The sequence below is a fragment of the Orbicella faveolata genome, unplaced genomic scaffold (assembly GCF_042242905.1).
Source record: "Orbicella faveolata isolate gen_17 unplaced genomic scaffold, um_ofav_v1 contig_4, whole genome shotgun sequence".
NCBI classification, from domain to species: Eukaryota; Metazoa; Cnidaria; class Anthozoa; order Scleractinia; family Merulinidae; genus Orbicella; species Orbicella faveolata.
In genome coordinates, this window is record NW_028301569.1 from 7,698,695 (window position 1) to 7,984,660 (window position 285,966).

The following is a 285,966-nucleotide window of genomic DNA, read 5'->3' on the forward strand; positions in this document are numbered from 1 at the left end:
AAAGAAAATCTCTTGCTTTTCACAGAAATTAATTTTGTTTAATACAAAGAACACATTGCATTATATGAACTTTTTTATTAGTCTATCACCAGCAATTAACTAATCTAGCATGTTTGATTGAAACTCTTTGCTGAAATGGATGTAGAAGATTTTTGTATTTGCCAAAAATAAAATTACAATTCACTGAAGTAGTCCAGTGTTATTTTAAACAATTTTCCTTGCTTAACATCTTGTTTGTAGCAAGTAACAGTGGAAAAACTGAACCATGTACTGGAACTTGTTGTTTTCTTTTTTTGAGTGTTTTCAAGAAATTTTAATTTTCTTTGTTTTCTTTCCATGCTGTTTGTGTAGTTTCTTAATTCCAGTTCAGTCCTTAGACATAAACATGAATTTTCATTCCACCCTACAGATTCAATATCCAACATGACAGCCCTAAGGAAAAAGCTGGTCATTGTAGGAGATGGCGCCTGTGGAAAAACTTGCCTTCTCATTGTGTTCTCCAAAGATCAGTTTCCTGAAGTTTATGTGCCCACAGTTTTTGAGAATTACGTGGCCGACATTGAAGTCGATGACAAGACGGTAGAGTTAGCATTATGGGATACAGCAGGACAAGAAGATTATGACAGGCTACGACCTCTCTCCTATCCTGACACTGATGTTATTCTGATGTGCTTCTCCATTGATAGTCCTGACAGTTTAGAGAACATCCCTGAAAAATGGACTCCTGAAGTCAGGCATTTCTGCCCTAGTGTACCAATCATTTTGGTTGGTAACAAGAAAGATCTGAGAAATGATGAAAATGTAAAGAGAGAGTTAGCAAAGATGAAACAAGAGCCTGTTAAATATGAGGAGGGAACTTTAATGTGTGAAAAGATCGATGGTGCTGCTTATTTGGAATGCTCTGCAAAGACAAAGGAGGGAGTGCGAGAGGTATTTATAAAAGCTACAAGAGCAGCTCTTCATAAAAAGAAGGCCAGAAAGAAGGGAAAATGTCATATACTGTAAAATATTTGAACTTGTTCCACAATGTACTTTGCTCTAATAATAGATACCTACTGACTAATGTGAAAATAAAACCACCCATTGTTTTCAGCTTGCGGGTGAATCAGTCTGTTATGACAGAGAATTTCTTTCTTAAAAAAAGAGAGTTCCATAGTCACCATTTATTAATTTGAATCATTAGTATTGTTACATGGCAATACACTGCCCAGCTAGTGTGGCGTATTTCCAATGGTGAAGTTATGTATTCCTGTTATTCTGTTGGTGGCTAGGCAGCAGCTTTATTGTCACTGCGGATGCATAGCTGGGTGTGGGCAGGTAATACATTCATTATTTACTGAGCGTTTTCATAGGTGCCTCATACTAGCTGTGTCCTCATCACATAAAATTTCAGAATAAGGTCCTGGATGCACTAGGCAAATTTTTGTTTATTTTGCAAATATATTTGTCATCAGTTCCATTTTACAATTGCGCACGGTGTTTTCCTTCCTACCAAAATTTTGTCAAGCTGTACCAAACTTCAAAGTCGCCCTCATCCTGCCCTGGAGCAGGACAAATTTTTGTCAAGGGTCAAACTGCCAGATTCTACAATTTAGAGGCGTTAATCTTGACTGAAAATGTGAAGCGAGTAAATTTGATCTTGCTTTTGAGAGTCAATACATTTAGGCAACTTGATACTCATGGCTATCAAACATTTTGGTGTTTTCAAGTGCGTAGGCAATTACCAAATTGAAAATTAGCTGGAGGCAAGATCTATCAACATTTTTGGCAGGGCCAAACAAATCTTGACGAGCTAGTGCGTACAGTACCAAACTGAATATTTATAGTTGAGATTTTTGTCTGTGCAGTAACAATATCTGTGTCCAGAATACAATTCACATTAGTGACAAAAACGTTTTGTAGAATAGTTAATTATACCTGATACTGTTCTGGTACTCTTATCCTGTGTTGTCAAGAATCAGGCATTTCCAATATTTGTAAAAGAAATTGTAGTCACTAATGAATGATGTCGTCAAGTTATACTCCTCCCCCGCCCCCAAGAATTTTGAACCATTACATAGACATTAAATGGTTTTGGAAAACAGAAGTTATAGTAACCAACAAAGTTGCAATTCTTGAATGGTTGAGAATTTTGTGGGGTTTTGGAATAACGTAATAAGTGTAGTTCCAACTTTGGTTCTAGTTTAAAGGTTCTCTGGTATAACAGCCCTTTGAGGGTAATGTGCAGGCTAGTATACTATTTTTTAAAAGTTTGATTTTTGTATGTAACATGTAATGAAGTAAATGCTGTTGTTATGAGGCTGTAATTTGTGAATGAAGATATCCTTTTCCGTTTGACCAATTGAAATAATAAAAAGCGTTATTATTTTGACACTGTTGTACAACTTGTTATTGTTTCATGAGAATTGGAATGAGTGGACAAGGGGGGGGGGGCAGATAGTGGGGAAGGTTTATTTCAATGAATTTTACAATTCAGCGATGCTCAAATATATATTTGGAAGGGATGTTTATCAAAAATGTCTGAGTCCATAGAGAAGTGCTTTCAAAAGATATGAAGTGGGTGCAGCACATATCAAAGAGCAACAAGACAGGCCCAGACAAAGCTTTGAAAACTGCATATGTTATACTTGGTGATTCAGAACAAAATACCTCTGGCCTGGCGCACGCCACTGGTGATCACAGCCCTAAATTTGGCTTCAAATTGCTCTAGCAAAAGTATTTGCAATCTGATCGGGGTAATGTTTAGTCACGAGTTAAGACTATCAAATATCTTTCCCGTGGAAGGATTTGTATTACATTGCAGTGTTACTTGAAAGAAATGAAGCCCATTTAATGCTCCAAAAAGGGGCCGTTTTTGAATATGGCCCGTAACATTTGCTTTCACCAGCGCACCAATCACATTTTCTTAAGTGTTGTACTTTCCACAGCGAGAAAACTTTTTAGTAAGAAGCCAAAACTTATGAGCTCTCTAAACTTAGAAAACAATTTTCCCTAACAGAAGATTCGTACTAGTTTTTGTGCTTAACAGTAAGGCAACACCTTAATGACATCCCAGTTTTCATTGTGAGGCCATTCTATAAATTGTTTCCAGTTTGTTTACTATGGTAAATAAGCGTTAGTAATAGTAATATACCAAATTCATTTAGGGTTAACATCATTTTTTGACAACCATTTAACACTTTGCGCTGTGCCATGGCATGAATTACAGATTTCCTTGCGTGCCATGGCATGAAATTAATGTGCCTTAATCGTGTGCAAGCTGTGCCAAAGCTGTGCCAAAATCGCCGTTAAATTGTGCCAAAGCTGTGCCTATACTGTGCCTGGGCTGTGCCAAAGCTGTGCCTAAGCTGTATTGAAATTTGGCAATGTGTAGTTCCAGAAAATATCCATGCCTCCGACATTGAGCGAATTTCACCTGAGACGCCCCACATACCGGAAATTTCTATCTTCTGAACTCAAAAATACTTCCTCCTCCCAACGCTCTAGAATTTCCAAGAGTATTAGGTAAACCCCCCGTACCTTCTGGAAAAATTCACTCGTGCAAGAAAGTGTGTTAAAGTTCAAGTAATCATCCAAACACTAGGCCATCTGCGTTGTACATCACTGCTGTTTATTTCCGATCAATCGTAACATCTGAAGACACGCACTAAGAAATAATACAACAATTTATTTAAATATGCTTCACGAGTGAAATATAGATAAAAAGGTAACTTGTCCAATTACCTTCCTGTATCATTATGTTCCTTTGTAAACATGGTACAATTTCTGTTGAAAGACCAATAAGCTGAGTCTGGATAAAATTGTCATCATACTTGTTGTGAATGAATCGATAATACATTTGCGAAGAAAGCCAATTTTTACAGCAAAATTACATACAAATGGACAGATTAACAAAAGTCGCTGAAATCATGACAGCATGTCCTTTGCAGTTGTTAGCTTGCAAAGTTACTTTGAATGTCCCACTTACAAGCTCAAATTTTCTTGGTGGAAAAACTTGGTGCACTCAGCGAGTGCTGCGATCTTTACATTGCACGAACTTTACATCGCAAAATTCCCAAATCATGCTTAAACTTTACGTACACTGTACCTTCAAAAAATCGTGCCAAAACCGTGCTTGGTCTGCCTAATTTGAAGCAGAAGTGTTCATTTTTCCTGTACTTCCCAAACAAAGTACTCTTCAGAAATCGCCCTATAATGCATTGCGTGCATGGGGATATGCTCTTAGCACGTCATTTTTTTTCTTAGCGCTTTACATGTATGTATGTACCCAAGAGTCAACTCAAACTGTCAGGACTATCATAAATCCAGGCTTGCTTGAATAACATGTAAAGAATAAGTGAGAGATCAATGCAGTCATCTAGTAGCTAGATAAAATCATCTAGTCATCTAGTTACTTATCATAAATGATAAGTATTAAATCAAATTTAAATGCAGTTTTGGACGATTCTTGTGGAATGTCTTTATGATAATTATGCTAATCAATTATGCTAATTAATGTCCGGACAAATTGACAAGATGTCTGACCAAAATGAAGAATTTTGAAAGGAGACAGGTCCTCTTAAAGAAGAAAAATTATTTCCAGCACTGCAGTCTGTGTGATTCTAATGCCAGAATCTTGGTTGGTTGGGGGAATGACTTAAGTGTGTTACTAAAAGAAACTAATGGAAACTGTGTACTGCAACTCAGGGATTTTAAATATAAACGAAGGAGCAGAAGGAAACCATAAAGTAGGCAGAGCTCTATTGGGTCATGATAAATGAGACTGAGTGAGGAAGAGTGCTGTGGTGGGTTGTCCCCACCTGCAGGGGGGATGGGTTGTCGTCCCTGGAAAATTTACGGGTACAGTGAGGTGCATTGTAGTGCATTTTTAGCACCCAAAGGTGATTTTGTTGGAGGCCATGCCACCTTGCACGTTAATTTAACAAGAGTTCAGAAAAGGCAGCATTGTCTGTTGCCTCCACTTCATCATAGAAAATGTGTGCGTTCAGACAAACCTGATATAGGTATGTTTAATGATGGCAGAATGCCTCCCAAAAATTGCTGTTGCTTTGAAGTTCCAAAGGTTCAAACAATAGACACACTGCCAACTTTTTTACCTGTTCAGTTGTTTCCTCAGAAGGATCAGATCATGATTACCTTGGTGAAACAAAACAGCATATTAATAAACTTTGAGATGAACAAAATAACCACCACAAATGCTTGAAATAGCCGGTGACTTGCACCAGGTGCTGGCTTATTGTGAAAACCCTGCTTCTTGGGCTTGGACTGTTTAGTTTTTCGGCTGCATAGCATTCAGCTGGTTCATGCATAGTGAAGCATTTTGTCTGAAGTGCTGAAACTGCTGAATTAGATGTTAGAAGCAATATAGCTAAATAGTTATTGAATTGAAAGTTAACTGTTTGATTTATTTTGCAGATTGTGGGTTACGACATGACAGCTATTAGGAAAAAGCTGGTTATCGTGGGTGATGGTGCCTGTGGAAAAACATGCCTTCTCATCGTGTTCTCCAAAGATCAGTTTCCTGAAGTTTATGTGCCCACAGTTTTTGAGAATTATGTGGCCGACATAGAAGTCGAAGGCAAGACGGTAGAGTTAGCATTATGGGATACAGCAGGACAAGAAGATTACGACAGGCTACGACCTCTCTCCTATCCCGACACTGATGTTATTCTGATGTGCTTCTCCATTGATAGTCCTGACAGTTTAGAGAACATCCCTGAAAAATGGACTCCGGAAGTTAAGCATTTCTGCCCAAATGTACCGATCATTTTGGTTGGTAACAAGAAAGATCTGAGAAATGATGAAAACACAAAGAGAGAGTTAATAAAGATGAAACAAGAGCCTGTTAAGTTTGAAGAAGCCAAGTCAATTTGTGAAAAGATCAATGGCTATGATTATTTGGAATGCTCTGCTAAAACAAAGGAAGGCGTAAGAGATGTATTTAAAACAGCCACAACAGCTGCACTTCAGACCAAGAAACGGAAAAAGAAGAAGGGATGCAGTATATTGTAAAATGGTTGAACTTGTTCCGCAGAACTTTGCTTTAAATAATGTGATATGCTAGAGCTCACTAACTTACATGGAAGGAACTTCTCCCACTCTGTTTGGGGTGGGCCAATCCAATGTAAAAGAGAACTTCTTTCTGAAACAAAAAGGAGATGTCCTTAGTTATCATTTATTAATTTGAATTATTAGTATTGTTACATGACCATGCACTGTTCTACCTGTATGGCATATTCTGATGGTGAGATTGCATATCATTGTATTTCTATTCGCTGTGAGGCAGCAGGTTTCATTGTAAGTTAGGATACATAGCCAGGTGTGGTGATGCAATGATGTTTATTAATTGACAAGTGTATAAAAAAAACTTGCCTTTCTCTTTGAAGTGAATTAATGTTATTGGCCCTTCTGTGTTTTTGGCCAATAGGCTTTTTGCATGATGTGATCTCTCGGGACGAAATCCAGTTTTTCAGATCACTAAGTATTAACTGGTATGTCGAAAACAACGGAAACTAAGGTTGATTGGTGCAAGATTGGATTGTAAGACTTAAAGGAGCTATGTCACCGCTTGTTGAGTTTGTTTTTTATGATCAATGAAATTGCCTTTGAATTGAATGGAAAGTTTATAAAGGTAGCAAAACATCAATGATAGAGTAATCTAAACAAGAACAAAGAGCATCAAACATAGAGACATTGCAAGCTACAAACTTGGAAAATTAATGCCAATGTGTAATTTGATTTAAGACATAGCTCCTTTATGTTTTTGTGGTGCACCATTGCTGATCTTGTGTCATGAGATCAGGTCATTCAAAGAGCTCATGTGACCTCTCAAGAAATAAGTAGAATATTGAATAACCGACAATGTGTGTAAGTGATTGTCTCTCAGCAACAGATTTTGATTGTCTTTAGCTAGATAAAAACTACTGTTATAAAATAGTTTTTGTAGGAGAATTTTTGTATGTGTTGATGTTCTTCTTGGACTGGAGTGGTTTGAAAATCCGATGTTTCCAGTGTTTGTACAAGAAATAGTATGTGCTAATTATAGCTAGTTTCATCAAAATAATGATATATTTTCTTTGGAGTTTCAGACCTTTTCCAGGGCATAAAAGTTGTTTTCCTCAAGAATGGTGTAGAATTTGGGAGGTTTTGCACATAATAAACTAATGGCTTCACTTATGTGCAGCTCCAAATTTGATTGCTTGGTAAATTTTTAAAACGTTTGATTTGTGTATGTAATATGCAATGTAATAAAATGCTGTTGATTCAAAGGCTGTAATTCGTGAATGGAGATACTCTTTTCGGTTTGTCCAGTAAAGTAATAAAACTTGTTATTTTGAAACGTTGTGAAATCTGGTTTGTACTTACTTTTCAGACAATTCAAGCAAATCAGGGTTTCAATTTGTGGTGCATGTGGTTTTGTCATGATGGGGGATATAATTCATTGTAGGACATATTTTCTGCTGTTTGCTTGCAGCTGGCATTTATTTACTGCTGTTTGCTTGCAGTTAGCATTATTTACTGCTGTTTGCTTGCAGTTAGCATTTACTGCTGTTTGCTTGCGGGTAGCATTTATATACTGTGCTTGCAGTTAGCATTTATTTACTGCTGCTTGCTTGTGGTCAGCATTAATACACTAAATGCTTGTGGTTAGCATTTATAATACTGTTTGCTTGCGGTTAGCATTTAAGGGGTAAAGGGGAATTGTATGCTCACGATGGTTAGGTTTGAAATGATAAGACTGATTTCCTCGGGGCTGGAGACATCTGGATCTTTTTTTGGGGGGGGCGGGGGTGGAGGCGGGTGGGATCGGGAGGGGGTAGGTATTGTTTTTTTGTTTTTTTTTATTCTCTCTAGGTACTTGCAGGGGTTTCATTCCGTTTTCAGAAGGAGAGTAACTGGTTTAATAGGTGGGCGAAGCTTTCTCAACTGAACTTTATAAGAAAAAACGTTTAAAACTCTATCCCTACCGCGGCACCAATTTTGGTTACGCCAGGTGGGCAAAATCTTCCTTAGAGCCGGGCAGTTTGTCCGGTGCCCAGCCATTAATGAAGTCCTTGACTTGTAAATTCTCCAAGGTCGTGGAAAAGTGAGGTGATCTTATTTAGAGTCAGGGAAAAGTGAACATTTTGAAAATAATTTCACACGGTTAATTTATTATTTATACCATTGAAGTCTAAAGGAAACGTTTGGAGTCGCTGTGATGCCAACGATGTTTTTCCTTTACGAAACAAGAAAATTTGTTGAAAAGCGAGAAAGGACGGCTATAAGGGGAGTTAAGAAACAAGGGCGTAACCAGGGGGGACCTGGGGTGCCCTTGACCCCCCCTTTTGTAAGCGCTTTTTAAGCAAACAACCCACAACAGGTGGCGAAAACGCCACGACGATCTGGTGAGTATCCTCACTTTGACACAGTGTAAACCCGCCCCCCCCCCCCCCCTTTTTAAAATCCTGGCTACGCCTCTGAGAAGCCACTCTATCTGACATTTTGCATTTATTTGATTAGAAATTTTATTTTTACCAGCACGCAGCACGCAAGGGTTATTCGTGTGGGACAATCCGCTGGTCGCTGCAAGTGCAGGCCGTATCTTTCGACATTTGCGCCAGCTCTCGCATAACGCAGCAGATTTCTATAACGAACGCCAGAGCAGCAGGGGAGTCTCGGAGGAGAGATACTCAAGCCAACTTTCGGAAACTGGAGAAACTGTCACGACTTCTGAGATACCGAAACCGTTAAGTTGTGATATGGGACATTAGGTTAAGGGCCTGTTTACAAGGAGAGAGGGTTACCCTAGCAAACGGGTTACCCTAGCACTCATACATTTCCTCTTTTTTTCTTCGTCGTGTTTACAAGGCAGCTAGGGTTACCCGGGTAGGCGGGTTACCCTATCTGCGTGCTAGGGTTACCCTGGCAGGCGGGTTAACTTTTTCCCTTGTAAACAGTCCAGAACAGTCCAGGTAGGGTTAACCCGCCTACCCGTGTTAACTTTCTAATTGTTTCCAGACCCTTTGAGTGTAATCGCGCATTAAGTTGTCCCGGGTTGTAGGGTTACCCTTCCTGTAAAAGTTTGCTTGTAAACGCGGGCTATCTTTTGGCCTCCAGCTGTGGTTAACCCGCTTATTAAGGTAACCCCCCCCCCCTCTTTGTAGGTCCTAAGCCCCCAGTCATATGGTCTCGGGTACCCGAGACAACCCTCCCCGTGGGGCAACTTTATCGAGCGTTTATATGTGAAAACGTTGTCCCCGTAGTCCGAGTCAAAGTTGACCCTGCATGATTATTCATAACCCTTCCTGAATATTCAAATGTGCATATGTCTCTCTTTCTTTGAGTTTTCCATGGTCAATCGATCAAAGGGGTTTTGCAGAGTAAATTTTCACTTCTTTGATACGAATTTCTGCTTTAAATCCTAAATTTAGACATTTCGTGACACTCGCCACGCCGAGAATTGTCTCGGTTAGGCGAGCCAAAGTGTTTATATGGAGAAAAGTTGTCCCGCCTGCCAGGGTCACCCTGCCTGCCGAGGCGAGACAACCCGCCCACCCGAGTTGTCTCGCCTCCCGAGACGGGTTCACGATCCTCTTGTAAACGGTTGGTTGAATTTTGCCAAGAAATAAGCTTAAAAGTTACCTCGGCTAGAGTAACTCTGGGGGAGGGTTGTCTCGGGTAACCGAGACCATATAAATGGGGCCTAAGTCTGCAAAAAGTGATGTTAAGAACTGTGTATGTAACGCGCCCTCGATTTCACTCAACCTCGATCCCAGGCTCTCTTCTTTAGCTAAGGGAGGAAAAGGAGAGAGAGACAGTCTGGGATCAAGGTTGGATTTCACCCTGAGTTTTGGCTAATCTTCCTAGCCGGTACATTTTTTGATGTTATCATAAAAAAAGGGGCAATTCGTTCACATATTTCTATGCTCATAACCTGACCGATAGCAATGATGACACAAAACCTTGTACTGAGCGCTTGGTTTGAACGTTTTATGAAGCCATGTCTTTGGTCAAAAAGAGTGTTGACCGAAAAATGTGGCCGATTTGTTGAACGCATGCCAGACCCGCGGTACCGAGGAACACTGTCAAACGTTGTTCATAACAACGACAAACGGAGAGAAGCAGTCTATGTTTGTCTCACAATGAGACAGAGCTTTCGTAATTAATTAGGGCTTCAAGGGAAGGGGGTGTTGGGGCTTTTTTTGAAGACCTTTCGGGGGACGGGAATCCTTGGAGAGCAACACGGCTGGCTTTAGCTGAGAAAGACAGCGCTGAAAAATACAGAACTGAGTGGGGAGCTTATACGCCTCTTTGTCATGGCGTCCCCTCCAACGCAGGGGGAGTGAGTGACGAGCAAAATAATGTGTGCGTCGGAAGATAGAGAGAGGAAGCTATCAAAAAGTTTAAGTCCTGAGAGAATTTTTAGGGGACCTAAGAGCCTTTAAGTGAGACATTCAGTTCTCCTCTAACAAAAATCTACATCTGATTTGATGCAAACACAACGACCCTTTTTCCTTCTCCCTTAAGTTTGAGTAACACGATCTCTGTTGTGAAAAAAGTTCATGATAGAAACGTAAGGTGTAATGGACGAGTAAACGCGAAGGGGGATGCACGGGGAACGTAACAGGGAGCTCACCTGGAACCCATGGGGGAATGCAACGGGATGCGGAACACACGGAGGAGGCGAAAAACATGTGGGGACCCCCTGTGTGGGACAAACGGGATACGTACCCAAGGGGACATTTAGGCAACTCGCAAGGAAATAGCCGAGGGAATCCACCATTTAACGGACGAGCAATCAAATGGGAGAATCTAGAGCGAACATACAGGGCCTCTGGAGGAAGCCTGCCGTTAACTGATCAGTAGAAAAACATGGGTAGTGGAACGAAAAGAATGTATTACAGAGCGCACGCGAAGGAACGCATGGTGGAAGCATGCGCGAGGAACAGATGGGTAACACGCGAGGAAATGTCTGAGGAAACGCACGGGTAAATATGTACAAGCAAAAGAATAAGACAACCCACAAGGACTGACTGCGCGGGGTATAAGGAACTTATTGACTGCGCGGGGTACCAGAAGGGAACTCATCCACGCCTATGGGGAGCACCGGGAATACATGGGGAAAAATTATGGGGGGACATTCAACTTCGTTCTCAGGGCCTTTAATTGGGGTACATTGCAAAAAATGCACTGGGAAACGTACTGAGAACGTAATACAAATGATGACAAAAGACCGCAAACGAAAATGCTGTTGGTATATGTAGGATCTGTATGAGATCTGATCAACCAAAAAGAGAAATATGTTAGCAAGGCTGATAAGTACATAGAAAGTTTAACGGGACAAGGACATGATAGAGTCCAGACTGAAAGTCAAGCGACCGTGGGCAGCTCTTTGGACTTGGTTGGGTCTCGTCAGCGCGGTGTAGCAGTAAAACATAAAGCAACTAGCGCGAGAGCCAAGTGTCTAAAAAATGCACATGGTAATGACCTCAGATGAAACTGAGAACGGACGCACGGTTTAAAGGACAAGAAAACGCCTATAGGGAAGTATGGGAAACGTGGGGGAGGGGGGAGGCGGGGAAGGGACGAAATAGTAATCCATGGGAAAACGCACGTGGTAGCGTATAGCAGAACCCACGGGGGAGTGCGAGGGAGCCAACACAAACGCATGGGGAAACATACGCGGAAATTCGCAGGGATGGTCTGGTGTACCGTACTAGCAAACGCTTCAGGGAACCCACAATGCATGCGCGGAGAACGTGGGGGGTGGGGAGGGGTCCACTGGAAACTTATGGGGAAAAGCATGGTGTAGAGGTCACGTGAGGTCACACTTGGCCGAACGCACAGGGAAACACAAGGGAAAACACGGAACACGCAACGCACGAAACACGCAACGAGCGCAGAGAAAGCAAACCCACAGTGAAGGTACTGGAAACGTTGGTGATCACCTAAGCCTTTCTTTTTCATAACGGTGCGTTGTCTATTTTAGTTGTCACCAGAAAGTGTTTCGTATTCGCCTCGGTAATCTTTTTCTATGTGAAGATGTCGCAGTTAAAGGAAAAGAGAAAATATTTTTTTCCTTCCTTAATTTTATTTTATCTTAGAGGAAGAGAGTTGGAACTTGATAGAGAGTAATGGAAGAAAAACTTTACTTTTAAACCAACGCCCCCTGGAATTAATTGCAATGAAAGACTGAGTTTTTCTACTGTTTAATAACGATAAATATATTTACAAAAAAATATAAGAATAAAGAGTAAACGTGATAGTTCCAAAACATTTCACCGCCACGTGACTTAAAACATTTTTGTTTTCCTGTCCACAATTTTTCTTTGCCTAATATCTTAAGGAGTAGGAGGAGGTGCGTTAAAGGGGAGGGTTCGGAAGAGATGGGGCTTACAGAGGTTCACTTAAAGGTATTCATTGATTTAGCACTCCAAAACGCTCTTATGGAAACCTGCCCAAAGAAATCCAATAATCACTACAAAAAAAGCACTCAAAGATATAAACAATTCTGCATTGAACCGTGATTGGGGAAATATAATTTTTTAGAAGAATCATTTTTTTCTCGGAGGGTGAGAAAATAACACAAAACGGTATAAAACGCGAAAAATAGTAATCTGCTCAATAAGTTTGTTCCTGCGTTAAATTTTATACCGCCTATCTATATTCTTCAACTGATCTTTACCTGACCCTCCAATGAAAGCATTTTTTATGCTAAAGCTTTGCTGAAGCATTTCTGAATGCTGCAGGCTATATGGGCGTTTGCATAACAATGCATATGCAAAAATGCAGCAGAACATGCAAACAGGCGTTGTCGCTATGTGACTTGTTTGTTAACCATTGGTCCAACCTTATTTTCCATATTCATGAGGAATTACGCGGATCCGAGGTGATGTTTGTCAGTCAGAGAAGTCCGCGGACGGAATAACACGTACGTCGCTCTGTTCTTCACGAGAAGAAACTTGGAAGAAGAAATATCGAAGGCGGCTGGGGAAAGTACTTCCATATTGTTCTAATTCATGGTAAGTTTCTATTTCTTGGCGTTTTCTCCAGTTTAAATTGAAATATATCCCCAAAAAGCTACTCCAAATTTTAGCACGTGCGGTTACTGACTCGCTTTACGTTTCTTGTCGAAGCTTCAATAAAACGCTTCATGGTTGTAGCAGAGACTAACTTTCAGTACAGCAGTAAGAACCATTGGGACACTATAATTTTAATGAGTCGTTGTTTCCACTAAATTTTCCCCTTGCTGTTTTATGTTTGCTGTTCAGTATCAAACTTTGTCTTTTCAATGCAAATTTCTTTTAATTTCATCATCACTCATTATAATCATCCTTTGAGATTTGTCTTGGAAAGTTTAAATAATCCAGTTTTTTCCTAACATCCTTTTTATCGTTTCTATTTTCAGAGCGGAGAAAAGTCCTGAAGAAAGCAATGTCAGCAGGAAACGTGGAGTGGATAACATAAAGATAAGAACGTCATTCGAGAATTTTGTTACACTGAAACCTTTCTTATAAGAAATGGCAGTTTGGTACGACAAAATTGTACCCGCCACACCTAAAATTAGGTCGATCCTTAAATTTAATTTATCTCGTACCTTTGAAATATTGTTTGCACTCGAGAGACTTTGATCACGAAGTGCCAAAACAAATCATTGGCTGTCAATTAAAATTCTGCCATTGTTATCAGAAAGGTCTTGGGAAGTTTTATTCTTGAGCGATCACAACAATCACGGTATTGAATTCTCAAAACCCGTGAATAAAATTGATGGTTGCCAGTTTTTCAGAAGCAAAGAAAGCAAACGGATTTATTATCGAATAGTGTCTAATTGTATTGAATTGATTTTACGGGTTTATAAAATCACTCTGCAATTTCCGAAATTAGGTGTTTCGTGTGTTTTTTGCATGGTTTCTATTTGAGATTTTTATAATTTTTTTTGGATTGAAAACCGCTAAATTGTGATCGCTCAAGACATATTTACTTTGTTAATAGGTCATTAGAGTGTTTTAAGGTGGTATCTGTATGTCGAAAAGCAAGTCTTGATACCAATTGGCCTTCTATGACTATTGTTAATGTGTACCCATCAAGTCAACGTTAAACAGTTTTCGATTGCCTTGTTTTCTGAACATTTTTTAAGAACTACTCTTTTACGAAGGCAAAATTTAAAATTTAAATTCGTGACTGGAATTCGTGACTCCCTTGTTCAAAATTAAAACACGAGTGGTTGTATAAAAATTGATTCACTTTGGAACTGTTTTGAATTGTTTTGTTCTGTTAAAATTTACCAAGGGCTAAACAACTTTAATTTGTGACTTGAATTGTCTTTGACTGAGGGCAATGCCCCTGCGCAAATTAAAACACTCGTGAAAAATTGTTTCTTTTTGAAATTTGTTTTAAATTGTCTTGTTCTATGAGGTTAACGTTTTCTCTAAAACTTTATACAGACAAAATTACTATTAATTTGTGACTTGGATTGTTTGTGGCAGAGGGCAATGTCCCTCCCTGTTCAAAATTAATAAACGAGTGATCCTATAAAAATTGGAGATCAAAAGTCTGATTGAAACTTAATTATATTTGATTATTTCTTCGTCTAAAAATCTTGTATCATTCCAGAGAAGAACTGAAAAAACTAACGAGTCGTTAAGTCATTGAAGTGAATTTAATATTTGTCCTAGTTGCTCGAAATTTACGTTTTGATTTGTTTTACTTCATCGAATTTAGGCGTACAAAGCGAACTCGACATACAAAGCCACCTTAAAACAACATTAAGAGAGAACATTGGGTTTCTGAAATGATTTTAATTTACTCGAAAAATCACTGTTTCGCTATAGATTTATTATAAGACATTTCGTTACGGCATAGGGTCGGTGAAGTTTCGGTCTTCATTAGCTTTTTTGTTTGGGAAGGACAAAATATCTTTCAGAAACCCTTGTTGTCTTGTTGGAGTAGGTGAGGTTGTAAAGAATTATGTCTGGTTTCAACAGAGTAACAGTAATCGTGTCGGTATAGAAATACAAATCGCTCGCTTTACTTGTTTGTGTTTTTTTTTATCTATCGTTGGCAACTGGCAAATATTTTACCCAAAACATAAACGTTCGACATAGAATGGCAATAGATTTTTGTAATGTTTAGTGAAAACCAGACATTATTCTTTAAAGCCTCACTGACTTTATAAGTTAATCAGGGCTTTCATCAAAACCAGTTTATGAATGCTACACAGAACCAGAATCCAAATAAAATGCGCAAAAAATTTCTAGGATAATTTCCGCTGAATTTTCTTTAAACAATTTTTTCTCGTATGCGACGTTTATAAAATCGTTTGCTCAAATTTGGGCCTAAAATTTTCTTCAGTCTTAAAAATGTTTTTTGCTTCGTTACTGGTTTTTTGTTCTCTAAAAGTTTTCTCAGAGCTAAACTTTTACGAAGGCACAACTTTAATTCGTGAGTTGAATTGTCTATGGCTGAGGGCAATGCCCCCGTTCAAAATTAAAACTGAGTGGTTGTATGAAAATTGTTTCAGTTTTAAAAGGTCTTGTTTTCTAGAAGTTTACGTTTTCTCTAAAACTTTATGAAGAAAACATGACAATTTGTGTTTTGAATTGTCTATGGTTGAGGGCAACGCCCTGTCCAAATTTAGACTAGACTGATCGTATGAAAATTAATTGTCTCGATTTGGAACTGTTTTAAATTGTCTTGTTATCCAAACATATACGCTTTCTTTAAAACTTTACGAGGGTAAAATCACAGCTTGTGACTTGAATTTTCCATGGCTGAGGGCAATGTCTTTGTTCAAGTTTAATAAACGAGAGACCTTATGAAAATTGTTTCAATTTGAACTTGATTTGATGAGCATACTCGACACAACTACATTTATGAAATTGTTTGTTCAAACTTGCTTCAGACTTTGAGATACATTTTAATTCGTTGGTTGTCCTGTGTAGCAAACTGAAACGATTGGTTTTGATGTGGCTCGATTTAATTTCTCGAAGGTAACTTGGCAAGCCGTAAACATATTTTAAAATTGGCTAAGAATCATTCAGAAATGTTTTTTTTTTTTTTTTTTGTCGGCTTAAAGTGACGGAAGTTGCGGTATTTACTCGTGCGTTGGATAAAAAAATTGTTCAAATTTGCGTAAATTTTATTTTCCATTTCTGATACTTATGGCTTGCCTTTGCTATCTTCTTGAAATATATTGCGTGATGATATCACGTTAAATAATTTTGCTTTGAATGACGAGCAGCTAGAAATCTATTTACAGAAATAAGACGAGCAGGTTAAAATTTGCACAACTGCAACGTTTCTGCGCAACATTGAGGGGGCGAAAACATTTTTAAGTCGAAATGTTTAAGTTTCTTAAATATTTCGGTTTAAAAATGTTTTCACCTTTTCAATGTTGTGTAGAAACGCCGCTGTTGTACACGTTTTAACCTGTTCTTCTCATTTTGCTAAATAGATTTCTAGCTGTTCGTCGTTTAGGGCTGACTATTTAACAAGATATCATCATGGATTATACTATCTTGTACACAAACAAATTTCTGCTGGATTAAAAAAAATTGTCAGAACCAAAATTTTTCTGAAACTTTGTGTAGAAGATGGTATGTATTGTAAATTTTTTGGCGGGAAAAATTCAAGGGGGTACCCCCTTAAAATTTTTGCGAAAAAAGTTGCCAGGGGAAACGCTGTGCAAATTTTTTCCAATTTTCCCGCCAAAAGTCTTAGTATATATAGGGCAAATTTTTTGATGACACCTTTGTAACTGATTTAATTGAATTTCACTTAACTAATTAACTATTGTAAGTAGAAATATGAAGATGAATAAAACAATTGAAATGAAACACTTCTTGTGAGTACTTTATTGTTTGAAATATTTTATTTAGTTAATAAAGATTACAAAAGAGATATTTCACACCTCAATAAAGTATTGAATTTATTGACTATTAAGTTAAGTATACACTTAAAATTAAATTACATCTTTTCAAAAAAAAAATAATTGGCGCATGCGTATTTTAGGCGCCGTATTTTTTCTAAGTCTTTTGGTGGGAAAAATAAAAATGTTTAAACAGATATCAACAAGAAGTTTTTTTTTTAAAAAAAAATGGCCCATGCGTATTATAAGCGCCCGTATTTTTTCTAAGTTTTTTGGCGGGAAAATTAAAAGTTTTTAAACAGATCTCAACAAGTAATTTTTTTTTTTAAAGGCGCATGCGTATTATAAGCGCCCGTATTTTTTCTAAGTTTTTTGGCGGGAAAATTAAAAATTTTGGCAAGGATTATCATGAAAGCAAATTTCAACACAATTTTGCAAAAAAACACTTTTAATCTTCTTGTCTAACTCGGTACAATAAGCTAAACAAAACTATTTTCTAGAAAAGTAATCATGGGCCTGGCACACAAATTTGAGCATTTCAAGACAATGATTGCCCATCTTGATTCAAAAGTTTTGGAACACGAAGAATTAACTGCACGAGAAAACGAGAAAACGAGAAATTTTTAGAAGCAAATTGTGGCTTGGAAAAATAGTAGTTGGAAAAATGTAAAGCTTATCTCCCAAGTGAATGACTCTGTGAGCTCGAAAATTGCACGTATTCTATAAAAAAAATTACCTGAAATTAATTTTGGTGGCGGTATTTTGACAAACAGATGACAATTCATTCTCTTCCTATAAAATTATATAGCATAAAGCCAACAACTTGGAAAATTTATAAGTCCTCTTGTTCCTTTTACCGAAGAGAATAAGCTTTTGGTGTACGCTAAACACGAAGGCTTCCTACAAAATAATTTTTCCAAATCGAATTTGGATGTGACATTTTAATTTCGTAAACAAGACAATTAGAATTAGTGAACAGTGTAGTATAAAACAGACACGTACATTTGCAATTTGCCTGTAAAAATGATTTTTGGTTGCGATGTTTTGGCAAACAGACAACCAATCCCAGTAGTAAAATAAACAATTGCCTTCAAAAACGCGAGCTCACAGAGTCTGTTTACCGAGAGATAAACACGAAGAATCGCTCAAAAAATGATTTTTCCAAGTCAAATTAGGGCTTGATAATTTTGTAAACAAGACAATTAGAATTGGAGAACAGCCCTACATTTAAACAAGCGAATACTTTTGCCTTTGTAAAAAAATCTAACGAATCGAATCTTCTCTTGCGAATTTCCATAATTCTGCCGCTTGAAATTAATCTAATAGTCTCTCTTACTTCGCTCCCTTGTGTATTATTCTCAGCTCCAAATATAATGCCTTCAGAGTTTTGCCTTCTTAATTTCTTCCTGTAATGTCTTGCTTCTCTTGCCTCCAATGCATCGCCATTTGTAGTTTTCTTCAATCGATCGCCTTCAGAGAAATCCTGCAAAAAAATAAAATATATATATCGATTTAATAAACAAGCTTTGTAGTTGTCAATAAGCTGGTCCGCTTTTGCATTTCATTGCCGATTGCGAGTTCACGGCCGATTTTATCCCGAAAGCTTGTGTCTTTATAATATTGTAACTAGAAAACATTTTAAAATTTTACTATTATTGATCCTGGCTGCAGTCCCTCGATGGTTTTATTATCCCTGGGATTAACATCGAACAAACTGAAAAAGTTATAGAATTTCCAGGGCTTGAAACTTCGCAAAACACTTTGATACTACCGAATCGCCGTTTGAATGAGCCGCCTTAAAGATATCAAAGATTTCAGTTGTATGACTATTTATTTAAGTTGAACAAAACGTGAATTGACAGTGTTAACGTACCACTGGTCTTTAACAGCAAGTCATGTTCCAATTCATCAGAAGACATCTCAGCTCAGTAATTCAGTCCAATCTACAAATTAAATCAAGAAAACAATATAAGAGACAATAGCTCAGAAAAAAACAGCACTTCATTACCGAAAACAAACAAACAGAAAGCTTGGACTATTGCAGTCACTGGGCAAAATAGCCCAAAACAACGCAAGAGGATGAAATTACTCCAAAAAGACCTAAATGGCAAACTGGAGCATACCATGATCATAAATTTGTTTTTTGGGCAAACCATGTCAACATATCATTTCTCCCTACAACATCAAGACACTGTAAAGTAAACAGGTGATGAGAATAAAGACTGAACTGATCTTATCTTGATGTATCTTAAATTCTCCGAACTGAGATTGATAGACCTGTGTGTAATACAGTAACGAGAATTACTGTTTTTAGCTTAGGACTAGAAGTTCAAGCTACCTGAAGAGATAGTATCAAAGCGTCAATGACATCTTCGTTCATTCCCAACCTTGTTGGATCGCACTGCATTCCTTGAATAAAGAGTAAAAAATACTGTTAGCAACTGAAACGACTTGATTTATGATCGAAGTCTTAACAATATATCATTTCGTTATGACTTATTTTCTACGCCAAAATAAGTTGTTAAATTATTCCTAGATAATTAATGCAACCTGACCATATTCGTTGGACAGAGAAAATACCAAATCTTGTTAAGTTCTAAAGAAGTTTGTACCGGCCGTACAATCAGCTCTCCGAGAGTGTAAAAGCCATATTACCTCTAAAAAAATACAATATAACATTCGTGTATAATTCGTACCTTAAGAAGGACCCAAACTCGTTTGCTCAGGATACCCTGTCACATCTCTGGTTTACAAGAAGCACGTGCTCTCATAGTTTGCTTGATGATAAGTTCTTGTTGCAGTTATTTGCAGTTATTTGCAAGGACAATCCTAAACTGTAGCTAGACACTTTTTCGTAACAATTCAGGCCGCCGAAGGTGGATTTTTTTCCGTAGATAGAAATTTCAAACGCTGATTACAAACGTACGAAGGAAGAACGCAACGAGAAATGAAATAATTTGCAATTAAAATTTTCAAACTTTTTCGAGCACGCGTCAACGACTTTAATTACTGCTCTTATTTGATTGGTTTAACTTATCGTGGGAATTAATTGCGTTAATTGAGTGTACGTTGATCGGAATTTACACTAAAAAATTCCCTGACTTTGAACAGGTAAATTGATTTTAAAGCAATATTATTGGAACTTTTCTTTGTGCTTGCGTATAATCGAAACGAAGTTTCATTTTAAAGATGGGAGCTAGAGCCTTCATCTTTCAGGCTCCCTCAACATAACAATAAGACACAAACCAAGTTTCTTTTAATCAGAAAAAGATCGAAAGTCTCAGAAGAAACTGCAATTACTTGATAATATTAAGGAAAAAATCTCCAATAGGGGACTTAATAAAGTTTGAGATTAATCGGAGGAAGTTATCTAGCCATGGGACTGTATCTAGGGGGCGACCGGAGGGGGTATTTTTTGAGAGGGTTTTTGCGCCCGAAACTGGGGCTTTTTTTTGGGGGGGGGGGGGAGGGGGAGACGTGAATAGTTCTAGGACGAGGAGAATATTATCAAAGAGGAGCCTTTTCTGGGAGCAGGGGCAAGTAAGAAGTACGTTCGCGCTACTAGGCTAAATGTCATCACACTATTATTATGTCTGAGAAAAGGAAGGCTGTATGCTCAGGAAACAGATACGGGATAGATACCTATCAATGCATGGGGAATTCAAGAAAATGTTGTCATTCCTTAGGGGATAATGACGTCATGAATACCCCTAGCACCCTTTCAAGCTTACCCTCTGTTTCTCTCCCCTCAATTCCCCAGGTATTAAACTCTTTCCCCAGAGAAGAACTTGTTCGCTGGTTGCTTCTCTTTTAGTCCACCTCGTACTTTTTGCCCGCACCCAAAAAATAACAGTGTCAGCAATTTCACCGTTCTTATCTTTATTTCACTCTTATGTACACAATACCATATTAGATAACACCACCTTGCTTTCCTTTGTTTAACAATCTAGCGTTATAATTGTTCCCTTCACAACATATCGCGTGAAAGCGCAAAGTTAAAAGCAGAACGGTTTGAAAGAAATCCACTTCTAAGCCGGGACGACTATTCTGCTAAGCTTTACACTTCATCTCAAGTCAAGAGCAGTTTTCCAATATGGCCGCAGAAAGAGAGTAACCTTAGAGTATATTTCAACCCCTCCCAATTCTAACAAACCAATCAGACCACGAAACAAAAACCTCTGACTGAGTGACATGTAACCCGCGCCAAGTGTTCGAAAAGCGCGGGAAAACACGGACAACCGGCTGCAAAAAGGGCGGGAAATCAAGTTGACGAGCGCAGCTCATTGGTTCGCTGCCACCCATCTACGAAAAAGTTTTTTTTAGGAGGGAAGGGGTAATTTTGAGTCGAGTTTACGGAACTCTTTTAAACGCTGTGGGAAGACCGCTCTTTTAATTTGAGACGAAAAATAACGATCTAGTATTAATCTAAAATAACAAATAATAACCTTCACCCATCGATGAAAGTTTTCAATTAAAAAAAATCCGGTTTAAAAACGTTAGTTATACTCGACAAATAGACAATTCTCTCTTACGTTCTTTATGCTCATAAGAAATAACGTCTGTTTTAAGAACTTTAACTTAATGACATTAGTTTTGTACAATTTCTATGCAATGAACCTTTGAGTTGAAATTGTTGAATAAAGTCGGCGAGTTTTGTTTAAGTCCAGTGTAAGAAATGAAGAACAAGGTTTCTCTAATTGGAGAATATATCCTTGAAATATTCAAAGGAAAACACTTTCACCTAGCAAAAGTTCTCCTTCGATTTCAAAGTAATTTCATACAAAACAAAGCATCACTTAACATGACGCGACAGCTCCTTACAAATGGCTTCAGATTTAAAACAAATTAAATATCTTGGTCAACTCACATGGATGGAAGGTTCCCACGGAGAAGATTCCTTACAGCCATGTGCGCAGGGTATTACCCTACGAATTTCCTGTCTTTCTTTTACAATTTCAATAGATCCGTGTATCATCTTGCTCGTCCGTTCACATGAACCAGAGTTCCTTAATATATATCATTCGCTTTTCACTCTTCAAATTTATTTGGGCGGTCTTTGACCTAGCGTTTACCATTCATGGCGGACGTATGAATCGGCGGTTTTATCAGGTCAGCGTATTCTTGTAATGCCTCCCGCAAGGCTCGTCGGACAGGGGTGGAGTTACAAACAGAACATTCCACAAGACGAGGGTACAGCTCAACGACTTGTTCCCAGATCCGCTCGTCCACTGCAACAAGGAAAAGAAACAGGTTAGGGTTATTATAAAACGATTACAACACAACAAAAAAATAGCTATAATAGCTGCCAAATTCGTAGTCGTTCTTCGCCTTAAGGAAGTGAACAATGGGGAGGGGAGGGCACTTAAAAGAAGTGAACAATGATGGGGGCACTTACCAACTGTAGGATTTTCCTTGACAGCTCTTTTCAAGGACGACAGTAATGTGCTGATAGCTTTCATAACGAAGGACATCTCAGCCATGCGGGTTCTGTGGAGTATCAAATGAAAAAAACATAAGTAAATGTAAACATACAGACAGACAGACAGTAATCGGTCAGTCAGTCAGTCAGACATTCATTCAGTCGGACATTCAGTCAGACAGACAGACGGACAGACATACAAACGGACCGGTAGTCCGTCACACAGACCAACAGATAGCGACTGACCAACAGATAAACGAACGACCGAATTGCCGAACGACAGTCAGTCAGACAGACAGACCAACAGACAAATAGACCAACAAAAAGACCGAAATTGTTAAACATACATCCGGACAGACAGCCAGTCAGTCAGATCGATAGTCAGTCAGTCAGACAGTGCAGGCCAGGATCACAGAAAACGTACTCATTTGTGTAAAATACGCGATAAAACGAAACCAGCTTACCTGGGTAAAGGACATTTTCCACTAAGTTTCTCGTCCTCAACGTACTTCACCAGCACGTCGCTACATCGCCTGAGAAGAGCGTCTAACGCTAACTCAGACACTTTGCCGTCTGAAAAAAAGGAAACTAACCTGAGAAACAGTGTTGTCGTCTTGTGGACGACTGAGGCAACCTAGGCAAGAAGAAATTTTGGCGAGCAAACTTTGATTGAAATTTCGAGGGTTTCACTGTATCGTTATCACAACTGATGTATGTGTGCTTGATTCAACTCCGAACAACGACAACCCACCTGGCTGCTCTACACGTTGATCAACTTCTGCCGTTCCATTGACAAATGAAAACTGTAACAGAGTTTCAAAGCAGGACTTGGCAAACTCTTCACGTAAAGGAAATCCGTTGGCATCCGTACCTGCCAGGCGAAAAAAAAAAATAAGTGCGTCAATTAGCTGACCAGGAAACAAATTCTCCAACCGTTTTTCATACATTTTCCATAACTGATCTTGGGAGAAATAGGTTTTTAATCGCGTTTTGCTAAACTGATCATGGCCTAAATTCTCATGACATTTCTATAGCATTTGCTACAAAGAGGTTCGGAGAAATTATTGATTAATCAAACAATTCACGTACCGCTGAAGGTGGCATCAGCAGCCGAGTGAATCGAGCCTCGGTTCAAAAGCGCCATGACTCGAGCCATAAAGTCCTTGGGAAGAGCGGCGGAATGGGGCAGAATTTCTTCACGGATCATGCGCAAAAGCTGTCAATCAAATGGATTGTTATTAGTACCTAGGCTTCTGTAGAGTTTACTCGCTCTAATACCTGTTCTGTTTTGTTTTGTTCCCTAAAAATGTTGACGATAAAGGAACTTATGTTTCTTCAGTGGATGGAATAAGAACATTTGTAGAATTTTGTTTATATAATATTAAAGACTTGAAAAGAAATCTGGTTCAGACTTTTTCTAAGTCAGTTCCTGAATACGAGATTTCTACCAAAAAACGAGGATGGTTCAATCTGCACGTAAATCTTAACCATGCAGGCATGGTGACCTCCTGGTTACTGCGCCCGTCTTCGGATTGAGCGGTCCGCGTTCGAGTCCTGGACGGGAACATTGCGTTGTGTTCTTGGGCAAGACACTTAACTCTCACAATGGCTCTCTCCACCCAGGTGTGCATATGGGTAGCGGCGAATTTGATGCTGGGGGTAACCCCGCGAAGGACTAGCACCTCATCCAGGGGGGAGTAGAAATACTCCTAGTCGCTTCATGCTACTGTAACCGGAGATAAGCTCCGGCCTGATGGGCCACTTGACTCGTATGCAGACTTTACTTTTACTTAAACCTAAACCATTGTAGATGATATGTAGAAAGTCTTGTATCATTATATCGCTCTCTATCTGTTACCTTGATGTCCAGTTCCTCATCCGCTTGATGCTGTTCAAGGGACTGATTCTCTGGGGGACTCCTGTAAAATAAAACAAGTGTCTCAGGGGGGAGGGGAAGGTCACATTGAACACTCATTGTTCAAGAACTTATAGTTTACATTATTATAACACGGCGTCTAAATAACATGTTTAACCTGGAACTGGCTTCGTTTAGGTTTATAGCAAGGATCCTGATTAAAGACCGGCAAAGAATACGCAAAAGGTAACACGTTTTGGCTTCGACTTCTGACTGGTGGTAAAGATACTTAAGATTTAACTTGAAGAGATTTATTTAAACAATAGACCACAAGTTTTTATGGTTTATAGGCTGATAAACCACGCGGGATGTTGGAAGAACACGGGAAGAATTCGTAAATCACGAGCCGCAGGCGAGTGGTTTACGAATTCTTCGAGTGTTCTTCCAACATCTCAAGTGGTTTATCATACCTCTAAACCATAAAAACTTGTGGTCTATTGCTTTTATATAATAATTCAGAAGACACGCGAAATTTCTATGAGTTTACTGGCACAATAAACCATAGCTGATTGACCAATCAGAGCGCGCGCATTCATTTAATTACTATATGAGAATTCATAAAGTAAAAGAACTTACATATCTGAGAAGAGGAAGTCCTCCAACGCCGAAGCCAACTCATACCACATTGACCTAAAAGAATCTATAGATACAAAGTGAAACGCAACAGTAAATAAATTATCATATAGAGAGGAAGCCACATCAGCCTTGGTTTTCACGCGGGTCGTCAATCCTGGTTGAATTGGAATTTGGAGTGTTGGTTTTTGATGGAGGGAGGAAAAACTGAAGAACACGGAGAAAAACCCTCGGGGCAAGGCGAGAACCAACAAGAAACTCAACCCACATATGACACCGGGTCGGAATCGAACCCAAGCCACACTGGTGGGAAGCGAGCACTCTCACCACTTTGCTATCCCTGCTCCGCAAACAGTGATTAGAAGATGTACCCAGATAATTTTAAATGCTAGCAAAAAGCATGAGATACTTTAACCTAACTGCACACATTGCATGTTACGTAATTTTGTACCTGAGCGTGCGAGAGCCACGTTAAGTCCTTTGCGAACAACAGTCATTAACGAATCCACCGCGAGCTTCCATGTGGACTGGGACGAGCAACTGTACTTGAGACGAAGAGGATTGCGGAGGGACTGGAAACAAGAATAACGTTCTGTTAGTAGTTATGTAAAATCAGAGCAGAGGCGATATCATCTGTGATCAGCACATAATTTCTCCTTACAATTTCAATACATTGTCAAGCATACTGGTGATGAGAATAAAGAAAACCATCAACTAGAAGGGAGGAGACGATTTCTTTTAAGAATAGTTATGAGAATTTGGTAGAATATCAAGACACCAACCTAACTTATCATTTCCTTTATTCTCCCAACCTATCTACCTAACCTTAAACAACGTATTGATATGAAATTTTAAGGAGAGAAAAGGATTTGATCACATATTATACCTTGATGATCTTCTCCAATACTTTCTCCTCCATTACAGCAGGCTGAGAGAAACACTCACTATACAACACTACAGCCATCTCAAGACATTTCTCCGAGAAAGGCGTGAGCGACAGAATAATCCATTCTTTCTTTTTACGTCTGGCAGTGCCATCTGTGTCAGGTAAGTCATCAATCTGTGGAGGCTCTGTAGCGCAGTCAAAGAACTGAAGAAGCAGTGAAAATAGTGTAGGATACATTGGTTGCTTGGAGACATGAAGAACAGACCCAGAGAGGTTTGGCAGAGGTTCGCGTAAAACCTCGATAGCGTCCAAAATTGCGTGTTGCAAGGGTGTTAATACAGTATCTTGGAACGATGGTACTAGAAACGGTGACTGATCTATTGGCACGGGAATTGTCACAGAAGTCTGCAGAATTCGCACAAGTTTCTGCAAATCGGCTAAGCCAAAACGGCCGTATATTCTCATGAACAGAGAGGGAAATATCTGCACCAGGGCTGCCAGAAAGGCCTGCGCAGGATAAGTTCTAATAGAGCTCAGTTTTCCGGAGGAATCTCGTCTTGTTCTGACAACATGTGCTTCTGACATGCTTGTTGTTCCGATGTTGTACCACACGCGCCAAGCGTTTGTCCAAAGATTCAAATCCTCGTCCGCTGCTTGACAAAATTTAGGTTTTACTTTAAGTCTAGCAGCTCCTTTGGCCGCTTTTTTGTCCCTTGTGTTTTCCCCCGGGCTTGAATTCGCGCCAGCGCTCTCTTGAGCTTCACTCGAATCTTGAACGATGTCCTGAAAGCTTTTAAGTGCCGCCAGTGCAACTTCAGCGGACTTGCTCAACGCCGCAGACTCGACGAACTCCAAAAGAAGCGCCCACGCGCGCGGGAACTCATCGAGACCCGCCAAAATTTGGCGCCGGTTGTTAAACACGCGCGCCACGCCACCCAACGTCAGAACACGTGTTTCCGCCCACTGTTTTTCCGCCGTATCACGTGAATGGTGAATGAGTATTTTGCCCTTTGAGTTGACAGCATCACTTGGGGGTGGGACATCGGCTGCAGATGTGGACATGGTTTTGACTTGCTCCAGTAAAGGAAACAGCACCTAATGTGAAATATGAGAAATAAAATAATTCAGTAAATTCATTATGATGGTAAGTTAACCAGCTACATCACGAGCGTCCTCACATTGGAGAGCGTTTTCCAAGTCTCCGTTTTGGATGAAATCATTGAGATTTACATCGTTTTAGTATGGCCCCTGGTATGGAGGACTGGCGAAAACGAATAAAAAAGTATGCGATTAAGAGCGAAAACGTGTTTTGTGTAAGGCGACTCAGCTAAAGTAGAGTCAAGAGACGAAGCTAAGACGTAAACAGAGCACGTGACTTGCAACTTCTGACTCCATGATTCCTTTACAGTACGGCCAGGAGGCATTTAACACCTCTCACAATGACTACACTGTCAACTCGTAAACAAGGTTATATTTACCCTCCAAAGGACCGTGTACCACGTGACATTCTCCAGTAACGAGCCATGCGCACTTATGGTGGAGAACAGCGTCTGTCCTGCGCTTTTTCTAACCGCTGGACGAGGATCGACGCATAGTTCACCGAGTTTGGAATACAAGCACATCCATTGTCGGTCTGACGGAGGCACCGGTTTGTCGTACTTCGTGTTGTCATTCGCGGAACCTTCGACTTGTTCCAACTCGGTGCGAATCTTCTCTCGGTGTTGCGAGAGAAAATCAGAAATATTCCACTGAAACGACGAAATAAAAGAGGCAGTTAGTTCCCTTCAAACAAAGCTCACGGTAATTTGAGTTATTTTAACCGGGTACTAAATTACCTCTAACTTGAAGAAAACCTGAAAATAAAAGTTTTCCAAGATAGAAAAACACCAAAGAGATAATAATAAACCATAAAGGAACATGGATGGTTAAGAATGGAGAAGATTGACACGGATTACAAACGACGAAGTTGAAAAATTTAGGCTAAACTTTTCAAGATACGCAAACCGTGACGTAGCTCCTTTAATTACACTATGATCATAAAACGGTGGGGTTCAACTACATCCACAAACAAAACCCCAGCAATAACGTCACGTGATAACTTACCAACAGACCAATGGCTGTCAAGCTGATGTTCAGTTCTTGTGGCTGCAGGCCAAATTTTCCCGCCACGTCCACCACGACCTTGATACACGTGCAAGGCATCAAAGGAAGGAAATCTGTCACCACAAGCTGTAAGCTTTGGAATGCAACCCGAATAAGACCCTCACTGAAGAAAAAGAAAAGACAGTGTTCATATAAAACATAGTTAATAGGGGCAAATGGTTAGGAAACCTGGCAAATTTCTTTGTGGTATGTTTTTGTTGGCTATTTTGGGGGTTGACCCTGCACAAAACCTGGCAAAATACAAAAAGTGGTTATGTGTGCTCATACAACTAACCAATAGAAACATTGTGATTATGTAATTCTTGCATGGTCAATGAGCAGAAAACAAAAGATTTGCAGGGTCAAGGACCTTGCAACATAAATCTTAGCCTGTTCGCTTCTTAGATGTTAACTGACCTTCCTAACCTTTTCCTATGAAACTTGAAAGAAAAGTAACAGATACTGCAGGAAACTTCTGCTTTTACATGCTTTTTTTCTACAGAATATAACTTTGGCGGCATTTATTTCATTTTCAAACTGCAGGAATTTGTTTTACAAAGGCGTATCATTTGAATGTCATTTGCTGATCAAAAACATTTGTCTCAAGACAACAGCAGTCCGAGAACTGAACAGGTGGTCTAAATCTCCATTGTTAAAATAGGCAGGAAAAGCAGACATCAAGACAAAAGGCCAGATATCTCACCCTTGCTGGTTAGTAGCTGCTCCGATTACTCCCAGCACACACAGCCATCCTTGCCCCAGGTTTTGACCGGTTGAGTGAAGAATCTATGGACCATAACAAACTTATTCATATTTCTCAATGTTAGTTGTTCTTACTTACTCAGTGTTAGTTGTTCATACTTGATGGAAGTCAACCAGTTAACCAATCAGATGCACGTGATTTGGTCACGAGCGTTTTCCCGCGCTTGGCGCGCTTGGCGTCCTTGACGTACAGTGACGACACGAGTAAAGACAAAAACAAGGGACTTATATTAAAACATCAGAGCGTCATATTCTTACCTGTAGAACACATTCTAATTGCTTATAGCGAATATCCGAAAAGCTGACATTTGACATTTCTTGGAGAGGACTGAGAAGCATCGACTGTAATTGCTGTAGAAAAGAAACACACGTATCTAAGTTAAAAATTTCTTTGTCAGGACTTGTATTTCAAACTAAGAACATCGATATCAGTATGCCACTTGAATTCGTCTCGTGGATGACTTTCATCTATCTTGACACTTGAGTTGACTGTGTTGTCATTATTACCTTTTGTTACGTTGTGTTACATTACGTTACGTTACGTGACTTGCTTACCAGGTCTTGTTTCAAAGGAGGATTATGGTCATGCGTCAGAGCTGAACGAACCAATGACGTCACAGCCTCGGCCCCCCACTCGCGCATTTTAGCGTGAGAATGCTGGCACACCTACAGAAACAAACACGTGATAGTATCATGAAACGTTTTTTCAGTGAATGTCGAAACTAAGAAGAGCCTACCTCCAAAAGATGTGCCGTCAGCGGTTTCCACAAGACGCGTGCGCGGTGGAGGTTATTTAAACCTGTCTCTAACAGTTTGGCCACAGCAAAGAGAGAGGGTTCCTGAAAATAATGGGACATGATGACGGAACAATCATCAATTAATATGAAGTTTACGTGTAAAAAAGCCATTATATGCCAAAGAAAACTGAACCACGATATGGGTGTCTGAGGTCTCTACTCGACGATTAGATTATTCGCTCTCGATTTCTATCGCGTGACAAATAACGAGGGTGCAGCCGGCAGGCGTCCCTAACCCTACAACAGAATAGAGGGAGTCACTATCTACAGCAGAATAGATAGTAAGTGGCGTAGCCAATCAGAAGACAGCATTCGTGATAGGCAGCTAGTAGATTTATACTTAAGTGTGTTAGGTAGACAATAGAGGATATCAGAACAATTTAAATTAAATGTCTCTGTACCTTGTTGGTCTGTGCTTGTTCCATTGAAGTGGTGGATAATCTGCACAGCGCGTCCACAAGATGGTGCAAACCGACATCATCTAGATACCTGTAAAAATAAAGAAAACTGACTTGTTATTTCTGAAACCTTGCCATCTCCAGTATCCTTCACAGCTACTACATTAACTTCAGCATGTTTGGTTACTGGAACCAAACGTCATGGGCGTGTCAAACAATCTGCGCGATGGTTTTCGTAGCTGGTAGGATTCCTGCGCAAGTGGCGCTTGTTTTGGAAGGGAGACTGCGAGTACTGGCTGCAAAAGCCGTGAGGCGTAACCATATAAGTATGTTTCAATTCTCTTAGTGTGCTTGTGTGTGCTTTATTTCGCTATTTTTCTGTCTTCCTTTGATTTTGCGCATTTGCGCGTTTAGCCTTGTTCAACTACTTTTTATCCTAAATAATGATAATTTTGTGTGCCGATGAAAGCATTTTTATTCTTTTGTTAAGTCTTAGGTATCTTTAAGCCTTACTGGCTTCCCTGGGCTTCCTTGCCTTTATACATTGATATGTTGTAACTATATTTATAAATTAATGGTAAAAAAATAGAACAAACAAACAAAGCAATGTCACGCAAAATTCGGTCGGCTGCACAAGCTATAAAAATTTACATCAGCTTCGCTTTTCTATTTCTAACCTGATCCCTCAGATTTTCTAATAGAATTTGTTACAAAAGGTGCCGAGAAGCTAGGAATTACAGTAATCAGAAGACATACTTGGATGTTTCAAAGAGTCTTGATAAGATTGCAGCCAGGACAGGAAGCTCAGCCATCATTGCTTGGGTTATGACCTAGAACATATGAAAAGATCCTAAAATAGTGCTACATTTAATATCATGTTCACGCTGGCGTGGTACCATAGGCTTCCAGTGCAAGCAAAGAACGTATAGTAAGCCTTATTCTATTCTTAATGGTGTTACACCGTAATCCATAGTCTCGCAATGCAAGCAAAGGAAGAACAGCAAGTATTTCTTACCAAGTTAGGAGCCTCGCTGGCTGGCATAGCTTTCAGCGTCCCTCCTGCAGACGGCTTCAGACCCAAAATCCATGTCAGATGCTGTAGAGAAAAAATGGAAGGGCTGAGTATCAAGCAAGCTTCTTAAAATTCGCCGATCTGGGTGGAGAGAAGCACTGTGAGAGTAAAGTGCCTTGCCCAAGAACACAACATAATGTCCCCGGCAGGGGCTTGAACCTGGACCACTCAATCAGGAGGCAAGCGCACTAACAATGAGGCCATCACACCTCCTCCATAGTAGTAAAAGGGGAGCATGTAATTAGACCTGTATCTGACAGGTAGACTCAAATATTGATTGGGGGGGGGGGGGGGGGGGTAAGTTTACTGATTCTAGGTGGACCTGATCCTAAACAAATCGATTGCAATCTGACAGGAAAACTGCCAGATTCAACAATAATTTGATCAAAGCTTGTTTACTAAGTTCTTAGTCTGTTTGATTTCTGAATTCAAATCTTATTGACTAAAATCTAACCTGCAGTGTTGTAAGTACCATGTGCCAGGCTGTTCCCAGAATTCCTCCATGGCAGTGTGCAAGGCTTAACAGTGAGCGCATACACTGAATGTTCTTTGCTGTTAACTATTAATAAAAACAAAATACTGTGAGTGTACCATGACAATTTGTCGCCTTCAGGGGAAATTCAAAAATTTCCATGTAGGGTCCTTACACAAGAAAGTTATCAATTCAATTAATTTTACAGTCGAACCTCTATTAAGTGGCCACCTATTAAACAGTCACCCCTATTTGGCAGCCAGTAATCAAAGGTCCAATGAGGGCTTTTTCACTGTTTTTATCTCTATTAAGCAGCCAATCCCTTTTAAGCAGCCACTATATTCATTTCCCCGAGGGTGGCCATTTAATAGGGATTGAACTAGATTATGAAAACGTGAGATAAAAAATAACAGTGTGCTGATATGATTTGAAAGTCAGGCAGAATTTTTAATCTGAAATGTTTGCCAAACTTTAAATAAACAGAACTGCTAATTACACAACTTACGGACACAGGACCATGACTGGAACCAAGTGGGACGCCTGTGACAACAGCACTAGACCCAGTCTCTCCCGAGCCAGACAGTGATCTCCCAATGCCTCTGTGATCTCCTCCCTGTGATTCTGAGAGGGACTGAGACCCACTCATTGGCATCTTGACATAAGATACCTGAGCAGTACCGGAGTGGGGATTAAGTACTGTCAGGGTGTAGTGTGGGGGCAATGCTGCCTTACAAAGTGAAGTGATAAACGCATCTCTCGGAGTAGTGAGATTCAGGATGCCACAAACATTAGCATATAACTGGTAAGATTTGAGTATGGTTTCTGTGGCAGTTTCATCATTGCTGCAAAATAAACAAAGTTTATATGTCACATATCAAGAAAAATTAACAACCGGCAAACTTATCATGGAGTTCACAGATCTGGTATCACCAGGAGCCCCTCCATACATAACGTAGGGTCAATCCTTTCCCGTATCATTCTATTTTTAGAACTGTAATTAGCGCAAGGGTCTCTTGGTTTCCCAAGAAATATCTTGTTTCTGCAGATAGATAATGCAAAATTGAGGGCAAAAGTGAAATCTCAGGCTTTGTTGTAACAAAATGGTCTTAGTTAGGGTATCATTGTGTACTGAAAAGGGATCAAGAGAAAACTCCCACAAGAACTGTTTCTAAAGATAGAAAGATACTGGAAAGGGTTGACTCACAGGGTTAGTACAGGAGATGGAGGCTCTAGGCAATGGGCTCCTGATATCACTGATACCTCTGACTACTATGCAGGTAGTAAGGTTGTTTTTTTTTAGAGATGGGGGGGGGGGGGGGGGGAATGATAGCCTTGATATCTGCCTTTCTCTCAAGTCCAGTCTATGCCTTCGGGGGAGAAGCGAAGGTTCCTTTCCCGAACAGGAGCTGGTAATCAAGCCTAGGGGCATGATGGTACATTGGTCCTTGTACGTATCTCCTGTTCATGTAACATCAAGTAACTAAGGGCATTGCTCCTCCTCTCTGGAAGGGATGCTATGTAGTCTAGGGTAGGTTTCCTCCCAGTAGATTGTAAAGATCCCCTGACTAATACATGTAGTTTGCCAGTGTTTGTTAATTAACATACATGTATATGATGTAGGTCAAAATGAAATTCAGGTTAAAATGATTTTAACTTAGTTTGATTCTCAATTTCCTTTGTCTTCTAACCCTAATTATTCATGATCCATGAATAATTAGGGTTAAGAGACAAAAGAATTTTATTTTAACCTGAATTTCATTTTGACCTACAACATATTTACTCTTCAGTCCAAGGTAAAAAGAGAGAAAGAGAGTAACATTTTGCTGGGGGGTATTGGTGTTGCTTATCAGTGCAAGTCAGACAGTTTTCATGAAATAAAAACAGACTACAAAAACCTCTTTCCTGTCATGTACAACTAATATGAAACCAATTCTTAACACATACCTTGCTTCTAAAAGTAAAGATAAGGATGCCAAAACTCCACACCACGAAGCTGACACCATCTCCTGAAACAAGTCTGGTGCATTTGATCCTGCAAATAACACCATCAAAAAGATATAAAAAAATAATTTCAGTGTTTGTCATAGTGGTTAGCAGTTAAAGTGTTTATAAAATACATGCGAGTAGCAAAGGTTGGCTTTAGTTCTTACTACGTTTGTGGGACAAAAACTGATCTAGCCTTGGTTGTTTGAAGGCTGGATAATGCTATCCACCAGATAAATCACTATCCAGTGGATAGCATGGTTTCTTATGTCAACACACTGGATAGCAATTTATCCAGTGGATAGCGATTTATCCAGCTGATAGCATTATCCAGCCTTTGAACAACTGGGGCCAGGTAGTTAACTTCAAGTAGTGAAAGTCTCTCACTCGGAGGCCTTTTTCAGTTGTTTCAGATTCTCTTAACAGAAAGGAAAAGGGCACTAATCCTACCCACCTTTGTCATTTTCTACACCTTCTTTTGCCGCAGCTCTGATAGTGTCAGTCCCTACCCCTGTCTCAATAGGTGTTCCAGGCACTTCAGGTTCAATCCAACCAATAACATCTCCCCCATTTGATGAGCCATTGCTTTCTTGTACAAGCACATCAAGACTTTTGACAATCTCCAGCAAACAGGCGAAGGCAATGGACAGTGTGTAGCCATCAGAGATTGATGAACACTCAGGCCTTTCCAACTGTTCTAGACTGAGAAATAACATGTACTTAATCAGGGCTCAAAAAAGGGCCATCCAGGACAAGAAGATTTTCCTGCCAGGCAACTTACTTTTCATTCTCACTTGCTGAATGGGAAATAAGGGTCCAGACAAGTAAAATGTGCCAATTAAATCGTAATAACAGCAAACTAAGACTTGTCCAGGGCAAGCAAAAATTGAGGGCTGCTTGTGTGAAAGGCAAACTGGAATTCAAGTTTTTCTTCAAGCCCTGCTTATTGCATACCTGTAGGTATAAAGTCCAGACAGGAATATGCTTGGGTTTTTCTAGTCTAGTTGAGCCTGCTCCCTCAGTCAACAAATGTGTTACTGTACGATCCTTTTCTTACAACAATAAAAATTTGAAGATTGCACAAAGTGTATTCATTTGGTAAATGCATAACATTATTTGAATTGTGAATTCTTGAACTTTCCTTTTGGTTGACCTAGGGAATCTTCTAGGTGGACAATTTTTGAGGATTCATAGTGACAAAGGCACCCCAAAACTACTTCTTAACATGAATGTTCTCAATATACAACTCAAAACATGCAACGCTGTTTTGGTCATAAACTTGCCAGGCTTGTTCACATCAGCAATAACATGGGCAAGACTTCTGATTTAAGAGTCCTGCACCACACATGACTTGACATGTGATTAACCCTCTTACTATAAATGATTTTAAAAAATAGCAAGCTGCGCCTCAAGCAACTCTTGAGTGCCCAGTTTGTGCTCTTCAAACTTCCCACATGCATCATACATGTACCTCAATGATGCATGCTAAAGCATGAATAGACTGTCAAAGGAGTTCAGACATGGCATAATTTTTGAGTTATTTTGGCCATGTACAAAATGACATTTCAATTGAAGGAAACCAGAAAGTAGTAGTTGACTAAGTTAACTTAAGATAAAAAACACCAAAAAGATAACAATAAACCATAAAGGAACAAGGATGGTTAAGGATGTAGAAGATTAACACAGGTTACAAACAACAAACATGAAAAATTTAGGCTAAATGTTTCAAGATGTGGAAACTGACAAACTGATATAGCTCCTTTAAGCAGCACACTCCAAACCAATGAGAATAAAAATAAGGAGTACAGACATAACTGAGAGGGGTGAACTTACTAAACAGGTTTAGCTTGACCATAAACTGGCATAACATTCAGTGGTATCCATGAACCCCTGTAAGAGAACCCAGGCTGCGGAGTGACCCCACCCATTGCACTCAGAGCCACGACTGATGGGGGCGGAGCACTGGATGGAGTCTGGATTGTGTTGGCACTGGCTAAGTGTGACGCATTCTGTGATGAGCTGTGGGTTGTCTGGTTGGTGAATAATCCCTGGGTGAAGCTCGTCAGGGCATTCACCATGTCATGAAAGATTCTGGTGGAGTGTTCCTGCATGTCATAAAACAGGCAAAATGACCTGAAACAGAGACAGTGTCAAGGATGAGTTCAATTGTAGCTGCAATGGTATAATGTGGCTAGTGATGAAGCAAAAGCCACTGCCTGTGTTGTAATAGGGACTTTTAGATTGGACTATGGGTGCGAGATTGAGTGCAAGCATGATTTTTGAATTTCAAACCAGTGACGTTTCCAGAGCCCTCACTCTTCATTTTAGTCTTAGGTAGAGAGGGTAGCTCATGGGATGAGATGGGTATGTGATGTGACAATGTGGAGCCTGCAAACTAGAACTGAAAAGTGGTTCTCGTACTCAATCTTGCCCTTGTACTCAAATCTCAAGTTCACTAGTATTAAAGGAGCATATGCAGCTACTTCGAGTGTGATTTGCAAATTGGGGAAGCTCATAGGAGTTCTACAGTGTAGGTCTACTGAAGCTTTCTATGAGTAATGCTACTCCCCCCTGGATGGGATGCTAGTCCATCACACTGATTTCGTTAACAGCATTTTGTCACACAGCTGTATTACCTGGCACTTTGCCGCTACCCACCCAGTAATGGAATGGAAGTGTCAATGTAATGTTTTGCCCAAGAATGTACCATACTGTACACACAATGGCCAAAGATTGAATCCAATAAGCCACTTTAGTTGTAATAGTATAAGCAAATGGTCAAAAGACTACCTGAGTAGGGCTGGCTGAATTGTAAGAGTATGAAGAACTTCAAGAGCCAGTGCTCTCTGCCACTGTGGCTTATCTGGCTCCAGGAACTTCACCAAGAGGGACAGAAAAATCTCACACTCAGTTACCTAGAAAATGAGCATCGATGAGATAGGTACGAAGTAAAAATATACAACAGCAACATGGGAGGGACCCAAGTGACATACGTGTAGATCTTAAATTTAAGATCTTACAAAAGTGCCAGAGCATTAATTTGACTGCTTAATTTATATGAGACACTTTTTATCAAAGACCTATTTTTAAAGTCAACTTTGAACATGCAGTCTGACTCCATCCACGCAAAGTTATTGTTAGTGTATTTATAGTACAGAGTATTTGATCTTTATATTTATGTCTTTTGTAGTTTTTAACATAGTCCTATTGTCTTATCCAGCCTTTGGTAGTTAAGTTTTTGGCACTTTCATTTTGCAAAGCTTAGTCCATATTCATGAACATACTTTTATCACTTTTCAAATCCTCATGTCTTAATTTCACTCAATCATATACATAGTACACAAAAATGTTAATAACTTTTTAAATTTGAAAATGATCTCAGAAAAGGGGTTGAAACATTGTTTCTTTTATCTCTAGTTTTCATCCCAAAATAGGTTTTAAAGAAACTGATTATAAGAGTTAGGTATGGTTTTTATTTGCTGTCAGCATGCCAGCATTGTTGAACCAAATGAACCAAAAAGAAACAGAATCTCACCAAAAGAGTGTAAAATTTTTCTATCAGGACAGAGACAATCCTAAGAAGTCTGACCGCCACTGGATAGAGTGGTTTCTCCAATGGAGTTGAGCTTACACGGTGTTTGATGCTTGGAGAGAACAGTTTGATGATCAGTGGACAGACTCTTTCCTTTAGTAGGAAGCTAAATTCAGGATGCTGAAAAACAAAAACTCCAATGTTATCAAAAAAACGTGCATCACTTCTTTCAGAGTGCCTTAATGACAAATGACATGCAAATGCCAAAATTCTTAACCTAACTAATGATTTACTGTACATGTATTTTACACAGCCATCAAATCAAAATTTCAACAACCAAAGGATTCTGAGGAAAAAAAACTTTTAATTAACAAAAAGAAATCAAACTTGACCTGAGTCACAACGAAGTAACTGACAGTCTCTGTCTCGCCAAATGTTTGCTTATTAAAAAGAATTAAATACAACATAAAACCAAACTACAAGTGAATATATGAAAGATCATATTTTTGAACTGCAAAGAAAGATATGAAGACATGATTGATCATCGCAGTTATGCACACAACTTAATAAGCAGTAGTGAAATTTCAACCAGAGTTCACATTTTCAGAGTTTACATGTTTTCCAAGGGCAAATTAAGCAATTAACTTAGAGATGTGTCTGAAACCAGCTGTGAGATAGAACATTACAAAATCTGTATCATGAAATGCCTCAGAACAATCTTGTGAAAGACAGAAGGTATGAGATTAAACTGTTAATACATGTTATAATATATAATCTTATGGTAAATGAACTCTCATCTAAGGCCTTGTTTAACATGTGCTAATTACACTGTACCATACTACCAGCGGATAAAAATTCGACATACTTTAAGAAATATGTTTGGGTATCCCTTCAGCACACTTTCTAGCAGCTCTAACCCAAATGTTCTTGTCATCTCAATAATACCAATCAACCAGTAGGGCTGCTCTCCATTTGTAAGTTGACACAAATCCTGAAACAGAAAGAAAGACAAATTCATCCTTAAGTCAGGTGTAATAAAGAGTGGCTACAGGAAGGTCCTTCTGGTATTTACATGTAGTCCATAGATTTAATTTACAGAAAGTACGTACAATTTCCAGTAGTGTCACTTTGAATTGTATATATGTATAGCAAAACAAAACTGCACTTTTTGGCATTCCAAATGAGACTGGAATAACCCTGGTGCAAGGAAAACACTCTTAGTCAATACTCCTAGTCACTTCTTGTTACAGAAACTGGGATAAGCCACATTACCATCGGTCAATTTGGCTCTCTTGAAAACTCTCCATTTAATAACACTTGTAAAGAAACAGATTAGTTACCTGAAAAAGTAGATAAGCATCCCGAGCACATGGGTGGAGACTGACAGGACAGTTCTTATGTCTGATGGATCCTGCAGTGTCCTCAACTTTCTGAGCAGCTGAAAATGACAAACTGAAATATTAGGTTCTAAATAAAGCCCTGGTAAAATGGCCCATGATGGTCCATGTACATGTACATGTAAGTCAACAATAGTTGTAACACACCTCAATTAATTTTCAACTATCATTCACTTTGAACTCGTTCAAATTCTCCATGGTAGTTAATGATAGTTTTTCTTGCTTGACCATGCATATAATCGTTGATCATAGTTAGGGGAGGATCAACTATCATCAAATATCATGTGGCATTTGATCAGGACCTAACAATTTAGTATTGATACTAATTAGATCTCTTTCATTACGTACAGTTTCATAATTCTTCTGCCAATCAACAATGGCCTGAGATTGGACCCAAGAACTTTGAACATAATGACGATAACTCAGTCGGCAAAGAACTCTGAAGCATACTTCACTCATCACTGTTCACTTTTGGACTATCATGTGCTAGTACAGTTAATGTAATGTAATATACATGTACCGGTAATATAATTTTATTTTTTTATAGACTCATTTCAAATCACCTCAGTCTATGACAACATTATGCAGCAAGGTCGTGATCATAGTGCAAGTCATGTGACTGATCACATCAGTTGTAACCGATTATTATATGAGTTCGTTTGACTGAAAATTGTCAGACAGCAAACATATCAAGAACTTGACAACTGCACTAAAAATTCTTGTGCCTTGATTGGCCAGGTTAAAGAGAAGCCAACAAAAAGTTGTCAAAAAGATATCAAGGGATTGCTTAGAACAATCAGACTTTTAGTGAGATGGGTGTCCAGGTGTCCTGTGGACAGCCACATTCTAAAAAAAATTGGTTTATTTTTCATACGTGCATGCTGCCTTATAAAGTACTCATTTGAGCAGACCCTATAGCACATTTTGCACAGCCACTTTTCAAATTCTGGCTAAAAGCCTGCTAACAATCAATACATGAAACTTCATCAGGTGTTGACTGTAAAAATAAGTGAAATTTCTTTACCTAATCCTTGACTGTCCTCTGTGACAACTCTCTCAAATATCACTGACACCATCTGTCTGACAGTTGCTGCAGCAGTCGTACAAATTGTTGCATCTTTTATGAAATATAACTTGAAGCACAAGACCATGGCCTTAGGAGAGCAACAGAATAACTACTTACATTAAAAGCTCTTGTTAATGACTACGTCTCTCTTGTCAGAGACTAAGTGGTCAGTGTTGGAGCTGGACACTTACAACAAGGAGAATGATCTTCTTCTTGGCAACAACCCACTGAAATGGTAGAAGAAGGTTGCCTCCAAGAACTTTCATGAACATGATACTAAAACGTTTTGGAATGCAAGTATTTTACTAACCAAAAATTTTACCAAGAATATAAACAGGATTTCATGTGGTCACTTACACTCATGGTACCAACAAGAACTTCAACTGTACAATAAGGGAGGTTCGTAATTTAAGTTTTCCTAGTTTTAAACAGGAGACTCCCATAGAACTGTTTATTTAGTCTATTAATGCATAACTTATTTCCTTTTCCAGTAACTTGATAATTAATTCTTACTAGGGATCCATGGTTTCCTTGGGTGGGGATGGAATTAATAATCACGGTTATTGGGAGAGGTACAATAAACACAGTTATTTATTTGTTTGTCTAGTTAGCTGTGTGTAAAAGGAGGTCACTGTGGTACTAGGGGGAGGGGAGGGGGATTATAAAAGTATAGTTGATTGATCAGTTCAGCAGGGCCATTAAGTTTGCTTTTGTCTTGAGAGGGTGTCAAACAAAAATTTAAAGGGGAGCTCTAAAAAACACTGACCCCCCCCCCCTTGAAACCATAAATAATGAACACTCCCTTTAACTGTACATGTATATACCAGTAATACGTTATTAATAAAGACCATGCCAGTAAGATTCTGAATCTCTTTACGGGCAAAAAAAAAAGGTGACAGACCTTTCCGAGGCACTCCCCATGAACAATATTTGAAGTTGTTATGAGAAGAATAATTGTCTGAAGGATTCGTAGCTCTTCCAAGCCTCCCTCCATCAACTGCCATAACGCACTGACAAGATTTACAGCAGACGACTGTAAAAAGAGATCAATCATTGTAGTCAGAATGTAAATTGTATATAGTAAGTACCCTTATCTTGACTATGGACACCACAGGCCCAGAGCTGAGTGTGTACGTAAAACAGAGGTGTCGACATTTATAGAGATAGAGTTATACAACGTGTATGAATGCTGGTCTGTGTGGGAGTGAGTGACCTACCCATAATTTATCTAAAGGTGTGTACATACTGTACATTTATACCGTGCCATAGAAAATACAGAATACAGAATACAGGAACATTGTATATTCAACATTATAATCCATCAAATATTTTCGCTCGCGTGCGATTGGTCTAAACGTGTCACGTGACTGAATATTCCCCAGCTAAAACTGGGAATATCTGAGAATATTCCCCAATTTTCAAAACTGCACTCATTGTGAATAATATTTTAGAATAATAAACACAGTAGCCTCCATTTGGGGCGAAAATATGCTCAGATATTTGTCCTTGGACATTATCTGTTCCTTGAAGCTCACAGTTTTCTTCGAGCTTCGCTCTCGGAAAACTGGTCGCTTCTAGGAGCAGATAAAGTCTGCAGACAAATATCCAAGCACATTCTCGCGCCAAATGGAGGCTATTGTTTATGTATTACATCCAACCTTCCCATCACGTGCTCCTCATATGTCACATTGATTGTGGACATTGGCCATTGTATTTTCTATGTCATGGTATAAAACAGTTATGGAATGCTCTCTCATGGTATACCAGGGAATATCCTACTTGTCACTTGTATTTTCTTGCCTAAAGGTTGTGTGTGTAGTCTGAGAAAATAGTCATGAAGTGACTCATGCGATATTCCATGATATATCACCCAAAAGCATTGCATAACTAGCATGTAAGCACAACCAAGTTAACAATGTACTACCCCAGTTGAAAACAAGGGCAAGCAATTGTTACTTAATGTAAAAACTTGATAGACGCAACCACTTAATACACAGTAGCACTTAAAACCATACAAATTCCATGATATTTTAGAACCACTGAAAAAAAATCCAGAACCAAAACCTCAAGAAGAAGATGCGAAAAGTCAAGGATGTTCCTTCCAAGGGCAATAATTATGTCAACAGAAAACACCCACACCCCTCCCACAGACGGTTTTTGATTTTGGTCACTCCCCTGTACCCATCCATGGAAATTCTATTGTAGTTTAGCTTTCTAATTTTGTTTAAAAATATTCTAGGCTTTTGATCCCCACCCTCAATTCCTCTCAGAATGTTCTATTACCTTCCTTAGGTTGGGCATGGAAGCAATGTAATTTTCCTGGAATTCAACAATATATAGTTCAACCCCTATTAAACAACCACCCTCGGAGAAATGGGTAGTGGTCCCTCAAAGGGGGCTGGCTGCTTAATAGAGCTAAAAACAGTAGAAAAGCCCTCATCGGGATATTGATTACTGGCTGCCTAATAGGGGTTGCCATTTAATAGATGGCTGCTTAATAGGGGTTTGACTGTAGTATATGAAGATAAAGAACCAACTGGATTCACAGATAGATTATAAGTCATGTAGGTATACGTGAGAATGGATTTAACCAACAACAAAAAATAATTGAAGTACTGTCAGTAACATCATTCAACATTTCAATGCATCAGGGATCATTATCAATAATGAAAATTCAGTGTGTGGAAACATTGAATAAAGTTAGTTTAAATATTCCTTCTTGAACACTTCAACAAGCAACTGACCATCTGACAACCAATTGGTAAATACAAACCTCAGATAAAGCCTCATTGTTTATGAGCCGCTGAAGACCCGTCAGTGAGATCTGCACCACACGCAGACTCTTGGTATCGCAGCCAAGCAAGAATGGTTGCACTATCTCAGTTTCATCTGCAATCACTGGTACAGGTAAACAAATAAGCAACTTAAATGACATGTGGGGCTGTCATTAAGGGCTGTAACCTGGAACACCTGTTATGGCTGAGTATGCTTGATTTTCCCTTGATACTACAGGTAAAATTGCCTGTTGTTCATAGAATTCACCCATAAAGTAACAAATTTGCTACAGGTGACTCAAGACTTAATGATAGCCCTGGACATGTTTTACATTTACAACAGTAGAAGCTTATGAGGATGTCTCTAAGAAACAAACAGTTTAATAAGCATAATATAATTATTAGGATTTCAAGCATGCAGAAGGTTAATCAGTTTGCTATCTACAGCACTGCTCAAAAGTAAGTTACCACCCTCTCCAGTCTCGTCTCATGAGAGCTTAAAAAACTACAAGTTCCACTGCTTTAAATTCTCATGAGACTTAGATAGCCTATTGTACTGCAAACATGCAAGCATGCAGAAACAATAGCCAAGCAAAACTTTGTGCGCTCAAATGAAGCATTTGCTGAACCCTGTTATTTGTTTACCACATTCATTAGAGATTTGACTCTTGAACGTTTCAAATCTATGTGGCTCTAAAATCGTATCCAAGATTATGCTACAAAGCTTTCTATTTTAAATCGAATTCACATCATTCATGAGTTTTAGGAAGAGTGCTTAAACCATGTAGAAAGCAATGTGGAAGTTCAATCACTGCTCCTTGAGGTCAGTTGCATACTTCATGCACACTTGTATTACTTTCAAATCACCTGTTACTTTGAATTCATATTACTTTCCCAGTTTTATTTACAGAACACAATGAAGCATAACACAAAGAAGTATACTGACTGATTACTGTTCAAATAATCACACCTCAAAATTCCTAAAGGCTAACAAAACTCCCTAATGCAACAAAAGCTTAAAACTTGGTTAGTAATCACGACAAGTGTGTTGAAAACGGCAGTAAAACAACAAACAAATGTGTGGTGACACGAAGTTGTGAGAAAACGTTCAGTTTTATTCGTAATTTGTTCCCCTCTTTCAACTAAAAGAAGGTTTAGTTGTGAACAATAAAATAGACGATGCAGTTTTAATGTATATTTTTCAATTGGGGTATAAAACAATACTTGATGAATGTGATAATTGTCCCATGGGAAAATAAGTTTTGTTTCCCCAAGCCCTTCAGTGTTCCCAAAAGGAAAACATTGAGATTATTATCATTTCACTGGGAAATAACACTCCATATTCCCCGCGGGGACAGTCATTGTGTGTTTATTATGCATGGCGTGTTAAAGGGGTTACAGCTGATATCAAAATGACTTATTATTAGTTATTACCTTTTGTGATCTTCAAGTTTTTTGCCTTGGCAGCACTAATCGTTCTGAGGCGTAGAATCCCAGCTTCTGCCGCCTGTAACAGTTAAAAAAAACACATTTACACGGACATTTGGGAAAAGTCTGTCAAGAACACAGGCCAATATCACATTTACAAACACAAGTTTTAAAATAGTCAAGATCAATTATAGCTTAAACTTATAATTTTTTGGCGGGCACACGCGACTTGAAAATTCTCAATTCTTTGTTTGAATATGAAGAGCTTTCAATCCGTTTTTTGAAAGTGTCAAATATATTTCTTACCTCTTTAACTGGTTGGAATTTTCGTCTCGTTTCGTTGGACAAAGCTCTCAGGTCAGATTGAACCGCATCGATGAATTTCTTAGATCGCTCGTCCAAAGCTCTTGCCATGTCCAAAATAATTAATGTTGAACACTAAAATACGCCAAGATTTTATGCCCGCTAGGATCAGGATTATTTTTGGCCATTTGAGCTTTGTTTTGATTCGAACTTTCGGATGATTAAATGATCGAACAAAGGGAGGAGGCCGCCATATTGGATAGCTGATGTGGCTCGTGCCAGATCCCCTCCATGGTTTGAGAAGAACAGGAAGGACTGGGCCGAAACGCCGAAAGGATCTCCATCACGCGCGGGATCCCGCGGGATGGGACTTGAGAGGACCTCTTTTAATTGACTGTGCAGTTGGGACAATACTTCGACCACAGTGTCTAAAATAAGCTGAAATAGAGGATATTTTCTCATTTATTTTTACCTCTTATGATACAAGAGGAACTGCTAAACAAAGAAAATTGAAACCATGAATTTTTCAGCTTCTAGCTGGAGTAGAAACTTTTGCAGCAAACGTAAAAACTTTTCATCTACGAGAAAGTTGCTACAGAGACCAGCTAATGGACACTCAAGTCTTAGTTTCTTTGGGAAACTTGCAGCATCCGCTTAAAAACTGGTCCAACAACGTTGCATGTTTGTGAAAGCACTTCAAATACCTGCAACATAATACTGCATCGAAGTAGTTGTTGTGTTAAAAAATCATCTAGCGCGCCATGGTACACGAAATGTTGCCTCACTGAATCGTCGAGTGTCACTGGGGGAAAGAATACAGAAAAATGGCGAATTTATTTCAGAGCACAATTATGCTGTTTTAAATTCCTTGCCCAGGAGACAACACGCGATAAATAGGTCATCGATAGTTTTTGACAGAGAAAGGTGCCCCCGTCACAAAGGGAGAACTCTGCGTCCTTTTCTAAACCCTTCGAATTAATGAACAATATTACGGAAGAACATTAAGCATTAGCATGTTAACCAAAAAAACAAGTATTATTTGTTCAGTTCATGTTGTCGTGGGAGTCAAGATACTTCGACTTCCCAACCCTTTCATATACCTCAACTTGTGAAATCCCTACCCTCGATAAAGGTATCCCTTTCGCGCGGAGCCTCCCCACGAGGGCCACTTAAGGGGGTCTTACACTCTCAGATATGAATTTTTCTCCAGAAAACCATTTTTTTGGAACATGAAGATTCAACATCCCTGTCCATTTGTAAATCGTATTTTGAAACGATTTTCCTCTAATTACTCCTGAATTTACGTTTAAATTAAGAAATCTGAACACTTCTAGCTATATTTCAACATAGCAACACCCATAGCAACCATTGTTTACAGTCTAAAAGTACTCATAAAATGGATTCAATTCAGTACATTTTAATGATACTTTACACAAACGCTTTAAAGATGTGTAGTTATGAGAATTTTGCATCATGGTCCTGAACATTATTTCTTCTACCATCTTATACGCTCCTTATACTTGGTTAACATTTCTATGACTGGTGTGTATTCGGGTGTTCAATGAAAAATTCATGTAAATATACCCCTCCCCCTGCCCCTAACCTCCCCCCTCCCCTAGTTCACAGGGCTAATTTGGGCTCTCGGAGACCGAAGTAAAACTTTAAAGCCTTATTTCTCAAAATGATCAAATAGACGGATCATCAATATCTCGCACACGATATCTCCACTGGGTTTTAACCGAATGTTGTCAAATTTTCAACATTGATGAAGGACACAATTATCTAGGTCTTAAACCTCCAAAATTTGCAATTTATGAATTTTTTTCCTGTTATTTAGTTAATATAGTTAATATTAGTTAATATTAATATACTTTTTCAACATTTCACGAGAAAAACCCCCTCAAAACACTGTTTTCTGAGGTTTGTCTCCTGGACAACTTGCTTATGGACAGGATGAACTTAATTCCATACTTCTCGAACCATTCATTATTACGTTATCGTGTTTATAATGAACACCACTTTTTAACACTAAGGAGCTAGTTATTCATTAACTATTGTGGCACGTGAGCTGGAAAAGCTCATTTTTGAAGTCAGAGTGCAAAGTCCTTTAACGTGATACCAAAACTGTTCCACAGAGTTGTTTTGCAAAAAAAAAAAATTTTTTAGGTATAAGACCACCTTAAGGGAGTATCCCACCGGGACCAATAAAAGGGACCCTTCCTTTTCTTCCGCCATCTGCATGACCTCCGGACCCCCTCCTTCTCCACTTCCTCCTCGCCCCCCTCCCCCAAGATCTAGAATTTACCCCTTGTGGAACGTCTCTGTACCCTGTTCCAGATCAGCATGAGGTTCCCCCCCCCCCCAACACCCCACCCACGCCTCATAACGGGTTTGTCAGTTGCACCTGTCAAACGAAAAGTTCCGCTCTAAATTACGTTAAAATAACGGTGAAGTGAGCTGGAAAAGAATCATATTTTTAGGGGAGGTCATAGTGCGAGTAGATCAGAATACTGAACCAGGCAGGCTTTGAAATCCTGAGCAAAAAAAGGATTATATTATGTTTTATAATATCAGAGCCAATTCATTTTGATCCGTTGCCATGTTTATACTGATATTTGCCTGCGCTCCACTGAACTAGACTAAACTCACAACATGACACCCTAATCGTTAAATAATTTGAGTGTTTTCCGGTGTAATTCGTCACTCGTTGGATAACAACTTGTCACTGAAGCTTGACTACAAGTTCCTGTTATTGTGGTCTACCTGATTATGCTCTCTGCCACTATCTGAGTTTTTGCCGACGAACGCATGTGAGATTTTGAATTTAGTTCAAAGAAACTCTCCACTAACCGATCAGACTCCGTTAAATTTAGAATTTCACAAGTCTTTGCTGAGGTAAGCGTTTTGTATTGTACATTATATGTCGAGAATAGATTTGTTTCTAGAAATAATGATGATGCATTTTGATTATGTAACTGCCCGCTATACGAGGAAAGATTTATGGCCAAATTTCACCTATAAATAATCTAGAGAGACTTCCAAAAACATCAGCACCGAGGTAGATTTACCGGAAGGCCAAAACTGCATCTAAAACTTTCCTGTAGCAAACACAGATGCTAAATATTAAAGTGATATGTTGGCTGTTAGTGACGTTTAGTAACAAGTCGAGTCCGTTTTGTCTTAAAACTGAAGAAATGGCCGGGTATACGACTATTGTTCGATAGCACTGCGATATGACCACACATTTCTGATTTCGTTGAAATTTAGCGGAACATGTGCAGGAAATTTAATTTCTACACTGTGACGAAAAGTTTATGAATAGCAGCTATCATTATTTTGGGACAACTAGTTGTTAGCGTTCTATAAGCGTTCTCTCCTTTACCTCGCCTCAAGAGGTTTTCCCTTTGCTATTTATCAATCAGATTTGAGGCAGAAAATATCTTGGATCAGATTATCAGTTCAGGAAACAAGCCTAATGTCATTAAGCGTGCTAGGTTCATGGAGGCCTCAGACGAAGGAAGTGACCTCTGGATTTGTCGGGATTTTCCGTTTTTATCAAGTTTTACTTCACAATCTTACTTTTCAGTCTTCACTTTCCAACATGTATATATACGCCACACGAGCGTAAAGTTAAAATTTCCCTTCTGATAATTCACAACCGGAACAGGTAGGCTCGTTAATTTATCAATTCTACATCCTTCTTTGTCAGAAACTGATGTCTGCGATTTCGACACTTTATCTGAAAACTGAATAAAAATTTGCACAGAGCAGATATTTTCAACGGAACATGCTTGTCAAGGAGACAAGGAAGTGTCAAAAGGGAAACAAAGCATACAAGGTCGTTGTCACTCCAAACAAAAGACGTTTGAGAGTGATGTTCCCCGAGGCACGTACATCTACGGTTTTCAGGTTCCATCTTCTCAAAGTCGTGCTCCATTCCTAATTTTCCAAAAGAAGCTGCAAGTTGCTACAGGGAGAGAGATGGGATGCCATTCAAACTTGATGATTTTCACGGCGGTAAATTTTAGTCAAAAATTTTAACTTATGCTTAAGTAAACAAAATAAATTAATCAGCTTTTATTGTAAGTGTCACGCTACTGGAAACATGAAATGACGAAAATCACAAAATTAATGATGGTTTGATATTTTCTTTTTGCAGTTACATTTACTTTGTGAAAAGAAAAAATACAATAAAATAACAGATACCTGACGGTATATGAGGAAGGACTTGAATTCCAGATGTCATATACATAAAAAATAAACTTTAAAAAAGCAGGAAACTCTAGCTTCGGGCTGTGAACTGCCTAGACAGCTACAGAATATTTTGACAAAAAAAAAAGTTTCGTTTATGACAAACTGAATTTCCGTTGCAAGGCTTCTAAACGTCCGGGACAATAACGTTTTTAAAAATAACCCTTACTCAATGTGTTCCGAACTAAGGACTTCGAAAGAGACTCTACGGGGAATGAATTTATATTGCATTTCAGCGAGTTCAAGCCTTCCCTTCTTTCTTGCTTCCTTTTTCCTGTGTGTATTAATAAAGTAGGAAAACATGAACGCAAAATTACTTCTGGTCAAAAATCTAAAAAGAACTACCGGAACATACTCCGTCGACCTGGGCAAGTCTTTTCCGTCAGACACTGCTAGAGACAATTCATAAAGGAACTCAAGATTCTTAACATTTTCTGTAATAATATATTTTGATAACTTCGGGGATAACCTGAATTTTAATTTCGTGGAAGCTTGAAACCCTGTACAAGCGCTAAGCGTATGTTTTCTTCTTTATATCATCTTATGCAACCCACGATTGCCGATGACGCCGTACTAAGAAGCATTATTCTGTATTCCTAGCACGCGCCAGTTAATTCTCAATCTAATTTGCTTTTTGTTCGATTGACAAGGAGGAAGTAATTGCTATGCGTGACATGACACTTCCACAATCACTTCCGCCCACGTTAGCCTATTGTTTGAACCATGACATAAACAGGAAGTCTTCACATTGGCATATAAACAAACTTCAAGTCGCCCACACGGCAGTTAAATATTGTGTTTCGATACTAGCTAAGCTACTACTACGCTCGTGAAACGGCGATCCTAACAGGTACAGTTGAATATTATTGGCCTTTTAATGCTTCTTTTCACTTAAATGCAATTTTTGTCACTTTGCGCTTGAAAACATTGCCATTTCGAATTTCGTGACATTTTCGCTGTCGTACGCGAGCAATCGAAGCAGTGCTGGCAACACGCAAATCGAACTTGTGTTCCATTTACCGCGATTTTTTGAGCTGAGTTTGAATCCTTGCTGTCAAGTTTGCGAAATTCTAATTTTCCAATAAGTTCGCTTTCGTTCACGTTCTTGAGAAGCAAATTTATTTTGAAAGCAGTGGATTCGTTGCCTTAACAATCTACAGCTCTGTACATACAAGAAATGCAGTCACGTTCATTTTATCTAAGCAATTAATTTTACACCACAAAAATCGGCCAAAAATCGCAGAATTCGAGATCGGCTTAAATGTAAGTTTGAAACAACGAGAGAGAACTTTAGCCTTTGCAAAAATTACGAGAGATTGCCGGATTTATTAGTCCTGAGGAAATTTCTTTGCAAATCCGTGAAAAATGAAAATCATTCTCTTTACGTGAGCTTCCGGCCGTTTAAGAAAATTTCTTGGTGATATTAGGAAGACTTGAGCAAACTTTTGCGTTTCTTCGATAGCGGAAGTCTTAACGGTGATTGAAAACTGGCAGGGGGCGAAAATTTGACCCTGTTGAAGCAGTTTGTTATCAAGACCTAAAACATACAATTCTTAGAAAGGTTTCTTTCATGGTAATTGGCCAAGGATTTGAAGAAAATATCAGCAGGTGATATAGAAAATATAAATAGTAGTCTAACTTCGTCAACTTTACTCATAGAGTTGCTCCTAAGAAATTTTTAATCTATTTGTTTTATTCGCTATTGGAAATTGATGATTTCTATGTCCAGTAGTAAAGTCCGCAGCTTTCGTCTTTCGGATAGCTTTTTATTTACAGCGAAAACCTTTGGACAAAAGTTGTCGGCCAAGGTTTTATTCCGTTTACATCTGGTCGAAGCAAACAAAAGCGCGCGCGCCAGTAAGATTCCTGTGGCGCTTAAGGTGAAGAAGGAGGTCATTAGACTTCCTTCCGCTCTTGTCCGATAGACAAAAGCATATTTTCACGGGAATAAGAGCACACACTAATCCGCGTGCTGTACTCGTGAAAAAGCTCAACAGTGGCAAATATTTTGCGGAATTAGCGAAGGTTTAAGTCCATTGAAACGTACCAGAAAGTATCATTGCGACAGTTGCATATTTCCTAATTATTTCGTGTCCTCTTGGTTACAGAAAAGAAGACTAACTTATAGCAAGTACAAGTTCTAAAAAGCATCATGTCTTTTGGTAAGTAGATACCAAATTTTCCTAGATGCGTGAAAAACTGAGGCCAGAGGAACAGAGAAATAAAAACAAACTACTCCAAGTGCTCCGAGTTTCACGATTTTAAGAAAAATTCGTGATGAATACCAACCAAAAATTCAGGAAATATATCATTGAAGTCACGGACTTGTTCTTCTCGCCGAACTCGAATTAACACGCAAAACGTTTAGTTTTGCTTTCAACAAGGAAAAAAGGCGCCAGCTAGCAGAATTCGCTTTGACTTTTAATTTTAGCGATTGAGTTCGTTTTATTGCAAAGATGACAATGATATATTAGCTTACGGCGGAAGACGATGTCACATATGATTAGGATAATCTTCTAATTGGCTTTGTCGGTTAGATCTATTAGCAGTTGACGCCAAACAGTTTTATAATTGACACCAGCTTTTCCACCAGCCCAAGTGTGAAATCTTGGCAGAAGGAACCTATTTTTGACGTGTTATTTTAATCGAAAATGTATTAAAACGTTCATTTTTCGTTTATTCACAGAAAGTCTAAGGAAACCCCCAAAAACTGCCATCCATCTCTGGGAGTTTTTACTCAATCTCCTATTGGATGAAAAATGCGATCACATGATCTGCTGGACCAATCGCGAAGCAGGAGAGTTCAAATTAAAAAATCAAGAAGAGGTAGCGAGGAGGTGGGGAACTTTGAAACATCGACCAGGCATGAATTATGACAAGCTTAGCCGAGCACTGAGATACTACTACCAAAAAGGGATCATTAAAAAGGTATCTAAAATTATGTCATTGTTAGGAAAACTTCTTTATACAAATTACAGTTTTGAAAAGAGGGATGTATCACGCACGAGGTCAAGAACGTGAATTAGAGGGGTAGGGTAGGGGTAGGGTAGTTAAGCTAAGGCCTTAATTTCCCGCAAAACAGATCCTTGAAGACTGAAAAATATGACCTTAAGCTAAGAAGGATGTTGCTTTTTTCAAACTAAAATTAGAAAGTGCATGACTCAAACAACAAAAAAAAGGAACTAAAATAAGGAAATAAACAGAACTCAAAGTAACACACAGTTCTTTTCTCAAAGCATGTTGGATTTCTTATTGTACAAGTTTGCTCAAAGCAAATTATATTTATCTTATTTTATGTTCTTTTCCGTTTCAGGTAAATGGACAAAGACTTGTTTACAAATTTGTGAAACCACCTCTGGCCAAAGAGAGCTCCTCTTCACAAGACGCCCCATCAAAGGCCCAAACGCCACCATTAGCACCTGCAAAGATAGATGAAGAATCAGGAAAGGAGAAGCAGGAACTTCCCACTATACCTTGCGTGCGAACCAACTCGCTCACACTGCCCCAGACAACGCTGGCCAGCTCTCCGATGGGTTTCCGAATCATTCAAGCCCCATTGGTCAGTCCAAGTCACATGACCTACCCAGTTTCTATTTACCCGTATATTGTTCCTTGTGTGATTCCTGCGTGCCGTCAAGTTGGCATCATCAAGTCATAGAAAAATGAAGTTACAGCTAGAAATTGCAAGTGTTAATGAGTGAGAAATTAAAATTGAATAGTGTGTGAAGTTTAGCCTTCCTTGAAGGGGAGGGAGGAAGGTCGTGCATCTTTCCCGTCCCCCTTCCCCTCTATTAAGTTTTCCTTTCTCAGAGGATGAATGATATAGTCCCAAAACTGAAGAAGAGCGAAAAGGGCGGGGGGGGGGGAGGTCGTGCATCTTAGTCCATCCCCTCCCCCCTACCCTCCGTTTAGTTTTCCTTTCTCATTCTCCTCTTTTCTCCACAGTTGCTTACGGAGAAAGCTTCTAGAAGATGAAATCCGAACGATTTTGCTGCCATTTGCATACAGTGTATAATTGCCACCAAAACCAAAAAAAAATTCGCTTTAGCTATGTTAAAGCCGTGTGTGAGAACTTGTCACAAATTTTCTATCTCATATTTAACAGACTTAACACAAAACACGTTACGTTCGGGAACTGAATTTCTATATTCTTTGTTCTATAAAGATGTATTGAGGTTATAAACAATAACTAATACCACAAACTGTACATACTTGAATTGAAAGAGTTCACTAGTGACACAACGAGACAAAGAATGATTTTAAGACTTATAAATGTTCTACATCATGAGATTATATAGATGTTTTTGCTTGTAACTTATTTAATCTAGGTACAGTAGGAATTAACAAATGTATGACCTCCAATGTACATCAGTGCAAAAGTTGGGAAGAAGATTAGATTGTATTTTACGCCGGCAGGGAGTGAAAAAAAAAAAAACAATGTATAAATAGAGTTTATTTAGGTGTGAAAATTGAATTTCAATTTTGTACATAACACTGCGAGCACTAGATGTCTATTCAATGTAAATAAACATTAGTAAAAAAATATGTACTTTGCTATGGTGATTGCCTGGGCAAGTTTTAATTTTGCGCTTGTGTTATTATTCATTTGTTTCTTTTTTTTTGCAAGAAGAGAGTAAAGTTCGCTATCGATGGTATTAATTACAGTACAAAGGGTGAATGATGTTTGCTTATATCTAACCCACATTTGAAACCCACATACTCGAAAAGTTACTTACAAATATTTAGCTTTTGGCTTTGATCGGTAACAAAAATCCCGGTGAAAAATAGATTCAGCTTGCGTGAAGGGACACAAAACAATGATGATTGAACCTGGGCTGACAACGCAAAGAAAAAAACAAACAAACAAAAAAACTGGAGAGACGTCTATCTCTGAATCTCTAGCTTGTCTCGTGTTTCGGTTTTTCGCGCTGCAGCTTCGCTGCTCGCGCAACTTGTCTCGCGGTTTCACCGCTGGCGCAACGAGCATGTCGCAGGCTTGTCGATATTTTGAAGTCTGACTGGCTATCGATTTGTGAGGAACAAGATTAAGGCAGAGATTCTAAAATTTACAGGAAACTTTCGAAAAGTTACTTTTTCTGGGTAGGATGTATAAACGTGGAGTAAGAATAAGAAATCGAGCCATTTGAGAGAATTTTGCCTGTTAAAAAGACAAAAAAAAGCTGCAAACTGAAGAAGAAGCTTATTACTACACGGAATTTTGTGCTTTAAGAATATTTGGATTTCCTTTTGGAATTATGTTGCGTATGAAGACAAATTAGGTGCATGCGGGTATACCACATTAAGGAATTCTCTAAATTGAATGAAGGAAGCACAAAAATCAAGTTCTGTAGTTGTTAAATGTCGCAACCTCACTAGTCTCTGAGGGTCCTCCAACCAAATTAAACACAAAGCTCGTTTTACAAAAAGAGTTCAACTGTATTTCAAGTTCGAAATATGTAGGATATAATAGAGTTGATGTCTTCCTCAAGGCTGGGATTAATTTGCAGCTGTGCGTTGCGTGTTTCCGTCCGGAAAAATTCAACGCAATTAATGATATTGGCTTGTTGATGTCGCGTGCCAAGGGTGAAAGCGCTAGCTCTCCTTGTTCACCTTCCTTCCGCCATTAACACCTGCTAAATGCAACCACAAACGCGCGTGATCTTGAGAAGCAGCTAGAAACGAAACATTTCCGCACCAGCAAAACAATAACATCAACAAAAGACCGGTAATGGACAATACCCTGGGATAATGCCCAGCTGCTCACTGAATTGTATTAACACTTCGAGTTTCCAAAATATATCCTGGTTAAAAGTTTTCAAAACAAATGCGAAAGTTTCGAAGAAACAAATACTGCTTGGAAGCAGCTTTCATCTAAGTGGTCATACTCCAGAGTTTTTATTCATTTTTCAAAAGTTAGGTCAGTCTCATGCAGCACACAGAAGCCTGCTTAATAATTTTTACTCTAGTGGGTAGATATGAAGGTTTTATACACAGTCAGGCATGATAAACGACACCAAATGACACTACGGTCCACTAGCTTTCTTTTGAGTGGTCACACACTAGGGTCTTATCCACAGACTTAAAAGTTAGAACCTTGTACAGCATGATAAACAGTACCACATGAAAGTACTGCTCAATTACTTCGTTTAAATGGTCACACACTAAGGATTCTTACGCAGACTTAAAAGCAGGAGCCACTTTGGGCAGCAAATTAATAGAACCACATAAAAAGCCGGACATGCTGACGAGACCTAATCAAGTCGAAACGGCTGCCCACGGTTACAATTCTTGGCTTTCACTTGGGACTCTATCATGATTATGCTGTTGTCGAGTTAAGTTTTCTTCGTAGTGCCAGCCTTGGTAAGCTGTTATTCCACATGACAAAAAGCCTTTGAAGCAATTTAGACAGCGCAATTCAGTAGAATAATAGGAAGTGGTCCAGATCTGTTATAAAGAGTTATCTACCAACGGAAGGAAATATGGCTCAATTTAATAAACACTCTCTCGGCGCCGAAAAGTTGTCTCCTGTTTTGATCCGATCAGCGGATAAACATAACTTAAATATGATAAATTTTCTAGATTTTATAACCAAAGGTTTGTTTGTCAGAGAATGCAAATTCTTCCTTGCATAAAAATACAAGCTGGCTTACATGCTGTAAAACGTAGTAGTTTTAGTTACTCGTTCATTGGGGTTACTCCCTTTTCATATAGGCCTTTTCATATGAGCCCGGTCAACTGGGTTGGCTCGGTTTCCGAGATCTGGCCTCGCCACTCTTTCCTTCGTACAAATGTCGATGGGTTCATAGGAGAAGCCGGACTGGCCCGGTTACCGAGATCTCGGTTTTTGCGACCGAGATCTCGGTAACCGGGATGAAAATTTTCTCATATGAACACTCCAGCCTGGGTAACCGGGACCAAACTTTTAAGACAAAATAGCTTCGCCTTCGCAACATAGCGGCCAAAATGGCATAATTTTTGTCTTGCATGTATTTCCACTTTAGGAGTATGCGCACTAGCTTTATTAGTAAAGATACCGAGAGTTCGGCACAAAGCTACGACAGTCGCGAACGATACAAGTTTATGTTCAACCATTTTGCTTGTGTTTCTTGGATTTCATCCCGGTCGACCGTGCTGAAATTTCCCATATGAACGGACCAAAAAAGTCGTCCCGGTAACCGAGCTAGCCCGGTTACTGGGCTCATATGAAGAGGCCCTTACAAGCACTTGTTAAATCTTCGGATTGATAAAGCATGCCAACCGTTTATTTTTCATTATTTTCTTGTAATTCTTGAACAGAAATTCAGCGTCTAAGTCAATTTCGTCATAGACGGAAAATAAAATGGCCGCTTACTAAATGGGGGTTGTGTTATTAATGATCAGATCGGACTCGCAGAGTTTTGCTGAATACAGTATCAGCTGTGGATGCCTAAGGATAAACTGATCAAACGGAAATGATAACTTAGGTCAAACCCACGAATTTTTTTGTTTTCCATCGCTTTCTCTCTGGTAAGAGCGAGTTAGTCGGTCGATAAAAAGTAATACTAAAATAACAGCGGGTCATTGAAAAGAAAAGCCATTTTCACTTGTAGCCACTAGGCTCAAAAGGTTGCTTAAAGACCTGGTTATAGACCTGGTTATGAGGGCTGATTAAGGCCCTCTTCATATGAGCCCGGTAACCGGGCTGGCTCGGTTACCGGGACGAATTTTGTTGTCTGTTCACATGGGAAATTTCAGCCTGGTCTACCGGGATAAAATCCTAGAAACACAACCAAAATGGTGGAACATAAACTTGTATCGTTCGCGGCTGTCGCAGCTTTGTGGACTCTTGTAGCTTTACTAATAAAGCTAATTCGCCTACTCCTAAAGTGAAAATACATACAAGGCAAAAATTATGCCATTTTGGCCGCTATGTTGCGAAAACGAAGCTATTTCGTCTAAACAGTTTCGTCCCGGTTACCCGGGCTGGAGTGTTCATATGGGAAAATTTTCATCCCGGTTACCGAGATCTCGGTCGCAAAACCCGAGATCTCGGTATCCGGGCCAGCGTGGCTTCAGATATGAACACATCGAAAATTTTACGAAGGAAAGAGTGGCGAGGCGAGATCTCGGAGACCGAGCCAGCCCGGTTGACCGCGCTCATATGAAGAGGCCCATATGTCAGTCACTTGAAAATGACTATTTAAGAAACCTATTAAACTTGGAAACACCCGAATAATGGAGAAATAATTTCTTAATTCAAAAAAAAAAAAAAAAAAGAGGAAATTTGGGTTTGGCGGACGATGGTAAAAGAAGCATTAGAGAGTTTAAGCATAACGTTTACGGCAGACGGCAAACGGCAAAGATTACCTCTGATTTTTTATTCTTTTCTCGTAATCGTTAAATGAATCACACAAGAATAGAAAAATGTCTCCTACTATTCACCGCAAATACATATATTTTCACTCTACTGTACAGACAGCTGAAGACAGAAGGCAATAGTTTCATTTTTGCTGTTTGCCTTTTGACGTAACGTCACTGCTTAATCTCTCTATTCATGGAGATGGCCTTCAAACCACAACAAACATGCTTAAACGCAGCTTGGGTTAACAAAATACCAGCCCTGACTGATGAAAAATTCAGGACAATATTTCTTACTATTTTTTTCCATTTCTATTTCGACACAGCTGAGGACGAACCTAACTTAAACTTGCAAAGTTACATATGGAATCGCAAAGGTCATGTACTCGAGTGTTTTTGGTTTCCTCTTCAAGTACTTAAGTTGAAGGTAACTAGGGAAATCTCAGTCATTTTGGCTTTTTCCCTGTAAAAAATTATCAACGCACAGATATTTTTGTTTTATTTACGTATACTTTTCAATTATTTTGAACCGTCCTCGTAGCGTAGTAATAACAGCTGTACCAGAACATGTTATTTAAAGACATGCTTTACTTCCATGGATTTCAAGACTATGACAAACAGTGTCTATGGGCATTTGCCTATCCTGTATGTAAAAAAAGCAAATACAATAGATTTGTAGCCGGATGTGTGTTTTACTTCCTGTTCCTGTGTTTTGACACAGTTGAATCACGTCCAGGAAACACTCATTTCGCAAGACGGAACCGTTGCCACGAAACGTCACGCCTTCAATTATAAGTACCTCGATCGAAACATCAGCTCTCCTAACCTTATGCTTCTAATTCTTTTTAATGATAGTTCGGAGAGTTTGGTAATACATCACGACAATGATGATTTGACATTCTCCTTACCTGCACCTGTTAGCTTGGTTATGTATCGAGTTATTGTCAGAAAGGCAAAATTGGATTTCAAACTCATCGAACCACAACCCGAATTTGCACACATTTTGCTCCAAGTGACGATTCCATAACAAGCGTTGAATACTAGTGAGGAAAGCGGAAAATTCGCTGAGGTAGGCATTTCTGAGCGTTGAAACAAGCTATAGCAACTAGCGTGACTCTAGTTGTAAGCACCTGACGTTTTTACAGTGAGCTATCTGCATTCTCAGAGTGTCGATTCGTGTAAAGTTCTTTCCAGTCTTAGGGATTGGAGGATCTCGTTTCAGGTAAAGTTGTCATTTAAAATTCCTGATTCTGTCGCATAAAATGGCTAGGAATATTTTACCTCCCATTGGATGGGATGCTGGTCCATCGAAGCCCCCTTCCAAAATTATGTTAGGTAGACTTGCCACAAGGCGACCTTCGCTTAATCATCCTCCTCGAGCGAAGCGAGAAGGCGCTCTTGATACGCCTGAGTGATGAAGTCGCGAAAGATAACAAACAGGCCAGAGAAGTTACACTGGAAAGGACTTACACAAAATCTATACATGTTAGGTTGCTCTGACAAATCATCGGTACGCATTTATACCCATGGCTGGAGAGAAGTACAGTTCATGTTAAAGTACAAAGTGAACAGTATCTTGCCCACAACAATACAATACTTCTATATGAAAGCTTGAACGATCAGCGCACGTTTCCTCCATGATTTGCAATTAATTTTTCTGGCAAGAAATCTTGACTTGCTACGAGAACTCTCGGGAGAGGTTCGAATGTTTAAGCCATGACCACGACCGCCCATAAACTATGTGAGTAATTAGCTGTATTATTAGTCGGACAATTTTTTAATTGAATCATATCACAGAATGTTCTCTTTCTCTATCTTTTCTTGCCCGCGGCTAAGTAAACTGTAACAAGCGTTTAATAATATGACTGAAATTAATTTCGCGGATGACGAGTTATTGTTTCAAAAGCCTGAATATTTTCCCTTCTCTAATTGCAATTGCAAAATTGCAAAGGAAACTAATTAACTGCGGGGGTCAATTTTTCGCTTCAAAAATAATGATTTTGCTTGAAGATAAGTTTTGTTAGAGAATCTTTAGAGAGCTGCATGTTTTTTTTAGAATCTTCAGAACGAGTTATGATTAAAATTAAATAGTAGTGTCTGTAAAATCTTAAGGATAATGTCCCTCGATGTAAAGAATAAAAACTTTATGAAGTCAGAATTAATCATTTCAAATTAATTAAAGAATTCTTTTACTGTTAGATGTTTGCAAGTTTTACATGTAAGACATACAAGCAAAACCCTGTGAAACATGCAAAAAGGATAATTACACAGAAATTCAATAATGAAATATACCAACTGAAATAGTAATATAAAATAAATGATAATAATAATGTTTACTAAACAAACGCCATTAAAGTAAGAATAACAATAACAATAGTGAGTTTGATTCAATTTAGAAGTCTACCTTTTAACGCACTGATGTTCCATTAAATGGATTGTATGTAATTTTATGCAGTCGACCCCTCTTTTGCTCACTGTCAAAAAAAAAATTCACCCTGTATTTTCCGAACATACCGACTGCTTGAACCAATTTCTGTTCATGACCCTCGTTGGTTTGAAAAATCATGATTCGACTGTGTTTCAAATCATTTTTGACATGATGTATATGAAGAGGTCTCAATCATGACCGCGAAATTTACTTTTTTTTGTGACAGTTTTTGTAAGCGATCTTTAAGAACAATTAAAAGGAAACTCCCTGCCATAAATTCAGTTGACATTTATATGAGCGGTGCGTAAGCATAAAGTTCTGCAAGCATTGCGGGCGAATACCGGATATAGATGAGGCCAGTTTACCTCGAGAATCGACGACTGGATAATCTGTCTAAGCCGACCATATAAAAGTACTCAGCCCTTCGGATAAAAGTCAATAGCACGCTCTATTTAAACCTATACGATAACAAAAGGGTATGATACGGTCATGCTGAAACAAATCATATAGGTAATAGACGATTAAAAAATGTGAACAAGGTATTACTATTCAGTGAAGCAAGGTAATAAAGAAGTCAAACGAGAAATCCAAACAATAATAAAACACTTTTTAGAGATCAAGCAAAAATCCCATTGAAACGTAATCTTAATTAAGTGTAGTTAGACCATAGCTAAAAATATTCTTCTTTCTGTTAAAGAATTCGGCTGACAATTACGTTCATAGCATTAAGTGTCGAAATCGGGTTATATGAAATTGAGACTGGCAAATTATTTTTGTACTGCAAGGCAAAACGTTAAGGCACGTTGAGTTCAGAGCAGATCGGAAATGGCTGATATTGGGTGAGGCCACCTACGTGTAATTTCCGTCATCTTCTTGAAAGAGCTTCAAAGCATTTCATTACGCTAACCAATTGGCTGACGCCTTTTTCCAGCGCATTTTTTCGACTGGGCCTGAAAAGCTTATTTATACGGACAGCCCTCTCTGAGGTGTAGTATAAGCACACGAGAATCAAACTGTTTTGAACTCACTGGACAAAGGTAAGTAGCCATACGGTTTGTTCACAGATCTAGGTAAGATTTAATTCTGTCGATATACAAGTTTTAGCTTATTTTATGCTAGATAATGCTCTCGATGTGTAATTCTTTTGCCTTTGCTGCCAAGAGTTCCGAACATTAAATTGCGCTCGAAGCACCGCGATCAAAAAATCGTGCGAGACCCGGGTTGGAAAGGCCTTGGAAAGGCTTCCAAGACCGGACTAAGTACATTGGTTCAGAGCGTGAACACTTGAACACTTGAACACTCCGAAGACTGAGAAATTAAACGGCAGGCTAAGTGAACTTTCAGCTTAAGAATATTCGTAGTTTGTATCATTAGAAATCTCATAAATTATTCTTGAAAACTCAGTCAATCATTGAAAAAACTAGCTACAATGTAACGCACGCGATTGGCAAATTTAGTGCACAATTACTTGTCTAAGTTCAATGAACTTATGACTTTTAGCTTATAAACCGCGGTATGAGACATCTTTTCTTTGCTCCGATGTGCACCTCAGCTGAAGCGTCATGGAAATTTCTTCATTGAAAGTACGATGGCCTAAACAATTTTGACTCAGTCCAGATCGAACGCTGTGCATGCAGGGCCAGTGCGTTGTATTCTTATGCAAGACCCCTTACTCCTTCTATATGATGTCTCTCTCCTAGAAATTCAAACGGGTACACGGGAACCGTTATCACGCAACCTGCTACATGCCAAGAAGTTAAACGTTTCCCCGTTTATAATTAGCCACTAGGCTCCGAAAAGGCGCTATATTTCTATTTTACGAACACTGTAGCCTCCGTCGGATCAAATACTTTCAGTGGTGTAGTTTTGCGGCTCTCGAAGCGAACCATTTCTATTTTCTTGCTTGCTTTTGTCTAGTGCATGTAAGAGTTTCTACTGTTTGGCCACTAGATTCACTTAGGGCGTCTTTAGACCTCCGAAAACGGAGGAAGGAAGTGAGAGAGGAAAAAAAAAATAAACCGAGTGAGCATTACCGGCAACTTTTTGAAAAAGTATTTTACATCTGAAGTACAAGTATGTATTCAAAGGTGTTAGGTCGTCCATGTAGATAAAAGCAAAGTTTTTCAGTACAGCGCTGCAAATATGGATGTTTTAAGACGTTTTCTATATTAAGCGAGTTCGAGGCTACCGGGCTTGCATAGGGTTCACCATTAGCAAACTTAACTGACGTTTTTGCCATTTTGCACTCTGTTTAATTTCCAAGTGAGTGATCCACATCTGTTTTCTCTTTGCAATGTTAGTACTTTGCAAAAGCAGACAGATGATTAGAAATAAATAAGGCATCTTCAAGTGAACATTGTCTTGGTGCACTACCAGATTCTTACAAGAATCATAACAAGAAACAAGCGGTAGTCAGAATGGAGGATTCATTCAGTGATGTTGTTTCCTTAAAGGTCCGCACACAGGAAGGGACTAGTTCCTGCGACTAATCCCTGCAACAAGTCGCGGAGAAAGGTCCCATCGTGTGAACTAGCCATTTTTACCACAAAATCAGGGACCAAATTTTAGTCCCTACGACTAGTCCTACGAATTCAAACTGGTTTGAATTTTTGGGACAAGTCCCTGCGACTTGTTCCTCAAAACGCTTCGTGTGAACTGTTCGTTCTGTCCCTGCGACCAGACCCTTCATGTAAACTCTTCAGGGGACTAGTTGCAGGGACTAGTCGCAAAGATTAGTTCCCTCGTGTATGCTGACCTTAAAGGTTTATTTTTTTGCAAAGAGCATTGTTCAATCTACGTATGCAACACGCGACGCAAGCATTAGCATAATCATAAAAATATCAAACCTTGCGTTCTTCTTACGCTTATCATTATATGCTTATGTCACTGTTATGTCCAGTGGGGACATGTTGGCATAAGTTTAAACATAAGTTTCAGCAACATGGGTGAAAGACTTTCAGCCAATCAGCTAACACATTTTGCTTATGCCGACCATGTCCTCAGAGGAAATAACAGCGACACAAGCAGTAGCGGAAGCAGAAAGCTTAAATGCTTCTGCTTAAGTCGCAGCTGTCCCAACCAGCGCATAAACGTCTTATGTTTATGCTTATGCTTATGCTTGCGTCGCACGTGAGGACCGGCCTTGAGGCAGTGAAAACTGAGTCTTTTCTATCTATCAGACTCTACTCTACAAAGTGCAAATAACGCATGAAACGAGTTCAAACATCAAAATAGCATTGATTTCGTTTTCTAGCGCAAGGCAACACAGCTTATCTGTACCTTCATATAAGTTGAGATTGCTCGATGGCGCCAGGAACGGTTTAAAGTCAGGATTTAGAGAGAGAAAACGTTGAATAAGAAATCGATACTCTGGATCTCTCATTAGACATTTTGCATTATACTTGATATACGTTTTGACTCCGCGAGACTCGTAAAAATATTCGAACCCCTCACACACTAAAATGTGTATTGTGGCATATTTTTCGCGCAAGTTACTATCATGGACAAAACCCTTCTTTAGCCCGTGTTAGTGCATCTTAAGATAAGAGAGCTACAGAAAGACAGTTACCTCTACAAACCTAACGATCTCAGAGCACTCCTTTGTCTAAGCTACATATGTACGTGTATCCTCAAAGGGTAGGGTTTTTGAGCTCTCTTGGTGTGAAAATAGGTATAGATTTTGACCATTGTAGTCTGAAATTGAGTATGTATGTTCTTCACACTTGTGTGACCGAGTTGTTTTTCGCAATTAATATAGTTTAATACTAGTCATCTCTTTTGAAGTGTGGTCTGGTCTGAAATAGAGCATTGAATTTGGGTTAGATATGAAATACGATAGGAAAATTGCATACTTTGATCGTCTGAAATAGAGTAAGATTTCCTGAAGAATTGCGCCGCGCATCCCCACCCAAATTTCGGAATAGCTTCGTCAGGTCTCAGTGAATTAATAGAACACGTACGATTAATTTGTGGATTCACCAGGAAGGAAATACCTTATCGCAGATAAACTGAGACTGAAAGTGATTTTTGCTTCGTCATATTCTGAGCACCGAATGAAACTAACTTGGGCATGGTTGTACGTGTTTCCGGCTTTGATAACAAGAGCACAAGAGCCTGAGAAACTTGATAAATAAATGATGCAAGACCGGACGTTTAACGGAAATATAGCACGCTTCACGTCACGCCCGCATGAGAAGTCCAAATATCATAGAGCTTTAAAACGGTACCTACAAAAACGGCTCATGAAGCCTTTGGAGAGTTTGCAAACGGTTCCGCGAAGCTATATAGGGAAGTATATTTTCAGAATCAGTCTTGAGAGGTAACTAAAGTGATTTATAATATAACTGAGCTACTACGCGCGCTCTCATTGGTCGATAGGTGTGTGTTTAGATGAGAGTATGTAAACACGATTGTGACGTTTTAGATTCGCTCGTAGTTTAGAGAATTTTTTTTATAAAAGTAACAGAGCACTTTTTCCTTGCTTACATAGCCTCATCTAAACTCTCGGGGGTGGGAGAATTCCAGGCAGTTATATAAATCCGAGACATGGTCGAGGGTTTCCATAACTTTCGAGAACTCTCCCAACCCCCCGAGTGTTTAAATGAGGTTATGTAAACACGAAAAAAGTGCTCTGTTGCTTAAATAAGCCTATATAATTTGTATTTGATTGTGATGACTATCAAAACTTTGACTACATTACTTCTGGACAAATGATCTGATAGAGCGAAGTTAGGCAGTATATTTCCTCCTTATTTTCCCGTCATAAGTCCGTTCTGAGGTATTCTCTTTATTGCAACACTTCGATCAACACTTTATTTACACACGTTACGCCTAAGAGCTAAAAAAGGAGTCAGGAGTGTTTGATAGGAGAGGAAAAACTGACCTTTTTTTAACGTAGCACGCGCCCTAACCACGTACATATATGAAGTAGAAACCGTATAGTGACTAGCTGAGTTCAACTTGAACAAGAAGCTATTTCTCAGTGTTTCGTTTCCAGAAAGATATTCAAAGTCTGAGAAAGGCTGGGGTTTTGATATCTTGTGCATGAGAAGTCCTGGGGTGAGGGGAATATGTGGTTGCCAGAGCCTGGGGCTTTTCGTTCAGATGAGGTTTAGTACTTAACCTATTGTAAAAGAGCAAGGGCTAATTAATTTAAGTTACCTACACATGTATCAGTTATTACAGTCAACGCGCTTCGAAATGTATTTACTTGTGATACTTCACTTTGACTCTACCCTAGGGGAGGGGGATGCTCCCTTATATCGACTATAGGTATGGCCAGCGTCAGAGGAACATGTTTTTTTAAGACATTTTAGTCAGAAGTAGATTATCGATTTTGGTCATTTTGGTCTCAAACTGGATATGGTTTTTGCACTCTAGTCTTGAATTAGGTATGTTTTTTAGACGAAGCCACTTTTTTCGTTACTATTGATAAGACCAGCAACTAAAGCCATTCACAATACCTTTAACATCATTCTGAACTAGAGAACTGCGGCAGGTCTGAAAGAGGGTATTAATTTAAGGGTCAGGCAATAAATAGGTTAGAAAAATCGCAGACTTTGGTCTTAAACAGGGTAAGTGTTTTGGAAAGCGGGCCACACAGCCCCGCCAAAGTTTTCAGAAATTCAAAGTATTGTGTGTGAGGCTAAATAAAGCTAAGGGGCAAAAGCATTTGACGCATAATTTTTCCATTTCTGTGCCGGGCAGTCCTTGATTCGAATGGATGCGGCACTCTTCGTTTCGTTGTCAGTGACGCAGTATATTTTTCTTTTCAAAAAGGACGGTTCATGTGTGACGACAGTTGTGCAATTATTCCTCCACTTTCGCTTGAATATTGTGAAGCTAAAATACAAATGCTATCGGTGTTTTCATGGAAACCAGCTCTTGAAATGCCGCGGTATGTCGAAATATAAATTTTCTTATTTTTAAAAGTGTGCTCTAAGAAGTAAAGCTACTGGAATTGTGGAGGAAAATTCGAGAAATTCAACTAAATCTGGAAAATGTCGACACCTACGATATGAAGAAAACCTCATAAAAAAGCCATATTGTGCCTATTTTGGAATATACTAACGTTAATTAAATTACAGTACGATGAATTGTTACCTTTCACAATATATCGTATCTGTTGTATCGTTCAAACGCTCCAAGTGCGTGTTCTTTCCCGTAAACAGCCACAGTAATAAAGGGGCGGGATTGTTATTCCTGACAAGTGTTCTGACTGACCAAAATTATGTCGCCGTAGTTGTGGTCTTAATCACATTTAAATCAAGCACGGAAACAGATATCTTCGTTTCTCTAGAATACACCGTTTCAGTAAGACTTAGGAACATTTGAGTCGCCAATTATTTCTACCTGCATGACATTTTAATTTCTTTCCGTGTCACGAAATAAAATTTAGTTTCGAGAAGTTATTTTTGCTGAACATGTTTACCTTGTGAATTACAAGGGTTACTGGCTGATAACATTCATACTCATACTCACTATGTCAATAAATCACTCTGAAACGGAAAACAGTACCATTTCTTTGTTGAACTAAACAAAACTAACTGCTTCCATGGGCTTAAAATATCGCATTGGTGGACAAATCGCGTGGTGTGGCGGTGCCGCTCTACTTCGAAAATATATTTCTTTTTCACTATCACTATCAAGTCCACTTCGCAGTTTTCTTGTGTAAGATAATACCGAGAAACGAGAGTTTCACTACAATGTTGCAAATGACCCATTTTGTTGCGATGCACCCAGTTTTGGCTGAAATTTTGCCGCCGTATTTACATTAACAATTACAAACTTTACTCTGGTTGGATATATACCCCCACTATGTAAATAGTTCACTCCTGAACTGAAAATAATACCGTTTCGTTTCTGAGGAAACGAAACAACAAGTTATTTTTGTTGAACGTGCTTACCTTGTGAATTAAAATCGTTACTGGCTGATAACATTCATACTCACTATTGCAATAAATCACTATGAAACGGAAAACAGTACCATTTCTTCGCTGAACTAACCAAAACGAACTGCTTCCATCGGTCTAAAATGTCGCATTAGTGGACAAATCGCGTGGTCTGGCGGTCTCTCTACCTCCAAAATAAACTTCCTTTTCACTATTACTATCCGAATAGAAGTCCAGTGTGTAGTTTTCTTGTGTATTTTAATAACGAGAAACGAGAGTTTCACTCGTAATTCTCCATTTTCGAATAAAGCAGAAATTGAAATGTTCGGAACGCCACATTTGTTGCGATGACTGAATTTCCACCGTATTTACATTAACAATTACGAACTTTACTCTGATTTGATATTACAAATCACTATGTAAATAGTTCACCCCTGAACTGGAAACAACGCCGTTTCGTTTCTGAGGAAACGAAACAAAAAGCTATACAGTAGAACCTCCGGTTGCGACCACCTCTTGTAAGCGACCACCTCTCCTCAGCGACCAGTTTTCCAAAATACCAAAAGTTTCCGAGTCAAATCACTATATTTGGAACCTCTTGTAAGCGACCACCTCTCGTAAGCGACCGCGACCACTTTTAGAGCCAAAAGTCTGAAATTTTCTTTTGTTTTTAACCTCCCGTAAGCGATCACTTGACAAAGAATAGAGTCAAAATTGGATAATAAGGTGTTGTAACAATAGCGCAATAGAGCGTTTTCACTCACGTGGTCAGGAGCCATGCAAATTTATTGAAACAAAAGGAAGTGTTTACACAAGAAAAGAGTTCAGTTCACACAGGATTGGTTTGGTACACCAACATGGTCGCCATTTCATTGTTTTGGAACAACAACATGGCTGCCGTGACGTCATGTGAAAACGCTCTATACTAAAGGTCTAGATAGCAGCAGACATGTAAATATTTTAAGGAAAACGACCAATTTTTTAAGTTTGCAAGACATGTTTCGACAGAGCTTCTGTCATCTTCAGTTGAATGAATGATTACAAAGCAAGTTGAATAACCAAATTGATGGTGTGGCCATGGGGTCTCCCCTTGCTCCCGTATTAGCCAATCTTTTTATGGGGCATCATGAAAAACTATGGTTGGAGAATTTTCAATGCTCTAAAATTTTATTTTATCGTAGGTATGTTGACGACACTTTTTGTTTATTTCACTCGGAGCACGATGCTGTTATATTTTTTGACTACATTAACTCTAGGCACCCCAACATAAGGTTTACTATGGAAAAAGAACTTAATCGCAAATTACCCTTTCTAGATGTTCTTATTGATAATAGTGACACTAATTCCTTCCTAACTAGGGTTTACCGTAAGAAAACCTTTACTGGGTTATTAACTAATTATTTTAGCTTCACCTCGTACTCATACAAAGTAGGTCTCATTAGGACTCTTGTTGACAGGGCCTACAAGATCAACAACACTTGGTTGGGGTTACACGAGGATATAACCAAGCTTACTGAAATTCTCAAAAAGAACCTTTTCCCTGCCCATTTAATTGAAAAAGTGGTTAACCGTTACATCACTGGGACCCATAGCAATCATTGTCCCCGGGGCTACCCCCTTACCACCTCGCCCACGTTTTACTTTAAGCTGCCATACATAGGCCATTTTTCTGTCATCACTCAGAAGAAGATTCGACACTTAATCAAGCGCTATTGTAATGATTTAGACATCAAATTAGTTTTTTCTTCCTTCAAGATAGGTAACCTTTTTGGTGTGAAAGACCCTATCCCCGACGGGCTTCGTTCACGTGTGGTTTATAAGTTTACATGTGCGGGCTGTAATGCCTGTTATGTCGGCGAAACCTCCCGACATTTTTCCACACGCGTACGTGAGCACTTAGCCGTTGATAGGGCCTCTCACATCTTCAAACATCTTCAGAATTCTGAACGTTGTCGCTCATTGTGTTCAATAGACTGCTTTCATATTTTAGATCACGCCACTACCAGCTTTCAACTCAAGATAAAGGAGGCTATTCATATTCAAAAAGAACTACCTTCCCTCAATCAGCAATTACACCATGTAAATCTAAAATTATCCTTTTAACTTACACCTTTTCACGTTCTTGTTGTTACTATTTGTCTTAATTAGCATTTTTGCCTACTTATTATTCAACTTGCTTTGTAATCATTCATTCAACTGAAGATGACAGAAGCTCTGTCGAAACATGTCTTGCAAACTTAAAAAATTGGTCGTTTTCCTTAAAAGCTCTATACTAAATAGTACAGTGGAATCCCGCCTTACGACCACTCCATTAATACGACCACCTCGTTATTACGGCCACTTTATTCTGGCCCAAAAAAAGCTCAGTCAGTCATTTTCTTATTCAAAAAACATCTTTAATACGTCCACCCCGTTAATACGACCAATTTTCCATGGCCCGAAGGTGGTCGTATTAGCGGGGTTCCACAGTACAAGAGACTGTTATTTCTCAATGGCAAGTGCACTATTGCTTCTCGAAACTGACTTTTGACATCAATAGAACATTTAAAACATTGAGTAAGTCTCTGCAGTTACCATACGCTAAAGAGGCAAAGTTTTCTCCCAATATGGTCTTAGCTCTCGTAAGCGACCACCTAGGCTTGACATTTTGGGTGGTCGCTAACGGGAGGTTTGACTGTAGTTGTAGAACCAACCTGTTTTAAAGAAAGGTACTGGATATCAAACAGGCGAACAAAAATGACAAGATCATCTCACTAGGCAATTATGACTAGATTTACCAACGATTTCCCATAAGTAACCTTTTAATGCACAGAGAATATATAGATAGTGTATTTTGAAACATGAGACTGCCGGGTTATTATAAACCTTCCCGGGTTCTTCACCCTTTCTGATTTTGTACATGAAAATTGCCAATTCGTTAACCACTAGTAAACTGAAGTTACAAATGTAAAGGGTATCGGTACATTTGAATGGAAAACGTTTTCAGTTACCGAAAGTCTCAGTTCTTATCCTTCACCAAAGCCGAACAATGAAAAAGGCGAACGTACTTCGGGTGAATTAAACGTTACTAGAAAAATCCGTAGTTTTTCAACTTTTAGGCCGTAATAGCTGGTTTATTTTAAGGGTGCATGCAGGCACGTGTACATGAAAGCATCGTCTGGCACGTAGAACGTATCTTAGAATGCGAAAAGAAAGATAAGTAAATTGGCCTTTCTATGAAGGCAAATAAATTATACAGTTATTTCACTTACAAATTATAAATCACAAAACACAACCCGCGCATAGCGTAAGTTAATTGAGGCGGGTATTGTAATAACTGATACAGTGGAACCCCGGCTTACGACCACCCCATTAATACGACCACCTCTTTATTACGGCCACTTTATTCTGGCCCAAGGAAAAGCTCAGTCAGTCATTTTCTTTTTCAAAAAACATCTTTAATACGACCACCCCGTTAATGCGACCAATTTTCCATGGCCCGAAGGTGGTCGTATTAACGGGGTTCAACTGTAATACATTAAGTCACAATAAAAAGAACGAATTAAATTAAATGAACAATCACAAAAGCAAGTACCGTACGATGAGTCGAGCTAATTATAATTAAGTAGGACTAATGATGCAAGGGATTGTAAAAAGACGGAGAAAGTTATAATAAATACAGTCATGAGATACAATAATTATGGGTATTCAGTATCAAGACTAAAGAATGGGCCTTGATTTTTGCCTTGGTTTTCTCGCATTTATCTCGACTTGTTAAGCGCACTATACTTGTGAGATGTATTTCAGCCATTTTGCCAGTCATCGAAGCGACTCAGCACTTGCAGCTGTGGTCTGATATCTTGATATCTACTGATATCTCAATACTTGCGGTTTGCGGCTGTGGCCTGACATCTGAAATCCGGGGTGACGACACTTACAACTGAGTTTTCTCTGAAGCAATGTATAAGCTAATTTAACCTGTTTTTTTTTTTTTTTTTTTTTTGAAATAGTTTATACACCCTTTGTTTCTTTTAAGGGATATATTTAATAAGAATATGGAAGTTGAAATTTGCAGAATTTTAAGAATATTTTAAGAATAAACCCAAGGCTGAGATTTTCATTAAAAAGAATATAATCTTGTGTGTTGAAAATTTGTAAATAGGATACAATTACATGATTTTCGACTAAACCGTATAAAATTCTTCCTTTCTCTAAACGGCAAAGCTAGCCGAAAGACAACAAAAAGAGCACTAGCCGTATAACATTTCTGCCGCCATGTGTGTCAGGCTCAGGCCTTGTGGCCTGTAATTTGCGGTTTCAAAATTACTTCAACGCCATCAAAGTCATGATAGGACAGATAATCTGACGTCGTGTTGGCATAGTTCACTTTGTATTAATATTGCTAGAACCTAAGAATATTCACAAAAATATTTTCAGCCTAGAATCGGCAGAAAAATAAAAATATTCAACCTGGGCCAGAAAATAATATCCTTAAAAAGGGTGTAACATTAATAAAGGCCACATGGCTTTTAACTATAATTAACTACTTTCGATCAAACTTGTTTTCTTTTCGCGTTAGCCCTACCCCATAGAGATGAATATTGATTTCATGCGTGTGTGAAATAAGTGATCTGAACAATAAAAAACACTTTCCAAAGTTTATTGGAGGTAACACCTGTTGAGAGGGAAATTGGTTAAAAATCAATGAGACGACAAAAGAATTGTCACGCAAAAGAACAATTGCGAGTTAGAATTTTCTTATCTCGAGCTTCTGCACTCAGGTGCTAAAAGAGCTTATAACAGAGAATTCATAACTTCACTTCACTTTTAGCCATAACTCCCTGGAGGTATTTAGCCGAAAATTCTTCTTCGCCATGTCACTCGGTCACTTGAAAGCACTGCTGCCCCGCCCCACGACGTAAAACCATAGGCTGGAGTTGCTCTCAGCTTTTACTAAGTTGTTGTGGATTTACAATTGTCAACTTATACCAACAACTTTGATCGACCAGAGCTGAATTTGTAAAGAAAGGTTTTTGGATCCAGCTAAACTTGTTCTGTCTTCCTCTGGTGTTTCCCCTAGACGATTCGAGGTTTCTCTTCAACTCAGGGTTACTCGAAATAAATCAATGTTTGATTGCGAGTTTTCCTTTGTTTTAGAACCGTTAATAGCAAGTTGACACAGTAATGAAACCTACACGGTCATTAGCATTAGTAATAAACGAAAACGTTCTGGAACTTGAGCCTTAAAAGACGCCGATAAACTTGCACTGACAGGTATGTAGCGGATTTAATGTTCTTTTGTTCATGTAGTCCGGGTGGTTGAGCAGCCTTTGAGTTCTTCAATTACCCCCAGGCGTGAAATAAAATAAAAAAGAAAAGCAACACCTTTTTTACAAATTTACCTGCCAGACGGGTAGACTACTCATTTTGACGAAAAGTAATATAAGAGTAAGCAAGCAGTCTTGGCCAAAAGATCTCTTTAACTCTTACTAACATCAGTACCAGAGCAAGACAGTTTAGGTAAGTAGACAAGAACTTAAAGTTGATAGAACTTTGCAGTCCTCAAATCCCGTGAATTTTCTTCTCTTTTTTTCTCTTAAAGTAGCTATCTCACGATTTGAGCATCTTAAAAGGTTTAGTCTTAACTTTTCAAGCGTTGTTTGTAATCCGTGTTAATCTTCTCAGTTAACCATCCTTGTTCCTTTATGGTTTATTATTATCCGTTTGGTGTTTTTCTCTCTTAGTAAGCAACTATGTTCGGGTTTCCTTTAATTTGAAGGTACAGTGGACCCCCTCCTTACGACCACTCCGTTAATACGACCACCTCGTTATTACGGCCACTTTATTCTGGCCCAAAGAAAAGCTCAGTCAGTCATTTTCGTATTTAAAAAAAACCCTTTAATACGACCACCCCGTTAATGCGACCAATTTTTCGTGACCCGAAGGTGGTCGTATTAACGGGGTTCCACTGTAATTTTGTTCTTGGCCAAAATACCGTGACAGAGCCTTGTATTTCCTGGTTTAACGTTGACTTCAAAGCTCCTAGAATTTGCTTGTAACATGTTATTACATGTCTCATCACATGTCTACAAGACAATGCAGTAGCACTGTATGGAGAATTTTGATATTGATATTTCGATTGATACCCAGTGATATTTCTGTCAGCGTGCCATAATAACAGTATCAGCATTAGACAAGAGACGTATATCATCGTCTCTTGCATTGGAACCGTCTATACCAATGTTATCAGTGCCCTGACTTATTATAATGAGATAAAAGTACTCTTTGAAAAATAAGGCGTTTAATCCGGGATTTGCTGCAAGTAGTTTTCCTGAACTGCCAGTGTACATAATACCACAGGTTATTTTCGGTTATTCCTTGAAAAATCGTTGAGGGTCTTGATGGGGGCAGTACTGAGGCACTAGAAATCTCATTTATCAATTAAATTTTTGGCGATCACTTGCAATCAGTTTAAGTTTCACCCCATTTCTGAGCTCTCCGTAAATTTCGCTGTAGTCAAATCTCAGGTCCCGTCCTCATTACACCGGAGAAATTCAGTGAAAACGCAACAATCACCGTTCATTTTGGATTTGCGTTTAAGGAAATCTCGGGCAGCCAAATCACATGATTATCGTTACCTCACTCGTTTTCGAAAAGCTCCGTTTTAAAAATGTCTTCCGTCCACACTAAAACTGAAAACGCAAAGCCGACGTTAATTGAAGAGCCGTTTTTGAAAAGCTCCGTTTTCGTGACGGATTAGTGTAGACGGTAGGCCTAACCGTAGAAATAAAGCTGCGTTTTACAAATTTCTCCCTTGTAGCGCGGACGGGGCCTCAGCTATCAATGAAAAAAGTGTTACTCATGCAGGGAAAACTGTTGGCATGACAGTTCATTCCGGCCGCTAATTAGCTAAACTCAATCCGCCTTAATCTTGTCGCTGATTCGACCTTCTACATCGCTTTTTGCTTTCTAAGTATAGCTTTTCGTTTCTGTTAAGTTTCAAGCCTTTAATAATTTAATTTTAAGACCATTATTTAATTCGTATGTCAGGGCACGGCCCTTCAGATGTAAAACTAAATAACTTGGTTCAAAAGTGGTGTTAGAAACTGAAAACTAAAAGATAAATACTTGAACTAGGAGAGATATTTTTGCCAAAGGTAGTTCAAACTTTTTAATCTGTGGGTCAGTGAAACCCTAGTGTGTGGCCATTCAGATGAAAGCTATTCAGCAGTACTATCATGTGGTACTGTTTACTACGCTGTTCAATGAGGTTCTATAGCATTGCTTTAGTCTTGTGGGTCAAACCTTATGCTGACTATAGACCTTATGTAACTGTTCAACAGAACGCTATCAACCGAGTCCAGTCAGGTTTGTTTTTCAACATGTTGCCAAATCAATTTAGAGATGCTTTACTCAGTTTTACACGAACACTTAGCACGTCCAGGCTTGGCCATGCAGAAGATAAATATTAGCGCAATCCATTAAATTATTTGTAAACATAAAGTAAATTTACACACGTGCCATGAAATAAGATAGCAACATCGGAAGTATCGTATTGTGTATGTGTCGTAGATATCCGGCGATATCAGAGCTTCGGGAAAAGTCTTGTAACCTTTCTAAACTTCCTGTTAAATTCCTAGGCGTACGTACGAGAATTAAACTGAAGGGTAAAAATTTGGAAATATGAATTCATCTTACAAAAAAAAAACCGGTCAAACGAGTTCCTGGAAGCTTCACCGGATCAGAAAAAGTTGCCAAAAATAGGTTGGTGACGGTTTGAACTAGTCCGTGCAGCATAGCATTAACTCTTGAATATGTCATTTCTTATAAAATAAAACAAAATTTTAAGTTAGGACTCTTTTATTATGACACATGGGAAGACGGTGGGTTTTGGAAGTTATCTTACATGAAGGAGAGCTATGCATTTATCAGAGATGCCTGTACTAATTAACTTCATAAACAAACTGTTGTGCATTGTGGAAGTAACTAAAATGATAAAAATATGGGATGTTTATATGTAATTTATAAACACTTTAAGCTTGTTTTCTAGCTGGGAAACTTTATATCACCGTATTTAACCTCACGGCCTAGCGGAAGTACATCGGGTCACGTCCGACGCCATGCACCAGTAAATGAGGAAATTTTATATAGGCCACACTATTCTTATGCGGTCAGGCGATATCGATCTAAAAAGCCTTACTGCGTACTTTGTATAGCGTGGCGGAAACGTAGTCAATAAGCGTGGGGTTTTGAAAACTATCTTACAGGCAAGTAAGTACCAGGTTTTTTAAGGTACGGGTGCCCTGTCTGTTGATTCACCGTCGTGAAATGTTTTGAGCTAATTGGCGCGAAACTCTAACTTAGTTTGTTTGTAAATACCGCGCGTAGACGGGTGGTCTCTTGTACGTGCTCAACGACGAAGGAAAACTTTCAGTAAGGCAAAAGAAATTTTCCAGCAAGTGATCAAACTATGTCCATTCTACCATCTGGATGACGACCTGCAAAAAAGAAGCTTATTTATTATGCCGTAAGAGAAAACCGCTCGCAATTCTATGTCCCGACGAGCTCAATCGACTGCATAACTAACTATACACGCTGATTCATCATTTCACTGCATGCTTTCATTAAGTGTCGCCCTTTTTTATTATTTCAGACACAACTGACACTCGTGTGTTTAAATTTGTTACTTTTGTCTCTTATCCAGCAGTTAAGTTAAATGCTTAAACACGAATTAAGCATCAAAGGTACAGTTTAATGATGTAATAATTTGCATCGCTCACAGCTTCCCTGCGGGAATACCGCCTCTGCTAAAACACTATTGTCACGGTTATCTTTTATTCATGGCATGAAACAAAAGGCTTAAGTTAAAAACTGTATTTTAATTCCAGGTGCCTTTAGTTAATCAGTGAAGCAAGAAACTTGGCTGTGTTGAAGACGTGCAACACTCAAAGGGAATCATATAGTTGTCAGTTTACTACAGAGATGTCAGGTGAGGCGCCTCGAGCAAGAAGTTTGATGACTGTATAGTTGTCAGTAAAGTAATTAAGAATTATCTGACTTTAGCAATCACGCCATCTGTTGAACACAGCAAGGTGATTTTTCAATTCTTTCGGCCAAGTTTATGCATGAGTCTGCAGAGAATGGGGATACTAGCTGTAATCTCGGCAATCAGTTAACTGAATCTCGAGGATTTCTTACCTATCAGAGAAAATGTTCACCCATTCAAGGCAAGTGCGGAAATATTTTGTAGAACTCATCTATCAGCACTAAGTTAAACAGAACGCCTTATTTCTCAGCTGACACGGTTAAATTTTGACAAATTTCTCAGCTCTCAGGTAAACCCTTTCTGATCCTGTAAAACTAACTCACCTCCACTCCAGCATTACAAATGGCAGTTTGATCATTACTATCGAAATTACACTCATCGACACAATAAAACTCACACCAGCTGCTTGAACCTGAGGGCTATGACTGAGAAAAAAAACACATAGCTATGTACTTGCTTTTACGAAACGGTTTTTGACGTTCAATGACAAATATTAACCTCAGCAGTACTCTCGAACTCTTGAGAACTTTGAACAACAGAGAAGAAATTGAAGTTGTTGTAGACCTTAGTGTTTCGTGGCACAAAGTTTCCAATACTAAGTTAAGACTTCGTTATGTTAGCTAAGGTCGATGGATCTGAAAATAGCGTATTGTCGCTAATCTACGAAGAATTATAGGGAAATTGAAAGCTGTAACTTCTTAGTCAGCTGGTACACTTACGTAAATTGTAGATTAAATTCAGTCATGTGCTGCCGGATCTAAACCGCAATCACGCGCTTCTGGATAGTGCAGTCCTCAAGAAGGTCCACAGAACACGAGTCTCACAATTAGTGATTTAAGTCCACGTACTGTAACTAGCTTTTTACAGCATAAGTACTGGTTGTTGCCGTGTGGTTGAACTGTTCACTTGTTCGAGTAGTCTACTGCAAAAGGAACCAATTTTGCAAACTATTTCTCGATCGAACCTACCAATTTGTTACAAGTCGAACCGACTCGAACTTCAGAACTGATTTGTTTCGTGATTGTAAATTTACCCTCGATATCTCGAACTTTCAAGTTATCGAAGCAATTTTCATTTCCATTGGAGGTTTTAGATAGCTTTCAATTATCCGCTGGAAACAAGCTCAGAAACTCATCTATTTAGAAAGCATCTATTTTTTTCTTGCGTGATCACTTTAATTCTCCGGCTGTTTCTCTCTAGACTTTTTGGCTTTTCCTTCAAATTCAATATACTGACGAGGGACCGACAAAATTGATTTTTGGCTTCCAAGACGGTCTAGATTCGAAATAAATTGATATTTTCAGGGACGGTCTCTGGCTTTCCAATTTAGCCCGAGTGCATAGGGGTTTGGCATTATTCGGAATAACTACAGGACAATTTTATAAAGTTTTGTTATGTTTTTTAAAACAAACCACAATCTTAGACTGTGGTTTTACAAATGCTTTTAGTAGCAGCTTATACTGCAATGCAGGTTTAGGAATTGCGCTTCATTCCAAATGTCGATAAACATCAATTGATACATTGATACATTGACAAGCAGACAAGGGTGGCGAAACACGAAAATCATCGCTATTGGAAAGGCTCAATGTCAGTTTAAGCTCAGCCTCATTGAGATAAGAAGCTATCATGAAATTGTAAATCATTATACAGTGCAAAATTACTTCCAAATTAGAGGAAATCTTAAAACATAGTTTTTAAGGTGGGTAAACAGCAAATTAAAGAAGAGATAACAAAGCGAGAATAAACAAGGGTAATTATGAGTATTAAGAATTAAGACAGGTTACGAACACAAAGGTTAAAAAATTGCCATTTTGTTAAATACCTCGTTTAAGATTGTGTTGAGTAAGGCTTTTGCAGGTATTTAAAAACCCCATTTCACACAATTGAGACAAAGATTGCTCATCCTAACATATCCATTTGCATTCTACTAGTCATATTAAACTATGGATAATTGGGTTCAAAGTTCCACAACGTGTTAAAGTACTCACATTGTCCAAGAAATAAGGAAAATTGTTCAACCAGGAGGCGTTATTTTCATGCACCACCAGCTAATTCTGGCGCAGAACTACTATCGTTGCAGCTTAAGGGGAATGGAACTTTCGAGCTGGAGAAAGTTTAATCAGTGGCAGTTTGAAAAAGTAAATTTTTACCTGCATGCCTGGTTAAAGTTACTGAGCTTTATTCTAAAAGTTTGGCGCATTTGGGAGTCACTTTGAGATGAGTAAGGCATGGGTTCACAATAAAAAACCGTAAACTTGTGTATTTTTGCTTTGCACTCTCGATAAAAGAAACAAAAAAAAAACAAGGTAAAAAAATATATATATATCACTATTCAGAAACGAGTATTTGGTTCAGTTTTCCAAGACTGTAATTTGTTTTTTCTCTTAAGTTTGCGTAAGACTCGTGGCACAAATGTTCCCTTCATTGTAATTTTCTATCGACCTTTATTTGCGTGAAATTCATCCCTACCAAAAACCATGAGGCGCTCGCGACCATGTGGCTCGAAATACCTGCTACACGTGGAAAAGCCATTATCTGTGTACAATAAACGTTAGGTGCCAAGGAGTTGTAGACTAGAAGCCTGCACTCAAAGTATACGGTATCGTTGGACGAATAATGGAAGACATCGTTACAAAAATTAAAGTGCACCTAACCCCAAAAATTTTTTTTCGCTAAAACGAATCCACTTGTTATTCGAAGCATTTTGGGCGAAAAAAATTTTTGAATTTGGTTGAATCCTCGATTTTCTATGCCCTTTCAAAGTCGCGCCTGAAGTGTTACGACCGCGTTTTAGGGAGTCTGGGGCGGCGGTTGCTGATGACGTCTACCTGGAACCAAACACAATGGCGCCTCAGTCAGCTCTCTGTATTTGCTCGAGAGAATGGAGAACCTGATCGTTCCAATATATCTTGGGACTAAAACGTCCAAGTTTCGTTCCAGAATCATTTCTTTTTCGTCACTGGAGTCAGAGTTAGGTTTCAATTCGGAAGACACCGAAATAAACTTCGATCGAGCACGTTCGACAACCGTGAACTCACTGCTTAGAGCTTTGAGAACAATTTGCAATATTTCAAGCGACGACGGGGAAGACTTCTTTGCGGACAAGCTGTTTGTATATTAGGAATGGAAAGCTAGATACGAAGCAGAGGAGCAGGCAAACGAAAAGCAGGTATGAAAACTCAAGGACTGCTTTGGATGGTAATTTCGTCACCTAAATGTATGTTGTCATGGTATGGTTGTTCTGTTAAATCCAGTTTGTGTTTTACTTTCTGGAATGCTTCATGTTAATAGGAGCGACGTAAGTGTTGCAGTTTTCGAGACTTGATGACCTCCAAAGGACTGGCTTCGATCGATTGAAAATCGTAGAATTGTTTGGACCTGTATTTTTGAAGCTGCGGGAAGCAAGGCGAAATTGGGAAGGAAACATTTCATACTATTACCGATTTCACACGTTTTAAGTCTTAACTCCAAATAACCAGTGTAAATTTTTTTCAAAGTTTGCAGTGAAATTCGTCGGATAAGCAAAAAGGATGTGTTCCCTGAGCGGTCCGCAGACATGAATGTTACGCGGTCATATTTTCGACACTATTGCATAGAATGTTTGTCGCACTGCCGATTTCCAAACCTTCGAAACACTCTGTGAGTGTAACAGTTTTGTTATCATGTAATTCCAAAGGATTAATCTTCGACTTTTATCTAAATCGAAAGAAAAATAAGTGTTGGTTGGCGGCGTACAGTTGCGACCTATTTACATATCAGTATATTTGGTCGTAACGCTTCTTGATTGATCACTCAACTTTGCTGGCTATGTTATAAATACTGCGGGATTGGAAGATATAGGTTGTCGGTAGTATTTCGAAAAATTGCTGGTTGGCTTTAAGCAGAAAATTTTGAAAATAGCGTTTGAAAGACTGCGGAACAAATTCCAGTGAGAATCCCTCAATGGTTCTCACAGACTCAGTTCGCTCGTTTCGGTTCAACAAAATCAACCATCGTTTATGTCTTTATTGTACCATTGACCGATCATCGCCAGTAAATTGTACAGCATATCTTTTTTTAGGTCTGGGATATTACTGCAACAGCCGATAGCACTTCTGGAAGGCACTTCTGTACACTTTTCGAATGTGTATTGCTCCATCCTGAAGGAAATGAGAGGTCGTGAGATATTCGACCTTCCTGGGTAGACGTCACAACAGCCGCTGGACCCATTCTCCTCAAACTCGGTCGTGAAACAAAATGACGGTGTTTTGGGGCTATTTTCGAGATTTCGTCGGGGCACAGAAAATCGAGGATTTAACCGAATCCAAAATTTGTTCGTAGAAGAATTTCAAATAACATGTAGATTCGTTTTAGCGGAAAAAAAATTTGGGGGTTAGGTGCACTTTAATTAACACAAGCACCCTTCTCGTCGAACGCTGAGTACTGCAGACGTTTCATTTGTCAGCAAGTAGACTCTAAAGCGCTTTCTTGTCTTTTTGATGCACAAACGTGTCCGTCTGCTATCACTGGTGTAACTAAATGGGCATTCAAAACTTGTCAGTTCAATTTGTCAAAAACTGAAAAGGTAACATTAAGCTGTAGGCCTCAAGGCTGATATTGGTCACTCTTCGAGCTTTTTACTGTCCATGAAATTTGAGAATGAAGGTGGTAGCCCATAAATTAGTCCCTGAGGCTTTCCCAGAAATGTCAGTCAACTGACAAAGAAACTCTGGGAGATTACTGCCTGTCTAGAGAAACAGAACTCAGAATAAAATCTTTAACAGAATTCGGACGGGAAGTGGTTCAGTCTTAACTGCGAATTCATGATTTGTACTTGTCATTATTTCAAAACCTGGGGCGGGCACAGGATAATAGAGACGGGGATTTAAGATACGGACCACCGAAGGCAGTCCCCTCCTCCAGAAAATTTTTAAAATTGAGGTCCTCGGAAATGGGACTTACGACATTCTAAGGTCAAGTCAGTGTGTTATAATTTCTCATTTTTTAAAAAAAATTAGGGGCTTCGACGGAACCTCCTGACCCCCCCCGCCCCGTTCTGGTTCCTTCCTAGTAAACTGAATGAATCAACTGCTGTGAAAGAATTTGCCTCATTGATTCTGCAACCCCAAGGTACCAGCCAACGCTCCTTGAAAAATCCTAGATCGACCCCTGTTTATTTATTTTGTTTTTCTCTAATTCTATAAATACAGAACACACAGAACAGAAGAATTCCAAGAAGGAACAGAAGCAAACCCGGTACAAAAACACAATACATCTGTGGGAGTTTTTACTAGAGCTTCTTGAGGACGAAAGATACATCCCGTTAATTTCATGGACTAGGAAAGAAGAAGGAGAGTTCAAAATCAAGAGGCAGGAGGAAGTGGCGCGGAGGTGGGGCAGGTTGAAGCAGCGAGCTGGAATGAATTATGATAAACTGAGTCGGGCACTGAGATACTACTACCAGAAAGGCATTATTAAAAAGGTGAGCAATTAGAAAGTTAAACTTTGTAGTATCTAGTTTCTCCGCACAAGAGTCTAGAGATTACAGGGTAAACATCGTTAATGTTTCACTCCCCACCCCCGAATAGTATGCTTGTACATCACAGGTTGTTTCCCCCTTCCCCCTACAATTCTTTTCTAGCGATTTATATTCCTAGAAGTTCTCGTGATTGGAGCCGGAGGGATAGTGTCTCACATAATTTATCATCAGGTTCTAGTTGACAGGCTCTGCATGGTGGGAGACAATTTTTTACCCCAGCAGGGAGGAGGGGGGGGGGGGGAAGTTAACACACAGGTATTCATGAGGAGGCTTTGTCGTGAGTTCCAAACCCTCGCCCTTTCTTTTGTTATTTTTCATAGAAAAAGTTAACTGTTCCATACACCCTCCATAGATCAATGATTTCTTTTGACACAGTTGCATGCATGTAAAGTTGAAAGACTACTCTCCTTTCCTAAACGTTACACTTGAATAGCCCCTTGAGATACTTAGATAATAATTATTATAATATAATAACACTTAATTAATGTGTCAGTTGCTTTGGCCGAGGGATAACCCTCTACTAATAAAGGACACCTACCTAAAAGAATGACAAAACCTAAGGATTAAAAACAAAATGGCCTAGAGCCATTTAGAAATTTCATAAAATACAGAAGATAAAATAGCAATGACGCAAGGCTGATTTCTAAGTAGAAAAATTACGCGTCTGATAAACGCAACAACGACTCAATAGAGTCCAAATTGAAAGCCAAGAATTGCGATCGTGGACAGCTGTTTTGACCCGGTTGGGTCTCGTCAGCACGGTGTGGCAGCCAAAAAAATAGAACAACCAGCACGATCGCCGATTGTCTACAAAATGGACATGATATGTACTGACCGCAGATGAAACTCAAATCCAAATGTCGGAATGGTGAATGTCACATGCAAAACGCGTGACTGTGAACAATAAGCAAAATCCAGAATATCATATTGTTTTCACGATAAGTAGATTGCGGACAGACAAAAACTGTCCCGCAGAAGATTTATGGCCTAAGAAGATAAAGTAGAAAAGCATTTCAAACCTGATTAATTATCACACCGATGGTAGCCGCTGCATAAATCATGCATAAGTTGAATCAACAGGCTGATTCATCGAATCGCGAAACATTTGTCTGTTTTGGAACCTTACGGATTTCCCCACGCTCTTCCATCCCTCAATTCGTGAAATCTCTGCCATTTCATATGCCTTCAGTTTGAAAAAGGTACTATTTGCAAGCGGAACTCCCGGCCCAGATTGCTTACCCAACTGTCTGTTGTCTAAGTAAAGAATTTCTTCATCCGAATGTCTTTAAAAATAACGTTTTTGAGCCTGCGACAGCCGTCGAAGTTTTGGAGGGGGTCTAATTGGGAGTGCTGAAATCTCAGTTCACAGTCAAATATTCGGCGAATTTCCAGCTAACAGTCGAAATTTCAGCTCATTTTAATTATTTTCTATGCCTCTTCTTCCATTTCGCAACTGATTTGATTTTAGCTTTGTTTTAGCTTTTGATTTTAGATTTCATTGTGTAAACCTGCTTCCACTTCTTATGGTCTTCACTCTTTTAAGTATTTTGCATGCAAAACTTGGAACTCTTAGAACGGAGCCAACGTTAACTGATTTTAAACGTCTCTTCTCAAACTCATCAAGTTCAAGTTCATCAAGTTAAAACAAAGAAAATCACCACCGTGAAGGAGGTTTGGATAACAGTCTGCATACGAGCGACTCTACTTCTCCGTTTACTCCTTAGTTTTTGTTTTGACTGAGAAGATATATCAAACACTCGAGACACTGTTTCATCGGCTATCCAAACATCTCGAATTTCGTCAAAAAGACTCCTCTGCGCGTCGTATTTTCAACTCTCTTCTCGGTGTTTGGATGTCCCGTTGCAACACTGTCTCTCGTGTTTGGTATATTACGTGAAAACATTCTCCTTTCAGGCATAATTGCTGCATGATTACTACACTAGTTAGGTTTTTTATAATGCAGACAAACATAATGGTTAATAGTAATACTTGTTGTTTTTATATTAGCAACGTTATAGCTACTCTATAAATTAGAGACAAAATAAAATCATGTGTGTATGTAAGTATGTATGTGTGTATTTTGTTTTGAAGTAATCTTCTGTCCTTTTTTGTCGCTAGGTGCAAGGCCAAAGACTGGTTTATAAATTTGACAAGCTTCCTTATGCGTACAAGCCTGTCAGGTACAATTGGCCGTGGCCAATCCCTGCGGAGGAAAGCCCCAAACCGGATCAACCAGATATTATTCCAAACCAGGTTTCCATGACAACACGCTGGCCAGTTATGAGCCAACCTTGTGTTCATTCACGAAGCGCGCCCACGAACCAACGTTTCGGTTGCCATGAATGTATTCCACGAAGCCATGCGCAAACGATGTGCCGCAGCCAGATAATGTTTCCACCTTGTAGATGTCTCGGGTCATCAGTTTACGGTGTGCGCATGCTCCATGATCCAACCTCCGTCCCCGTTGAAGTAATAACTAGATTTGTTTAACAATAACCAAAGGTTCACATCTTTTTCTTCCCATTTGTTCAAGTATAAGTTAAATAAGAAACTCGGTATACATTTGTCATTTTGTACTTATTTCAGTGACTGTATGACTGTGACTTTGTTGTAGAGAGGTTTCCTTTCATACGAAGGCCTCCTGCGCAGAATTGCTTTGAGCTCGTCATGCAATCTGAAAAGAAGATTGAGTGCCTGCGTAGTAAGCTGGGTGGATTTTCACATGTAACGACAGGAAACCGTGACACTCGGAATGCGATGAATTTTACTTAAAAATAACTTTTTCGACAAACGGTAAATCACTACATCTCGTAAAAAAAATGCGAGAAAAGTTGTTCGTCTTACGTACACCTTTTTGCTTTCCTGGAGGGGGAGGGGGGTGGGGGGCAGTGTGCTTCCCGGTTTGTGATCTCTTGGGACCCGTTTCTCGGAAGGTCCCAAAAAGTTTTCGCACCCGAAATGCCGTAGCAAAATCCCAAACCTTTTGACTACAGAGCTGTTTCAATCATATGTTCTTAATACTAACAGAGGTTCTCTTCATACAAGAATTTTCAGGCGTATACTCCTCTCTGTCTTTAAATACCGATGAACTAAAAATGGCTTTTCGGGCACGAAAAGATTCCGGGGTTTTCGAGAAACGGACCCCTGGTTTCAGACAGAGGGCAGAAAACGTCATTTCCAGACCAGTTTTCACAGCTGACTGTTCACATTCTAATCGCTGTACAACCCACGAAATCAAACTCGGGTTCAGACCAAAATAGCCATATATAATTATATATGATATCTATGGGCTAATTTCAGACAGAATCATCCATTCAGGGCTTTGGGACATACCTACTTCCGCCTACATAGCTAAATATGAAGTACCCCCCCCCCCCCCTACTCCCTTGGGCGAGGGGAAAGGAGGTGTTATGACATAGGTAAAAACAAAACTAAAGAAATGTATGTATATACGGTATATATAAAGATAATGTGATAAAATAAAACAGTCATCGCTTATTCAGTCGTTTAATTGATTCCATCGGTGCCGTTACACGGGAGACTTAATAGGGATCCTGCAATCTTATTTTCTGTGTCAACATTTGTTTTTGTTTTTTTTTATTTTTTTCAGTGATTCATCTGCCTTCAGTAAATACACTTCGATAAACTTTCAATTCTACAAATTGAGCATCGTTGTTAAACATTTCTTTGTGATTTCATCAACGTTTCACCTGACTGTATTGAGCATTGTTTTGTTTCAAAGGAGGTACCTAACTAAAACTTCTTGTTTTAAGAAAGTTTTGTGTTAGTAAACTCTCTGCGTGTTCTACTGAAAATAGTCGAATCTGATTGGTTCTTCCTTTGTTGTCTATTTGACAATTAGATTATCAACTATCCCTTCATGGAAATCGAGAGCGAATAATCTAATTGTTTTAGTAGAATTCTAACAGAAACTTACTTCAAATAACGGTTTCCAATTACTTCTCGACGTATTATTAAACTTTGTGCCTTAGAAAGATCGCTCTGATTGAATTGTCATTTGAAATTGAAGTTGTGTGCGCGCGACATCATTTTTTTCAATAATTTCAAGATTTTTAAAGTCAAGAAACCATTAATGTGTCTTCTTTTAGTCTTCTCAGGGATTTATTTACCCATCTGCATCGAAATGTTCGTTCAAAACTTCGTTAAAAACGAAAAAACGACGCCATTTGGTAGACGACCTCCGGCCATTGCACTCTAATGGCTGATAGTATACGAGTAGCTCAGCCAATCAGATTGCAGCATTGGCATCAGTATACTAGTAGAATTCTACTACTCGCTGATAGAACACAATCACGCGCGTGTTGCTCTTGAAAGTAAAAATTGTTCTTGATTTTTGGCTTAAAAATATATAAAAGGTGAGCGTTTTATACTGCAATCCATCAGAATATCTTCTAAAATAAATAAAGGTAAAGGTAAAGGTAAACTTTATTTAGCCAGGGTGGCCCATTCAGCGACGAGGCTGGTATCCAGAGGGGCCCTGGACTAAAAATATAATAATTAAAAATACAAGACATCGTGATAATTTAAAAATACAAGATAAAATTTAAAAAATACAAGATATAAATTTAAAAATACAAGTAATAATTAAAAGTACAGAGTATAAAGAAGCATGCAATAATTTATAAAAATCTATTTCCTATATAATTTAAAAATTGTAGACGTCAATTGAAACTTTGAAAGAAGAAAGTGACTCGGCGTTTTGAATGCTACGGGGTAAGAGGTTAAAAAAAAGCTGAGCCCGAATATCTAAAGGTTCGTTTTGCAAGGCTAAGTTTGGGTTTGGGTAGGAGCAAATCTGTCCTTCTGCAAGTATTATAGTTATGCACGTTATAATTTCTTGCATCGCCCACAATTTAAAATAACTTTTGTTACCGTTATCGATTGTCACTGCACATTGCTTTATCTGCTGGTTCTGAGAACTCGTTAGTTCGTCATTACAATCTCTAATATTTGACAAATTTCTTTATCCTTACGCCTGCTTGCCTGACAATATATTGATATTATAAGGATAAATCAGGTTTTGGTCACTCTTGTAAGTTAACTGATTTTAACTGCTTTTGATGAAAAGTACCTTAGCCACAGATCCTAAACTGAGATGATTTTTTGAAATACAAACAACAGTTAATGCGTTTTGAGAGCATTATTTTTTTTTTAAAAAAAAAACATCTACACATAGTTGGTACTAAGGTGAAATAGGAAGAAATTTGACGGTTGATATATCAAAATATCAGATCTCAATGATATTGTACTTAGTGAGGGTTGAGAGCATGTTTTTAAAAATACATTTGGAACTGCATCCCGTGGGGTACTCCCTGTAATGGTTTATACGGCCGGGGCGGCTCCGCCGGAAAGAGGTACCTTTTCAGGCCTCAGGTATATAAAAGGGAAGGGATTTTGCAAGCTGAGGTATATGAAAGGGTGGGGAAATCTGTCATTTAGATACCTTATGGCTATATCATTAACTGAATTTTAAGGGTTTAGAAAAGAGATCAGTGCAATGTTCATAGTTAAGCAGCTAGGTGATAGGGATACCTTTTTTCAGTGAAAGGTAGGACCTTCAATGAAAGTGTTAGCTTTCTGTCGCCGAAATGGTATACAAAAGGCTAGGGGTTTGGACCTCTGGGCAGAGCCTCTCCGCATAGAACTTTGTAGAGTACCCCCCCCCCCCGGACGACATCTTTGTAAGACAAGGCTTTGAAGGTTGACAATTCAAAATATTGCATGTTGTCAGTTGAAAATTACTTAATGCTGATCCATTTAAAGTTTGCGTTTAGATAATAGGGAAAAATATAAATGACTGATGGATAAAACTTTTACAGTTCATATATATTAACGTCATATTAAATTGAATGCAGTTCTAGGATTTGAAGGCATACTGTACATTTAAGAACAGTAACTCTAAAGCAGTCTTAATGTTCAAATTGATTAGGGCGGAATATAATCAGTGAAAAATCACTGTGGAGAACCTTCTGCAGGAGACAGCGTGGCCCAATGGTTAAGAGCACTGTATTTGTGATCCTGAGGTTCCCGAGTTCAAAGCCCCCTCCCTGCCACTAGATGGATTTGTGTTTGGTTGTCCCAGATTCAGCTCCTCCACGCTTTGTAAATAACCAACTGGTCATCCTCCCGCCAGTTGAGAGTTTTAACAAGTTTCTGTTTAATTTACAATATTTGTTTGATTGTTTCAGTGTCCCCCAATTAGCAAAGTAGTGCTAAAAGCTTTAACACTTGAAAAGGTGATTTATTTATTTTATTTTTACAAATGGACAGTGATTAGCAAACCTTTTTATAAGAAGGAGTTTGATAAATAATAGACGACACATGACTTTGTGATCGAATGATAACAACTATTTTTTCAATTATCAATATTGTGGGTATTGTAGAGAGTTATGTTTGGTGGAGGTTCGACTGCAATACAAACTGAACTATTAGTTATAGTGGCGTTGAAACAGATATCGTTTGGGTCAGTTTGTACTCTTTTAATTACAGACACAGGAATAGACTTAGCAGAAGACTCATGTAAGCCTGTTTTCAAAACAGGTTTAACAGGTGCAGGCTGAACAGACGTCGGTAATGTTATACTGGACAAGTTTACAAGCTGGGATGTCAGCTGAGGACACATCCGAACTGGCAGCGCAGGCTTGGGTACGAGTGACCAGGAATCCTCTCCGGGGCTACAAGTGGGGAGAAATGATGTCTGTTCAGAGACAGATGGTGAACTGGGTTTTATCTGAGTTGTAGTTTGATCAGGAGTAATTTCCTCTTGTTCATGGAGGCTTGCAGCCATCTTGTGCTCATGACGAAGAGATCTTGTAATTCCTGGCTCATATTTGTAAGGTAGCTTGTCAAACCTGTATGTGAAGGTTTGGCCAGGAACCTGCGGGAGCACAAGAAATAAAACCCGAAAAAGGTCAACAAGAACAAGTTCTAATTTACTCGGTAAATAAGATATGCATAGTATGTGTTTCAGTCAAACCTACAACCCCGCCCAGGGTGATTCTATTTTAAGTCTGGAGATGAAATCCTACCGTTGAAGTTATCTGAGTTATTTAATGGTACTTTCATTTAATGCTGGAGAAGGTGGTTCAGTGAGCAGTTTCAAGAGTACTCTGGAAAACTGCACAAGTGCGTAATCATTCAAATGAAAGCTATACTGAGCAGTATTTTCATGTGGTACTGTTTACAGTACAGGATGGTTCTTAGATACTAACTGCACATGTTGAGACTACAGATGAACACTTAGTGTGAGGGCATTCGATTAACAGCTATTATGCTGTACAAGATGGTTCTAACTTATAAGTCTGTAGATAAAACTCTAGTATGTGAGTATGCTTTCAAATGAAAGCTATTGAGCAGCACTTTCATGTGGTACTGTTTATTATGCTGTACAAGATGGTTCTAACGTTTAAGTCTGTGGATGAAACCTTAATGTGTGACCAATCAAATGAAAGCCATTGAGCAGCACTTTCATGTGGTACTGTTTATTATCCTGTACAAGGTGGTTCTAACTTATAAGTCTGTAGATAAAACTCTAGTATGTGACTATGCTTTCAAATGAAAGCTATTGAGCAGTACTTTCATGTGGTACTGTTTATCATGCTGTACAAGGTGGTTCTAACGTTTAAGTCTGTGGATGAAACCCTAGTGTGTGACCCGATTCAAATGAAAGCTATTGAGCAGTACTTTCATGTGGTAAGGTAAAAAGCTATGGTAAATTTAGGACCTAAAGTGTGGAATAAAACTGATAAGAGATTTCAGATTCTACACTCTGTTTATGTTTCTACACTGAATTTACTTCGCATTTTTATTCATTGTTATTAATTTCTTTTTATAATTAGTATATTTTGCTATTTACCTACTAATACTTGATAATTTTTTTTATTGCCTCATCTTATTGTATACATGTGTGTGAATTATGAATGGAATATTTGTTTCTAATAGATTGTAATATTTTATATCAATTACAAATTGCTTAGTTTTGATAAAGCGGCTTTTGGATTTCCCCAGCCATTTTACCCCAAACCTCGTTTTGAGAGTAAATTTTGTTGCCCAGAGAAAACCCAGTGGGAAAAACATAAATGTAACTGTTCTGTATTCTCTTACCTTAATTAACATGTTTACTTTTAGATAATTTAGAAAAACCTATATTCTGACTTGTGTGTTTATTTCCAGTCAACTACTTTTTAATCAGCTCTATAGTCATTTCGACCAGCTACAGTGTGTATTTTTAATTTGTATATAATACACTCATTTTTATAAGAATTTATATTAACCTAAGAAGCCTAACTTCACAATAAACACCATTTATATAAGAACCTATAGAGGTTAACTTGAACAAACCTAGGTTCTTGCTCGCAAGTTTTTACTGTATTGTACTTATTTTAAAGCCTTTTTATCACTAACCTTTTGAATAATTCCTTGGCCATAATAAAATCTTAATGATCGGCTAAGTTTCTCATAGGTCATCCCCTTCTTTCGTCTCAGAATCCCCCATCGCCTAGCAACTTCTTTGGGTTTTTTTAACTTGAACTCATTTTGCTCTCTTCTACTCCAGCTTATAATGGCACAAAAGTTCTCATTAGCCAGGAGTTCCAGCAGAAACTCCCACAAATGAATAATGTTTTTATATCGAGGTTTACCTCTTGCATTGTTTGACTTGTTAATTTCCATTTCTTCATCTACAGGTGTTTGTAAAAACGAGAGAGAGGAAAAAAAATGCGTTACTGAATAAAGTTAGCATCATTAATATCATTACTAGAAATTTCTGGAAATAAAAATGGTCCAAATAGTGTTTTTCCTTTTCGCGAGCAGAGAATCGAGAAACCTCTCACAGCCCTTGAATTAATTAAAGTGCCTTGAAAGATATGGTTTACCTAAAGAACAAGACGAAAATTGTATAGGAAACATTCACTCACATTTTGCTTTACCAATAGCAAACTTTTTCATGTCTCAGAATTTTTTCTATTACTCTATCACCAAAACGTAAATTATTCTTAGGATCATGTAATCCGCTTCAGAGAAGGCAGGTAGCCATTTTATAACCGCTTAGCTTCCACAGCTGCTCGTAAGTACACGTACGCTTAGCGAGGGCAGACTTGAACTTGTACCAAGTCAATTTTAATATCAGTCTGTTCTTTATGCCTAAAAGAGTCGTAGATTTCTAGCCAGCACTCAGTAGGACCGTCCAATTTTGTGTACATTTGAAGTTCACTAGGACTGTGAAGCAGATTCGAGGGTTTACAAAATATTTCTTACCACACCTGATTACGTCCATAACCCTAACCCTAATAGTTAAGCATAAAATGAAAGCATAAAAAATAGTACGTTATCTTACTTATATAAGACACAAGAAATTTCACAATTGCACACTGAATTAGCTTGTTTTCGAATAGATATATGAAACTCTGTTGGGTCTTTTCGCAAACGTAATTGCTAGTCTTTAACTGTGTTCCTTTCAACGATTACACCCATGCAGGGAAGCATATAATAAAATTGCAGAGAAATTTAAGGGAAGATTTCATCATAATATAGTTAACTCTCACTCGGGGCACTGAACGCTTTGCATTCGCCTTTAGAACATTAATTTCGCTAAGTATTACAATGACCATTTAACGAAAGCTTAATTACTACATCAGTTAACATCGAAATAATGTTAAAACTGGAATTAACTGGGGGATTCGAGGATAGAATTAACTTACCCAATTTTCTGGGAGAAGGTTCTTCGACTCCCTCTTTTTTTTTTAACACAGGAAGAAAGAAGAGAAACATGGCTCACTTTGCACGCATTACGTCGAAATATATTTTCACTCGCTAGCGCGAGTGTTGTATGTTGTATGTTTAGAATGGTGCTCTTTTATAGTTTGGAATAATTCTCTTAAATAATATATGTGTATCTCGAATGTCTGTTATCTGCAGTATTTGACATCATGGAGTCAAAGAGAGACTAAATTAAGTAAAGGATAACTTTAGTGATACTAAATGGTGGTCGAAAAACGTTTAAAACAAGAACAATAATCTACTTAAGATTTCTAGCACTGAATTCGTGCTTCAGTTGCCAAAGAGACCATTACAAACTGATCCTGCAGGATTAGACCATGTCTGCTCGAACTGTCCGGCTGAATCGCTCAGCACCTGTTCACCATAGGCACACCGAATAAGACTATAAATGCATGACGTTTATTTTCCTGTTATCAACTCCGAAATTCTATAGATATAAGATCCCTCGGTATCTAGGAACCTTATGATCTTCGACAGTGAGTTAACTGGCTCACCGCACCTTCATTATGGTTTAAATAATCCCAAAGAAACGTTAATCGGTTGTTTTTTTTTTCTCCCACGTATATCCTGGCTTCAATTCTAAATGCAGTATGTCCAATTTCCTTCTGATGATCTCTGGAAAGTAAATCGACTGGCCTTTTTAAGGTTCAAAAGTCTTATATCAAACTTAATTTACGAAGAACTACAAAGTGGCAAATGAAACCTGCGAGTCTGTTCAACTTAATGTCTACATAAGTCATGAAGAAACATGAGCCTGTTGGTTTTTTTTCTCCCACACATCAGTGCTTTACTTCTATATGCAGCACATATGGCTAATTCAGTCCTTCTGGCGATCGCTGGAAAGTAAAATGACTGGCCTTTTTAAGGCTCAAAAGTCTTATATCAAACTTATTTTACGAAGAACTAACTAATATTAATTAACTACAAGACTGTTCAATTTGTTTAACTGCTTCTAGCAACGAACAATATTTGCTCTGAATTGTTATTCCCTTCAGCAATTAGCTTTGAAATTTTGCCAATGTAGATATAAATTCAAAAAAATATATAATAATCTACTATGTCTCCATAAAATGTTTAAATTTTGCCAGTGAACATCCTTAATTGCTATTTTAAAACAAGATCGTAGGATCAACTCTATAGCCACGAACAGTATTTGGTCTGAATTCTTATTTCTTTCAACAATGAGCTTTGAAATTTTGCCAATGTAGATTTGGATGATATCAAAAACTAATCGACTACTTCTCCATAAAATATTTCAAATTTTGCCATTGAATATCCTTAATTGCTATTTTGAAAACATCATTGTTGGATCAAACTGGACCGAATGGAGTGAAACCGACAAATCGTTAGTTTATATCGGTTCCTTGCTTGTTAGCAAAAATGCACAATTACATTTTAAAAAGTGCAAAAATATAATTACCTCAAAGAGAGACAAAACATACATTATTCCATTGCTCATATGCTGCATTTCTGTCAATAAAAAAATTAAAAATCAAACTCGGTACCTGCTGTTGTCATTTCTTGAACAATTTACTGGATTTAGCGTTTCCCTTCGTCTGCTCAGCTCAGCTCGAGTTTCAAAATGGAATGAACTGGCTGTGAGCTGACAACTTTATTTATGAACAGTCAACAGAAATATCTAGTAAAGGAAGTTTTAAACGTAATAATCACTTCCTCTCCGTTCTCGACACCACCTGTATGAGTCACCAGCAAGCATGTTCCGGTAGCAATAATGCGTGACGAATGAAGAATTGGTCACGCAATTGGTTTCAAGCAAAACAAAGGCAGCAAATGTTATTGTGTGTGCAGATGTATATCGGGTCTTTCCAAAACTGAGAAAATGTAAATGCTCTTAATTAACTGCGGTTTTATTCTTATATCGGTTAAAATGCGTTCAAACACAATTATTCAACAGGAAATCGTGTAGATTCTTGTAAGTGGTTGTATTAAAATGAGTCGTGAAAACGTTTTCAAACTGCTCAGACATTCTGGAAGATCACTCTATTCCCCGATTTTTCTGAGGGGTGGGGGCGGATGTACATAGGCTAGTATTTTTTTTTTTTAATGCTTGTTGAATTATGAATAAAAGGTTTGAATCGGAACAAAACGAAAGCACAACAAAAAACACCATGGGTGAGATTTATAAACTGGATTCTCCACGCACTCGCCCTGTAGTGCTAAGCAACCGAAATCGATCGATGTTTCATAATAAATATTTTATTCTTTAAGGGTTTTAAGTTTCATTTTAGCAAACGAAAACGCTTAATCATGAAGAGAGGGCCTTAAGATCTCACAAGATTCTTTTTTCGCGATAAGTATATCAATGGTTTAAAAGTCAATAAAACTAAATATTTAAACTGGGTCACGTTGTTGATCGAAGAGATATGTAATACGGTTACGCTGAATATTTTAACAAGAAATTTTTTGAGAGTTTAGACGAAAGTAAAAAAAGAATAAGTCTGGCCTTTTCAATCCATCACTCAAAAAATTCAAATCAAAACCACAGCAAGAAGCCGGATCTAATGCAGCCAAGGGTCAGTTTACTTACTCTGAGGAAAAATAACATGAAGACAAATAAATTTTTACGGAAAGGAAATAAATAAAAGTTAGAAAAGCTTTAAGTATACAAACCAATATATTAATGAACTCTGGCAAAAACATTGTTTTATTTATGGTGACTATATCAAATGTTTGCGTGGCTCGACCCTGGGACACTTAATTAAAGACCCACCATTATTTTACACCCCCGTATTCTCTCGACGAGCAATTACTTACTACCGGTCTTTTATATCTTTGGTATTTCCCTCAGACTAATCTTAATTCTTAAAAATGCTTATATATTAGTCTTTAAAATGCACTGTCACTTCCACTTCCCCAAGATGCAGCGGAAACGCAATTCTTGATTAATTCACTTGGAAACGGATGCAAAACTCAGGGACCGGAAGAGTTTTAAAGAAAATCGGAAGCCGGAAGCCGGAAGTTGTTATTTTGTTTTCATCCATCTTGTGCAAATGGCTGTCACGCGCGCAAAAATCTTTTTGCTCAAAAAATTATCGCCACTTAGCTTGCCAGATAACGGTTTTTTTTTTTTCTTTTCGATATATTTCGAGGATCTGGATGGTTAAATGGTGGCTGAGAGTTGGTAAAAAATATATCTGTCACCTCACGGGTGACAAAAGACGCGTTTTTGACTATCAGCTGAGATGTGTGATCTGCAAAACTTGCTGAGAACTGAAAAATGGGGTGAAATTTGAATTGATACTGAGCTGGGAAATCGCCGAACATTTTATCGATAACTGAGATTCCAGTAACGCAATCCTGATCGTCAATTTCCTTCTCAAGATTAACACACCGCATTTTGTTTGATTTTAATCTCATTTTAGTCTGAAGAAATTAAATATACTGAAATAATTGGATTTTGCTACGAAGAAGTTATTGAGAACGGAAAGGCTTTTTTATCGAGAAAGATGCAAATAGGCCATATTCGTATTCCCGGTATTGGACTGGAACTAGCTTGCAACTGAGGCTAATGCGGGGAGTCTTTTCAAATGCAAATGATATTTCCCCGGGTATTTCCTATTAGAGTTGGACGTGGCCTATCATATCAGGCCCCCCATATCAGACCCCAACATACAGTACGAGACCCCGACCTACCATATCAAACCCCAACGTACCATATCAGACCCCGATCATATCGGTCGGGTTTGACTGTTTTATGTGTCGGGTTTAACTTTATGTTAACTGTTGTGCTAAGTAATACAGTAATTTTTCAGTAGTATACTGAAATTATTATGAAATATGGCTATTACAAATAACAAATTGCAAGTTCACTGGAAGAGAAAGTCGCCATTGTTGCAACTTCCTTTCTTGCCTATAGAATTCACAGCATCGCGTTTCTTATTACCGTATTCTGGTACTATTTTTTAGGAAATATATACTTTTAAAATATATTTTTGAAGCAAGCATCCGTCCCAAAACGTTCTAAGATAATTATATGTATCACTTTGCTTCAAGTCACGCAACCAGCGTCTTGAAATTTTTGTTGACCTCAAAATGCCTTTGTTTATTAGCAGACTTCGCTGACAGATTGGTATCATGTCGATTGCTTCATGTAGTCACGCAATTCTCACACTCGCATATTACTCGTTTAATTTACCGAAGCTTTTCTATGCAATAAGGTAGACCGACGAGAAGTGTATAACACGTTGATAAAGATCCAGCGTAAGGTGATTTTATAGCATTTCTTTATTGGGATAATGGCTATTTGTATAATTTCACGCCCGAAATTTTTATAGTTATATTCATCGACAGCACTGGAAGACCTCTTTCACTATTTTCAAATACCGGTTTAAGCAATATCGTATAGGTGAAAATAAGTCGTCTACTTGCAACCAGAGGGTATGGACTCCCATTAAATTACCAATTTATTCCACGTAAACATATGTCGTTGACTGAAATTTTGAAATGAAGTTTCACGTTTGGCCTCTCCTTAATCAAATAAATAAACCCCTTCAGGCGGCTGGTATGTCGATTCATAAATGTGCGCGGCTGAGAGAAAAATGAATCTTTGGCGAAGGTTCGAGGGTTTCTGATCATTGTTGTAGTCGCGCACGAAAAGCGTGGGGTCTGAGGTTGTAGGTGTCATGTTCGGAGCCTGATATTGTAGTCTCGCGCGAAAAACGTGGGATCTGACATTGCCGGGGCCTGATATTGTAGTCTCGCACGAAAAGCGTGGGGTCTGAGATTGTAGGTGTCATGTTCAGGGCCTGATATCGTAGTCTCACACGAAAAGCGTGGGGTTTGAGGTGGAGGGTCTGAGGTAGGGGTCTGAGGTGGGGGGTCTGAGGTGGGGGGCTTGGGGCCTGAGATGGGGGGGTCTGAGATGGAGGGTCTGAGGTGGAGGGCCTGAGATGGTGGCTTGAGATGGGGGCCTGAGATGGGGAGTCTGAGATGGGGGGTCTGAAATGGGGGGCCTGAGATGGTGAGAACGTTCCAAACCCTGATCTGAGATGGGGGGTCTGAGATGAGGGGTCTGAAATGGGGGGCCTGAGATGGGGAGAACGTTCCAAACCCTGATCGATATTTCCTCGCATAAGCCTCCATTGCAAGCTACTTCCAGTCCGATACCGAGAATACGAATATGGTTTATTCTGCCATTGGCATGGAGTTTCCGACAGGAGTCGAATATTATAGTTCAGGGCCGGGTTGTTCGAAAGCCGGTTAACGCTAACCCAAGATTAAAAGTTAACCAAAGTATCAATTTTTCTTGTATAAAAATGTTTTTCATTGCTTATGTATTGTGCAGTTTAAGATTATTAAAACTCAAAACTGAAAGACAAATAATATAAACAGAAAACCTCACCGAAAAGTTACAAAATTGAAATCAAAATTCTCACTAATCCTGGGTTAGCTTAATCGGGCTTTGAACAACCCGGCCCAATTCAATATGAAAATTATTTACTTCATTAAGTTGGGATCTTTTATCTCTAGAGACTTCGTCCATAGTGCGACCAGTTGGTGAGTTTACATTGTTGCCAATGATTCTTCCTCAAAACAAAAGAAACAAAACTACTGCGAGCTAACCAAAGATCTGTTCCGGCTACATGTCAAGAACGTTGCGTGACTGTGAGAGGGCCAGATAACATAACGTGACAGAGAGAAGAGCGGATAGTTTGGCGGCACAGAGAGCGCTAGAAAAGGACTCAACGGTTCTTCACGGTATAATGGAGAATAACGGGTAGCAGCTAATCCGTAGATCATTCAATTCATCTCTGAAGCACTGAATATGTTTAAAGTTCGATTATATTTTTTAATTTAAGTTTCGCTATTATTTCCCCAAATATACAGAAAAAATAGTCCAGATAGCATTGTTCATTTTCCAGAAAACAGAAGAAAAAAGCTGTCAAAATTCAGTTTTCGATCTTCTCGCCTCCTTCCCTAGTCCTGTAGCGGTTTTATCAACAGGTCTTTTAGTTTCTGAAGTACAAAATTAGATGGAGGTTTTTGGTCAAAGTTTTCCATTTATATCCGATAGCTCCAGTTATTGCTTCGCTTATTCTTTCTTGTGTTTCGCCAATCACAGAGGCCCTTGAAAGTGTTCGTGACAATGCTTAAACGTCACGTGAACAAGAACTAGAATAGCCTCGTGCCCAGACTCTCCTTTAACTTTCACGGCTAAACCAGTGCGCCGGCTGCAAAGCAAGAAGAAGCCACTTTCAACGCAATAAATCAATAAGGTTTGGTAAAATTGGGAAATAATCCTCAAACTTTTATTTTTCAGTGTTTTTTTTAGAAAATAGAAGATGGAGTTGGCAAAATTCCTTCTTCATTTTCTTCGAAAATAAATTGTTTCGTTTTGTTAAGTTTGATTCAAACATGATGAATCATAAAATCGAATTTATTTGGAATTAGTTTTTCGGAAACATAAAAGACACAAGATCTAAGGGGACATAACAGGACAACATCAGATGTTTTAGATGATATCATGGGGCGATCCTCGCGACTCAACGTTTTTACACTTCGTCCCGTTAGCACACAACTTGTGTAGAGAAGGAGCTATGACCCCCTATGCTAGGTATGAATTGAATCCAAACAGTTAAATAAGATAGTAAAACTTAACTCAGTACATCGTGAAACATTTCTGCATATTCCTGCATTCCCTCTGATATGAAGAATTGGTATTATTTATTGAATTATATATCACCTTGTACACTAAAAAACATTACAGCATGAAAGTACTACTTTTAGCATTTGAGTGGTCACAAGGTTGGGTTCTATCCACAGGCTTAAAAGCTGAAGCTCACTTGTACAACATAATAAACAGTACTATCTAAAAGAACTGCACAATACTTTCACTCGAATGGTCATGCTCTAGGGTTTCATCCAGACTTAAAAAGTTAAAAACTACCTTTAGTTTTAAGTCATGATAAACAGTGCCACGTGAAAGTACTGCTCAGTAGCTTTCATTTGAATGGTCACACCCTAGGGTTTTATTCACAGACTTAAAAGTTAGAACCACCTTGTACAGCATCATTGTACATAGCACTACATATAAGCACTTCTCAGACCACAATGGTCACATAAAATATAGGGCTTTCATCCATCATAGACTACAAAAATGATTTTTTAAAAAAGATAACTGGGCACAGCGTAGCGATAATTATCACGTGAAAGCAAGAAATATATGTTAGAAGTTTTCACTGATTAAACTCGCTTGATTACAGAGACAGGGATTGCCTTAGTTTCGGGCGTTGCCTTGTAAAACACAGGAGACACACGTTCCTGCTTAAAGCCAAACGGCAATGCATACGACGTCATCGGATCGACTGTAATTGGGAACATAATCCTCGTCTTAGAGCAATCAGAGCTTGATGGAGTGTGAATCACGGGGCCTGGACACCACAACATCGGACGCGAAGGCGTAGGCAAGAGCGGCCAGGTCCAGCTCTTCCTGAGAGGGGTACTGACGGGGGTAAATGCAGACGGCAACCCACCAGTGTCTCTCTGGGGAGGCGTAGTCTCGACTCGTTTTTGCTGCTGGAGGCATGCCTTAATCCTGTGTCCGTGATACAGGGATCTGGTGACGCCAGGTTCGTACTTGTAGGGTAACTTGTTAAACTTGTACACCAGCCGCTGGCCAGGGACCTGGAAAAGAGGCAAGAAACAAAAATCCGAGTTGCCAAGTGGTTTAAAGCAGCACCAGCATTGCAGGATCTTATGTGTTAAACAGTTAAGTCTATTAGTTTGATAATTAACCTGCTAAGCTCAGAACTCAGTTTCAAATACTCATTTCTTTTACGATGGAAAAACTTTGGAAATGCCAAATGACGCAGTTTGATTGAAGGCACGCGCTTCCACGCCTTTGAAAAGAAACTTAAAACACATTAAGGTCTGTTAAGTCTGGTCTCCACCTAAGCTCATATGCAGATTTAGAAAGATTCCGCCAAGTAGCTCCTTCTGTTAGGAAATGTGTTACTGCACCTCTGCGTATGTCGCAAGTGAAAAACAGCCCTTATATAAACATTACAGTTTTTTCTCGTGTAACGTGAGACCGTGTTAGACCACATTTTCAAACACTGAAAAGAGAGCTGAAAATACGACGCGCAGCGGAGTATTTTTGACGAACTTCCTGCAGGTGTTTGGAAATGCGATGGAACACTGTCTTGAGTGTTTCATCGCAAAACTAAGCAAAAAATTTCATTCATCAAAACTAAGCAAAAACTTTATAAAATGGTGAGAATCAATCCCAACGAAAATCAGATATTCAAACACCATATGCCAAGGTTATGATTTCCTTTCCTAGACTATCTTGAATAAACAAACGCATGTACCGTGTGGCACTAAATTTTTGCGGGAGTTTATTTTGCGAATCGGCGATATTTTGTATTTTGCGGGAACTGAATTTTGCGATTTTCGCGAAGTCGCGTTTAATTGAGGTTACAACAATTTCGCGTTTTTTTAATTAAACTGCATGCAATTGACTAATGAAACAACATTAAGAGAAGTAAAACACAGTAATGCAGTAATCAGTGTTACTCCATCACATTACATTGTGCTGTTGTGTGGTATTGTAGATGCTCTTCTCAATGGAGTACCTTTAGACGATCGTATCCTGTTAACCTTTTTGTTTTATTTCTGAACGTTTTGTTTCTCATTTCATCGTTTTGTTTCTGAACGAAATTTGAAAGAGACGATTTAAATAAAGGGCAGCAACAAGATTCTACTTGTGATGTCTGTATGTGTAATTTCGCAAGTGGAGGAAATTTTTGCGGGAATCTTTTTTGGCTGTAACTTTTTTTTTAGCGAATCGTGGAAAAAACCGCAAAAGTCGCAATAATTAGAACCCGCAAGAATTTAGTGTCACACGGTATGTGACAGCTATGAAATTCTGTGCCACTTGCAGTGGAAGTTTACGTTGATTAAGCTCTTGATTACAAAATCCCTAGTTTAATCGCATAAATAAAGTCAGTTTCCTTCTGACTAGATTATATAGATCTGATTTTCCATAACTCTTCCAGATTTCTTCCACGCATGCCGTTTTCTGATTGGTTACGCTACTACTATCTATTCTGTTGTTGATAATGAATGGCGTAACGTTGTGCGGTTGTTATCAACATGGCGGCCGCCTCTTTGCGTTCTCGAAGTGTCTGTGAAGAGGATTTAGATAAAATGTTGAACAACTAGTAGGTTTATACTCGTAGGTCCCATCTCCCGCCTCGTCAGCGTTACATGGTTTGCAGGGGACGTTAAAGAACCCACACACTTATCCCACTATGGTACTTGGTGCTTCACATAAGGTCAACTTCATTGCGCCTTACCCCCTTGGACAGAATTGTCCAAGAAAAATTGCTATTTCATGCTATACTAAAACAACTAGATTATTCGCTCTTGATTTCTACGCGTGACAGTTGACTCGGGTTGCGCCCTCGTCATATCACGCGATAGAAATCTCGAGCTCCTAATCCAATTGCTTCTCAGTGACAACTTGTACTTTAGCTTTCAACAACAGGGTACCTATATACAGAGTCACTTCGAGCGTAATCCCCTTTGGAATTTTCCTGTCTTTGGGTATCCTGTTATTATATTTTTAGGGAGAGTTTTCGAAAGCTCTCCATTGATTTTCCTTAGCCGCTACAGATAAACGCCTTTTCGTTCTTAAACTGAAATAATCGTGATGGCAACTTTTGTCTGTCTTGAAGTCAGACGTTCAAGTGTATTGTCACATAAGTAAAACACAAGTCGAACAGACAAGCATATTGTCGCCTTAGTAAAATAATATAGTTGAGTAGAAATACCCGCAAAAGCAGTGGAAACTAAAGCTGAAACCGAAACTAAGCGTACACGTGTATCTCTAATGCATAGCACTCTACATGTAATCGTAGATTGTTTTTCAGGACGCTATTAAGCAAAATATCTCTGACTTTTTGTTTTGATTTTTATCAATACTGAACGAGTTTTATTCCATGAATCTGCTAGACTAGAGCAATGCATTCTCTCCGAATCTCAGTTAAAAGAAAGCGAAATGCATCTTGATTCCAATAGCACAATATTCTGAGGAGAACAGAAACAAACTCATTACCGATTTGACATGTGTAGAAAAGCTTAATCAACTGGTTTTTTTTTCCTTTTTTTCTGGTAGGTTTTGCATGAGCCGCCTTACTGCCTGTTTGTGTGTTAATGATAACACCTGCTCAAAATTGCTGTCTTTTCATTCTTCACTAAAAGCGAAATTAATTGTTCTTTTATTTCTCCCAGCTCGTTTTTCTTTCGCACGCCCGCTTTTTAGATCGTCCACACGTACTGACCAGGGGTTTGGAACAGCCCTGCAGCGCGGCATGAAATAGGGCGTTTAAGAAAACCACGACACCAACGGCAACGGGAACGTCACTAAACAAAAGGTTTAATGAGGAGAACAATGGCAGTGCACGTGCATTATAATTCCTGGTGCATTTCTTTGCCGTCCTCTGCAAAACAACAACGTGAAATGACCAAATTCTACCTTGTCTAGAGAAGGTGAACCACAACGGCTAATTTTTCAAATTTATATTTCAAATTTATCGCTGTGTTTTAGTTTTACTTTTGTGATAGTTTTGACAGTGATATAGTAAATATATATAGTAAATGACTTAAGAGTACCGCGAGATTCATAGGTAAAATATAAATTCATTTTTTTAATAGACGTTGTCCTCGGCGTCGCCGCCGTGGTTTCTTAAACTCCCTAACGAACAACCAGTGACGTCACAAGGCTGTTTTGGCCGCGCCAAATTTTTGGTTTAACTAGCCGATCTCGAACTACTAAAAAGGTAATTTTGGCTTATCGTTCGAGTTTGAAAGTAAGGTTATACCACATTATTAAGCAAAAGTCTATCTCAGATATGAAAAGTTCGATTCAGTAGCTCACTGATATAATCCTCAAGTCCACCAGATTCCGACGATTCTTAATTGACTTCGCTACACAACACAGCGTAAAATACTGACAAAACGTTTTTGAGGCTTACCTTTTTAATGATACCTTTAGGATAATAGTGCCGCAAAGCTCTACTGAGCTTTTCGTAGTTCATGCCTTTTATCTTTTTGTATGCACCCCATTTCTTTGCAACCTCGTCCTTGTTTTTCAGTTTAAACTCTCCGTGTTCCTCCCTGACCCAAGCTATCATTGAACGGCATTCGTCACCGTATGCCAGAAGTTCCAGTAAAAACTCCCACAAATGAATGATGTTCTTGTAGCGTGGTTCTCTTTCGTAATCCATCTCGGTGGTCGGACTTAAACTGTCTAGCTTCCTGGAAACGTGTTCTGAAGTTTCTTCCACTTGATCATCAACTACAAAGGTGAAGAACAACTATTAGCTCCGTCGCCCGACCCTTTCTTTCAACGGTGTGCATGATGACAAGTGTCAAGTTTGGTCAGATAGGACTTGTGGTGAGAATACAAAAACTTATCACGTTACTATGAGATACTCTTTTAAGATATAGCGACGAATTCTCCTGACGCAATATAAACGAAAACGAAAGAACCTCAAGAACAATTGGAAAGTCAGAAACTGTAAGTTATGCTAATCCTTTTGTTCTATCACGACAGCGGCCATTTTTAGGTAATGGCTTGCTCAGTTGCGCGTCGGAATCGAATCGAGAATGAAATATTTTTGTGAACACGCTATTTGTGGTTTTTGTCTCATATCTGATCAAGGACTTGGCATGTATATCCGAATCGAAAACGAAACTTCGCGTTGGCTGTATAGACTGAGTAACAAAATTCTGTATGAATTGCGCAGAGCTGGGCGAGCACCTTGACAAGTTCAAGAGTTCCACAATTTCACTAGTGCAAACTTGCCTAATAGCGGAGAAAAGTCCTGAAATCGTCTCTGGATCCGGCCGCTATTCACGCGATAAAGAACAAAAACTTAAAATTGCCGGGCCAAAACAAACCCGGAATATGCCCTTAAAAAGAGTAGAGTTAAGAAAATAGCCCCAGGGGCGTAGTCAGGATTTTTCATTGGGGGCTGGGGGGGGGGGGGGGTCACACTGTGTCCAAGTGAGGGTACTCACCAGATTATCATGTTGTTTTCGCCACCTGTTGTAGGTTGTTTGTTCAAAAAGGCTTACAAAAGGGGGGTCATGGGCACCCCAGAACCCCCCCCCCTCCCTAGCTACGCCCCTGAATAGCCCTATTCTCCAACAGTGGGATCAGGAATCAAGGTCAAGTCAAAATTAAAAAAAAGAAAATAATTCATCCAAATTGAAGCTGGCAAGAAACTGATAGCTTTGATCTCTAAACTTTTAGTTTCAATTAGGATGTTTGAGCAGAAAACGCGAACATCGTGTCTAATTACACTCTTTTTTTATAAGAATATTGCTTTTCCGGCCCAGGCTGAATATTCCTATTTTTCTGCCGATTTTAGGCTGACAATATTCTTGTGAATATGATTAGATTATAGCGAATGACATTTCCGTTTTCGTATGTATTTGGTGTCTAGCTGGATAGTAATTCTGGAGCCAGCCTGCAGGCGTTATAACCTGATATGACGCACATGCCTTCTTGCAGAAATGCTCAGTAACGGCGAACTTACGGCTAGTGCTGTTTTTGTTTGTTTGTTGCTCTTTGGCTTGTTTTGCCGTTTAGAGAAAGGAATAATTTTATACGGTTTAATTAATAACATATAATTGTATTGAATTTAAAAATTTTCGACACAAAATTATATTCTTTTCAAAATCTCAGCCTCAAGTTTATTCTTAAAATAGTCTCAAAAAATCGCAAATTTCAGCCTCCATATTTTTATAAAACATGTTCTTTTTTTCTTTTAATTTAAAGTAACACGTCTTAAAAAATTACACGTATCACAAATTACAAATTACAATAACAAAGTGCTCTGGTATGGCTACTCCGATACTACAATGTACATTACTTATTTACACCAGGTGTTACTTACTTACATTAGGAAAACGAATAACATAAAGTAATTAATTAATTCTGACAACACACATTAGCATAAAACATGTTCTTATAAAAAAGAAAGAGTGTAACAGCTTCATTCGTGTTGCCCTCCTCAAGTGTTTCTAGAAGTATCACCATACATGACCTCATTGGAAATCTCACTCAACATGCAGGAAATCGAAAACGAAATTTGCTGGTAACTTGTTCCGGCGATCTGTTCTATACTACAACTGGACTTTGGAGTCACTGATTTTGAAAGGACGGCAGTTTTCTTATCTAATTCTCTTGCTGATTACGTCTGAGTCATGTTTGACACACCGAGAAAATGAAAGAAATAAAGGTGTTGAATACATCGACATACTTTCAGATTGTCATCAATGATTGTAAGCCTTAGATGATTGACGTTCAACTGTTAAATTCTGTTATAAATAATCACATTTTGATGGCGTTTAGAGCATTATATTCGCGCGGGGCGTCACTGAGTTTTTTACAAAACCTCTCTCTAGAATCCGTTTTGATCGAACGCAGTTTGGACATACGACAAGTTTCGATTTCATTTGGAAAGTACAAGTAATTTGAAATTAATATTCTGAATGCGTTTTTAGGTGTTCCTAGTCTGCTATGAACTTAATACTAACCGGAGACGCCCTAATAATTTGATAGCTGGATTTAGGAAGGCAGGCAGGCAAAACGTGACGGCTCAAAACGATGTAGGGAAACTCACGTAAAGGTAAAAGGTAAAGTCTGCATGCGAGCCAAGTGGCCCATCAGGCCGGAGCTTATTCCGGTTTCTGTAGCATGAAGCAACTAGGAGTATTTCTACTCCCCCCTGGATTGGATGCTAGTCCATCGCAGGGTTACCCCCAGCATTAAGTTCGCCGGTACCCATTTATACACCTGGATAGAGAGAGGCACTGTGAGAGTAAAGTGTCTTGCCCAAGAACACAACACAATGTCCCCGGCCAGGGCTCGAACCCGGACCGCTCGATCCGGAGAAGAGCGCACTAACCATGAGGCCACCGCGCCTCCCAAGGGACGAAATAACAGCTGGCGAAAGACCAGAGGAATATCGAAAAGATATCAGCATGTGCTAACCCTAACATGTGGTCCACTTTTCACGTACATTCTTTAGTTGAGTTTTGAAGTGGCAGAAAAGTCCATACCAGGGTATTCACCCGGATTTCACCAACCGAGTTGTTGTTGACATCTTAGGTGACCTCCTCTTGCCACTAAACGACATTTCTATCTATCCAAGAACTGAACAAGCATTCCTTAACTTCCCCTCATAACGAAAGTCACGTCCAAGGTGTAATTTCACTAAAATGCTTACAAGTCGAATTACTGATTTAGAAGCAATTATACTCAATTATGGGTCTTCCGAACCATTATTCCTTTGTTGCCTTAGCGGAAGTGAATTACCCAACGAATTAAAATAGTTTAATTTTAAAACTACATATGACCTTCAAGATTTTGGAGAGTTGAATACTTATAGACCTGATTACAAATATATGCCTGGTAGCTCTGACAATTGCACAATGAAAAGCAGCATGTTAAATGAAATCAGTATAGATGTGAGGGTTGTCGACGTTTATTTCATACTACCCACTGAGATGAGGATAGAAACAGTGTTCATAAGAAGATTATACGCTAGACTGTTTAGATCGGTTCACCTGCAGAAGACCAAGTTAACTGAGGCCGGCAATACTAGCTGCCAAATTTTAAAGCGCACAGAATGTTACAAAGTCGGACTAAACCGTGCATGATCGATATCGGTGGACTGTGCCGAACAAGGGGAGTGTCGACCGACCAGAAGATATTAAAATGCACGTTGGTTATTCACTTGTCCGGCGAAGTTATGCTGTGTCGGTTGAAATCTGTTCATAGTTAGTTCAAGAACGCAAATTAAAAATATGTATATATTTAGTTTGACTTTCCTGATAGTATTCTTTACTTGTGCAAACAAATACTGTATCGCCTCCGCAAAGTGCTATTTATATACAAAGTAAAAAGTGAAATATCTTACCTTGGTCCTCACCCGACATTGATAACTTTTCCCCTCAGATGACAAAAATTATTCCCCCAGGCTCGCGGATACAAAATAACTTAGTTGTCTCAGTTGTTCGATCTTTTTGCTTTCTGTGGAAGTAGCTGGATGGACTTATCAATCCTCCGTATAATGGTACTTCTTCCAGTGGATGTTAAAACAAGAGGAACAGGAAGTGTCTAGCGCGTTGATCAGCCAACCAGGGTGGCCTGACAAACTATACATTTTCCTGCAGGATGTGTCGGCTGCAAGCGTTTTTATAGGTTGCGGTTCAATTTAAAACTGAAAAGTTTGTTTTCCGCATATCAAGCTAAGAAATTCTTTTGAGATGGTGTTTTCGTTGGAATCAATGTAAATCATTTGCAGAATTTCAGAAACAGCTATGGCTTCAAATTTTAATTCATCATTTATATTAATTGTTATTGAAAATAATTAACCTTAGCACCTCAAATTTACAGTCAAACAATTAAAGTCCGACTATTTTAATATTCTTAACTTGATCTGATTCTTGAATCAGCACTTCAGTTTATTTCTTTGAAGAACCAGTGTTTTAAGACAGATACATAGGGTATATTTTGATATAGTTATGCATTACCACATCAAAAACAAATTCCTGTCTGAATGATGCAATTGCTTCTTACTGCAGATTTGGTTCCTTTTTCAAATAAACAACACTTCTGAAAAGCGCTTGCTCCGGATAACGTCCCCACGCTTAATACATTTGATATACTTAGATAACATTGACAAGTGTCTAAAGATGTGTGTTCCCGTTGGCGTCTGAAACCTCTTACGACTTCCCCATAAATGGACGGGATTAAAACTTCCTACCCCGGATGTACATTGTGAGTTTATTTAAACTGTAGCTGCCATGTTTTGACATACGCGATCAATAAACTTCCTCGCATACCTTACATGTTTTATCCCTGTTTTATGACTTTTATTTCTTTCTTTGCTCGCCAGCTCAGAAACCGTTTCGTTTTGAGCTGCCAATGGTTTAGTTCGAGAACAAGCTCTTTACGACCGTTTCTCTCCCGCTTCCCTTCCTTGGGGCAGCGTCTTTACTGACTATCAGTACGCTGCCATATTTAATTGTTTAGGATTGCCAACATATTTCAGAAAGCAGCCCATATCTTTGATCTAGCGTGACTTAATAGATGGCCGGATGACGCCGGTCGCGAGCCTTGATCTCTAAATAAAGGCTCCGTTGCAGGTTATCACAACACTCTGCAGCAGTACGAGTTAGTAATATCACTACCGACTTCGCTCAATGTTTAGAATAATCTTGAAAACTTGATTTCTTTTTAAAAACATGAAAACAGTTCAGTTACTAACTCAACATGTCCGGAAGACGTTTTGACCGCCTACGCCTTCCGGCTTCCGGTGTTTATCGTGTTCCGCATAGTCACGCAAGTCACGCAGTCTTCAAAACAGTAACTGAAACAAAACAAAACTTCGACATTTTCTCTGTGCTATTTTTAAACCATTCCCATGATGTGTTTTACCATCGAAACGAATTCTTTCAGGTTTTGTGTTCAGGTTATTTAGATAGCATTACATCACTAAAAGCCGACGCAAGCTTCACTCGCTAACATTATCAATCATATCAACACGATAACAGCTCTCACGCAGTTTCACACGTGACTGCGTGTGCAAGCTAGTATGTTTATTTACTTTTTATGGCCTGTAAATGCACCAATCTACATAACAGAGCTTCTCTGTACACTCTTTTAAGCTTTCTTTCCTTAATTCTTTGGTAACAAGGTTTGTTTTAGGCAAAAATGGTAGTAAATCAGCAATAAAGGAATGTCAAATTGGCCAATTGCGAACACTATCTACGTCAGAGCGTGACCTCTAGCGAGCTCGCGTTCACGTACGTACAGAGTTACGTCAATAACAAAACACCTGTCAAGCGCCGAAAATAGAACTTCCTGTCTGGGAATTTCGATTATAAATAAGCGCGGCTTGAATCTATATCAAACAGCGGTGGAAAGTCAGATTTGTAATTTAGACCTCTTCAAGAAAAAAAGTTTGCAGTCGTCCGAGCTCAAACATGGTTGTTTCAACGATGGAGCAAGAGATGCATGGTAAGTCAGCAATTGCAGACAGTGCTTTTTTCTTCGTGGAGAGTAATAAACCCTTTAATTTATACTAATTCCCTATTGCTAGGCCCATTTCAACCACGAGATTCATCACTGAGATGGGCTCAGAATCACCTTTCGGTTTCGATAATTCCTATCTGAAATCAAATGCGAATTGTAAACAATGAAACGCCATTTTCTATGCCTCGACGGTCCTCGACTGCTCCAGAAGTACCAAGTACGGCCAAGCACTGATCATGAGAGCATGTATACAAGGCCTCCAGTTTTATTATAGACTTTTTTTAGAGCAATTATTTACTGAGGTAAAGCCGAATTCAATTCAGTTTAATCACGTACTCTTTCTCTTCTCATTTGAAATAGCGGAGTACACCACGAGATTGATTAAGGAGGACTTCAGCCAGCCACCCGTCACTGAAGGCCTGACTGCAGTTGGCAAAGAACCACGTTACAAAAACATAGTTCACTTGTGGGAATTTCTGTTGGAGCTTCTGGCCCAAGAAAGCTGCAAAACAATCATCGCTTGGAGTCGGAAGGAATACAGAGAATTTAAATTGAAAAACCCTGAACAAGTAGCCCTGAGATGGGGAAGATTGAAAGGGAAAAAAGGAATGAACTACGATAAACTGAGCCGAGCGTTAAGATATTACTACCAGCAAGGAATAATCAAAAAGGTGAGTTGATAGATGTGTATTCTTTTTTCCCCTGTTTTAGCATACTTTCCGTTGCTGACAAGTTCGAACACGCATTTTACTGTCTAAAGTTCGCAGGAAACTCAACGATCACAGCTGTAGTTGGATTTTCTAGGACAGTTATGGACAAATAACATCAAAACTGATGTTAATCAGTGTAGGCGTGTGGTGGCAAGGATGGATTAGTCTTCGAGCTTGGCTCGGATCTAAAATTGCGTAAAATTTCCTTTCAACATGAAATTTCTTGTTAAAAATGTTTTCTCCAATTTCGGTAGAATTCGCTGAGATTACAAAGGTTTTACTTATTTAATAATTTAGTAAATATTTCTTGCATCAAGGCTATGCAAAAGAGTGCACAATCCGGATTCCTTTGGGGCACACCTAGTACTAAATTTAAAGCTGAAACAATAGTGACAATTAGTGACAGTTATTTACAATTAACTTATGTCGGCTCAAAAATACCATCAGCTTTTAGTAGCAAATACCTTTGTCGAGTATCGCTATACAAAAACCTCACCCACTTCGCAAGAGCTGCCAAGCTTTATAAGCACCACTTCATACAAGGAGAGGCTGTGAACACTAACTCGGTAGCAATCTTTTTCTAGATTAAAGATATATTATAAATTTAAATTAAAACGAAGATATGTCTACAATTTTCGATGAGATCTTTGGCCAGGTTATTTCAGGTTGTTTTCAGTTTTGTTATCAAGCGGAGGAGGTGTGTTTTCATATCAGCTATCAAGATGAGCCCTGCTATCACAGTTTTTCCTTTTCCGAAAACGCATCCTCATATCTGTACCACACAAAACTTTTGACAGTTACCAGTCGTGATTTTGTCGGTGGTTGCACATTTTTCTTTCACTAGTTGGTTAACTGTTAAATCTAGAAAGCTTCTTTTGATCAGTTGTTTTAAATCTTTTGCAGGTTCCAGGGCAAAGATTGGTGTATAAGTTTCACAAACTTCCCTACAAATACGAACCAGGCGTTACAAGGTCGCTGAGTTACACAAAGCAAAATACCTGTGTCATCACCGAACAAGATCGAAAACAAGATCAAAAACCAGTTACGACTCCACCTCTACATACAACAACTGGCTTTTCACCTCTCCCTTCGAAGGTTATTCCCACCAGTGCCCCTGTAAGAAAAGATTGGTGCTGGCCAGTAGTGCCTATGCCTACACGTCCTTTCTTATGGTATCCAGGTTCTTCGTCTTTCAAGCCACCAATCTACAGCACCGGGAGTAGAATCATGTTTCCATTTGTCGATATGTTTATGTCACTCCCTCTTGGTTTAAAACCATTTGAGCCTGTATCTCCTGTTTACGAAGCATTTCCACTTCCCAATACGTCAGTCCCTGTTTCCGTAATTCAGCGAACGGTATGAAAACTCCAACTGAAGAAATTTTTTTGTATATTTTTAGCTGATAAAACAGATTGATGGTACAAAATCTGAAACGCATTTTCCTAGAGGAACCAGCAAACTGTATAAAACCCTATCTGTATCAGATATGTCTTTACTTTTTTTTGCTGAAAAAAACATGTAATGCAAAACCTGAAACAAGATCAAGAGGAACACTCGTTTGCTCGCAAAGAAATGTTATGTAAATAGCTTCATAATCTTTTACAATGTAAATAAAAGTAAGTTTTTGTTACAAATGTTTAGTCAAGTAATGTCTTTTGGTTCCTAAATCTCCCCCTGTTTTCCCCTCTCATGTGGACGACTATATATCTGCAGATTTTCTCCCTACAATACCATGTTATTTCAAGCTAGGAAGGCAGTACTTGTCAAGGTGTACCATCAAATTCTTTCTCATTGAACTCTAGAATTAACAGATATACGGCAAAAACCCGCGTATAAGAACCTAAAATTAAAGAACTTGTTAGGGTTACGCTAAAAATTTCCCAGTTAAGCACTCTTACTTAAGAACCATTCTAGGGCTAAAATCTCCATACAGGTTCTTATTTTCAAAACATAGAGTTTTTTCAAATATAATAAAGAACATCACATGAGATACAAAGAAGCTAACAAGACTCAGTAGCCAGGACACTGGCAGTGTTATAAGACCACAATGCTGTACTTTGAATGATTCAATATAAAGCCTGCAAGCTTAAAAGGTTGGGTACTGGACTATTTTCTCAATTCACTGATACTCTACAAGAAATTAGTATCAAACAACATCACGTAGTGATGAGGTACAAAACGGTAATATACACAAATTATTAGGAATAAAATGAATAAAAGTGAGTGCAAATTCATTTACCGTCAAATGAAAATTCGGTGTAACTCGGTTTCAACGATAAGAATGACATAATTATGTGACGGCAGATCGATATCCCATGCGTGATCCCCGTCAAGGTCCCATCTGTTGTCTCAATAAATAGATTCTTTTCTCATATCAAAAAAGAAAACGCTTAGTTATTGTTAATTTAAACAAACCCTAAGCTCATTATCTAATCAAATGGAAGGATGCCATTCAAGTTCAGGAAAATTAACCCTCAGGCGTTCTTTAGAATTTGAATTGCTGAAAAGCAAGCGACGGAAGTCGGGGACAGTATACAGTGGAACCTTTACTAACGGACACCTCTCCACATCGGCCAATTTCGTTATTGGAAAAAGTCACAAAACTTGATCCACACCGCGCGACGTTTGTTCTGTTTGGTTTCGGTTTTCAAATATCGATATATTTTGATAGTGTAAGGTGTACGTGCTATACTGTAAACCATTCTTTGTGGATAAAAATGTTGAACCCCACAAAACGAAACCGGTCTCAGTCTCAGTCTAAGTCTCCAAGGTGGCCCTTGCGCTGAGGTTCGACTGTTTAACATGCTAAGCAAACTGAATCCACTATTAATGAGTTTTGATGAACCCGGAGCTGATCTCTGCAAGTGTACGCGTATTGTTTCACAAATCCCAAAACCTCATTTAAGATTTAAGAATAAACGTGAGAGAGAACCATCCAAGACTGCTCTCAAAAAAGTCCACAAAAGTGATATTAAGAGTGTTGTTTATTACCTTTGCATCGATAATACCATGCATATATAGAAATGAGAATACTGGAATAAAGGTGTTTTCGTTAATATTATGCTTCCTTAATAACAGCTAACAAGCTATTTCAGTAATGTAAGTCTTTTGAATGATCTGAACGCCATCCAATATTTAAGTGAATTTTAGACCAATCGGGAACCTGTGATCGTTACAGACGGATAATCCTTACAATTGATCACTAATTCGAACATGAACGTATACGGATTAGAATCCCTTCACAGTAGTTTGTATTTTGTCCTGTTTTGGTATCAATCTATTGACAATAATTTTATCCTTCAGTTTCTTATCCCTTGCCTCAGCCCAGCCACGCCTAACCACGCTTTAACAAACAGTCGTTTTAATAATTAGCTAAGAATTAGCTAAGAATTAGTATAACTGTGAGAGATTAGCAACACTTCAAAATATCCAATACATATACATGTTTATAACCTTACGTTTTGGTTTCCCCTTCTATCTCTCATTTCAATAAGAGCCGAGCGTTGTCAACATCGGGTCTGTTTTGCATGGCACAGACTAATAAACATAGATTTAAACAAACATTGGCTCGGTGATATGATGTATTTGTTTGAAAATGCTAAGCATGCCGAAACTTTTGCCCGCCAAATTTAACTCGCTCTTCCCATTCCCGGCCTATCCGGTAAAGCCCATAATAGCTTGTCACGTTCGATCACGTGGAATGTGCCGGTCTTGTAAACATCCGGTGTAAAGATCGTACACTTCACCCAGTCTATTACCTCCGTTGTGTGTGCAGGAAAAACGCAACCAAAAAGATTAAATCATAAATCGGAATACATCTCACAATTTATGGAAGAGTTACCTAGAAAAATATATTTGCTATCAATATGTTCTATGGTCCAAATAGTTTCTAGAAACTTTTTCAAAGACTACAAATCAACTTCCTCTTCCGATGGGAACTTCAACAAGAGTAACCGCAAAGTAACCGCGGAATAATGATTGTTATGCGTTTGGTCCCACGCATTTCCACTCGAGAACTCACTGACACCTGCACTCTGGAGAGGTGAACATTGAACTATTTAAAGTACAACTTAAAATATCACTTTGAACAAAGCTGAAGTACTCATTAGCCTTCATTACTGACACGGTCACACACGAGGTACGTTAATTTCATCCATCTACAGGCTTAACCCTTAAATCTACAGCGGATATAATTGATTTATGCCTTGTCTTTGGGAGTGAACCACATTTTAACGCACTTCTGTCAGACAAAGACCTGCAATGCAGCGGAACGCGTGGCCCTAAAAATAGTCTATATACGTCTATACTGTCTACATATACATGTGTTGTAGTCTTTCTATGACGCAGGTTGTGAGACACAAAACAATGACACAATGTATACGCGAAAACATGTTTTGTCAAGAGGCACGCACATCTACGAAGTACGTAAATCGGTGTGGGAGGAATTTTGGGCACGGTTCAACAGCAAAAAGCAAACGTTTACCAAATAATTCACTCAAGATTATAAATAAATTAGTGATTTTGAAATGGTCTTTATCCTGCAGAGTAAATGGCTTGATCAATAGGCCATCTCCTTAATAATTGACACAACTTCGATGTAGCATAAGGTCTATTTATCAAGTAAAATTGAAAGAATTGTGTGACAGAGTCGCCTTTCTCTTTACTTATATACTAGGAAGATCGAAGCGCATATAATCGCAGGGAAGGAGAGAAAAGATAAAATCCCTGGTGTGGGACCGTTATCTAAAACTAGGGTAAGCTATTTTCGGAAATTTCCATTTTTTTAGACGAAAGCGCCAATAAATTATTTTCTTACAAAGAAAGTAGTTAATATATTTACCCACCAGTCATTGCGGCAGGGTCCTATAAGTAATTTTAGGTTCATATTGAAACCTCATTTTCTGCACGTACTCATAGCGTGAGTTGCTGCGTATTGTGTTACATCTGTTAGTTACACTTCCCGTGTTTCCAATCTGTTTATAAACAAGGAAGTCCTAGAACCGGAGTTTCATTTGTTGTTGTCGGAGTCCAGAAATTATTTTCAATCTTTGCAGAGTTTGTCGTCCGCTTGCTTCGACGAAAGAAAATAATTCAGCATGGTTGTATCCAGAAAGCTAGGAAGAAATGGTAACTATCCTAAATGCTCTTTTTCGTCTGAGTTATAGCCTCAAATGTTTGTTTTATGCTGGCTTACGAAATTCATTTGAAACACACCGTAGTCGTAGTCAGACACATGAAGCACTGAAGAAACTCAATCAATATCACGCGGAAAAATTATGTAATTATGGGTCACTGCTACCAAGTGCAGGGACTGAACCGGATGCAATTAATTCTAATCGAGCAAAGTTAAAATACACAGCTGACCTTTCGTTACCAGAAGCCTCAATTTAAATCTACCAAGTTTATCCTTGTTTTGTTCAGTAGAGGGGTTAATGTGTATCGCATCGGAATGGTCTTCTTTGAAACATATCACGCCAGACTGGGCATTCCTCATTATTTTAGTGTAATACCATAAGCTTGGATTTTTCCCGTTTCAAAATCAAATGCTTGCTGGAGAAAGGGTCAGCTCATTTCTTTCCTAAGGAGCAGACCGAGCCTCCATATAACATTTATCAATTTATTGTACCTACCAGGAAGCTCGTGCATCCCAAAAAAAGCGTCAGAACGTCTCGAAGTTCTTAGCAAAATCTGGCGTGTGTTCAATGTTTTAGTTACATAATCTGCCTTATTATACAGCGAACTTTATGAGTATTTATTGGAATACCGTTTTTATCCACAACTCACACGATTTATTGAGATATCGGACTTCGATACGACTAAACATTTTCCCTTGCACAACGTGGAGCACACGTGGCCGTTCATTTGCTGTCTGAATAACACATTGAATCTCGCTATTTTTGTTAACAGAGAGAAATTCTACTGATAGACAACTTCGCCATAAGAATATGACGCATTTATGGCAGTTTTTGCTGCAGCTTTTGGAGAACGACAGCTTTAGTTCAATCATAAGCTGGAGCAGAAAAGACCGCAGAGAGTTTAAACTGAACAACCCTGAAAAAGTGGCTCAAAGATGGAGAATATTCAAACGAAACAAAGCAATGACTTACAAGAAACTGAGTCGTACCTTGCGATATTATTATCAACAGGGAAATATTAAAAAGGTGAGTCAATATATCTCCTTGTATTTGAATGGAAGATAAGTTAAGCAGCCCTGATTTCCAGCATTTTCAAGTTGAACTGCTCAAGCCTCAATACGTTAATTTGCATTTCAACACTTCATGCTAAGTTGTCATGTTTGTATATCTTAATTTATCAGAAAAAACTTGTTGATTCTTCTTAATTACAGCGGCAAACGGTATTAACAGGTATTTTCTAAGTATCAACAGTCAGCTCGGTCAAAAGGTGCTTAGTAAATTACTTAAGCAACTAGAACGTTTTGATATCACTTACTTAATTACTTTGCAACAACTCGAAACATTCTAAATTTCTTTGCAACGACTAGAAGCTTTGTCGGTGACACTTCCTAAGTCATTGCCAGCGAAAAACTTAAACAGTGGCTCTTTCTAAATTACTCACTATGAAGCAACAACTGCAAAGCCTTGTGTCACTTTCTAGTAAAACACGCAGCAACAACTCGAAAGCTTATTAGCTCTGTCGTCATAAAATGATCAAGCCTTTATCTGCAGGCTCAAATAAGAATCGACAGCAGATTACGGAATTGATTTAAGCCTTGTCTTTGGGAGTCAAACACGGTTTTTACAGACTTCTGACAGACAAAGGCCTGCAATACAGCAGAATGTGTAGGTCTAAAAATAGTCTATATACGTCTATACTATCTATAGATACCTGTCGTTAGACCGTCTATGACGTAGCTTGTGAAACAAAACAATGGCAAAATGTATGCGAAAACATGTTTTGTCAACTTTGAAAATTAGTAACTGAAGCAAAAACTCGAAAACTTTGCGACACTTAGCTTTCTAAATTACAAATTGTTGCTGAAGCAACCCTTAGTACAAGAAAAGTTAACTTTTTTCCTTTTAGTTTTATTCCACATATTTACAACATATGTTACAAATCTGGTAATTGTTTGCATATGCATCAGTCACATCTTCACCAGAATGGTATCACCCTTACCAGATTATCTAAAGGGATAACTCTTCATCTAAACTTGTAATCTGGCACTTTGTAAATTAGAAACTGAAGCAATAGCTCGAAAGCTCCGTTTGTGGCACTTTCCAAATAACTTAATTGTTGCCAAAGTAACCCCACAGCATAAGAAAAATTACCTGCTAAATAAGGGCCTACATAAAATTGGGAGCAATACAAAGAAATAATAACGTAAAAGTTGGGAATTATGAAACGCATCCTGAAAATCCAACTTAAACTGAAATGTTAGATTTACGATGAGAAGTGCAAAAGTGCAAAACAAAAATAGTAAGGCTGGCTGGCTAGCTTGCTGGCTGCATGACTGACTGACTTACTGACTGACTGACTGACTGACTGACTGACTTACTGACTTACTGACTTACAATTAACTCTATTTCTGTCTGGGCTATGTCTGTCTGACACTTGTATGTTTCATGTTTTGTTCCAGGTTCCAGGCCAAAGGTTTGTGTACAGGTTGAACAAACGTCCCTTAACCTGCGAACAAGGTATCAGAAACTTTCCTCAAGTGAAGTCAGCTCCTAAAGGAAACACCAACACCGCTCCCCTTAGGGAATGTTGGTCCCGACCAACCGTATCCATCTCCTGCTGTCCTCGTTGCTTGTGCCCACGCTTTCTACCACCCACAACACCTGGGAGTGGTGAAGGAAGGCAGATACTACTTCAGATTGTCGATCCGTCGCTACATGAACTAGTTTTGCCCATTATTAAAACACCCCCGACATCGATACCTGTTTCTGTTATTCAGAAGACTACCATTCCTAGAGTAGACTACTAGAAGGTGTGTCTTTTCAAGAAACAGCTTTACATCCTTAAGTAGCAACTATACGTTTCTTATATTTTACGATCACGAACTATGTAAACTTCGGTTTGGAAAATGCCACTTATTTCTGATTGAGTTGATTGTTCCATTGCTCAATAATCCCACATAAGCTCACTGGGGTCATTTACTTTTTATGAATACCAGATCCTTGATTGAGTTGGTAAGTGGCACTTGAATATTAATTCAGTTTTTGCACCTCGCGACACTTATAGAAAAGTGCTTGAAGTCACGGATATCAAAGGAATGCCCAAATAACCACTGTTTGATTGTTTTGTATGAAATCAGATAGTTCTTTATGAAAGATCATGAAATTCGTTTCAAGTCTTAATATTTTAATGTGAATCATGTACTGTAATTCTTTTGATTCTTCTAATGTTTTAATCAGAAGGCATCTCTTTGTGCTAGTCATAAAACAGTACTCTGAAGAATAACGATCTTGTTTTTGTTAATGACGATGATGATTTTGAAATACATCATTTAATCACACTATAGCTTAAAACAAATCTTTATTTGTGAACATTTTGTGGGATGGGAAACAGGCCATTTCCGAGTTACCTTTTGCCTATGTGTCAAAATGAGCTACAAGACTATTCATATGAAAATGTGTTCCACGTTTACTTCCATGCAAATAAAACTCGTTTTCATATGAAATGGTTTGAACGAGGACTCGTTTTGAAACACAGGCAAGACAAGGAAATTCAAAACTGACGGCCTTTTCGTTTGCGTTGAACTAGATCTGGACCGATTCGAGTATCAAGAGGTTCAAACGGCTGGCTCATGGAGTCCTTAATTGGTTTATGCCCTAATGACCTAATTTTGGTCAATACAGTGCTAAAATGTACTGAGTACCTTCGCTTGTACACGAGATGCATCTTGAACATCAAGATGTCTGAGGCTTTTGGAGACAGAGCAAATGGTAATTAGTTTTAGCAAACTGTTCAAGAGCACACATCTTTTACTACAAGTTGTTTGATGATAAATGGACTTGTAAGGCATTTCGCTGCTCCTTGCAGAGCTCTAGGTAGCTACAAACACATTTCTCATATTCGACCATATAAAGTAAAATAGTAGAGAGGGGAAAGTAGACAGTAGGCAGTAGACAGTAGACAGTAGAGAGTGGAGAGTGGAGAGTGGAGAGTGGAGAGTAGACAGTAAAGAGCAGAGATTTGATATTTGGGATTGGAGATTTGAGATTTGAGATTTGAGATTGGAGATTTTAGGATTTGAGATTTGAGAGTAGACAGTGGTCGACAGTAGACAATAGAAATAGAGAGTAGAGATTAGCTCTTCCACATTTGAGAGTTGAGAGCAGAGAGTAGAGAGAAGAGAGTAGAGAGTATAGAGAAGAGTAGAGAGTATAGAGATGAGAGCAGAGAGCAGAGAGTAGAGAGAAGAGAGTAGAGAGTATAGAGAAGAGAGCAGAGAGCAGAGAGTAGAGAGAAGAGAGTAGAGAGTATAGAGAAGAGTAGAGAGTATAGAGAGGAGAGCAGAGAGCAGAGAGTAGAGAGAAGAGAGTAGAGAGTGTAGAGAAGAGTAGAGAGTATAGAGAGGAGAGCAGAGAGCAGAGAGTAGAGAGAAGAGAGTAGAGAGTATAGAGAAGAGTAGAGAGTATAGAGAGGAGAGCAGAGAGCAGAGAGTAGAGAGAAGAGAGTAGAGAGTATAGAGAAGAGTAGAGAGTATAGAGAGGAGAGCAGAGAGCAGAGAGTAGAGAGAAGAGAGTAGAGAGTATAGAGAAGAGTAGAGAGTATAGAGAGGAGAGCAGAGAGTAGAGAGAAGAGAGTAGAGAGTATAGAGAAGAGAGCAGAGAGCAGAGAGTAGAGAGAAGAGAGTAGAGTATAGAGAAGAGTAGAGAGTATAGAGAGGAGAGCAGAGAGTAGAGAGAAGAGAGTAGAGAGTATAGAGAAGAGTAGAGAGTATAGAGAGGAGAGCAGAGAGCAGAGAGTAGAGAGAAGAGAGTAGAGAGTATAGAGAAGAGTAGAGAGTATAGAGAGGAGAGCAGAGAGCAGAGAGTAGAGAGAAGAGAGTAGAGAGTATAGAGAAGAGAGAGAGGAAAGTTGAGGGTAGAGAGTAGAGAGTAGAGAGTAGAGAATAGAGAGTTTGGACAATCTAATTTCTAATTTACAACAAGTGGTCCTAAACTTTGTAGTATTTACTAAGAACAAGCTTTTCTTTCTTCGAACTGATCGAGGGAAATCAAAAGAGGCAATTGCAAATGCAAGCAGCTTTGCATCGGTGACATCACGCGTTCATGCCATCATCAAATTCTCCCAGCCAAATCTCCGAAAAACTTACGAAAACCTGTAATGAGAATCTCTCTGTTGAAATCAGTTGATGAGTCTCAAGTCTCAGTCTCTTGATCAATCTCCTAACTACTAATATAAGAAACGTACAAAGACTGTATGTTGGCACGAGAGCTTTTAAGCGTCTATGCTAATACGGCATCCAATTGTCCCTAGCCCGAGGTGGGGAACTTCCATAAAAAAAGGCCAGGGGTGTTCGTCGAAAATTTTGAAAACAACATCTAAGAGGTACCATGCAAGATCCTGTTTTGTGGACGTGGCTTGAAATTTTCCTAACAACACACAATCTGATGTCTGAAAAGAGTTTTTCAGCATTAATATTAAAAAAATAATATTGAAATAAATAGAAGAGATGACTAGAAAAACTATTATGTACAATAATAGGCCATTTCCGAGTTGTCTTTTGCCTCTGTGTCAAAACGAGTCTACGTGTAAAACCATTCATATGAAAATGAGCTCCTGCCTACAGGTTCATTTTCATGAGAATCAAACCTACTTTCATAAGAAAGGTTTTGCACGAAGACTCGTTTTGAAACAGAGGCTCAAGGTAACTCGGAAACGGACTCAATTTTGAGGCTGAACAATCTGAGAGATACCAAACCAGCTTTTTTTAACATCTAAAAGGTACGACCTTTTATATGGACGTCCCCCTTGGGGTTCCTTGAAGTACTATAGGAAATTATCATATCTATCTATCTATACCAATAAGCAGTATTTATACTTTGACTTTCAGGCTGAAAGGGTTAATACATCAATTATTCTTTTTCTTTCGTTCTTATTATTAAGAGGTTATTGTTAACAAGTTTCGTCGCATCGTTGAATTCGAAATGTTCGACCTCTGTAGTCGTGAGCCAGACAGCTGAGCATTGGTCTTAGTTGAAAGACGGCTTTACTGATAAATGAGATCGGCAAAATTTGCTGATAGCTGAGAAATAGGCTGAACCGTTTACAGACAGACGAGAAATCAAGGAAAATTTAACCTCTTGATCTTGGGAATCTGTTTAAAATCATTAAATATGATATTAGTTCCTTTTAATTAATTTTTCGTTCTTTTACTGTTACTTTTTGCCAAGCGTTTTATACCTGGGCCTGCAGCCTGGAGATGCCAGAGAGCAACCTTATCACACGTTTTTACACTAACAAATTGATTAATTGATTGATTGATTGGTTAAATTGGGAAAAAGTACAAAAAGAATTGAAAAATTAATTAATAGCGTTTAATTCAACCTTCGCCTTTTCACCCCGCTTCATTCCTTGCCACTGCTCCCTAACTAAGGTCTCTAAAAGACCGAGCTCCTGAATAGGCTATCCCAGTCCTGCTTCGTTAATCACTCCTTTTAACAGACCGTATTGAACGGCTAGAAGCATGCAACGAACTCTCGTAGTCCGACATCCGTGACCTTCCCAATACCGGAAGATCTAATATAAGGAAGTGCGGGAAATGTAGAAACGACACCGACTAGAATCTTCGGAGAGGAATTCGATGAGTTACTTTCGCCATAAGCATTACACTATCACAAAAGAATCTGCAAATCTGCATCTTTTATGTATCCTTCCGCAAGACTGCTACTTTCTAATTCCTGTTTCACGCCTTTATCTCAGTTTTATCATGAGCCTCAGCGCAGATGATTATCTATCCAGCTGTCGAACTTTTTAATTTGCCGTCAGTTTCACTTTTAAAAGAGCTCAGTCGCAGAATTTTCACTTTCAATTAAAGGAAACCTGAAAATTTTATTACGATAGAAAGACGCCCAAGAGATAATAATAATAAACCATAACGGACAAAGGATGATTAACGATTACAAAACACGAACTTGAAAAAGTTAGGAAAAACTTTTCAAGATGCTCAAACCACGACGCAATTCCTTTAAAGTGCACCTAATCCCCTTTTTTCTGCTGAAACAAATCTTCTTGAGTCAACTGTACCGCATTAAATTTCTTCTTTAGTTTTGCCATCTTTGGTAAAGACGACAGCCATTCTTGAATTACAATATAAATACTCCGTTTACAAAAGACAAAAATATTTTTTCAGGACGTTTTCAAGTGGTGAGCGGGGACCGCCAGGTCACAGTTTGTCTCGCCAAGCGAAAGCGAAAGCGAAAGACAGGCGTTCTATTAACAAACTCAATTCCTTTTTATTATAGGCGTATAAATTCTAAATCCGCTTTAACTTCGAGTTCTTTACAAACAAAACTAACTTCACAACCACTGCCTCTAGAACTACAACCCAGATTCACCCGAAAGTTGCTAAAACCCTATCAAGAGGTACTCATCTCTTCCAACTGACAACATTTGCCCAAAACTGTTTCTACAAACAACACCGAAAAACTGATAGACCTCTTAAATATAGGATTACGAAGGATACGCCAGTTATGGCTGCTGTAGTTTCACTTCCCGAGACAAATGTGACTCAAGGTAATCTATTTAACAGTATACTTTAAGTTATTTAAGATAGTTACACATATTATAAATTGCGTCCTGGACACATCATTGGCGACCCGGCGCGTTATCATCTCGGCATTTCACGCTAGGCACGTGAACCTTCTGTTAAGGTTACAGTATACCTTCAGATCGGCAATTTTCTTCAAATTTGGATTTTTGGTTCAAAGTAATGGTCGAAGAGTAATCTCTAATTTCTGAAAACAAAATTGAAAAAAACTCAATATTGGCGGAGAAATGGAGGTTTTACGTTACGGCCGGAAGTAAAAGTTCCCTCTTGATTGACAGCCCTATAACGTGTACGCAATCAACCGAGACTACTTTCGCGGGAATATATGGATACCACGAATTGGCTGGCTACTCAGATCCCAGCATTTTTCGTATTAGATGTAATTCTATTAAGTTATAAGTAAACATGGACCACGGAAAACTCTGTGTACCAGTTCGAAAAAGCGAAGAACGAATGAAAACACATCAATGAGTGAAGAAGCGAAAGTTGGCCTCGCGGATGAAGCTATAGCTATCGTATCAAGCAGGCAAAAAGATCGAGTCAAGAGTAGAGAAAGATTCTGTAAAGGTTTGGGAACTCGACAGCTATAACAGCGACGTGTACATTGACTCTTTTGTTGAGTCCGATACCGATGAATCGCCCAACTCATTGAGATCCATTGGAATATTATCCATGCACATTTGCTCCGCCGCGCTTTCTTTTGTTCAGTTTGTTCTCGTCGCCCAGCCACTCTAGCGTTCGTATCCTTTTTCGTCTTCCCCATTTTGCCAGACCAGCTTCAAGAAAAACCGAGCTACAGAAAAATTATCTCTCCGCCTTGAGCGCATTGCGAAACTCAAGGGTTTTTTCGAGATTCACGCGTAAATTTCACCGCGAGTTAATGGTAGTAAATTTTCCAAGCGCTGATTGGCTCAGTGATCTGAGAACCCAGTTGAAGGCGTTTGTGGGCGGAGTTTGTTCGCGAAGCAAGAGATTTTTCTTAGCGCTGTTTTCTCGAATAAATTTTTTCGCTTGAAGCAGACACTTTAAAGAGTTACAACTCAAAGGGGATTTGTTTGATTGCCCTCAAATTTGGACAGTAGCTAGATTAACATATAAAAAACAAAAACGTGTCTGCGAATTGTTTATTTCGAAATATTTTTTTCTCCGAGAGCAATTTTTGTACGATCACTTCACATTTTTTAAGTCCTATTTTGAAAATGTTCTGTAACTTTTTACTGCAATTGAATGTGGCAAAACGCAGACACGCTTTTTTAGCGCTTTTTGTCCTGAAACCGGGGAAAAAAATAAATTGGCGAAAAACAAAATTCGCTTTGACTTGTAGCTTCCAAAAGGTGATTAGGACGCTCGCATTTAGTGGCCGTGAAAAAATCGGCACTTCATTTTATTTCAAAATTTTTGGTATGGTTTGATAGCCAGCTCTATAAGCTTTAATTTGATATAGGGGTTTAGGTATCTACAGCTTAAACCGAACGCGCTACATCGCTTGGACGTGAGACACCCCTGAAGGTATACGGTAACCTTAAGCTGGGGCTCCGCGAAGCAAACTAACTGAATTCGTTTCCTGTTTTTTACTTTTTGTTTTGTTTTCTTTTTTTAATCTCAAAGCTCTGCTCATTTATCGATACCTAAAGCGGGCTACACAAAAGCACATTCATGATAGTAACAGTGGTCTAGACATTCGAAAAAATACCTACTGATTAGTACAAGTGTTAAAATGAACCAGCTATTTAATGACGATGCCGTGAAAACGGTTGACGAAAATGGAAATGATTTTAATTATTAAACTTCATTCGTGGCTTCTTGTTAAAGAATGATGTCATTCTCAAATTTCTACTGATCACCTACTAAGTCGTCCGTAGTCTTGCTGCAGCCCACATAGACGGTCTTTTATTCCAGGCTACACATGCACTACCACCGTGCGCTCGTGTGATTCTATTAAACCTGTTGTCAGACCCACGCTTCGATACTGCCATTACACCAAGGTTATTGAATGATTTATGTCGAATACCTTAAAGTGTTCCTCTGTCGACCGGTTCCGAACAATACTTAAAACTTGATTTCTTTTTAGGAAAGTGTTTACGAAGTATATTTAAATGCAGTAGTTACATTTTTTTTCTTTTTTAATTTTTTTCTCTTTTTTTAATTTTGTTTTGTTATTTTACTAATTTACAAACACAATATACATAGGAAAAACTAAACAAAACAAAAAGAGGAAAATAGTAATATTACCGCACAATACTTACTTACAGTACAATATGATAGTGAAGACTACTTGCATCGTTTAGTTTATATCGCTAAACAATTCAGTTTGGCAAATGTCCAGTTTATTTTTTGTTTGTTTGTTTTAAAGTTTCGAACAAAAGGCAGCTCTACTAACGCTGCAATTGCTCTATATGTACAGTATAAGCAGTGTTTATACAGTAGTTGTTACATGGTTCACAGTTAGTGGAGAGGACTTATGTCCCTACGAAGTGCTTTTGATTTCATTTGTTTCAATCTAATCTTATGTTTCTGGATAATATCTTTTGCAAAAGAAAATGAACGCACTTTGATATACAATTGTATGATGTTGTGCAAAACATCTTTGGCAACACTACTGTTGATTATCAGTTCAGAATTGGATAACATTGAATTGTATGCTGAGACTACTTCAACATCATGAACAGATCTTGATATAATACTAGCATAGGCAATATTTTGCATGTTAGTCTTGGAAGTGGCATCCCTGAAATAATGTTCAGTTCTCTCAAAAATTGATTGAGCATTTTTTGAAATTGCCCACAAACCACCACGATTTAAAGATGAAGTTAACTTCTGGTTTTCAATGTCATTCTGATCTTCTAATTTGCCAGCCTTAAGGATGGAGATCGCCTGCTCACTTTCTGATGATTTACCAGCATGCTTGGTATGAAGTTTATGAAGCACATAACCTCCAATATACTGTAGTCCAGCTTTTTCTTCATCTGAAAGTTTAGTTAATGGGGCACAAGTATACATGCTTTCAATTTTCTCCTTGCTGTGTGCCAACATACAATCAGCAACCTTGGTAGACAGTAGTATAGCAGCGTTCCTTGATAATCCCTCAAAATGCTTAACTGCATTCAGAGCTATGGTCGAGTAGAAGGAAGTATAAAATCTTTCAGCATTTCCAGACGTTATCAAGCGTTTATATAGGTCTTCAATATCAGAGAATCCAGCTGTTACGTCTTGCAGACCGTTGTTGTAGGTGTAGGATCTTACTTCGTCTCTGATTGATTTTGGACAGATTTTGTTGTCAGCAATTTTGTGTTTAGCTTTTTCAACAATTCTTGAGTAAGCTACAAAAGTTAAATAGCTCTCTTGTCCTCCTTCTTTTTGCTTCTCGACATCTCTCGTATCTTTGTGTTTAACTGTCTTGTGTCGTTTCAGTCCGCTCTTGCTTTTGCATTTCTTGTGGCACAGTTCGCACACAACGTTTTCGAGTTGAACCTGTTGTAAACAAAAGTAACTTTCAGTTGAGAAATCAGTCATAAAACGATGCTACAAAGTCTAGTTCTAAGCATAGTTAATGGAAATAAAATACGAAACCACTTAATAATTACATCGTCAGTACAAGGATTTAGTCATAACACAAGTCGCTACAAAAAAACAGCACCGATGATACCAGATGATACTCGATCGAGCTGAAAGAAGATGAACGTCAAAGCACAGCGCTTTTCGCTAACTTCTGGGTGGCTAAGAAAGAATATAATACTTACTTCATCTGCAGCTTCTCTAAACTGTTCATCAAGCTCTTCTTCGTCTTCCAAAATACCTAAAATAGCGTCAAAATCGTCTCCAATGATAAACAAATCGTTCGTGTCCGCCATATTGTTTGGGAATGAACGTTTGGCGTGTGCACGGTCAATGTCACGTGACGGTGCAATTCAACCTCAAACGCGAAACAAAAAGCCGGCCCTTTGAAGTTTGCCGGGTTTCACAACCAGTCCCCTCCACTAACTATGCACGGTTTTTTAACCTTTTGTAGGCTGAAAAAAGTATTTACCAAATCGTATAATGGGTTTAAGTTAAGAACTGTTTTATTATCGCTATTTAACTTGCAATGCCAAGTCGCATGACGCTGGTGTGTTCACTGAATCTTCATCTAACTGAAGCAAGAGAATACGATGACTGAAATCAGTATGCTTTGCAGATTCCTTTCCCTAGGCACGTCCACTGATTAGTTTTACTTTCTAATTTTATTCCTTCTTCCTTTTTTTTGCCAACGTTTGTCATGCTGCACCTTATTTCTTGATGTATAGTCTCTCATATCTGACCAAATAGAAATACTTCCTTACAAGTCAATTCAAAGTCGATCCAATCTGGCCATTCACTTAACTTCTGTTTTTATCATTCTCCCATGTACACAGTCCAGAGAAAATCAGAACCCCAGCACAAGGACATCGTCCACTTGTGGGAGTTCTTATTTGAACTTCTCGCAGACGAAAGCTGCGGCTCAATAATAACTTGGACCACAGAGGAGAATCGAGAGTTCAAGTTGAAAAACCCCGAGCAAGTAGCAAAACTATGGGGTGCTTACAAAGGTGTAAAAGCAATGAATTACGAGAAACTCAGCCGAGCACTGCGCACGTACTATTCAAAAGGAATCATTGTAAAGGTTAGTAAAATTGCAAATATTTCATTGTTGAGACAACTCAATGTGCATGTGGTTATATTGATCCTCATTCGGAGAATCTTTCCCTGTTCAGATCTAGAGAACCCTTTCAGTTATCAAGACGATTCCATGTTTCGTTAGGCCTGGTTCACTAGCGACATAACGACGTAAACGAATAATGACATAACGACATAATTGCTTGTCGATAATGCGAACATCGACATTAAGACATAAGGGAAAAAAGGTTTTTTTTTTCCTTATGTCGTTATGTTCGGCATGCTGTTATGTTGCTGTTATGTCATTAAGTCAGGTTGTTCACACTGCAAAGGTGAAAACATAACGACTGGACATAACGTCTTTCCTATATGTTGTTACGTTTACTAGGCCTAAATCTCAATCTATCTTCATTTTCGAACAAAAGGCTCTTTGGCATGAGTTACTGACATCTGTATATCCTGTGGATGACGTCATCTTACTCGTTGTATGATCACGTGGTGAGTGAACAGAATGGAACTGTCGCTAAGCAACTGACCGTACCGTGATATTGTGACAACCTTTACCCTACTCTCAAGTGTGATGTTACTAACAGCTTAGGAAAGTCCTCATGACAAAAAAGAAAATCAATTCTCCTTTAAAAACCCGGAGGAAAATGTATGAAGACTAACAAGAGATTTTCGATTTGGTGGAAGGCCTGACCGGCGCGCTGATTGCTATGGTCAACAGCAAACGAATAGATACTGTGTAGCGTCTTGAACTAGATAGATAAAGTAAGTATTCATGCGTCTGTCCTGTTACTGACAATGAATTTCGTCGTAACATCGTCAAAGTAGCTGTTGATCCACGGTGCAATAGCCGAGTGGATCCGCAGATTACCTTGACTATGTTATGACGAAATTCATTGTCAGTAACAGGACAGACGCATGGAAAACTGACGTCAATTTGTTTTTTACAACAACATTGTAATTGTGCTCTCGCTCGTTGCATAAATTATAAATTCATGTGTCTGTCCGCTAATAGACAATGAAAATTCTGTAATGAGCGCTCGAGAATTTTTGCAGTTATTGTAAACTTTTTTTTTTCCGGCGTTGACTTGTCAGATAACCTAACAGCCGGCGTTTCAGCATTACCACCTTCTTCTGGGTCCACAATCTCGTTATGGTTTCCTGTTCTACAATTTTTTTTTTTAATCCGCTCCTATCTGAAGCTTGACTCTCTCTTGCTCTTTGCAGATATCTGGCCAGAGGTTAACGTACAGGTTTGCCAAACTTCCCTACAAATACGAACCTGGTGTTACAAGATCTCGTCGTCACGGACACAGAATAAAAGCATGTATTCAGCAACACATGCCGCAACCCTCATCTTCATCTTGCCAAATAAACCCAGGCTCCTTGTCGTCGTCAATTTCCAGCGTCAGTACCCGTCTTAGGAAAAGCTGTTCCTGGCCCCTCGTTCCCATGCCTTCGCATTCCATCTCGTGGAATCCAGGGTCCACGCCACTAATTTCTGATTGCTCAGAGTCTAGGATCATGTTCCCGCCGTTTGCAGCTGATCCGATGACGTTATCATCGTCATCGTTATCGTCTCTCGTGTCATTTGTTTTAAATGATCCGATTGAATGTCTTGGTCCGCTAGTTCAAGACATGAGAACCAGTAAACCTAAGTCAATAGCTGTTCCAGTAATCAAGTGGAACATTCGCCGCTCATGAAACTGCATGAAGTAAGACTAGACCAACAGAGACAAGGAGGCTACTCGCAAGTAAGATACTAATCAATGCGTGGGGTTGAATGAGATTATAAGAAAGTTTATATAATATTTAAGATAGAAAGCGCGCTCTCAATGGTCGAAGGTGTGTTTGGATGAGAGTATTTAAACTTTGCTTTTCGAAAGCAATAGGGGACTTCTTTCTGTTTACACAGCGTCATCTAAACACTTGAAAGTTATGCAAACCCTAGACTTCGCCTTAGCACATCATAGTCTCATAGTTTACATAACTGTCTAGAATTCTTCCAATCCCCTCGTGCTTAGATGTAAAAAAAAGGAAAAAAAAGTCCTCTTTTTATTGCTTAAACTTTGGACAGCTTATTCTTCGATAGTACAGCACTTAAGACTAGTAGAAAGAATATCGCTGTTTGTTGGATGAAACAATTATGTAAACGTCAAATTAAAAGAAAATTTCAGTATTTCCGTGCAGGGCAACACTTAAAATGACGAGGCACCTTAGTTCCAAGGCCTCATCCGCTGCGGCCGCCCATGAAGTGATAGGCTCCCGGCCGCAGTCAATCTTTTTTCGGGTCACGTGGTCCGTGCAAAAAAGTGGCCTAGCCGTTCGCTGAACGTCGTCGAAAAAATGTCCTATTATACTGTCCTATTATGTTTTATTATGTCCCATTATGTCCTATTACAACGTCCTATTATGTCCTATTGTCCTATTATAATGTCCTATTATATAATAAAATGGCCTTTTATGACCTATTATTGCTCTATTATGATGTCCTATTATAATGTCCTACTATAATGTCCTATTATACATGACCTATTATAGAAAAATTAGTGTGTAATATTTACGCACCAACACTGGATGAAAAGAATTTTAAAACATCCTAGATCCGAATCGATGCATTGTCTTTGCTACATCGCTACTTTTGGGGCACCTGCTAAATTGTATCGCTTCTTTTGGAAAGGGGGTCGATACTTTTGGAACTTTAAAGCGGTGTCATTAAAGCGTTTCTCGACGAACGAATGCAGCAAATCAAGCTGACCAAGCTGGACCTCGCGATTACCTCGTTATTGGTCTTTCTATCGTTTTCTATCATTTGCAATATTTGAAACACATTTTACTAGCCCTTTGTCACAGTTGTAATGGGGACAACCTCTGGATATGTGCTCTTATTCGATCGAAGAACTTGTTTCAAAATGGTTTTCTGTTCAACGAGTCCACACTAAAGTAAAAGAAACCAAAACGTGGCTTATCTAACCTTGTTTATAGATATCGCGATCGGTAACGTCAGCGTTTTGGTATTTATCTGGTTGTGTGACGTAGTTTGCTAGCAATTAACAAAAGCAATGTTTGTAGAGGAACACAAAACCCACGTACTTGAAACACCATGGGAGGAGAATTCCACCTTGACAGCATATCTTACGTTGGATAACACGAAGAGAAAAATTTGAAGTTGCTCTTCATCAATACAGCGTTATGAAACAAATATCGCCGTCTGCCTTCGTTTGAACTAAATTTTTGTTGGTTGCGTATTTCACTTGATAGGAAACACCTACACGATTTCACGTCACGTTATGACGAAAAAAATTTAGCGTCACGCAATCAGTACCTGTTTGACAAGATTTTGAGAACACGTGAATTATTAATAAAATTTTTGATATGATGAAGACTAAACTTTCCGCTCTCGAGCCGGCGATTTCACTTTTCTTTCTGCCTGTTCATACACTTAAGCTCAGGAAGAAGTGAAAGCTATTAACGACCTGGACAACAGTTACTTTTATTGATCTCACATCAACTTCAGGTAAGCAGTTTTATTTCTTGTATTCAAATCTTAGAGCAGAAAAGACCGGCCGGCGTCACATAATATTGCGATCGCCCCCGTAGTCGGCGAAATTTCTATCCCAGGTTTAGTTTACTATATATCCAATCTGACATTATATCGCTAAGTGGCATCTACTCTTCATGAAAGATCAGACAGGCTTGATGTTTTCATCGAAAAAAAAAAAAAACCCGCCGGTATTTCTACCCCTTGGGGTTTGATTCTGTAAATAAGCGAATTATTCAATACGGTGCAAGCAACAATTAAATAGGCCACGAATGTCAACAGTTTTTAGCCATCATGGTGTTTTAATCTACACATTGACTTACCATAGTACTAATATTCTCGATAATATTAAAACAGAGTGCAGAAAGATTTTGATTTGATACGAGTCGGTGATTGTAAGGCCTTAGCCCAGCTTAGCCCGAAATTGCGCGAAATGATCGGAAGTTGCAAAAAACATCGCTATTCGAGTGTGAACAACACGAATGTGTAACGCAGACATGCTTTTTACAGTGTCGCGTTTTTTCATCGTTTGGCCTTTACTAATGTCGAAATTTTAATGACCCTCTACCGTCGTTCCGCGCACGACTGGAAAGAATTGGTTATTGGGAGGTAACCGCATTATATACACTTAAAGGGAGCCTTGGTACAAAGGTCGGTTACCAGGGGTGTGTGTTGGACCGAAAAGGTAAACACGCCACATCACGCCACTCCTGTCACGATATGATCACGTGCAATGGCTCGCCTCTTTGCTGTCTTTGTTGCCGGATACCCCAGGCAAGCGACTGATTTCTCGTGTTATCCTCGCTTATTTCTTGCGCGTTTGGTCGTTTAAGCAGTACAAAACTACTGTTGCGTCAAACTTTCCAGCAAGGAACGCGGGCCCACATACGACTGGAAACAAGGGAAAAATTTACACCACCCCACCCCGTGTAGTTTTCTCCTCTCTCCCTGTTACTTTGTTTTCAGTGTCACGCAATTCAAAATAGATCAAAATCAAAATCAAAACCAAAACCGTTCAATAGATAAAGTCCAGAATCTGGGAAATGAAAGAAGGTAGATATGCAAAGACTCTAGCCAAGATTCTGGTCACAGCAATTTTTCTTACGCAAGATATGCAAAGAAATTTTTTACCCAAATTTATAGAGATTTGTATGGAGACACCTTGCTGGTGCCCATCCGTATGGGCACCAACATGGCGGCTGGAAACCAACAGAAACATCTGTCACTGAGTTTTGCTACAAAAGCGTGAATTTATCCCTTGAGGAACTCTTAAACATTAAAATAATACTTTTTCTAAGACATTAACTGTTCAGATAGCCAAATTCCCCGAAATAAGTCACTTTTTTAACCATCATGACAGCTCTCTAGGCTGTCATGTAAATGGCGAGTCACGCAAAAGCTTAGATATTCAAGCGTAGTGTATCACAAAGCCAAGAACCCATTTGGCACGAAAATACGTACGAGTATTAGTTTTCAGCTGCTCTTATACATCATTAAAGTAAACTCTCAGGAAGATCAATAGTTTTATAGTTTGAATTTTAGTGATGTCATGTGAAAACCAGCTATACTTTCGTACAGCGAGTCATAGTTGTGGTGAAGACTCAAAAGCCTTTTCAATAGCCTGTGTTACTTTGTAAGTTAAGAGACATCAGCTTGAACTGTACTTGTGTGAACTGAGCAAGACCACGAAATTTTTTTCTGGTCTTTTATAATTGCCAATAAATTTTGTAAATTTTCTAAGAACTTGATAAATAACATAAACTTACAGCTGCATGTATTTTGTCGGTGGTTCTAGAAAATATCCCCTCCTTTGGAAGGTTTTGCTTCTTACTTTGCGTTAAAACTTTTTATGGCCTTCCTTTGGGTGGATATGACAACTACATGCACAAAGTGATTGAAACCTTGGCATAATTTTTGATATTTTTTAAACAACATTCAGGGAGGAACATTCAGGGAGGTGACCCTGTAAACAGAGCTGTAGATCTCCCTGTAGAATTAGCCTGCATAGCAGACATTTCCTTACCTTTTTGCGGCAGAGAGAACAAACAAGCAAAAAGGTAAGTGGGTGAGCGAATGAGCGCACCTGGGGTGAGCAAAAAAATGGGGAGAAGTGGGGAGGGGGTGCTCCTTATTGTTCGTACTGGCTCGTAGCTTTGTTCCGGTTCCCTTTCTAAGCTTTTTTGGAAACATCTGCTACAAAGGTTATTCCAGAATCAAATTTAATGCATTACCAAGCAGATGTTTACAATATAAATAAGTAAAGAGGCTAGTCTCCTTTGCAGCTGTTATTAGGGTCATCACACAATGCTTCTTGCCCGCTTGCAAAGGAGACTATTAAGAGACTTGACAACTACTGATCTGTTGTTACACCAAATTCTCAAATCTGAACTTGAAAGAAAGTGTGGCACCCTCTAAGGAGAATTAATGTTTTGACTCTGCTTGGTACTGAACTTGGTACTTCATTTCAGTTCACCCCTTGTGCTCGTCAACTCCTAAACTTTCAAAGCAACCATGAATCAGTCAGAAGCCCCCTTTGCCAGGAGAACTCTGAGGCGGGTTGTAGAGAAGAGGACAGGACAGCACGAATTTTCAGTTGTCACCTATAACATCCTTGCTGACTTTTGGCTACAGCAGAATGTAACGAAAAAAGGCAGCTACAGCTATTGCCCAAATGCCTACAAGTACAAGGGACAAGGAAAAAGATCCCATCGGCATAATCTTTTCATGGCAGAGGTATACAAACAGTGACAGATCCAGTCCCATCGAGCTCCCGAGATCCAAACATGATGCCCTGAAGGGCCTAATAAATTTCCCCTCTTCCCTCACAAGAGAGTCCCTAAGTGTTCTCTACCCCTTTGGTGAAACCTGGATCCAGCACTGCAGATTCTAAACAAATTTATTCCTCAAATCAGGCATGCACCAATGTGAAAACATCTGGTCACAAGTGACCATGCTAAAATTTGAGCACACATCAGTGGTGATTGAACGTGTGCCCAAAGCATGGGTACAACAATAACAATTTGCAGTGAACAATTTCTATTGTTCATGGCACCAATTCTCATACACACAAGTTGTACCAGTCCCAGACATCCTTGTCTCATAAATTTCTAAATTTCAAAACATAAAATAGATGGGTGTAGGATGTACATTATGTTAATTTCACTGTTCAGTTCTACCCAACCCACTTATACCATCTTTTTTTTTTCTTTAGCTCCAATGGCTCAACAGCGATATTATCTGCCTACAAGAGGTAGACACATCCTATTTTACTGAGACCCTTAAAGAGGAGCTGTCCAAGTTGGGGTATGATGGCCATTTTGCAGAAAGATGTATGGGGGAGCCTGAGGGAGTGGCACTGTTTTTCAAGAGGGACAAGTTTCACCTTGAAGGAATGAATAGTTTTCATTTGAATGATCTGGCGGCACGCAGTTTCAAGCAGACTGAAATTCCTAAGTTTGCCGAGGTTGTACTTCTTGCCACCTTAAGACACAAGACTAGCAATAATCTTCTGGTGATGGGTAAGTATATTTTTAATATACATTTACATCACTGGAGATGATGCAATTACATGCAATTTTGCTCAATACTTATTTCCTAAAATTATACAGTCAAAGTTTTGGGAAGTTGTCCTATTACTAGAGATAACATAACAGTGCTATGAGTTTAAGCAAAGCATGATACATGACTTTTGGAATAAACTGTGTGAAAGGAGACAGTGGAATTTCCCACCTTTCAGACCTTCTTCAACTGATTCTGACAAAAAAAACACTGCCTCCTTATATTCCGGGTTCCAAAAATATGACATGGTTCTTGGTAATTTCTAAAGGCAAAGTGTCAACAAGGAATTGCATTGGGTCAATAGATCAGGCTTCAGCTCATCAGAGGTTTCTCATGCAAGGTCTGGTAGCCAGCCAACTTTGTCTAGTTTCTGACCTGAGACCCCTCCCCCACCCCTCTCAACCTTAAGTGGGTAGTCTAAAAGTTACAAATGAGTGTGACCTTAAGACAGTGCCCCCTTACAAGACTGAGAAATGTGTGCTTTTCCATAACATTGCAAGGAAATGCAGTGCTTTTTTGTGGCTGGAAATGCTGTATCTTATAGCAGTAGTAAGAAGCTCTACAAGTATCATGGCTGTGCTCTAGAATCGCCCAGATGCTACAGGCAACTAACTTTTGGCTTTGGGCCATTGGAAAAACTTACTTTTTTCATGTAAGCTCAAGTGCTGGGCGCCCAAGATTTTACAGCTAGGAATCTCTGGGCTAGTCCATGTAATTTTTCTTAGACCACAGCCTTAAGTATGCTGCTGGAACCTCATATCGGTGTCCCCTTGCATTGTCCCCTTATGGGCTTATAGATGGATTTAGGCGAGCTCCTGATTAAACAATTAACCATAAATGGAAAGAGGATATTTTTCCCTGGGTCAGAAACTCAAAAACTGACCAATTCTGAGTAGACAATTGTTTGCGTATGTTGTGTGTGGTTTCACTATTTTTCCTAGTTACATTTTAACAAACAATACCTAAAGAGCGTACCCAAGACTGTAGAAATTATGTACGCAATACATCAGGGACTTCCAAGAGACAATTATGCAAGGAATATGTCCAAAGAAAAGTCAACAACACATCAGGGTTTAATTCATGCGAAAATGTTGCCTTTGCATGTACTCCCTCCCTCTCCCCCAGAGTAACAACCTGGCTTGAGCCTGCAATCCAATCAAAAACCCAGTACCTGGTCAGCGGTCAACTTAAACAAAACAAACAAACAAAGCGACCTCTATGAACTCTTAACCTGAGCCCACAATACAGTCATGTGATACTGGTCAGCAGATACCTTGTTTTGACAGCTGTCAATTAATTATAACATGGATGTCCAATATCAAAGATGTACCTATTGTAATGGTGCTACTCTCTTATTTTTCAAAGTATGGGGCTTGGTATACGGATGGACAGACGTACACACGTACAGTCACATGAACAACCAAAATTTTTGAGATCGATGAGTTACCAAATTTTCTAAGGTATGGGGCTCTGCTCGTGTGCCTTCGGCACACAGGAGCTCCACTATAATTTTACAATAAATGTAGTTGCATACTTTGTTACAACACTGTTCCTTACATTTATTGCAGGTACTACCCATATAGAATGGGGACAACAGCTTAAGTCTGTCTCACAAGTCTGCCAAATAACAATTGTCACTAATGCCCTTCATGACATGGTTAAATCACTCAAGTCAAAAGGTGAACAAGGGAGTTATATTCTGTGTGGAGACTTCAATATTGAACCCCAGTTTCCTGCTTATCAACTTCTAAAGGAGGGGGAACTGACCAATAAGGAAATGACAAGACTTAAAGGTGTTGATTACATAAGATGGGGTCTTGACAGTCTGGCACCATCACAGGTATGTTATTTATCTTTAATGGAGTAATGTTGATTTTAAATACTCTCCTGTTCTCCTTCTTCACAATTAGTATTAAGTACCTTTAAGACTTTTCCCACCCACCCACCCCCCTTCCCCACACACTGCCACAAACCTTATTTTACATCATTAGGCTACAATTAGGGTACATGTGGTTGTTGACCATTGCAAGACTCTCAGATTCAGTTTAATTCAGTTAATTAAATATTTCCACTTAACAAGCTAAATAATTGATAAAAACGTTACTAGTATGCCGGAAGTACTTGTACTTTGTGTGCTTAGATGAACTTTTGTGCAGTGCTGTTCATGTAGTTGTATTGCAATGTTTCAATGCCCATGCTCAATCTTTTCACATTCCTTTTCTTCCAACCTTGCATTGTTCAGAACCAAAATTTAATGAAAGCTTGATATTTAATTTTTACTTTTTGAACAAGTGATTGCATGAATTTTAAATTACAGTAATTTTGCAAATAACATCATGAAACAGTATCTACCTGCACCATGCAGACTGTTAAAAGTCACTGTAAAATCAGATACCAAACTTGTAATTTTTACCTTTATTTTATCCATACAGCTGCTACCAGATCAGGCATCACTTTTAAACAGGACCAAAACACAAATCTGTAATCCTCTTAAGAACCTGCAAAGTGCTTACAAGAGTGTTCTGGTGAGTTATGTACAGAGTGAATTGTAAGGCTGCATGGCCTTCTTGTCTGCACACTCAGCTCTGGTGAGAGTACTCCAGGTTGGGGCCCTTGTGGGAGCATCCCTCACTAGATGCACTTCTAAAAATCCAGTGCTCTTTACATCACCGAGACTCTTTTAACAACTGTAAAATATGCATAATGAGTGCTTAATGTTAGGGTCCAATAACTATATACTTATGAGTATAGACATGCACATGCATATCACCTGGATTTGTGCAGCTTAAATTCAAGACTAGAGAGGTATATTTGACTGGGGGCAGATTTTCATATTTTTGGAACTAGTTAACAGCACATTTTTAATATTTTAGGGAGCTGAGCCTCAATGTACCAATCATGAAGGGCCAGGGTCCATGTGGACCCTAGACTACATTTGGTATGATTCCGTGAACCTGGAGGCCACAGCAGCCTTGGAAACAGTTACCCCTGCTATGATTACACCATACACTGGCCTGCCAAATGAGTGTTTCTCATCAGACCACCTTTCATTAAAGGCATGCTTCAAGTTCACCACCGACAAAAATCTGATTTCTCAGGATGAGCTTCAACAAGGCGTATGAGAGGGTAGTCTTGGGGTTGGGGCCGTTTTCTACTGTATATATGTACAGTTTAAAACTCTGGGTGAAATTCAGTTTTATTTAAAAGGATTTATTAGAAAGATTTATTAAAAGGATGAAATTTTCAAGTTCTTAATTTAAAATCGCAAAGTTCTCCTTGGGCCAGACCTTAAGATGTTTGATTTTTTTTTAAATTCATTGCACAAGGTACCAAGCAGAACAATGTGTAGAAGAATTCAAGAAAGCTAAATTTTCTCATTTTTTACATCTTAAAAGGTGCTTTTAATATATTTCTTTTTAAATCAAAGTGTGCAAGGTAACATGGTGAATTTTATGTACATAAAAGAAAATAAGGTCCAGTTCAGCTGTCATGCTTCTTCTGTGCCAAACTTAATTGCAATTTGGTTTGACTGTAGCACGGTAGGAAAACAACTCCGATTTGGATGTCGTGCCAGATTCAAACCAAATTCAGCATTTACTGACACCTCTTAACAATTCTCCTCCCGACTCCCCATGGGAATGCACTCTCGCCAAAATACAGTAACATAATTTATGAACTTATTTTGTCTTTATCATTTAAAATGTACATCTATAGTTACAACTAGTGTATTAATTAGTGTAATGATGGTGTACGTTTACAGAGAAATTTAAAAGTAATTTAATTGATAATATCACATTATATGAGAGTAAGAATGGTAAATAATAAAACTTCAAATTGAAGATAGCAATTATTCTTTTGGTTTCATTAGGGAACTTTCAGCAGAACTCTCTGGTTGATATTCAAATAAGGGTGGGAGTCAGAGAAAGCATATAGTTGTTGCCTAGCTTCCTCAAGGGGGTGATGGGGCATACTCCCCCAGAAACTTGGAAGCATCTTGCAGTCACATTTCCCTTGATACAGTGGAACCATCACCTTTTTAGGTACATTTGGTGGCAATTTTCTACTCTGATACGTAAAGAGCTGTTTTGAATCCAACATTTCAAAACGAAATTCAGCTTGAGAGTGCAAAGGCCAAGTTCCATTACAGAATTTTTCTTGCAATTTTGCACATAATGTTGCCTTGTGTACCATCCCCTGAATTAAATCTGTCTCAACATTATCATTGCAGTAATCATTGCAAAAGATAGAAATTGATTCTACTTTGTACAATGATATTGTAACAGTGCCTTAAAGGTTAGAGACTGCATTTGTTTGCACATGTCTTATAGGACTCGATGTATGAGGCTTAAGTGCTGTGGTTTTAAAGTATGTGCTGGTTTAAATGTATCAATCAATAATTGATTGAATAATTTGAAACTTCAATATCCCTGAACCCAGGCAAAACCCAATAATTTAAACTTTGGAAAATCTTGTTTATGAAATTGTCATCCCAGGGCCAAAAAATAATGGGGTTCAAGAGCCCCATCTTGGAGTCATAGCATACTATCACAAGCCCCTGCTCCCACAGGATAAATATGACACAAAAAGTGACGATAAAAGGAATAATTCATCCCAGAATAACCATTTTGAACACCCTTTGTGTCCTAAGTACCATTTTTACATATCATGATCATTAAAATGCAAAATGATTAACTTGAAGACCCCTCTTTTCAAGTTACCACATTTTCATAATGAAAGTGACACCATGATTTCAAGGCAACTTAAAAATCCCTCCCCCTCCCTAATCTCTCCTGAATGGTGTCAAATCCCCCCCAACTCCTGTTGGGGTCACATCAACTTGGGTATGTCAGGGGGGGGGGCATGTCTCCAGCTAGTTGGTCAACATAATTTTTTGTTGCCAAGCTTTAGCAAAATTTCCTTTTGGAAGAAATTCAAGATGGCTAAAAATTTCAGAAACCAATTCAATATGTTTACGTCGAATAATGATTTGTCTTGATTTGAGATATTGCCAGGGTACACAGACCCCAGGGGGTACTCCCAGAAACATTGGGTTGGGGTGTGCAGCCTGCTTGCGAAACCCTTATCCTTGCTCTTTATGACGAAAATCTGTTATTTTCCCGACCCTATTTGTGACGTAACCCTCAAATCAATACCCTGTTGCAGAACTGTCTTATAATTAGTTCCCTAGTTCAATCCAATGTTAAATTGCCATTAACATAATTTTTGAAGGGTTTTTGTAGATGGCCCTATTGATAATGACAGAAGTATATCACCTCGAAGCGTCTAAATTCTCTTTATATCATCGGAACTATGCTGGGGTTTTTTAGCTGACCAATCAGAACCACGGAATTTTTTTTGCCCAAATATGGAATCAGCGGATTGAAGGCAAATAATGGTGGCCGCTCTTGGAAACGCTGTGAGAAAGCTCTTAAGAACGAAAATTCGAGCAATAAGCCTTGCCGGGAAAGCGCTGTTGGATGAGGACGTCTTTGAAAGGGTCCTATTGATATGCTTCTGATAATGATAAAAAAGTTGCTTCTACTAAAAAACACACCCAAATGAAGACTAGAGTACAATAACCATACCCTACTTATGACCAATATGGCCAAAATCGATACCCTATTTATGACCAAAATGGCTGAAAAACCATACCCCTTGGGGCCGTAATTACCTATATAGCCCAGACCAGAGAGTCCCCCCACCCCCCACCCCGCAAGGGACACAAACTCATTTGGATTTCAAAAACAAGTGTATGCCGTCCAGATATTATCCAGACCCTTTTCTAAAAAAACAAAACATTCTGACACAACATAACGTTTTCGCACATCTTTTGCAAGTGTTTGAAGAAAAAGTACAACGGATGGAGAATTCACGCCAATACGGCCATGTGACACATTAAAATGTTTAAACTTACAACGCTCCCACACACAAGTGAACGAAAAACACACCGTGAAACAAATTAAAGTTATGAGGTACCTTTGTTGTTCTGTTGCCAACATCAGGTCTTCAATGAGTGGCTAAAGAAAGGTTAATTCCATCACTCACCGTCCGCAGATAAATTGTTGCGTATTTCGGCGTCGCATTCTCGCTGAATGACAAGATTAGTGACCTTTCTTGGCAGCGTCTAAATGTCAGAAGCCATTTCCTGAGAATATGTTTGATCCAAAAGTCGTACTATCTAATTATCCGAACTCTTAGAACTTTAAATATACAGCGAAATTTGTTCAATGTCGATAAAATGTAACGCAAAACCTTCATTGCAACTCAGTCCGCCGACAACTCCGCCATGTTCCCCCTGCAACTTGCTTCGCGGCCAAGCTGCAGGCGCCACGCGGCAAATCCCGCTTTTGGCGGGAAACCCGACCAAAGTGCGCAACCAGCGCCAACCGTGCTTAGTGATAGCGGTTATCGCGAGTATTTGGCTCTCTTAAGTCTCTCTTATGCTCAGTTTTGTTTACAATGGAACGAACAAAAGAAGTCGACGATCCAAGCAACTTTTTTTTTTTGTTACAATGAAATGCTCCAATTTTGAGGATGTAGGATTTCGCTTTGGAACGTACATCATGGTTTGAAACTGTCTCCCTATGCAAAACATCTTGGCGAAATGTCAGAAAAGAAAAGTTGTCATAAGCGATTTGCAGCCAAGAATATTTCGACAGCCGGGTTGACTTTAAAAAGCTGCAAATTTTAGCGCTTCGAATTTTTTATTCCGGAAGTGTTCTAAAAGTAGGTCACGTAGAACACCTTGTACACTACGCCAAAGGAATTTAAAAACGCAACAATCACTTTTTGGGATTATGTTTGAGGAAAATTCGGTCAGGGAAATCACACGATTATCGTGACGACAAAGTTTTCGAAAGCTCCGTTTACAAAATGTTTCCGTCCACACGAAAACGAAAATCCGACGTTTTCAAATTTCTCCGGTTTGAATACAATTATCGGAAAGCTCCGTTTTCGTGACTGATTAGTGTGGACGGTAGGCTTAACTATAGAAATATAGCTAAATTTTCAAATTTCGCCGGCGTAGTGTGGGTGCTGCCTTACTTTTTACTTGAAAATTCTTTGTCACACTAAGACAATCTGTACAAAAAAGTCTGCGCTTCAAACTAACAAACAAAGCTTACGTGCAGACGTTCGACATCCTTCCTGCGTCGAAAATCGAAGCAGGAAGGAAATCTTAGGTCTGCAAGCAGCCTTCAGTTAGTGTTCGTAAAACCACTTTCTTAAGGAAAGTAATTTTTGGACCACTAAACGCACGACTGGCCTTTTTACACTTGATTTATTTCTAAAAAGACTTTTGGCCGGGTTAAGACTGGAAAATAATAATAATATTATTTCCTTTAATAAGGAAATAATAATCTAAGAAGTCTGATCCTTAAAGAGAACTGAAAGATATGCCGAGAATCGAAGCAGAGATCGGAACAAAGAGAGAAGGGGTGTTAAAACGAAGGGGAAGAGGATAATTACCCCAGGGACACTAGGGCACATGGAAAGTAAGGGATATGGGGGACAGTTGACAACAGTGAACAGGTAAATTGGGGAAGTGGGGAACAGACGGAAGACTGGAATTAGTAGACAGGGAAAAAGGGAATAGTGCGGCCGTAAGGGTAACTGGAGAATATGGGAAGAGGAAAACGTGGGAGTTATGCTAGGATTCACGGTGAGCAGCGACGCATGTGGTCTTTGCCGGGGTGGGGGAAGGAAGCGAAAGAATCCATAACGAGGTGTGGTGTTTTTAATTACCATGTTTTATATTGGTCTAAAGGATGTAAGGAAAGGCAACGCGTGTCTCTTTTGTTTTTGGTTTGGTTTTGTTTTGTTCTTTTTGTCTGAACGTGACCGTGCCATGATCACTAAGTTATATTTCCTCGGAGCTTTCCAGCTATTGTTTGATCTGCTAAATATCTGAATTGTGAAGGGTGCATGATGACGTCATAAGTGTCTAAGTGACCGACTTAACCCTTAAATACATTTTCGCTTAGTGCATATTTCTTTGTCAAAATAACACATAATCTGTTTCATACAGGAGAGAGAAAATATATAGCCCTCTTCAAGCAAGAATAGTTAATTGGTATCTATAACTATAAGCCTTGTTCAATACTAAACGGCACGTCTACAGTTCAGTGTTCTGAACTAATTACGTTTCACAGAAAAAAATAGTGCACAACAAGACTGAGTACGCTTTGAAGACAAACAGCTTCTACAAAGTGCTGCTCTTGTAAGTAACTAAGGAGCTTTAGCAATGACGACGGCGTCTGTTCGAAATTGAATTTATAATTATATTTTACCATCAAAGTTTGCAGTTACCTAGAATTGTTCCGTGTGCCTACATCAGTCTAAAAACATGCTCAGGCTAAACGAAAAGTTTGTCGTCCTGATTCACGTTCTCCAAAATACGGAGAACTTGGTCATTCCTTGCTGTTGTTTGCAGAGGACGGCTAAGAAATTTACAAAGATTTATAATGCACGTGCACAGCCACTACTCTGCTGAATGAAATTTTTCGTTTGGTGACAGTCTCGTTGCCGCAGCCGTCGTAGTTTGCAATGGCTCCCTGAGTTAGTTCACTGATTGAGACTGCTTGCTGCTAGAGTAGAAGACCCATAGAACGTTTGTAGAACGGGCAAAGAACAGTCGGTTGTTCAGAAGACATCCAAGCCAGAAAAAACATACCTGTAAATGTCTTACTGACGAAAATAACAATGTATTTACATAGCGTCCTGAGTGACTCTAAGATCACAAAATTGCTTCTCTTTAGCCGTTTCATTGCCCTCACATTTCATCTGAAACTATTTCAATTATCTAGGCGGTGTTACTGGCATTCTTTGAAATGTTCCAAATTATGTAGAAAAGATTATTATCAGAAAAGGGTTTCTTTCAGATACATGATACAAGAGTTGATTTTTTTTATCATTCCCGAAGTTTCCTCAAAGTCTATCTAAAGGCCTGCCATTTAGTATCAGTTAAGGACTGGAGAGGATTATATAAATATACTTCCGTACCGTTCTTTTGATTCTAAGCAGATATTGCAAGACTGAACTATGTCTTTATATATTAAAAAAAACGTAAGTCTGTTATAACGTTCTGGACGTATTTTCGTTGCCATGATAACGCGGCTCCAAAACTTAATTCTACCAGCTCCTCTTTCGTTTTTTTTTTATTATTATTGTGACCTTGCTGACGTTTTTCTGCCTCACGAAGCTGACTTTTGGATGTTTTTGGAGGAGTTATGCCACGGAAATTGAAATTGAGTTCAGCTGTCGCTGTCATTATTTTATGAACACGGGGTGTTTTTAATGGGAAATACGCCACTCTTAAAATTCATACGGAACTACATTCGGGACCAGACTGGCGTAGAGCCAGACTGTCGCATAAAAGAACAAGTGCATTAAGAACACTCAGGCTGAAATTTGGTCAAAAAGGTACCATATACATAGCTACACATTCAGCCTGAAAGATGAAAATTGTTCTTATACAAAAAAATTAGCTGCCAGTTAGATTATGATGACCTACTAGGGTACAGTACTAAGTGCAGTACTAAATAGATCAATATATGTGTTATCCATTAATTAATTAAAATGTTGTGCTTGCACATTGATTTCATCTGTTGGTAGTCTATGCAGTATTTAAGAACACCTGAAGAACATTTTAAGGCTGATTTTGCAGAAAACACCTGATATATAAGAACAAAATCAGCCTGAAACGCTAAAACACGTTCCTTTTATGCGGGTTTTTACTGTATTTTCCATATCCAGGCACGGTTGTGAGGATATTGATGACGTCACTTCCCGCCTTTTTGCGCTTGTTTTTGCTGTGTAATATTCTCTTTGTAGATCAATCGTGCCAGATTTAAACCAAGAAAATTTCAGCATTTACTGATGCCTCTTAACAATTCTCCTCCCAGCTCCCTGTGGGAATACAATCTCACCAAATTACAGTAATATAATGTATGAATTTATTTTGCTTTTATCATTTACAATGTACATCTATAGTTACAACTAGTGTATTAATTATTGTAATGATGGTGTATATTCACAGAGAAATTTAGTTTAATTGATAATATCAGAGTACATGAGAGCAAGAATGGTAAATAATAAATCTCCAAATTGACGGTAACATTATTCCTTTGGTTTCATTAAATAGGGACATTTCAGTGGAACTCTCTGGTTGATATTCAAATAAGGGTCAGAGTCAGAGAAAGCATATGGTTGTTGCCTTTTTCAAGGGGGTGATGGGACGTATGCCCCCCCCTCCAGAAAACTTGGAAGCATCTTGTGCATGTTTCCCTTGATACAAAGTGGAATTATCACCCTTTTAGGTACATTTGGTGGCAATTTTTTTGGTGAAATTTTAGCTTGAGAGTGCAAAGGCCAAGTTCCATTACAGAATTTTGTTGCAATTTTGCACATTATGTTGCCTTGTTTACCATCCCCTGAATTAAATCTGTCTCACAACATTACCATTGCAGTAATCATTGCAAAAGGTAGAAATTGATTCTACTTTGTGTAATGATACTGTAACAGTGCCTTAAAGGTTAGAGACTGCATTTGTTTGCACGTCTTATACAACTCAATGTATGAGGCCAAAGTGCTGTGTTTTTAAAGTATGTGCCGTTTTTACTGTATCAATCAATAATTGATTGAATAATTATTTCAAACTTCAATATCCTTAAACCCAGGCAAAACCCAGTAATTTAAACTTTCAAAAATTTTGTTTTTGAAATTGTCATCCCAGGGCCAAAAAATAATGGGTTTCAAGAGTCCCACCTTGGAGTCGTAGCATACTATCCTAAGCCCCTGCTCCTGCAGGACAAATATGACACAAAAATTGCTGATAAAAAGAGCAATTCATCCCAGAATACCCATTTTGAACATCCTTTGAGTCCTAACTATTATTTTTACACATCACGATCATTAAAATGTAAAATGATATACTCGAAGGCCCTTCTTTTCAAGTTACCTCATTTCCATACAAAAGTATGGCACCATGATTTCAAGGCAACTTAAAAATCCCTCCCCCTCCCTAATCTCTCCTGAATGGTGTCAAATCCCCCCCCCCGACTCCTGTTGGGGCCACATCAACTTGGGGTGTGCCGGGAGGGGTTTGTCTCTAGCTAGTTGGCCAATATAGTTATTTGTTGCCCAGCTTTAATAAAATTTGCAAGGTTTCTTGTTTGGAAGAAATTCAAGATGGCCAAATTTTCTGGTGTGCAACATTTCAGAAACCAATTCAATATGTTTACGTCAAATAATGATTTGTCTTGATTTGAGATGCTGCCAGTGTACACAAACCCCAGGGGGTACTCCCAGAAACATTGGGCGAGGGTGTGCAGCCCGCTTCCCAAAACCCAAACCCTATTTATGACCAAAATTTGTGATTTTCCCTACCCTATTTGTGACTGGACCAAAAATTTGATACCCTATTTATTACCTGACCCTTAAATCAATACCCTGTTTCAGAACTGTCTTATAATTAGTTCCCTAGTTCAAACCAATGTTAAATTGCGACATAATTTGTGAAGGGCTTTTGTAGATTATGAAAAAGTTGCTTCTGTTAAAAACCATACCCAAATGAAGACTAGAGTGCAAAAACACTACCCTATTTATGACCAATATGGCCAAAATCGATACGCTATTTATGACCAAAATGGCTGAAAAACCATACCCCTTGGTGCCGCACATACCTAAATAACCCAGATAAGAGAGTTCCCCTCCCCCCAATGGGACAAACTTATTTGGATTTCAAAAACAAGCGTATGTCCTCTAGATATTATGACCCTTTTCTAAGAAAAAAAACGTTCTGACACAACATAGCCTTTTAGCAAATCTTTTGCACGTGTTTGAAGAACAAGAAAGCTTACAACGGATGGAGAATTCACGCCAATATGGCGATGTGACACATTAAAATGTTTACACTTACAACACTCCCACACAAAAGTGAACGAAAAACATACCGTGAAACAAATTAAATTTATGAGGTACCTTTTCTGTTCTGTTGCCAGCATCATGTCTCAATGAGTGGCTAAAGAGAGGAAAATTCCATCACTCACCGTCCGCAGATAACTGTTGTATATTTTGGCGTCGCATTCTCGCTGAATGACTAGATTAGTGACCTTTCTTGGCAGCGTTTAAATGTCAGAAGCCATTTCCTGAGGACATGTTGGTCCAAAAGTCGTACTATTCAATTATCTGAACTCTCAGAACTTTAAATATACAGTGAAATTTGTTCAATGTCGTTAAAATGTAACGCAAAAACTTCATTGCAACTCAGTCCGCTGACAACTCCGCCATGTTCCCCTCTACAACTGGCTTCGCGGCGCCGCTTAGCGGCCAACCTGCAGGCGCCACGCGGCAAAACTCGCTTTTGGCGGGAAATCCGAGAACAGTGCGCAACCTCCGCCAACCGTGATAGCGGTTATCGCGAGTATTTGGCTCTCTTATGTCTCTCTTATGTTCAGTTTTGTTTACCATTGATAAGCTCTCTTATGTCCAGTTTTGTTTAAAATTGAACGGACAACAGAAGTCGTCGAGCCAAGCAACATTTTTTTGGTTATAATGAGATGCCCCGAGGATGTGGGATTTCGCGTTGGAACGTACATCATTGTTTGAAACCACGGTCTCCCTGTGCAAAACATCTTGGCAAAATATCAGAAGAGAAAAGTTGTCATAAACGATTTGCAGCCAAGAATATTTCGACAACCGGGTTGACTTTAAAAAGCTGCAAATTTTAGCGCTTCGAATTTTTTATCCAGGAAGTTTTCAGTGTTCTAAGAGCAGGTCACGTAGAGCACCTCGTACAACTAGCTCTAATTAGAAAAACTTTGCGCTGCTTGAGAGTTACCTGAAAACTAATGTTTTACATGAAAATCCTCCGTAACAAGAAGACTATCCGTACAATGGAAAAAATCGGCGGCTGAGGCTTCGTCCACGGGAGGAATTTGAAAACGGAAGTTTCACTCTGAAAACCCAGAAATGTTTTCTGCGGCCACACTACGCCAAAGGAATTTGAAAACGCAGCACTGAATCACTTTTTGGGATTGTGTTTGAGGAAAACTCGGTCAGGGAAATCACACGATTATCGTGACGCCAAAGTTTTTGAAAGCTCCGTTTGAATACAATCATCGGAAAGCTCCGTTTCGGTGACTGATTAGTGTGGACGGTAGGATTAACTATAGAAATATAGCTAAATTTTCAAATTTCGCCGGCGTAGTGTGGGTGCTGCCTTACTTTTTACATGAAAATTCTTTGTCACACTAAGACAATCTGTACAAAAAAATCTGCGCTTTATACTAACAATCAAAGCTTTCGTGCAGACGTTCGACATTCTTCCTGCGTCGAAAATCGAAGCAGGAAGGAAATCTTAGGTCTGCAAGTAGGTTTCAGTAAAAACCAAAAGTCTAGTTAGTGTTCGTAAAACCACTTTCTTAAGGTAAGGTAAGGTAAAGTCTGCATGCGAGCCAAGTGGCCCATCAGGCCGGAGCTTATCCCGGTTTCTGTAGCATGAAGCGACTAAGAGTGTTTCTACTCCCCCCTGGATGGGATGCTAGTCCATCGCAGGGTTACCCCCAGCATCAAGTTCGCCGGTACCCATTTATACACCTGGGTGGAGAGAGGCACTGTGAGAGTAAAGTGTCTTGCCCAAGAACACAACACAATGTCCCCGGCCAGGGCTCGAACCCGGACCGCTCGATCCGGAGAAGAGCGCACTAACCATGAGGCCACCGCGCCTCCCTTAAGGAAGGTAATTTTTAGACCACTAAACGCACGACTGGCCTTTTTACACTTGGTTTATTTTTAAAAGACTTTTGGCCGGGTTAAGATTGGGACCAAGAAGGTATCATGCCAAGAGAGGAGTTCAATGTTTTCAACAACGGACGGTGTGGCGTGGTGGTTCAGAGAGTTCGCTTCTTCAGAGCGGGGGTACCGGGTTCGAGTCATGGTAGGGAATTAGAAAAAAGGGAAATCAGAAATTCGACGTTAGTGAAAATAAAATGTGGAGTAACATGGGAATAAGGGGAATTTGGTGTTCGGGAGAACTGTGATTAAAATTAAGAAATAAAGGAAATAATAATCAACCTGAGAAGTCTGATCACAAAAGGGAACGGGTAAATTGGGGGAGTGGGGAATAGATGGAGACCTGGAATAAGTAGACAGGGAACATGGGAATAGTGTCGCCGGGTTATCCCAATCGTAAGGGTAACTGGAGAATATGTGAAGAAGAAAACATCGGAATTATTCCATGACGAGGTGTGGTGTTTTTAATTACCATGTTTTATATTGGTCTAAAGGATGTAAGGAAAGGCAAGGCGTGTCTCTATTGTTTTTGGTTTGGTTTTGTTTTGTTCTTTTTGTCTGAACGTGACCGTGCCATGATCACTAAGTTATATTTCCTCCGAGCTTTCCAGCTATTTTCTGATCTGCTAAATATCTGAATTGTGAAGGGTGCGTGATGACGTCAGTGTCTAAGTGTCTAAGTTACCATCTCAGCTCTTAAATACATTTTCGCTTAGTGCATATTTCTTTGTCAAAATAACACATAATCTGTTTCATGTAGGAGAGAGAAAATATATAGCCCTCTTCAAGCAAGAATAGTTAATTGGTATCTATAACTGTAAGCTTTGTTCAATACTAAACGGCACGGCGTCCTACAGTTCAGTGTTCTGAACTAATTACGTTTCACAGAAAAAAATAGTGCACAACAAAACTGAGTACGCTTTGAAGACAAACAGCTTCTACAAAGTGATGCTCTTGTAAGTAACTGGGGAACTTTAACAATGACGACGGCGTCTGTTCGAAATTGAATTTATAATTATATTTTACCATCAAAGTTTGCAGTTACCTAGAATTGTTCCGTGTGCCTACATCAGTCTAAAAACGTACTTAGGCTAAACGAAAAGTTTGTCGTGCTGATTCACGTTCTTCAAAATACGGAGAACTTGGTCATTCCTTGCTGTTGTCTGCAGAGGACGGCTAAGAAATTTACAAAGAATTATAACACACGTGGCTGCACAGCCACTGCGCTGCTGAATAAAACCTTTTGTTTGGTGACAGTCTCGTTGCCGCAGCCGTCGTAGTTTGCAATGGCCCCCTGAGCTAGTTCGCTGATTGAGACTGCTTGCTGCTAGAGTAGAAGACCCATAGAACGTTTGTAGAACGGGCAAAGAACAGTCGGTAGTTCAGGAGACATCCAAACCAGAAAAAACAATACATATACTTGCAAATGTCTTACTGACGAAAAAGCAATGTATTTACATAGCGTCCTGAGTGACTCTAAGATCACAAAATTGCTTCTCTTTAGCCATTTCATTGCCCTCGCATTTCATCTGAAACTATTTCAATCATCTAGGCGGTGTTACTGGCATTCTTTGAAATGTTCCAAATTATGTGGAAAAGATTATTATCAGAAAAGGGTTTCTTTCAGATACATGATGCAAGAGTTGATTTTTTATAATTCCCGAAGTTTCCTCAAAATCTATCTAAAGGCCCGCCATTTAGTATCAGTTAAGAACTCGAGAGGATTATATATACACTTCCGTACCGTTCTTTTGATTCTAAGCAGATATTGCAAGACTGAACTTTGTCTATATATATTAAAAAAACGCAAGTCTGTTATAACGTTCTGGACGTATTTTCGTTGCCATAATAAGGCGGCTCCAAAACTTAATTCTAGCAGTTCCTCTTTTGTTATTTTATTGTGACCTTGCTGACGTTTTTCGGCCTCACGAAACTGATTTTTGGATGTCTGTAGCCTTTCAAGACAAATTTCCTCTTTTCAAAGACAAAGAATGGTTTCTAATTAAAACTGACGGTTAGCGTTTCACTAGCCTCTGCTAACGTCATTGTTCTAACTGTTGTATCGGCGCTGTCTTGGTACGTTGGGCGAATAACTAAGCTTCTTTTTGGAAACTGCAAACGTGAAACAGAATTTCTCATTGAGAATCTATTTACGATACTTTCATGTAGAAACAAGGCGTGGATGAAATATAGTACTTATAAAAATGACTATACATCTGCACAGTGCCCACACTAACAGCTAGGTGCCCTCGTTTCATTCAGTTACGTACAAACTCGTAGTTATTTTTGTCAAATCATTTCTTCGGACGTTCGTCATTTCCGATCGACGCACGTAAATTCACGGGTTGCTCATAATACATCACTACAGCTCAATAGCTTTTGGCGTCAAAATGAGGGTAGGAATATCATTGTCATGACAGCCATAGACTGCTACCCGTTGAATAAATTTGAGTCAGAAAACCCTTTCAAACGCAAACCAAAGTATCAAAATACAATATCTCCATTCTATTTCGCTTATATTTTTCTTAATGTCGGTTTGGAGAATCGGACAATCGGTCTGATTGGTAATTTTCCCTTTGTTTTCATCAACTGTTTATAGATTGCATGTATTTGATTGGAATTTAGCCTATGTTGTTGTTTTTTTTTTGTTTCTGTTTTTTTTTTTTTTGCAAATGTTCTTGCCTGCCTGCCCGCCTACGCACGCAAAGAGGTTAATCGATAACAAGAGACCATGATCTCTTGTCGAGAAGGAAGCAGAAAATATACCACTCTTGCGTTTTTGCGGTTTTTCGGCCCAGCAGATCTCGCAAGATGTCACAAGATCTGGAGAAGAGATTTTGGAAGGTTTTCGAGTGTTGTGCTATTAACATTCCGAGTCGGTAACCCCAGAAATGCGCCGCTATTGCCTTCATCTAAAACTTCTAACCTGTTAGCGGCCGACAGTTGACGCAACGTCACATGCGAGTGGTGAAAACGGGAGAAAAGCGACAATAGTCACAGAACTAGTACATTAACCAATCAACCAATCAAAACAAGTGCTGCTTGCATTCTACAAACAAGACAATGTAGTCTTAAAATGCTTGGCTGTGATTGGCTCTAAATTTCAATTAACATTGCGACACTTGTAAGGCCGTGAGACATAGTTGATTCCCTCACGAATAGAATCGAAATTCGAAATTTTCCTTCTGAGAGGCAAGCCTAGTAGGTGAGTACTGGGGTTTGGATAAAGTAATTTACAATTTGCGGTGTGCTTTATGAGAGGAATTTCACCCATTGAATCGAGTTCTCGAACAAGTTAAGTCGTGGTAATCCCTTTAATCTGTTTCGTAGTCATTCGTTGACTGAAATACCTTAAAATCGCACGTTTGCGTGGGCACAGGTGTGACTTACAGGTTTGTGTTTTTAATTTCACTAACTCAGGAGTAAATTTTCAAGGGTTGCCTCTACGAAATTTTGTAAACGTTCAACTTTTCTCGTAAATACAAATCGGCGTTTTCTTTCTCGCGTGTGTAAAGCCAATGACTCATTAGAAATAACTCTTCAATTAAAAGCAATTAAGCTCTCCTTTATAGTTCATTTACCTTAAAAGGCTTAAATCACGAGTAAAGCTTAAGGAAAAATTTGTTTATACGTCATGTAGTAGTGATCATATTGGCAGGTATGACCTTTTCCGTTGCTTACATTGAACTTGCCCTTAACGGAATCTCTTTTCTCCGAATTACCGTTGCACGCTATAACAGGGTGAGTAACTTGACTTTTCAACGATATTGAATATCGTTGAGAAGCCAAGTTGAATAAAGGGACTTACGAAAGCTGCGGAAAAGATGTTTAAAAGCCGATATTTCAAGTGATTTGTTTGCGTGGGTCTTGAATCATTATTGTTGCACCTACAGCGAGTCACCCAGACCTTTAACGTACATAACATTATATTATTAAAATGTCGTCAAGGAAGATGCTTAAAAGCCAAAGTTTCAAGCGAGTTATTTGGGTAATTATAAGGGTCTCAGTCATATTATTATTTTTGCAACGACAGGGAGCCGCCCAGATCCTTAACGTAAATAATTTTATTTCAATCTCTCATCTTGGCTAAATTTAGCGTCCTACAATTAATAGTAAGCCATTGAACGGGATAAAGAGCTCGCTTCCTGAGGAAGTCTAATTTTAATTGTTTAAAAAAAAGCTGGTAAACATTTCCGTTGTTCCATTAATATCCTCATTTTATTTTCAAATTTGTTTTCATAAATTTTCTGGAATGTCACTTCGCTTTTCGATTCTGAGTTAATTAACGAGAGCGATCCTAATTTAGTCTTGAAACAAATAAAAAGCGCAGAAAAGCATGTACAAGATTATGTTTCAAACTCAATTTAAATCTTATTTCAGGCTACTACGAGAGTCTGCACTGAAGATCATGAAGTCAGGGTACTGTTAATTAACGAATTTATTTATTCTAGATACCTGTACTGAATAACTTTTAGGTACGTGTTTTCGTTCCAAAATATGCCTGTTTTTATCAGTTGCGATGTTAGTTCGCAAGCTCAGAATAACTTCCAGCGGAAATTTTATTTTAATGTTCCAGTATCAGTTCAGCTCGCGCTTGAAACAATATTCAAGCAGCGGTCACGCTTCGTGAAGTCGAAAAGTGCATATTATTGCTAATAATTAAGGCCGGATGGGTTAATTAAATACCAAGCCATTTAAAAGCGGTCAAACAATCAGTTTGATTGCAACACGTGCTAAGACGCACATGTGTTTGGAATGAGAATGAAGTTCTGAGTTCTCAAATAAAACAGTATCATTTTCGGGTGAACTCAAAAGTTACACTGATGATAAAGGTGAGGGAAACATGACGTTTATCACATGCCCATGTGGGCTACAACTGTTTATATAAACTTGGCGCGATCGCGTTTCCCCGTGTTGCAAATCAGATCAAAGTGATCTGATCGTTCTATTGATGTTATCACAGGAACATGTCGAGCAAGGTCTGATTCGCTTCTTTGTGGGGTTTCCGAAAAACATCGCCTGAAGCTACTCTAGAAGGCACCTGTTCCTTAGTTAAGTGTTTTACAGTCTCGTCCAAGCTTACAGAACAATTTCCTAGCTAATATGTACCAGGAAATAAACTTAAAGCAGCTTGAGTGAGTTTAAAAGCTGCAGTTAACGCAGACTTTTTCTGCAAGGCAAACAACAAATTATCGAGTCGGAAAAGTGGGGCTCTTTTATACAAAGATAAGCAGCCTTGACCTCGTAATCTCGATTTGTTATTGTGGCAGTGAAACGTTTATGGGAAAATGAGCGCAATCAAAAGAACGGTTTCAGGATTGTGCGCGACCTTATTTGGAAACCAGAAATTGATTTCGTTTATACCTGGATTTATCACACGCCTGTCAAGGTTGCAAATGAAGAGTGCTGTACTTAAGGTTTCAAAATGTCGCCAATTTTAATAGCTTTTGCGTCTCGTGTTTAAAAGGGACCGCCAGTGACATGCTTAATATCAAGTGTTTTGACATCTCATTTACTCTTATGAGCCGAGATCCGCGATCGCTAGTTCTGTCAAACTGACCTGTGTTCTGCGTGGACGGTTTGAGCCGAGCACTTCAGTGATCGAGTCGGAGACGGAGAAATACAACTGAAGTATAAGGAGTTTTGAGGTAAGCGTAACAACCTTAGGCCGTCATTTGATTCAAGTGTCGCTAACAGTGATCCCCTGAAAGATTTCTACGCGCGCAAAAAAGGGGTCGTGGTTTGTCGCACTTGGCTACGAAAGGCTCTTTGCTGAGTATAAACTGGTGATAGCTGCAAGTATGACAGAAATATGTATATTATCGACATCCATAGGCTATCAACGAAGTGGCCGTGCCCGGAGCTAGAAAAGAAGAAAAGCTCAGATAAATAGTTCTCTATATAGCCACAAAATCAGTGGACAAACTTTCAATCATTAAGGGAAAACGGAAAATAGTTTTCTTGGGGCTATCATGCAGTGAAAGCCACGGATTGTGTTCACGAACATAATTTCCGGATATAGATTAAATGCTAGCAATCACAAAAGTAGATCTTCCCGTTAAAACGCTGGCATTTTTGCTGAGCACGAACAGTTGAAGAATAATCTATTGCATTTACTCCTTTAATGTGTGGGAGCAAAGACCACTTCACCTCCAACTTACTCTACGTATCGTAAAATTCGAACTGAAACTGGAGGTTGATAAGAAAAAATTGCACTGAAAAAGGGTATGTCATAACATATTTATTACTTATGCCGTTCGCTTTCGTAATAGTCTTAGCGAATTCTCTAACGAAGATAAACTTATAAGTGGCTCGCCGAGTATCAAGTGAACAGACATTATTCTGATCGAAGGGAATGATAATTCTAAATCTTTAGCCCATCGAATTTACCACAATTCTGATTTTTTTTTTTTTCTCAAAACCCCAACGAGATTAAATATGTCGAGTTAAGGCACAGGATTTGCGAGAGAGCTCTCTTTTTGTGAAAAAAAAAAAAAAAAAAAAAAACATGCATATAAAAGCACGTTATTGTGCCTCGAAGATTTTTCCATAACAGAATTTTCTCGGTAATGCACGGATAGAATAGCTCACATTCCTAATGCTGACTGACAGCAACTCACCGGCTACGTTATAAGCCTATATCAGAGATTGTCAGATAGGTCTGATTAAAACCATTTTTTCTCGGAGAAAAATTTCAAACAGTACCGACTTCTTTTGACGACGATATCTGGATTGCCTGATTTTTCAAGTGGTTCGTAAGTGACCGTCTCAAAAGTAGGCACAGCCGGTTAAATTCCCTACTATAAGATCTGCATATTTGTTCCATATGTACCTTAAAAGAAGAGAAGCGGTTTCTCCGCTCGAGAAAGGGTTTTTTTTTTTGAAAAGAGGATTATCATTTACCCCTCAATTAACTTACGGGAATGACTCGCCCAGCCTCACGCAAGCCGTCAAACAGCTTCGCGATATTTTTAAAAGCATTTAAAATGTGTTAATTGCAGCCACGCGTCTTGGACGGAAAGCTCCATCAATGGTTTCTCAACTGGCACTGTTCCGGTCTGCGTTTCTAGTTAAAATTACGCTCGCATGCAAAGATCGTTCAGCATAGCACGTTCGCTTACATTTCCGCGCAATGTTTTGTTTTGGCGAAATTGCATTTTTAACGCTCGCGTGGTAAACCACGACAGGTTAAATAAGTTACTTTGGTCTAATGCCAGGCGCTGAAGCCGCCAGTGCCCGACTTTGGCATACTCTCACAAGATCGTAAGGCACGATTCTGGTGTAACCTTCCCAGCTAACAAGGATTTACACAGTATTGACAAATTAGCCAAGTTTCTCTTTTCCTTAACTTGTTGACCATCGTGGGAAGTTAACCTTGAGGAATACTGAGATCGTCAGATAATCTTTTCTCATCACAGTCTGGAAAGGAAGAAAAAGCAGATATCGCGCGGGACAGATAACTGATTTAACTACCGACCTCCTATGTGATACAGGGACTTATCGATTTGGACCGATTTGCGATTTGTCTCTGCAGGCAAAACGCGTAGAGGCAACTGTTTTCAGATACTAGAAATTCCTCGATTAAATGACGACAGCCGTTTAAAACAGTAAGTTCTTAGATGAGTTTGCCGGGCTTATCTCTATAGGAATCGCTAATCGTGCGATTTCGCGAATTTTTCTTGCGCTTTCGAGATAAACTGTGCAGCTGATTTAGATACCTCTTTATCGAGTAAAAAGTGGAAATCGCTTCCAGGCTTAACGATTATATCTGATTTCTATAAAGTCTGCAAAGGTCCCTCGGTGGAGCCGAGAAACGTCCCGCTTTATTCAATTCCGTGTACATCATCAAAGATGTGTTTAATAAAGAAATGACCAGTTTCTTAAACAACGGAAATACTTGACAATGTGGAAACCATGATAAACCCAATGTGCGCATCAAACGATTTTATCGCTCTGACCTTTTCATATCCAGCCGTCCAATATTGATTATCAGACCTGGCTGGCTCAAATTTAATTTATACCCTGACATGTTTTTATCTCTCCAGTTTTTTCACTACCAGCTACCGACGTAGAGTGATGTCGTTTATCTGGCTCTACCGACAAAGAGGTCACCGCACCAGAGACCCGATATGCCGTGAATTCTGAACATAATTCTTTACGGTCTCCATGCCGGGTTCGATGATTCCAAAATTGCCGTTTTTAAACTGTAACTCGTTTTGTCGAATAATCTCTGACGGAATTTGCTCTTGCAATTTGAACCAAGAGGTGAAAATGACTTCATTGTAATCGGAAATGTCCACTTAATTTTGATTTACGATCTGACACTGCATTTCCAATTAGTTTTCAAACACCTAAACGCAAGATATCCATGCAGTTTGCTTACTGTTACTCTCGCATTGCGTGCCTTTTGTTATTAGCTGCGCGGCGATTGCCAAAAATGAAGACGAGCAACATTTTTCAAAGGGGTGCAATTGGTGTGGCAAGTTATGTTATGTAAGAAATCCCTTATTTCCCCCTTCAACAATTGATAACAGACCGTACTTATAGAAATACATACCAAACGTGAGTATATTCATTTTAATTGTGTTAAATAAGCATTCCTGATAGCAAAAATTTTAGCCTGATGATCATCACTCGAAAAGCAGAACTACTAGAAAAAATGGCTTGCCCCTCAAAGATTTCAGTGTCCCCGGCTTTGTATTATCCATGGGGTCTTTCATAAACAATGAAATAGTGTTGTTAGAAGCTGACGGATCATGTTGTTTCTTTGTCGGCTAAACTTCTACTGCAAAAATAATATATCTTTTTGAAAAATCTCGCGCTACCTTTGACTTTTGCCCCTTTAACTTAAGAGTTTAAACGTCTTGAATTTTTTTTTTCGGTTACGAGATACAGTCTTTCAATCTTAGTAAACCTTGACTGTTAGACTTCAGGCACGCTAAGGCGGTTAAAAACATTTAACAAAGTGTTTAAACAACAGAACTGTAGATCTCCAGAGTCAAAACATAACGACAGGTTTTCATTTTCCAGGTGTCGCCAGTTAATACCATATTTGCGAGCATTGACGTCATCGCATTTATTAAGTCTAAAACGTTTATTCTACAGATCTGTTTTCTTAACATCACTGGCCTGGAATGCTAATCTTCTCAGTCGTCTCACGATTTCTGTTTACAGTTTGAAACCTCTGCTTTGTTTTGGAGATGCAGTGTTTTGAAATTTAAGACTCCTTACATGGCCTGGTTTCGCCAGCCGAAATCCAATGTTTTCACACTGGTGTTAACGGTTTTCCAAAGGAAGCTAGAGTTATTTATCTTGACCAATCGTGGTAAAACGCCATTAAATGCTGTCGGCCAATCAAGACCTGAAACAAACAACAAGCGACCTGTGCCAAGCGCGGGAAAATGGGCGACTGACAATGACCACTGGGTTCGGTTTTGCTACCGATTGGTAAGATACCACGTGTGCTCTAATTTGTTAGAGCTCTACTGAATGCAAGTCTTTTTGAAACAGTTGCAGAGCTCAACTAACGGCAATTAAAACAGAAGCAAGCGCATAAGTGCATTTAACTGTCAACTGAAAACAGTTATTTCGATAAACGTTCACTCGTGGGATAAATGTCAAAAACGTTTATAGCTATTGTTTTGCTCATAATGTTCCTGTTGCCATCGCAATCGTGGATGCGAAGACTACCAGATAAAGGTTTCTCGTAACATTGCATAACAAGAGTCAATCAATTCTGTAAATTAAACTCTAGTATATGACTATTCAGCCGAGCATTGAACCAAGTTTAAGTCAAGTTACCGCTATTGAGCAGTACTTTTTGGTACTGTTTATTCAGCCGTGGCTAAGGTGGCCCTCAGGTTTAAGTTTTTTGATGAAACTCAAGTGTGTGACTATTCGATGAAAGTTATCAAGCAATACTCTGGTTATAACGACATAACGGGTGCTTCCAACTTTTAAGTCTGTGGATCAAATCCTAGTGTGTGACCATTCAAATGAAAGCTATTGAGTAGTACTTTCGTGTGGCGCTGTTCATTATGCTGTACAAGGTGGTTCTAACTTTAAATTCTGTGGATGAAACCCTAGAGTGACCATTTATATGAAAGCTGTTGAACAGTCCTGTCATGTGGTATCAAATAGGCGAATCTTTGCTGACGTCATTGTTTACATTTTTCCTCATTAACATACGACTTTGCGCATAGAAGGCATCATGCTAGACACGATTTTACTAGAAAAACTTAAAGAGCTTGTGAAACTTAGTAAGTGGTGAAATTTTTGGCTCTTTGGGTGTAATATTCGAGGAGAAATTGGCTTTCAAAAACATCAAAATTTCTGTGTGGCAAAAGCGCTAATGAGCTCATACATTCTTTTTAAAATTTTGAGCTTTTAAACCCTCGTCGCATCAAAAGTATTCAATACATCGCCCTCAAATTCCTTGGGACAGTTAATCGTGCTGTGCCCTTTCAATATTCAGTATCAATCTCTTTGTAGTTCCATCAGAAACTGTATCGCTTATGGTAATGAGGCAAACATTGTAAACAAAGATTCTCCTATAGACAAATGTTACTTTGATGTAATTCTGTTTATTACATTGTTTAAGGTGGCACTGCAGGTAGTTCTAATTCATTCAACTGAACGATATCGAACAGATTTCCTTGGCAATGCCTTCGTTGTCAGTTTTTCCTAAGAGGAATTTTACAAAATATGTTATTTCGTAATTTTCGCACCTATGGAGCTAAAGGATTTAAATCAACATCAGCTTAAAACACTCTATGATGATAGTGTTTCTAAATCTTGTTGTTTTTCGATTTAGAGACGATTATCTTTTTGTTTACTCATCTCTAGCTGGCAAGTCTTGGATTAAATTTCTCGTCAAAACATAAACACAAAGTTTGTAGGTCACGAGGATGATAACGGTGGGAAAATGCTGCTGCAATTAATGAACAAATTCTCCCATCTGGTACCATGAGAATTGTTAGGGCCAAGTGAGGAGATTTTCTACGTTGAAATCAGAAAGTTTCTGTTTGCATGCAAAGCATAGGCGGAGATAACGCTGCTACAAGCTTTTTAGCACTGCCAGTTAAGCTCAACATATTTTTTCGATTTGGCTGCAAGCAAGAGCTCAGATCTCTTTTGCAAATATTTTGTCTGAAGCATTTAAGAAGGCTAGCCTGTCACAACCAGTTTCGCTCTTTAAAACCGGTTAATCTAAGAGTTTTAAAATCGATGATGCTCATTGCACGTGCATAAGCGGATTTTAGGAAAGGTTCCAAAGTGCAAAGTCGGTTTGAACAAAGACGCATAAGACGAAAATAAACACAAAGTAGACTTGCGCCTAGACTGTTCTGCAAACCTTGAAAAGACTTTCAGCAGCAGTTGTTACCAGGTATACTGTGAATACGTGATAAAACGGCAAACTTTGCACACTAACTGGTGGACTTCCATAAGTGCCCAAGTTCATGAGAGAAAAAAATTCAAAATTATGTTCAAATATGAAACAAATAATTCCACATGAAAGTACTGGCTAAAAGCTTTCGATTGAGTGGTCACATACTAGGGTTTCATACAAAGATGTAAGAATTAGACTTACGTAAGATTTCAGTCTTGGAGTCAGGGGTTAATTAACGAAAGTTGGCACTGTCATGCTAATCAGACCATGAAATTTTAATTATAACAGCTGGCCTGACATCCCATTAAAACTTTTTTTCCCCACAAATCGTGTTGGAAAACACGTAGTTTTGTGCGAAATAAAACAGATTGCTGTCGAATATTTGCATGGTATATTTTCATTTGATTGCCGAAAAGTAATTTGGTTTTTCGTCACTGCGCTACACGATTGGCTTAAAAACCTCGCGCCACTTTTTCGTCCAATCAGAAGTAAAGCTAAACCCAATCATGACTCGTTTGCATGCAGTTTCCTGCGCTTCACGTCCTTTGCGTGTAATTACTTCGAGCTTTGATTGGTTCACATTACTGTCTGTGCCCTTTGTGATTGGCTAGAGCGATTACTTTCGTGTTACGACACAATTGAAAACCGCTCTATTCCTCTAATAACACGAACTTCAAGCTATGCATGCCGCGCGCACTGCACGTCGAAAGTTCAAGCATTGTGCTTATCCAACATGATTTTAAAAGCTGAAAAATTGAACACTTTACTCTCAAAGTGCCTAGTATCTACACCCTGGCGAATGATCAAGAGGAAAATTGTTTAATTGGGCTTACCTGGACGAGTTCAGTGAGAGTTATAGCAGCATCCACTAAGACGGAGTTTCAAAACAAACCGGGACAAGGGTAAATGGAATTGTGATGGTTTTCTCAAGTTTACTCTGAGATTTATCAATTACTTTAATAGCTCAGTTCATTTAAAACTTAATATTTGTCTTTGTATGTAGTTCACAAAAGCAAAAGCTGAAGTCCTTTTCGCATTGAAGAAAACTTCTTGGCATCGAGGAAACAAAGTAATATTTAACTAAGGTAGACTCAATTACTCATCAAAGAATACAGTAAGCACAACCCAGTGAAGAAACAAGGGTAGACTTCAATGGAGGAGCCAGTTAGACCCAGTCCGCTCTACGCTGGAGAAATCTGAAAACGCAACTTTATTTCTACGGTTAGGCCTACCGTCCACACTAATCCGTCACCAAAACGGAGCTTTTCGAAAACACTCTTCAAAATGGAGGAATTTGAAAACGCTGCCTTTTGGTTTTAGTGTGGACGGAAAACGTTTTGAATACACGATGGCGTCACCACAATCATGTGATTTCCCTGGCTTTGTATTCCTCAAACTCAAATCCAAAATGATCGCTGATTGTTGCGTTTTCAAACTTCTCCGGCGTAGTGGGGAGGGAAAATCATTGATGCGTTTTCAGAGTGAAAACGACGTTTTCAAATTTCTCCGGCGCCGCCGCTGACGAACTTGAAAAATTCATTTTCGGAATTTTTTCGAGGTGACGTAATTACAGTCTCTGTGCTTTGTCTTCTTCATTTTACAACAACACCGATGAAAAGTTTCATTTTACTTTTTTTTTCATTCCATGGTTTAATTAGTTACAGATAGTAAAAAGGAACTGAGAAGAAATTAAGATAAGCACAGGCTGTCAGCCGAAAGATAACCTTATTATATAGAAGAGTAAATGAAATGTTACCAGAACAGCAAACGGATACAACCTTGAGATTCCTAGGGTTTTTGTTCTTTTTCCTCTCTTATTTTTACACACCGACATCAATATACCAGCATATTACACATCAACAAATAGGCAAACAAAAATAAGGTCGCTGATCACCTTAAACAGTCAGTTCTTAGATCTTAATAGTACTCGGTACGTTTTGTCGTGATTTCTGTTGAATCTCAGTTTCTTGAAACGACACACCCCCTGAACTGTTTACTTTAGTATTGAAGTTCTCAGTAGTCGTACACTTGTGGCAGTTTCTCGCAAACCAACTCCAACTAACGAACAGTTCAAACAAGATTTGAAATTCGGCGAAGAAATTCCCCACTTAGTCAAACAGCTATCTACCATACGTTACTTGATAACGGCGATTATCTGAATGCATGAAACTAAGCATTTCAGCTTATTGCCAGTGTAGTAAAATGCATCAAACTACTGCTCTGCTTTCTACTCTCGAGATCAAAGGATCAACCTTAAAATAGTTGCTGGGAAGCATTCAATTATCGGATTATACTAATTGAATTGCAACTGTGCAGTTATCAGTTGAAAACGAGAAACATCACGGGGAGGGAGAGCTGGTGTCCTTTTCATGAAAAAAAAGTAATAATTTAATTAAAAGTTCTATTTTTTCCTTCTGTTTATCATTGTGAGAAGAGGATTCCGTTTAAACACAAGTTACACTGATATAAATAGTCCTTAACTTTTAGAATAAGTTATTTTTGGTGACTTTATTAAGCGTTTTTTTGACACGCTTGTTGAACTTCGTGTAAAGTCAAAGGACTCTGTTTACCTGTCCTGGAAAATGCGAAATATTCTGTGACTGTCGCCACCTAAGAACTTATGAAATAAGTCTTTATTTGCCTTGCATTCCTTACAACTGTTTACATACTAGTGTTTGTTGTTTGAACCAAATTGGCTAGGAAAAATCCGTGGAACATTGTGGAAAATACGATGGCCTTCGTGAAAACTCGTGCAACCGACATGGAACTATCGTGAGCCATCGAAGGACTTCTTGAAACCGTCGTAAAACATCGTGGAAAATAGGGTAGTCCTCGTGAAAACTCGCGCAACCTTTGTAAACATCCTGTAGTCTCGTGAAAACTCGTGCAACCGTCGTGGTCATCGGGGATTCAGTGCTCTAGATTCCAAGTGGCTTCTTCACCGAATGGTATCCTTATGAAACACGAACGAACATTTTTGTGTAGCTAAGAGCAGACCCCTAGACTAGCAAAATACTCCTTCAAAGGTCTTCAAGCCCGTTTCGAGGACTGAGCCAAGAGGAGCTTTCCCGAAAACCAATATTACCAAAATGAAATTTATTCCTAAACCCATTCTTATCACATTAAGCCAAAAAGTTCAAGGATTCAAGTGGAATAGAGAATGAAACGGAAATTATTAGCATGCTTACAGGGAGCAAACCTGTCCGAGAGGTTGAAATAGTTATGTGGAGTGTAACTATTTAGCTCTTGGGCCAATTTATCAGCTTAAACAATCTCAAATTGCATTTCGCGAAATGTTGAAAACAAACCGTATCGCATAAAGGTACTACTCGATAGGTTTCATTTGAATAGTAAAACTTCAAAGTGGAACTGATTCACGGACTTAAAAAAAGTTGGAACGACAAGGTTTGATAACACTGTAGGTTTGAGTGTAACAGAAAACTGGAGAACTGGCATCTAGTAAACAGAAATGTTTATCAAGATTACGAAAGAAGGTCAAACTCGGTATTACTAGGAGGTTACAGGTTGAATATCGAAAAAGTTGGAACATTTTCAGTTCACTAAATTTCGCTACGGTATAGTATCTTAGACGAGGGTCTCATTTTTCAATCGAACCGTATAAATGCCAGGAACAAGTCTTAAATTTAGCAATCTTAAAATTCTCCCACGTTTTCAGTATTTCAGCTAGACTGCCTTCTTTCCGTATTCAATCAGAGTAGATTTCTTATTTGCCAAGGTGAAGTGAAGAGTTGGCGGAACTGTCATATCTATAACGCTGTTCATATTGAACGAAACACCTTATTCATGTAGTCATTTTATACTCTGACGAAGGCAGACATAACGTTGCTGAAAATTTAATTTAATTTTACATCATTTTGTAGCTTTTTTTTAGGTCAAATCCAGCATTTTTTAAGGATTTAAACACCTTCCTCTTCTCTTCTATGTTTGATAACCAAACACTTCACCGGTCGTGTTAATGTAAGGAATGTTGGTTTTAACTTTTTTTGCCATAATCTTCTCAAAATCAAGGTTAACCTTTGCATATTGTTTACACAAATTGCCTTTTATGTATTCCCGACAGTTTCCTTCAGTCGTGCACGTGAAGTACAAACGTTGAGTAGGGGTCGTTAATGGCGTTTTTGTGGTCCTTGGTTTTCTTTCGTTCTCTGAGTACAAGTGCACACAATTGGTGGTTTTTGAAAAAGGCTAAGAGTATACTACAGCAACGACAGCAACTAGCTTTACTTACCATAAAGACATACAGAGTAGCAAAAGCCTTTGTAAACTAAAACTAAAACTGTAATGATTATCGTGAACAAATAATAAGGTTATGATATAGCAATCGAGTTACATCGGTTTGATTTGAAGGAAGGATATTGCGTTGACAAAATGTGCTATCAAAATTAAAGGATCTCTGTCTTATCCATTTATTCATTTGTTCAAAACATGCTTGACTGGCGTGCCTAAGATGTTTTCATGCAACATTGGCTAAATAATGAGACAACGAATCGATTACGAGTGTTTGTCTGGACATAGGAGAGCTGCAGATATTGTACTCACTTTCGGACTTTGTAACGCGGCCCGAACATTCCAAAGATTTGACACATTTTCAAATACTTTGATGCTACCCTTACAATAATCCACTAAAATTAATGCCATTCTGGAAGCCACTTTCCAGGATTAAAAACTCACGACCATGAAAGCTGTCTAGAAATTCTGACGTGACGATCAGTCAAGTAGAAGTTAAATGCCGGCGTACTATTTTGGTAATGAGCATATTTTTTTGAGATCCTACTTGATTGGTGGCAATTAGACGTCTTCAACTACTAAACCAATTGGGACAGCCGGCCTAATATAACCGAGATTAATGTGTTTTTCGCGTGTCCGTTGGAAATTAAGCCTTTTAAGGAACTGTTTGTTAAGTTCAAAAGTATCAGATTCCGAGCCCTTAAACTCGAGGGGGTGTGCCCATTTGGAACAGAATTGATAGCATTGGCAGTTTCCAAGGCTGTGGGTTAAAGAGTGATTTAGTTTGTACTCAGAAATCTTCCGGTCACGTCATTTCAACAGGGCAGAAATTCGTTTTAGAGTAAGTTTATTCAAATGTCCTTTGTGTACCTAGTTTAATGATTTGACAATAGCGTGTTTTCATTCTTTGAATGATCGAATTGAAAACGTCACAGTAGATAGATGTGTCGCTTAAAGACAGTAGAAATTAAGATAAGGCGAAAACAGCATGTGGGAGTCACTTAACTCTCCATGTTTTAATTTTATGCATTCAACATCGCAACTGCACCTAAATAGATTAACTATGGCAATGGCTGTGCAAAATACGATTTAACTCACTAGTTTAGTTTCCCATCCACAGAGTTGAATATTTAAGAACAAAGCATAGCTGAGCTAACAAACAGTATCAGATGAAAGTTTTGCTCAATAGCATTTGAATAGTTATACACTAGGGCTTCATGCACAGACTTAAAATTAGAACCACTTTGTACAACATTAAAAGTACCACATGAAAGTACTGCTCAACAGCTTTCATTTGAATGGTCACACACTAGGGTTTCATCCATAGACTCAAAGTTAGAACCACCTTGTACTGCATAATAGACAGTACCACATGAAAGTACTGCTCAATAGCTTTCATTTGAATGGTCACACACTAGGGTTTCATCCATAGATTCAAAGGTAGAACCACCTTGTACTGCATAATAGACAGTACCACATGAAAGTACTGCTCAATAGCTTTCATTTGAATGGTCACACACTAGGGTTTCATCCACAGACTTAAAAGTTAGAACCATCTTGTACAGCATAATAAACAGTACCACATCGAAGTACTGCTAAATAGCTTTCATTAGAATGGTCGCACATTAGGGTTTCATCTACAAACTTCAAAGTTAGAAAAATCTAGTGCCGGCCGCATAACAAACAGCATTGAAGTTCCGCTCAATATTCATTTGAATAAGACCTAGTCACAATAAAATAATGTTGGTCTGTCGGTATAAATGCATCTCGTAACCAACATAAGTTACTATAATTAACAACTTTTATCCACAGACTTAAAAGTTAGAAAAACCTAGCGCCGGCAGCATAACAAACAGTATTGAAGCAGTCACAGTAAAATAATGTTGGTCTGTCTGTTTAAATGCATCTCGTAACCAACATAAGTTACTATAATTAACAACTTTAACATTGCTGCACTATAAATAGGAAGCTAAAAACGTTGCGGAGAGAAAATTACAAATAATATTAAAATTTAACTATAATTTATTTTTCAAGTTAATAGCCTTTTTCAAGACTTCAGTAATTGGCGGTCAAACAGTTGCATAACGTTATCTTGGTGTAACGAAAAACGGGGTTTGTTTGCAGAAATTGGTTCGTTATTAGGATTGTTAAATGTGACCCATGCCATGAATTAATAGATATACTAGTTATAGATCGTTATACAACGTTTTCTCGTGGTATACCATGTGTTAGTAGCCACCCAGCTGTGTTCGACTGGAAATCCGCGAATCTGATTGGGTCTCTCATCGTTTTATATTCGCTGATAGATAACTATCGCACGCGCTGATCTTGAAACTGAAAATTATACTTAATTTTAGGCTTCAAAATACACAAAACTGAATAGAAGGTTTTGTGTTGTAATCTTTTGAGTGTCTACTAAAATATTTAGACCACTCGCCTTCGTTTTTTATATGGGATAGTCAACTCCGTTACGCTTCACTGGCTATTCGTTCATACGAAACGAGGGCTCGAAGTCTAATTGTTAAACATCCCACGAGTCACTAGTACATGTGACAAGTGGGAGATTACATGCAATATCACGAAAACGTTTTACATAATTATTTTACACCATGCATTAGAAAATACAGTGGCAGCACAATTAATGTGACACGCACGATGTCGTGTATACAACGGTTGTATGTTCTGTACATGTGGCGTGGATAAATATGGTATATATGTGTGTTTGTGTTATGTCATAGGATGAACTTTAATAGTCACGTTAGGTAACCGCTGCATTTAAAGAGCCTTTTGAAGAAAAGGTTGTTAAATTGTCATGACAAAGCGCAAGACAATTATGGAAGCCAGGAAAGGTTAATTCTTATCTGTCATAGTTTTGAAACCGGCGGAAATATCTCTTACAAATCCAAAAATTTCTTTTAATACGGACACGGTCGTCTAAAATCTTCAATATTATGTTGAAATCCAGGGTGTTAATTCCAAGGATTGCCAATTCAAAGGGTTGTTATTTCCAATCATTTATCTCTATTTGTCTTAGCGGAATGAATATAAAGAGAATGGCCATTACAAGATTATTAAATGGTTAAAGTGTTTTTTTGTTTTTTTGAAGCTAAGCAGCGATACACATTTTTCGGGTTTTCCTTCGGCACGAAAACGGAAACTACACTATCAGAGCTAAATTATTGAAATTCGCGCCAAATAGTCAGGGCAGTTCTAAATCCGTAAATCAACCATTAAGAAAAACGAATAGTTCGCCTGAATAAATCATTTTGGTTCTTAACTCGTGGGCTGGGTTGTTCGAAAGCCGGTTAACGCTAACCCAAGCTTAAGTTAAGCGAAGTATTAACCTTTCTTGTATTTTTTTCTGTCTAGGTTTTGTTTAGTTTGAAATTATGAACACTCAAAACTGGAGTACAAACAATGTAAACAGAAAACCTCGCTGAGAAGTTATACAACTAAAATCGAAATTCTCGCTAATCCTGGGTTAGCTTCTCAAACCCGGCATGATTAAAAACTAAATAATTGGACTTGAAAACAGCATTTGCGGATTTTAAAAAATAACTTCGGATTTGATAACTCAGTCTGGCCGGAGATTTGACAAATAGTTTCGACTTCGAAATTGCTGTGGTCCGATTTTTAAGTCAAAACAACACATGAGAAATATGACTTTTATCTAGAATTAAAACGAATTGAAATTACTACAGTTCGTGAACGTGTATTTTTACTGTATTCAGCGAGCACAGAAAACGGACGAGCAAAAGACTTTCGAAAACAGCTGTCAGGTTTATAAGGAATTTTCCGAGAATTTATAAGAAATTTTCCGGCTTTTTTCTGAGATTTTTTATTTTCCAGCGTTACGGTTGAAGCTTTCCGGCGAAAGGATTTGTCTAAGGGCCCTTGGTATGATATAGGTAATCCTAAGCTGCGGTTTCCGGTTTTTCTATCAAAAAGGATGTGAAAATGTGAGTGTGGATGCGAAGAAAAAGAAAAAGAATTTCTAGCAATAAGGACATTGCATTGTCTATAGCAATGGCGAGATGTCACAAGGGTTGAAAGACATCTAAATTCGGGAAATAAAAATAGATTTCTATCCCACTGGGCTCAGTACTATTTTTGTAAGGGAGCCATTTCAAGACGTAAATAACTTGTATACGATGCGCGTTATCTATGAGTAACTGTTCTCTGACAAAGAAAAGGAAATTCTAAACATGTTTTTCATGATAACTCTTTTACTAACTTCTTGTTGGGTTTAGCCACGAATCCTTGCATTACTGACCTTGCATTTAATCAAAGCATTTCCTTCCTATAAAAATTAAGGCTTTTTTGTACTTTGTTCGTTTTCAGCGTAATGCTATAATGTTTAAGCTCACTTTTTGCCAAAGCGAAGGTCAATGTTTAGTCCAAGCTTGCGGGAAGCCGGCATTGGAGAGCTTACAGTGTTTGAAAAAAAGTATTTAAGACATTTGCAGAGCAGTTTCAAAATTCTTTATCCGTTTCTTATCAGTCGAAAAGGTATCTTAAATCTTAAAGCGGATGAATCGTATCAGATCCTGGCAACATATGCTGGATTAGAAATGAAATGCTGGAATCAGCTACGTTCCAGTAAATGAACCCGCCTCTATCTTGCGCAATCCGATTAACAAGAAGTACCAAAAAAGATGTCTGGTTGTGTAGCAATTGCTGTTAATTTGATTACATTCCATCTTCGAGAACTTGACAAATCTTGAGTAGTTCTGATCCGTCTAGAATTGAAGTGGGTCGCCTTTTGACTTAAAAAAGATGGTTTACGTTTGATTCAGTTAAAAGTTCGTTCGATCTCTTATGACTTATCTATGGAGGGCTTATTAATTGATTCTCCTCGAGTCACGAATGTAAACTCCCGCTATTTAAACATGAAAACCATTTAGCAAAACCAAGATTCGTACCTTTGCCGGCAAATTAACAAAACTGGTGATTAAAAAGCAACAAAGCTTTGTTCTTAGTCATAGTGCGTGCCCTTATTGAATTGACAATAGCTGTGTTTTCTATTTTATTTCCCGATGAAGGAGGAGTTAAGCGGTTACGGATTTTATCCCTGATCAAGACAACTTTACCAGCAGGAGACCAGAGATGTTAGAACGAGGCCTGAGGGCTACTATACATGATTTAGATGCGAAAACTACCTGATCACTTTTATGATGCGAAGAACGTTTGATCAATACTTTTGGTAAGTATCTTGTAAGTGAAGTGACTTTGAGGATTTCAGTAAAGAGCAGTTAGCGCTAGAAATGTTTCGTCTGCCGCAGTTTGTGGTGGACAGGTCGGCGGCTTTTGAACTAGCTGCTTAACGTTCTCCTTCTGTCTAGGTACCTTGTTTTATTGTTGTACATTGTTCTTGAATTCTTATAACACGAACACAGTTCCTGTTTGCACACAACATGCCTAGACTGGCGTTGCTATGCAGCGTTCTGTGCGTACTCCAGAAATGTTGATGAATAATACGCCATTTATATTGTTTTCTTTTCCTTATTAGAGTGATCAGCAAGTCCGTGAATCCAAAAAACACTAGCAGTTACTGAACAGCCGTTTCTATAACAACGAACTAAGAAGCAAGAAGGATGAGTAAAACCCCGTCTTTGCAGTGTCCGCTGCTTCGCATTTCAAAGGTCTACTTTGCTCTCGTTATTGTCAATTGTGTTTGTGGATGTCTTATGGCTTGTGGTCCCGGGCCTGTACCTCGCCCGACTCGCAAGACTCCAATGAAGTTTAAACAGAGAATTCCTGATGTAGACGAAGTGTCGATCCAAGCAAGTGGAGATTACGTAGGGCCAGTGGAAAGAGGAAGCGAGGCTTACGAAGACTTGGAGAAAAACTATAATCCCGATATTGTGTTCAAAAAAACCGACAACAACGATGATAACCGGAGAATGACCAAGGTAACATCTGACCAAAATCTATTTTGTTCTTATAATATCTGTGCATTGACAAGTAAGCAAGTTATGAGAATAAAGAACTTCGTCAGCCAAGTAGAATTGTTTTCACGTTACCCTGAATTTTTGCTGCTGACTTGTTAGAAACGCTTAGCTAACTTCGAACTTGCATGCATGGATAGACCAGATTCGTACGTTTTGTGAACACTAAGCTCCTGTATATTCTCATTACTAAAACATCATGAAATGAATGGCAATCTGTCGGGAGAATTTAATATTTCATGCTTAACATCGAATCACACCTAGCTAAAGCATTGTGTAGATTTGTTTTTGTGAAGCAGTGGTTATTCCTTTACAAGTTACATGCCCTGTCTTAGCGCCGTGTTTCCTGTTCGTGTTTTGCCGGTTCGGTTTGCTCAGCGAGGCGTGTCTTTGCTGTCAAGCTTGGTCTAAATCACAGCGTTGTAAGGTTGTGTATGAGTCTAGAAAATTGCATATTCGTCGAAGCATTGCCTCCCTTTTAACCAAAAACGCCAGCCATAGCGACGATGCCAAAAGTCCGCAGCCGAAACAAGCCACAAGCTGCAAGTCCATAAGGCCAAAAAATCCCTGTTATATGAAGAACGTAAATAGGGGACAAGTCCCTTCGTGTGTACGCAAGGACGCATGTTGCAGGGTCAGTGGTGCGCACGAGACACTGAGACATTGGTTCATTTCTATGTTGTACCAGGAACAGTTTGTAAGAGCAGTGCACATGATACGACATCGAAAACTGAGGTCATCTTGTCCCTGCTTCATGAAGCACGAATTCAACCCAGGAGAATTTCATGTAACATGTTGCAGGGACAAATTTTATTGGGAAAAAATAGAGAGAGCAATTCATTCGTTACGGGTTTGGTACACTAGTTGCATGAAGTTGAATTGAGTTTAACACACATTGGCAAAGTGACTTTGTGACTACCGCTGGTTTCTCTCGGGTGACATTTCGCTTTTTTAATTTTACAGAACTGTAAGAAAAAACTCGACATCCTTGCTTCCCTCGTGAAGAAAAAATGGGGAGTAAGATTACGAGTTATTGAGGCTTACGACCTGGACAGAAGACCAAGACATCACCATGGAATCCATTCCTTGCACCACGAGGGACGCGCTGTGGACATTGCTACAGAAGATAGAGACAAGGATAAATATCCTTTCCTAGGCAGGCTGGCCATCAACGCTGGATTTGACTGGGTGTTATATGCAACCAAAGGCTACATCCACGCTTCTGTTAAAACGGCGGGTAATTTCCAATGATTAATCTTCGCAGAAATCAGTCTTAACGTTCTTTTCTTCGAATTCGTGATCATATCAGAGCTATGTCGCCTTTGTAACATTCTGTAACAAGGTTGACTCTGCAAAATTGACCTTTTCAGAAGAAGTTGTCTCCATCTTAAAAATTACACATTCTAGTTGGAAAATGTCTAGCTATTGGTCAGCAAGAAAAAGAAAGAGCTGCGTAAATGACTGATCAGGGAATGCTATTGAAATAGCACTGACTACACATCATTGCTTCTAACAAGTTTATAACTGAATACGCCAATAATATTGCGTCGGCGCACTCTAAAATCAGTTACTATTGCATTATTAGAATTTCTTTCCTTCTTCCGAGAAGGTTGGTTAGAGGCTGTGCAATTATTTGCAAATGGCCTTATGTGCCAAAGGGCCCAGGTGTCTCTAAGCAACCTAATTATCTGTCTGTAGAAAACTCTAGAAAACGTATAAAATTTGAGAAATGAAGCTTCGTTGGAATTCTTTAAAAATATTTTTTCCTTGATCTTTTTCTAGAAAAAGACGCAGAGGAAGGTATGAGCTGCTTCCCTGAGGACGCTACTGTTCGCCTAGAAGGTGGGCGGACAAAAAAGATGAAAGAATTGCAAGTGGGAGACAAGGTGGCAGGAATGGATGTAACAGGGCGCATTATTTACAGTAGAGTAGTGACGTTTCTCGACATCAAGCCTAACAGTTCTAATACATTTATTACCATCCGAACAAAGACTCCGGCGGCCGAAGTGGCAATTACGGAATCTCATCTGATCTATCAACTAAACAAACAAGCGCAGCGGGAGACGGCCGTCTTCGCACGAGACCTGAAGGTTGGAGATTTTGTTTATGTTAGACACGGTACTGCTTTGGAGAAATTCACAGCTGGACGCGTGGTTGGCATTGAGTGGAGCCGAGGCAAGGGCGCGTATGCCCCGCTCACGGAAACTGGAAACATCGTAGTTAATAACGTCCTTTGCTCATGTTACGCTATAATTTCAGATCAGAGAGTGGCTCATTGGAGCTTTGCGCCACTGAGGTTTGCAGAATGGTTGTTCCCGGGCATTGCAGCCCATAATAGCTCGGGTGTGCATTGGTATGCACAAGCTCTGTATAAAATTTACACAAGTTGGAACTATGTCACTGAGGATAGATTATAAAACTTCCAGATGCTGCTCCAATGGTAGTTGCATACCCGTGTTCTTAATAAAGGCGGGCTCCATGGATTTGTTAGGACGACCGTACTGTACATGTGTCGCGTCAGTTTACAGAACTGCGATTAATTTTATACCTACTTCAAGTATAATTTACATGTTTGGCAGTACTTATATAAATGACAAAAACAGCGATCACTGATCAAAATGCTGTTGCATTTTCAAAGATGTACAAACCTCACTAGACAATGGGTAATGTCAAATCGACGATACAAGACTTGTTTAGCACAGAGCTCGTAAGAACGCCAGAATCAATTTCTTGGCTTTCAACTCAGGTATTAATTAAGAGATTTTATTGAATATGACTGATAAATACAATGTTAATTAGGCTAATTATGGTCTCTAACTGGCACCCTACGAGTGCCACTTATCACCTTGTTACGTTAGTGAACCACGCTAGTGCCGGGAACGCAGCGGGACGCTCGCGTGTGACATACACAAAGTGTGCCGTCATGAAAACATTCCAAGCCGTTATATTGGAGAATCTTTATATTCGCTCACAAACTCACACAAAAACCATTCCAGGCTTTTTTAACAGTCGGAGAAAAATCATTTAGAACAAGCAGAACCCAGAAATTAGCTATAGAGAAGGCGTAGGCTGCAATTAACGAACCATAAACTCTGCTGACATAGTTGGCTTTTGTTTAATGCTTTTTGCAAAGAACAATTAAGTAGAAATGCTTTTGTGCTACAGGTGAACTATTTGGGTAGCTGTCACAAAATTCATATGTCAAAATGTGGAGGGAAAAAATGGTTCTTTCAAGACCAAAAGACATTGTTTTTTCTTTTCAGTCAGAGTGATGGATGGCTTATCAAAATACAGAAGCTAAATTTAAAAAAAACGCATAACGATTAAAATGATTTATCAGTGAATGTTCTACAGAATGACATTTCAAGTACAAAATAACATATTTTCAGAAACCACACAAAGCTGCACAACCTTAAGGCGGTTTGTTAGATTAAACACCATTTCTGAGAAAAAAAGATTGTTAATAGAATTATTGATAATGAATCGGCGGTATTCGATTGAAGCAATCCGAGCGTGAGAAAAAATGCTTTGAAAGCTTAGTAGGATTAATCAGAATATCAAGCACAAATGTTAAATATGTTGTTCCTAGCGATATATTTCACGGTTTTGTTTTTTATCTCACCGCGAGGTAATGTCTTTGATCCTGATTGCATGTTTTGAAGTTCCAATATCAATGATAATCCTCCGACTATACCGGGCCGCGTTAAATAAACTTATTAAATGTAAGCAATTAGCAATAATATTCTCTGATATCGATCTGACACTGCTTAGATATAACCCATTTGCGGGAAATAACGTGGAAATTCCTGCTTAACCACAAATGTTTCAGAGATTTTATACGGCTACATTCCTTTCCGCGAAGCATAGAAATTCTTGGCATTTTATTTCACTCCCACATGTGGCATACAGCTGCAAAGCATTCAAAATTTAAGGAATTCAAAACCAAACCTATCGGCTCATAAATTCAGCAATAATCACGCATATTAAACTGCTTATTTTGATGGTCGTTCGGCAAAGTTTCGCGCGATAAGCCAGTTCAAAACAGGAACATGTTTTACCGGGTGGAACGCTCGGGAAAATTTATGCGCGGCTGGCAAGCGCGAGAAAACATACAACTGGCGTTAAGCGCGGGAAATTTGCAACCGGTGGTGAGTTAATGTTGTTCCTGATTGGCCAAGAAACAGATGTCCTTTCCGATTGGTTGGATTTTGGCTGTTCTTTCTTGAAAATCACCCATGTATGCCACACCCAACAAAGTGTTTTAGTGTCAGAGAATCTAGAACTTAAATATAGTTTCATAAACGAAGATTTAATAGCCTAAGAAACCCTTTCTTTTCGCTTCAGGCTTTGAGGAAATATGAAGCAAACCCTCGACTAAGTACTTGTGGAGAAAATATTTTCATTTTGAAACTATATTTTTCGGTAGGGTAACAGAAAATTGTTTCAGTTTTTTCCCGAAAATTCTGATCGTACTGTAAAGGATGGAAGTATTAATGGGGTATTATCTTCGCAGGAACAAGCGGAACCAAAATAAACGGTCTACCGGCGAAACTTATTAAGATGTTTTGCATAAATCCCATTTCGAATATCTCAACGGAAAAATGTGTTTTCTGATAAAAAAAAAAACCGCGTCATAAGGAATTTCATTGCAAGTTCCATCCAATTTGTTTGAAAGAGATAAATTACCAAGAACTTCCTCTGGATGACGAACGTTTCTTCGAGCTTAAAATATCTGACTGCAGTGACACAGATCCTAATATAATTAAAAATTTTTGCTCTTACCATAAGCGTAAGTGCAACGAAACACAACATGAAACTCGAAAACAGGTTTTTAGGAGGATTAGGGTGGTGGCAACCGGTTTACATCAATCTCGTGAACTGTAATTAATTACCTGGTTCAATTTTAATATGTCTTCCTTTAAACATGATTGAAAAATTTTATTCAATATTATATTGCTATGAATTAAGGATATTAAGTTTGTACAAAAGAATTTACAGTTTTAACTATTATACTGTTTAAAATTTTAATACAATTTGACTGTGAAAGGAACCTAACTGTTAGTCCAAGAGAATATAAGAAACAGTACTGGAATATGAGAAGTTCAGTGTTTTTTGTAAACAATCAAGAGAATACCGAGAGATAGATGATACATATATTTTAAATTCTAGTTTCTTGAAGGTATAGAGTTATCCAACGTCAATTATAATAACCTATCGTTTTCTTGATACCTAGCTTTGTACATACTATCTAGATGCTATTTATTCCCATCTCTTCAGTACTGTATACTGTGTAATTTGTATAGTGATCAAAAGTAGATTTCTTCCAACAAAATCAATACATTTTCAAGTAGACAGGCGATGAGAATAAAGATATTCATCAACTGGAACACATTATTTTCTCACATCTTTGACCTTAAAACCGTGAGAGCCTGGATAAGAAGTTAGATTTCTGGTTTCTTTCAACCAGGCAGTTACCAAAGGGTGTTTCTGTGATAATAATCGTTCTATCAGTGATCAATTTGTTTATTCTCAGAACCTGCATACTTCCTTTTGTATTGATATTGTAAGGAGATTTTGACGCTGATCAATGTCAGGCAGATTGTGTCGAAGGCGGATGGGATAGCTTTTGTTCAGCTGCCATATATATTGTTAATTGAAGAAGTTCATTCACGGCATTTTGAGTTATTTTGGCCGCGATCAAAATTGCGTAATTAAAGGAATCCTGAAAATGATAGCCTTCTAAGAGATAAAAATAAATCATAAAGGAACAAGGATGGTTAAAGGTGGAGAAGATTAACACGGACTTGAAAAATTTAAGCTAAACTTTTCAAGGTGGGCAAACCGTGAGGTAGCTTCTTTAAGTTTTGGAGATCTTTATGACAAGATTTATTAATGAGATTGCTTATAGCTTCTCAAAGAGTAAAGGTTGCGCTATTTTAAAGGATACCGCCATTTACTAACAGGCCTAATGGTTTAAAAAGCCGAAAGAAAAGAGAAAAAAAATAAAACTCCGTGGGAAAGGCGTTTAGAAATTTAGTTATTCTTTTGACAAGATTGACAAAATAGCGTGATTTTACTCGATCTCTAATGCAATTTTTACGCCCAAACCTAGTTTAAAATTACTTTGAATTTTTTTTAGAGCTGAGTAGCTTCTAATCTTAGCAGGAGGGAAGATTCGTGGCAAAGGTTCGAAGACAGTTTGTAGCTGATCTGGTAGAATTGCTGACCATCTGTGCAGATTAACTGGAGCTTAGTTCATGAGTATGTGTTTACAGTGTGTTGTATTGTATTAAAGATGGCAAAAAAAAAAAAAGGAATTACTACAGGAAAACTTTGATTTTAGATTATTTTGTACTATACTTAGAGAAGATTAAAATTTAGTTGATGATTAAACCTCTTATAAGAACCTAGATTTCTCCCGGTAAGTTTTAAGGAAATAATCAGTTTATAGCAATTACCCTGCTACAGACCCGTAATTGTTATATCGATCACTATGTTCGTCTAGGCGGGTTTCACTGAAGAAATATGAAAAAATACATTTTGCGTGTTCCTGTCGAGTTTTAGTTGAATTCTATTAGTATACTAATGCAAACACTGGAATCTGATTGGCTGAGCTACTCGTATATTCTTGTCAACCATTAGCATAAATCTACTTGCGTTCTATCACAAATGCCGTTCTCTGATTGGTTACGCTACTTACTATTGATTCTGTTGTAGACAGTGAGTAGCTTTTGTTTTTTCGAGGTGTCTGGGAAGAGGATTTAGATCAAGTTTTGAACGTCTAGTAGATTTATACTAAAACAATTAGATCATTCTCTCTCGATTGCTATGCGTGATAGAAATCTCGAGCTCATAATCTAATTGTTAATTAGAGTGCCGCAATTAATGCTGCAGTTTCTAGCTTCTCTAATGTTTCGAGGGAGATTAGGAAATATTTATGGATAATCATTCTCAAGAACCGTAAAGAAAGGAAACTGAACGTTATGCGACTTTAAAACTTCACAAATTTTCAATGAACCCGACTGACGCGCGGGTATAAAGGCAAGTTTCATATAACAATTCAATTCGCTCCATTACGCCATAGCATGAAAATCATTACTACAATGAAAATTATTGGAAATCGTTATTTGAAGGAAATTTAGCTAGAATTGTTCTAAAACATTTAGATTATACGCTCTCGATTTCGATGAGGTGATGGTTGAAATCTCGAGATCATAGTCTAACTGTTAAATATATACACGATTTTTAACCAAACAACGCGCGCAGTTTCTTTGGGCTGTTTTCTAATCCACTATACCCAATAATAACAGGTAACTGGGTGTAACAAAAAGGAAGGTAGGGATTGATTGCCTGATTACAAAAATCTTCTTTTTCATTGATGAAAAAGTTGCTGAATTATGTTCATCCTTTTCAACTCGAATCATTTCATCAAGCAAACAAAAATGGTGTTTTTCTTGCTCTCCTGTGTAGTCCCACAAAATATCAATACCCATACGGAAGGGATGTTTTTTTAAGAATCTCCACCCCCCCCCCCCCCGCCCCCACGAAACTCCTTTGGAAATTCCATTAAGCTTCATACATTTTGCTTACAGAACCCCCACCCTACCCCTGGGAAATTTCAATCCCTTCTGCGTGGGGATGGCCAAAACCCAAACCCATTCGAATCTCAACAGCTACTAACTACTTACAGAACCCCAACCCTACCCCTAGGAAATTCCAATCCCTTCTGTGTGGGGGTTGGACATGTTCTGGGACTACACGATATGACACGACCAAAACCCAAACCCCAAAACCCACACCCATTCGAATTTTCCAAGAAAGTCTCAACAACCACTAATTCCCTCACTGACCTCACTAACAAAATCTCGCGCTTCAAGGCAAGAATCAGCTCCAACTACCGAAAGACGACTAAGACCAGCTCGGTTTAAACCGACGATTTACTTGTGAAAAAAGTATACCTCGAATTTCCATCAAGCGTTTTTGTACCGACGAGAAAGGAAAAGGAGAGAGAGACTGGAATCAAAGTTCCTCTCTCGCTCTCGTAAGCAAACCAAACCGAGGCTCTACAATTCATTTCCTTTATTGCAGACTCTACACAACACTACAGCTAGATTTTACACTTCCACTCACATAAACGACTGTTTTAGTTCTAATATTTTTCTGGATAATCTTCTACTAATAAATTGAACTCTTCGTCATAATGAATTACATGCTTACTTTCAAAGTCTATTACAATAAAGTCATGAATCACTGCAATAATCTATCACAGGCACTTAAGAGTAACATACTTCGCTTTCTTGGCTTGTCAGTCACCCAAATCATTCAGAACACAAAAGAGAATTTGACCGTTCTCACTGGAGGACACAGAGAACTTATTTCACCTCAAAAAAAGAGTTCCCTCACTGGTAAATACATACATTTAGCGACTACGAAAAGCTTGTGAAAAAGTGTTGTTCTTAGGGTTGGGAGAGTTTGTCTCAAAGAAGGTAATCTCATGCCCAGGTATTAGTCTGTTCAATGCTTGGCCGTAAGAGGTCTGGGTTCAAGATTAGGAAGAAGTTATGGTAATCATTTTTGAAGTTTTCAAGGGTTTTAATGGAGTAAAAAAAACAACAGGTTGAGCTTCCTGTGTGCTCAGAGTTTCTAATCTTACAGCCATCTGTGAACCATGCCTTGCATAACAATGAAATGATGAAATGCCGAATCCTATGGTACCTCAAAAGAAAGCTTTACAAAATCAACCAACCAGAGACGAATTGTGTTGCAATGTGGGGAAGGGGGAGGGGAGGGGGTGTTGTTGAAGGAAAGGTACTGGAAATGCTATACATGCGTAACTGTCACTTCTCTTCCACCATCCAGTACCCTACGCACCCCACCCCACCCCTCCAAAAGAAAAAACCTTTGACAATCTTGAATGCGCCCATCTCAAACATTTCACGTCATTTCCCGCAACAAACAACTCGAAACTGAATAACATAGACATACAAAAATTGTGAAAATGGTTGGGAAAAAAAAGAAAATAACTTGGATTGTGCACAGCAATGATTATTCAAGAAATCCATCAATTTTGGATGCCTTCCATGAATCCTTACCAGCAGAACAAGGCAGAACACATTCATATTGAATAAAGAACAATTTGATATAACCAATACACATTGAGATTTAGACTGGCTTTCGTTTAGCTGCAAATGTTCCATAATATTCTCTTCATTCTGCAGTGCAGGCTTCCAAATCTTTTTGGACTGTGGAGAAGTCGATGTCTTCCCCTGTGCAGCGCTTGTAAATATCTACAATATCCTGGCATGTTGTCTCGAAATGTGTGGTGGCATCGTATGAAGTGCTGATAAACACCTAAAGGAAAATAAAAACAACAACAACAACAACAAAAAACAGCGAGTCAATCAAGGGTTAGTGTGCATTGTTGAAGGGTTCTTCAAAAATAGGGAGGTAGCGTTGCCGGGTGGTTAGGGCACCAGACTTGAAATCCGGAGGTCGCAGGTTCAAGTCCTGCTCTGACCACTTAGCTGGAGTTGTTTCTTGGTAGACTTTAGTTCGACACTTTGGTCAGGCTTTTACATAGCCAACTGGTCTGCCTCCTGTCAGTTGGGATTTTTAACCCCATTATGTTTAGTTGGTTAATGGTATATCTATTTTTTAAGTTCAGGTGGCATGCCTGTGAACTAGCTGGTTGTAGCTACATGCACTGACCACTGTAAATTGCACATTTTGTTTTCTGAAATTATAATGTTTTGTAGTAGGTGGCACTAGGCATTTTCAGAGCATCCCAAACAAAAAAAGAAGAATTGTTTGTCATAAAAAAGGGGTTTAAAACATACTTGTAAATAAGCTGTTTCATTCTTACAGATTTGCAGATTGATACAAATGAAGACCTTATGAATTGGCTTACTGACAGTACAACTTTACCTTAGATTTACTACCATCATCCATTGGAACAAAATTGTCGCTTACACAAACAAACCTGAAATCAAACCAAAAACTAATCAGGGACAAACACTGCAAAACTCTCACAACAAGACCCCACCCCACTACCATTGAACGAAATTAACCTCCCTGAAAAAAGCAGTTCTTAAGATAACTTCCAAAATCTCAAAATTCCAAAACAATCCATCTGATAAGACCCCCTTCCCATGGGCTTATATTAATTTTGCATCTTACTAGTTAAGAAATATCATAAAGAGCTGGAACTTGCTAACTTGCACTCAGTTACCATAAAATGCCGCCTATAAGCCCCCCCCTCCCCCACACTCATGAGCACCCCCCCCCCCCAGTTATACACCCATCTACCTGTAAACCAAATAAATAGATATAGATCCGGTTATAAGCCCCCCTCTAGCTTTCGTTGTTTTGAATTAGTTTTATTATGATGTTTTCAAGTTTAATTACCAGTAAATGAAAAACCTAAATTCTCGTTATATAAGCCACCTCGCATATAAGACCCTCCATTTATCAGCACATCTCAAAGCCCTTACAAAGTTGTATAAGCCCAGGGCTTATAAGCAGCAGTTTACACATACAGTATTTAGAATGCCCCGTTATTTCCTACTCAAAACCATGTCCCCTTGATTTGCCCTTCAGTCATTTACTATCAGCTATTTCAAACTCCCACTATTTCAAGCTGTTTTTTCTTTCCCCTGACGGTTTGAAATAGTGGGGTTCAATTGTACCCCAACTCCCACTTCTTTCCATTATACCCCAACTCCCAGAGTCATAATCATTGCAAAAAGGAAACATTACAAAACACATTTAATTCACGAGGCATTACACTGAGCAATTATAGGTGCAACTTGTTCGTGAGACAGTTTACAAGAATAATTACTTGGTGTCACAGATGCCTTAAGTCAGATAACTCTTGAAGTGTACATACTTGTCTAGAACTGGGCCAAGAAGGTCAAGCCCAGGCTTCAGCTCTGCCTCAGGATTGCTTGTTTCAACTGTTGTACTCGCAATAGCTATGTAGTAATCTTTAGGTGCCACATTGTGGGCAAATGACACAACACAAACATAGATATCTGGAAAAAAATAGTGAATAAATACCACTCAAGAGGTTAATTGCTACAAGCACGCACATTGTCACATTAATCCTTTCAGCCCTAAATTGCTGGGGCTTTTCTCCAATTTAATAAATAGGTCCCCTATGTACACATAATATGATTTAACAAATTGATGTTAGTTTTTTATGTGTCTGTTCTCTTATTGATGATAAATTGCATCACAACATTGTCAAAGTGGTTGTGAGTGGTTCCACCGTAAACTTTGACAATGTTATGACAAAATTTATCATCAAAAAGAGGACAGATGCATAAAAAACTGATGTCAATTTGTTTTTTACGATAACAAGAACCCAACAGAGAAATTTAAAATCACAGCTTTATTTCTACAGTTAGGCCTACCATCTGCACTAATCCATCACGAAAACAAAGCTTTTCGAAAACGCTCCTCAAACCAGAGAAATTTGAAAATGCTGGCTTTTTGTTTTCGTGTGGATGGAAAACATTTTGAAAATGGAGTTTTACAACAATCATATGACAGTCATGCAATTTCCCAGCCCAAGTTTTTTTTCGAACACAAATCCAAAATGACCCGTGATTGTTGGTTTTTTTTTAATTCCTCTGGCACAGTGTGGATGGAAAATACTATCTTGATGCGGTTTCAGAGTGAAAACATGGTTTTCAAATTCCTCCAGTGTAATGCAGACAGGGTTGTAGTAGGAAAAGGATTAGGAAAAATACCTGACTTCCTGTGGACTTGGTTTTGAGGAATAATGATCTGGCAGGATTTAGAACCATCCTTGGCCATAATTGGAGGCGGCTTATTCAGGAAACAAATGCAGCGAACAACCTATCATGTGAAGACAAAACGTGAGCTGAACCATATTTGGCAGAAAATCAGCAGAATTTGTACAAAACAGAGACTTACAGAAAACAAATCTAAAATTACAACAATGGTTTTAAGAATGGTAACTGGGTAAATTATCCCATCGTCAAAAACCATTTTTGGAGTACTGAATTCTTTCTATTTACATTAGTTGCAAAAAATTTCAGTTTAATAATTTCTGGACACTTTTTTTAATCACATTTCTTTTTACATTAGTCGCAAAAAACTCAGACATTAAAATTTTGGACATTTCATTTTCAGACACTTTTCATCACATTTCAAACAAATTTTGGACAAAAATTTCAGACATTTTGCAGAAACATAGCTAAACTAAATTTGCACCAACAAAACAGAAACATCTGTGAAAATGATGATTTTACTCAACTGGCACTTGTTTTATGAACCTGATGCTGGGCAATTTTATCCAGTTACAAGCTCTCTTTCAGCTGGTGAGCACCTAGCCCCTCAGCCGCATTTCTGGACATCTTTTGTGTGGACAAATTTTCTGGTCGCAAGGGACACCACTTACCAGAGGTCGAATTTATGCAAAAATCATGTGGGGTCACAGTTTACATGATTGATCGTGCCAAATTAAAGAACATCATTATTTTCTCAGACAGTAATTTATGAAGATGCTTAAAAATTGTGCAGCTTGAATTGCAAAACCTGGAGTGAACACTACCTCTTACAGGTGGTTCCCCTGTACGTTTGAAACTACTTCAACCTTTGCATTTCACCTGAGAGGCATTTACCTGTCCATCCTTCTTCACTTTGTCCGGGAAATATGAAGGATCACCAATCACCATTTTGGTTCTGGCAGTTTCACCTTGTGAAGTTACACCACAAACTTGGCCCATCTCATCATATTTGATTTCCTCTATGGGCTTATCCAGCATGTAGGTGCCACCATATATCGCACTTAACCTGGCAAACCCCTGAGGAAGTTCTCCCAGACCATATAATGGATATAGGTATGGTGACTTGCCGTATCTGGCTAAGGATTCACTACAAATTTCAATGAAGTGAAATAGGTTAAGGTTCCTGTGTGACTATCAATTTAAAAAATCCAATGTGGTTTAGCATTGTCTGTACTCTTATCGACAATGATATGCCTCATCATGGTGGTCGAAATGTTGTGGACTCGTGAGGTCCAGCCGATTGAGTCCACAACAAATTTTGATCACTGTGATGACGCATATCATTGTTGATAAGAGCACAGACAACACTAAACCACATTCGATTTGTTTTTTACCACAATATCAACATCAAAAAAAATGTTTTTTTTTTTCACAGCATGACCAAGAGCGTGACACATTGATGCGAGCAGCGTTGTCTGGACTCTTATCGCCAATGGCAAATTAGCCAAACAGATTGCGAGATTAATAGCAATTATGGTAAGAACAATGTTCATGTAATAATTTATATCAAACATGAGTGCCAGTGCTTCATCAGGATATCCAAACACTGAGAAGAGAGTTGAAAGTATGATGTGCAGCAGAGTATTTTTGACAAAATTTGAGGTGATTGGATAGCTGATAAAACACTGTCTCAAGTGTTTGATAAATCTTCTCAATTGAAGCAAAAACTAAGGAGTAAACGGAGCAGTAAAATCGTCAAAATCTGTGCTAATTAACACCGGGTATCCACACCTCCTTCACAGTTGTGATTTTCTTTGTTTTAACTTGATGAATTATTAATGAGTTTGAGAAGAACAAATAAAATAAATGGATGGTAGGGTTGTCAGTAAGGGTTGTAACACCATAGCACTTTTCATGGCTGAACATGCTTGATGGGCCCTTGTGTTACAGTTGAACTTGCCTGTAGTTTATACAATTTACCCATAAAGTAACAAGTTTGTTACAAGTGTGATCAGGGCCACTGGGGAGTCAAAACTTAATGACAGCCCTAGACAGTAGGTGTGAGAACCATAAGTAACTGGGTTAAAATAACGTCCTGGTTTCTGGTCACTAACCTGTATAATTTGATCTTTAGCAGTGTCGCCTTGCAAGGTTCTTTCAAATAGCTAGGATATACAAAAAACAAAGTGACTAATGGTGACTGTTTACGGGAAAACATACTTACATGCTTATCTGTTAAATGGCTAAAAACTAATGGACTGTCAACAAACAGTTAACAGCCTTCAAAGCGCTCTAACGCTTTGTGTGAAGTAAACATTCTAACGGCTAACAAGTTTTGCCTAACGGCTCATTACATCATCCTAATGTTTTGCCCTGGCTAATGATCTAATGGCCAGCTAAGTTGTTTTCATACCTTGTTTATAATGTTTCGGTTCATAATCATTTTGATCCGATTTATAACAGAAACTGTTATCGGTTTGCCCTGAATTTGACACTGGGTTTGCAATCAATGTAACGTTTACAACAAGATAGAAATGTCGAACTAAAGAATGAAAATTACATGTGTGGATGTCCCGGAGTCCCAGATACCAAGAGGTCATGGGTTTGACTCCTGTCGGGGACTCAGATTTTTCTTTGTCCCACGCTCATGTTATGTTGATCAGTTCACTTTTCACATTTCATTACCGAGCTTAAAATTCACCATCTTTGTTCACTTATCACACTCACAATGACTTCGGCAGTTCTGATCCTAGCAGTATGCAGGATGCCTGTCACAAATAAACTCAGTTAAATGACCTTGCTCTCTGTGAATTCTTCTAGCTCAGTGTATACTGCACCCACCCCCACTTTGCACTCATTCTCATGCCTCATGCGCGCACGCTCATGTATCGCGCTGGAGCCCGCTAATCTGCCTGTACTTTTTTATTTTTTTATTATTTTTTTTTTATTGCTAAACACAATTACTTACATTGCCTAATCTGCCTGTACTGCAGGCTAATGTGCATGTACCACTTACTTGTCATTGAGGTAAAGGGCCAAAGCATGCCCTGTGAAGCTGGAAGTGTTGGCATCTAGACCAAATTTTTCAAACACTTCCTGCATTGTTGTCTTTTCAGGGTCAATACCTGCAAAAATTAATAGAGAACTTAAGAATGTAAATTTGAAACAATTTTATTTTTAGCGTTTTGATAGGAATTGTATGACAGGTTCACCCCAACTTATGTACAAAACATATGTGCTGTCTACAGGAGTTTAAAAAACTTGAATTCCAGCTTCCCTTGGGACAAGAAACTCTCAAATTTTTTTAGGCAGGTTTAAGTCTTAGGTTGTTCTTTTAACCATTTAGTGGGCAGAAGACTTGCCCAATCCTTTGCCCAGAGAGAACATTGACTTGTCCTGGATGACTAGATGGCACTTTTTTTTTGAGCCCTTTAAGTGTAGTTTATTGATTACTTTTCAACACTATTTGTTCTCAATTCCTATGAGGTGATAGCTGATTTGGCCTGCAGCCTCATTAACCACATGTATCACCCGAGTCTAGAAATCTTGAGCTCATAATCTCATTGTTCAATATAGTACTTAAGTATAGGAAGTTCTTTTTTAGGCTGGTGAACAGCCCTTCAAGGATTATGTGACTAGTTTTCTTATTAACTCTGTGCTCTGTTTGCTTTAACAAGGTGTAAGGGAACATGCACGTAAGGAAAAAATTGCCTCACCTTGGAATGTCTTTGGATCATTAGGTTCAAAGTCATTGACAAACATTAAAAGCTTGCGGAATCTTCTCTTCTCAAAAATTCCCATCAGGCTGGTTGCAAGGGCTTCTTTCTCGTCTGCAGGCACCTTGTAAAGTTTCTGATCTTTGTACACATAACTTCCTTCAACTGACTTAAATTCCAGGTACCTTGTAACACCACTTTTAATCAACAGTCCAACCAGATCCCCTAACAATAACAGGAAAACAATTATATTATTGAAGAAATAGGAAACATTTTCAGTGTTACTATTGAGCCATTCAAACATGTATGAGTGGAAGTTTGAGGGAAAAAGAAAGGTCTGCGACCATGAGCGGCAGGAGGGGGTTTCTACAGCATTTTTGAGTTCTCCTTATCTTTCACGGTTGTTTCTATTTAACAATTAGATTACCACCACGAGTTTTCTATGAGCAAGTAGTTAACAAGGCATAATCAGTTGACTATTGCTCATAGAAATGGAGGGTGAGTAGTCTAATTGATTTAGTAGACACTCTAAAGGATTACAACACAAAACCTACAATTTTGTGTATTTTAAAGCCTAAAATAAAGAATAATTTTCAGTTTCAAGAGCAGCACATGTGCTCATTGTCTATCAGCAAATAACAGAAAAATAAAAAAACGATGAGAGGACCAATTAGATCTGCAGATTTCCAATAGAACTTGGATGATACTAAAACTTGATAGAAAATGGAGTGCTCTCTATTTGCAGGAACAAATGCAGGAAAAAGGAAAAACAATATGCGAATTCTCCTTGCTCACGTCATTAAGATGTTAACTACTATTTGCATGCTAGTGGTTACTACAAGCAAATGCAGCCAAGGTGCACTGTAGAGCATTTTCTAGAGTATGGCAAGTGAAGTTGGCACCAGGCCACCGAATGTCCTATACAGCCAGAAGTTATCCTGGTTTCTTAAGCATTAAGCAACTAAAAGTATTTTTACCCCCCCCCCCCCCCCCTGGATGGGATGCTAGTCCATCGCAGGGTTACCCCCCAGCATTAAATTTGCCCGGATCCATTTATACACCTGGGTGGGGAGAGCCACCCTGAGTGTAATTTGTCCTGTCCAAGAACACAACCTAATGACCCTGGATAAGGCTTGAAACTGGACTGCTTATGCCAAAGTCCAGTTATCCATAAGGCCACCAATGGCATCATGCCTCAATGGCAGAATGTACATCATGCCATAGCAAACACAGCCAATCAGAATACAGGATTTCTAGACATTGTATATTTGATGCAATTACACCCAAACTTCCCATCATGTGCCAAACACACATATTGTGTTGATGGTGTTCACCATTTAACAAATCAAACGTGGTTTAGCATGGTCTGTACTCTTATCGACAATGATACGCGTCATCACAGTGGTCCAAATGTTGTGGACTCACAAGGCGCAGCCCAGTGAGTCCACAACAAATTTTGACCACTGTGATGACGCAATATCAACGTCAAAGAAAATCAAGTGCGAGCTGAAAAAGGCATTGAGTGACCCACTGAGGTGAGCAATGTTGTCTGGACTCCTATCAACAACAGCAAATTAGCCAATCAGATTGCGAGATTAGTAGCAATTGTGGTAGAAAGTATTTTATATAGTATGGTCTAAAATAGCTATGCAACACTCCCTCATGGCATACCTTGGAAAATCCCACTTGTCACTTGTATTTTCTCGGTATACATGCTTGACATAAGGCTTGTGTGTATATCGAAAAAATACAAGTGACTCATGGGAAACTCCATGGAATACCACTTGAAAGCCTTGCTTAACTAGTATGTATCTTTTGTACCTCCAGCCATAATGAACTTAGGAATAAGATCAACATTCCAATCCTTTGATGGTCCTAACTTTTTAGGCTCCTTTCCAAACTTTTCGTAAAACTGCAAAAAAAAGATTAATACATGTAAGTAGCCATTAATGGAACAGATGGCAAGTGCCATACACTGTAGCAATAAAAACTAAATTTAAAACAAACAATACCTTTTCTAATGGAGTGATTGATGCACTTTCTCCACCATAATATGGGTTTTTGTCCATGTGAAGAACTTTCTTCTTATTCACGGACAACAAACCACTCAATATGCACTCCTGCAAAATCAGAGCAAATTATCCTCAGTTATGCATTACTTTTCTTCTATAAGCAGTGGCCAGTGAATTTACGTGATATAAATCAAAAAGCACAAGCATGCATCCGTAACTCAAACGATGTATGCTTCTGCTCATAAGGATGGTGAGCACTAATTAAATTCACATTTATCTGAATTGTTGCAAGTATTGTAACTTTTTCTTGGAGATAATAACACATTTCTTATTACTGTACCTTAAAATCCAAATTGAAATATAGTTATACATATTATCTTTAAAAACACAACGCTTTTCAGTTTTCAGAACACGTTTCCATGTTTCAAACATCATCATCAGCCATAATGAATGTATGGAAAAGATTTACAAAATGATCGGTACATATAACTATTCATATACAATGAACCTTTATGAATTAAAATATTTGTTAACCGTTAAACTTATTTAAACTAACCAATAGAATGAAACACAAACGAGAAAAATAATCTAAAACTCCCTGTAAATAACAGTAGATAAATTTAGAAAGGCAACAACAGATAAACATGCTCAACTTGTTTGTTGAGTTCAGGTTTCAACTGTTCAATATGGAAAACTCTCTTTTATTTTAAGTTGAGAATAAGTGCTGGCATGATCGAGGATCGTAAAACAAGAAATATCACACTCATCCCTACAACCTTTAGATGCACTGCTGGATGTTTGAAAATGTGGGAATTTTTGTTCCGAAAGAGATGCTCATTAACATGAAAACTGAAAAGCGTTGTTGTGTTTTAAAAGATAATTGTTGCATTTGAGCTATCAAGACCGTTTGGTGAAGTTATACCTATGAATGTAACCAGAATTTTTGTTGCTCAAATTAAGCAAGTAAAATCCATTTTAATTTCAATAGTACTTAATGGTCTTTTGGTGCGATTTTCTAGCACCACAAAGCATTCATTTGACAAAGATGATGAAAATGAACCAGACAGAGTCAGTCTATCCCTAAAATGCATGACAGAGAATTTCATTTTATTTTGACAAATACAATGTAAAAGTTACTTTTCACCTATTCCTGATCTCTGTTGCTATGTTTTGAAAGAATTGTTTTGTGCTTTAAGCTGAAGTTATGGGCACACTAGGGAGTTTGGAGAGCACTTCAGAAGCTAGAGTCGCTCTTGGATATACCTCGAGCAACTGTAACACTTCTCTCATGCTCTCCATGCCAGTCTCCAGCCTATATCTATAACTTGACAAATCCAAATATATTAAACATGAACCATTATTTTTAAACAAATGTACTAGGCAGACTTCTGAAGGTTTCCAAATATCACAAACATTTTTGGAGTTTTCTGAATTTTACCTTAACAATTCTAAAGATTTCTGATGAGTTTCGAAGATCGTCGAAGGACTGTCAAAGATTTTTCAACAATATCAGAAGGTATGAGAGGAACTTCCAGAAGTTTCCAAAGGTTATGTGGAAGATAAAGAGTACAGCCTATTGCCTAAATAATCAATTAATGTATAACAAAAGTCTCTAAATAGTCTGTTTTTATTTGCATTGTTGTATTAATGCAATTAGAAATCACATTGATTTTTCTGGTACAATTTGGAGTTAATAAACCCTTGAAATTTTTCAAAGACTACAGATTGCACTCACACCAAGGCCCAGGGCAAACATTAAACTTTGCATAAAACAAATTAAATTGAAATTAGAGTCCATCCAAAGAGTTAAAGTTCCGTTTGATCAGATGTCAAACTTAATTCACATTTAGATAGACCAAAATATTCTATCCGTCTCAAGCAGAGCAAAGAAAGCGCTTCATTGTCGATTTAGTCTGTTCTGTTTCATCCTCCCTACACATTTTTGTGTTCCTGAATGCACCAGAAGGGAGTGAAATCTTCTACAGCAAAGAAAGTGGGTTTTTTTTGTCAGTTTCCTCGCTCGCTTCTGAGGGGAAAACAGATGAAGGAAACGAGTTCATAATTGCAGAAGGAACCGTTTCAGTTTGTTTGTTACATTTCAGGCTGGAAGATCTTAGAAAATAAAGTGATCGCATTTAGGTCCAAGTCGTTGTCACTTGGCTAAATGCTTTCACTGGTTTCAACAATGGGGCAGTTGAAGTTCATTCGCTTGGTTATTACACCACAGTATTTGTTTTGTGCAATCCTGTGCAAGTGGACATGGACACGAACAACTTCTTCTTTTGAGACAGAGGATGTCTTTCAAGAGGAGCTTTTCTTTACCTTAGGGAAGGCATTGGCCATGCAAATGGTATTGTAACACCACCAGACACCACATAAGCTCGTCATTTAAATGATTTTTCTAAGATCTTCTATCCTGAAATGTAGCGAAGAAACTTAAGTTCCCATGGTGATCAGGAACTCTTTTCCTTCATCTCAATGAATTGCATTGATCCACTATTTCCCTCAGAGGCGAATGGTGGAAGATTTCTATCCCTTCTTGCGGCATTCAGAAACACAGCAACTCATAGGCACAGCAAAATAAAGCAGATCAGATCAATGAAGAAGCAAGACTTTTCCAGGAAAGCATTGCCAAAACAAAACATCAAAGCCTGACTGGCCTCACTTTTGTTGAACTCGTCCCGGGCGCTGACCAAGTGGTCCACCATATTTGTATTTGGTGTATTGAGTCAAACGTCAAACTTATTGCAAACTCAATTCAGTTCAGTTCATCTCATTAACTTCCAGTTATTTATTCCAAATTGCCCGCAAAATCATGTGGGTACATGTATTTCAGTTGGTATCACTGACTACAGTACGAGGAAATAAGCTTGGTAGAAAAAAAAAATTAATGTTGAACAAGAAACTTCAAACCCTTGTCAGTTTCCCTTGAAACTAAAAGGAACAAGCCACAAAATAATTTTGTCTTCATGCAAACATAATTATTTTGTTTAAGCAAAGACAATCTAGGAATAAGTGACTTCACTTAATTGTGATTATTTCAGACAAAATCATTAATAATTACTTTCAGTTTGTGAAATCTGGGTCACATAAGATTTCATACAGGTGAACAAATGTTATGACAATCAAAAACAATCTTAGGTTATGCTGCCATTACGATAGTTGGCAGAGTTGAGTGCAACTTGGTCTTATAAGAACTTCTTCTAATTCTATTATATTGAAAAAAAATCACATTTTTGAAACAATGGCTCAAAAGAAAAGAGAAAATGGAAAAGAACCAGCTGTGCTGTAGTCTAAATGTTTATGTTGTACAGTACAACTTTTCAGATAAACACGCCAAATAATTCCCTACAAGTATAATTTCACGCATTATTTACTGTAGACATCACTCGAGAGTTTCAGGAACCGTAAGATTGTACCAATCATTCATCATTTCGAATTAGAACTTAACTTTTAAGCTTACATCGATCGAGGATGTACTTCAAAGCTGATACAACTTACCTCGCAACACACCCGAAATTCGAACTCTAAACTACTTCAGGATTAGCTTATAAATCAACTTATTGGTTGAATGTAAGTGAAGATTCTCAAAGAAACTCCTTCTCCCTAGTAATTCCAGTTTTACATGAAATCGCGAGGATTTTTGAGTGAAGGAAGTTCCAAATGGGTGTGAAACTCGATCTAAGATCCATGCTTTTTAAAAACCGCCTCAAGTGACGGCTACAGATTCCTTCGAAAGATGTTGCAAAACCAACCTTCAGTCCAGTTCCCAGAACGATGCAATCATATTCTTCATCCATGACTTCACTTTAAGTGCGAAGAAAACCCGAGGTAAGGAAGCAATCGGATGTGAACCTTTACCGTAAGGAAGGCAGAGACGGGAGATCACGAGTAACTTTACTGCGCTTGCTCAAAGATCATCATTCCCTCGTGGACCCCCTCGTGTCCAAGGCGAGGACAAATCTTAATGGGGCTCAGATGAACCCTTGAAATTGGGCCTCAAAATATAACTAAATAACAAAATATAACTTCTAGTTAATCACAGAACAAATGTAAAGCTTTCGACAATGCTTTCAGAACAGCGCTCTGCAGATTAAAGTTGTAAAAGTTGTCTTCATAAAAACAAAATTTGTGAGATAAGCGATTTGAGGAAAGGCGCAGTTTTGGAGATCATTGTAAAGCCCGTAATATATGGTCCTGGTGCAATAATGATGCAACGTGGTTTCCCATGTGCAGTTGTGTACTTTGAGGGACGAACTGTTATGACGAGGGAAAGTCTTTGAAATGCAGAATTCTCGAGTAGAATTCAGTTTTTGAACCCCTGTGGGATTTCAATAAAGCCACGACAAATCTTTCCCTTCGGGAAATGAATAAATAATTCGTAAATACAATTATTTCGTTTGGGCAAATTTAGTTCGTGGCGTTTTCATTTTGCTTCCCATGTGGGGCATTTTGGATTCCACTACGTACGAGATTTGCTTTCTTTATGGCTGAAAACTTACTTCAAGGGCTACAGTCAGCTGCAAATGCCACATCGCAAGTAGGGGTGAGTATTTAAAAAATCGCTAATTGATATAATATTTCTTCTTTAACCATTACGTTAAATTAGAGAATGTTTTTCTGATGCCATCGCATTTTGCATCCAGGCAACGTTTTAAAGTTAACCTTATCCCTGAACTACTTTGTGTAGGCCCTGCAATATTTTGAACAGCTGAAAAATTCTCCAGATGGATGGAAGCTCTGTGGTGACGCTCTTATCCGAAATCTTTACAGGTATGTACTGTACACAGCTTATCTCAGATTAAAAAAATAATTTAAGCATAACTCTTTTTTATCAAGAATTTATTTTTGTAGAAACCTTTTCTCCTAGGCTTTGCACACTAAAAAAAGATCGGCAGTTTTTCTTGCATCTATACAGAAGTAGAACAGTTTTTGGTTGCATTGTTTATTATGGAAGAAGGTCTTTGACAGACATGTTAATTAACTAATTAATCAATGTAAAACAGGTCAGAGATTGTGGTGACATCTCAAATTCATTCATTGTTCAGATGACAGTTGGTGGGGGGCGGGAGGGGGTTGCTGTACACAGTGTGGATGGTAGATGCCAAGTGACACATAAGACCTCTTTATAAATACATCATGGTATGAAAAATCATTGTTGATACAAAGTTGACGATAATGTCTGACCTCAACAATTAAATTTTGTTTCCATCAGTGATGAAACTGTCAAGTTCTTTTGTTTCCAAGTTCTGGAGCATCATATAAGAACAAGGTATGACAAGTGGTTTTAATTACATTGCCATGATATTAGAGTGATTTTCAAGCGAGTGTCAAAAAGCAACAAGTAAACAAATTACTTAGCAATCTCAAGCCATAGTAAAACTGGAACCAAAGTACACGTAATTGCCAGGTTTACCTAAGGGTCTTGATAGCACAAGTGTTGTAAATATTTTTAAAAACACAACATTGCTTTTCAGTTTTCTGAACATGTTTCGGTGTTTCAAACATCATCATCAGCCATAATGAATATATAAGGTTTACAGAAAGATCATTATTATGTATGTAAGAGCCTATACAATGAGCCTTTATAAATTTAAATTAACGTAAAATGCAAACTTATTTTTACGTTAATTTAAATTTATAAAGGCTCATTGTATAGGCTGTTACATATATAATAACGATCTTTCTGTAAACCTTATATATTCATTATGGCTGATGATGATGTTTGAAACATCGAAACATGTTCCAAAAACTGAAAAGCATTGTTGTGTTTTTAAAAATAATTGCCAGGTTACTTTTGACGCTCAATTGAAAACCACTCTATCCCTAGTTTATGACCAGTATAATGTATTTCCCTAACCGTCTATCATCTAGTTGTGTATATATAAAAGTGGACAGTCAAGTAAAGAAAATAATTTAACATCATAACCTAATTGATTATTGCTGTCAAGCTTCCTGACAAAACACTCACAACTTGTGAAAATCAATCAGAGCATCTGTTCCTGTAGACATCATTATACATGTAAAATATATAATAATTATAAATAAACAGTAGCCTCCATTTGGTGCAAAAATATGCTGGGATAGTTGTCCAGGGACATTATCAGTACCAAGGAACGAACAGTTTTCCGAGAGTGTAACTGGAGGAAAACCGTGAGCTTTGAGGAACAGATTATGTTGAAGAAAAAACTGTCTGAGTATATTATTGTGCCAAATGGAAGCCATTGTGTTTATTATCCTTCAAATATTTTCCGGAACGCACATGGTTTTGAAAATTAAGGAATCTCACTCGGACATTCCCCAGTTTCAGCTGGGGCATATTCAGTCATGTGACACAATTAGACCAATTATGTGCCAGCGAAAATATTTGATGGATTATAAGCTATAATATATCCCACTGGTAATGATTGAAGTATTTTATTTAACAGACATTTAGATAACATGATCACTACCGGGGGTTTCATTGGAGGCCGGGCACCAGGGAAATTGACCCGCTGTGAGGATGATTTTGCTCGTCTGGTTTGACCGTCATTTTTACTTATAAGGAAGTTCATTTCAGAAATTTACCCATCTGTGAAAACCAGTTTCCCTTCCACTGAAATGTTTATGAAACCCCTGATCACTGCTGTTTCATAATAATTGTTTATAATTACTTATAATTTTTATTGTATCTGTACATATATACACTACCTAGGCATGTAGCTTCAGGACCTGTGGATCAACAAGCAGTCAGAGAGATTCTTTTGACTTGGCTACGAAATCAGGTATTTGACCTGCTTTAAGCAACGCTTATTATGAGGAATTCCGCATGCTACAACAGGGATTTCATTAAATGCCGGGCACTGGACAAACTGACCAGCTGTGAGGATGATTTTGCCCGCCTGGTTTGACCATCTAGAGGAAAGTTTTTGTTATTAAGAATTTCAATTCAAAGAGGTTTGCCCACCTGTGGAAACTAGTTGCTCTCTTGCTGAAAATGTTAATGGAATCCCTGCTACGATAATGGTTCAATTCATGTTACATTATTAAATCACACATACATAATGTAAGCATTTGGAAATTTTACAGAAAATTCAAGGAGCACAAGAAGCAATCAGCTTGTGTTTCTTTGTGCAATGCTCTTGTGTTCTTGAGGCTGGTTTTCAGTAGCGATGGAGTCGGAGTTGTAGTCAGAGTCATAAAAGAGCTTACGACCTAGTGAAAATCGAAAATTGGAGTCATAAGTGGAGTCATAAGCTCAACAGAATTGGAGTCGGAAGAATCAGAACGTTTCCATTTCTTATGACTCTGATTGCTAACGAACTAGTGAAAACTAGATTGTCAGAGTCAGAAACAGAAGAGGAAGATTAAATGAATCACAATGCTCGATTCCGGGCGTTGTGATTGGTTAGTTCTTGTGCTTCTGCTTCCGACTCTGACAATCTAGTTTTCACTAGATCGTAAGCGACTGAGTCATAAGTGGAATGGGTGTTCTTCTTCTGACTCTGTCAGTTTGATTTTCACTAGATCATATCACTCTACGCTTCTGATTACCATTCCGTCACTAGTAGTGAAAACTAGCCTTTAAATTTATCATTTGCTTGTATATGTTGTGTTTTCACTGTTGTGAAGGTTCATTTGTGCGAAAGCGCTCTACTCAATAGATTTTCTTCAAACTTCCGCTGTAGACAGATAATGAATTACTTGTTTCAGCAATGAAAAGAAAACATGGGGGTCATGGATTTCATTTCAGAGATAAAGCGTGTGGAAAACTAGTCTGATTTTGAAAAAATGGCACACATAAATCAGCATGGTCTCCAGGGTTTTTAACGTAAAATATCAAAGATGAATCAACAGAGACAAACTATTCTTACTATTAATATTTTGAGTAAGTGAATCTGTTGCGTTGATAATTCCAAATGTTGCCAATGTTTTCACAAAACTTAACCCTTCAACAGGCAATCGAAACCACCGTGCAGATAAACAAAGAGCTAAAAAGAACAGAATTCGATGGTGCATTTTGCAAAAAATTCAAATTTTTAATTGATAGATTTTCTTCATTTTTTCACTAAATGTAGAAAATCAGTAGAGCAAATGATCCATCAAGAAAAATAGGCATCACCGAATGTCCAAGATCATTAAATTCAGTGAAAGCTGCAGGAATGGCCATCTGCCCTGTAATTGTTCATTTTATTACTTAGCGGATACTCAATGCATCATGTGAATTTGCATGCACAGTAAGGATACGCAGAAACAATAAGGGCGAACGTCCTTAAATAAGAAATACAATCTTGAAAGAGTTCTTGATTTTTTCCCTTCTGCTTCATTTCAACTTCTCCTTTGCTCCACGTTCCCACTTAATCAGTGCTGTTGATCAAAGGGTGAATACTATATATTTCTGAATGAAGTGATACTAAAAATTACATTCTGTCAGTCTTTTGGGTATTTTCTAACAATTTGATGTCATCCTTCACTGTACTGACAAGTTTTGTTTATTATTATTATTTCAGTGCTCTACTGAAAGAGAAGAAGAGAATTTTCTAAAAAACAAGGCAGCTCAAGTGTTCAGCTTGATCTTTGTCTGTGACTATCCCGACAAAGTAAGCTGGTAACAATTTAGTATTGTTTTGATTCTACTAACCAAAAAGTCAATAATAACTTTCATAAAAATGAAAGGTGTGTGTTTGTACGTTGATGTTCCCCAATCTAAACCATATCCGTGCATTCCTTCTTTTCTAGTGGCCACTGTTTTTCTCAGATCTTCTGCAGTGCTTACAGTTCGGGGCTCAAGCAGTGGACATGTACCTTAGAATTTTAAAGGCTATCGACGAAGAGGTTGTGGACAGGGACGTCACAAGAAGTGCACAGGTCAGCATTTTAAAGCCTAGTCAGCCCAGTTATTGATAAGTTATTGTAGTTGAAAATTTGAGGCAAAAACTTATACTTAGGTCAACCGCAGATAGGTAAGTTGTCAGAATGTTAGACAATGAAGCTCAAGAGAACAACTAGACCTTTGCTTCCATTAGCTTCACAGACCAAAACGTAGCTTAAACATTATCTCCTCAGGGTTTCCTTTAGTTTGATCACAAGTATACACATGAGATGTCTATAGCAGCCTGACATATATAGTTCCCTGGTGCAGTGCTTTCATAATTAAACGTTTTCAGCTGGAGGGAAAGTGAGTTTCAAAGGTGGGCAAAACTTTTTGCCTTCAACTTCTTTGTAAGAAAAACTTTCTTCTAGATGGTCAAATAGGCAGGCAAAATCATTCTCACATCCAGTCAATTAACCTGGTACCGGACCCTTGGAAACCCCTGCTGATGAGAAATCATCATTAATTTTGTACATTTTGTGTTTTCCTTTTCAACAGGAGGCTGAAAGAAATACCAAGATCAAAGACACCATGAGGGACAGCTGTATTACAGAGCTTGTGGATTCCTGGTATCAGATATTGGTGAGGTTGCTTTAATTTGTTCTTTAAAATACTTGCTTTAATCCTGGGGCTTACAGGAAGCAGTTTGCCTGGGGGACGTCCCTGGGGGGGTACTCCAGCATACGGACTATATAGGTACATGTATGTGCTGGCCCAAAGGGCATGGCTTGTCACTCTACTTTAAATTGAATTATTCACTACTAAGGCAACCTAATGCTTTTTTTTCCCTAAAGAAAACATATGAGAACAGCCTGTCATCTTTGATGTGCTTGTGCTTGGACGTCATAGGAGCTTACGTTGAATGGATCGACATTGGGCTGATTGGAAATGAGAGATTTATAAGGTGATACATGGTTTATTCTAGTCGAACCTCACCACAATGGCCATCTTGGGGACAGATGAAAGTGGAAGTCTTAGAGCGGTGTTCATCAAAAACGTGCTTATTGTAGCATATAAATACGTAACACATTCAAAATATATCAATAAAACAGAAACCAAACAGAAACAAAGACCAGCAACGCATGTTACAGGTCAAGTTTTGTGACCTTTTACAATAAAAAGTGGCTATTTGTATTCATCATTTGTCAGTTAACTGGCTGTTGTGGAGAGGTTTTTTTGCAGTGGAGGTGCTCTTAGTGGCTGTTGCCATTGTTAAAAGGTGTTTGCCATTGAGAGATTAAAAAAAGAGAGAATGTAAAAAAAAAGTGGTAGTTGTAGAGAGCTGGCCATTAGTGGAGTTACATAAATCCTGTTTCTAGAAATATGTAGCAGTGCTATTTTTATTGGATGGTTACCCAAGGTTTTCACCACCTTTTTTGTGCCGATTATACTCTTGGGTGGGGTGTGCATTGTGAGAGAAGTACAGTACTTACAGAGATGCTAAAAATACACATAGACACTCGCCAGGGTCTCACTTACATGTAGGCTGTTTTGCCTTCCATGAGGGCTTACACCAACCTTTTAATTCTTAGGGGCACTTACCATCCGACAAAAAATTCCTGTTTGTGTTATTTTCTAATTTCGTGTGGCAAATGGAACAGCATTTTCCAGGATTTCTGTATACCCAAATTTCAGGAATATATGTCTTACTGGGAATTTCCATTCCATTCGATTTTTGTCCCCAGATTTTCAGCTGAATAGTTGAGCTGTTGCCAGCTCAGATGCCCTCAGAGTTCTTGTAACAATGGCTTAAGTTTTGATTTTTTTTCTGTTATTACTTTCTTAGCTTGCTGCTTCAATACACGTCAGTGGAAGTTCTTCGTGAGAGTGCTTGTGATTGTATGCATGAGATTATAATAAAGGGAATGGAACCAGTAGCCAAACAAGAATTAGTTGAGTCTCTTCTGAGTGTCTTAGAAAAGAGTGGAGTTCTTCAACTTCAAGAGGTAAATTACTTGGGAGTGATCTTCAGTTTAGTTTTAATAAGGATTGCATGAATGAGACAGGAAGAAAGAACATTTGAAATCCACTTGCCCAGTGGGCCTGCAAATTTCAGTTTTCACTTGTCCCAACTGATATATAATTTTTGCAATCAAGTATACGTGGATTTTAAATCAATCCATGCTTTCAATGCAGGCTTTTGCTCATCTTGTAGGACTTCTTTAATTTTGAGAAATCGTTTCTGGCTGGAAATTATCATTTAATTTTATCAAGCTTGCAATTTCACTCAGACTCACTAGACTACTACTACTACGAGGCTAATTTCACTGGCCCAAACTTAACTTGCCTGGGGCAATCATGCCTAGGTTTTTTCTTGCTGTGATTCAAGGTCATAATGATGCTGCTGCTGGCATTTGACCTTAGTTTACATACAGTACTTTGGTGTGAATATTGCTACTCGAGATCCCCTGCAGGGTGAATAATACTTAGGTGCTTTTGAGGTTTTTCTTCCAGTTTGCATAATAATTTGCCTTTTCCCTTTTATCAAAAGAGGTACGTTTCAAGATCAGCATTAAATGTCTTGGATAGGAGCACAAGGTGCATCTGGTCCACTTTCCATTTTTTGTTTTTAATTCCAGAAATTTTGGTGAGGGGCTTAATGGCAAATGCTTAAATTTACAGTTTGTTCCACTGGAAAGTACTTGCCCAGACATTCTGTACTGGGACTAGCTTTTTAGAAGTTCTCTTTTTTCTCTAATATCTTTCAGTAAGGCAAACCAAAAAGTGTTTTGCCAGTTTAACAATTCTTGGACACCTATAAATTAAATGTGTTTTATTTTCTGTGGTGTGCTGTATAAATTTCATTATTCTTTTATGTTGCAGGATGAAGATGCAGACTTCCTTGCTAAACTAGCAAAGTTGATGGGTGCAGCTGGAACACAACTTCTCAACAGTTACAATAAGTAAGGAATAACTTGAAATGTTTCAGTCTACATTCTATCTCATCTCTTTTCCTCTCAAAAAAACTCTATATTCTACCTTCCTTTTCATTTGCTAGCCTCTTATCAACAGCTCTTCCCATGCCTGTTTCTCTTGTCTATTTCCTTATCTTTTTGCTTCCTCTCTGCCTCTCTTTTCATTCCTCTTGCTGCTCTCTTCTTCTTTCCCTTTTGTCTACCTCCCATCCTCTTCCTTCCTTCTTTTTAGACTGCCTACTCTGTCTCCCTTTTTGTTTCTTCTTCTCTTCTCAACCTCTTTCTTCCCTTTTCTTTTCATCTCTTCCATTCCCTTTCCATCCCTTCCCTTCCCTCCCATCCTCGTTTGTCATCTCCCTGCCTGCTCTTTGCTCCCTTCCCATTCTTTTTTCTCTTCTCTTCATCTCCTTGCCTCCTGTCTGTCTCCCTCTAATCCCCCGTTTTACTCTCCACCTCCCTTCTAATTTATCTTTTTCCTCTCTTCCTTCCTTTCCACATCTCTTCCTCTAAATAAAAATACTTATCTTATCTCTCTTATCCTCTCACTTTCTTTCTGCCTTTGCGTTTGCCTCTTCCTCCTCTCTACCTCTCTCATCCTCTCAACATACAGTACATCCACAGAACATACATGTACAGTTGGACTGTAACATAAATTTTTGTTTCTCATGTCTAGGCTCACAAAATCTGGTGATACAGAAGCTGCAGCGAAATGCCTGTGTGCTGCCGAGGAGAAGTTGCCATACCTTTTCAAGTAAGTAGTTTGTTAATACTGAGCAATGATTACTTCCTGTCGAGTATGCTTTCTAATCCTCTATTAACCTTAAACAAATCTACATATATGTATTCAAGTTTACCCAATTAACACAGACAGTGCTTCAATTTCATTTAATGTTAGCTTTAACGATTAGATGGTTTATTAAGGGACGATAATTCCTCCCTTTTTACTGATGTTATATCTGTCAACATTTTCATAACCCAGCCCAGAAATTGAGATTTTAATAGACAGAGAGAAAAGGTGTTCCAACCATTTCTTTTATTGCTGCGTATTTATTCAATTATTTTGCTTCTATTTAGATTCTTAGATCATGATGATGATGATGTTTCCCAGAATGTATCTGGTTTTGGGTATTCATACTTGACTGTTTTAAAACAGGTAATACAGATTTAACTCTCAACTATTAGTCAAGAGGACTATTGTGCTTTGCAGAAGGCTTTGGAGAAGTTATGAAATGCTAACATTTCTCTTTCCTTTTGTAAGAAAATTAAAGAAGGTAAAGCATTTTGTAAAAGTGAAGAATCATCTTTTATATTCTCTCAAGAAGAACTATAAAAAAATATGTGAAGATTAGAAGTGAAAATTTTAATGTTGATGTTGAAGGTTCGCTTTGTTTTGAGCTCTAAGCTCTAATGTCTATTTTAGGTTATCAAGTGGTAGTCTAGTCTTTATGCTCTTTTTAAATACATGTAATCTCACTGTTTTTATACTCTTCTGTGGTCTTGGTCATCTTTGATCACATTTCTCAAAAGGAATGGTGGTTAAGGCCCTATTAACCACTAAATTGTCTTCCAGATTTCAAATATAAGTGAACAGCAAAAGACAAACTTGAGGGTAAGATTATGTTAGGTTAAAGGTCAATGTTAAGAATAAAGTTTCTTAGAATTCTCCATAACGTAAGAGTGGGTGGGGCCAGATGAATCTTCAGTGCCATTGTTTAACTTCAGTTTCTATGGCATGTCAGAGCATGGTTTCGTTAATGTTTTCAGCAGTAGGGCAACTGGTTTTCACAGGCGGGCAAACTATTTGAACTGAACTTCTTTCTAAATAAAACTTTCCTCAAGATGGTTCAACTGGATGGGCAAAATTGTCTTCGCAGCAAGTCAATTTGCCCGGTGCCTGGCCCTTAATAAAACCATTCCATGAGTGACGAAGAGTACATGTATTAATGTTGACAATGACACCACCCGGGATGTGTTGAAAATTAACTATTCTGTGTGTATTTTGTTTCAGGGAATACTGCATGTCATTATCAAGAAGATGAAGTATGACGAATCTTATAATTTTGAACATGAGGTATATATTTGTCATTTAGTTGGTGTCAGATTTATCCTTCTGCTGGTGTGTACCTCAAACTTAACATTTGTCGCATTTTGATCATGACATTGATTTTTATTACCCACAAGTTTTTTTTGTATCTCTATAGTAGAAATTAATATGACCAGTGCAGAGGTTTCATGGTTAGTGCACTTGCCTCCGGATTGAGCTGTCTGGGTTGGAACCCTGGCCAGTGACATTGTGTTGTGTTCTTGGAAATGACACTTAATAAATATTACTCTCGCAGTGTCTCTCTCCACCCAGGTGTATAAATGGGTAGCAGCAAACTTAATGCTGGGGGGTAACCCTGCAATGGACTAGCATCTCATCCAAGGGGGAGTAGAATACTCCTTGTTGCTTCATGCTACTGAAACCAGGGATAAGTGACAGACTGATGGGCCACTTGGCTCATATGCAGATGTAACCTATGGAAGAACTAATTTTTTTCCATGTGGCTTCTATTGATAAAGATTTTTCTCTTATTTCGAGCTAGTAATTTACCATCAAAATTGTATTGTTTTGTTTACCTTGTAGGGTGAAGATGAAGCCATGTTCATTGAATACAGAAAAGAAATGAAGATTTTGTTTGACAACATCGCTCAGCTGGTACAGTGAATAACATTTTCTAGCTCTAGGTTTTGCATTTTAGATCACTTTACAACATGAAACATTATTTACTGTAACCCTTTCTTCGAAAGTACAGGATTGACAGGTAACTTTATTGTCTTGATTTCTATTTCAGGATCCTAACCTGGTGTTGGTTTCAGTTCATAATATTTTGAACTCAACATTTGGGTAAGTGTAAGAGTCCTTCAATTTGAAAAGTTGTTTTCAAAAGTTCTGTTTTTATTCCAGCACCAGATGCAAACACTTTAACTTCCGTAAGGTGGTTTTTGCGTGCCAAAGGCTTCTCTTGTAGATCTGAGGCATGCAACCCGCTCTCCCCCTGCCCCTTTCCCAGCCCACCCAGAGAACTTTTGAAATTCTGAGACTAGTAGGAACACTTTGACAGTTCACTTAAAAAAAAAATGTACTGGACATTATAATGCAATGTGACACGGTTAACAACTCAATGTAGTGTCTGGCCTCAGTCGTCCACTGAACAAAAACCTTGGGTATCGTGTGATTTCCTCAGTTGTTAATTGAACTTATATGTTCACTTGATTGCATTTAATAATTTTATTCTCTTGTGCAGGAAGCTAGATGGAGCAAAATTCATGGATGTAGAAATAGCTGTAAGAGTCCTGTACATGCTTGGTGAAGCAATGTCGGTAAGAGACAATTGGACAAAGTTAATATGGTCGGGGATTTCCTAATATAATTCCTAATTAAGGACATGATCACAAATGACAAATACAGTGGAATCTACAAGCCCATTGACATTCTCTATCATTTTAGGATCTGATAGTAAAGTGTACCCTGTATGGTGTGCTTTTTGATGGTCATAAATGGATATACACTGTATACTGTAGCTGTGGCCAAAGTGTTACACTAAATGTCGAATAAGTAGCGAAGGCTATTATTCAAATGTGGTTTGACATGGGTGCTTAGACATTCCCCTGCCCCTTGTAGTATTTTTTATCACTTTTATATCACATACAGTGTATAGTGGAATATTTTCTTTACATTCCCCGATGATGCAGTAGATTGGCAAAAGCTTGGAATAAAAAAGAAATACAGTACATGTTGGTCAAGGCCTCTTGAAATCGAATCGCCCATTTAATCAACATTCCACTGAAGGACAACTTCAAACATTTATTTTGAGCATATTGTTAATAATTTATTCATTGAAGCATTTTCTTTTTCCTTTTCATTATTAGACTCAGCAATTGTACTCTGATGCTTCGAAGTTTGCAGCACTCCAACAAATGATGAGTTTGGTAAGGTTTTACTAATTAACAAATCTTAACTCGTTTAATTTATGTATAATTGTAGTACTTAAATTTGGACAAAACAGGACTGAACATTCTTCATCATGCCACGCCATGCTTGATAGTTTATGTTGTTCGTACAGACAGAGGGACATATAGATGAACAGACAGCCTTACTGACGGACAGACTCATGGACTCATGGACCGACATGCTAATAGGCTTACTGATGTTCTTGATTGATTGACTGATTGGTTTTTTCTTCCTACAGCTGGTAACAAGTAACGTGTCCTTCTACAATCACTCTTCAGTGGCTCAAATGGTAATAGCTTTTATTTTAACACTCAAGTTTACTTTGTATGTAAATCAGATCAATTGAATCACCCTTTTTCTATGTATATCCGTTAAAAAATATTACAAGTACTCTGGAAAACAGATTCCAAGTTATGATTGTGAGTAGTCTACAGCTGCAGTAGGTAGCTGACCAGTGATATCATTTACCAGTAACTCAGTTTTCAACTGAAAGTGCTAGAATATTGTACCCAGTAAGACAGAAATTCCCATCTGTTTTCTGCTCACCTGAATGAGATGCTCTTTCATGACAATTTATTTCTGGTAAAGGTAGATATATCCTTGACTGAATTTCAGCAGTTTCTTTCTGATGCCCTCACACTGTTTTAGATTGCTAATTGTAAGTTTCATTTGACATGACTGTTTTCTTTTTCAGTTCTTTGAAACTGTTGTTAGGTACGACAGGTTTTTCAGCGGTCAGGCTCAGCACATTCCAACAGTACTGGTAAGGGTTTTTCAGTTGATTCTGTTAAAACAAAAAACGTTTATCCATAGGCTTACACTGCCAATGTGGAGGCATAGTGGCCTCATGGTTAGTGTGCTCGAGAGGTCCAGGTTCGAGCCCTGGCTGGGAACATTGTGTTGTGTTCTTGGGCAAGACACTTTACTCTCACAGTGCCTCTCCCTACCCACAGAGCATGATGAGTTACTAGTTTCAAATTTCCAACAGCAGAGAAAAATTTGCTTCAAGTACAATGTGCATGCATGGCTAATCACAGAGAATGGGATGTTAGTACATGTACATTACAGGATATCATGTCAGAAATTGGGTCAGGATGCCTCAACAATCTATCACCTGTATATATTTTTCTACTCTGATTTAATTTATAGTTACCATTACAATTTTGTTTCTTCTTAGATTGCTTTTCTTGATGAGAGAGGCCTGCGCAATCCAAACTGCACTGTCAGGAGTCGATGCTCTTATTTATTTTCAAGATTTATCAAATCTCATAAGTATGTGTCTTTATACTTTGTGATTTAGCAATCTAAAATGTACAAAATTGTTTGATTTTTTGCTTGGCATTTATACCATGACTACCTAAAGAACACTGGTGCTGTAGCCATCTGCACATACAATATGATGTTCTGGTGTCTGTGTTTGCAGTAGTTTACTTTCTTTAGTCTCTTTACAAACATTTTGAATGTGTCTTGCTGTTTGTTCCAGAGCTAACATGCTCAACTTTGCTCATGATGTGTTGAAGACACTGCAGACCCTTCTTGTTATTTCTCCTGTGAGTATAAAATAAAACAAGCCACTCTCTTTACCATAAAAAATTGTTGATTTTTACCCATTAAAAACCTGAGTTCATTTTAAATAAACATATCTATAGAACCACTGCTGGATTACAATGTCCTGTTTCAAGAGTACAACATAATGTTTCAACATTCTTTTGTCTTCACACAACAATTTTTTTTTTTTATTAGGACAATGGTTATCAGCAGCTACTTTCTGGTGATGATCAGGTAATTTTCACTAACATTTCTTGGTGTAATTCTGTCCTTGTTTGCAAAAAGGGGTAAATTGTAGCGAACATTAATTATGTATTATATACGTTTTTTCTCCCTGCCAAAATATTAATACTGTATTTGCTTGTGTACATATATAGCTGTTCTTGGCCATTTCTAGGGTACCTAATTAAACAGACTTTTTTTTATTTTTTTCGTGTAGTTATTCCTTTATGAAAGTGCAGGGATTCTCATTGTTGCCAGTGGGGCAGTGCCAGAGGTACAGTAGAGAAAAAATAAGTGATTAACAGCTATGCAAAATCACCCAGCATGTATAATTAAGGGTGTATCCCTTCCTACACTGCATTAGAATCTGGGTTTTGGGCTGAAAATACGTTCTGATGCAGTGTTTTCTACTTGATTGTCTCTGCTCATTGTACAAGTACACTGCATGGAAAAATTTCAAAACAGAGCAGTGATCAATCATAGACATTGTAATTGTAAAGATTCCAGAGGTTGCTTCTTACTCAAATCTTAAACAACTGCGCAGTAGCACTGTGCGAGATGATAAGTGATTCAAGCTCCACTTGGTAGATTCACACCGATTTAAGAGGGTCATACAGGGGTCTATGGCACAGCTCATGAACGAAAAAATTTGAGGATTGCGAATATAAAAATTTCATTTTCCTGAATCATGAAAATAAGCAAGTAGATACTCTTTTTAATAACCTGTTCTTATACTAGAAAGAGTGTTTGAAGAAAGTAAAATTGTGACAGGCTAAGTTAAGGCACCAATATTGCAAATGGCATGCCTTAGTCACTCTCGATAGACAACTGTAACCATTCAGAGGACCCACATCTCGAAATCACGTAGAATAGAGTGGTGAAATCACAAATATTGGTGAATAATTGAAGTTCATCACGGGTCACGCAAAACCATCAGGTCACAGATTGCGAAGAATAATTTCTTAAATTCATGTTTCACCGAAAATAAAATCAGCTAATCACACAGCACGAGAATACCGCTGTATGACCCTCATTTAATGATAGATCAAGTCCATAGATCTAGTTCACAATAGGTAGCGACTGATGAAATAGCGAAAACCAGAAGATCGCAAGTTCCAGCAGCAGTAGATGTAGGAGTAGAAGCAGATACAAATAGGAGTAGTAGGTATGAACTGAAAAGCGATAGTTACGTCCTACTTAGATAAGGTTCTAGTGCATCTGTAAGTACATCAAGATGTGACATTTAAATTTTAACATATACCCCAAATATTTATTGTTACTTTGATCTTCATTGGACAAATATTTTTGCATTCAACTTACTTGCTCTACCAGAAATTTATTGCATTTATTTTCCCTTTCGTTCAGAAGCAGCTGTTATACATGAAGAATCTGCTATCACCAATCATTGTGAAGTTTGAATCAGTAGTTACAAAGGTGATTGTACAGTGTACAGCTGTGTGTTGATAACTTCATATCCAAGTGTGTTTGTCGTCATTCCAAAAACTGGAAAAAAGTTAACTTGTTTACAGTGGGATGGGATGATTTATCTGTACCTTTAATTTTCATTTCAGCTCATGTCAGAAACTGATGATGTCTCATCCTCAGCATATGCCCAGCATCTCTATCATTTGGTTGCCTACGCCAGGTATAATCATGTTGATCAACATATTATGGTCAAACCTCTCTACAGTGGCCACCTTGGGGGCAGAGGAAAGTGCCCACTGTAGAGAGGTGACCATTCTGGGGAGGTAGGGCAGTAATATGACACCTGCCATTTTTCAGAGTGCGACATTTTTCCTTTAAAAATGCTTATTGTGGCATATGAGTATGTAAACAACCAAAATACATAAATAAAACAGAAATAGAGACCAATGATGCACCGTATGCATCAAGTTTTGCGACCTTTTACCAAAAAACTTGGGTTTTGTATACACCATTTGTCATGATTAACTGGCTGTTGTGGAGAGTTTATTTTGGCAGTTTTTTAATCAGATTTTCCAGATCAGAATGACTCTCCATGCCCAAGAAACACCAAGCAATTAAATGTCTGAAAATTTATTCTTTGCCATGGAAAGTGAGGAGTTTTGGCAATAGCTATATCTTTATGTCCATGGTTATAGTGTTATGTACAGTATGTGATTATCTCTTATTGATTTAAATTTCAGTCGGGCATCCAAAGCATTTCCCAATCAACAAGCACTGAAAGACAGTGGTTGTGCACCATGCTTTACAGAGGTAAATACTAACCACACATGATATACTAGTCTATTATAACAAAAGAAAATTTTGGAACCTTAAGAGGTGCATTTACAGTGCAACTACTTGAACCGGGCCACCTAGAAGAAAACTAACCAATCAAAATGTAAACTGAGAAAAATGGACTGGCAGGCTAACTTCTCATGGTGGCAAGTAATGGTCTCTTTGACATGAAAACATAAACACTGTTGACTATCTGTGTTTTTACACTGTTAGAGATTTAGTCCTTGACTCGAAAAATTTAAGTAATTGCGCTATAACAACCCATTTTGTGGCTCACATGCTTTCTTGTTTTTGTAGGCTTTACCAATTTTTCTACGTGCACTAACGATACCCATTCATCGTGACATAATACACTCTGGTGTGCGGCAATACCTACATAGAATGATTGTGTGCCTTGGTGAAGGAGTGTTGCCTTTCATTCCAGTTGCAGTCTCACATCTTCTGGAAGACTGTACAGTAAGTAATAAGTGAGAGGAACTTAACACTACAAATGATTGGCTTACCAGCACAGCAGTTAACTTTGGCCTCTTTAGGAGTAATTGACAAAGATTTTTGTCACTCCTTGCCCTTAGAATGTTGCAGAGGTTTCATTAACGCACTGGGCAAATTGACTGGCTGTGAGAATGATTTTTCCCACCTAGTTTGACCATCTAGAGGAAAGTTTTTCCTATAAAGAATTTCAGTTCAAAAAGTTTTGGCCACCTGTAGAAACCAGCTGTCCCTCTATTGAAAACCCTTGTGTTGTTTGGTTGCCCATTTCTTTAACCCATATTAAAAGTATGCTTTTAAGTAGAGACAGGCACTTTCAAAGTTAGATCACTTATAACAAATATCTTTGTGATACCTAGAGGTTAAAAGAATTAGTGTGGTGCAAGCCTTATACAGATTAAAAATTCTTTGTTAAATTATCTTCCTATAGGCTCGAGATATTCAAGAATTCATTCCGCTTATCAATCAAATTATTACAAGATTCAAAGTAAGTTGATTTAACAAGGAGCTCATTCACGTACATGTGGGAAACAACAGGGTTTTTTGTACAGTCAGTAAGTAAAAAAAATATCTGGGCTTGCCTGTGTGCTCCATCTTTGTCTTTAGAATCTGGCAGTGGGAGGAGCAAAGTCTAAGGGTTGGGGAAAGAGGGGGCTGTTGTGTTCTGTGTGACAGCTGATACTGCGCAATGAGTGGAGAGTAATGAAAGAGTCTTATTGACTCTCTTTACAGTCCCTAGATGAAAATATTAATTCTCTTAACTGGTTACCATAAGTTTCTTTTAATGTTAATTCTGAGAAATTAGTGGCTCATCAAGAACATTTCTTGTATTTGATTAATTTTGTTAAATTGATTTATCTGTCTCCTTGACAATTTATGGATATTTTAGGGAAAAAGTAACTAATTTAAAGTATTTTGTTCTCCCAGCATCAAATTGGTCCTTTCTTGCAAGAAGTTTTCATGGCCATTGTTAACAGAATCTTTACTGTTCTCGGCAAACCAGCTGATGAGAAAGACGTACAGGTAAGTTACAAAGTTAGACCGCAAAGTGGGAATCCATGACCACACATGGTTCATTTATTTGGTGGTTCTCAGAGGCAAATCCAGCCAATGTGGACAGAAACATGTAGACTAATCATGAGAAGCACATTAGTAGGGCAGTAGCCTGGGTATTTAGGGTGTTTATGATGATTATAAACAAGAAAGTACCTCGGTTTGCCTGTTACTAGCTACAGGCGTGATTAGGGTACCATCTTGTGTCTGTTGAAGACCAGATTTTCTTACGCTTTGGTAGTTCACATTGTGTCAGTCGTTGAGAGCCTTGATGAAAATGGCAGTCTTCATCCTAGCCTGCATAGCAGGTGTTTCCAAAAAAGCATGTAAAGGGAACAAAACTGCTACTGAGAGCAAAAAGTAAGGAGCAAGGAGAGGAAGTGAGGCGAGCGAACGATTCCTTTTCTTCCCACCCCTCCCCCTTCTTGCCCATCCCCTCCCCACTTCTCCCTGTTTTTTTCTCACCACGGGCATGCTCCTTCGCTCCCCCGCTTGCTCGCTCACTTGTTCAATCTCTCCGCCTGGAAAAGAATAGGAAACATCTGCTTTGCAGGCTATCTTCATCCTCATCGTTGTCGTCTGTGTCCTTGTCACAGAGAAATGGGTTGTGATGAGATCATCTTGGTGTGCTTGTATTTTGACGGTAGATTAAGGATTGGAAACTGTTTGTGGATTTCTTTAAATGGTTTGCTCAACACAACATCTGGTCCCTCAGCTTCAAGACTTTTCAGAGGGCAACTTGAATGGAGTTTTTAACTTTTATGTCACAAATACTACAACAAACTTTTTTTTATCATTCTCTCGTAGGCAGTAAAGGAGAAGGAAACTCTGAGACGTAGTTATTTCCTGTTTGTTGCTGCTGTGGTCACAAATGATGTGATAGTAGTTCTTACTACTCAAAGTGAGTGTCTGTTTCTAAACATCATCTTTTATCTTGACTCGTGATGATTTTCACTCCACTGACCCTAGCAGTATTTACACAGAATCCATGTTACATATGGTAAAAAGAGTCTGCATATGAGCCAAGTGGCCCATCAGGCTAAAGCTTCTCCCGGTTTCTGTAGCATGAAGTGCAGTGGAACCTGTATTAATAGTGGTCACCTCTATTAAGCAGTCACAGTCGCCATTTCTTTCTTTACTAGGCTTAAAAGTCACAATCTCATCTTTTATAATAATATTAGAAAATAGCCCAAAGAAATTGCATGCACTGATCGGTTTGTAATCGTGATGGTGTGAGCGAAGAGAATTTACATTTTGATAATAAAAGTAAACAAGTTGTTTTCTTTTTTTTTCTTCAGGTTATTTTCTAAAAGAAATAGAACATGTTTACCGTATTTCTCTCGAGTCTTAGATACACTCATGGAAGTTTCAGAGAACTTGAAAAAGCTTTGGAAACACTTGCTCGTCAGTTCATGTTCCCAAAGCATTGCTCATTCTCCCAAACGTCCACTTGTGTTTCTATAACTCAAAAGAAACACCTTACATGTTTTCTGTTTCTTAGTCAATAAAGCGTTTGGTATTCAGTGCAACTTTTACTTTTGTCTACTTAACAGCTCCTGAGGATTTACACCAAGTGTTGTTGACTCTGATCCAAGGAGGAGTCGATTTCCCAGACCCTGTGGTAAAGTTGTAGTGTAGTATCTTTTTAGAGCGTACTCCTTCCGCTTATTGTAGCACAAAGTTTTGTCTGAACCCGAGTTATTTACAGAATTAGTAGAAATATTTGACATTAAAGGTAGTGAACTGTTCATTTTCCTGGCTGTTGTTTCATGAAAAGAATGAAGAACGTGTTTTGAATCTTCGAGCAATCTAGCCAGGAGAAAATAAGTAGTAATGATATCTATCTCTTGTATTCTGCAGGCACAAAAGATTTCCTTCAACATTCTCCGCAAGCTAGTTGAAGTATGGGGTAAGGACCATACACAGTGCAGTTTTCATGAATAATATATACAATATAATTTAATTATCTATCATCTTTGACAAGTTAGTTCTTGCCTTTCCCTGTTAGGTGGGAGCAGTGGATTAAATGGCTTTAGAGAGTTCATTTACGACAGTATTGTACCCGCATCTTTTGTGGCTCCAATGAAATCAACATTTGACTTGAATGATGCCCAGACAATTTTGGTATGTAAAAACTAACCTTGGTTTTCCTTAGGGTTATGCATTAGGTACATCTTTCTTGGCAAAGTTGACATCCATCTAAACGTTTAAGCATCGTAATTGCTTTGAACTATGCCTTCGCATGTTTGCAAGATTTCTTTCATGGTTAGTGGGCTGTATTAAGGCTAATATTGTCCTTTGCCACATAATGCGCTTTTGACATGTAGGTAACAGCAATTATTGGGGCTTTGTAGTTCCATTAAAATAAATTATATTGACAATTGATCATCTGCTCTATCAAATAAAACTTTTTTCCAAATTGTTTTGTATTGTTATAACAGGCATTACAGGAGATCGCACTGACACAAAAAATGATTCTACAGAAACAGGTAAGAAAAGCCAAAAATAGCAGCATTATTTTTAATGGTGTCATTTTCATGAAATAATAGTGATGTAACCATGCATACTTTATTTGTTATTGGCAGGGTGGTGAATTTATAGAATTCCTTCAAAACAAGTATTTGCCAACTCTACAATTGGCTCCTGGACTTATTCAGGTAAGTGTTGTTAAGACTTTCACTGAACAAATAGTCCGTGTCAAATTGTTTCTGTAGGTGACAAGGACTATTGTCACTAATGGGTTTAGCACTAAAGACCACCAAGCAATTTATTGCAGACTGTATTGACTGTTTGTAGAAGTGTAGCGGCTCTCGTAAGCTTGTAATTCTATTTGTCGTCATAGTGTAGTGGCTGTCATTGTTTTGGGGCTAGGGGGCATTGTTTCTGTTGTTTGTTTTAGTGCTCCCTTAAAGTGTATCGAGCCATTCATGTGAGACTTCACAAGAGCTGCTACATGACGCACTGTTTGGCTAACTAGCACGGTCCCTGTTTCTACTATCTACTCGATTTGGTAAAGGTGTTGATAGTGTAAGTAAAAGGTTGATTTCGTCTGCTAGCGAGGAAGGTGAGAATACCACACTATACGTGCCAGCTTTAGCGAGCCAGGACACCTAGGATGTGTCCAAACTCTTCTTAGCCAAGATTTTACAATTAAATTATGGGTGCGTCAAACCTCCATCAAATTTGGGCTAAACTGCAAAATTGCGAGCTGGGTATATGCGTCTCAGTGATGGCTATAGCGCATAGAAATCGAGAGTGAATAATCTAATTGTTTTCGTATAAATCTACTAGTCGTTCAAAACTTTAACTAAGGGCCTGTTTACAAGGAGGGAGGGTTACCCTAGCAAGCGGGTTAATCCTAGCTGGAGGGCAAAAGACAGCCCGGGTTTACGAGCAAAATTTCACAGGTAGGATAGCCCTACATCCCACGACAACTTAATGCGCGGTTACTCTCAAAGGGTCTGGAAACAAGTAGAAAGTTAACCCGGGTAGGCGGGTTAACCTTATCTGGAGTGTTTACAAGGGAAAAAGTTAACCCGCCTGCCAGGGTAACCCTAGCACGCAGATTAGGGTAACCAGCCAACCCGAGTAACCCTGGCTGCCTTGTAAACGCGACGAAGGAAAAAAGAGGGTGAGTGCTAGAGTAACCCACTTACTAGGGTAACCTTCTCTCCTTGTAAACAGGCCCTAAATCTTGTTCACAGATAATTCGAAAACACAAAGAATCGACCGTCATTTTGATAACAAGGGCACACTGCTACGCTACTCACTATCTACAACAGAATAAATAGTGAGTAGCGTAGCCAATTAGCGAACGGCATTCGTGATAGAACGCTAGTAGGTTTATACTGAAAACTGTTAGTTACTGTTCTCTACCAGATATGAGAGGTGTGACCCAACATAACCCTAAGTCTTTTAGCACTCCCATATTTTTATGCCTGGCAACTATAAACAGTAATTTACAAAGTACAAACTTTCTGTTCCCAAATTACTTCAGTGGCAATAATAAGCCGGTTTCTATGTGGGTTTGTTCTATTAGGAGTATACACATGCACTGCAGCAAGCTGATGTAAAAACCTTCAAGAGCTATGTAAAGGTGAGATCTTGTTGTTGCTATTCTTGTTCTTGTTCGTGTTCGTGTTCGTGTTCGTGTTCGTGTTCTTGTTCGTGTTCGTGTTCGTGTTCGTGTTCGTGTTCGTGTTCGTGTTCTTGGTCTTGTTCTTGTTGATGTTCTTGTTCGTGTTCGTGCTCTTGTTCGTGTTCGTGTTCGTGTTCTTGTTCTTGGTCTTGTTCTTGTTCTTTTTCTTGTTGCTTTGTCAACTGTGGATGGTCTTGCTCTATATATCCACCGAAGTGCCAAAGGTTGACAGAGAAACAATTACATAAACATTTCAAGTGACGACTCATGGTAAAAGTACCTACAGATTTGAGCCTTGCATTTGCAGGTCAAAAGTTCTGTAAATTACATTACATGGGATTACATTTCCATAGCTTTCTCTAGAGTACCTTTTGTCACGTATGATAATTATTGTTGGGTTTATGATAACCAAGTAAAGGTCTGTATTCAAAAATTCAAAACAAAAACATCATGAGGAGCAACAGACGTGGCCTATTTACATAAGAAGATAAATAGATTACTATACATCAATTAATTAAGTTAACTAATTAACTTAACTAACTAAGTAAATCCATTTTTATTGTTTACTGAAGTGATCTTATTTCTATGGCCCTCGTGATTTCACACAAAATGTTCTTTCTTTTTTTCACAGGCGTTTTTCACAAACCTTCGTTCATGACAAAGGATTTACCCTTCGCAGTCTAACGAAGGGGAAAAAATCTTGTATATTAATATATTACAGTACAGTGCAATAACAGTACTGTATTTCACTCAAAGATAGAGTCAAAATTATAATGTTCAGCGTGGTAATATAAAATTACCAATTAATTGTTTAGTACAGCAATAGTAGTGTAAAAAAGACCGGTGAAATAATTATTTTCCTTGAACTTTTCTCCTTCCTGCAATATTATTACTAAATATTATGATAAAAAGTGTTAGTCAAAATGAATGAAGTTAAAACAAAAGCTAACACTTCGTTTTGGGAAATGTTTGCTCATCACTGCAAAGATATGATGACCAATTTAGTGGCATCTGTAGTTTAGGGTGATATTTGAATTATCGACCTATTGTTTGTAGGCTTGTAAAATAATTAGTAGATCTTGAATTTCAACCAATCTCGAAACGTTGCCGAGTTGTAAAAATCTGTGAAAAGAAATATTTGCAGCCGAATATTTGAACTGAGTGATAATGTATTTCATTCAATTTCAAACCCTTTTTCTAAATACAGTGGAAACTTCATTAAGGGGCCACCTTTTAGACAATAGTGGTTATAGATACAATGGTTTATACGAGCAAGCATTTTGCCAGGACAGACGTTTGTGTCCCCTTAATAGAGTTGTCCGAGAGTATTTTGAGTTATTTTGGCCAAGTACAAAATTACCTTTCAATTGAAGGAAACCTGAAAATAATAGTTTACTCAGATAGAAAATCGCTAATGAGATAATAATAAACCATAAAGGAACAAGGATGGTTAAGGATGGAGAAGATTAACAGGGATTACAAACGACGAACTTGAAAAATTTAGGCAAAGCTCTGCAAGATTGACAAACCGTTACGTAGCTCCTTTAAGACATATTCTAATATAGGTCTTGTTTCAACTCTTCAATCTTGAGTTACTGATGAAAAGTGAGTAACACACTGCTCTGTGGATTGAGAGGACCTGTATTTCGAATAGTGTATACTGAATACTGTTACAGTGCCTCTCAACAAAGTATTTCTCCCCTAGTTGAACAAGCACATCGCTCAGTGGAAGCAAAGTCGTAACCATGTATTTTTTTCGCGACACATTTTATTTTTTCGTATTTTTATAATGTCAAGTATCTCATTGTGTTAGCTTTTGTCCTCCAAGAGTGTCCAGCCTGAAACTGAAGTTTATTATAGGTAATAAGATAGAGAAGGGAGTGTCACTCTGTGAGAGTCTGTCCTGAAAATATGTAACACGGCTTTTCACACTACAATGACATTTGAGCAATAAAGAACGGACAAACTAAAACAGTTTTTCTGTGTGTTTTGTGAGCAAAAAGGAAAAGAGCCTTGACCTCAGTTTTCGGGCAGCCACTTGCTTTTCACCCGATTTACGAGGGGAAATTAGGGTAGCTCCTGTAGTGTTATTTCTACGGTTAGGCCTACCGTCCACACACTCAGTCATGAAAACAGAGCTTTTCGAAATCGCTCTTGAAACCGGAGGAATTTGAAAACGGCGTCATTTCGTTTTCTTGTGGACGGAGAACATTTTGAAAACGGAGTTTTTTGACAATGATGGCATCACAATAATCATGTGATTTCCCCGATCGAGTTTTCCTCAAACACAAATCCAAAATGACCGGTGATGGGTGCGTTTTGAAATTTCTCCCGACGTAGTGTGGACGGAAAACATTTGATGCGTTTTCAGAAAGAAACCTCCGTTTTCAAATTCCTCCGGCTTAGTGTGAACGACGCCTTATATCAGTTTCGCGAGATGGGTTCAATGTCGTCGTCACTTCTGTCAATCACCTAGCAATATTTTCTTCCACAATTTTGATTTCCTCGTCCGCTTTCTCTGCTAAATTTCGATGCTGAGGTTGTTTTTCAGTCATTTTGGTTCAGTCTCGAGTTTCTTCGAGGATACATCGTCGCCTTGAATGATTTCAGCGTTTTTCCAATCAAAACAAGGGCTTGGGACGACTGAGAGCTGCAAGATTATCTTCTTCTTTGCTTTTATCGTGTGCAGGAGTTTTTTTCCTTGCCACGTACATTCTTTGTCTTTCTGGATGTGCCTGTGAGTGCCTTTGAGGAAGGAGATTCGTGCTGTGCAGCGGTTATGTTTTTGTCATCAAAATTAGCATCAGAAGCGAGGACCTCGGGAACATTTTCAAGGTTACCTTCAGTGTGGACAACATTTTGCTCCCGTCCCTCGTCTTCCTGTACATTTTGTCTCAGAGCATTGTTTGGTGATCTAAACAGTCTCATTCCAAATTGTTCAGCTTCTTGTAAACTTTTTCTCAAAAGCAACTCAATAAAAGCAATTCGAAACTGCTTCTTCCTCACAGTGTAAATGACTGGGTTAAGAAATGAATTGATTATCACCGGTACAAAGCTAATATGACGAACTAATGTTTGAACTTCAATTGAAAAGGTTTCGCTAAAAATATGCCATGCAGTAAACATGAAAATCGGAGAGAGAAATAAACACAGAAAAATTGCCACTAGTATTATCGTAATCAGTTTTAAAGCTCTTTTTTCCTGTTTAAATTTTTGTCTGGCCTCCATGGAAACTTGCTGTGAAAGAATTTGTTTTTCGTGTCGACGGGCCTCCTTATAAACAGAAATTTGAAGTACGATAATTGCAGAAATGATGGTTACATGGTTAATAAAACTTACAATAGTTGAATACGAAGCAACGAGAAATAACACGATGGCTGCAATCCACGCCACAGCAGAGGAAATGACCAGGCGAGTTTTGGTGACGACTGTAGCGTGAGTGAAGGTATGTTTAATAGCAAGATATCGCTCAACGCTCATTAAAAGTAAATGGAAAACTGTTGCAAACATAAATATCGCAAAAGACATCGTTAAAGCAACCTCAATGACACAAAATACTTGGGTATCTTTCCCTTGTAGGAGGAAAATAGACTTGGTTATGTGAAGGGGTTGTACAAGAAGTCCTACCATCAGATCGGTGAGTGCCAAACAGGCCAACAAAATGTTAGGGTGTGTTTGAAGTCTTCGTCTGGTTTTCACGGCAACCATAACCAAAGCGTTCAACAAAATGGTCAAAGGACAAGCGGCCAAGTTGAAAACAGCTGCTGCGACAAGCAAGCTATAGAATGAATCGGCAGAATTATATCTTACATGTAAAGGAACAGTTGCGTGGACAAAGGTGTTACACTCACTGGCATTACCAATCCATGAAGACTGAGAAAGATTCATCTTCATTCGTTTTCGCGAACAATTTGTTGTTGTTACATGTAACTTCCCTTCGTTCCTCAAGTGTACATGTCGGAGCTGCTCTCTTATAGGAAATAATTTCTCTATGAATTCTGGCACAATGTAGCTTAGGCCAAACAAAGGTTCCATTATACTGCTTGAAATTAAAATTTGGTGCAAAGAACCTTAAAATTATGCAAATTTCAAGTGACAGTTACAATAGCAAAATGCACGTAAATTTGCTTCGTGAAAGTATTGAATATAGGTTAGTATTTTGAAAAATCCTCGTATTATGTTTAAATCTGAAAGGAGATCGTTGTAACTGACATCCGCAACATGATTGTAACATCATCTGAAACACCGTCCATTACCATATATATGTCTTTATTAGTATTCGTTTTGTTTAGACAATTATAATAGTCAACACCATAATAAATTGAAAAATCAATTCTAAGTAATTACGCCGACTCACTGTTTATATACAGAGTAAATCCTCAGACCAGATTGCTACCGAAGTAGGCTTTTAAAACTATCTACTACACTTCCTTTCCTTAAAGTAACATTTACAATAATATTGTCCTAAGTTTCCGGGCGGAAATTTGCGAAATTTTAAGAATATTTTAAGAACAAATCAGAGACTGAGATTTTGAAAGAAATATAATTTTGTGTGTTTAATATTTTCAAATACAACACAATAGTGGCGGATTCAGACCTTGAGCTAAGAGAGGGGGAGGGAGGGTGTTGTTTTGCTTGCCCTGCCGGCTTTTCTTCCTTCTGTGATTTCTCCTTTTTTTGCCCAAAATAAGCGGGCGGGGGGGGGGGGGGGGCGGGGCCCCAGGGCCCCTCCCCTAGATCCGCCACTGCACAATTAAATGCCTTTAACTCAATCGTACAAAATTATATATAGAAGTGCCAAAAAGCCTGATGAGAAAAAAAAAAGTGAAGAGGATGAGCACACTTTGGCAGATTTAAGTTCAGCTCATGTCCGTTCGCAAGCAAAATGTCAGTTAGTATAAACCAGTCACATTGAACGAATTAAATTGTTCTTGTTTGCCATATAATAAACATTTATTGCTTCATTGCATGCAATCTGGCTCCAAAATTACTTCAACGCCATCAAAATCAATAAAATGGAAATGTCATATGTTAATCCAATAATATTCACAAGAATATTTCCAGCCTAAAATCGGTAGAAAAAATAAGAATATTCAGCCTGGGCCGGAAAAAAAACAATATTCTTATTATAAAAAGTGTGTAACAGAATAGAGGCAATTTACGGTAAATATTCGGTAAATTGTAAGAAAAGGTTTCCATTTGGTCCTTAGAGAGTAACGTAGGAAAAAGTGAAAAAACAGATCGGAAAACAAAAAACCTTGACGAATGTCTATCACCGATTGCAGCACTAGAAACAGTATTTTCAGTCAGATCAGTAACGAAGAGTTCTTGCAAAAATGAAGACGAATCGAATCGGACAGGAAATGCAACTGTTGTCTGGCGGTGATAAGCAATTTATAAGTTGACGTTTTGCTTTGATTTTGCATTGCTAGACCACCGGCTCTGGCATGGGAAACCCCACCTTACGGCCACCCCGCAAATACGACCACCTCGTTCACGGCCACTTTACTCCGACCAGAACAAAAGCTCAGTCAGTCATCTTATTTAAAGAAACAATTAATACGGCCGCCACATTGATACGGTCACCTTGTTATTTTGGCTACTTTATTCCGACTCGAGTAAAAGCTCACTCAGCCATTTTCTTATTTAAAGAAGCCCTTTCACACGGCACGCGTTAATACGGCCAGATTTTTGTGGCCCCTAGGTGACCGGATTACGGAGTTCCACTGTAATGCTAAACGATGAAAAGCGTTGGACCCGTTATTTATCCATCGTACGCTTTAAAAAAAAAAGCCGTTTCACTCGTCCAACAACGCGTTCGCAATATAACGGGAAACGTGATTTTTTAACGTTTTATCAAAAACCGAAATCTCGATCACAGATTCTCTCTTCTTTACCAGGGAGGCAAAGAAGAACGAGCCTGGGATCGAGGTTGCAAAAACCGTAGCCATTAATTTTATGCCCCGAACTGTTTAAATGGGGAACACCTTAGGTTACGTTTTCTATCACAATCGATTTGAACGGTAGTAGCGACCACTGAAAGACAACTGTTGTTTTGTCTGAAATTCAGGAAAGTAATAGACTAGCACAGGCATAAAATTTAGTAGCATTTACTGATTAGCTTTGTTAATTCTCTGTACGGATGACCTTCATACTCATTCTTATATCTTTATGACTTCTTTATTTCCTTGGCATTCACACCCGGGAGGGGGAGGGGTGCTCCTTATAATAGCCTATACAAGGAGGCTCTGGCTCAAAGAATACCTTTCTTGGGCTTTCAGGTCTACAAAAGGGTAGGGACTGCTCAGCCTGAGGTATATGAAAAGATAGGGAAATCAGAGCATCTTGACTCCTGCCACATAATGAACTGAACAAACAATAGTAGTTTTTTAGGTTAGCATCTTTTTCATTCATTCATTCTGTTTATCTCTTCTGGTAAATTATGCTTGACGCTCCCCTTTAACAATGTTCATTAATTTCACTCCAGTGGTTAAGAAACGGGATGCAGTGTTGAAAAAGGGTACAATAAATAAATGGTATACAAAAGGGTAAGGGGTTGGACGTCGGGGTAGAACCTCCCCATAGGAAGCTTTCTACAGTACCCACCCCCCCCCCCCCCCCCCAGGCCAGGGCATTCACACTATCATTAACTTTACACATATCAATAAAGGAAGGTTCATAAGTTTACACAACCCTTTGAAACAAAACACATCATTTTCACTCGCTCACATTAAAACCTAGTTATTTTAACTCCCTCTAGCTGTTTTTTTTGATCTGGGAGAGAAACATCCATTCCTGGGGCAGATCTAGGGGATTCGAAAAAGAAATGAGACATTATAACATGCTGACTTGACCTCAGAATTCCGGAAATCCCAATTATGAGGACCTCAATTCTAAAAATTTTCTAGGGGAGGAGGTTCCTGGACTCCCCTACGTGGGACCACCTTGGGCGGTCTTTATCTCAAACCCCCTTCTCTAGAATTCTGTATCCGACCCAGCATTCCCAGTCATTCACCAAGGAATCTCGATACCATCCCACGCGAAGAATTTCCCGTTGTCGTTTACTTCCAACCCTTCGATAATCTTCATTAGGCAATCCACTGAATACTCAGGAGTAAATACTTTGGCAGGGTCAACATTTCTGTGATAGCGCCGAGAAAGATCAGTGTTAACTGTACCCGGATGTAAGGCCACACAAATCACGCGTTTTCTTCCAAGCTCGATGCCGAGATTTTTGGTGGCCATATTGAGCGCAACTTTGGACATTCTATAACTGTACCATCCACCGAGGGCGTTGTCAGTTATTGATCCAACTCTTGCTGATATGTTGACAAGAATACCCGCAACTTCGTTCTTGCTCGATTTGTCTCTTTTCGTGAGATTCGGACCGAAGTATTTTGCCATTATCAAAGGTCCGAGAGCATTCGTAGCTAACGTGGACTTTAAACTCTCCAGATCAACTTCACGTAAACTAGTTTCTCCTTTGCCGCTTGGATGAAGCATTCCGGCGCAGTTTACTAGCAAGTCGAGTTTTGTATCACCAACATGAGCTGCTACGTCTTCGATTTGCTTTTCATCTTGGACATCGAGACGATGAATCGTGATGAGGTCACCATGTTCGTCTTTGAGTCGAGACAGTTCTTGAGCCCTTGCAGGATCTCTACACGTGGCTATCACTGCAGTTTGTTTAGCAAGCAGATATCGGCACATCTGTAGTCCTATACCGCGGCTAGCGCCTTGAATCAAAGCGTTTCTGATCATTTTGTGGTTGTGAAAACTCGAAGACGGCTAAAAGATGACAGGCGTCCGAGTTATGTAACAGACGTGACAGCGCACGAGGAGACCTGGGTATGAGCGTTGCATGACACAGAAAGTGAAACTTCAGGCGGGAAAATCAAACACCGTAATTTAGCCGTTTTTATCTGGGTAATACCCTTGCTTTCGCGTTCTGAACATATAAGAAAGTGCACCAAGTTGAAAGGTTGGTTTTCAGTGTTGTACAAGTTCTATAAGTTAGTTGTTTTCCCAGTGGAAGCTTCAAGGTAAGTTTTTACACATTGACATTGAAGTGAGCGCGGCCACGTTCAAATTTCAATTCACTCTCTCTCTTGTGCAACGTTTGTTTTGCTTTTTTTTGCATGGTCCCAGAGGCGGCAAAACGAAACTATCAGTAACACTATTCAATGATATACCGTGTTCAGCTTTTATATTATAAGGGTAGGAAGTGGAGAGCGGGCTTAATTTCAGAGCAAGAAAACTTTCAAGCACAAGTTACCCACGTTGAGGCGGAGACCATTACTTTAAACGTGGGGTAAGGGCACAGGTGGGAAAATAGATATTGATGAACGGGGGGATGGAGCTTTTTAATTAACAATGTTACATGCTTGAATGCATGAATACATTGCTTACATAAGTGGCTGGACATACAGTCACGCCACTACATCGGGTACTTCATCTCTGCTAAGGGAAGAGGGGAGTGTTATACCCTAGGGACTGTGATAAAGCTTGGTTTAAAGCTGCATTTTGAGAAAATAGTTGAAAGAGCCTTAGAGGAAATTCTACAGCACGGAATAAAAACTTTTCAATCAGCGACTTATGTTTGAATCATGGTGTCATTTTCAATTTGTCAAACAAGGAAGTGACAAATTTGACTTTCATTAATTTAACATTGATAGCAAATATATTTTTATTTCAAAGCTAAAATCTTTAAAACTGCACAAAAAAACAGTAATTGATAATTATAGATGCCGGCCATTTTGACAAGGGATGAGGAATTTAAGATTTATTTATAATTATATTCCAATTTTTGACGGAGAGGAAAACAGTGGTACTTAGTGCAAGTATGTCAGGGAAAAGACTGATAATGTTAAGCTTGTAGAAAACAATTTGTGAATACCATAGCAATATTACAGTTTTCATAAACGAATGACTTCAAAATGATGTCTACTGGCATGAAACTATCTTTAAGGCATTTTAAAACTCCCCACACAACAAAAATGTGAATCTACAAACATCAACAAATTTTTTTGTTGGTTAAACTATTTGTTAAAAGATTACTTGTTACAAATTTGTTGAGTCATAGCTCCCGGATTGCAGTTTTTGACAAATTATGATGAGAAAAAAAGGTATAGAAAATGAAAAATGTCTGGTGTGGAAACATGGAAAAGTCTAGTTGTTTAAACTGGACGAATGCACTATTTTGGATGATGACACGATACGTCATCCTGTAATATTACAAGTTGGTAGCAGCATTTAGTAGAGTAGGGCAGAAGTTATTGAATATGCCTAGTCATCCAAACATTTGATTTCTTGGAATCAAACTTTCCCAAGTTTATTACCAAAAGCAACATGTGTGTCCAGTACACACAGAATGTACACATACTTCATCTGTTAATTTTCAGGAATATAATAGCCTTTTTGCATTGTCACCTGTCATTAATTTTTTCATCAAAATAATAAGATTGAGACTTTTTCTCTTTCTCTGTTTTTAGGTCGATATTTTTAACCATTTAGTCCCAGGAGGGGGTTTTGTTTAAGGGTTCTTTTTTATAGAAATTTTCTCTTGATGGTACAGACCACTGGTGCAAGCCCCCATCCCCTTCTTCTATCCCAAGGAAAGTTCTTTGACAACTGGAATTTAATTTCATGGAGAGTAATAAACAGGCTGCACCAAATTTGAAGGTTGTGGTGTCAGAAATTGCCATCTGGCGTAACAGATAAATGTAAAATCCTTTTGAATTTTCAAAGATGGAATTTATTTTATTTTTAGTTCTTGCTTCATAGAAATCACCAGATAAACTGATACCCTGAAGACAGGAATTTGAGGGAAGTTATTTTAACGCCTACGTGGCAAACTTAAAATACGCTGATTAGACACTTCTTAATTTCCGTCACGCATTACTAAAATAAATAGTTGGCCCTTATATTACGAAAAATGGTCGCTCAAAGTTGTAATTAAGTGAAGACTTCTGAAACTCGTGGTCTCGATCCAGCCGATCGCATTATAAATCAAGGTTTTAGCTTCGCTTCGTCGCTATCGCTGTCGACCAGTTGATCCTAGTTAGAACAGGCCACACTGAAGGGAAAACCCCGTATTCTGTCCTTGTTAAATTACATGCCCGTGTTAGCTTTGAAACCTTGGCTTTCCTTACGTGGGTTTCTTTCTTTTGTTTTACAAAGTTTAGTTCAGACCAGTGTAACAGTGACAAAACATTTTATTCGCTCTCCGTCATGGACATTCTGACCCACGATGGCTGAATATCCCATGAATCACTACGTGACTGTTTAAAGTACAAAGAATATACATTTCTCTGTTCACGAGGGGACGAATTTGAGGTAAGCTTAGTTATAAAGACATTTTCAGTCCTAACAGTTCTTAAACGTTAACTTTTATATGCGTCGTGGAGCGAAGTAATTCTTTTTACGAAAGCAGAATTATAAAATTCAGACGGAACTTCTTTTGTAGTTTATCACTGATCTCTATGTCATGAAGAACTTTGAGTCACACTTGTACATCGATAAAGGGCATATTTAACGTGAGACTACTTGCAACAAAAAAGTACAGAATCAAGCCAGGAGAGATATTGAAATATTGGTCTTAGGTAGATTGAAGAAATATTGATCTATTCATAAATGAATATCCAATAGGGCTTGTAAATGTGTCAGTACGGGTAGTAGGATTCCATAAAACCGTGAAAGAAACAAAATCCTCCATTTTTTCTCTATTATAGTTCATAGCTTGGTGCGTTGTTTAACTTTAAAGTAAACAAACCTGATTATTAATGGTTTATAACATTTTGTACATGAAAGTAGTTTTTAAACTACTTTCATGTACAAAATGTTTGCGTGACGTTAAAACGTCACCCAAAATTCGTCAATGTTGCGTCATGTACTTCGCGTTCATCTCGCGTGATCTCAATTTCCGAGAAATCAGTTTACGATTCCTTGAACTCTTTCCCATACCAGCCGGCGAACGCAGACGTATTTCCGGCTGTCGCTTGTCTCCGCTGAAAACATATTAGGGAACTTAAGCACGCACGTTTTTGAGACGCGGACGATAACCGGAAGTGAGCTTTTTTCACTTTAAACTTGTCCTCACACAACCATATTCACATTGCTAAGTATCTTTTCTTCATTAGAGATGAGTAGTATAAAAATCTGGGGGACAATACGGTCCAAGCATGCGAAATCTTCTCTTCCGGTTGCCGTCCGCGTCTCAAAAACGCGCGTGCTTAAGCTCCCTATTTTTCGGCGGAGACAAGCGACAGACGGAAATACGTCTGCGTTCGCTGGCTAGTCCCAGACTTGTACGTTGTATTTTTTTGAATCACATTTCCAGTATTTTCTAATGTGTATGACCGACCGACCGACCGACCGACCGACCGACCGCAGTACTGGAAAAGTGTTACTCGCCCCAACTCCCTCTCTCTGAACGCTAATTAAAGCAAACATTCCTCCCACTCGATCAAGCTGCATCCTGGATAGAGCGACAAACAACTTTGAACGTTCTGCTATACATTTCTCCGGGTGTTTTTCCACTTGCCAAAGAGAAAAGAAATGCGACGGGATAGCAGAGATGATTTATTAAAAAGAAACTGGTTTCTCAACAGCATCTACTGTACAAAGATACCTTTAACAGTTCCAAGAATTAGTAGCCCTGCTATATAAATATCTGTTTTTTGTCGTGTATTCTTACTGCAATAGGCGATGGAGATACGGAGCAGCACGAACTACATTTGGAACATTAAAGATGTTCTGGGGCAAGGTGCTACGGGAGCCGTTTACAAGGGAAGACACAAGGTGATTTTATACATTGCTTTTATAGGTATTTCTCCCTGTCTTTCTGTTCTGAACGATTCCCGATCGCTCGAGGTACGTACAGCTGCGTTGCTTTCGTGATGATTTCACTTTCGATCTAATTACCCTCAGAAAACTGGCGATACGTATGCAGTAAAGATTTCAAACCAGCTAGGAATGATGAGACCGGTAGAGGTGAGAAGAAGAGAATTTGAAGTCCTTAACAAGCTGAATCATGAAAACATCGTCAAGTTATTTGCAAGCGAGACGGAGGTGAGTTTCTATCTCTTTCCGCTACAGATGAACCTTTTCATGCATTGTTATTATTTTAAAAGTGCTCAAGGGTCTAGGAGATATGGCGATGAAAACAATTTCCATCGATAGTCGCTGTTTTATTCGTTTCAGTATAATTATGAGATGCGCAGTTTTCGATCTGTAATGTTTATATTGCAAAACTCTATTTGGTGAAGTCGAAAGTACATATGCAGGCTGAAAGAAATATTGAATTTTATATTCAAAATAATAACTTTGCAACTCATTTTAATTTAAAGACTAATATTCAAAATTATTTATGCATGATCGATCAACTTCAACATTTTCCCTTCGGCATGTATCTTTAAATTCCATGTTTGGAATCAGAGACAGCATTACCCGGAAAATCCCCTTTTACAGTCATAAACCTCGCAGCGAAATCCGATCGATCATACTTCCTTTCGTTGTGTATGCGGATGCGTCAGAGCTTAACTCCGGGGATTCCCCTTGACTCATCACCAGCCAATGAAGTTTGCAGATGTAACATGTTTTTCCGAGAAAACATCAAGTGTCTGTTTCCATTAGGGGTCTCGAAGACTTAATTCCCAGACAGAAATTCAAAGAACTTTCTTCCTCAAATGTTTGCAGCAATTCTAAAGATGAACATTTTCCATGTTTTGGCTATCTTGGGAATCTAAGGAACTGGCTAAATATAAACTGCAACAAGGAAGACACGAATATGCATAGCCTAAAGCTTCTAAGGTCATGAACAATTTGACACAGCTTATTTCACCAAGCTTTTACTTGCCAGCTTTGTCTATTGCTCCCTGAATTGCTGAAATTCCTAGGAAGATTTGTTAGACCTTGCCCAAAAGATGAAAAGATTAGTGAGAGTAATTTAGTTGAAAGTCCTGCGTTTATATTCAGATCCTAGACAACTTGAATATGCCTGTGAAGATATCATTTTGTGAAGTTATCAAATAACATCGCCAGACTGTTTAACATTCTGGTTTTAATAAAACTGTTCTGTCACAGTTGAATCGTTTCCATTGTCATTCTTGTCTAAAATATCATTTAATCGATTCAAATTTGCACGTTTGTTACTTGTGGAATAGATTCATATATCATTATTGGCCATCATTGGTCGACTTTTATCTGCTACTCTGTCTTAGTTAACTTGTTCACTTTTACAACTGCCCTTGATGAACTAAAAATAGTCATAAGATTGTGATGCAAAATTGTAGTAGGGATCTAGATAACAATTGATTACTATTGTCTAGATTCAGATTAAAAACTGTTCATAATTAGAATATTGGCCTAATTTATACAACAGATGAAGACAGATGGATAATTTGTCAGGCTGAGAAGGATAATAATTCTAAATTTGGTGTAACTTTTAAGACAAATGGGGCCAAATCTTTTGGCTCAAAATTGATCCAATACCAACTTCAATATCATCTTGACAAAGCGCCTGTCTCAGACAGATTAATCATCTCAGAGGGATACTGAATTATCTCCCAAATACACAGTTGGCATCTTTTGTCATCTTTGGTCTCATCTGGGCCATTTTTCTCAGCATTCCATTATTCTAAGGAAATGTTGTAAAACATTTCTTATTAGGGATTGGTTGTTTAGTCATTTTATTTTATAATTCAATTTTGTCGGCTCGAAAAGGAAATCGAAAATTTCTGCTTCCTGGTTACGTATCCTGATACAAGGAGGAAGGAAGTACACATGGGAGAATTCTAAAGGGCTTCCTGTAAAAAAAATAAGCTTCCCTTTGTTTAACCTGTATCAAGTTTGCATTCAACATAAGATGCAGCTTGGTTTTGATCTGTTAATTTGAATGGCAGGGGTTGAAAGAATTTTAAAATTGTCTCAAATGTATTATTAAATTTAGAAAAAGTAAATATATAAAAACTATGTTAAATATAAATATTATTTAGGGGTCTAGCTAATTACAACACCAAGCTTTAACAAGCTTATCCAGCCTTTCAGGCCAATGTAGCTTGAAAATTTCTGAAGTCATTTTGTATTTCATTCAGTCAAGTCTGGCAGTGCTCATCCTCCCTCCCTCCTTGGGCATTAGGCAGCAGTTGCTCACACCTTAATCCCAGGGATGGGATATTTGATATGTTATTACTACCTGGGACCAGGAATTTGCCTTCCCCTGGAACAAGCCCGATCAGAACTCGGCACCTTGTAAATGCAAATACAGTCAAACCTCCCGTAAGCGACCACCCAAAATGTCAAACCTAGATCAAAGATGGTTGCTTACGAGAGTTTAGACCATAATGGGTCAAAATTTTTCCTCATTAGAATATGGTAACTGCCCAGACTTACCCCGTGTGCCAATGCAGATGTAATGTTTTATTCATGTAAAAGTCAATTTCAAGAAAAAAAATTTGGTTCTTCCCACTGAGAAATTTCATTTTTTTGTACTAGCAAGGAATACGATAATGTTACAACACCTGATTATCCATTTTTTGTTCTATTATCTGTCAAGTGGTCGCTTATGGGAAGTTAAAAACAAAAGAAAATGTCAAACTTTTAGCTTTAAAAGTGGTCACGGTCGCTTATAAGAGGTTCCAAATACCGGTATAGTGATTTGACTTGGAAACTTTTGGTAGTTTGAAAAACTGGTTGTTGAGGAGAGGTGGTCACAACCAGAGGTTTGACTGTACAGTGTTGTGCCCTGATCACTGTCGATCAAATAAATGAAATTAACTCTATATAACTATCTGAATTAATCAGTTTCTGTGGAACATTTGTCTTGTTGTTTGTTCTCACATGCACCCCAGAACATTTGACCCACTTGTTTGTCCTCTCCCCTCTTAGGGAATTTGCCATTTTTTTTTAAATTGATAATGCTCAGGGTTTAGCCCTTGGGGAGGTGGCCACTAGTGGAAGTGAGTTACTAATCATTAAATTATTATATAATATATTGACATTTCAGCCAGGTGAATAAGCTACAGTTACTATCTAGTTATAACAACCCAGTATGCAGTGGTAACCACAAGACCATGAAATTTACAGAAATTGTAATTTTTGCAGCCATTCATTCAAAACAGCCAAAGGATATAATATCAACATAAAATATAATGTAGAATTTATTTAAAAATCTTCTGTTCGATCCAATTGATGTTTGTGTTCTTCTAAATTTTCGGCCCTGATGTCCATATAATTATAAGAGTTTCTAGGTTAAAGTGATTTATCATAAGACCTCCTTGAGTACAGAGTTGCTATTTAAATTGTTTTTTTGACATGTAACCCTTTGCATTAATATCTTGTTTACAGCTCAGGTCTCAGAATGAAATCATTGTCATGGAGCTTTGTTCTGGAGGAAGTCTGTTCACTTTGCTTGAAAATCCTGCTAATGCATATGGTTTTGTAGAGGATGACTTTAAACAAGTGGTTAAAGATGTTGGTAAGCATGGTGTAACAATTTTTTCTCAACACCTGGCATCAGGGCTTCATTGACAAGGCAGCATGGTTGAGTAGTTTAAGGGCGCTATACTGAATTCAATATTTATGGAGGTGGGGTGGCCTCGTGGTTAGTGCGCTCGACTCCGGATCGAGCCATCCAGGTTCAGGCCCTGGCCACGAACATCATGTTGTGTTTTTGGGCAAGACACTTACTCTCACAGTGTTTAAGTCTACCCAAGTGAATAAATGGCTACTGGCAAATTTAATGCTGGAGGTAATCCTGTGATGGTCTTACATCTCATCCAGGCAGGGGTAGAAAATTAATACTCCAAGTCACCTCATGCTAGAGAAACCAGGATAAGCTCCAGCCTGATGGGTCACTTGGCTTGTATGCATTACCCTCTGGTTATAAAAGGTTTTTCTAAAAAATGCATCATTTACTTTGAAGAAAAAACACTTACAATAAATTTATTACTAATTATTATTAGTAATAAACTAGATGCTCTATGAGCGTTTACTCAGGCTTCGTATCGCAATATCAAATCATATATATACTCTACATGTATTGAAAACAATAAAAACAACTGAAAGAATCAGGATATTTAACACAACAAGGGTTGAAGTAAGGTATTTACTATTCATGGCCAAGTTGCTTTGTTGAGTATCCTCTTTACCCAATTACATAAAATTTGTTTCCCTCACTTTTGGAGTTCTGTTCACAAAGACTAATAAGACGATCTTTTGCTAATTTGGCTAGCTTTCAAGCTATAGCATTTGTGGATGTACCCATTTTGAAAACGCTTGACATCTTTACATGTGTGAGATGAGCATATAAGACTTAATTCTCTCTACAGCTTTTTTCACAAAACACAGCATTCTGCAAATTATGTTGTTCGCGAAGATCAAGCATGCAATTAGCAAGTGGTTGTCACTTCTTTCCATCTGTCAAATTTTTAAACAATATATATTGTAAGCATAAGTATTTAGAAATAATTTTTAATATATAGTTACGCTACCCAGCAAATGAAGGCTAACGGTGAACAAATTGCAGTGGAAGTTACTAGAAGCAAACAGGAGTGGAACTAACTGCAAGCAAACCACTGTGTTGAAGTGCATATGACATGAAAAATAATTTCTGCTAATTTGAAAGGCCTTTCAAAATACAGAAGAATGGCGTTTTTCTTTTTGAAATATCTTTTTTCGTTTTAGAGATATTGACTTTTTTCTATTATGCAAATAGAATAGATCAGATAGATCAGTGATGACGTCATATTGTTTGCAACTAAAAATGGTAAAATACTGAATTAAAATATCTCTAGAAATATTCGAGCAGTGTTCTTGAAACTTGGCACCACAAATGTAAATCACAAAAGAAACAAAATGACACCCTTAGTGCTGTTGCCATGACAACAGTTTTGCCGCTGGTGCTGTCTTAATAAAAACTGAAATTCCCAGTTTTTGTCTTAAACCAAGAACCATCTACTCCACCCAATCTAATGATGGGAGTTGAGACAATATGGGAACTATGTCTGTTCCAAGTAAGACCCTTTGTCTCACTTTAGAGGTTGCAAATGGGGATATTTGTTTTTTTGACTTAAAGAGACTGGAGCCGAAAGAGTTGCTATGACAACAGCACCAAGGGTGTCATTTTGTTTCTTTTGTGATGCACATTTGTGGTGCCAAGTTTCAAGAACACTGCTTCAATATTCCTAGAGATATTGTTTATTCAGTATTTTACCATTTTTAGTTGCAAACAATATGACGTCATCACTGACCTAATTTGCATAATAGAAAAATGTCAATATCTCTAATACAAAAAAGATATTTCAAAAAGAAAAATGCCATTCTTCTGTATTTTGAATGGCCTTTCAAATAAGCAGGAAAATATTTTTCATGTCACATGCACTTTAATTAGGCCAACTTCAGTTGACTGAACTGCTGCAGGCCCAATATACAGTCAATAAAAAGTAACTCCTCCTTTGTGTAAACGTCACTGAGGTGTCAAAGTCAGTTTCATAGATGAAAGCAAGTCATCAGATGACCTGTTGGAATTCTCATCCCTAGTTTCCTCTGCTAGGAACGCGTGGCACTATGATCCCCATTTGGCAACCTCCCCAAAAAAACGGCCTGCATTTTTCTGACTTGGGCTTTCCCACGGAAGCTTAAGCGCAAGCCTGCAAATAATTTTGTCTATAAACAGGTCATTTGTCAGGCCAAGGACAACTTTTGACCTGACAAAAAGCCAATCTGGTCGGACAAAGAATTTTTTTGTCGTTAGAAATTAAACAAACATTTGTACCCCTAGTTGGCCTTCACTCACTTGATCACACATGTATTCTGTATTTTCATTGGTATCAAGTTTCTTGCGCATCAAGTTTCCCACAACGTCTGAGGAATTAAACCACCAGAAAAGCGATGAAAAGATCTCCCGCATGGACAGCTTGTCACTGTAAAACTCACAATAACATTCAGAGACTTGAAATTGGCTGAAATGAATTCTTCGACTTTTTCTGAAAGCAAGTTTCCCCTGAAAATTCTCTTTGGGGTCAATTGAATAATAGATGGAATTGGAATTTGAAGTGGTCGTGCCTACAAAGCGTGACTAATTTGTACATTCATGCTTTTCACAAAACATGTGTGTGATACAGAAACCATATTTGAACCACAGATTTTAAAAAAAAAAACTATAAAGAGCTATAAAACTGATTTTTTATCATACGGAATAGAAAAATGGTTTTAAAGTTTTGAAAGCAAATGCATTCAGATTAAGTCGATAAACGAAACGTGAGAATTTGAGCCATGTATTCAATTTGCATAATGTTTTACTTGGGTCAAATTATGATTGAAAATTAATTACACAACACTTGCAGATAACAAACATCAACATAAGACCTCAGATTTTCGTAGTTTTTCAGAAAAATGTAATTCAGACTAAATGGGGCTTCACAGTCTTTCACAACGCCACCGCAAGCGTAAATTAACACGCTGCCTGAATAGTGGTGCTGATGTGGCGTGTTTTACAATTCGACATGACATTTGAGATGATGTATTGCACGTGATAAAATTATTTCTCAGAAATGGAGTAAAAGCGAAGCTGATAACAAAGCTTTTCTGTGTAGTATTGTGTGACAGTTAATAAAATAACTTGTTCCATATTTGGCCACAGATTTCCAGTTAAAACATTTTTCATTGTAGCAGAAATGCCCGGTGAGAGTGTCCGACCAGGCTAAGCTTTTACCAGTCGAAACCTCAAATTTACGGGACAATTGTCTGATGGCCAACTGTTATTTGCAGACCTGTAAGTAATTATGAGACTTTGGCTTTGACAAATCAATGACAAACACAAGACTGCAGGCTATTGTGTAGATCTACTAATAATGCTATTGTGGCCACTGTCTATTAGTTGCAGGAATGAAGCACTTACGAGAACAAGGCATGGTCCACAGAGACCTCAAACCAGGCAACATTATGAGAATGGCAAAAGATGATGGAAGGTTGAATGAAGATCAACTTTGTAATTTGCATTTCAAATTCAAACCAAACTGAGTTTTGGTCTGAGAGCAATCTAGCCCACTTGTACATAGCTGTACCCTTCAGGGCTATGGCTATACAAAGGCTAAGAGCATTTCTCCTGATAATGACCTCCACTCTTCAAATTAAATGTCTTATGAGGTGTTTTATTCACCTAAACTCAACTGATTTATCATATTCCAATTTTAATATTTTCACAGCTTTGTCTACAAATTAACTGACTTTGGAGCAGCAAGGGAGCTTGAAGCTCATGAAGGCTTTATGTCTGTCTATGGTACTGAAGAATATTTGGTAGGTCAAATACTGTCAATGTTTTTTAAATAAACACTTAGTAATTGTTATTAGTTAATATGCAATGCTTTCAAGTGGTATACAGTGAAACCTCTATTAAGCAGACCCCCAATTAAGCGGACACCCTCTATTAAGCAGACACTTAGCCGGGTCCCAAAATTAATGTCTATAACGAACCTCTATTCAGCAGACTCCTTTATTAAGCGGACGCGGACACTAAAATAAATTGTATTTGGCTAATTTCTATTGTTAAAAGCCTCTATTAAGTGCAGGACACTGGACTGAATTGACAACATGGCATTGGATTACACCCTTGAAATAGAGGTTTTGCACGGTAGCCGTGTTGCATGGCAGGAACAGTAGATTCTTTTTCCTATGGGAAAAAATTTTCTTTCTAATGCAAAACATTTTCATTGTTCCTGCCATGCAACATGGCTGCCGTGCAAAACCTCTATAGTCGATTAAATAGTCGATTAAATGAACCCATATTATTGTTGCTGTATGGAAAGGGCATTATTACAAACAAATTACAGTTGGTAATGAAAGCTGATGAACTTGAACTCTGGATAGCTTCCTTAAGAACCAAGAACTTTATTACAGTACAGAGGAACCGTTGAATGTTAATTGTGAACAAACCTTGTGCAATTGCTATAAACCTTTATTAAGCGGACACCCTCTATTGAGCGAACACTTAGGAAGGTCCTGAGGGTGTCTGCTTAATAGAGGTTTCACTGTATACATATTTTTAACTTACAACAGCAACAATTTTTACAATACTACTTACACTACTGACAATACTTACAAGTTTACAATACTGCACATTGCTTACTGTACTGTAACCTGAATTATATAACACTAATGCTACTTGCAATACTAGCCTAACTTACAATACCAAATACAACATTAACTAATACACACATGCATGAACCCTTAGGCAAGTATGTCTACCAAGAAAATACAAGTGACAAGTGGGAAATTCATGATGGTCATTACCCCAAACAAACAAACCATGAGAAAGTGTTGCATATTAACTATTTTATACCATGTCATAAAAAATACAGTGGGCAACATAATGTGGCATATGTACTGTGTGTGATGGGGAGGTAAGGTGTGATAGCGTCAAATATACAAAGGGGTTTCCTGTATTCTGCTTGGCTCTATTATCTATGGCATATGGTGTAAACTATGATATGTTGACCCTTAAACAAACGGTCTCAATCTTTTTTGGAACCATGGAATCATTTGTGCCATGAGTGGCCATATTGATATCAATAGGTGATCCATCTTGTTCTCTGCATTACGTTATTTCTCAATAGGAATCACTTTTACTCACTGTTTAATATGTAATTCACAGCATCCAGATCTTTATGAGAGAGGGGTCCTACGAAAGCATGGCAACAAAGCCTTTGGTGCAATGGTACGTGTTATGTATGGTAGCCTAGGTAGCCTCGGTACTAGGGTGCATGCTAGCCTTTTATGATGTTTATATAGGGAAGAATGGCTTTCAAAATAAACGGTTATTTTGTTCTTATGATACGTTGCTGTCTACTTGTTGAAACGTGGTGTCAGAAGTGATCCTATGGACCCAATAAGAATGTCTACAACAGAAGGATCAGCAGAAGAAGGACAGCCGTGTGGCAGCAGAGAAGATAGAATAACGCAGCTAAAACTGCCAGCGCCACTTGATTTCGAAGCTATAAATTTGGCTGACAGTTGGAAGAGATGGAGGCAGAAGTAGAGTTGTACATGGATTTAGCAATGTGTGGCAGAGAGGAGTCAACGAAGGTGAAGCTGTTTTTGTATTTAGTTAGGAGTCAGGGATGAGAAATTTATAGTACGATGACATTTGAAGTACCTCCTCAAGGATCCATTTCTTGATCTGCAACAATGCCTTGATGCCTGTAGAGCAGGCGAATTATCCAAAGAACGAAGTAAAACCTTGGAAGAAGGCGAAAATGTAAATTCGTTGAGAGATCAAATGAAGCATGGTAAAGCATTTGAAAACAAAAGGCATGAGAAGGTGGATAAGAGGCAAGAAAGTGCTGAAAGGCATGAAAAGTCGCAGAACAGCAGGCGTGAAAATGAAAATCCTGTGCACGACACATATCATAAGAAAACAAAGAGATGCAAATATTGCGGTGGAAAACAGCGAATCGGCAAGTGAAATTGTCCTGCATTTGGCAAGAGATGCTCGGCCTGTGGAATTATGAATCATTTCGCGTCTCAGTGTATGGCTAAGGCAAACGTAAACGTGGTTGAGACAGAGAGCAGAAGCAATGATGAATACTGCCTCACACTCAAGTCAATGGATCAAAGTGAAGTACTCAGTGTCCATGCTGCAAGTGATCATGAATACGTGAGAAATCTGTTTGCTACAATAAGCCTTGGAAATCGACGGTGAAGTTTCAGCTGGATAGTTGAGCAACTTGTAACCTGCTACCCACATTGTACCTTGAGGATAGGAGCGAACTAACACCGACCAGGAAATGGCTCACAATGTACAACGATACAGTGATAAAGCCTTTGGGTACGTGCACGATGGCTGTACTCAACCTGAAAAACTCCAGGTCTTACCATGTGGAGTTTGTAGTTGTCGACAGTGACAGGGCCGTACCGATCCTGGGAAACCAAACCATGCAGCAGATGGACCTGATTAGAGTGCAACGACACAATGTGATGTCTGTCAACACCAGTCAAGCTTGCTTCACTGCTGAACAACTCTTAAAGGATTCTTCCAATCTCTTCAAAGGTACTGGAAGGTTGGAGGGTCAGTACAAGCTTCAAGTTGAAGAGGGTGCCACGCCAGTGGTTCATCCACCAAGGAGAGTTCCTATAGTGCTCAAGGGTAAACTGAAGGAAGAACTGGATTGTCTTCAAAGCCTTGGTGTCATAGAGAAAGTCACTGAGCCTACCCCATGGGTTTCAAGTATTGAATCTGTACAGAAACCTAATGGAAAAATTCAAGTGTGCATTGACCCCAAAAGACCTGAATCGAGTGTTAAGGAGAAGCCACTATCCGACCCTGACCATGGACGAGGTACTTCCAGAGCTTTCAAGGGCAAAAGTGTTCTCAACCGTAGACGTTAAGAATGGATTCTGGCATGTTGAACTCGACGATGACAGCTCACGCCTTACAACTTTCAATTCACCCTGTGGACTATTTCGTTGGCATCGCCTTCCCTTTGGGCTTTGCGCAGCTTCAGAGGAGTTTCAGCGGAGACTGAACCACGCCCTAGAGGGCTTAAAGGGCGTCCGCACCATTCACAATGACATCCTGGTTTTGGTGAAGGCTCCACAGAGGATGAAACGCTAGTAGATCATGATCGAAATCTGCACTCACTAATGCAGAGGTGCTGTGAGCAGAATATCAAACTGAATAGGAACAAAGTGAAACTGTGGTGCAAAGAAGTTCCTTTCTTGTGTCCTCTGATCTCAAAGGACCGTCTTAAAGCAGATCTAGCAAAGATCAAGGCTGTCTTGGAGATGCCAACCCCAACTGATGTGGCCAGTGTACGCCAGTTCATTGGATTTAAAAATTACCTGAGCAAGGTTCTACCACATCTCAGTGATGTATGTGAGTCCCTATGGAAACTCATACTCCCTGACGTAGGATGTGTTTGTCAGGGGAGGGAGATTAGTGATTCCGGAATCGCTGCGTCAAGATCTCTGCTTGTTGATACGGTAAATCCCTAGGTGATACGGATCATGTGTACTAAAGGCATCTGCGGTCAAGTGTCGATCAATACCCTTGATCAATACCCTCCATCGATACCCTCTATCGACCCGCGATGAACACTCCATCAAAACCTCGATCAACACTCGATGGACATCTTGGTCGACAGTCGGTCAATGGTTGACTAATTTACGATTGATGCATGTGAGTCAGTCGAGTGTCAACCGAGTATTGACCAACTGTTGATTGAGTGTCGGTCAAGTATCGATTGGGATGTCGATCAGGTATCGATCAAGGGTATCGATAGAGGGTAACGATCGACAGTCGACCACGGCTGCCTTTAGTGCACTTGAGCGGGTGATACTGTGGTTAAACTTCTTTACAATGATAGGCCACACTAGCTAAGCATGAGGCAGAGATATCTGGCTGTAATGTAGCTTAAGGTGCATTGTTTAGTGTGCAGGTCTCAATATCGCATGTTGAAGGGCTGAGTTCAAGCTGTGACCTGTGGTAAATTGAATTTGTTCTCGGGCATTGACACTTCACACTCCTCGCCCCAGAGCTCATTCAATGCGACCTCTTTACAAATCCAGTTAAGGGCTGTCGCTAAGCCCTGCCAGCAGATGAAATTTGCTAGAGATGATCGCCATGGAGATGATTGCCAGCTAGATTATCGTGAGTGATCACTTTGTGAAGGACCATGAATGCTTTGTAGGTTACGCATGTACAATCATTCGATATCTGAACCATATCGAACCGCACGCCTAAATCAACTAAATGAAATGCTCGGAATAAATTCCTGACTACCTTGAGTATCTGAGTGCCACTATATCACGAGTAAAGTAATTGAAATAAGATCTTGTTTTGAGCACTTCTTTAACGTGTTCTCTTTCTGTGTACTGCATCTGCCATCTTGTAAACACAACTTTAGCCTGGTAGCCCCGCATTCAAGGCATTGCAAAAGATCGGGGACAAAAAATTTGTTCCCGGTCTCTCACGAAAAATGGTGACCAGCTCAATGAAAATCTCAGCCGGGAGACTATTTTCTTAGCTACAACCCTACCAGTTGTAGTTAATAACTAACACTGATGCAAGAGTAGTATCGTAGTTTGCAATGAAAGAAGTTCTACCTTCTCAGACGTATGGTTCAAGACATCTGTCATGGCACTGAGTCCTAACCATTGATAGTAGTTTTATTTATAGAGCTGACAGAGTTACCCCCAAAAAATTAAGGTTTCCTTACTTACTATTACAGTACTCACAGAAATGGACTAAATTAACCGACTGTTGTATTTTAATATTTGTGCTATAGGTTGACTTGTGGAGTATTGGTGTTACATTTTACCATATTGCTACTGGGCAGTTACCCTTCAGACCATATGGAGGACGACAGAACAGGGACACTATGTAAGTAATTCATCCAAAGTTGATACAGGAAATTTAACAAAACTGGCAAAAGAAAAGTTCTGTTATTTTTTTTTTTTTAATTTTCTGCATATTAAAATTTCGTTTTATTCTTGAAGTAGTTAGAAGTCATTAACTTCATTCTTGGAACCTTCCACCTCTCTCCTCGCCACATCTTCGCCCCTGTAAACATCCATATTTTGTGTAAAAGTTTGGCTTTTGAAATCCTCCTCCCTCTCAGAATTTCCAACGACTTTGTGGATATGGATTTTTCTTTTAGCCATACACACTCCTGGTGATATTTACGTTATAGGATCTAAATACAAGATCTTTAAAAAACTTATCTAAACAAGATCTTTAAAGTAATTAAAGGATCTTTTAAGGGGCCTTAACCCCTTGAGTGCCTATATGACATACTCAGTATGCAGGGTTTTTATTACAAGTTGGGTCCTGGTACTGGCACCCATCTACTTTGAATAGAGTGCCCAGCTACCTAAAGTACAACATTAAAAAAAAACTCAGCAGGGAAAAAAACCTCAACTCAATTTTCACTTTTCCCCGTAAGTTGAAAACTTTTTTTCTGAACCCCCCTAGAGGCTAAGGCCTTCGGCCCTCATTTGTATTGGGGTATCCGCTTACTCTGTCATGAGAACCCTCCTACTTCACAACTTTATGACACCCCTGAGTAAGTCATGATTTTTGCCCCTCAGGTGCCTATATGACATACTGAGTACATGTACTTCAAAAAACGCCAGAAACAACTTTTATCGGCACCTGAGGTTCATGGTCATATGGAGAGCAAATCCGTCAACCTCCGAGAAATTAACCACATTGAAGAGACACTTTCATGGCCTTTCAGCAAATGTGTGCATGTCTATAGTTTCAATGAAAAAGCGTATGAAATTTGAAGTTCTTTACTAGTCACCCATTTTCAGTGAAAATGGTGTGGCACACAGCGCATACAATGGCTGGGCACTCAAGGGGTTAAATGATCTTTCAAAGATCTTGCAAAGTTCCTTTTCTTTAAGATCTTGCAACAATCTCAGCCAGGATCCTCCAGGACCCTTAAATGTCTTGGCAAGATCGTTGAAGTTTCATAGGTTAACCCTATTAAGAATTCTTGACCAACAATCTTGGTTAGTATATTCATTAAGATTCTCGATAACATCCTTATATACTAGAGGCTCAAGGATGCCTGGAGGTCCTTGAAAGATAATCCCTTCCTATTTTGTAGCTGATTGCAATTGCTTTTCTACATAACTATTAAACGTTGCTATTTATAGGCACTTAATAACATCAAAGAAAAGATCTGGAATGATTTCAGGGGTCCAAAAGAGTGAAGGAGAAGACATTGAATGGAGTGATAAACTTCCAGAGCACTCCCGTCTGTCACAGTGAGTTAGCCGGCTGATTTATACTGGAAGCACAGTGTTTGCTCACATTTAATTTGCTTGTAACTGGGTGATTTTTATTTTCAGGGGACTCAAAGACCTCTTGACTCCTGTATTAGCTGGCATATTAGAATCAGAGCCAGCCAATGCAATGTCTTTTGAAGAGTTTTTTGCCAGAATCCAAGACATATTATCAAGAAAGGTATTTCAACTGTTAAATAATAACTTCCGTATACATGTAGTCCAGTTGTATTGTTTTCATATTTTTTGTTGTTGTTGTTGTTCAAAAATTTGAGCTTCTTCTTTTTACACTAGGTTTGGCTTATCTGTGGGTGTTTACATTTGGAAACCATTTGTTGTTAATGATGAGAAAAGTAAATTATTGTCAGGATAGTTAGAGCTTTCATTGACAGAGTGGTACTTAATCAATAATGTATGATTTATTAAGCTCTTTGAGTTTAAATCTCTAATAAAAATCATCTATTAAAACTAGCTTAATCAGCTGAACTCCCATCCACTATAGCTTTCAAATAGGATTTTGATTGTATTTAGCTGTCTTACTGTCTCTATTCAGGTCATTGATGTGTATTCTGTACACTCAGCATCTTTCCATAAGATCTACATCAAGCAGGTTGACACGTAAGTTTTAGTCTTGAGCCACTTCAAGTGTCATCAACTGGTAGTTAGATTCACCAGGCAAGCATTCTTTCACGAAATGTTGATGACTTGCTATGCAGGGCTGTCAGTAAGCTTTGATTCACCTGTAGCCTTGATCTTAACACCCAAATTATTTAACAAACTTGTTACTTTATGAGTAAATTGTATCAACTACAGGCCAGTTAACCCAGAACAACAAGAACCCATCAAGTATGCTCAGCCATAACAAGTGCTATGGGTGATGGCCCTAAGCCCTGCTGTGTATGACAAAACTGAGACAAATTTAAATAATTAAAAATACAAATAGTCTGGAAGGAGCTAAGAAGAAAATTTCAAACATACTATAGTTTATGACAACATCACTACACTCTGAATGGTTTACATAATGTTATTGTGATATCACTAACTGACACCTCGATATCCTTATTGTAAACCATTTCCACTCTTACCATCAGTGAGTATGACTGATCCTAATCATTGTCTCCTGTTGTCTGTTAAGTATAGATCTACAGAATCAAACCGTTATTGTAGGTATAGTTAATAGAGGACACTGGTTATGAAACCCGGCAAACATCAAAGGAGCAAACAACAATGCCAAGATTTATGTTCAAAGGTTCATGACCGTGCATTATCTTTTGTTTTGCGCTCATACACTATCCATGAATTACGTAACCAACACGTTTCTATTGTTTAGTTCCTCAGTACAGAGTAAACAACTATTGTGTTTCGTACACGGTCAAGGCCAAAAAAGCAAACAAAAAGAACTTTGTCGGGTTTCATAACCACTCCCCTCTATTAACTATGTTGTAGGGTTCCCTTAGCTGTGTGAGGCACAGTGGTTAAAGGGTTAATAAACTACACTGGACTCCAGATGTAGTGACCAGCCTGGGTTTTAGTTCTAACAGGGGTCATGTTGTGTCCTTAAGCAAGGCCATTTCACAGTATCTCTCTCCACTCAGGTGTCTAAATGGGTATGTTGAGGGGGATAGCTCTGGGGACAGACTAGCATCTTATCCAAGGGAAGCAAGGACCTGTCTGGTTGCTTCATGCTAACCAGAGATAAGTGCTCATTTGATGGGCCAATAGTTTTGGCCATACGTTACCCACTCTTGGCTTTAGTACCTAGGGACATTTCCAACAGCATTATTGACAGTACTGTCTTTCAACAAAGGTTTGCAAAGTTCCAGGAGCTTATTGCTGTACAGACAGGTGTGAGTGCAGCTCAGCAGAAGTTGTTCTTCAAGTATGATGAGTTCAGGCCAGATCCCATGGCTCCATCCTCCTCATATCCCATTACTTCTGTAAGTGTAACAGAATAACTAATAATTTTTCAATATCAGGTCACTATACTTGTTGTTATTTGGCACACAGTTACTTGATTTTTGACATAACACTGGCCCAAAATAAAATTTCTCACTGGTGCAAAAATATTTAGGGTGCTGACTGCTGAGAATTCCTCCTTAAGTTGATAAATGAGATGCAGTGCCAAAAAATGGCTTGCCACTGAATACTGAAAGTTCTTGCAGATGTTTATTTTTTGCTCCTTATTTTGAGTTCATACATCTCTCTCTGGTAGTTCTCTTTTCTGAAATGAATTGTTCTTCAATGCCTTCTTTACTTCCTTTCCTTCCGTTTTTCTCTCAATTGTCTTTTCCTTCCCTCTGTTCTTCTCCCATCATTCATCCATCCATCTTTCCATTTCCACTCACTTCATACATGATCATCTTATAACCAGTCATTTATTCTTACTGCAATGCAATCATTCATTCATTTACTCATTCACTTTGTCAATTCATTTTTTCACACAAGCATATATTTTTATCCATTTGTCCATCTACAGTGTATTTCCTTCCTTCATACTTAACAAACATGGTTGTATTTAAATTTTCAGGATGACAACCTTATGGTGATGATTGGGGGAGAGTATATGTCTCCTGATAGACTATTACTTCATAAAATTCGTAAGAATGACCAAAAAATTTTATATTTGCCAAATGAGGCTGTGATGGTTTCGTTGTCAGTTTAGGTGTTAAAAAACTCAGCAGACAGCAGTAGTCAACTGCTGGGTTTTATTCAATCTAATCGATCATTCCATCATTTCAAGATACAGTAGAATGACTCATCAAGTCTTCAAGACTTCACAACTTTTATAGCTGCGGTTTTATGTTGAGTGGCAGTCCATGTCTTCAGGAAATATCATTTGTTCCCACAACTTTGGTTATCAAAAATTACTGTCAGCCTGACTAAGTGAATTATGTAAACTGTAGAAGTTAACTCTTGACTTTTAATCATGAAACTGAATCAAGTATTGTCCAAAGGCAAGGAACCGTATTTTTGTTTAAGTTTTTTTTCCAAATGTTTACTTAACTCAGGCTACTTATTTTTGTGGAAGTTTTCTAGAGATAACAATTTATACTGCAACCAGCAACCAATGGACTAGCTGTGTTAAATTTTGTTGTGTTTTACTTCACAGCCAATCTTCTGGAAATACCAGACGAATTCACTAACTGTGAATCTGATTCATCCATGGCAAAGGTGCTCTTTTTTCTTAAAATTGAACAAGTTTGTACCATTTTGTAGTTTAAGTCTTAGTCATTGCTAGTGTTAATCACTGCTACCCTTTACATGTAGAGAAAAATCTTGCAAGAATCCTTCAAGATCCTTGAGGGCCTTGGCAGGATCAAATTGCACAATCCTTAATATTTTGTGTAGGATTCTTGAAGAACCTGGTAGCTTTGGGATTGTGAAAGAAGACCCTCAAAGGTTGTCACAAAAATTTTTAAAATCCTTGATAGAATTTTATCAGAGATAAAAAATATACTGTAGCATTAAGCACCAGCTGATCATGATAGACAATGCAAGCTATCTGTCTCCTCTGATTGAATCTTTGGACTGAAACAGACTTTAACAAGACTTTTTTTCAATAGATAATGACAAATCGTGCATACTGCTGCAAGTATGCTGCTGAACAGTACTTCAGAGCAACAAAAGCTATGCTGGTGACAATTGAAAGCATCTTGTGAGTGTCCAAAGGTTTTTTGTTTTTGGTTTGTTTGTTTTTTGTTTTTTTTGTTTTTCTTTCAGTGTGATGATCTTATTGTTACAGTATCATTGAATAAGAATCAATCAGTTAATTTGATAATTAACTACTGCTCTAGCTGCTACATGTAATTGTGAATGTTATAAATAAAGAAATGCATATTGGAAATTAAACTGGTTAACGGTCCTCCGGGCTAACTACTTGTAGCTGGCTGTTTACAAAGCACGGCCAAGGAGTTGAGCTTAGGGCTTTTTGAGAACAAATCTGATGAGTAGCAGGGTGGAAGATTTGAGCCAGGGGCCTCCAAATTTCAAGCCCAATGCCATCAACCATACCACCTCCCTAGCTGCTTGTTGTATGTTTCTTTTGACTAGCAGAAAATGTCTTTATTTGTATGTTGCTGGATGATAAATTTAGTATAGCATTTCTTCATTTATTCCATTTTTCTTCCATTCCATTGTGCATTAGCATTACTGATCTTGATGAATTCTTTTCGCAAAAAGAACTGTGAGCAAACTCTATTGTTTTGCAGGAAAAATCTCAAGAAAGATATGATGCTGTATGTGTCTTTTTGCAAACAAATTGAATCAGACTGGATGTCCCTCAAGCAAATCTCTGAAGTTTGCTGTAATGGGTAAGCCTGTTTTGCCTTTAATTTTTGGTCAAAGAGCATCTGCTTATCAGAGGCTCAAATGTAGTCATCAACAGTGAACATATTCATGTTACTGTTGTGTATATGTGAGATGATGCTTCTTGCAAAGAATAAATTGATTTTAAAAAAAATGTTTTGGGGCAATTTGGAAGCAACTTTTGCAAAGAAATCAAATCAATTTAAGTGAAGTTTTTGACCTGACTACAAGAAGAAGTGCTAGTAAGAGAAGTGCATTTCTAAAGTTTCTTATTATGTCAAGTGCTTAAAAATGGGCGTGTTCAAAACACAAAATGTAAAATGACAAAATGGCACAACAGTAAGCCTAAATATCACTGACTCCACAGTGGTTAGCTCTCACTAATTGTAAGGGTTGTATGTATTGCACATTGCATTGACTCTTACCCATAATGCCATGTCATCTTTTTGTCATTTTGTGTTTTAACTACACCCCTTAAAAATTCCTAGGTCCACAACTCAACAATGCACTAGAAGCAATAAAATGTAACGGGCAAGAAATTGTGTGTGCTCAAGCACATGACGGCATGTATCATAACTCAATAAAAACATGCAGAATGTGTAGGGCACATGTTTGATGTTACTGTAATAAACTCAAACGGCCAATCATGGCACGTTATGTCCTGTTGGTGAGCATTTTATTACAGTAAGAACAAAGTAAAACAGATTCTATGCAACATCTTATTCCACTTTTTATACTTTGTGTTTCTGATACCCAAGTCAAAGTCATCTGATCTGGGTATTTGAGGCTCTCTTATCAAAGCTTTCTGAGCCAGAAGGTAAGTTAATTTGTATTCTTCATTCTTGTATTGTATTTCTCATGTGTGTTAAGTCCATAAGTATTCAATAGAAGTAGAATGATTTGAAATACATGTACAGTTCAAATCGGTTAGTTCCTTTTGGTAGAAAGTGATCCTACTGTAGATAAATTGACAGATGAACGTTCTTAGTTCTTTTCTTTATGCAGTGGTTTGCAGTAAACCTTTTAACCAAAGTCACGCTTTTTCATTTTTTTCATTCAAACAAAAAATAAACCACACCGCTTGATATATAATGCCAAATTTAGTAAATACGTGAAGTCTTATTGGAAACTGTTACAAACTCAAAAAAATAAGGGACCCCTAACTTGCTGATTTTTTGTGAAGAAATACATGCTTGCTTGCCCCTGGCATATATTTCTTTGTACGTTTGGGGTCCCATATTTTTATGAGTTTGCAACAAACTCTTATGAAACTTTGTAGAGTTATCAAATTCAGCAGTATGGACTGAGGTAATTTTTTTGGTTATTTGAAAATTATGGAAAATTGTTAATATTGTGTCACATTGGTAGAAAGGTCCTGTGAGTGTCAAAAGAAATCCAATATTGTTTTAGTGACTGCTCTGTGATATTGTAATGCAAGTGACCACTGCATTAGCTGAACTGAACCAATCAAATTAAAAAAAAAAAAAAACAATCACGACTTGGCCATGTGTGTCTTCCCTCACTTAGTACATTAGCCATTTGGTTTGTGTTCTTTTGATTCAATGGTAGTGTTGGATGTTGGTTGAGACACTTGCTTGAAACCACTCTAAGTCAAAAAAGCATGTAACAGATACCTGCAAGAGATACCTTAGATTCAACAAGAAAAATTTCATACTGACTGAGAAGCTTTATGGAAATGCATCTCATGTGTCTAAATAGTTGTAAGTTGCCGACAAAAAGTCAAAACCCAGTTCACAAACAAACAAAAATTCAGAGACATTCAGATCTATTAGGGCTATCTCTACAGTATGGAAATTGCAAGTTTAATCTCATCTGGACTGAGAAGAACATGGGAATAAGTGTCTGTTTACTTGAGCTTAGTGGCAAAAAAGTAAGATTTGGAAACTTTGTAACCATTAGCTTTGAGTCTTAGCTGATATTTTATTTTTGACTAGTAGTTATAATGTTGAAGTGGTTGAGTCATTTACAGTTGCAGGTTTTTGTGGCTTTTTCCTCGCAATTTCTACTAGATATTTTCTCATTAATGTTCTTATTTTGTCCTTGTCTAATAGATGATCTGCAAGTAATTTGGGAAGACGTTCAAGACATAAAGAAGTGGACAGACATCAAAAGACAGAGTGAAGCCGAGGTTGGAATACTTACAGACAATGTATATATGTTAACATTTTAACAACAAATTCCCCTCCTTAGTTACAACATCCATTTGCTTTAGAATTCAGTTATGCATTAGAATTCCAATTTCTTAACCCCTCATCTTTTCAAGCCTCCCAATAATTAAAAATTCCTTTCTCATCCCTTAAACACTGTGATTTTACCCCCAATTTCTCAAACTACCTGATTTTCAAACCAATTTTCTTTTCTCTTGGAGGTTCAACAAATATCAGGATTACATTGTAGTTCCAATAATTTATTTTGTGGTACACAATAACAATAATTTAGAGATCAATCCTAGTACAAGTTTGGCTGTGATCACTGAATTTACTAAATAATAAAAGAGTAAATAAAATAAAAAAATAAAATAGAAAAGTAGTAAAAGAGGAAAAAACTAGCCAGGGTGATTTTCTTTTTCAGTTGCGTAAGACAAACGAGGGAATTGACAGATTCAAGAGCTTGATTTCTGATGTGGTTGAGACAGACAGGTTTTACACTTTCTTGGAAACCTTCAGGAAGGATGCAGAGGATCAAACGTTGTGAGTAGAATTACCCTGTCTTTTACAGTATGTCTGTTGATCCATGGTTACATGATCAATGGATTATCTTGCAAAATTTAGGTTAACTTTATCAGGTTCACCACCTGTAATAATGAGTCATCTCAATCTTCACTATTTTTAACCATCTTTCTTCCAGTTTGGTAGATTACTTGGTAAAACTTTGATCTTTTTGTTCTCAAATTATTCAGTCAAGATTTCCTTTGATTTTCAGGAGATATCATGGCCAAGTGGTTAGAGTGTTGGACTTGAAATCTCAAGATTGCAGATTCAAGTCCCGCTCTGACCACCTTACTATCCTTTGCAGCCATTATAGAGTCATCACACAGTGTTTCTCTCTGCTTTGTGGGAAGAACTGTTGTGTGACAACCCTAGTAAAGGTTGCAAAAGAAACTATGACCACCTAAACCGGTGTTGTTCTTGGTAGTCCAGAATTTAAAACCATGGCCATTTTTTTAATAGCCTATTGGTTTGCTTTCTGCCAGTTGGGGTTTTCAACCTTGTAAAATTTTATTTGAAACATTTTGTTTCTGAAATTTAATTGCTTGGCCCCACTAACCCCTAACTACATGTAAGGGTAAATAAAGGTGATATTTTTTTTTGTTTTATTTAAGTTGGCTTTGTACAGAATATATGGAATGTCAGGTTATTTCTAACACTCTGCTTGTTCTAACAGCTTCTCCAAAGTTTTTAGCCTGCTTATCGATAATCTCAGTTTATAAGAATCTGGTTTCTGAATTCATTTCTAACAAGTACATCCTTTTCTTTCTGTTTAGTTCCAATGTGGTTTCAACATATGCAACAAATATTGAAGAGATTTACCAGAGCTTTAGGAAAGATAAACATCACACCAACCAAAACAGGAGTAAGCCCTCTATGTGTGAATTATTTTGCTCACGTGGTCCTTGCATCATTGTCTCGTGCCCTTAGACAAGACACTATACTCTCATAGTGCCTGTCTTCATCCAGATGTATACAGTCAACTCTCATTGTCACGGACACCCTTGGGACCCTTCTTTGGTGTCCTTAATAGCAAGAATCTGCCATATAGTCAGGTGTAGTGAATATGACCTATGAATTTTTGGTGCCACAATTACTGTTATACTCTGTTAAGATTTCAATTTTCTTTTAATTTGTGGTATGTATACATTTAGTTCTATTCATACATGTAATAATGTAATGTAGTTCAAAATAGTGGACAAACTAGTAAACATTCCAAGACTGCAGAATAATTATCTCATATAATACGTCCAAGTTGTCCGTTGTGACGAGAGAAGAACAATAAAATGTTAGTTTGGGGACCACCTGAAGTGTCAATCCACAATTCCATAAATGATAATAATAGGAATCAGAAATAGCGAGAGTTGTTTCCATAAATGTCTTTGTACCTGTGGCCGGGAATGTAGCTTCTGTCCATAATAGCAGGGTGGCCGCAAGGTGTGAGTTGACTGTAAATGGGTACTAGCAATTTAATTCTGGGGGTAGCCCTGTGAAGGACTACCATCCTGTCGAGAGGGGAGAAGAAATCCACTTAACCAGGATCTGGATATATATAATTATATAAACTCTGGTGGTGTAAGACACTTTGATTGAACATACACATTAATTTGTTCTCATAATGTTAATTGTTGTTGCTGGGTTTTTTTTCCTTTTTTTTCTTAGGGCTGTCATATGCTGATGAACAGAGACACCTGTTTGACAGGAAGAAGCTTGTTTCCCTGTGCAGCAAGATCACCAAAGTAACTGACGAGTCCTTGGGGAGGAGGAGTGAGCTGCATGGATCACTTGTTCACTGGCTCAAGTAATTGACATTTAGTTTATCTGTGGTATGAAGGGGGTTGACATGAGTTAGGACGGAGAACAAAATTCAAGTAATGGAAGATTCAGCTGGTTTTATTTAACTTTGCTTCAGGTCTTGACTGTTAACAAATGTTGTCGAAAGTCACTCTCACATTAATATTAATGTCAGACAAAATCGTTTCCTGCAAAGGTTTAGCCTTTTGATCAAGATGCTTTTCATTTGATTAATCCTAACATGATCTGAAAATTGGGTTCTGGTCAGGGAAAATCCAAGTTTCTCGTCAAAGTCAGAAAAACTGAGTTTGGTAGACAGGAGGAGGTGTTGATAATGAATACTGTTAATGACAACTCTACTATGAAATTTGTCTTGTAGAAAATTGAGATCATAAAATGGCTACCATTCATTTGATAAGGCTTGTGATCTGAAAAATGATCTGTGAAAAGTCAAGAATACTTTTGTTTCATTCTTGGATTCTTGGCAACTGAGAAAAACTCCTTGTTTGGTGCTATTCTTTCGATGGTAACAAAAACCAGTTTCATCCTATACAATTAGCCACAGTTGTTCTGCAGTGAGTGCAGAAGGCTGCAGCTACACAGCCCTCTATATGCATTGCGGGCCTATGACGTTAATTAAAAAATAACAAGTTTGCTTGTTTGCAGTGAGGTGAACCGGTGTTATGATGAGGCTGAGAACTTCCACGCTTCATTTGTGGGTCAGACACAAGCCAAGGATGCTTATCTTCTTGCCTTGCAAGCGGTGAGTCCTGATGAAATTATTGATTTGCTAGCATTTGTATAAGGAGATGAAGAAAACAAACTTTCGTCGCTTAGCCTCTGATGACTCGTTCATTAAAGATAACCATTCACACTGTCAAGAAGTGCATGTTGTTCTTGTATATTGAAACCCTAGTGTGCGACCATTCAAATGAAAGCTATTGAGCAGTTCTTTCAAGTGCAGGTGCTTTTTATTATGTTGTACAGCATGGTTCTAACTTCTGAGTCTGTGGATGAAACCCCAGTGTGTGACCGTTCAAATGAAAGCTATTGAGCAGTTCTTTCAAGTGATGCTGTTTATTATGCTGTACAACGTGGTTCTAACTTTTGAATTTCTGGATGAAACATGAAAGCTATTGAGCAGTACTTTCATGTGGTGCTGTTTGCTGTGCTGTCCAAGATGATTCTAATTTTTACCTGGCTCACTACCACTTGTAAAGTAAGTTCTTAATATAATGCCTTACTCATTCTGTATGTCTTTGCCGTAGTTTCAAGAACAGTGCAAGGTGAAATCCAAAGCCATTGTTGAGAAGCTTCAAAAACTGATTTCTTCTCCAAGTTCAGCTGCGGCAGAAGCCGTTCCAGCTCCAGTGATTGAGAACGGACTTGCCGAGCCTGAGATCAATGGTATCACACTGAATCAACTGGGAAATGAGTAAGTATCGATTATTCTGGAGGCTTCTAACAAAGTAGTAATTAAGCCTTTGCGGAGGCCAATGAGTCAAGAGGCTGACGCTTAAATGTGGTTTTCTAGAAGGAGCCACGTCACGGTTTGAGCATCTTTAAAAGTTTAGCCTAACTTTTTCAAGTTCGTCTTTTGTAATCCACGTCAATCCTCTCCATCCTTAACCATCCTTTTTTTTATGGTTCATTACTATGTCTTTGGTGTTTTGTTCTATCTTAGTAAACTATTATTTTCAGGTTTCCTTCAATTTAGAGATAATTTTAAACGTGGCCAAAATTACTGACAATACCGCGGTTTCCTAAAGTGTAAAACAAGTTGTCGGTGTCGTTGTCTTGACCAGTCAACTTGAAGCTTGAGTATTCTCTGTTTTTGATGATCCTGTGCGCAGCTTGCCGTCTTTTTAAGGCGCCCGCCGCCAGTTTTACCAAGATATCCGAGGCTCTGCTTTGCGCATAAAATGAAATGCGCAAAGACCTTTGGTTATAGCAATGCCTGGCCTCATTTTGGTACGACGCTTGGCGAGTACAAAGAACAAATGAATCTTTTGGCAGGAGACAAGTTTGTATGTCAAGAAATCGCATATACCAAGGATGAAGTTACCGTCCCTACCATCCCCAAACAATTTCTTGTTTTCTTCTAAACAATTTCCTGCTTTACACTTAACAATTTTTTTTTAACAACTTCTTGTTGTCTTCTTGCAGACTTGACACATTGTCACTCATTACAAAGGAATCTGTACAAACAGCTCGGCAAAACACCCAGCATATTGAAAGGTAAAGCTCAGTGAAATTGCCTGAGAAGTTTGGTGAATGAAACAAAATAAAAAACCGAAACGATATAGCAACGTTGAATGTTTTGCTCATTAATTCGACCCTTGAGAAACTGATATTTCTTCATGTTGTTGTCTCTACTTCTATTCGTTGTCTTTTTTTTTTTTGCGCCACTTACAGATTTCATTATCTCATTTTAGTGTCGTTGGTAGCTTCATAAAGCTTTATTCGTCAATCAACGATCACTTGATGAAAAACGTGGAACAGTAAGTACACCTGAACTACCTAGGTCCCCCCCTTTCCTCCCGCCTCCTGCCATTAAAATCGGACTTCCCTAAAATACACCTTCTAAAAACTTAGACTAAGATAAAAGCACATATATCCTTTCGCTAATAAACCGCTCCACCTCCCTAAATGTACTTGATCAAGGGATTATAGTGAGCCTTTAAAAGAAATATACAACTTTCCGTGGTGGTTATAGATAGACACTGAGTTTATTGTACTTGGTCGCACACTTAGCTATGGTAACGCACTTAAGCTATGGTGACGGTGCGTCCCATAGACTTGATGAGCAGAGTCTACAAGACGCACCAGCTAGTTTTTTTAGTGACTTTTGTCAAGTATGTTCTGTTACGCACTGAATTTTTTTTTCCGATATCCCTTTCAAATAAAGAACCCAAACATGTTTTTCAAACGCCAAATTCCTTCCGACAACCTTGGCCCCGAAAATACGCCCACCGTAAAAGCCTTGTTTAACAAATATATGGCCAAGACTTATCGAAATTTTACCATATCACTGAGAGCAGTTTTCCCTTCGTGTTACTTTACACCCTGTGGAAATTGAAACAATATGGGATCAGGCTGTCATAATATGGCCTACTGGTGGCCTTATGAACTAAGTTTTCACTTGCTTTTGTTTTATTTTTAATTCCTACAGATTGCAAGAAACAATGGCCGAAGAGAATCAGAACTGATAATGGTGGATAGGTGTCGTGACCAAAATGGATACTCCAAAAAAGGTGTTTGAGAGAATAGCTGTAAACCAATGAGTGTGGTATGATGTAGATCCCAAATATCCCATATATGGTGTTCGATCCCAGTATCCTCTCGTTCACCTGGTATTGGGGTATATATTTTAGTCACGACAGTGGAGTAATGATATGACAGTCGTCACGCAGCTGTTCTGTAAACCAGTGCTACCGCTGGTGTGTCAGAATCGAGCTACCGAGCTGTACTCGGTCCAGCCACAGGTCTACCATGCTTGTTCAGCGCCACAGGCAACCTAAGTGATGAGTTAAAATCCAGCATGCATCTGCAGCAACTCATGGCTTTGCCTCTGAACACCATGGAACATGAAGAGCATTATGGGTTATCACCCGCGCGCTCAGATCAAGGGCCTGGAACTGCGTCTGGGAGAAGCTTTAATCGTTGCATTGCGTTTTATGTAAAACCAGTATGGACCTACTGAAAAATAACCATAAACAGTTAAAAACAAACGAGGCTATATTGCTTTGAGAAATCAAAACGGAATGGAAACCTAATGAACTCAACATAGTGAACGTAGAAAGACTTGGGCAGATTTCAAAGGAATCGCAAAAACATTTGGATGTTTAAGCTATCAAAGTCGAATACGTTTCCATTCTCACTTCATTTATCCCAGTTCTAAATGGTGATTTGTATGTGTTGAGTCCTGTGCTACAAAATTAAACTTAAGTTAGTTTCCATTGGTGTAGGGATGTAAAAAACTACTCGGCAGAAACATGCGAAAATTAATAGAAGACAGGACATATATGAGTGTTGAGGCTATTATACAAGTCTTGCAGAACGTGTTATCCATGATTTCAGTTTAAAGCCTTAGTGATGAAAGTGTTTTCGTGAACTTAAATGTTTCATAGTTAGATATAGCTGATGGAGCAGAGGTTATAGTTGAAGTTTTGTTAATATTTTGAGGTATGAAGTAATGATTAATGTTAAATTTCATTCTCAAAGAATTCCTCGTAGTTTGGGAATATGCGGTATTTAGATCAATCAGATTGCTATGCAATGTTGTGAAGTACAGCTGAACTGACTTTGTCATTGAGTGTTTTTAGAAACACTCATTTTATACATTAAGCATTATGAAATATGATTAAGAATTAATTTATAATTTCTTATAGTATTAGTGGTAGCTTGAGTTGTTAAGGTAAACATTTCAAAAAGTAGCTTAGAAGCTTGTTTATAATCAGTGTGGACATGATTTTTTATCCTTCTATTGTAGACCTTAATATTTCAACCGTGTGTCTTCAAAAAAATAGAACCTGTTTTTCAATAGTAACAGTGGTAGATTTAGCTGTGTAGTATTAAGGTTTGAAAAGTAGCTGAAGACTTCGCTTAACATCAGTGTGGGCACGATCGCTTAATTTTTTTTCGTATACCTTATATTATAACCGTGTGTGTAATTCAGTTCATGATATATTCGTTATTAAGTATTTACGATTAATTTGTAGTTGGATGTGAACTGTGCCTCAAGATCTAATCGAGAATGTTGGCTGGCCGTCAGCCAATAGTCGCCCGAGTTTAACAAAGTCTACTGTTGGCTTGCTGTAAGCCAATGTTTCATAATGAACTTGAAAACAGCATTTGAATTGTGAGCTGAGAAACACCTTGAAATAACAGCTCGACATCAATATTTTTCCCCTCTTGAAGCGGAAATGAAATAAGCAAAGCTGATTTTGGAGGCACAACTTGTGATCAACATCCGAGATTCTTACGTTTGTATTAAAAGCTTAAGTTTAACTGCGTTAATATTTACAGTTGATATTATATCGGTTTGTTTAACATGTAGTTTAAGAACGTTTACAATTCACAAGCAGAGTGAATCATACAAAATAGCAATAAAAATTGCTTTAAAAAGCACAAGTGACTTGATGTGCAACATCCCTGAATCATAACCAAGGTGATCACAAACGGGTCACGATTGTCCCATAGAGATTAAGACACTTTGTTACGATGTTTTATTGTTAAATTGTTGTTGAGTTGTTCTGTTTTCTCCAAGAAAAAAAAAATGGTTGGAACTGGATGCGAAATAGTCGAAAAACTAAATTAACTACTGATGTAGATAGCAGAATATCTGGGTCTTACTGATTTTCGCCAACCTCGCGAATCGTCATTGAAATAGTTCGCGTAACAGTTTCATCATCTTTCATATTGCGCGCAACAATTTTAAGCTGTGTCTTCTGTCTGAAATATGCGCGCAGCAATTTTTACGTTGTCCACAATGTCCAATATTCCGCTCAGCAATTTCAAAGTGTGTCTACTATCCAAAATATTGCCCTCAACAATTTCTAAAACTTTGCGCGAGACAATGTCAAATTGTGTCTAGTCTGAAATATGCGCGCAACAATTTTTAAGTTTTCCATCATGTCAAACGTGCTCAACAATTTTTGCGTCTTCTATCCAAAACATTGCGCGCAAATATATCTGAAACATTGTGCGAGACAATGTCAAAGTGAGTCTACTCTGAAATATTGCGCGTAAAAACTTCAAGCTATGGTCAGTGACCGTAGCATTGTGGATAGATAAAGCTTCCTAATTCTTCCAGTCATTTTGAGTTTATAGTTAAAAAGTCACAACGCAGTCAATAGGGCATTTCCGAATTACCTTTAGCCTCTACCCCAAAGCGAGTCTTGGTGCCCATCCTTTCATATGAAAATGACTTCATTCTCACGCAAGTCAAACTCATTTTCATTTGAATGGTTGAGCACCAGGCCTCGCTTCGATAGAAAGGATTAAGGCAACTCGGAAATGGGCTCAGTATTACTCTAATTTTTTTTTCGCTGTAGGAACTGGCTATACATGTATTTTCCTTACACCCGGAATTCAAGTAAGATAAGCATTTCCAGCAGTCTCGAGTTAGACCCCGTCTACACTACGGCAGAGGACTTTGTTTCTACTTTTAGGCTTACCGTCCACACTAATCCGTCACGAAAACGGAACTTTTCGAAAACACTCTTCAAACCGGAGGAATTTGAAAACACCGGCTTTTCGTTTTCGTGTGGAAGGAGAACATTTTGAAAACGAAGCGTTTCGAAAATGAAGACATCGCGGTAATCATGTGATTTCTCTGATCGAGTTTTCCTCAAATACAAATCCAAAATGACTGGTGCTTGTTGTGTTTTAAATTTCTCCAGCGTAGTGTGGACGGAAAACATTTGATGCGTTTCAGAGTGAAACTTCCGTTTTCAAATTCCTGATCAAGGCCTGAGGTGCCTTGACTTCATTTAATGAAATTGGAAAACCTTGATACCCGCCGTGGAAATTCAATGAAAACAATTCCGCCGTTGAGAAAATTCTTAAATAGCCCTCTAAGTTCTTACTCTATTCAGTAAATGATTCTAGTAAAACCCTAAGTGGTCAATTTTCTTTTCTCGAAAATCCATGTTCCTTTCGATGCTAGAAAGGACATTTTAGATATTTTAAATAACCCGCCCTTAATTACAGTGAGAACTCTAGCCAATCAAATGGTAACAACAATTATTCAGTGCGCGGTCGTGAACTCTTGGAAATCTAAATTGCAAATTTATTCAAATTTGTCGATTTGTACTCTTCGTGTCGAACTTTGAGCGGCCATGTTTAAAATTTAAACCCGTACAGCTTCAACTTTGCCTTCGTTTATTACTACGAAAAATGTATCAAACTTCAGTTTGGGATTGTCCTTGCGTTCGGAGCTGTTGTGAGTCACAAATACGTGCAACAAGAACTGCACTTCAAACAAACTTGGAAAGCACATGCTTCTACCAAAACGGATGACAGCTTTCTTCGCCAAGTCGTCCTCAAGGTATGAAGTGTAAACGAAAGTAATTTTGTATTTTGTAGAGGTAACGTAACTTTTACTACGAAAACTTTGCACAAAATGCTTTAAGAAATAGGCAAGTGACAACTGCTCGTAGTTCTTGTTCACCGAAATATTTGTGAGTAACTGTAACTTTTAATTTAACGAACCACTGGGCCTAGAGTGCTCTAAAGAATACATTATGTGGGTCTAATTTTCTGCCACTTGGTATGATTTTAAAACAGTCTCGATCAATTGTAGAATTAAAATCATAAAATGGTATCGGGAGTTTGCAATTAAAACTTTGAAACTAGAAGCGTTTTATAGAGGCCTAATTGGGCAAAGCAATTTCTTAATTTCAATAAATGCTAAATTTTCTGTTTCATTATTTTTCTTCCAGGAAAGCAGCAAAGATCAGGTTTAAATGGGCGTTGCAATGAGGCCAACTATGACAACATTACTCAGGTAACTTATCTTATTTAGTAAACCAAACTTGACAATTTAATTCTCCTTACCAATAAGCATAGATTTCTTTCATGTTAGTTCTAGGAATTTCGTGGTTTATCACTACGATATCCCCTGTTGATATCTCCTGATGAATACACTGTAACTTAGAAGAACATATGGAGACCAAAAACAAAATCATAAAAAGAAATAATACACTTGATCATTTTTCCTAAACTTGATCTGGAGACATTGCGATGTATCAACATTGCGTTTCCATGATTTCGCGTTTCCATGACAACCATGCATTTATGGGCTGCTATGACCAAATTTCTTGGTTTTATTTTCTCATTTAGCCGTTAGTTTTCACGAAGCTTTGTCAAGTTTCTTCCAAAACCTTTGCAGCCTTTGCATCATTTTCGACATTTAACTTTCAAAGAGTTCCTGGGATTTTTTGGGCAGATTTTGAAAACTAAGATGGCAATAGTCCAAGCTGTCTGTTTGTTTGTTAAGTTGTTTGTTTGTTCGTTTGCTTGTTTTTCGTAGTATAGCGCTTTTTCTATTTCTTAGATGATGTCTCTTACATTAATTGTTTTCTTGATTTATTTTGTAGATTAGACTGAATTACTGAGCTGAGATGTCTTCTGATGACTTGGAAGATAACTTGCTATTAAGGAACAGTGGTGCGTTAATGCTCTCAATTCACATTTTGTTTAACTTAAATAAGTAGTCATGCAACTGATATCTTTGATATCTATTAGGCAGCCCATTTTCAATGCGATTTCGTCGCATCAAAGTGTTGTACCCTGGAAATTCTATAACTTTTTTATTTAACTTTGTTCGGTCTGAATAACAGGGATAATGAAAATATCGAGGGACCGCAGCCTGAATCAAACTCAATTTTTTTTTTAAAAAATGTGCTCTTGCTAAAAATATTATAACAACACAATCTTTCGGGCCGGACTTTCGGATAACATTGGCCGTGCACTCGTACGCAAAGAAGAAAAAAGTCGTCTTTTGTAATTTCATGGTTGTGAAGCATGCATTTTTGCGTGGACATCAAAATATATTTATTTGTTGCACACATATGTACAGCGACAATAAATCGCGTTTGATAAGGGATATTTGATATTTGCAAGGGGTAAACATTTGGTAGTTATTTGAAGTTAATAAATTCATGCATGTTTTGATTAGTGCTTGATGAATCGGCAATCAAATTGTAAACTGAAGCGAACCAGCTTGTTGACAACTACAGAACTTGTTCATTAAATCGATTTTTTTTTTTTTTTTTTTTTTTTTTTGCAGGATTTCTCAAGTAAATACACTCTGTGAAAGCAATGCATTGAAGAAAAGGACGAATGCCCAGGCATTGGAGGCAAGATATGGGAGGAAGGAATAAAGAAGGCAAAACTTTGGATGCAATATATTGGAGCTGGGAATAATACACAAGGGAGTGAAGTAAGACAGACTATTAGATTAAATTCGAGCGGCAGAATTATGGAAATTCGAAAGATAGGATTTAAAAGACAAGATTCAATTCATCAGGTGCTATCTACAAGGCCAAAGTTACTCGCATGTTTAAATGCAGGGCTGTTCTCCAATTCTAATTGTCTTGTTCACAAAATTATCAAGCCCTAATCTGTGGAAAATCATTTTTGGAACGACTCTTCGTGTTTATCTCTCGGTAAACAGACTCTGTGAGCTCGCGTTTACGAAAGCAATTTTTTTTTTATTTTACTAGTGCAATTAATTAAGCGGATTGATTCTCTGTTTGCTAAAACATCGCAACCAGAAACTATTTCTATCGGCAAATTACAAATGTACGTGTGTGTTTTAAACTGGGCTGTTCACTAATTCTAATTGTTTTGTTTACAAAATTAAAATTCACGTCCAAATTCGACGCGGTAAAATTATTTTTGTCGCAAGCCTTCGTGCTTATTCACCAAAAGCTTATTTTTCTCGACAAAGATAACTCGAGGACGTAAAAATTTTCCACGTTGTTTTCCTTATTCTGCCACATGACTTTATAGGAATGAATTGTATTTGTCAAAATATTGCAACCAAAAATGAATTTCAGAGAATTTTTCTAATAGAATACGTAGAATTTTCGAGCTCACAGAGTCATTTACGAGGGAGATAAGCTTTACATATTTCCAAAATGCTATTTTTCAAAGCCACAATTTATTCAAGTATTGCTTCAAAGTTTTTTGCGGTTCACATACATTCTCGTCTCGCGTTGTTTTCGAAAGTTTTGCTAAGAAGAGTCAACATTGTCTTAAAGCTCACATTTATGTTCGTGGTTGCTTTCAAAGAAATAATTCCAGGAAACTTTTCTGTAGTATAGCGTCAACGTTTTTCCGTAACCTCGTTCGTTTAATTCTTCGTGTTTATAAAACCTTTTTTAAATTAAGATGATCAAAAATTGTCTTGAAATGCTCAAATTTGTGTGAGAAGCCCATGATTACTCTTCTAGAAAACATTTTTATTTAGCTGTATGCAAGATTAAAATTGTTTTTGCAAAATTGTGTTGAGATTTGCTTTCATGGTAACCCTTGTCAAAATTTTTTAATTTTCCCGCCAAAAAACTTAGAAAAAATACGGGCGCCAATAATACGCATGCGCCAATTTTTAAAAAAAAATTACTTCTGTTTAAACATTTTTAATTTTCCCGTCAAAAGACTTAGAAAAAATACGGGCGCCAATTTTTTTTAAAAGAAATTACTTCTTAACATGTTTTAATTTTCCCGAAAAAATACGGCGCCTAAAATACGCATGCGCCAATTATTTTTTTTGGAAAAATGTAATTTAACTCTAAATTTAGACTTAATTTAAATGTCAGTAGATGTTATCTTTTATTCCAATGTGTATTTCTTTTGAAATCTCTATTAAGTAAATAAAATATTTCAAACATTAAAGTACTCACAACAAGTGTTTCATTTCAATTGTTTTATTATCTTTGATTTTCTACTTACAATAGTTAATTAGTTAAGTGAAATTCAATTAAATTAATTACAAAGGTGTCATCAAAAAATTTGCCCTATATATACTAAGACTTTTGGCGGGAAAATTGGAAAAAATTTGCACAGCGTTTCCCCTGACAACTTTTTTGACAAAAATTTTAAGGAGGTACCCCCTTGAATTTTTCCCGCCAAAAATTTCTAACATATACCATCTTGAACACAAACTAACGGGAAAATTTTGATTTCAATCATTCGAGTTTTTCAAAAAAAAAAAAAAGATTTTGAATCCAGTGAACATTTGTCTGTGTTCAAGATGGTATATTCTATGATGACATCTTGTTAAATAGTCAGCCGTAAGACAACGAGCAGCTAAAAACCTATTTACAGAAATGAGAAGAGCAAGTAAAAATTTGTACGACAGCAAAGTTTCTACACAACATCGAGAGGGTGAAAACATTTCTAAATCGAAATAATTAAGAAAGCTCATATAGCCGGGCAAATTAAGCCCTTACTATATAAACTCTCTTAACTAGAGCGATTCCAAAATGTCGCCACCTTCTCAATGTTGTGTAGAAACGTTACAGTTGTACAAATTTTAATTTGCTCTTCCCGTTTCTGTAAATAGATTTCTAGCTGCCCGTCATTCACAGCTTAACTATTTAATGTGATATCATCATGCAATATATTTCAAGAAGATAGCAAAGGCAAGCCATGAATCCGATTACTCCAACGAACATTAAAAAACCGCGAAAACTTCAATCTAGTCCTAATTTTTTAGAACTTCCGTAAATTTAGCCAAGATGAAAAACCAATACCCGACGAATTATAGGCCAATTTAAGATACACTGTTCATGGCTTGCTTCGTTATCTTCTAGAAATTACTTCCAGCGAGGTGTTAAAGGTTAATGTCTGGTTATCAAGCTTCAAAATGTATCACTATATCTCCTATGGCTTCTTCTTCTAGTAAAACTTTGTCATTTGCGAACGAAAGCAATAACATTTTAGATGAATCAGAAAAGTAAACTACAGCTTTGAAAAGCAATAGAGCTAATAGCCAAGTGTTTGGAAAAATTTTGTCCGTAGCAAACGATAGCGATAAAATTTCTAAAGAATCAGACAATTGGAACCAAGTTTAGAAAATCAAAGACGAAATGGTGAATATTTTTAATAAAAATGTCTGTCAGTTGCGGACGAAAGCAATGTCATTTTAGAACAATCAGATAATTAAACCTAGTTTGGAAAATCAATAAAGCTAATAGCAAGTGTTTGGAAACATTTTGTCCGTAGCAAACGATAGCGATTAAATTTTAGAAGCATCAGATAATTGGAGCTACGTTCGTGATAATAAATGTAATAGCGATAAAATTTTTAAAGAATCAAACAATTGGGACCAAGTGTAGAAAATTAAAGATGAAATAGCGAATACTTTTAGTAAAAATGTCTGCCAGTTGCGGACGAAAGCAATAACATTTTAGAACAATCAAACAATCGAAGCTACATTTTTGAAAAGCAGCAGATCAAATCGTGAATATTTTCAGTAAAAAGGTTTGGCAGTCCAAATGATAGCTTTAAAATATTCCGACAATTGAAGCTACATTTCAAAAATGTAATAGATCTGATAGTAATAAAAGCAAAAAATTTGGAAAATCAGACACTTAGACCTATATTTTTCGAAAAATGCCATTTGAAGAATTGCTTGATACCAGACATAATTCATTACAGCCTCGCTGGAAGTTAAACAAGAGGATATATTTGGTTTCTGGTTGATTTTTATACGTTTAGTTCCCTTCCGAAGAAATAATTTAAACCGACCGTTTTCCGTACGGAAATCTATACCACAATATTTGCCGATAAATCAAGTACTTTCTTGATACGAAGATCAATGCAGAAACCAAATATCCTCTTCTAAAATTATTTATTCAAGGTGGCTCTGCATGTCAATACACAACAAACGTCAAAAGAAGTGTTCACTCATTTTACTGCAAGTGCATAAAAAACCGAAAAAAAAAGCAAACGTAGAATGAAATAAGGAAAAAAGCGTTCAATAATTTGTGATCATGTCAACAAATTTTGCAAAACTTCACAAAAATCAAATTTACTAACGAATAGTAAACTATTCCTTGATCAAGTTGGTGTTTCAAAATTACAAATGAAACGATAGAAATTGTTTGATATTTGTACTGAGCACTTTTAATGAGCTTCGAGCTGCAGTATTTTCAGAGGAATTGGTTGATTAGTAAATTTTGAGCGAGGAAACTGCTCTTTCAACATTTACAATTCACATCATAAATTAATAGTGTGTTTGTTTCTTTTTTAGAAACTCGTTGACCCTTTTGGGAGAAAAAGGAAAATCTAAATATTGAAAATTAGTCTGCAAAGCGAAGAATATTGAAACAGACTTTTTAATTTCGCGTCTGAAAATACCAAGATTTGAGAAGTAGAAATAATTCTTCGATTACTCAAAGCGTTTGATAGCTAAACAGAGTAAGATAAGCTTCCAAAATGAAACAATTTTTATTGAACAGTCATGTGATACTGTTTTTGAGCAGGGGCATTGCCCTCCAATAGGCAATTCGCATCATAAATTGAAACTAGGCCTTCGTAAAACTTCAGTGCTTAGTGCGATTTTGGAGAAGAAAAATTAAAATTCAACGTTGAATTGTTTGCTTAATTTATTTCACAACAGAATTTGTTATGATTGAAATGTCACGTAACTAATAGTTACAAAAGTCCAATTGCTATCTCGGTTTGATTTCAACATGCAGTGCCACCTTAAAATATTTAACAAACGTTATCTCGAAGTGACGTGTTTTCAAACTTAGGAGAGTTGAGCGATTATAAAACAATTTGGAATTTTTAAAAGGAAAAAAAAAGAAAAAATGCTCGAATCTGACAAGATAAATAAAGTAAGCATGCAAATACCGACCGATAAAATTTGTTTTAATCAAACTGATGATCGCTCGATCCAAGAAATAAAACTCCCCACAATTTGAAAACATATACTAGATGATAACTCGAAAGCGGTTGAAACCTTTCCGGCAAAAATGGCTGAATTAACAATCACTATCGAACTGAATTTTTTCCGAGCCCGAATATCACTCGAATGCAAACATTTCTGCCGAGAAAAAAAAAACATTAAACGATCAAAATGATTTTAGACTTCGAAGTTTTGACCTCGAACATAACTTTTCTAGTTACAAGACTGTCATTTCTTATCGGAAAGATTTCAATTGAACCAAATTCTAAAATGATATTCTCAACTTTGTCTTCATCCTCCCCGCTTGAATCCTTTTGATCTCCTCCTGTCTTGCTGACAATGCCTGAAAATAGAATAGACAAAAATTGGGTAAGGAACAAACCCAAAGTTTAAAAACTGAAAAGAGTAAACGAGGAATTAAAGAATTCACAGTGAATTGTTAAACACGGGTGCGCGTTGACAAGTACAAGACAAACTTTGACAAAGAAACGCCAATTTCATGAAGAAAGCCAGACTCTCGAAAAAATAACTGCTACAAACTTTAGCGTCTGCTCTGGTTCCTGAACTAGCTTCTGATGTAACTTTAACTCCGTTACTAAAGCCATGAGGTTGTTCTGAAGTTCGACACGAAACGTAAACCGAGTCTGTCTAGCGCACGTGGTAGGACTTGGAGCCGGTATTTTTGGTTGAAGTATTACTTGCAAAGGTAGAATGCAAAGAAATTGGGACTAACCGTTGACAGAAATGGGTGTCAACCGACTATCCTTTCCCAAATGTGGACGTCATTTCTTCTTTAAAGAAAGAATCTGCTTCTCGTGTAGAAGGGACCAGTTCACATCTTACTCCGACGGCAAACATCTCAAAATGACAAACAAGCACCTTAGGTCAGCGATAGTCATCATGAATATGCAAAATAAAATTAGACCAATCAGCTAACAGGCACGTCACGAATTCTAAAGACAACACCCTTTGCACGCTTTACTCTGAGAAAATTTTGCATTTTCCTTGTTCATAGGGAGCTCACGTGAACCTGTAGGAGCTAACTAAACACAATACGCAAAACTTATTTACATTTTTACAGTTCTTGATCAATGTCTAAGCCTTTTCGTCGTTTTTAAAATGAATTCTGAAGCGTTCATTTAAACATTCAAACACACAATATTTTAAGATAACCGCAGAATTTCTCGCGCGCCCATTGGCTAATTTTTATTGTCAATAAGCATACAGACACATGAATTTATAATTTATGCGATGTGTCAACGATTGAGAGCGAACTGTGGATCCACGAGGCGATAGCCGAGTGGATCTGCAGACTACTTTGACAATGTTATGACGACATTCATGATCAGCAACAGGACAGACTCATCGTCGTATACGCTAAATGTTACGACGAATAATTTTGGGCCAAATAATTTTTTTTTTTTTAGCCTTGTATCTTAATAAAGTTTTTTATTAAGTCCATTGTTAACTCGATCTTCGCGAAGATTCGTGCTCAATTTTCTCCTGTCTGTACAAAGTCACGTACGCTTGCTTAACGTTTTCACATATTGGTTACTGGCTTAAAAAAAGTAAGGGGGCTTAAGAAGACCAAAGGGATAGCATTTTTGCTTAACTGTCAGAGAAACTAACAAGCTAACACATCAGGGCACTTACCTGGCGAATTATGAAATTTAGAATGCTGGAATGAACTTAGTAAGGAACACACCAGGAACTCGCGGGGAACGCGGGGTGGGGGAAGGACACGCCCGGAAGGAACTCGGGGTAAAAAGAAGGGAACGCGCAGCGAACGTAGAGTGTAGTAGAAGAGCTCAGGGATAGCAGAAACTACAGCGATTGTACGGGGGAGTAAGCAGTCAGCCCAGGAGTTACTCACGATGAAACACACGATGCGGACTTACGCGATTACGGCATACCCGCGGTAAAACGCACCAGAAACACAATGAAACGCACGGGTAAAACGATTGACGGCAAACGTATGGGAACTCCTAACGGTTACACGGGAAAGATATGAGAGAAATTACCTTACCCGTGCATTTGCTGTGGTCTCCCCGATGCCTGAAATCGAGGTTCCCACGTTCATTTCCCAGTGCCTTCTCCGCGTGTATCCCTCGCGCGTTCCTTGTTCCTGAAAATGAGAATTAAAACATTCGTTCATTCATATTACAACGATGTCACATTACATTTACAAATTAAAGGAAACCTGGTTACAATATTTCTCAAGGTGAAAAATACCAAAAAACTTCATGATAAATTTAAGACGGATTACGAACAAAAAACTAGAAAAGGGCTCTCTCACCACCCCGCTATTATTACGCCCTGGTTCAGCCTCGTAGTCATGTTTTCAGGAGCCGCTCGACTCGCTCAACCTCGCTCCTGTCGTCCTGTTTTTTTTTTTTCTGTGGTTGTTTATAATCGGATTTTTTCTCTATAAACTCATCACATTCCGAAATCGACCGCAAAAACGTTTGAAGTAAAGGATACGTCGAGAGACGAGTTCACACAAACAAGCAGCTTACGAGTACTAGCGTGACCTGGAGCGTGACAAATTTGCATAACAAATCGATCTTTCCGAGAAATTAACTGGGCGTTCCAGGAAGTAAATTGATATGTTTTCGCTCGCCATCGCTTGGGGCAAAAACACGAACATCAGCGTTTTGAGACCTTTTTACTTATATTACGACGAATTATGACTACAATCGGCTGTTATACTTCGAAACGTCCCTTTAAAATGACATCTTAACAAAAGGTAAGACATTTTCAGTTTGTTAATATCGGAAAGCCGTGCGAAATTTATCATTGCATAAATAGAAACTGACCCGCTATTAAAGAAGTAATGTTTAAATATTGATCGAGGTGATTTACAATGTAGAAGAATGAAAGGAACTTGCTAGGAATATCTTTAAATGAACCTGCATCGGCAAACGAATGTGAAAAATTCTTTCAATACATGTAATGAATGTATTTTGATTAATATGCTTCTTTCGAAATGCGAGATCGATGGCATGGCGATGTTGTTTACAGTGTTATAAGGAAATTGTTTTCAAGTAATCTACATTCGAATACGAAGCCACTTTTTGTGTAAAACTTAAGCTATAAAATCTGCAATAAAATCACTGCTTAAACGCATTTAAGAACTATAAAATAAAAAGTGACATCATTTTGGCGTCGGCAAAACGCCATTATGAAGGCACGAGTTACATTTGAAGCCCGTTTTTGCTGTGCGATCTTTAGGTTGATCATCGAGAAATACCCAACACTTCAAAAGATTTTGGCCAACTTCTGCGATGGTTTGAAATTTTTTAAAAGCTAAGGATCATTAGTCTTCTATACAGCAGTGTTTGGATCGTCACGCGTCGAGTTAGATTGCGTGACGAACCAAGGCTGTCGTCATTCTCGTTCCCAGAACTGCCCGAACCTCTTGGCCGGCGGGGCCTTGGCACAAGGAAAAGGTGACTCGACCGTGGATACGTTTTAGATTCTTTCCGTTCCGAAAATACCGCCGGTCGATCTCTGACAAAAACCGTTCCATTACAACAACTACAGAGCTTACAGTCCTCCATAACGAAATATACATACGCCTCTTCCACCTAGGATTTTACTTCTGTTTTATTCTTTGTTAATTCAGTTTAAGTCTGTGGATGCTTCTCCAATCGACCAGTGTTAATTAGAGATCAAACCGTGGATACTTTCTGGAATGAAACTAGTGTTGAATTGGCTAAAATCTTAGTCCAAGAATCTAACCAATCACATTCATTTGTCTCCAAAGCCACCATTTTTTCGTGCCAAGGCTCCGCCGACTAAGGAGGACAGGGAGCTCTGGGGTCGAGAATGAGATCGGTGACACATTTCGATGCCGGTTGAGTCACATGTTTCTTGAATTTGTAATCCAAATAGCCCGCTAGGACTAGAAAAACAAACTAACCTTTTAAACCTCTCGGCAGATCTTTGAACGCTGTTATTCTTGAATCAACAATGGCTCAAACAGGTACGGTCACACTCCATTGTATAAAATGCCATTTAGAGCTAGCGAGGAAAGAAACCCTGATGTTAGCTTCAATTCCACCTTCTCATTGTCACCTCGCAGTCAGACAGGACAAAGAACATGTGGCATTCACAAAACTCATTCAGGTTGAAAATCCGAAAGGCGGTAAAAGCGCACAGTATTGTCCTTACATAGTTTATTGTCAAGAATGTGATTCACACGTGGGTAACATAACAATACTATCATCGAAAAAACTTATCTGCTACAAAATAGAAAACGTGTACATTTGTCACGCTGGCAAAGAGATTAAAGCGAAAAGACTGAAGAATATAACGAAGAGACTTGAAGAAGAGTGCGGTATTGAAGTTGTGAATATGTCGCCTGAAGGTGAAGCCCCCTCGCGGTCCCCTCGATCTAGCGAAGCTTTGATTTATTGCGATACAAACGGGTTGACCCATACCTCGCGGGAAATTGATTCCTTGACGCGCCAGATCCCGCGGGACTACCAACGCGAGCTTTTCCTTTCTGCCGTGAGCCGAAATACGCTGGTCTACCTGCCCACGGGCTCGGGAAAGACGTTGATTGCGGCGATGGTACTGAGTTGCATGAAGAAATTGAATCCAAACAAACTGATGGTGTTTCTGGTGGACCGGGTACCATTAGCATACCAACAAAGCGACTACATCAAGTTCCAGGTGCCAGACTTAAGGGTTGAAACGTTGGTTAGTGAAATGGAGGAAAAGAAGAAAATTCACGAACGGTTAGCTGATAATGAAGTCGACCTGCTTGTTTTAACTCATCAGATTTTTCTAAATTTTCTGGCCGTCACAGAAAACCCACCCGTTCGTCTAACCGATGTTTCAGTGCTGGTTTTCGACGAGGCTCACCATTGCCGTGGCAACCACCAATACAAGCAAATCATGAAGTACTACAAAAACACGCTAAACAAGTTTAAACCTGTTGTGCTGGGTTTGACGGCTTCGCCGGCCGGGGAGATTACAGTTGAAAGAACCAGTTTGAAACTTGAGGAGTTGTTACACAACCTGTCTTGTTCGATTGCGATGCCTGTTCTGACGTCAAGCATGATACATGTTAACATTCCTGATACAATATACGACGTATCAGAATGTATGAGCAACAGGCACGTTATTCTCAGGGGACATATAGAGGACCATGTGAAACATCTCAGGACAATGCTTCAAACTGACGATGCACTGAGTCGTCAAACCCTTCAAGAGCTTCCTTTGTTCTCCCCTAATTTCAGAGGTGCGCTACGACGGCTGAATGACAGCTGCCATGGCAAAAAGAAGCGAAAAAAGACGCTAATAGCTGGCGAGCATGCGATGCACATGCTCAGTGTTGTTGACCTTAACGAGGTTCTTGGCTACCAGCATGCCATGGAATGTCTTAGAGATTGTATCTACCGCACAATTCAAGCTGTTTCCCCCAAAGAAAGCGCCCTCAAGAAATTGACTGGCAGTCAACCTACCTTTTTAGATCTTAAACGGTTAGTTGATAATGTGGTCCGGGAAGATTCCCCTGTGTCAGACAGATGTAACACTCTCGTGAAGCACCTAAAGCATTTTGTTACCCGCGCTCGAGAGGATGAAACTTCCAGAGGTATCGTCTTTGTCAGTATGCGTAAAACAGCCTACAAGTTGTGCGAGCAAATCAGAACTATCCCGGATGTGACGAAAACGTTGAATCCCGAACCTTTTGTTGGCCATGGACAAGGAAGTTATGACGGAATGGCGTGGATAGAGGAACAGGAGGATTTGTTAAAGCAGTTTAGATCAGGAGTAACGAAGCTTCTCGTTTGTACCAGCGTGTTAGAGGAAGGACTGGATGTTCCAGAATGTAACTTGGTCATCCGCTTTCAAGGCGCGGCTAGCTTGCGCGCCCTTGTTCAGACCCGCGGGCGCGCGTCCCGTCGACCCGACAGCACATTTGTCGTGATCTGCAATGAAGAGGAAAAGAAAGTTGCGGAAGACTCGCTTCGCCGAGAACAGAACATGGAAGAGGCAATTGAACGTCTGATGGAGAGCCAGACGACTCGATCACAAGCGGAAGAGTTCGGATGCGAAGTTAAAAAGCCAAAATTCTTCCCTGATGCAGAAGAGAATAGTGAAAATGTCCAGATCGAGCGCTACAACCCAAGCGTAACGGTCTTGGTGCAAAATCTAGCAGGTCAGAAACGCCGCGTTATAGATTTCTTAAACAACAACTTCGAAGTAATGTCGGCGAAAGTCATTCAGTCCCCGTCAGTTTCAAGGGAAGCAACAGAAAGCAAACCCACTCCACAACATATGGAGTTTGAACTACAACCTAATGAGGACGGTGATGACGAGTTCCGATCTCAAGAAGAGTTTATTTGTCACGTGACGAAAGTTTGGTGCTCAAATCTGACGAACCAAGATGAGGAACCACTTCCGGTTTGGCTCCAGCCCTCACTCCCCAAGAAACGTCGCAGACCTGAGGAGCCTGTTCATTGGCTAAAAGCAAATCCCTTGTTTCTTGGGACTTTCATCAATCGATGTCATTTTCGATCCGAATGGCCTTCAGAGCCCATCCTAAAGAACGTTCATATTAATTTCGACCACAGCCTCAAGATCTTGACCGTTCTCTTCTTCGTGCAAGGGAGTTCCTATAAGTTGGAACTTCGATACGATGAGCTCGAAGATTTAATTGCGGTGGATAGCGACGTGCATGCTAAAGTGAACAAAGTTTTTCTCTCAGTAAGACACCCTCCTCGATTGTACCAAAACAGTGAGGACAATCTTCCACAAGGTGTTCACGGTGATGGACAGGACGTCGACGACGGTTTCCGTGAACAAGATGCTGAAGACGATCTGAACGACTCGTTGGATGATCGGAGTGACTCGGAAAATGAAGGCTTCTCGACCGATGAAGAATACCCGGATGTTGTAAGGAATTTTCACGAACGTGCCTCCCGAGATTCCTTTCAGGATGAAATTATCTGGGAACGAGTGTCAGACATCGGAAATAGTGAAAATGCTTGGAGCCAATGCTTTACCTATTGTCTGGTAATACCATCAGAGGAATCCATCAAACTGAGGCGTCTGTTGACTTCAATTGAGAGAAGATTCGACAAGAAGACATTTTACTGTCGCGTTAAGAAGAGCTTTGGAAGACTTCCAGATGTCGTCATCCCACCCGATTTGCCTTCTGACGTCAAGTATGCTGCACAGAGTGTCATCAGCTTTCATCCTGCAATTCGCGGAAGAGAGTCTGGAACATTTGGCGGCCTTCTGCAAAGTAAACCTCCCAATATGGTCATCCAAGCCTTGGAGAAGTTAAAGAAAGCATTGGAACAGGACAAGTTCTGCGATCCTTGTAACACTGTTGAAACACTTCTGAACCAGAACAGTCCGTCGACTTCCGGGATTCAAAACAGGCTCGTCCCAAGCCATTGTGCACTGATTAAACGCGCGGTCATCACCCCAACGAGGCTACTACTGTACCCACCGGAAGTAATGGTAAAAAATCGCGTGCTCCGAAACTATGCAACGGACGACTTCCTTTGCGTCAGTATCCGTGACGAGGACTTGTCAAAACTGTCGGCGGCGAGAGGAAGTGTTGATCTTCTGCTTGATGGTGTTCAGCGTGTTTTAGATGAAGGACTGGGAATAGCAGATCAGCGGTTTCACTTTCTGGGGTCCTCTAACAGTCAGCTGCGTAACCATAGTTGCTGGTTTGTTGGACCCAGCTTGCAACCGGCTGAAATACGTGACTGGATGGGAGACTTCAGAAATATCAAGTAAGTCAGTAATGTCTAGTTGTCAAATTCTTTTCACCATGCTAAACAAAACTTCTAATCATGAAAAGTCTTGGGTACAAGGGTTTGTTTTAAACAACCTGTGTTCCTTTCATGGTCAGCATTGACCTGCAGACAAACGTTTTAGGACCCTTCAGTCTACTCCTATGATTTTACTCTCACAATAGCACTCAATAGCATAGCTAGAAAAACTTGCACACAGTGAAAACGTGTCAAAATAAAAAATAATTATCCGTCCATTTTTAAACGCTAGGTGTGTTGCCTCGTACATGGCTCGCATGGGACAGTGTTTTTCCACCTCCATGGACGCAGTGGGCTTTGCTATCAGTGAAGGGACTTTTTATGACGACGAAGACGATGTTAAGACAGCTCACCACAAATACTGCTTTTCTGATGGTGTAGGAAGGATATCAGAGGAGCTAGCCGCAGAGGTGTGTACATGAGATCAGGGGATATTGTCTTGATGTAACATCAGATTCTCAAAACTCAATGAAACTATACTAACTATTTAGGAGAATTCGTATTTCTATCTCAGAGCTGAAAGGGCTTAAACTTGACATTGGTCTTAGTTTCGCTTAATTCCTCTGACAGGTTGTCAAGAAAATCGCCAAACCGTTTAAACCATCTGCATTCCAAATAAGATTCGCTGGTTACAAAGGAGTCCTAGCAGTAGATCCCAGTCTACCAGGGAAACAGGCTTTGTTCCGACCCAGTATGAACAAATTTGAGAGCTTTCACCGCAGGCTGGAGGTACTGCACACGTCTCGTCCCCAGGCGGTTTATCTAAACCACCAGGTCATCATGTTGCTGTCCAACTTGGGAGTTCCGGATGAAGTTTTCATCCAATTACAAAACGACATGCTAGACCAGTTAGCGGGTAAGCTTATACATAGCGCGCGCTTGTGCGTGAACTTGAAAGAGTTGTTAGTCTGTTAGGTCGATTTTCCAAACTGGTTTGTTCCTCAAAAAGCAACGCAGTGCATGTGCATGGAATCGTGTTATTTGGCCGAGTGATATTAAAGACCATGACAGTCACATGTCACAGTACCCCAAATCATTGCGGGTATAACTTTTTAAGTGTCTGAAAAACCCCTAATGTGTGACCATTCAAATGAAAGCTATTGAGCAGTACTTTCATGTGGTACTGTTTTTTTATGCTGTACAAGGTGGTTCTAACTTTTAAGTCTGTGGATGAAACCCTAGAGTGTGACCATTCAAACAAACGCTATTGAGCAGTACTTTCATGTGGTACTGTTTATTATGCTGTACAAGGTGATTCTAACTGTTAAGTCTGCGAATGAAACCCTAGTGTGTGACCATTCAAATGAAAGCTATTGAGCGGTACTTTCATGTGGTACTGTTTATTATGCTGTACAAGGTGATTCTAACTGTTAAGTCTGCGAATGAAACCCTAGTGTGTGACCATTCAAATGAAAGGTATTGAGCAGTACTTTCATGTGGTACTGTTTATTATGCTGTACAAGGTGGTTCTAACTGTTAAGTCTGCGAATGAAACCCTAGTGTGTGACCATTCAAATGAAAGCTATTGAGCGGTACTTTCATGTGGTACTGTTTATTATGCTGTACAAGGTGATTCTAACTGTTAAGTCTGCGAATGAAACCCTAGTGTGTGACCATTCAAATGAAAGGTATTGAGCAGTACTTTCATGTGGTACTGTTTATTATGCTGTACAAGGTGATTCTAACTGTTAAGTCTGCGAATGAAACCCTAGTGTGTGACCATTCAAATGAAAGGTATTGAGCAGTACTTTCATGTGGTACTGTTTATTATGCTGTACAAGGTGATTCTAACTGTTAAGTCTGCGAATGAAACCCTAGTGTGTGACCATTCAAATGAAAGTACTTTCATGTGTTTATTGTTCTGTACCAGATTGGTTTAACGTTTAGGTCTCTGGATTCAACCCCTCTGTAATCATTCAAACAAAAGCTCTTGAGTAGTCCCTTTGCGGAGTAATATTTGCTATTCGATATTTGGTTGTTGTTCACTTACCCTATGGAAAATTTGTTTCGCTTGATTTGATTGTCAAGATGATCTGAATTGACGAGTTCAAATTTGATCTGTTCCAAGGGATGCTGGTAAATGAACATGACGCTATCCAGTTACTGGGAAGTGGAGCCAAAATGGGCGTGTCCTATCAAAGTTTATCAAGCGCTGGGATACCGCTGACAACTGAGCCGTTCTTTAAGTCCCTTCTGGTCGCCATGTATAGAAATAGCATACACGAACTTCTCTCTCGAGCCCGCATTCGTCTGCCGCCAGCGGGGGCACGTTTGATGATGGGCGTCATGGACGAGTCGGGTGAATTGAAACCAGGCCAGGTAAGATAGAAATTATTCCTTTCCATTTTATCGAGGATTTCCCTACAGTTTCTAAGTCTACAACAAATTCCAAGAAATTTGACCGTTTATATTGCAGATAACACAATTAAGACCAATGTTACCTGTCACCTATCTCATTTGTTACTTATTTTCGCACTAAGGCTCAAAGGCCCCTGCTATGTTCGTGAAAATATTTAGTATTGTGAAAAGAGGGCCAATTTTCTAGTTTCACAGGCTCGCAATGCGTCCAGAGAACTAGACATATGGGTACATGATTGATGAAGAGCCGTATGGTCAAGATAGCTGGATACTGGCCAAAATCCTTCTCTGCGTTTGTATGTTCCGATACGCAGTCGAGGTTCACAAACGCGCGCAAAATATCGATGCCAATATCCAGCTATATTGACAGAACAGACTTGGTAGAAAAAGAATCTATCCTATGGGGTAGGGGACATCAATTTCTTGCGGTACCGTCAGCGATATCATCTGTTCACTGAACTGACTTGGTCAAATTTTGTTATATGGTGTATGGGACCTCATTTTCTTTCGGGATACAACGGGCAATCCCTAGCGTCATCTTGTCCACCCAGGTAGCCAATCACAACGCAGGATTAGGTTCATCTCGCCCGCTCGCAGACGTCATCTGTATATAACACCTTTTATTGCATGTTTTTCGTCACATTAGGTCTACGTGCAGTATTCCGAGGAATCAAAGCGCGAAGACCGGGAGGACGAGTTCAACAAGAACCGCAAACATGTACTGAGGGGACCGGTGGTGGTGACCAGGAATCCATGCCTACATCCGGGAGATGTTCGCCAACTCGAGGCTGTAGAGGTACCACGGCTCGGCCATCTTGTGGACTGTATTGTTTTCCCGCGTCGAGGATCGCGACCCCATCCCAACGAGATGGCAGGTAACGAGATTTGTCGTTTGTAAATCAAGTTGAATCTTCACCAGTCTTTACTGTATTTGCTAAATGTTAGCTTTGTTATTATCCTCTGGGTATTTTTCTGTCAAATCATAACCAGAAGCAATGTATTTCCCGACTATAATTGGTTTTTAGCACAATCTATTTTTCATTAAATTAAATCGCTAGCAGCAAAGGTGTCTAACGTTGTGAGCGCTCATCTCCTGCTATCGACTGAATACTCTTTCTCTGTTTTCCCATACCTTAAGGGAACGTTTTTTCTCAGCGAGGTTGTCATTGACCACTAAAAACATTCAACATTTAACCTCCTTGTAAATCAGGACGGTAAATCGTTTTTCCATGTTTTTTTTTTAAGAATTATCAATGACTAATTAGTTATGGGACCTCGTGTCGTTCAATTCATTCTGTAATCATACAAGGGGTCGTCCTATCTCTTCAATCATTTTATTGCAGACCGAACTGAACTCCATTGAGTCCAGCGACAGTTTGGAGGTTTCCTTGAATTAGGTAAAGAGCAGGCTAGGGTTAGAATCATATTTCATTTCTTAACCAGTGGATTCTTGTGATATTATAGGCGGTGATTTAGATGGTGATCTGTACTTCGTTTGCTGGAACGAAAGCCTGTTGCCAAGGAAACCGAATTTCCCGCCAATGGACTATCCGGCACTTCAAAAAAAAGAGCAGGATGAACCAATCACAGCTGCTGACATGACCAAGTTTGTGGTTGATTATATCCGGTCTGACCAGTTAGGGGTGATTGACAACGCGCACAAGGCCTTGGCTGATGTGGAAAAAGGCGGAGTGGAATCCGAGATCTGTCTGCATTTAGCAGAGCTACACTCCTTAGCGGTTGACGCTCCCAAGACGGGAAAGTGGCCCCAGATGCCGAAAATGAAACCGTTGGAAAGGTACCCTGATTTTATGATGAAGTCCGATAAAGCTAGTTATCCGTCTGATAAGCTGTTAGGAAAGCTCTATCGACGTTGCCGAAAGTTTAAGGACACGGCGTCGGAGAAACACAGCCAGAAAATGCGAGTCGACAGTTCATTTCTGCTGTCAGGTCATGCCGAGTACATTGACAAAGCCAGAGAAGTGTATGAACAGTACCGTACCGAGATGGAAGCATTGATGCGTTTGTATGGCATTGAAACCGAGGCCGAAGTCTTCACCGGGTGCTTCTTAAAGCTTCGAAATCGTTTACGCAAGGAGAAAACCGAGATCGCAGAAATCGTCGGCGAAAGGCTGTTCGCAATAAGATCGAAATTCCGACGGGAATTCTTTCGTGAGTTCGACCACGATGGGCAATCGTTAGTGGACAGTACGCAGATCTCAAACGAGATGCTCCTGAAAGCGTCAGCCTGGTACAAAGTGGTTTACACGCATGCGCATGAGCACGAAGATGACTCTGATCCAGTCTACGGAAAGAGGTTGCTCGGGCTCCCCTGGTTTATCAATGACGTCATGCTCGCTATCAAAGAGCGCAAAGAACCACCAGGTTCGATTTCTGCTCAAGCCCTAGATGTTAGTACAATGGTAGGCCAGAGTCTCTCCAGATTGTTCATTGAGGAGAAGAGCTGGCTACTTGAAGACTTCAAAACACGAGTGAGAATAAAAAACAGGATTTCTAGCCATCTTAGATCCTTCCAACCTAACCACTCGCTTACCATGATTGGATCTTCGGCTACACTTCTGTTTCATCAGAAGTCAGACCTGGATCTCTGCTTTCTACCACAGAGGTCTCGTGGTGTTCCTGTGGGACAACCGGAAGAGAACAGCAGCTCGATCGCAGTTCAAGCGAAGACTCTCCAGACACTCATCCCACACTTGAAGGCGAAAACGCAATCCGAAGAACAAGAACATGAAGACAAAAACGCCAAAAATCTATTCTGGAAAGTTCGCTTGGTTAACAAACAGCATTTCCCGGTGAGCATGAGTTTTCCTCAAATTATACTCAAATTACCCAGTGTGTTCTGCCTATTAAAGGGCAAACTAGTGAATTTACTACCGCAAACTTGATTTTATAACTTATTTCAATAATCCACTTCTCAAATTCAAACCAAGACTTGATCCACTACTTGATTCTTCATTCGATTAATGACCAAAATTCAAGAGACAACATTAGAGTAATTTTATCATATTCATTCAAGAAATGAGAAGCTAAAGAATGACTTAACAACGAAGTTTCGATCTCCAAATCCCAGTATTCTGCTCTCTCTTTACAAATACTCATAACTTGAATTGGATTTTTCAGGTTCTTGTTTGTAAGCGACCAACAGAGAAGCTCCAAGCTGGTAGCAATTGCCCGTCTAATCTTTCCTGTGATTTGAGTTCTTCTCCAGACAGTTTAAACTTGACCATACTGGTGTCCAGCTATACGAAGTTATATCCGCGACTGTTGCTGGTGCTGCGTGCCGTTCACCGATGGTGTTGCGTGACAGGAGTGTCACGCAATGCGGCTGGTGCCGGAAACATTTCTAATATCCTGGTCACCCTGCTTCTTGTTCAGTGCATGCGCAAAGGGCTTATTGGAAATTTTAACGTAGAACACATCGTGACTAAGAGGCAACAGCTAGTACAAGGTGGCGTGACGGATGGCGCCCAGTACATGGAATGGGAAAAAATCGTTCACCGTCTTGAAAAAAGTTGTAGCGAAAACCCAACGGACACACCCCTCACCCAAGAGGAGCTGGACACAGCCCAACTTGGTACAGTCCTTATGACTTTCTTTCAAACGCACGACTCGTCTTTTGAAAAGGACCTCCCAGATACCCTTGCGCGCATCTTACAAGTGCGAAAACTTGCAGAGCTGCTTGACAAAGAGCATTTACTCTTGGTGAAAGAACACATGCAACGCGCCTATCAGCTGTTAGCATTGTATGGAGATGTGCAGATCATGCTGGCAATAAGCGGCTCTGAAGATTACAACGTAATTTTCCTTTCTCCTCTCCTTACAACCTATTTGGCAGGCGTCGAGAAAAGCAAGGCCCTGGGAATTGCGAGAAAGACTGGGGCGACGAGCATCGTCATTCGTCCCAGTGTTTCCCGATCTCGAGCTTCAGCCATCCTTGAAGTGAAAGGAAGTGAGCCCGCCATCCGAGCTGTGGAAAGAGAGCTGGAAAAAATGTCTACTGAGGCGTCAAGTGACAGGGTGTCGCTCATGAGTGGCTGTTTCGTGGAAGACGCCAGTCTGCTGTTGTTTGAAGGCAGTCGGAATCAAAATGATCGCGTGACGCTGACACCATATGACGGGCCGTGTCATCAGACACACGATCACCTAGCACGTCATCTTGCTTTGTTGGATCCGGAACAAGCTACCCTTAACGAATACGCGTTTCGTCGCTTCATTGAGAAGTTCTTTCAACAGCTGCGGGTACTGGAGAAAGATTTCGATTCTCAGCTGCATGGCTGTTACGAATTCGCCGTGCACTTTGGTAGAGTCTACATGTTTAGCGTACCACATTCTTTGCTGGAAGACAGCGAGTCCATCACCATTGCCATGCTACGAGCCAATAAGCGGAAGTCGACCATCCCTCAAGAAAACCGCCGGGCTCCTAAAGAGCCAAAATTCGTGAACCAGGAGACAGAACGCGCCCGTCGAAGAAGACGGCGTCCGAAACCCGCTGTTAGTACGGATGAAAACCGAAAGAAGCGCGTACGAGCGAACCCTTCAAGAAGCTCGTTCTACACCGTTGTGCACTCGCCAGAGAGAGTGGAGGCATTTCTTGAGGAATTCCAATTTCATCCTGACCCAAATCCCGCGGAAAAATACCTGGTGGACATTTGTGATGGCGAAGTGGAATTTTACGTTCGATTTGACAGCAACCTTAATTTTGTCGAGATTAAGTTTCCAAATCTCCGCTGGTGTATGGTAGATGTCAAAAGACCTTGGCAACGGCGCCCAGACCATGACGCCATACAAGATGGCCGCGAGGCAGATGATGACGTCATGCTGGACGGTTGGGAGACGGATATACGTTTCTTGTTACAGACCCGGAATGCTTTGGGGCCGTGCGACATCCGAGATACAAAATACGCGAAGTACCAGCACATACTGGAGCCCAGTAATTCCGTGCGGTCTTTTAAAGTTCAGGAAGACCTGTGGAAACATGTCAGGCTTATTCGTGTTAGCAGGCTGAGGAAGTTCAAGCACGTTTCACCGCCAGGTGGCTTCTGGTCTGGATTGACAGTGTACCTTAATAAAGTTACTGAATATTCCAGGCCCGCAAAATCACAAGTGGATGATTTTGGGAAAGTGGTCACTCGATGGGAGGTGTCACTGGAAGCAACGCTTCCAACAGATGACGAGCAAGGAATTTCATTTAAGTTTCCAGCAAAAGAGACCATGAAAAGGTTTCTACATGAAGTCTGGCAATTCGCGTTCTCGCTGTCCTCGTTCGTCTCGGAGGACATGGTACATCAGGCATATTAGTTTTCAGACCTCCCCATCCGGCGAACTTATGACGATTTGTCACTATGACGTCACGGGAATACACAATCACCCGTTCCTTGGATCTATCTTGCAATGCACGCTCGCCAAAGACAAGACACTCTGAGGGCAATCGAACTCACTAACATGCTGCGTTGCAATTTTTATAGATATTCAGGATGGATTTTTTCTAAGACATTTGCCGTTGTACACGAAATAGCGGTGTCAACTGACAAAACAACTTTTTGGAAACCAAGCGGTCAGAGTGTAGTTTTTCAGGCCAATTAATCGCTTGATATTTGGAAGGTACACTTTAGTAAATAGCTGCCAATTTTAAATTTCTTTGTAAGCATAAATATTTAGACTACAAGTAGTCCCTCTTCCGCTTAGTCCGTCGAGCGAGACCGTAAATAAACCGCGAGGAAAAAATGGCTGCGTGAAAAGTGCGCTTCTCGCCTCCAGGATTTCGCGCGACCATTTTTTTTCTCTCGCGGTTTTCTTTCTTTTTTTCTTTTCTTTCGATAAAATCAGTTATGAAGGCATGATTGATCAACGCAGTTGTACACACAACTTAAGCAGCTGTGAAATTAAAGCCTGAAAAAATATATATATATTCAAGCCAACTGGAGCTGGTCACTTTGCACAAAGTGACCAGCTCCCAGTTGGCTTGATAGCTCAGTTGGTAGAGCACTGCACCGGTATCGCAGAGGTCATAGGTTCGAATCCCGTTCAGGCCTGAATATATATATATTTTTTTCAGGCTTTAATTTCACAACTGCTTAACTTACGAGTATAACTGCGATGATCAATCATGTCGTCATATCTTTCTTTGCAGTTCAAATATATGATCTTTCCTATGTTTACTTGTAAAATCATATTCAGTTGTTAAAGCAAGATAATCGATAAAGATCCACAGTATCTATGAGTTAAACGACTGCTTGGATTCTGCACTTACACTGCTCACTGCCGCTGAAAATTCCTCTTGTAACGATTCTTCATCTTCCAAGACATCCAAAATCGCATCCAAATCATCTTCAAGTATCGTAAGTCCATCTATTTCATCCTCCATTTTATTTACAATGTGTGCAGGGTCAGCTTCACGTGACGTGCGGGCTCAACATCTCATAACCAGTCCCCTGCGTATGGAATGAAGGATACCTTTGTTGCATGTGACGGATTGCACGGACGCATGGAGGAGCGCAGGGGAACGCACAGGGAACTGCTGGTTTGCACTGTCACGTCATCAAAAATAAAAATCGTCAAGAATCGGGGACATGATAGATGATAGATAAACAACCTCGCCAAGGTTTATGTCTGTGCAGTTTTTCATTCGCGCGTTATTTAGAGAAGTGTTTCACCAAAATTTATAGAGCTTTGTATGGAAACTTGGCACCAGAAATGTACATCACAAAAGAAACATGATGACACCCATCGTGCTGTCGCCATGACAACAGTTACGCTCCTGGTCTCGTTTAACTAAGACTAAAACTCCCAGATTTTTCCTCACTTGCATAATACAAAAAAGTAAATATCTCTAAAACAAAAAAAGATATTCCGAAAAAGGAAACGCTATTCTTCTTTACTTTGAGAAGCCTTTCAAATAGGCAGCAATTATTTTTTTTTTTTACTTCATAGGCACTTTAAGCGTTGTAAAACGTCAAGTTATTAGAGGATCTTAAATTTGATGAAACTAAACTTCAGAAGGATTAGTAATTTTTTGTTTTAGAAAATGATGACGTCACTTGAAAACCGGCAATATAATTGCAATGTTAATCATTTTTTTATTAGCCTAGTCTTTTTTATGCCGTAATTAATTATGTCCCGTATGCTTTTACTGATTGGAACCTTATAATTATTAGTAGTATATATAGGTGTCCACAATGAGTTTACTGTTTACAGTAAGCTAGTATTTTTGACACGGTAATAAAGTTATTAGTTCGTTAGTTCGCTCGTTCGTACGTACGAACGTACGTTCGTTCGTTCGTTCGTCGTTCGTTCATAGTGGATCATTAAACGCGGGACAAAACTATCGGCGAGTGCAGGATATGACTTGTAGCGGAACAGACGAGAGAGCGCACAGGGGAATGCACGCGGAAATACACAAGGGAACGCCCTTTAGAAGAAACGATTAAATGCACGAGGAACACCAAAGCTTAGGTTGGGCCTTAGTTCTCTTACGCAGAGGTTTTAGCGTTCATTATAGAAGTCCTGTGCGTCGTGAGTGACGGCAAAAAAGTCTTATTATTTGCGCCTGCACTTGCATCGTTCAGAGGATTCTCCCGACACAAAAACTCCTTTTAAGAGAAATCCTTCAGTTTAAAAATAAGTGTGCAGTTAATAATTACCGTACAAACAAGTCAATCAAAGAAATGAAAGTTCACGTGTTTATTTATAAATTAAACATATCGAGATTCACAGTATATTATCTTCATTTGATTTACTGTGATGAAAGGAGTATTAAGGTCTTTTCTCGTTACATTTTTCTTTTCATTCCATAGAAAACATTTCCTTGTGTTTGTCAGTCAATCAGCAAAATTGCTCGTTCTGCTACTTTCAGTTGAAAATACTTTTTCATGTTTCTCTATGCTTCAACTCGAACCTTTAATTTATTTATATAATTATGTACATCTCAAATAAATTATTCAGCCGTTATACATTCAAAGTGTGGGGTGCCACGCAGCCCCCTTTGCTAAATATTTCTTCAGCAATTTTCTTCAGTTCTTCGTCTCCATTCTTTGTGGAACCTATGGATAAGAAGGAAAGAAGGACTTGATGTGCGTTCTTGTAATAAATGTACGGTATGTTGGAACCTGTCCGCTCTTCTAAAAATCAAATTTTCCTTCGAAACACATTTTCAATGAAAACGCTTTTAAGGTAGAGACTGCGCAAGTGTAGATGACCTGAGTCAAGGGTACCCTGTCTTTTCCCGCCAAAATGTGCGTTGGACTGGGTCCGATGTTTTGAATATCATGGCACATTTTACGCAGAAACAGGCGATTGCAACAGTAACATCAAAACTAGTGTGATCAAAACATCCGGCGATCTTCGGCAGTCTTCGGTATACCGTCGTAAATATTTACTAATCCCTAAAAAATGTTGGAAAATCTTAACAGTCTTACATGTAAGGTGATCTTCGGAAAACTTCGAAAGCGTTCGAATTTGGAATCTGAAGCACATCGTATAATCCTTGGAGTAATATTACCCACGGCAAAGACTGCTAGTGAAAAATACCGTCTAAACTAATCTGAAATTCTCAGCGAGATAATCTTGTCAAGTTCTTACGGTAAAAGATAAGTTGATTGATGATTCTATTTATTCTTATCACCTGCCTACTTGAAAAGGTATTAATATTGTAAGGAGAAAATAGATATCGATCACGCTTACCTGATTTGACTTCTTTAAAGAGCGCATTATTGCCATGGTACTTTTCTTTACATATTGTATCCACAAGCAGTGCCTGATGACAACTTGTTAAATAGTGAGCCGTAAGACAACGAGCAGCTAGAAACCTATTTACAGAAATGAGAAGAACAAGTTAAAATTTGTACGACAGCAAAGTTTCTGCACAACATCGAGAGGGTGAAAACATTTCTAAATCGAAATAATTGAGAAAGCTTATATAGCCGGGATAACAATGGGGTGACAGGCCTGCACAACTCCCATCCACGTGTAATAGCCGGTTAAAGCTTTGCTCTAACGAGTATATCCTTTAGGGATCTGCCCCTTTTGTACGAGACAATAGGGGGATCTTTGAATATTCTTCTAAGCAATGGTTGTTGTTGAATTAAATGCCATTTCTGCATAAGTATTTGCTTTAAGTTAGGCACTGAAGGGCGATATTGTGTGACAAAAGGCAAGATTCGCCTGTCTTGTTTACGTTTCTGTTGTAGGGCAGCTTTTCTCTCCTCAAATGTAATTTCTGCGAGAGTTGTTGAAACAAGAGTTTCAGGATACCCTCTTTCGATGAGATTTGTTTTAAATTGTGAAATAGCAGTTTTGAATGCTGTTTCAGAGGAGTTGGTTCGGAGAAGTCTGAACGCTTCGCCCTTGATGAAGCCCTTTTTGACCCCTGGTGGGTGGCAACTCGAGAAATGCGTGTACTGAAATGTTTCAGTAGCTTTGAAATGAGTTTTAATGTCTAGTCTAGACTTTTGTGCAAATCTTTCGCCTTTGTAAACTTTTGTGTCGAGGAACGTTGTTTCCGTGTCGGAAACTTCAGCCGTGAACTTGATAGTGGGATGGTGGCTATTTGCTAGTTCAATGAACTGCGTGACTTCGTCTTTGTTTATATTCCAGATAGAGAATATATCGTCAATACACCTTTTCCAGGCGAGTGGTTTTTGAGCGCTTTGATTTAAGATTTGTGATTCTACCTTTCCCATAAAGATGTTGGCAAAAGCGACTGCCATTTTTGTACCCATGGCTGTTCCATGTGTTTGGAGGTAGTTTTTTTCCAGTAAACTGGAATGAGTTTTCTTGAAGTATAAGTTCAAGCGCTCTTTTAAGATGTTGTGTTGGGATGGGGGATTCTCCTTTATAGTAAGATTCGTATGCGTTGCATACCGTTTCTATCCCCTCCTCTTGAGGTCTATTTGTGTATAGGCTTGTCACGTCCATTGAAACAAGGATAGCGTTCCCTGGTACTCTCGTTTTTTCTATGAAATTGATGAAGTCCGTCGAGTCTTTCAGATATGACTCGTGTTCTTTTGCTATGGGTTGAAGGAGTTTGTCTACAAATGCAGACAGTCTCTCTGTCGGACCATCACACCCAGATATTATGGGTCTTCCAACCGGAGTTGGTTTGTGAATTTTTGTAAGAAGGATCGAAACCGCGGTCTTGCCTGATCTACAAGGCTACGAGCCTCCTAACAAAAGAGGGACTATTAACAGTCTCCAGAAAACCTGACAACATCGCAACTAAAAGCAATGACAACCACAACGTGGAGCTGGATGAACAATCATAGGAAGAACTCCTAAATTCAGAGCTTTTGCCTGAACAAAACCACACAATATCATAAGCAACACGCAAAACGGTCCACAGACTTGCGCGTGAACACCTACTTTTGCAGTTCCAGAACGAACAAACTGGAAGGACAAAAAGCTCGATGAAATTGATGCAAGAAGCATAAGAACGTCTCTCTAAGACAGACTCATAGCTTTCAACAAGGAAAGCTACAGCTATCTCTGGCGAAGCCGGACAAAGATAAATATGACACCCGTGATAACAAGCAGCATAACTTGCAACAGTCAATCAAACAGCCGGGCCCGGCGAAATAATACAAAATGCAAGTAACCAACATGCTCACGGAATATTTCAAACTTTGTCCCTCCAGAGCTAATATTTAGAGAGCTTAAAACATATCTTGCAATCAAATGAGCCAAAAAAAATAGCACGTGGCCAAAAACAGAGGTGTCAAACTCAACAAATTACACGCGGATAACAGCGGAAACCACGTAGACTTATGACCTCTAACGGCTCTACTCTGGTGAAATGTCCTCCTAAAAACAGGATTATTGCTTAGCGAAATATTCAAAGATCCCCCTATCGTACAATACAAAAGGGGCAGATCCTCAAAGATATACTAGTTCGAGCAAAACTCTCAAAGCGGCTATTACACGTGGATAGGAGTTGTGTAGGCCTGCCAACCCATTGTTATCCCTGAAGTAAGCCCTTACTATATAAACTCTCTGAACTATAGCGATTCCAAAATGTCGCCACCTTCTCAATGTTGTGTAGAAACGTTGAAGTTGTACGAATTTTAACTTGCTCTTCCCGTTTCTGTAAATAGGTTTCTAGCTGCCCGTCATTCACAGCTTAACTATTTAACGTGATATCATCATGCAACATATTTCAAGAAGATAGCAAAGGCAAGCCATGAATCCGATTACTCCAACGAACATTTAAAAACCGCGAAAACTTCAATCTAGTCCTAATTTTTTAGAACTTCCGTAAATTTAGCCAAGATGAAAAACCAATACCCGACAAATTATAGGCCAATTTAAGATACACTGTTCATGGCTTGCTTTGTTATCTTCTAGAATTTACTTCCAGCGAGGTGTTAAAGGTTAATGTCTGGTTATCAAGCTTCAAAATGTATCACTGTATATCCTATGGCTTCTTCCTCTAGTAAAACTTTGTCATTTGCGAACGAAAGCAATAACATTTTAGATGAATCAGAAAAGTAAACTACAGCTTTGAAAAGCAATAGAGCTAATAGCCAAGTGTTTGGAAAAATTTTGTCCGTAGCAAACGATAGCGATAAAATTTCTAAAGAATCAGACAATTGGAACCAAGTTTAGAAAATCAAAGATGAAATGGTGAATATTTTTAGTAAAAATGTCTGTCAGTTGCGGACGAAAGCAATGTCATTTTAGAACAATCAGATAATTAAACGTAGTTTGGAAAATCAATAAAGCTAATAGCAAGTGTTTGGAAACATTTTGTCCGTAGCAAACGATAGCGATTAAATTTTAGATAAATCAAGTACTTTCTTGATACGAAGATCAATCCAGAAACCAAATATCCTCTACTAAAATTATTTATTCAAGGTGGCTCTGCATGTCAATACACAACAAACGTCAAAGGAAATGTTCACTCATTTTACTGCAAGTGCATAAAAAACCGAAAAAAAAAGCAAACGTAGAATGAAATAAGGAAAAAAGTGTTCAATAATTTGTGATCATGTCAACAAATTTTGCAAAACTTCACAAAAATCAAATTTATTAAGGAATAGTCAACTATTCCTTCATTAAGTTGATGTTTCAAAATTACAAATGAAACGATAGAAATTGTTTGATATTTGTACTGAGCACTTTTAATGAGCTTCGAGCTGCAGTATTTTCAGAGGAATTGGTTGATTAGTAAATTTTGAGCGAGGAAACTGCTCTTTCAACATTTACAATTCACATCATAAATTAATAGTGTGTTTGTTTCTTTTTTAGAAACTCGTTGACCCTTTTGGGAGAAAAAGGAAAATCTAAATATTGAAAATTAGTCTGCAAAGCGAAGAATATTGAAACAGACTTTTTAATTTCGTGTCTGAAAATACCAAGATTTGAGAAGTAGAAATAATTCTTCGATTACTCAAAGCGTTTGATAGCTAAACAGAGTAAGATAAGCTTCCAAAATGAAACAATTTTTATTGAACAGTCATGTGATATTGAGCAGGGGCATTGCCCTCCAATAGGCAATTCGCATCATAAATTGAAACTAGGCCTTCGTAAAACTTCAGTGCTTAGTGCGAGTTTGGAGAAGAAAAATTAAAATTCAACGTTGAATTGTTTGCTTAATTTATATCACAACAGAATTTCTTATGATTGACATGATCACGTAACTAATAGTTACAAAAGTCCAATTGCTATCTCGGTTGGATTTCAACATGCAGTGCCACTTTAAAATATTTAACAAACGTTATCTCGAAGTGACGTGTTTTCAAACTTAGGAGAGTTGAGCGATTATAACAATTTGGAATTTTTAAAAGGAAAAAAAAAGAAAAAATGCTCGAATCTGACAAGATAAATAAAGTAAGCATGCAAATACCGACCGATAAAATTTGTTTTAATAAAACTGATGATCGCTCGATCCAAGAAATAAAACTCCCCACAATTTGAAAACATATACTAGATGATAACTCGAAAGCGGTTGAAACCTTTCCGGCAAAAATGGCAGAATTAATTAACAATCACTACCGAACTGAATTTTTTCCGAGCCCGAATATCACTCGAATGCAAACATTTCTGCCGAGAAAAAAAAAACATTAAACGATCAAAATGATTTTAGACTTCGAAGTTTTGACCTCGAATATAACTTTTTTAGTTAGAAGACTGTCATTTCTTATCGGAAAGATTTCAATTGAACCAAATTCTAAAATGATATTCTCAACTTTGTCTTCATCCTCCCCGCTTGAATCCTTTTGATCTCCTCCTGTCTTGCTGACAATCCCTGAAAATAGAATAGACAAAAATTGGGTAAGGAACAAACCCAAAGTTTAAAAACCGAAAAGAGTAAACGAGGAATTAAAGAATTCACAGTGAATTGTTAAACACGAGTGCGCGTTGACAAGTACACGACAAACTTTGACAAAGAAACGCCAATTTCATGAAGAAAGCCAGACTCTCGAAAAAATAGCTGCTACGAACTTTAGCGTCTGCTATGGTCCCTGAACTAGCTTCTGATGTAACTTTAACTCTGTTACTAAAGCCATGAGGTTGTTCTGAAGTTCGACACGAAACGTAAACCGAGTCTGTCTAGCGCACGTGGTAGGACTTGGAGCCGGTATTTTTGGTTGAAGTATTACTTGCAATGGTAGAATGCAAAGAAATTGGTACTAACCATTGACAGAAATGGGTGTCAACCGGCTATCCTTTCCCAAATGTGGACGCCATTTCTTCTTTAAAGAAAGAATTTGCTTCTCGTGCAGAAGGGAGCAGTTCACATCTTACTCCGACGGCAAACATCTCAAAATGACAAACAAGCACCTCAGGTCAGCAACAGTCATCATGAATATGCAAAATAAAATTAGACCAATCAGCTAACAGGCACGTCACGAATTCTAAAGACAACACCCTTTGCACGCTTTACTCTGAGAAAATTTTGCATTTTCCTTGTTCATAGGGAGCTCACGTGAACCTGTAGGAGCTAACTAAACACAATACGCAAAAATTATTCACATTTTTACAGTTCTTGATCAATGTCTAAGCCTTTTCGTCGTTTTTAAAATGAATTCTGAAGCGTTCATTTAAACATTCAAACACACAATATTTTAAGATAACCGCAGAATTTCTCGCGCGCCCATTGGCTAATTTTTATTGTCAATAAGCGGACAGACACATGAATTTATAATTTATGCGATGTGTCAACGATTGAGAGCGAACTGTGGATCCACGAGGCGATAGCCGAGTGGATCTGCAGACTACTTTGACAATGTTATGACGACATTCATGATCAGCAACAGGACAGACGCATGAAAAACTGACGTCAATTTGTTAAACTTACGGTTACATTTTTTTATCACACAATTCTCTCATCGTCGTATACGCTAAATGTTATGACGAATAATTTTGGGCCAAATAATTTTTTTTTTTAGCCTTGTATCTTAATAAAGTTTTTTATTAAGTCCATTGTTAACTCGATCTTCGCGAAGATTCGTGCTCAATTTTCTCCTGTCTGTACAAAGTCATGTACGCTTGCTTAACGTTTTCACATATTGGTTACTGGCTTAAAAAAAGTAAGGGGGCTTAAGAAAACCAAAGGGATAGCATTTTTGCTTAACTGTCAGAGAACCTAACAAGCTAACACATCAGGGCACTTACCTGGCGAATTATGAAATTTAGAATGCTGGAATGAACTTAGTAAGGAACACACCAGAAACTCGCGGGGAACGCGGGGTGGGGGAAGGACACGCCCGGAAGGAACTCGGGGTAAAAAGAAGGGAACGCGCAGCGAACGTAGAGTGTAGTAGAAGAGCTCAGGGATAGCAGAAACTACAGCGATTGTACGGGAGAGTAAGCAGTCAGCCCAGGAGTTACTCACGATGAAACACACGATGCGGACTTACGCGATTACGGCATACCCGCGGTAAAACGCACCAGAAACACAATGAAACGCACGGGTAAAACGATTGACGGCAAACGTATGGGAACTCCTAACGGTTACACGGGAAAGGTATGAGAGAAATTACCTTACCCGTGCATTTGCTGTGGTCTCCCCGATGCCTGAAATCGAGGTTCCCAAGTTCATTTCCCAGTGCCTTGCCCGCGTGTATCCCTCGCGCGTTCCTTGTTCCTGAAAATGAGAATTAAAACATTCGTTCATTCATATTACAACGATGTCACATTACATTTACAAATTAAAGAAAACCTGGTTACAATATTTCCTAAGATGAAAATACCAAAAAACTTCATGATAAATTTAAGACGGATTACGAACAAAAAACTAGAAAAGGGCTCTCTCACCACCCCGCTATTATTACACCCTGGTTCAGCCTCGTAGTCATGTTTTCAGGAGCCGCTCGACTCGCTCCTGTCGTCCTGTTCTTTTTTTTTCTGTGGTTGTTTATAATCGGATTTTTTCTCTATAAACTCATCAGATTCCAAAATCGACCGCAAAAACGTTTGAAGTAAAGGATACGTCGAGAGACCAGTCCGCACAAACAAGCAGCTCACGAGTACTAGCGTGACCTGGAGCGTGACAAATTTGCATAACAAATCGATCTTTCCGAGAAATTAACTGGGCGTTCCAGGAAGTAAATTGATATGTTTTCGCTCGCCATCGCTTGGGGCAAAAACACGAACATCAGCTTTTTGAGACCTTTTTACTTATATTACGACGAAATATGACTACAATCGGCTGTTATACTTCGAAACTTCCCTTTAAAATGACATCTTAACAAAAGGTAAGACATTTTCAGTTTGTTAATATCGGAAAGCCGTGCGAAATTTATCATTGCATAAATAGAAACTGACCCGCTAAGAAGTAATGTTTAAATATTGATCGAGGTGATTTACAATGTAGAAGAATGAAAGGAACTTGCTAGGAATATCTTTAAATGAACCTGCATCGGTAAACGAATGTGAAAAATTCTCTCAATACATGTAATGAATGTATTTTGATTAATATGCTTCTTTCGAAATGCGAGATCGATGGCATGGCGATGTTGTTTACAGTGTTATAAGGAAATTGTTTTCAAGTAATCTACATTCGAATACGAAGCCACTTTTTGTGTAAAACTTAAGCTATAAAATCTGCAACAAAATCACCGCTTAAACGCATTTAAGAACTATAAAATAAAAAGTGACATCATTTTGGCGTCGGCAAAACGCCATTATGAAGGCACGAGTTACATTTGAAGCCCGTTTTTGCTGTGCGATCTTTAGGTTGGTCATCGAGAAATACCCAACACTTCAAAAGATTTTTGCCAACTACTACGATGGTTTGAAATTTTTTAAAAGCTAAGGATCATTAGTCTTCTATACAGCAGTGTTTGGATCGTCACGCGTCGAGTTAGATTGCGTGACGACCCAAGGCTGTCGTCATTCTCGTTCCCAGAACTGCCCGTACCTCTTGGCCGGCGGGGCCTTGGCAGAAGGAAAAGGTGACTCGACTCTAGAGACGTTTTAGATTCTTTCCGTCCCGAAAATACCGCCGGTCGATCTCTGACAAAAACCGTTCCATTACAACAACTACAGAGCTTACAGACCTCCTAACGAAATATATGAACGCGTCTTCCACCTAGGATTTTACTTCTGTTTTATTCTTTTTTAATTCAGTTTAAGTCTGTAGATGCTCCTCCAATCGACCAGTGTTAATTTGAGATCAAACCGTGGACACTTTCTGGAATGAAACCAGTGTTGAATTAGCGAAAATCTTAGTCCAAGAATCTAACCAATGACATTCATGTCTCTCCAAAGTCACCATTTTTTCGTGCCAAGGCTCCGCCGACTAAGGAGGAAGGGAGCTCTGGGGTCGAGAATGAGATCGGTGACACATTTCGATACCGGTTGAGTCACATGTTTCTTGAATTTGTAATCCAAATAGCCCGCTAGGACTAGAAAAACAAACTAACCTTTTAAACCTCTCGGCAGATCTTTGAACGCTGTTATTCTTGAATCAACAATGGCTCAAACAGGTACGGTCACACTCAATTGTATAAAATGCCATTCGGAGCTAGCGAGGAAAGAAACCCTGATGTTAGCTACAATTCCACCGTCTCATTGTCACCTCGCAGTCAGAGAGGGAAAAGAGGATATGGCATTGACAAAACTCACCAAGGTTAAAAATCCGAAAGGCGGTAAAAGCGCACAGTATTGTCCTTACATAGTTTATTGTCAAAGATGTGATTCACACGTGGGTAACAT

The 285,966-nt window shown here is 38.6% G+C and overlaps 21 protein-coding genes, 1 long non-coding RNA gene and 1 pseudogene across 47 annotated transcripts in view; 14 read left to right on the forward strand and 9 right to left on the reverse strand.

Annotated features, from left to right (window-relative positions):
* LOC110068434 (ras-like GTP-binding protein RHO pseudogene) overlaps positions 1–2,371 on the forward strand; it is a 5,761-nt pseudogene extending 3,390 nt beyond the window's left edge. Inside the window, exon 2 of the transcript XR_016203017.1 lies at positions 410–2,371. The product of XR_016203017.1 is annotated as a ras-like GTP-binding protein RHO pseudogene (transcript). The remainder of the gene's footprint in view (positions 1–409) is intronic.
* LOC110068435 (ras-like GTP-binding protein RHO) overlaps positions 1–7,339 on the forward strand; it is a 10,723-nt gene extending 3,384 nt beyond the window's left edge. Inside the window, exon 2 of the mRNA XM_089275932.1 lies at positions 5,416–7,339. Coding sequence (XP_089132058.1) covers positions 5,431–6,012 — 582 coding nt within the window. The 5' untranslated portion in view covers positions 5,416–5,430 and the 3' untranslated portion in view covers positions 6,013–7,339. The remainder of the gene's footprint in view (positions 1–5,415) is intronic.
* A 9,938-nt stretch (positions 7,340–17,277) lies between these two features.
* LOC149101304 (uncharacterized) lies at positions 17,278–19,261 on the reverse strand. Its single transcript, XR_016203103.1, has 3 exons — positions 19,188–19,261; positions 18,723–18,792; positions 17,278–18,332 (listed from the first exon to the last, which is right to left on the reverse strand). It is a non-coding gene; the product is annotated as an uncharacterized LOC149101304 (long non-coding RNA).
* A 1,450-nt stretch (positions 19,262–20,711) lies between these two features.
* Positions 20,712–44,057, reverse strand: LOC110068403 (protein MON2 homolog). The gene is made up of 32 exons (XM_089275994.1): positions 43,772–44,057; positions 43,472–43,544; positions 42,037–42,161; positions 40,165–40,296; positions 39,222–39,351; positions 38,141–38,238; positions 37,666–37,791; positions 36,804–36,980; positions 36,059–36,183; positions 35,102–35,401; positions 33,723–33,970; positions 33,230–33,317; positions 31,791–32,127; positions 31,268–31,372; positions 30,757–30,837; positions 30,498–30,571; positions 29,745–29,832; positions 29,284–29,385; positions 29,102–29,212; positions 28,805–28,897; positions 28,488–28,570; positions 27,746–27,908; positions 27,121–27,390; positions 25,643–26,737; positions 25,208–25,328; positions 24,760–24,823; positions 24,127–24,187; positions 23,358–23,484; positions 23,020–23,139; positions 22,733–22,841; positions 22,245–22,336; positions 20,712–22,077 (listed from the first exon to the last, which is right to left on the reverse strand). Exons 1-32 carry the CDS (start codon positions 43,877–43,879, stop codon positions 21,911–21,913), a joined length of 5,193 nt encoding a protein of 1,730 aa, XP_089132120.1. The 5' UTR covers positions 43,880–44,057; the 3' UTR covers positions 20,712–21,910.
* Positions 44,058–46,499: 2,442 nt separating this feature from the next.
* LOC110068612 (ETS domain-containing protein Elk-1-like) lies at positions 46,500–52,564 on the forward strand. Of its 4 annotated transcripts, XM_020776016.2 has the most exons (5): positions 48,763–48,869; positions 50,128–50,181; positions 50,706–50,947; positions 51,333–51,578; positions 51,965–52,564. In XM_020776016.2, exons 2-5 carry the CDS (start codon positions 50,172–50,174, stop codon positions 51,992–51,994), a joined length of 528 nt encoding a protein of 175 aa, XP_020631675.1. In that variant the 5' UTR covers positions 48,763–48,869; positions 50,128–50,171; the 3' UTR covers positions 51,995–52,564. The 4 variants fall into 4 exon arrangements, with proteins under 4 accessions (XP_020631674.1, XP_020631675.1, XP_020631673.1 ...); XM_020776015.2 differs by lacking the exon at positions 48,763–48,869 and adding an exon at positions 46,500–46,663 and having other exon boundaries at positions 51,333–52,564; XM_020776014.2 differs by having other exon boundaries at positions 51,333–52,564.
* Positions 52,565–66,712: 14,148 nt separating this feature from the next.
* LOC149101305 (uncharacterized) lies at positions 66,713–67,938 on the forward strand (the record flags this gene model as incomplete). The annotated part of the gene is made up of 1 exon (XM_089276429.1): positions 66,713–67,938. A coding segment is annotated over one exon (1,065 nt), but the record flags the coding sequence as incomplete, so codon positions are not given.
* A 2,881-nt stretch (positions 67,939–70,819) lies between these two features.
* Positions 70,820–83,715, forward strand: LOC110068609 (ETS-related transcription factor Elf-1-like). 8 transcript variants are annotated; one of them, XM_089276013.1, is made up of 4 exons: positions 70,820–70,927; positions 74,542–74,642; positions 79,889–80,160; positions 82,336–83,715. In XM_089276013.1, the coding sequence occupies exons 2-4, from the start codon at positions 74,636–74,638 to the stop codon at positions 82,705–82,707; spliced, it is 651 nt and encodes a 216-aa protein (XP_089132139.1). In that variant the 5' UTR covers positions 70,820–70,927; positions 74,542–74,635; the 3' UTR covers positions 82,708–83,715. The 8 variants fall into 8 exon arrangements, with proteins under 8 accessions (XP_089132139.1, XP_089132140.1, XP_020631669.1 ...); XM_089276014.1 differs by lacking the exon at positions 70,820–70,927 and adding an exon at positions 71,087–71,173; XM_020776010.2 differs by lacking the exon at positions 70,820–70,927 and adding an exon at positions 73,781–73,945.
* A 2,247-nt stretch (positions 83,716–85,962) lies between these two features.
* On the reverse strand, positions 85,963–91,730 carry LOC110068337 (uncharacterized). Of its 2 annotated transcripts, none has more exons than XM_020775712.2 (3): positions 91,521–91,730; positions 88,642–88,910; positions 85,963–87,115 (listed from the first exon to the last, which is right to left on the reverse strand). In XM_020775712.2, the coding sequence occupies exons 1-3, from the start codon at positions 91,531–91,533 to the stop codon at positions 86,594–86,596; spliced, it is 804 nt and encodes a 267-aa protein (XP_020631371.1). In that variant the 5' UTR covers positions 91,534–91,730; the 3' UTR covers positions 85,963–86,593. The 2 variants fall into 2 exon arrangements, with proteins under 2 accessions (XP_020631371.1, XP_020631370.1); XM_020775711.2 differs by having other exon boundaries at positions 88,642–88,916.
* A 4,952-nt stretch (positions 91,731–96,682) lies between these two features.
* Positions 96,683–105,154, reverse strand: LOC110068684 (uncharacterized). Its single transcript, XM_020776093.2, has 3 exons — positions 104,970–105,154; positions 101,013–101,335; positions 96,683–97,659 (listed from the first exon to the last, which is right to left on the reverse strand). The coding sequence occupies exons 1-3, from the start codon at positions 104,986–104,988 to the stop codon at positions 97,219–97,221; spliced, it is 783 nt and encodes a 260-aa protein (XP_020631752.1). The 5' UTR covers positions 104,989–105,154; the 3' UTR covers positions 96,683–97,218.
* A 1,792-nt stretch (positions 105,155–106,946) lies between these two features.
* On the forward strand, positions 106,947–109,433 carry LOC110068544 (uncharacterized). Of its 2 annotated transcripts, XM_020775929.2 has the most exons (3): positions 106,947–107,074; positions 107,450–107,760; positions 108,703–109,433. In XM_020775929.2, exons 1-3 carry the CDS (start codon positions 107,041–107,043, stop codon positions 109,159–109,161), a joined length of 804 nt encoding a protein of 267 aa, XP_020631588.1. In that variant the 5' UTR covers positions 106,947–107,040; the 3' UTR covers positions 109,162–109,433. The 2 variants fall into 2 exon arrangements, with proteins under 2 accessions (XP_020631588.1, XP_089132416.1); XM_089276290.1 differs by lacking the exon at positions 106,947–107,074 and having other exon boundaries at positions 107,158–107,760.
* Positions 109,434–111,750: 2,317 nt separating this feature from the next.
* Positions 111,751–116,277, forward strand: LOC110068545 (uncharacterized). Of its 2 annotated transcripts, XM_089276010.1 has the most exons (5): positions 111,751–111,937; positions 112,475–112,553; positions 112,854–112,926; positions 113,707–113,960; positions 115,394–116,277. In XM_089276010.1, exons 3-5 carry the CDS (start codon positions 112,896–112,898, stop codon positions 115,739–115,741), a joined length of 633 nt encoding a protein of 210 aa, XP_089132136.1. In that variant the 5' UTR covers positions 111,751–111,937; positions 112,475–112,553; positions 112,854–112,895; the 3' UTR covers positions 115,742–116,277. The 2 variants fall into 2 exon arrangements, with proteins under 2 accessions (XP_089132136.1, XP_020631590.1); XM_020775931.2 differs by lacking the exon at positions 112,475–112,553.
* A 116-nt stretch (positions 116,278–116,393) lies between these two features.
* Positions 116,394–127,795, forward strand: LOC110068543 (uncharacterized). The gene is made up of 3 exons (XM_020775928.2): positions 116,394–116,702; positions 124,927–125,174; positions 126,401–127,795. The coding sequence occupies exons 1-3, from the start codon at positions 116,564–116,566 to the stop codon at positions 126,875–126,877; spliced, it is 864 nt and encodes a 287-aa protein (XP_020631587.1). The 5' UTR covers positions 116,394–116,563; the 3' UTR covers positions 126,878–127,795.
* LOC149101306 (uncharacterized) lies at positions 120,682–124,449 on the reverse strand. The gene is made up of 2 exons (XM_089276009.1): positions 124,276–124,449; positions 120,682–124,006 (listed from the first exon to the last, which is right to left on the reverse strand). Exons 1-2 carry the CDS (start codon positions 124,384–124,386, stop codon positions 122,981–122,983), a joined length of 1,137 nt encoding a protein of 378 aa, XP_089132135.1. The 5' UTR covers positions 124,387–124,449; the 3' UTR covers positions 120,682–122,980.
* Positions 127,796–128,294: 499 nt separating the features above from the next.
* LOC110068542 (uncharacterized) lies at positions 128,295–136,115 on the forward strand. Of its 2 annotated transcripts, XM_089276151.1 has the most exons (7): positions 128,295–128,690; positions 130,654–130,771; positions 131,183–131,447; positions 131,926–132,232; positions 133,841–134,112; positions 134,705–134,797; positions 135,146–136,115. In XM_089276151.1, exons 3-7 carry the CDS (start codon positions 131,226–131,228, stop codon positions 135,392–135,394), a joined length of 1,143 nt encoding a protein of 380 aa, XP_089132277.1. In that variant the 5' UTR covers positions 128,295–128,690; positions 130,654–130,771; positions 131,183–131,225; the 3' UTR covers positions 135,395–136,115. The 2 variants fall into 2 exon arrangements, with proteins under 2 accessions (XP_089132277.1, XP_020631585.1); XM_020775926.2 differs by lacking the exon at positions 130,654–130,771 and having other exon boundaries at positions 128,296–128,690.
* Positions 136,116–149,188: 13,073 nt separating this feature from the next.
* LOC110068556 (sonic hedgehog protein-like) lies at positions 149,189–174,058 on the forward strand. 8 transcript variants are annotated; one of them, XM_020775942.2, is made up of 6 exons: positions 149,189–149,268; positions 150,444–150,482; positions 166,743–166,903; positions 167,210–167,612; positions 168,612–168,885; positions 169,431–174,058. In XM_020775942.2, exons 4-6 carry the CDS (start codon positions 167,295–167,297, stop codon positions 170,063–170,065), a joined length of 1,227 nt encoding a protein of 408 aa, XP_020631601.1. In that variant the 5' UTR covers positions 149,189–149,268; positions 150,444–150,482; positions 166,743–166,903; positions 167,210–167,294; the 3' UTR covers positions 170,066–174,058. The 8 variants fall into 8 exon arrangements, with proteins under 8 accessions (XP_020631601.1, XP_089131940.1, XP_020631597.1 ...); XM_020775940.2 differs by lacking the exons at positions 149,189–149,268; positions 150,444–150,482 and adding exons at positions 158,095–158,354; positions 158,456–158,537; XM_089275814.1 differs by lacking the exon at positions 150,444–150,482 and having other exon boundaries at positions 149,207–149,268.
* Positions 174,059–175,712: 1,654 nt separating this feature from the next.
* LOC110068620 (rab GDP dissociation inhibitor beta-like) lies at positions 175,713–189,052 on the reverse strand. Its single transcript, XM_089275813.1, has 11 exons — positions 188,885–189,052; positions 185,130–185,237; positions 184,939–185,029; positions 183,118–183,342; positions 182,418–182,526; positions 181,516–181,566; positions 180,296–180,548; positions 179,399–179,507; positions 178,534–178,678; positions 177,573–177,627; positions 175,713–176,999 (listed from the first exon to the last, which is right to left on the reverse strand). Exons 1-11 carry the CDS (start codon positions 188,927–188,929, stop codon positions 176,856–176,858), a joined length of 1,335 nt encoding a protein of 444 aa, XP_089131939.1. The 5' UTR covers positions 188,930–189,052; the 3' UTR covers positions 175,713–176,855.
* A 280-nt stretch (positions 189,053–189,332) lies between these two features.
* LOC110068343 (exportin-T-like) lies at positions 189,333–212,570 on the forward strand. Its single transcript, XM_089275998.1, has 38 exons — positions 189,333–189,675; positions 189,820–189,902; positions 190,345–190,401; positions 191,824–191,893; positions 193,619–193,708; positions 193,848–193,976; positions 194,479–194,562; positions 194,775–194,884; positions 195,767–195,926; positions 196,804–196,883; positions 197,569–197,646; positions 197,970–198,048; positions 198,466–198,504; positions 198,904–198,966; positions 199,522–199,593; positions 199,730–199,782; positions 200,183–200,258; positions 200,808–200,867; positions 201,128–201,178; positions 201,584–201,652; positions 202,067–202,161; positions 202,373–202,439; positions 202,633–202,671; positions 202,877–202,933; positions 204,025–204,093; positions 204,231–204,304; positions 204,825–204,894; positions 205,216–205,374; positions 205,838–205,894; positions 206,335–206,430; positions 207,268–207,361; positions 208,014–208,081; positions 208,321–208,369; positions 208,469–208,584; positions 208,902–208,949; positions 209,046–209,117; positions 210,500–210,556; positions 211,230–212,570. The coding sequence occupies exons 1-38, from the start codon at positions 189,616–189,618 to the stop codon at positions 211,254–211,256; spliced, it is 2,877 nt and encodes a 958-aa protein (XP_089132124.1). The 5' UTR covers positions 189,333–189,615; the 3' UTR covers positions 211,257–212,570.
* Positions 212,571–213,274: 704 nt separating this feature from the next.
* LOC110068404 (uncharacterized) lies at positions 213,275–214,501 on the reverse strand. Its single transcript, XM_020775782.2, has one exon. The coding sequence runs from the start codon at positions 214,490–214,492 to the stop codon at positions 213,275–213,277; it is 1,218 nt and encodes a 405-aa protein (XP_020631441.2). The 5' UTR covers positions 214,493–214,501.
* A 3,873-nt stretch (positions 214,502–218,374) lies between these two features.
* LOC110068364 (serine/threonine-protein kinase TBK1-like) lies at positions 218,375–250,344 on the forward strand. Of its 4 annotated transcripts, none has more exons than XM_089275877.1 (27): positions 218,375–218,640; positions 220,778–220,933; positions 222,302–222,397; positions 222,527–222,667; positions 225,944–226,073; positions 229,476–229,566; positions 229,804–229,894; positions 231,249–231,311; positions 234,880–234,974; positions 236,255–236,365; positions 236,450–236,564; positions 236,937–237,001; positions 238,191–238,320; positions 238,911–238,980; positions 239,493–239,554; positions 239,947–240,038; positions 240,592–240,693; positions 241,447–241,505; positions 242,761–242,837; positions 243,281–243,399; positions 244,194–244,282; positions 245,080–245,218; positions 245,878–245,974; positions 246,480–246,646; positions 247,378–247,449; positions 247,647–247,712; positions 248,384–250,344. In XM_089275877.1, the coding sequence occupies exons 3-27, from the start codon at positions 222,305–222,307 to the stop codon at positions 248,418–248,420; spliced, it is 2,373 nt and encodes a 790-aa protein (XP_089132003.1). In that variant the 5' UTR covers positions 218,375–218,640; positions 220,778–220,933; positions 222,302–222,304; the 3' UTR covers positions 248,421–250,344. The 4 variants fall into 4 exon arrangements, with proteins under 4 accessions (XP_089132003.1, XP_089132002.1, XP_089132001.1 ...); XM_089275876.1 differs by having other exon boundaries at positions 218,375–218,579; XM_089275875.1 differs by lacking the exon at positions 218,375–218,640 and having other exon boundaries at positions 220,504–220,933.
* A 10,683-nt stretch (positions 250,345–261,027) lies between these two features.
* LOC149101307 (uncharacterized) lies at positions 261,028–276,053 on the forward strand. The gene is made up of 8 exons (XM_089276116.1): positions 261,028–261,383; positions 262,579–266,397; positions 266,669–266,846; positions 267,007–267,292; positions 268,505–268,755; positions 269,441–269,669; positions 270,259–271,607; positions 271,936–276,053. The coding sequence occupies exons 2-8, from the start codon at positions 262,610–262,612 to the stop codon at positions 274,111–274,113; spliced, it is 8,259 nt and encodes a 2,752-aa protein (XP_089132242.1). The 5' UTR covers positions 261,028–261,383; positions 262,579–262,609; the 3' UTR covers positions 274,114–276,053.
* A 414-nt stretch (positions 276,054–276,467) lies between these two features.
* The window catches only part of LOC110068561 (complex I assembly factor ACAD9, mitochondrial-like), a 39,207-nt gene continuing 29,708 nt past the window's right edge, over positions 276,468–285,966 (reverse strand). The window contains exons 19-20 of the mRNA XM_020775950.2: positions 277,495–277,567; positions 276,468–276,854 (exon numbers count right to left, since the gene is read on the reverse strand). Of these exons, the coding sequence (XP_020631609.2) occupies positions 276,760–276,854; positions 277,495–277,567 (168 nt within the window). The 3' untranslated portion in view covers positions 276,468–276,759. The remainder of the gene's footprint in view (positions 276,855–277,494; positions 277,568–285,966) is intronic.
* LOC149101308 (uncharacterized) lies at positions 277,692–278,959 on the reverse strand. The gene has a single exon (XM_089276505.1). The coding sequence runs from the start codon at positions 278,529–278,531 to the stop codon at positions 277,791–277,793; it is 741 nt and encodes a 246-aa protein (XP_089132631.1). The 5' UTR covers positions 278,532–278,959; the 3' UTR covers positions 277,692–277,790.
* The window catches only part of LOC110068407 (uncharacterized), a 16,747-nt gene continuing 14,929 nt past the window's right edge, over positions 284,149–285,966 (forward strand). The window contains exons 1-2 of the mRNA XM_089276115.1: positions 284,149–284,504; positions 285,694–285,966. The exon at positions 285,694–285,966 is cut by the window's right edge and continues 3,561 nt beyond it. Coding sequence (XP_089132241.1) covers positions 285,725–285,966 — 242 coding nt within the window. The 5' untranslated portion in view covers positions 284,149–284,504; positions 285,694–285,724. The remainder of the gene's footprint in view (positions 284,505–285,693) is intronic.

Bases quoted from the DNA above. Each gene is read 5' to 3' on its own strand.
- LOC110068403 (XM_089275994.1), bottom strand. From the start codon at position 43,879: ATGGCAAGAGCTTTGGACGAGCGATCTAAGAAATTCATCGATGCGGTT. The intron at 36,981-37,665 runs GTATGTCGAATT...TTTGTTTTTCAG, and splicing joins ACCCAAACATATTTCTTAAA to CATCCTGAATTTAGCTTCCT. The intron at 22,337-22,732 runs GTAAGCTGGTTT...GATACTCCACAG, and splicing joins GGAAAATGTCCTTTACCCAG to AACCCGCATGGCTGAGATGT.
- LOC110068612 (XM_020776015.2), top strand. The intron at 50,948-51,332 runs GTATCTAAAATT...TTTCCGTTTCAG, and splicing joins AAAAAGGGATCATTAAAAAG to GTAAATGGACAAAGACTTGT.
- LOC110068609 (XM_089276013.1), top strand. The intron at 80,161-82,335 runs GTGAGCAATTAG...TTTTGTCGCTAG, and splicing joins AGAAAGGCATTATTAAAAAG to GTGCAAGGCCAAAGACTGGT.
- LOC110068337 (XM_020775711.2), bottom strand. The intron at 87,116-88,641 runs GTTAGTGATAAA...GTGCTCCCGCAG, and splicing joins GCCAAGGAATTATTCAAAAG to GTTCCTGGCCAAACCTTCAC.
- LOC110068684 (XM_020776093.2), bottom strand. The intron at 97,660-101,012 runs GTAAGCCTCAAA...CCTCTTTTCCAG, and splicing joins CTAAAGGTATCATTAAAAAG to GTCCCTGGCCAGCGGCTGGT.
- LOC110068544 (XM_089276290.1), top strand. From the start codon at position 107,326: ATGAGAGCATGTATACAAGGCCTCCAGTTTTATTATAGACTTTTTTTA. The intron at 107,761-108,702 runs GTGAGTTGATAG...AATCTTTTGCAG, and splicing joins AGCAAGGAATAATCAAAAAG to GTTCCAGGGCAAAGATTGGT.
- LOC110068545 (XM_089276010.1), top strand. From the start codon at position 112,896: ATGGTTGTATCCAGAAAGCTAGGAAGAAATG. The intron at 112,927-113,706 runs GTAACTATCCTA...TTTTGTTAACAG, and splicing joins CAGAAAGCTAGGAAGAAATG to AGAGAAATTCTACTGATAGA. The intron at 113,961-115,393 runs GTGAGTCAATAT...GTTTTGTTCCAG, and splicing joins AACAGGGAAATATTAAAAAG to GTTCCAGGCCAAAGGTTTGT.
- LOC110068543 (XM_020775928.2), top strand. From the start codon at position 116,564: ATGGAGTCCTTAATTGGTTTATGCCCTAATGACCTAATTTTGGTCAAT. The intron at 116,703-124,926 runs GTAATTAGTTTT...CCATGTACACAG, and splicing joins TTTTGGAGACAGAGCAAATG to TCCAGAGAAAATCAGAACCC. The intron at 125,175-126,400 runs GTTAGTAAAATT...TGCTCTTTGCAG, and splicing joins CAAAAGGAATCATTGTAAAG to ATATCTGGCCAGAGGTTAAC.
- LOC149101306 (XM_089276009.1), bottom strand. From the start codon at position 124,386: ATGGCGGACACGAACGATTTGTTTATCATTGGAGACGATTTTGACGCT. The intron at 124,007-124,275 runs GTAAGTATTATA...TGTTTACAACAG, and splicing joins TTAGAGAAGCTGCAGATGAA to GTTCAACTCGAAAACGTTGT.
- LOC110068542 (XM_089276151.1), top strand. From the start codon at position 131,226: ATGAATCAGTCAGAAGCCCCCTTTGCCAGGAGAACTCTGAGGCGGGTT. The intron at 132,233-133,840 runs GTAAGTATATTT...CATTTATTGCAG, and splicing joins CAATAATCTTCTGGTGATGG to GTACTACCCATATAGAATGG. The intron at 134,113-134,704 runs GTATGTTATTTA...TTATCCATACAG, and splicing joins ACAGTCTGGCACCATCACAG to CTGCTACCAGATCAGGCATC.
- LOC110068556 (XM_020775942.2), top strand. From the start codon at position 167,295: ATGAGTAAAACCCCGTCTTTGCAGTGTCCGCTGCTTCGCATTTCAAAG. The intron at 167,613-168,611 runs GTAACATCTGAC...TTAATTTTACAG, and splicing joins ATAACCGGAGAATGACCAAG to AACTGTAAGAAAAAACTCGA. The intron at 168,886-169,430 runs GTAATTTCCAAT...ATCTTTTTCTAG, and splicing joins CGCTTCTGTTAAAACGGCGG to AAAAAGACGCAGAGGAAGGT.
- LOC110068620 (XM_089275813.1), bottom strand. From the start codon at position 188,929: ATGGATGAAGAATATGATTGCATCGTTCTGGGAACTGGACTGAAG. The intron at 181,567-182,417 runs GTAAGTGGTACA...TGTATATCCTAG, and splicing joins GCCCTTTACCTCAATGACAA to CTATTTGAAAGAACCTTGCA. The intron at 178,679-179,398 runs GTATTTTTCCTA...ATTTTTTTCCAG, and splicing joins CCAAGTCCACAGGAAGTCAG to ATATCTATGTTTGTGTTGTG.
- LOC110068343 (XM_089275998.1), top strand. From the start codon at position 189,616: ATGGCTGAAAACTTACTTCAAGGGCTACAGTCAGCTGCAAATGCCACA. The intron at 194,885-195,766 runs GTGATACATGGT...TTACTTTCTTAG, and splicing joins GGAAATGAGAGATTTATAAG to CTTGCTGCTTCAATACACGT. The intron at 197,647-197,969 runs GTAAGTAGTTTG...GCTTCTATTTAG, and splicing joins AAGTTGCCATACCTTTTCAA to ATTCTTAGATCATGATGATG.
- LOC110068404 (XM_020775782.2), bottom strand. From the start codon at position 214,492: ATGAAGATGAATCTTTCTCAGTCTTCATGGATTGGTAATGCCAGTGAG.
- LOC110068364 (XM_089275877.1), top strand. From the start codon at position 222,305: ATGGAGATACGGAGCAGCACGAACTACATTTGGAACATTAAAGATGTT. The intron at 240,039-240,591 runs GTGAGTGTCCAA...ATTGTTTTGCAG, and splicing joins GTGACAATTGAAAGCATCTT to GAAAAATCTCAAGAAAGATA. The intron at 245,975-246,479 runs GTGAGTCCTGAT...TCTTTGCCGTAG, and splicing joins ATCTTCTTGCCTTGCAAGCG to TTTCAAGAACAGTGCAAGGT.
- LOC149101307 (XM_089276116.1), top strand. From the start codon at position 262,610: ATGGCTCAAACAGGTACGGTCACACTCCATTGTATAAAATGCCATTTA. The intron at 266,847-267,006 runs GTGTGTACATGA...TTCCTCTGACAG, and splicing joins CAGAGGAGCTAGCCGCAGAG to GTTGTCAAGAAAATCGCCAA. The intron at 268,756-269,440 runs GTAAGATAGAAA...TCGTCACATTAG, and splicing joins GTGAATTGAAACCAGGCCAG to GTCTACGTGCAGTATTCCGA.
- LOC149101308 (XM_089276505.1), bottom strand. From the start codon at position 278,531: ATGGGTACAAAAATGGCAGTCGCTTTTGCCAACATCTTTATGGGAAAG.